Source organism: Watersipora subatra, chromosome 2 (genome assembly GCF_963576615.1).
Source record: "Watersipora subatra chromosome 2, tzWatSuba1.1, whole genome shotgun sequence".
Classification (NCBI taxonomy): domain Eukaryota; kingdom Metazoa; phylum Bryozoa; class Gymnolaemata; order Cheilostomatida; family Watersiporidae; genus Watersipora; species Watersipora subatra.
The window spans coordinates 68,994,443-69,282,800 of NC_088709.1; the positions used below are offsets into that span (position 1 = coordinate 68,994,443).

The 288,358-nt window shown below is 36.6% G+C and overlaps 3 protein-coding genes and 1 long non-coding RNA gene across 10 annotated transcripts; 3 read left to right on the top strand and 1 right to left on the bottom strand.

The window, feature by feature from the left end:
• Positions 1-2,440: 2,440 nt before the first annotated feature.
• LOC137387045 (oocyte zinc finger protein XlCOF6-like) lies at positions 2,441-229,195 on the bottom strand. 7 transcript variants are annotated; one of them, XM_068073325.1, is made up of 6 exons: positions 229,075-229,195; positions 211,105-211,208; positions 202,338-202,530; positions 201,727-201,873; positions 11,723-11,842; positions 2,441-4,871 (listed from the first exon to the last, which is right to left on the bottom strand). In XM_068073325.1, the coding sequence occupies exons 2-6, from the start codon at positions 211,159-211,161 to the stop codon at positions 3,400-3,402; spliced, it is 1,989 nt and encodes a 662-aa protein (XP_067929426.1). In that variant the 5' UTR covers positions 211,162-211,208; positions 229,075-229,195; the 3' UTR covers positions 2,441-3,399. The 7 variants fall into 7 exon arrangements, with proteins under 7 accessions (XP_067929426.1, XP_067929430.1, XP_067929425.1 ...); XM_068073324.1 differs by lacking the exons at positions 2,441-4,871; positions 11,723-11,842 and adding exons at positions 61,532-63,618; positions 70,357-70,458; XM_068073329.1 differs by lacking the exons at positions 201,727-201,873; positions 202,338-202,530; positions 211,105-211,208; positions 229,075-229,195 and adding exons at positions 19,660-19,831; positions 24,564-24,667; positions 45,731-45,822.
• On the top strand, positions 29,380-30,765 carry LOC137387094 (golgin subfamily A member 4-like). The gene has a single exon (XM_068073395.1). It carries the CDS (start codon positions 29,380-29,382, stop codon positions 30,763-30,765), a length of 1,386 nt encoding a protein of 461 aa, XP_067929496.1.
• On the top strand, positions 104,711-125,946 carry LOC137387050 (uncharacterized). Its single transcript, XR_010977866.1, has 3 exons — positions 104,711-104,874; positions 119,618-119,721; positions 125,831-125,946. It is a non-coding gene; the product is annotated as an uncharacterized lncRNA (long non-coding RNA).
• On the top strand, positions 133,433-134,364 carry LOC137387049 (gastrula zinc finger protein XlCGF57.1-like). Its single transcript, XM_068073338.1, has one exon. The coding sequence runs from the start codon at positions 133,474-133,476 to the stop codon at positions 134,356-134,358; it is 885 nt and encodes a 294-aa protein (XP_067929439.1). The 5' UTR covers positions 133,433-133,473; the 3' UTR covers positions 134,359-134,364.
• Positions 229,196-288,358: the final 59,163 nt, after the last annotated feature.

Genomic DNA, 288,358 nt, shown 5'->3' on the forward strand with positions numbered 1-288,358 from the left:
GAACATAGCTGACCCTCTTTCCAGACTATCTGTAGGTATAGACAATGAGCATTCCGTTGCTAACGTTGCCGACTCATACACAATGATGATGGATAATGAATCAGTTCCAGTAGCAATGACTTTCTCTCAAATTATAGACAAAGCTATTGAGTGTCCTGAAATGAAATTAGTAAGGTAAGCTTTACTAGATGGTCGCTGGGACAAATATTTACCTATATACAAAGCAGTGTCACCAGAGTTGAGCCAGTGTGATGGAGTCATTTTGCGTGGCAATAGACTTGTGATTCCAACAACAATGAGAACTTCAGTAGTTAGCTTAGCTCATGAAGGTCACCTAGGCTTGACTAAGACAAAGCAGTGCTTGTGGTCCAAAGTTTGGTGGCCATCTATGGAAAATGATGTGGAAAAGATTTGTAATCAATGTTTTGAATGCTTGTTGGTGTCCATGCCGAAAAAACCTGTGGCAATTGCTTGTACTAAGTTGCCTGACCAACCGTGGCAACACACTGCATGTTATCTTTTAGGGCCATTACCTAATGATGAAAGTATATTTGCTATTGCCGACCATTACAGCAGGTATTTTGACATCTGCTTCTTTAGGTCTACCACAGTGGCCAAGATTATTAATAGAGGTGTGTGAGGACATATTTAGCAGGTGGGGTCTTCCTTTATCTGTGAAAACTGATAATGGCCCACAGTTTGGTAGCGAGTTTCAAACATATTTGAAACAGAATAGGGTGTTCTGGGTTTAAACTACTCTAATCTGGCCTGCTGCTAATGGGGAGGTAGAAAGGCAAAACCGTTCTCTTCTAAAGTCTTTTAAAATTGCTCAAAACTCTGGCCGTAATTTCAAGAGTGGGCTTCGGAAATTTCTCATGGCTTACAGATCAACACCTCACTATGTTACTGGTGTGTCACCAGCAGAACTAACGACTGGTAGGCAAATGTGTACTAAACTTCCATGCTTAGAGCGTTGTGAACCTAATCTAGATGGGGAAGTTCGGGATCGGCAGATTTTGGCTAAAATGAAATCTAGAGAGTACATAAATGCTAAACGCCGTGCTCAGAATTATAATGACATTGCTGTCGGTGACACTGTCTTGGTAAGAGCTGAGAAAACAAACAAGCTCAGTCCAACTTTCGGTCCTGAAAGGTATCAAATTGTGTCTAGACAGGGGTCATAGGTTGTTGTGAACAGTGAGAAAAATGGAAGACAGTTTTGTAGAATATTAACTGAGGTTAAAAAACTCCCTAAATCACAAACAGAATCTGACATAATCCAACACCAAGAGTGTAAGAATGGCGAAGGAAATGTAACTGATGCTAATTTGAAGGCAGGGAGACCCATAAGGGAGAGAAAGCCTCCTTTGAGGTTTGGTTGTCCTGTTGCCAACTAAATGGTCCTTAGCCAGTAGCTCAGTAGTTTGAACTTTTTGAAATAAGTTTTGTCTCGCTAGTGGTGGAGCAGGGAATTCTTTGTTTATGTGCTAGTATTTCTTTGGTTTTTTGGATGGCTAACCATGTGCCCTGATGGCGGCACGTGGTTGGCCACGTGGCTAACCACGACCGGCGTGATGGCTGTACTGCAGCTGGGTCTTGTATCTAGAGGTCATTCGCTCGCAACCTCAAAGTTTGCGAGAAAATTCTGTGGAGGCATTACCATAGGCTGGTTAGTTTATGCTATTATTATATGCTTATAACTGCTTTAGTAACATGCTGCTTTTGTTTTAATTCTCTTATAACTTCATTTTAATTTTCCTAGTCTAGCTGTTAGTATTAGTGTGAGAAAAGAACAATTTAATAGAAATATAAATTTCTAATAGAAATTTGACTTGTATCTCGATTCTTTTATCCAAAAAGGGAAGGATTGTTATGATGTGCACCTGTTATATGTACGTCTGTTTTATGTGCACCCGATTGAGCGAACTTATTTGAGTGCAAGACAATTGTATACTTGTCATATCGCATAATGTCCATATCTTCAGATCAGCTTCAGCTGCCAATAAGCGAGTCACAATCTGTAAGCCTGAAGGAAACTAGCGTTTCAAATGCTCAACATATAACATATACGAGCTCACAAATAATTCATGCTGACAACTAATTATGCTCACAATTAAAAACAAACGCTTATAGTTTATAAAAAAAGCCTTGCTTAGCTACAGTTGTGTACCTATGGACGTATAATGCTAGTGCAGTACATGACATTGTCATTTGACATAACATTGGCATGTCATGGCATTGGTTTTACGTGAGTATTCACAATTTTGTGAAATTGGTAAGGGATGTAGCGTATCAGGGTCATAAATATGTGACCTGAATCATACTGTCAACAATTGCAATAATGTGGCAATATATTTGTTTATTTGTGCTGTTGTCTTTGCACCTGAAATCATCACTATGGTGAATCATTGATGACTTGTATACACATATATATTGCTTGTAATGTAAAAATAAAACAGTCTCGAATTAGCCAGCCAACAGGTCTTGATACACTAAATGTACCTAAATGCTAGTGCAGTACATGATATTAGCATACCATTGGCATGTCATGGCATTGGAAATATCTTCCACATAATTCAAACACAGACTACCTACATATGAATATTATTCTGTGTGAATAAACTACTCCAATTTCAGCCATTCTCAGCAAAGACTTGAGATTAAAGGGCTGAAAGTTGAATTCTAGCAGTTTGCAATCCAAAAGCTGTCAATTAAAAGGCGACCACAATATCCAACCAGCTGTCAATTAAAAAGGTGACAGCAATATCCAACCAGCTATAATTTTTGCATTTTAGTTAATAAAATAAACTTTAAAACCAGTTAAAAAAAGAAGAAAAATATATACTTAACATTCCAATAAAACTTGAGAAGCAAAATATATCTCTAAACATTAAAAAATAGAGCAAGCCAATAAAAGACATAAATGCGACAGTTTGAGAGCTCAACAGCTTTAGGCACCCAAAAAATGCATCAAGTAGAACATATCAGATATCCAATATATATATTATTATCCTGAAAATGTAAGAAGAAAAGTCATAATAAATTCAATAATTGATAAAAGAAATATGAAGAGATATTCCACAGTGAATCATTGAAAGTGAGATGAGCTGAGATATCAGGCCGCCAGAATAAATATAAGCCATTATATACATCATATACATTAGGCCATTATATACATATGGCATTATATAAATATAATGCCATATTCATACAAGCCATCAGGCAAGGTATGAACAGAAGAAAGGCTACTTTTATACAAGCGCTTAAATAGTACTGCTCTTTCACAGGTTATTTAGCTGGAGTGTATCAAGTTTTCCTTCTGTATGCGTTCTCATGTGTCTGTAGATTACTACTATGTGCAGACCTATAGTCACACTGAGCATATGCATAGGGTGTCTCTCAAGTATGAGTTTTCATATATCTCTGTAGACTAAAACGCTGCCCACACCTATAGTCACACTTAGTGCATGAGGAAGGTTTCTCCCCTGTATGAGTTTTCATATGTCTCCGTAGACTAACCTTATGCGCAGACCTATAGTCACACTGAGTACATACATAAGGTGTCTCTCCTGTATGAGTTTTCATATGTGTCTGTAGATGACAACTATATGCAGACCTATAGTCACACTGAGTACAAGCATAGGGTTTCTCCCCTGTATGAGTTTTCATATGGATCTGTAGACTACCACTCTGCACACACCTATAGTCACACTGACTACAAGCATAGGGTTTCTCCCCTGTATGAGTTCTCATATGCATCTGTAGATTACCACTCTGCACACACCTATAGCCACACTGAGTACATGCATAAGGTTTCTCCCCTGTATGAGTTTTCATATGCACCTGTAGATGACTACGCCGCACACACCTATAGTCACACTGGGTACAAGCATAAGGTTTCTCCCCTGTATGAGTTTTCATATGTGTCTGTAGATGACCACTATGTGCAGACCTATAGTCACACTGAGTACATGCATACGGTTTCTCCCCTGTATGAGTTTTCATATGTATCTGTAGATTACCACGATGCACACACCTAAAGTCACACTGAGTACATGCATAGGGTTTATCCCCTGTATGAGTTTTCATATGCATCTGTAGTTGACTACGTCGCACACACCTATAGTCACACTGGGTACACGCATAGGGTTTCTCCCCTGTATGAGTTTTCATATGCATTTGTAGATGACTACGTTGCACACACCTATAGTCACACTGGGTACACGCATAGGGTTTCTCCCCTGTATGAGTTTTCATATGTGTCTGTAGATGACCACTCTGCACAGACCTATAGTCACACTGAGTACATGCATAGGGTTTCTCCCCTGTATGAGTTTTCATATGCATCTGTAGTTGACCATGCCGAACACACCTATAGTCACACTGGGTACACGCATAGGGTTTCTCCCCTGTATGAATTTTCATATGCGTCTGTAGATGACCACTATGTGCAGACCTATAGTCACACTGAGTACATGCATAGGGTTTCTCCCCTGTATGAGTTGTTTTCATATGCATCTGTAGACTACCACGCTGCACACACCTATAGTCACACTGAGTACATGCATAGGGTTTCTCTCCTGTATGAGTTCTCATATGCGTCTGTAGATTACCACTTTGCAAACATCTATAGTCACACTGAGTACATGCATAGGGTTTCTCCCCTGTATGAATTTTCATATGTCTCTGTAAATCACCATTTCGTGCAGACCTATAGTTACACTGAGTACATGAATAGGGTTTCTCAATACTGGATGTGTGAGACGTACAGGTATTAGTCGATTGATGATTGAAGGTACATGTGAAGTCACATTCTTCATATTTCAGAGTTGCTGTTATATCTCTTTCATACTTCATACAATCCAGAGATTCTGCAAAGGTAGGACAATTTTGAAAGAATATCTTTATAAAGCAAATTTGACCAATATTCAAATCGAATGAATAACCTTTTGACAAAATTTGGATATGCAGAGTGATAAGTATATAATAGCAATGAGGCCCGATTTAGTTACCAAGTTCAATGGAAAGTAAAATAAGTTGCATTATGAAAATCTTCATACTATTTTCTAGCAAAATTCAGAAAATTTGCTTACAAAACTTGTTATTGCGACAAAAGCCTGTAATACAATGTAAAGATATGCATTATGAGCTCAACCAATCGAAAACCATAAAAACAAGGTCAGCTGAGTCACATGCATGACTACCAGTGAGTTAAACTTGAACATAAAATTTTATTTTTCGAAAACAATATACTGCAACCTTATTTTCTCCTCGAGCACTACTTGATTGTACCATATTAATGTAACTTTTCAAGCAAAATCATCTGCACTTAGTGCTTAATTAAATAGCCAGAGTTTAAAAAGGAGATATTCATAAATTAAACATGAAATGACTTCAATGCTGCTGCATTGATCAATTTCCATGGAGTTCTGTAACAGAGTTATTTTTTTGCACAGCAAAGCGTCTACCAAAAACTTTTATGCTGAAAATTTCATTGCATTTAATGTTCCAATACCAAAAAAATCGACTTCTTATGCAAAAAGAGCAGAAAGCAGCAGAGAGAGTAGCCCTGCTCCCTTTGATTGGATCAAAAAAGAAGCTACCCAATATATTTTAAAAACTGTCAAACATTGAGGTTTTTGAAATACAAAATAAATTATTGAGCTCATGTTTATTAAGTCTTGTAAAGGCTGCTGACACTATACATTGTAGTGAAAATCGAACTCCTTTACTAGTATGCATCAGCTGAACAAAAGTGTATAGTTGCTAATCTGTAATGCCCTTTGACATTGTTAGAAAGTAGAAATTACATAGACATTGGTTTAATGTTACCGTGTTGTTGTACAAACTACATAATTCAAACACTGTAGCAACGGGCTAGCACCCTCTTCACAATTTCCTAATCTCGTTTGAACTTATTAAAGCAAAAACTCAATTGGAGCATTGCCAATTATTCCTGCTAGCTTCAGATTTCTAAAGCGTTAATACCAAACATCCCCAGAGGGATGCATTATTATCACCAATGAGGAGGCAGTAGCACAAAGTTAGCTTCCGGCAAAAAAGCAACCAAAATTCAGCCGGCCCCAAAGGCTACATGTACCATATTGTACGGAGCCTCAAGGTGCCTGTGAGGTACTATCTATGTTTACCTATCTAAGTTAGCCTGTCTTGACCAACTGTTGTTTTTGCGGAGTTGTTCCCCCGTCGAGCGGGCGAGCAACACAACAGCTTGTCACAAGACGTACAGCACCTGATGCATCAGCTTGACTTATAGGGAGTTGTTCTCTTCCGTCTATGCGGCTTGATTGCGATGTTATGTCGGTCGCTCCATTGGTAATCATAACGACTTTTGTGCAAAAACTTATGTAGAAAAAATAAGATTGCAACGCTTAAAGGTTGACTTGCAACAAAGTTCACATTATAGTTAATTGGTATCACAAGATTCACCATGTCTTACTCTGTTGTAGTGTAGGTGCCAAATATGTGGAAATGTGATTACAAGTTCTTAAAAGCTAAAAAACGAACAGAAAATCGCAGCCACACAAGATTGCCGTAGTTTGGATTCGTTTTCCAAAACGGCTAAAATGTGACGTAGTTGTGCGAGATGGCTTCTGTTTACACTCTCTTGCAACCTTATTCATCGAAATATTTTTACAAATATACTTCACGCTTGCAATAAAAACTATGTCTATTGTTTTTACACGTCTATTTTATCGGCATCCTAATGCTGCAACTTTGAGCACTGATATCTCAAAACCTACCATAAAAATATGTTTAATTTTTTAATCTTAGCTTGAACGATCGCATATCATCCTCTGATAAACGTGATGAGCCTTTTGGTCCGCTGTGAGGGTCGAAAAATGCTGCAGAAATTGTTCGCGCCAAATGGCGGAAATTGTAAGTCACATGATCATATAATGTTAGTTTCAGTTCAAGTTTGATTTATCGCAAATAGCAGACACGCTTTCTCGCATTAAACTTGTTAATTTCAATTCGTCATAATGTCTAACGCGCCACATCGTGTTTGTGCAGCTGCAAAGCTGAGAAGCACCTTTTTTTCTTGGCCAAGAGCGGAGAAGTGAGACCAGACCTTCACCGGCCGTGTAGCAACTGGGTGAAGCTGGATGTGACAAACTTTATTTATTTGCCTGCTTACTCTTACCTTTTTTTTCGCCGTTTCAAAGACGATATGTTTTCTAACCAGTTTGCATACTCCACATGCCACCAAAGCATGTGAGTAATTTATTTTATGAACTACTTGTATTAGTAGTAGTAACTCGGGTTATTTTTTAGTATTCTCCTAATACTACTGTACTAATCTATATTTAATATTACAATAATAATGTTATTTAATTGTAATATGATATTATTACTATTTTATTTTTTTAATTACGTGTATTATTCTTATTATAATAACAAAATTAATTCACACTGCATATCTATCTGTAAAACGTAATATATTAATCTATAATTGATAAAATAATGTTATGTTTCACGATTAATTTCGCCAAATTTCATAACCCCACTCACTTATAGATATGTTATATAAAATAGTTACTGTCATTTTCTGGTATCATCGTTAATAGCATATTAATATTACTGGATGATTATTATTAGTATTAGATGATGAAGAGTTTGTGCCAACCACTGAAGACTGGGAAGAGTTTGAGCGCTATATGTTGGCCAGCGTCAAACGCTCTCCAATTACATGTAAGATAGAGTTGAACTTAACCAAACTTGACAAAATATAAAGAATATCCATAGAGTTATTACTCACATTTTTTATGTTTACAATATCATGGATTCTGACGAGGATTTGTAAAATCTGTGTCATGATTGCATGGCTATATATTTATTCTTTTTCTGATCAAGCAAATATGATATAATAACAGAAAATGATGTTGTACAAGTCTTATTGCAAGTCAACTATTGTGTTGTGATTTCAGACCCGAATCCTGTTTCAAAGAGGAGAAAATAATAGTAAGTGTGACAGCATTCCAGCGACTATTTCACTACCACGCCTGCGCCCTCCCCTGCTCATCCACGATAGTGCGAAAAGGCGGATGGGTAGAGTTCAAGGTTACATGTGCCTCCTGTCATCAATCGTACACTTGGGAAACAACTGCCAGGGTGAACAGAGCTCACATCATCCACCCCCTGTTGGCAGCTGCATCACTCTTTTCTGACGGATGCCTTACGCAAAACCTCCGTTTTCTGTCACTCCTGAACTTCGCGATACCAAGCCACAGCGTTTGCCTCTACCAACAAAGAGAATACTTACACGGTGTGAGTGTTAATATTTACCCATAAACTTGGAAAATGTGAGTAAAAGCTTGGCACACTAAGTAAATAGTGACATTAAGAGACAATTTTTTTCTTGAAATGAAAATATGTCATCCATCAAGCGAAATATATTATAATTTAAAATTCTGATTCTTCAACAAAATATTGCACAAAAAGGGGAAGAGGATTCTACATTCTTAGACAAATGATAATGATACAAATTAATCTTGTATAATGAAGTTTTACAACATTTTACAGTGTATTGCTGAGCAGTACACCCTGCATAACGAGGGATTGATGTCAGCAATCGATTGGGAGCTTGATTTGGCAGGTGACGGTAGATGCGATAACCCTGGGCATTGCGCACTATACGGGGCATACACTATGATGGATCAGAGCTGCGGTTTAATAGTCAGCAGCCATCTTGTCATAGTAAAACTTTGACAGTTTTTACTTCACAGCCTGACAAAAACCCAAATATTTTAGTAGTTATCAATACATAAACATGAAGTTGCTGATCTAGCTAAATAATTCATTCAAATAATGTGAAAGTTATTGTTGGTCGTAAATTTCTTTACTTTGCAGTCAAAGAAGACCACCAGCTCTAACGCCATGGAGCTGGGAGGCTTCAGGCGATGCCAGTCCGATCTAATTTTTCACGGTCTGAGAGTGAGGTCAATTACAACGAATTTTGTTACAAAGGTTGTGTGCATACCGCAAGCTTGTGTTTTGGCTTATGCCGCAAATTCGTCGCGGTGAGCGACGACCTCTACCTGCCTGCTTGGTGTCTAAGATTCGAGCTCTTTTCCCACTAACGGATGATGAAGAAGAGTTTGCAGACTTGCAAACAAGATTTGCGGCATAAACCAAAACACAAGATTGTGGTATGCACACAACCTTTTTCGTGCATTTGGCGATGGCTCTCCAAATGGGAATAGAATATCTACCAAAACAACTATTGAAAAACAATAATTGCTGATCATCAAAATAATCTTGATCTTTATATAATAAAATCATAAAACTAAAACGCTCTCTACTGTAGTAAATGTACAAGCCAAATATAACAGTTCCCCTTGTGTTTCACGAGTTCAGAATATGTGTGTTCAACCGATGCATTAAATGTGTAACACAAGAATTGTAGATAATGCTTGACACATTAGCATAGCTTTGATGTTGTTGGCATTAAATAAAAATCCGACTCACTATGATAGCGCAGGTAATTATTTCACCCCAACTCAAGGGGTGCAGGCGCCACAAGTTCGTCCATACCAGGATGCATACACAGGCATTCATGCTCCCCACGGTCATGGAGACGATGCACAAACTCAGCATCATGGCAGCACAAACATCCAGGAAGAGATGGCATGTCTTGACAGTGCTTGCAGACACACCACTCTGTAGCCGGTGGTATTAGCTCCTAAAGAAATGAACAGATATGTCTATGCAACCATAGCTAATACATCAGGTCGATGTTATCCAACAGTATATCAGTGCAGCACTAGATTTAAATATTAAAATTGTTAATGTTGTCATTCGAGAAAAATCTGTAATTTTTTTCGCAATATGAAGCGATAATTATCATCATTAAAATTATATATATATAATAATATTCGTTCTATCACTCTCTAGCTAAAACTATTACTACTAGCTAGCTTGGCACATAAGAGCTGGCTAGTGGTGGTGCTTACTTGCTGAGATGTTTGATTCTGTTGAGGATCTTCTTCAGATAGAGCGTCAGGCTCGAAACGCCAGGGTCTTAACTCTTCAGAATTTGACATTTTTTATGATCGTAACTCAGACATGTACACGTACGTTGAAATGTCGGACGGAATGGCCAAGCTGAAACTGTGAAGTAGCAAGCATCTATATTTGATACGGGGCCTTAGGTAAAACCAGAAATGTTTTTCATAAACTATTGCTACGATAAGTTTTATATTGAGCTTTTTGTTGGCCTTTCAATTCACGCGAGAACATCACATGACAAGACAATAACAAAAATCCGTCGATTTTGGTTATTGTCTTGTAATCGAAATCAAGAGATTGCAATCTACAGCGGCTTTTCGTTTTTGAACTTTTAAGAGCTTGTAATCACATTTCCACATATTTGGCACTTACAACACAACAGAGTAAGACATGACGAATCTTTTGATACCAAATAACTGTAATGTGAATTTTGTTGCAAGTCAACCTTTAACCAGCGACCAGTCTCTGCGGTAAACTTTAGTAGAACCCGAGAACTTACGCAACGACAGCGACTAAACGTGTCGTTATTTGTGCGCTCAGTCAGTTTTATTTCTATTTTTGTATCAGTCAGTTTTATTTGTTGTTATGGATTTTACTTTCAATTTATTTTATTCTTAAATTCTACTAACGTTTACAACAGAAACTGGTCTTTGGTTAAACGTTGTAATCTTATCTTTTTGTACATAAACTTTTGCGCGAAATCTGTTATGATTGCTGATGGAGCGACCGCCATAACATCGCAGCCACGCCCCATAAACGGAAGAGAACAACTCCCTTTCAGTGCAGCTGATGCATCAGGTGCAGTACCTCTTGTGACAAGCTGTTGTGTTGCTCGCCCGCTCGACGGGGGAACAACTCCGCAAAAACAACAGTTTCTCAGGACAGGCCATATCTAAGTAGGAATACCGTGAATTCCAGCGTACAAGTAGATACAGCGTATAAGACGAAGACTATTCGTTTGCAAAAAGTTTCTGTCCACATTAGCGAAAAGTGATCTGTAAATGAGGAAACTGCTATCAATAATCAACCGCGTCATCAGATACCAAGATTTTTTGTTGTCCGAGGCATTACAAGTAACTGAAGAATGAGAGGAGACACAGTTCTGGTGAAGATCACTGGGCAAAAAACACAACACTTGGTCATCATATACCTGCCTTACCAATAGAACGAAACTGCCACCTAGGATAATACATATTTTAAATAAAATCAATACTTCAAGGCAGATTTTTACCAAAAATTGTGATTCGTGTACAAGAAAAACGATGAACGTTAGTGAATATGTCAAATTTATTATCGAAGTGTGGGCTTGTATGTGGATACTAAAAAAAACCGTTTTCAAAAATAATTATACTAAAAAATGACCTTTGCTATGACAATTTGAACTGTGAAGAATAGTAGTAATAATAGTAGTAAGAATGGCAAGTAAGTCACTGCCATATAAGTCGAGGATTAATTTTTAGGCTTGTAATTTGGTGCCAAATCTTTGACTTATATGCTGGAATTCACAGTAACAACAAAGGTACTAAAAGCAATTATGAATAGAATATGCATTGAAATTCTGGCAAGTGTTATTTCAATTGAAGTCATCAAATCTTAATGTACCAGATGAATAATCTTAATGTATCAGATGTATCTAACTAGACCTAATATATTCATAGTAGCAATATATATAATTCATAGACTAATAAAGCATTACCATATTGTGTTGAATGCCATTTCAAATGCCGGGTGAGGGAACATTTGTTGACAAATTCAGCTTGGCATATATGACAAATGTGAAATCCTGACTCGGCACTCACTGAACATCCTTTTGTGGCTAAAACAGTTTGTTAATGTTTTATACATTATAATTTCAACCTCAGTTTTGATTTTTAAAAATGGGAGTTCTAAACTGCTGATTTCACATCTTGCAACAAAAACTATATAATAAATAAATTTGATTCACCATCTTTATATCACACAAAAGCGTTTTAGATTGGAAGTATGAGGAGCAGACTCTACTTATAATCTTCCAGTAAGAAAAATATAACACTCACTAGTGTAAAGGTAGCATCTGAAGAACATCTTTTTCAAATATGTGCTAATAAGAAATTTGGAAGCTGCTAACAACATGTTTTGCTTAGCATGAAAAAATCAGTTTAAATGACGACGCGCTTATTTGTCAAAATTACGTAAAGGATAGGAAATAAAAGAATTTATTTGCCCAAAAAAGGAAATGCTGAACTCATAGGGAGCAACTTCTTAAAGGTTGTTTTCCAACAATTTTCACATTACTGTTATTAGATATCAAAAGATTCACCATGTCTTACTCCGTTGTGTTGTAGGTGCAAAATATGTGGAAAGGTGATTACAAGCTCTTAAAAGCTAAAAAATGAACAGAAAATCGCAACCAAACGAGACCGCCATAATTTAAATTCCCTTTCCAAAACGGCTCAAATGTGATGTAGTGGTGAGAGATGGTTTCTGTTTACACTTTCTGCAACCTTATTCGTCGAAATATTTTCACAAATATACTTCACGCATTCAATAAAACTATGTCTATTGTTCTTACACGACTGCTAATTTGTAATTGTAATGCTGTCACTTTTTGCACTGATATCGTATAACTAACCGTAAAATATCGTTAAACTTTTTAACCTTAGCTCGAAAGTGTACATATCATTGTCTGATAATCATGACGAGCCTGTTGGTCACCTGTGATAATCGAAAAGTGCTGCAAATATTATTTGCGAAGTATTGGGTCACATGATCAGATTACGACTTGACGATTGAATAATGCAGAAACCAAACTGGAATGTAGCGAGCCTCTATATTTGATACGGGAGTCAAATAACTTCAGTTTTCGGTGAAACCCGAAGTGTTTGTCATAAACTAGTACTACGATAGGTTTTATATTGAGCTTTGTATTGGCCTTTCAATTCACGTGAGAAAATACGTGACAAGACGATAACCAAATTTTGTGGTTATGTCATCGGAATAAAGAGATTCCAATCTTCGGCGGCTTTTCGTTTTTGAGCCTTTAAGAGCTTGTAATCACATTTCCACATATTTGGCACTTACTACACAACAGAGTAAGACATGGTGAATCTTTTGATACCAAATCACTGTAATGTGAATTTTGTTGCAAGTCAACCTTTAAGTCTTCTTCAATGTTGAAAGAAGCACAACAACGAATAATGAAATATAAGAATTTATTTGCCCAAAAAGGCAAATGCTGAACTCTTAGGGAGCAAGTTCTCAAGTCTTCTTCAACGTTGAAGAAGCACAGCAATGAATAATGCTTGTTTTTCATAAACTTGGCCTTTGATATACTCAAAATTATCTTGAGCCCATCATGTACTAAAACCTAGTGAGGTCTGGCATCACATGGTGCGGCTGGCTTAGTACACATTTATGGTTAGTGAAAACTTACTTAGTTGGCCTATCGTGTCTGTGCATCAAGAAATGTAAGGAAACATTCTGCAGGCTACTTTGAGCCAATGGAGAACGTGCTGGCAACCCATGCTCAGTTTATTGCTACCTTTGAGACTTATTTTCAAACTGTAGTTATACCCTACAGGATGAAAATATTCGTTGGTCATAAAAATTCGAGATTTCGCGAACAGTCAATCCCGCGAATTATTAAATTCAGTGAATAATTAGTTCTATTCTTAATCACAAGAGAGAATAACTACTGCATCAAATTGAAAACTAGTCGCTAGCCTAGTTTTTAATGTAAATACTAAGCGTAATTGAGTTCCAAAACATTTTAAAAATCATTGGCTGAGCTTTGAGCTAACACCATTGCCAATGCATCACATTTATTTACAAAATTATTCGAGGTTGTCACAAGATATGCAGAATGGCGTCATCGCGAAAATAGCAGGTAGGCAGAAGTACTAAACGTAGCCGAGTTCCAAAACTTCTTTAAAATCATCGCCAGGCTTCGAGCTTTATTGCCATTGCGTCAAACTTTACAAAATTATTCAAGGTTTTTACAAGTTATTTGGCATGGCTTCAGCATCGCAAAACATATCTCCTAGTCCAACTCCATCAATCTCTAATACCGAAGTCAAAGACGATCATGATTCTGATCTGGACATTATGGTATGTATTTGATTTGCAGTGCAGATACGTTTTTTCATAATCAACTGCATTAGTTAATTATTTTGTTTAAAAACTGATCGCTTTCATCATATACTTCAGCTATTGTTTTTGTACTTCCTCAACACTCGTTCATAGTTTTTTCTTTTTTGTGTTTACTGCAGATTGAGAATAAAACAACTACTCCGATTACGAAAACTAGAGACAAGTAGTAATATTCATCAAGGCAGGAATATTGGCAGAGAAGCAACCAGACAACCTAGACCCCTTCATCGACAACAACTCCTTGATATCACTGCAGCAAACATGATTAAATTATATATTTTATTTGATGTATAGATATATTATAATTTATTACAAACTTGAGTGTACAAATAAAATATTTTATATACAAATAAAATTTTACAAACGATGAATGGAGTAAATATAAACAGTTTAGTCCATATGGCGGTTGTCTAGCAATAAAATTAAACTGGTACTCTTGATATATGAATACTAGCGTGTAATGGTGCTTTTTGACTAGTTATTTTGGTAATAGCAGCTCTGTCGCTGTCACTATCTTGGGTAGGTGTTGAAGTCGATTATCTCGCTACTACATGGCTGGTAAGGAAGTTATCATCAGAACTCTCCTCGTGGCTTACTATTGCAAAGTTCTGCCGGTTGGCCAAAGATTTGTGCTCGTAAAGGCGTTTTTGTTGCTTTTTTAAAAACAGATATGGTATATTCTTCTCGTAAGTAGCTGCAGTCACTTCAACCTCCCTGAATTATTGGTGATCTTCTAAGAATGACATCTACCACCCTTGCAATCATTGTTCTTCGGTGTATAATGAAAAATCTCTCTCACACTAAAACAAATAATGAAGCGGTAGGGATGGAAAAAATAAGTATTGTGTTTTACCGAAAACCAAAGTAAAATTCAACTAATTTAGTAAATGAAAAAAAAACTCATTACTTACCACAAGTTGTTGGCTTATCAAAGGACTCCTAAGCGATGAATATTCGTTACAACCTCTAGACGCAGCAAAAATTGTTAGCTTACAATTGTTAGCTTAGCAAAAATAGCTTACCACAATCGCCTCGCAGTTGTAAGCTAAATATAACCGGAACACGTGGTTTGGGCATGCGTAGGAATAACTCTATCACTAGCCGCAATAGAGTTAACTTTTCCTAGAGAGAGGCAGTTTTCAGCCGCGAATAAATTCATCCGCGAATATGCATGAAAAAACAATTTTCGCGAAATATAACTCCGCGAATAAATTCAGGGAGTAAGTTTAGGGTAGTAGCTTCTGATGAGTCACTTGATTGATAAAGTAGTGACTGTGATTATTCCCTTTCTAACTACACGTCGTGGCAATAAGCCGAAACTGTTAATAGCAGAAACTCCATGTCAGTACTACTAAAATAAGACAAAGCTTATGCTTATCCCTTGAAGCTTTTGAGCAAATTGAAGCTTCACAACACGCTAGCTTTGGTAAATTATTTGGATTTCACACCAAATAAGGTCCCTGGTGTTCAACAGCATGCTGCCTTCGACAGAGAATTAGAAACACTAGAGCAGCTTTTCTCAGCTTATATTTTAGGAGGTTGTCGTGATTAACAATTACATTAGCAGCTGAGCAGTTGATCTGTGCATAAGTGTTTTTGAGAGCTCCTGAGGATTAAGCATTTGCCAGCAAAGAGCTTATATTTCTATATATGCAACACATAATTCACATACTCAACCGCTCATATATACCCTACCAAGGCGTTTATAGAATACAGTTATTACCAACTACAGAACACGAAAGAAAGAATTCAAGCGCAGGACTGCAACGGGGGCTAGGGATGGCATTTGTTGTTTGACAAGATGTTATCGACTATCGTTGGAGTTGTCCAACCGATAGCGATAGTATCGAATTATCAATGAAAAAGACAGAGTTCACCGATAGTTATCGAGTGACTTGGCAGCTGGTAAAACTAACATATTATCATGCCTGAAAAGATCGAGGATTGTGGAAAGGGATAGGAAATGGTGTTCAAGTAATCACAGTGTTCAATTTATCAGAGCACTGTCACATGTCCATATACATGTATTTATTAGTAGATAAATGTACATATTCAAACTATGTATAAATCAAACGCATAGATGGCTTGTTGCAAATTAAAAGGCTTCTAATAGAAAGTTAAAAAAAATTCAGAAAGTATGGAGACTTTTCTATCACTTGAGATTTGTTTGTTGTTTTAGGTGATGTGATTGCTAGGACGTTTTCAGATTAAAAATGGCAAAACTTGATCGCTGTTGAAAAACTCAGAAGAAAAGATATCTTTTTCTTTTGAGCGTTTTAACCAAGATCAAGTTTGCCGATTTTTTAAAAGTATTTTCAAAGGTTAGCATACCTTTTTTTAGCTTTCAGAGGGCCATCGCTAAACGGATGTTTGGCAAAATTTGAGTTTTACAAACCTTTAGAAAAGCCGTCAACGAAAATATTTTTCTGATGATGGTAATAACGCCGTCTACGAACTACAAAAAGTTGAGGTTTATCTCTATGGCTTGGAATAAAGTGCTATTCTAAAGCCATAACAACCGTCGCAGTAGCCGTTGAGCAAAAAACTGTTTGAGCTAACCAAGTTGAGATCGAGTTGTCTAAAGCAATTCATCATTGCGTGGGAACGGACCAAACAAATCCGTTCGAGTTGATCATGTGTTCGAGGTATCCGAGGGCGATAACTATCGGGTTATATTATTTTTGATTATTCGATAACGATATATTAGTTTCAGATGTTTCGATAGGCTAAAAATAGGTAGCATACTCACATCGAGAAAGACAACTATCGACTATCGCCATCGACTATCAAGCTATCGTGCAACCCTGGGGGGCGTAGTTGGTGTTAAGCGTGAAACCTCCTTGAAATTGGTAAATCCTCTATTACGTTTCTGATCATTATGGGACCAAAACGTAGAGAATCTGCTTCAGACTCTGGAGACCATATTACTCTTGCTTCTATTGATCTAAAACTAACTCAGCTGATATCTGATGTCGCCAAAATAAACAGACGTTTAGACTTGATTGAGAACAAGCTGATTATGAATTGCCGCTACAAAATTTTTCAAGAAGAGATCAACGACGTCAAAACTAAAGTTAGTAAACTCGAATCAGCTAAAACAGTAATGCAACAATCAACTACACATAATAATTTGCTAATGGGGGTTAAAGCTAATGAACATCTCAACAGAGCTAAAGTCATTGAGCTGAACGGAATGCCATTTAAAAGTGGCGAGAACTTGATGGAAGGTGTTTTAAAATTTTTGAAGGTAGCAAAACTTAATGACATCAACCTAATTCGAGACATTGACAATATTTATAGGATTAGACAGACTTCCAGAATTCTTGTTAAATTCATCCAGACAACTAAACGCGACAGTTTTTTCAATTATATACAAAAAATATTGTTGATACTTCACTCTTAGGATTTCAAGAGAAAAACAGAATCTACATTACAAAGTTACATTATTGATATCCTAAAAATATTTCAATAATGGTACTGAAAAATCTCAACAAGGCGTCACAGCTTTCATTCAACTGAGGGCTACAATTATCATTGGTCAATCTGTTTGTCATCAAACTGCAACATTTAGCTAGACGTAGCAAGACGTTTAATGTGTGCTGCTGCGCCTATTGTGGTCAGCGAAAGTTTTCGCTAAAATTAAAACTTATGAGTTACTCGTTTAATTCTATCATTTTTAATACATTTAAAGGAAGTTAAAGAGAAGTTCTGAGAAAGAGCTAATTGGCATACATGTTAAGGAAACTATATAATAATTACATAATCATGGTGACAATTCATGAAAATTTTATGAGCGCAGATTACTCCAATGTCCTATCATTATCTGAGTATTATTATTACCAAACGTTCTATTAGATTTTTCATATAGAACTTGTTGTCAATTTTAATTTAATATTTTTAATAATATCACTAAAAATATATTCAGTTTGTATCTTAACAGGTTACTATCGGATAAACATTGGTGCCGCATGGACACTTGGTACTTCTAGACTGATATATATCAAATTGCAAGGACAATTTTCATAACCTATACCTCCTATAATGTAAATTCCATATAACGTAAATAATTTACGCGAGGTTTTTGTTTTGTACTATGTAAAAAATTCCATATGATCATAATTTAAAGTTTCAAGTTGGGTGAGTTCTCAAACATGATATGAATGCTAGTCTATCTTGCCGCACTTGCGAGAAAAAAGACGACGTGTATATAAGTGTTATAACTATTGCATATACAACTTCCATGACATTATAGTTAGTCGTGACAGTTCGTCAGATGTGTCAACAAAACAGAGAATAGGTAGTTGTGCAACTGTTAATAAATATGTCAAGGAGTGCACATGTTACAGCGTCCGTTTACCAATATGAATAACGCGGGTTGGAGTATTGTCAAAAGTTATGTTATTCTAACCTTGACCCCTGGATACAGATAGACGACAAACGCGTAATACTGTTTTTTATAGTAATAATATTTTTTCATTTTGTTTTGATGTGGAGGGGGAAAAACATTTGTTATTTGCTTTACTTTGCGCAACAGACTTTGCAGTTTAGAAAAAATGAGCAAATCTTTGTGAATGATAGTCGAAGATGTGCGTTCCCCACAAAATTATTGTAAAACTGCTGCAATCATGTTCTATAAAACCAGTGAGTTTAATAAAAAAAAGTAGAAAAGTTGTCGATGCAAACTAATAATACTAAAGTTATGGTATAGCCAACAAATTAAGACGTTAAATCTAGTCTTTTTTGTATGGAAAGATCTTGGAACGGATTAGACAGTTTACATGTATATTACTGTTTTTATAATTAAAATCCCCATAACGTATGTGTTTTTTGGAATGGATTATTTACGTTGTAGGAGGGCCTACTGTAGGAATAAGCTTGGTAAAGCTATTTCCAAGTAAAGATGCAAAGTATTGCATGTAAGTGCTATGCTAAAAATTATAAGGAAGTTTAGCTTAGCCTTGACAGACATGATATGACGTTGAACCAAAAGCACCCATGAGTTTACATGTTTACATGAGTTTACCCATGAGGGAATATCTTGCATATGTCACAACCTCGGGTAATATAATACTTATGTAAACATTCCAAGGATACTGATGAGCATACTAAATTGTCAATATATGGTTTAAAACTGTGAGTTCCTTCAATCATGATATTGGTTCAATAAATAGTCCAAACATCCTAACATTTCTTGCATTTGAGCTAGTTACTCATATAGCTGTTGAATAGCCTTTTATAATATAGCCTTTTATAATATATATAATATAATTGAAATATTAGCAATATATTAACAGCTAGCAGCTTGAAAGCAACATATCAGTTCATGAGAGGCCTGAATAATTAAAACCTTTTTGCTGGAGACTTTCCCATAAATGTTATCAAGTTCGTACAATTGAATTAATTTGACCAGCTAAAAAATTCATCCTAAACCAACACATTTAAAATTATGGAAATAATCTATCATAGAAATTCGGTGAGACTCACAGCTTCTTAGCTTGGCATTACGTTTTGATGATGTTTTTCTTTTCTTGCCACTTTCGTGTGGCTTGAAGTCTCCATCACTCTCATCTGATACAACATCAGAATGACAATCAAAGTCATTAGGATCAAAAATTTCATCCGCTTCGGGCTTTATGTCAATGTTCAAGGTTGCAAGGGAATCAAAGTCATCATCAATCTAAAATGGTCAAGAACTCACGCATGGCTTTGCACTTTTTTTAACCAGAGGGCACACAATCAGACATCTAATTATGATGGCTTTGAGATACAAATCTTCCAACATACGTAAAGCACCAGCAAGTATTTACCAATGCGCTTAAAATCGATTCCAACATACAATGCTCCAAAATTCTTCAGGTGCCAGTGATGTCAGTGAAAGTGAGGATATTAATGGGAATAAACCGGAGAAACACAAAATTATACATTGAATTTCTGTTTTTGGACAAGCCAGTGTCTGAACAAAGAATTTCAAATTTGTTCGATTCGGATCCTGAACAGAAATTTGGAACTCCAAGCCTTAAAAATGTTATGATGGGCAGACTACCAGCAAACTCTCTCTCTTATTATCTTTATTATTCTATAATTGGCTATTCAATCAAATGCTATTATTTCTCAGGTTGCAATTAGTAAAAGTAGATAATTTTGATGTATTTGTTACGCAATCTTTGTCATATGATTGGGATTGTGGGGCCTACATTGATGCTCGAGATGAAGGCAGTTGTGAGAAGTTGATGAAGCCAGACGATTAAGCAGTAAAAGTAGAATAGTAGCAGTGTGGAAGGATAAGCAACATTTCTTACAAATGCTGTTCAGGCAGGTTTACACCATACATCGTGACTCAATTGTCAAAAATGGAAATATCTTAAAGGTTGACTTGCAACAAAATTTGCATTACAGTTATTTGGTATCAAAAAATGGACCATTTCTTACTCTGTTGTGTTGTAGGTGCCAAACGCGTGGAAATGTGATTACAAGCTCATAAACGCTCAAAAACGAAAAGCCGCCATAGATTGGAATCTCCTATTTATTTGCTGTATTCATTACAGTTTGGTTATCGTCTTGTCACGTGATGTTCTCACGGGAATTGAAAGGCCAGTAAAAAGCTCAATATAAAACATTGTAGCACTATTTTATGAGAAACACTTCGGGTTTTACTGAAGACCCTGTATTAAATGTAGATGCTCGCTACGTTAGAGTTTTCTTTCGGCTTGGACTAATCGTCAAGTCGTAATCTGATCATGTGACCCAATACTTCGAAAATAATTTTTGCAGCAGTTTTCGATTAACACAGGTAACCACCAGGTCCGTCATGCTTATCAGACAATTATATGTACTCATTCAAGCTAAGGCTGAAAAGTTTAACGATTTTTTACGGTAAGTTATAAGATATCAGTGCTAAAAGTGACAGCATTACAATGACGATAAAACAGACGCGTAAGAACAATGGACATGGTTTTATTGAATGCGTGAAGTATATTTGTGAAAATATTTTGACGAATGAGATTGCATGAAAGTGTAAACAGAAACCATCCTGTAACAAGTACATCACATTTGAGCCGTTTTGGAAAGGCAATCCAAACTACGGCGGTCTCGAGTGGCTGCAATCAACTGTTCGTTTTTTAGCTTTTAAGAGCTTGTAATCACATTCCCACATATTTTGCGCCTACAACACAACAGAGTAAGACATGGTGAATCTTTTCATATCAAATAAATTTAACGTGAATTTTATTGCGAGTCAACATTTAAAATTATATATTGACGAGTATGGATAAAAGTGATCCATTGAGAGTATTGTTGATTGTACTCTTGAACCGGCGTGGAGGCGCAGGTGATGTGAGGTGTCAGGGAAGGTGTCAGCCTAGGAAAGGTGCAAATAGGGTGAAGGAGAGACTTGCAGGTGAGATGATGCCAGGTGGCTGCAATGAGAGGTACTGTAGAGTTTGTTGGAAACTCTAAATACTGAATTCACTCAGGATTCTATGAGAGAGTGGTTCACAATCTTTATTTTATTATGAAACCTGGAATAATACTTCAGTATCATTTTCATACTAACTTGCTAAGCACAATAATTATGAATGCAATAATATATGTACAGTTACAGTATGATAGCAAGTAAAAGTACTGAACATCAAATGAAATGTGACAAGAAACAATATAACATCGTATAATAAAAAAACAGCATATGCAACCAACATATAAATTCTAATAAATAATCCCTTAGCAATTGACAACTTAATAATTAAGAGTAATGATTCAAATCTTGCTGCCTTCTACAGAAGTTGGAAAAACGTCATACTATGAGTTAAGCGAAACCTTAGCTTATGACTCAACGCCGGCAACTATCATTGGTCACCACGTATTAAGCCAATTTGACTAGGCATCAACCACAGGATTTCTAAACTAATCAACTTTTCCTACACTCCCATCTAAATTTCTTAAATTTGTTGTAATACGTAGTTTTTTTTGTTTGTTTGTGTCTGGTTTATTATTTGTTGATTAACTCACACTAAATTATTGATAATGAATAATCCTACATGATACATAGTTGCTAATCTAAGTACTCAGCAAAACTACTACAGTGTGTAGTGACCTCTGCAGAACAGTTGGTGGGTGCATGGGTAACCTTTTTTTCTCAAGAAACCGGTTCCCTATTTTGATTTTCAGGTTGAGCACCAAGCCATCTGAGCCTGCAATAGTTTTGGTCACTCTTCCTAGCATCTAATCATTTTTAACTGCCTGGTTGTCTTTGACAATGTCTCCTTCTTTGAACTTTGGTCTCGTCCTTGTCCATTTCTGATGAATCGTTATGCTGCTTAGATATTCAGTTTTCCATGTGTTCCAGAAATGCTATGCTGCTGCTTGGGCAATCTTCCACCGTTTGCTGCTATACAAATCATCTTCGGCGAAGTTTCCAGGTGATGGTGCCAGTAATGACCGACATTTCATGGTCAAAATATGATTAGGTGTTACCACATGATCCTTGGGATTGCTTGTCGAGGTGGCAGTCAGGGAACTACTGTTGATGATATTCTCTGCTTCATAAGAAAAAAGTTCTTAGGGTTTTTGTGTCTAGTTTGTTTTTCAGCTTGAAGGTCATTGCATTGAGTACTGCTCTTACTGAAAAAACCATCCTTTCCATGGCTCATTCTTGATGACTTGGCTCAGGTGAGTTGAATTTGAAATTAATGCGATTATTTAGCAAATATTGCTTAGTTTCCTTACTGGTTATCTCTAGTTCCTTTCAATCTCATCCTTTGCTCCAACAAAATTCGTTCCATTGTCACAATATATTGCTTGAACGGACCCTCCTAAGGCCATAAAGCATCTAAGGGCTTGTGTTAAAGGGTCTGCGCTCACGTTGTCTAAGACCTATATATGAACTGCTTAAGAATAGATACGGGTTATCATAAGTCCCTATCTTTTCAGCTCTGTGTGCTTGTCCTTCACGTAATAAGGTCCAAAGGTGTCAATTCTAATGTTTGTAAATGGAGGAGTAGCATCCATTCTTTCTTTAGTGAGTTCTCCCATAAGGTGTGTGTCCGGTGCCTTTTTTAGTCTAGCACAGCCTACACACCGGTTAAGCAGCCGACTTACCACGCCAGTTTCATGTACGATCCATATTTCAGCATATCTAACTGCTGCGAGTGTGCTTCTCCTTCCTAAATGTGATATTTGTTTATGGTAATGCACTGTCAAAAGATATGCTAGGTGAGAGTCCTTAGGAATGATGATAGGGTAATTCTGCTGATAACTCAATGTTGAAGCACTGGCTCTCCCACCAACACAAACTATACCTTCATCGTCAATATTAGAGTTGAGCTTGATGAGAGACTTGTCCTCCTTCATAGGATAACTATCTGCTTGTGCCATCTTTAAGACAAGTACTTCAGCTTCTTTCAGGTCATTGGTCTTCAACTCTACACGTCCACTGTTTCTGTTTGACAAAGCTCTTCAGCAATACTATGCTGTGCACTAGTTTCTTCCAACTACTGAATCGAGTGAATTTTCTCGTTATGTTCTGTGTGTTGACGGTAGCCATGGTAACTAATCCCTTTTTTCGCACTTCTGGATCACATTCATTAATTATTGTGTTGACCTGATTTTTCTTAATGCAATCTAGCGCATCAGGGTCTCTGAGGAAGGGAGGCCCATTCCACCACATGTCATTATCAATGATTTCTTTAACACTTATTCCACGAGAAGGTATGTCTGCTGGATTGAATTCTGTCGGAACATAATTTTATTGTTTGGGTTCAGATGGCTTCCTAATTTCACTTACCCTGTAGGCAACAGACAGATGAAATTTTTTGACATCATTGGATATGTATTCCAGCACTATTTGAGAATCACTCCAAAAAGTTTCTTTGTTATACTAAGCTTTAGTTCCTTCATTAGCACATTATTTCTCAGGCATGAGTAAGTTGCATCAGATGAAATTATTGGCTAGTGTAAAAAAGGTTTAACCCGACTGGATGTGGAAATCTGGACAAAAATTAATAAAAGAGGTCCATACACAAGCGCCCACATACGCCCATACACAAGCGCCCATACACACACTTGTGTGTGGGCGCTTGTGTATGGGCGTGTGTGTGAGTGCACACGTGCGCATGATGTACCTTAACACAAAAGTTGATTTTGCTAACTGGAATTGGAAGTTACTCAAGTATAATGCTCTCTTAATACATGATGTCGAGCATTATACTTGTATCTCAAGGTTCAATTTTACTGTATTTTACACAAATTATGAATTTAACCGTGAGTCGGAAAGCACAATTAAAATCCTGCAGCCAATCATGCAGCTGCTCTAACAGTGCGTGACCACTTGTATACTATCGTTGTTTTGGCTGAAATATGACTACTTTATAAGCGAAATTAAGTTGTCATAGTGCTATAACTTCATCCATACATACCATTATATCTGTCTCTAATACCTTGTCTAGGTTTTCGACGGTTGCGGCCATTTCCATCTGGAGGTCATTGATTGGTGGTTGGAATCGGTGTACTCGCTTTCTGTCTAATTACACAGAAAGAGGCATGACAATTTGAACATAAAACTTTACCATGAAGAAGGAGAACACCTAAATGCCTGTGAATACAAATTAAATTTGTTTGTTCAAGAGTTGTAGACTTGGCACAATTAAAAGCAAATGTGGAGATACTTAAAATAAGTTTATCAGTGTTATGAGTTCTGTAAAGGCTAAAAAACGTCTAATGAAACAAAATACATATAACTGAACAGTTACATTTTAATTATTCTTTATAATACAGATGGTTAAAATTATCCAAAACTTGTACTTTGATCATGAGTCAATTAATTCATTCTCAACATCATCAATTAAGCTAAAATCAGCCTTGCCACTTTCAACTTGCTGTTTTCATGCTGATGACAGAACTGTTCAAATGAGTATAAATGGCACGAAATTTAAAAATCAGTTGAAAACATGAAATTTTTTCTCTAACACATTTCAATCCATTTCATTTTCATATTAGTTTCTGGCTATATATTGATTAGCTTTGCTAACTTGAAAAGTGTTGCGATAGTGATACATACGATGTATATAATAATATTGACCATTCAATTAAATTCGACTTGGTAAACAAACACTCTGTAAAACCTACAGCAAAGCTCTTTTGTAGAATATCTAGCGCCAATAGATAAAGTGAATTGAAAGTAAGATATGAAAATGGAAAAATATAACTTGAAATTGTTCAATCAAAATTTTTAAAATGGACACAAATAGAAACGGGTTTTAAAAAATATGAAACCGAGTCACCATACATTAAATTAAACAAAATTTCTTATTTATAATTTAAATAACAGATAAAATCAACAAAATAACAGAAAAACTTGATACATTCAGATTGCAGTTTGAACCTCTTGTGGGTCTCTGTTTGCTAGCAGCAACAATTGTTCAAGATCATGATGATTACATGATTAGAGTAAATTTATGTTGAGTCAAAGGGAGCACGACTCTTCCAATGTCCATTTAAATTCACTTTTTGCCTCTTTTTTTAAACCAGAACGTCTATAGCAGAAAGAAAAAATAAAAAAACAGCATATATGTCAAAAATAAAGTAAAACAAAAGTATATATAGTTACTATCGTAACAGGGTGCCAGTGTGTTCGTCCATGTGCCCGAAGCCAGGGTTAGAGATTAGGATGAAGAATTGATTTCAACAAGACTCCAATTCACTGACACTCAGATTGGTGGACCAACACTCCAACACCCGCATTATCAAAGTTCTGCCTTTAATTGCTTCTAAATAATTATGTAGCTACTTATTCTCTTGATTCATCAGCATACCTGACAATCTCTCATGGCACGCTAGACTAGTCTAGCGTGCCATGAGCTCTAGCAGCTGGGAGGGCTCTACTGCATACAATATAGATACCTCCATACATCATTTATTCTTCAAAGTGCGACAAGAGAGAAAACAATATTTTTAAAACTGTGGGAATCTGGTTATTCTAATAAAATTTGAAAACTTACACTGACTTGACCTTTCACGCTATATAGAATTTCTGCATAACACAAAGCCAAAACTTTACATAAATTCTTTAATATAAGTGAAATTTACGATAGAGGAGGTTTATGTTATAGGAGCGTCTACTGTATCTGCTTTAGTGCTAATATCTTTCACAATTAGTTTTATTCACAATTCGATTGATGCCATTTTTATCCTGATATTTTCATAAATACATCATCATTAGCTTTTTCACAAGCAGCAGTACCAGAAATAATTGAAATTGCATATACATGTAGCATCGTCCCACGACAAAGCATTGCAACAATGTGCTTGAGAAAAGTTCTGAGATGAGAACTATGAGAACTTATTTACACCGACCTTCAAAAAATTACATGATATGAAGTAATGTCTATGTTACTCAAAGGCTATAGCGTAAAGAAGAAAAGGCTACATGAACGTAACCATCAATTAATTTTGGAGACTTTATGAATACATTTAGTATTTACAAATGATGTTTTTAAAGAGTGCAGTAAATTTGTAACAATGCATGAATTCTTTGTGTTATAAATCTAGCTTATCAAAGTATTTCAACAATCTTTGAGCATTTAAAAATAATTACTGCTTCTTTAAACAGCTTAACGCAACATTCAGGTATCAGACAAATACATGTTTAATAGATTTTTTTACTAAAAAGTTTTATTGAGAAAAATAAGAATTCAAATCCATTGTTGAATGGCTGATTAATAAAGCGTAAAATCACTGATGACTTCAGAAAGTCACAAAAGTTCTATCTTCACCTTCAATAGCAGCTGAAAAAGGCACCTATATTAATTAAAATACACCATCTTTAATAAAAATTCAAACATTATCTGTTGTGAACATCAATGATGTCACGATGGCGACTATCTTTCACTGAAATTGCATAGAGATAAACTTGTATAACTGAAAACTGTAAGAAAAGCTAAACGTTTAAATAATTAAAGGTTGACTTGCAATAAAATTCCATTCACATTAAAGTTATTTGATATCAAAAGATTCACCATGTCTTACTCTGTTGCGTTGTAAGTGCCAATTATATGGGAATGTGATTACAAGCTTTTGAAAGCTAAAAAACGAACAGTTAATCACAGTTAAACGAGACCGACGTAGTTTGGATTCTTTTTCCAAAACGGCTCAAATGTGACACACTTGTGAGAGATGGTTTCTGTTTACACTTTCATGCAACCTTATTCGTCGAAATATTTTCACTAGTATACTTCACACATTCAATATAACCATGTCTATTGTTCTTACGCGTCTATTTTTATTGTAATTGTAGTGCAGTCACTTTTAGCAGTGATATTTTATAACTTGCCATAAAAATTTGTTTAACTTTTCAGCTTTAGCTTGAAGGAGTACATATCAATGTCTGATAATCATGACGAGCCTGCTGGTCACTTGTAATACTCGAAAAGTGCTGCAGAAATTATATGCGAAGTATTGGGTCACATGATCAGATTACGACTTGCCGATTGGACCAACCCGAAACAAAATTGTAAAGTAGCGAGCATCTATATTTGATATGGGGTCTTCGGTAAAACCCGAAGTGTTTGTCATAAACTAGTGCTACGATAAGTTTTATATTGAGCTTTTCATTGGCCTTTCAATTCATGTGAGAACATATGTGACAAGATAATAACAGAATTTCATGACTATGTCATCGAAATAAAGAGATTACAATCTACGGCAGCTTTTCATTTTTGAGCTTTTATATGCTTTTAATCACATTTCCACATATTTGGCACTTACAACGCAAAAGAGTAATACATGGTGAATCTTTTGATACCAAACAACGGTAATGTGAATTTTTTTGCACGTCAACCTTTAAAGTAATTCAGTGTTTCACATTTAAAGATCGTAAACCATCACTTGTCTTCATGACAAAAATGTACACTAGCAACTCGGTTGAAAAAGGTGTTGGCTACCACAAACCTTGGCTAGCGCAAAAGTGTTCAATGGAAGTAAAGGCAGGAAACATAAGGTGCATAGGTAGGCACACCGAATGCGTAGAAAGTTGGGTCTGCTATACTACACTATTCGCTAAGTAAATGATATGTAAACTGGAAGGAAGGAACTTCACTCATATTGTCTGTCGAGAACTCACTCCTTCTTGACAAAAAATACGTTCTTGACAAAAAATACGGCATGAATGCCAACAACATTATTACTTCAAGGTCATGTTAGCCCATGTTCAAATGAAATATTCCTTCAAGCAGTCCTTCAAATGGAATTATAAAATTCCAGACGAAGCATCGGGCCAATAATGTAAAAGCATAATTGTTTATTAATTGGACACAACTAGAAATACAACTAGCCCGGACCAAACATTTGATAAAATATGTAAAAGTACCTGATTGTTTACAAACAGAATGCTAGTCCTAGTTTTTAAATGCTGCAACCAATCACAAATATTTCCAGATTAAAGATCTTTCACAAGCAGTATGTGCAAACATTTAAGTATTACATCCGTCAAGGAAACTGCAGGGACATCAGACCTTGAACAACAAACTCCACTTACACACCGTTAATGTATTTCAGCTTTAGAAGTCAACAAGTCATTGCAAGAAATATATTATGAGAAACTATAATAGAAGAGGAAATTGAAGGCAGTCATTTATCCGCCTTGAAAATGATTTAGCTTTATTTAAGATAACTGAGAAAATCGGCTACCAGCTCTAGCATAAACATTCTATATGTAAGATTTCAATAGTGTCACAGATTCTGAGTGCTGTATATAGTATCATAAACAATGTAATAGCATGACAATAGCTATTGCGCAATACGCTGATGAGTCATGATCATAAATTTAGAAGCATTGTTCTATTACTAGATTTTTCCTGAATGGATTTTCTGGAAGTTTCTAGAATAATTGTCAGGAGGTATAAATAGCCTGACTGCAGCAGTTCATGAGAATTAAGAATTCAGTTTACAGCGTGCATGGCTACAAGTCAGCAATAAAGGATTATATCCTACTCTCACAGCAATCTTCTGCATATTATTACTTATACATAGTTAGCCGCAATATTATACCCGGACGTCTTAACTCTTAGCCTTGTGCAGACATCAGGATACAATCACAACACCAGATATCTCGAACCTGTCACATTGCATCACCACTTTGTGACAACTTGGGGGCTGCTCCGGGAATATCTACCGTTGATCAGGATTATATCAGTCTAACTCACGCAAGACATAAAGAGTACCAAAAGACAGTCAGTAATGGCGGAGACTAGTATGAGCAGTATGCAGAGGGCCATGCATATGGGCGAGAAGCTCGGATTAAAGGATGCTGAGCTAGCCAAATTCATTGAAGAGAACGAACCAAAGTTCGCAGCGGAGATTGAACACGAGGAGAGACGCGAGGAGAGACGGATGGAACGAGAAGCCAAAAAAGAGGCCGAAGCTGAGGACAGACAACTCCAACTGCAAATGAAGCAAATGGAGATAGACAGCCAGAAACAAGCAAGAGAGTTGGAGATGCAAAAAGAGATAGAAGAAAAGAGGTTAGCGCATGAGCTCGAGATGAAAAAACTGGAAGTGGAGACTATTAGGATGGATGACTCCAAAAATGACAGTACAGGACTAGAGTGGGTTAGCAATAAACCTAAATCGAAACTACCAGTGTTTGATGATAAAACAGATGACATGGATAGTTACCTGCAGCGATTTGAATGGATAGCTGAAAACTATCAGTGGGATAAAGCTGAATGGTCATTCCTTTTGAGCCAATATCTCAAAGGTAAGGCTACAGAGACTTACACTAGAATGGCGGCAGAGAATAGGAAGGACTACGATCAGGTGAAGGAAGCTCTGTTAAAACGCTACAATCTCACGGAGGAAGGCTACAGAAAGCGATTCAGAGAGAGTAAAGCCGAGCACGACGAAACACCACAACAATTTCTAGTTCGAATCAGTACCTACATTGACAAGTGGGTGGAGCTATCAAACTGCAAAGACCTGAAAGAACTCAACTTGCGAGAACAATTCATAGCGGCATGTCCTACGGATCTCGCTGTACATCTAAAGGAGATGAAATTTGACAGCTGTGACGAGTTGGCTGAAGCTGCTGACCGATACCTGACAGCTCATGGTCGCAAGATGTCATTAGTAAGGAAGACAACTCCAAATGAGACAACCATCACCGGCCACAGTTATATTGAAAAGGGGCATATTGCAAATCGGTGTAATAAGAAGTCTCAAAAGTACTGCGCACACTGCAAGATGAATAACCATAACACAGCCGAATGTCGAAGACTCAAGACACCTACGCACAAGGCGGGTGTGACTGAAGGGGAGACAAATCCAGAAGGACAGAATATGGATGAAATTAAGCTAAGTGGGAAGCGTTACGTACAAGTAGCATGTTGTAAAGGTAAAGTTGGTAAAATGGAGAATGGAGTAAACCTGGTTGGAGGTTATGTAAATGGTAAGCAGGTGGAGATGATTAGAGATACTGGATGCACCACAGTAGTGGTCAAGAAATCACTGGTAAAAGCTGATCAGTACACAGGAGAGAAAGGATATCTACGAATGGCAGATAACACTGATAGAAAACTGCCATTTGCCAAAATCAGCATCGATACACCATTCTATCAGGAGATGTAACGGCGATGGTTATGGAGACACCCATTCATGATCTAATGCTTGGAAATATTTCAGGCGCTCGATCCCCATGTGATCCACTACCAGAACAGGATCAGGAGTGTTCTGTGGTTACACACGCACAAGCTATAGAAAATAAACGAGGAGAAAAACCATTATCAGTTGTCAGCAATGAAAACATCGAAGTAAACAGAGAAGACCTCATCAAGTCACAGAGAGAAGACGATTCTCTAAAGAGGCTGTATGACGCTACAGAAGCAATAACGAAAGGCAAACAACAAACCAGGTTCATGGTGAAGAAGGACATCCTTTATCGTGAATATTATCACCCAGGGTATAACAGCGGACAGCCGATAAAACAAGTAGTTGTACCGAAAACTCTACGTGTCGCTGTGATGAGACACGCCCACGATTCTTTATTGAGTGGACATCTGGGAATCCGTAAAACTACTGATCGAATCTTAACCAACTTCTTCTGGCCAGGTCTACATGATGATGTTACGAGATTCTGTCGATCCTGCGACATCTGTCAACGCACTGTAAAGAAAGGTTCAGTACAAAAGGTTCCCCTACAACGGACTCCACTAATTGAGACTCCATTCAAGCGCTGCGCTGTCGACTTGATTGGACCGATTAACCCTCCGAGTGAAAAAGGGCATAGATATATACTAACTTTGGTGGACTACGCTACTCGATACCCCGAGGCTGTTCCATTGAAAAAGATAAGCTCAGAAGCAGTGGCTGAAGCTCTAATCGACATTTACAGTCGGGTTGGAATACCTGAAGAAGTAATCAGTGATCGAAGGACCCAATTCATATCTGAGTACATGGAAGAGTTCGCCAGACTACTCGGCATGAAGCAGATGCCGACAACTCCCTACCATGCTATGGCTAATGGACTGGTGGAGCGATTCAATGGCACACTGAAGTCAATGCTGAAAAGGTTATCCATCAGGAGCCAAGGCAGTGGCACAGATACATAAACCCGGCCCTATTTGCCTACAGAGAGGTCCCACAGGAATCTACTGGATTCTCACCATTCGAGCTGTTGTACGGAAGGACAGTACGAGGGCCGATGGATATTCTACGACAGCTATGGACAAAGGATGATGCCGATGGAGAGACCAAGAGTAGCTACCAACACGTGTTTGATCTGCGTGCTAAGCTGGAAGGTACGATGGAGTTGGCCCAGAAAGCGCTAGACGGAAATAAGCAGAGGTACAAGCATTACTTCGACAAGAAGGCAAAGAAAAGGGAATTTCAAGATGGTGACAAAGTTCTTATCCTGCTCCCTACTAACCACAACAAGTTACTAATGCACTGGCAGGGACCATACAACGTAGAAGAGAAGGTCGGGATAAACGCATACCGAGTTCAGGTCAAAGGTAAAAGCCGAACCTACCACGCTAACATGCTGAAGAAATACTACGTGAGAGATAGTGAAAAGGAAATAACTGAGGTAGCTGGTATCGGAGAAGAAGGCACACTGGTGGAGTTGTATTCGGGAAAGTCAGTCGGAACTGTGAAAGATCTGAAGATGAGAGAAAATATATCTGATGAGCAGAGAAAGCAGATCACGGACATCGTCAAGGACTACACAGATATATTCACAGACAGACCGGGAAACTGCAATCTCATCAAACATCCGATTACTCTAACCAGTAACAAGCCCATCAAATCCAAACCCTACACATTACCTTATGCGGTGAGAGAATCACTTAGAGAAGATATAAAATATATGCTGAACACAGGGATCATCAGAGAATCAAACTCTCCATATGCATCACCAGTCGTACTCGCGAAAAAGCCTGATGGATCCAATCGACTATGTGCTGACTACCGAAACTTGAACAAAATAACAGTGTTTGATCCAGAGCCAATGGCAACAGCAAGCGATCTCTTTCAAAAGATGAGCGGTGATCACTACTTCTCGAAGGTAGATCTAACTAAGGGCTACTGGCAGATTCCCGTAGAAGAGAATGACATACCGAAGACTGCATTTGTCACTCCAGATGGACAATACGAGTTCATCAGGATGCCGTTTGGGATGGTCAACTCTGGAGCAACATTTGTACGTGGCATGAAGAAGCTATTAAAGGATTTACCAGGAGTAGACAACTACATCGATGACATCATCATACACACTGCCAAATGGGAGGATCACATGGACGCGCTGAGAGAACTCTTCACTCGTTTTGCCGAGGCACAGCTCGCAATCAAACCGACGAAATGCTACCTCGGTGGAACATCTATAAAGTTCCTAGGTCACAAGATCGATCGGGGAGAACTGAAACCAATGGAAGACAATGTGGAGAAAATCACTGAAGCTCCAAGGCCTCTGACCAAAACTCAAGTACGGTCGTTTCTAGGATTGACGGGCTACTACCGAGAGTTCGTCCCAAATTACGCGGCGATAGCAAGTCCTCTGTCGGACTTGACTAAAAAAGGACAACCTAATAAAGTTATCTGGACAGATGCGCAAGAGAAGGCATACCGGAAATTAAGAGCGACCATAACCGAGAAACCAGGTCTGAAACTACCAGACATAACGAAGCAGTTCACCCTAAGGACTGACGCTTCGGACACTGGACTCGGAGCGGTGCTACTACAGGAACATGATGGAAAGCTATTTCCTGTCAGCTATGCTAGCAGAAAACTACTGGACCGTGAAAGGAATTACTCAACAATAGAGAAAGAATGCCTGGCAATTGTATGGGCTGTAAAGAAATATCTACCATATCTCTACGGCGTGGAGTTCATACTACAAACGGATCACCAACCACTAACCTACATCAATCGAGCAAAGTATGAGAACAGCAGAGTGATGAGATGGGCACTATATCTACAGGATTATCGCATGACGGTGGAATCGATCAAAGGGAAAGACAACGTCGGAGCGGACTACTGTGAGGGGGTGCTGCCTTCACACTTATGGGTTCGGCGTGAAACAAGACGTTCACTCTAAGCATTAAGCGAGATATTATATTTGAGTCAAATACAGCGTGTACATAGCAATCACTTGTAAAATAACTGCTGATATAAAACTAAAAACCGTTCTTATATACAAAAACTGTGACAGCATGATTGACATCTAAGTATAAACATTGCCAAACACAACTTGGTATATGTGGCGCACAACATTAGACAAAATATACATTGTATGTTTTAGACACTGATGGCACAACAAAAGTTCACCGCAGAATATATCATTAGGTATGATGAAATGTATCAAGAATAAATCTTGAAGGCAGAGACAGGATGAGATATTTGGCTTTAGACATTGTTCATAGTAATTAGTGTCAGCAATGACTGTCAGTATAAATAAAACAGTAAACATTGCATAGTTTGTGTAAATGAGTGTAGTTCTTGGAATGTTCCCGCGATGTTATTATAATAAGATAACGCATGTCGTATAAGGCTGACATATTCAGGTCAAGTCTGGCGGTCTTCTTTGCTGAGATATAATATCTTACACTACATGAGCAGAATAGACTCAGAATCTTAATGCTGGAAATTTGACTATAAATTTCCTCTTGAATGGGGAGTTGTCACAGATTCTGAGTGCTGTATATAGTATCATAAACAATGTAATAGCATGACAATAGCTATTGCGCAATACGCTGAAGAGTCATGATCATAAATTTAGAAGCATTGTTCTATTACTAGATTTTTCCTGAATGGATTTTCTGGAAGTTTCTAGAATAATTGTAAGGAGGTATAAATAGCCTGACTGCAGCAGTTCATGAGAATTAAGAATTCAGTTTACAGCGTGCATGGCTACAAGTCAGCAATAAAGGATTATATCATACTCTCACAGCAATCTTCTGCATATTATTACTTATACATAGTTAGCCGCAATATTACACTCGGACGTCTTAACTCTTAGCCTTGTGCAGACATCAGGATACAATCACAACACCAGATATCTCGAACCTGTCACATTACATCACCACTTTGTGACAAATAGTGTTAATTTATTGGTCAGCTGCCCTATAGAATAACCCACCATTATTTCAATGGGTCATCAAATGACTTGTCTAAAGCCTAGATGTTTTAATGTAATGGTAAAATACAGCCGGTCTGACCTAAAAACAGGATATTTAGACGGAAAAGCGTATTTTAATTGTTCAAGTTCGTTACCACGCTCACAAAGTAACAAATACCTACCTAGTGTTTATGATCTGCAATAAAATGCAACATTATTTTGTACAGTACTGTATGGACTGAAAACTTCACGTCAAACGGAGCAGCTTACAGCTCACATACCACATTCGGTTCACTACACTTTGGCGATGCTACATAACAAACTTGATATTTAGCTTAAACTAATTTAGCTTACTAAAAACACAGAACTCATTTGCAATTAGTATCCGCATTATGCATTTCTATTAGTAAGGCTTATTTGCTTATTAACCTGAGTACTGACCATAAAAATTTCTCGAACGACTAACTATTTCAGGGTTAATTGAGGCAAGAGTATAACCCCAAATAAATAAAAAAGTTGTCAATTAAAATTCAACAATGCGGACATTTTTTAAGAGCTCACAATGTGAAGAATCCAACTACAGTAGAACCTCAGTTCTCAACCACAATTCGTTCTACAAGGATGTTCGAAAACAGAGGTGTTTGAGATCCGAAACAAATTTTCCCATTAGAACTAATGTAGGTAAGATTTAATCCATTCCAAGTCGACTTAAAGACTTCGGTAAAGTATTTTTTCCATCTTACACCATGAACTGTACTGCATAGTGCGTACTATAAATAAAAACAGGTAGATATGTTTAGATCGCAGGTAGACCGTGTTTAGTTTTAACAAAAAAATTTCTATTTACAATGATAAAAAAACAAAATTAAAAGCAAACATTTGTATGCTTTGCTCTTGAAACATCGAAAGCATTGAAGGTTATGATACAATACCAAAAAGCGCAATAATGATAAATAAATTGATAATGAGACATCATAAAAATGCAACAGATCAGTTACATCAAAAATCGTGTGAAAAAAAATAGAAACAGCAATGGCACGTTTAATTCACATCTTTGAAAAAGAATCATTTTCCAAAACAATTTAAGGTAACTCGACTGGAGGAGTTGTGTCCCTAGAAAACTTCTTCGGTAGAGGCGACATTCTCCCAGGTGGCTCCCTTTTGTAAAGAACTTATAACAAGAAACTTCTCCCTTTAACGGTTCACGAACCTTCCCAAAGTGGCTCATAACAAAGTCGCTAAACGTATAAACATGCTGTTTCCGGAGCTGTTTCGAACGTTTAATTCAAATGTACATGCTCCGGTTTGGTCGAGAACCAAATTTATGGTTGACATCCAAAACGAACAAATCTAAATTTTTTTGGTCGAAAACTGTGTTCGAGAGTCAAGGTTCCACTGTACACCATAATCTAGGTAGTAAACGCTCATTACATACACCATCTTTGACCATACATCATGGGGAGCCAATTTAACAAAACTTTTCCTATGTTTTAGGAGTTGTCGGCAAAGGTAGTTTCATTCTCTTGAAGGTGTTTTTCACACAATCCGGCAAGACTAAATGTTAAGAACATCTGCACAAAATTCAAAGGATTATTTTCATTATTTTCATGTCATTCAAAACAAATTACCATATTTTTCAGACTATTAACCAAACCCTATATAAGCCACATCTGCTTTATTTTCCAAAAATGATAATAAAACAATACATAGTATTGTTTGTATAGGCCCCTTTGTATAAGCCGCAGAACTCAGGACAGTGCTTTTTAACACGGCAGCAACTTTGCTGTTTAAAACGGAACAGTGCCTAACGGCACTGTTTCGTATTAACTGATGCATTTTAACCTAGTGCCTAATGGAACAGTACCGTTAGGCATTGTTTTGTTTATTTTTTCACCGCTGAAGGCGGATCAACAGGAGATTCCGACTATTGCGCCCTAGCAGTGAAAGAAAAAAACCAGAATAGCCGCACCCTTATATAAGCCGCATGGCTCAAATTATCAGAAAAAAGTAGCAGCTAATAGTCCGAAAATTACGATAATAATATTCAAGTGTGCAGACTGAACTAGATGAACGCAAACAGAGAATTACTGTAAAATAATATTATTATTATTTAATAAAATGTTAATATAATTAAAAATAATTGAAGTAATTACAGCTTAAGAGTAAAGATTTCATAGCAGCCTAAATGAAAGCCCATTCTGCACGCTGCTCACCAGGTGCTCCAAAACGATCCTCTACAATGTTCCTTACTCTTACAAAAACCATTACTTTCACCCCCATCAGCCTCAGTGTTGCTACTTTAATTATCTGTGTAATCACAAAAATCTGAATCGGCTATGTCGTCAAAACAAGTAATTCTCTGTTTTATAACTCGGGTGGGACATACACAATCTATAATAACACTAAATAAATTGAACGTCAAATATAAACAATGTTCGTTTTTTAGTTGGAAACTCCTAAACCAAAATTTAAAGCTGCTTCATAATTTTCTTGATCTTCTTGATCATTTGATTCAGAAGAGCTTTCTGAGTGATGATCTATTCAGGGTTGGGTAATTGATTTTATTTCAAATAGATCTATTTGCAAGTTCATAAACCATTTACTATATTTATTTGATTTGGTATTTGGTTTTGAAATTTCCCAGTATTTGGTATTTTATTTGGTATTTGGTACTTAGATTTCTCAGTATTTGGTATTTGATTTTGTATTTGATTTTGAAATTTCCCAGTATTACTATTTGTTTTGGTATTTAGTTTCGATAATTTTTAGTAATTGGTATTTTATTAGATATTTGGTTCTGTGACTTCCTAGTATTTACTATTTGATTTGGTATTTGCTGTGAAGAATTTTTAGTATTTGGTATTTTATTTGATATTTTTGTTCTGAGATAGCCCATTATTAAGAATTTTGTTTGGTATTTGGTTCTGAATTTATAAATATTTGCTAACCTATTTGGTAATGTTCGGTACAATTGAGATTGCGCAGTATCTGGCATTTGCTTTGGTATCATAATTTGGTTGATAATTGGCCAATATTTTTTCTGGTATTTTGGTTAATTATTTGGTATGAATATTTTCTAGTATTTGGTGTTTGATATTCGTTAATATTTTGCATTCTGATCATCAGTTTTGATTTCGGTTGGTGTAAGTTTTTAACCGCTAGCGAGAAATAATATGGATATTCGACTGAAGTTTAGAAAGCTTCTCCTTCACAGCGCACATGTAACAGCAACCCAGTACAGAAACCATCAAACCTCCCTTTTGTCTTTGGTCTGCATTGCGCTTGTATGTAAAACAACACCAACCCAAGTCGCATGTTACTCATGATTTATAATCCAAAAATCCGAGTGAAAAGCAGTAAGTATTTATGAGCAATGAAGGCAAAAAAAACATCAAAGAATCCACTTGAGAATACAATAAGAATACTTATCTAATGGTTTTGCAGCCTGGCTGGCTAAGTTGAATCATTGTCACCCTGAGCACAGTATATTATTTGGCAAAGATTTGGAGGAAAAGACAATAATGTTTCATGTATAATCCAGTTTTGGGCGCTTGGCTCTGGACCGCTGGTGGGAGTTATGGATTAGAAATGTATAAATCTTTGTTCCGACTGGGAAATACCGGTTTACAATACTTGTAAACCGGTATTTCCGGTGAAATCCACTCACTCGTCACTCAGAGAGAAAGTGTTACAATTTAGATTTCACAGTAGAGCCTAAAAGCCTAAAATGTATAAAAGGCAGGGTATTTCATTACTTGAATTAAAACCTCTTAGAAATCTACATCTTAGAAACCTGTTCTCTATTTCTAAAAACAGGTTGGGTTTGATCCAGCAACTTTTTATTAGTTGGACTAAGTATTAAATTTTTTATAAAAACAAGGTAGGGGAGAGTGGGGTAGGTTGAGCCAGAGGGCAGGTTGAGCCATAGTGATTTTTTTGAAAACCATTAAACATTAAGAGTTGTGTTCTTTTCCAGAAGGTCAACGCTCAATGACAGCCATTTTAAAACCATTGGAAATTGCATCAAATGAATGGTAAGTGAAATATTTCTAAAATAGTGGAAAACACCCTAAAAAGTAAATATTATCTACCATAATCAACCAACTGTATTTTCTTCTCCTTTTTGTTTACAATCTTCTCATTAACATATATTTAGAAGCGACATGTTTATGATAATTTCTTCTTAAATTACAATCAACTTCCAAGAATATTTATTTTGGCATTTGAATTCAATATGAGCATAAGGGGCAGGTTGAGCCAATTGGTTTGGGGGCAGGTTGAGCCAGGCTCAACCTTCCCCCAAACTAATTGGGAGATATATAATCTAGATGAAATGGGTATTACAACTGTCCAGGTGCTTGGCGAAGTGATTAGCTCTAAGGGTAAAAACAGGTTGAAGCTGTTGTATTCCATGAGCGTGGCGAACTTTCTAGTTTGTGCTGAGCAAGTGCAGGTGAAAATTACATACCACCTTTTTCATATTTCCGAGTGTCTTCATGAGAAAGGTTTTCGTGAATGGCACTCCTCCAGGTGCAAAACGAGTAGCTTCTAAGTCAGGCTACCTCATATCAGAAATATTTGTAGCTGATTACATGCCATTTTTTATCAAACACTGTCATTGTTTACCAGATAATCCAATTCTGCTGATTTTGGACCATAATTCCCATGTGTCATTAGAAGTAGTTGAGCTTTGCAAGCGATCAAATATCAAGCTTCTCACTCTACGTCCACATACCTCTCACACACTTCAGCCTCTTGATCGAGCAGTTTTTGGTCCTCTGAAATCCTATTTCAATAAGGCTTGTGACAACTTTACATGCTCTAATCCTGCTAGACCTGTATCAATCTATGACATAGGTCGATTGGCTGCTAGTGCATTCAACTTGAGTATGACTCCAGCTAATATTTTATCAGGGTTTTCATGTACAGGCATCTCTTCTTTAAATACTCAAATATTTGGTGATCACGAGTTCATGGCAGCCAATGTGACAACCGACCATTTCCAAACTCTGTTATTGATGAAGATATACAGCCTGCAACTCTTGCTACTGCAAATGATGAAGAACATCCTGCAACCTCTGCCACTGTTACTAATAATAATATGCTACAAACTACTTCTGCTCAAGAGTACACACCTATTCAGGCTTCAGCCTCTAAGAGAAAATTCATACACCAACAAATTATGCCTGTGCCTACAGCAGGACTCAGAAACCGATCTAGATGTAAAAGAGAAAAGACGGGGTCTGCAATACTGACTGACACCCCAGAAAAAACAGACTAGAAAAGGGGTTCGGATAAACAGAAGAGACTAAATTCTATTGAAGACAAGATCACAGAACAAAGACATGAACCCACATCAGAAGAACTAGCAAAAAAAGATGTTGGATACAGACAGTGACAGCATGGATGACTAGCCAGTTCATGATATAGCTACTCAACCGACAAAGGAAACACTAACTATAAACAGTCATGCACTAGCAAAATATGTCACCCAGAGAAAAACTCAAACCTACTATGTTGAGCTATTATCAGTGTAGAAAACAACCTGTACAAAATAAACTTCATGCGTAAAGCTGGTGGTACCGTGGCCTTCTTTTATCTACCCTGAAAACAAGGACATGGATAAGAACGTTGGAAAAGAGAATATTGTTATGGACTTGGGTAATCCTATTAGAGTTGGTGGAACCAGTTCACTTGTGAGCAAGGTTATGTTTTCAGTAGATATTAGTGGCTTCAATGTTTAATAAATGACTGATTGAAAAGTTCCGAACAAACATTTGTTAAGTGATCACATAGCAATATTTTAGTCTGGTTCTAACACACAAATTATATTTTAATTATGTAACAATAGTTTTTTTATCAATATTTTAAAAATATTTACCAAAATAATATGTTCGTAATAAGCAACCTTGTTGTATTGACGGCATAAGGTGCTTCTCCAGGATCATTTAAAGTTTGCAGCTGTTTGGTTACATTTATGTGAGTGGCTCAACCTGCCCCATAACAAATTATTGAATGGCTCTACCTGCCCCAAGTGTGGGGCAGGTAGAGCCAAGGAAAGACCTCTATTAAAATCATTGTAAAAACCAAAAGCATTACTTTACAGGTTTTTCTTTGATGCACTGCTGCTAAACATTGTGGGGTACATTAATCTCAAATATTTGTGAGAATAGTTTCGATAGTTCAAAAATTAACTTAAAAAATAGAAAATGTGGCTCAACCTCTCCCACCTTCCCCTACAACTAAATATTTTTTAAATTGAACTAAAACAACGAGCTAATTATTGTAGAACACTAGAATCTAAGAACTGAATATTTTATGAACATGTACTAAATTTTCCCTGGAACTAAACACACTATTTCATACTTATACATATTATTATTTCCAAGATAAGTATTTATTTGCTCCCAACATTTAATATTAATATTTATTTATTATCATTGGTAAAATTATTGCAACTCTAGGAATTAGGATACACTGTTGGTAATAGTGATGGAACAAAGCCTAAAAAAACTAAATAATTAAATAAACGGAAGTGGATAAGGTGATAAAATATGTTTATATTCCGCAATGCAGAGTAAACATGCTGAGAAGCACAATGCCTATATGCAGACACGATCCGAGGTAATAGCTATACAGCGTGCCTCAACAGCACCTCAGACAAGAACATTGGAACATTTCAATATTACAATGGCCAGCACCATTCCATACAAGCCAAGTGATCCAGTTCAAGTGAAGACCACACATATTATACTACGCATGATCAGTCGCGCTCAGCTGCCGATGAGGTTTGTGGAAGACGAGGATTTTAACGCGTTAATGAAATACAAAGACCTAAAGTAAAGGGTGAGTAAAAAGCCACTTTACCAATTTATTCTCATGTCATGAAAGACCAAACTACTGCTTAGAAGTCCTGCTACTATTGTTAAGTCAAGCTTGCTGAAACATATTTTGTTTTGTAGTAGTAGCCTACCCCTCCCCTACGCCGCACGCAAGCAAATCATGCATCCTTTTTACTATTACAACATCATTTTTGGATTGGTGATGTAAATTTTTATGTAATAATTATAACCCAGCAAAAACATCTAGTCACTTGTAATGAACTAGTGAATTTTAACTGACCCTATTCAGTGCACTTGTCTAACACTTCATAAACTTTTACTACATTGGCTTTGTCTGATAGATATTGTAGTATTAAACACCAGCTTGATAAGAATTAATTCATAAAAATCATTGCTGACGTTTGCTCTAGAAAATTTAGAATATCAATCCACTCTTTCGCAATATCTGATGCTGGCGTGTGAAATATGTTATAGATGCCAACTCGAAAGACTGCATCTGGAAAATTATTGAATATGGCAGCGGATATCAAGGCCAAACTGAAACAGGAAATGGTTGCAACAACTGCAGTGTGTGTCACTGTTGATTTGTGGACCAACAGGATGGTTCACGGTTACATGGGAGTTACGGTCCACTACTTGATAGGGACACAATCCCGCCATGCTATGCTTGCATGCAAGAGATTCTAAGACAAAAATACAGGTAAGCTGAAATAAATATATGAACGTGATTCCGACAACATCATTAATTTTTGCAAGTTAAACAAATTCATTTTGACTTTGGAGTTTTGTTTTCTTCAGGTTCAAACATTAAAGTCGAATATGATCGTCTAATGAAAGAATTTGGTATAGAGCATAAAGTAGTGGCTGTAGTGACCGATAACGCTTCAAATATGATAGAAGCATTCCGTCTAGACTCTGACAACCTTCTCGATCTTGATGTTGAGACAGAAGGACAAGCTGAAGAAGAAATGAGGGGGATGACCCTATTGACAATGATAATATAGCTCTCTTTCGGGAGATAAGCACAGACCATCTCATATGTCTCTGCCGTACGCTACAGCTTTGTGTGAAAGACGGAATGGACAAGTGCTCCAAACACCTTCAGAAAGCAATAGCGAAGGATAATGCCTTCATAAACCACGTTCGACACTCTCTCAATGCAACCAGCTTATTAGAACAAGAGAGTATGAAGAAACTCCAACGGGCAAACACCACCAGATGGAATTTGCAGATTTCAGCCTTCTCAAGTCTGCTAGCAATAACTCATGCTACTCTCAAGAAAATCCCCAAGTATGCAATGACTCTAATTGATCGAGACCTTTTACAAGAACTGGTGGAGCTGCTGCAGCCATTTCAGAATTTCACCATCGAGGTTCAGGGAGACAGCAACTGGATCAAAGGTTCTTCTACCGGTAAAGATGCTAGAGGCTGAGCTCGACCTGATGGAGAGTAACGACCCTGTGCTGACAGCTTTAAAAGAATCTGTTCAGAAAAGGCTGACCAAATTCAACACCAACCACACTTACGTCCTTGTCACACTACTGAATCCACGCTTCAAGCTGAACTGGTGCACTGATGAGGAGTTCAGGACCTACGAGACCCATTTACTGTCAAAGCTGGGAAAGGAAACCTCTTTTGGGAAGTGTACTGAAGCTGACAATCCCCCTCCACACAAGCAACCATGATTGGAGGGAACTTACACAAAGCTTAAACTCGTTCTTGCAGAAGTCTGGCAATATTTAATGTTCAATAATGTATACAGCAGTTTACATTGTAATCTAGCCTAATTAGTCCTAATCCTAACTAACTTGCATCAGCATACATAATTACCTTGATACAATAGTGTATTTTATTCTTTAAAACTCGCAATCACAATAAGCCATTCTGTATTTGTCTCGATTTTCTGTCAACAGTATCTTTATTAAATTTGAACATACCATGAATAATGTAGTATCTTTAAAATTACTGTCAACCATAAACAATTTTTTGTCTACATTATATTGATTCAATTTTAATGTAACATAAATATGTAATAAATAATGTATACATTTTTATATGGGCAGAGTTGTTGGATGTGAACGTGATCAGTGATTTTTAAATAATTTGATAATTCAGTTTGCAAATAAATTTAATTTGGTCTTGATATTTTCCAGTATTTAATATTTAGCATAGTTAGCATAATGATGTTGATATTAATTGGCATTTCCCATTATTCAATTTGGAGTCCGCTCTGTAAGATTTTACATCATTTGGTTCTGAAATTTCCCAGTAGCCTACTGTTATTTGATTTGATATTTGGCTTCTAAAATTTCCAGTATTTGGTATTTGAATCAGAAATTTCACAATATAACTATTTGACTTGATATTTGATGTCGAGAAATTGCAGTGTTTGGTAATTTACTTGGTATTTTAATATAAAATTTCCCATTATCCCTATTTGATTTGGAAGTAAGTTTCAAGAATTGCCAGTATTTGGTATTTTGTCTTGGGATTTCACCTATTACTATTTGATTTGATATTTAGTTTGAACAATTGCCAGTATTTGCTATTTCACTTGGTATTTAGTTCTCAAATTTCCCAGTGGTACTAATTGATTTGGTATTTGATTTACAAAATTGTGAGTATTTGATATTTTATTTGGTAGTAGGCTCTGAGATTTTAAAGTATATGGTATTTTATTTGGTATTTGTTTATGATATTTTCTAGTATTTGGTATTCTAATTGGTCCACCAAATTGGCTAATTACCCAACAGTGAACTGATCATCAGTCTGGTCGGCCTCAAAATCACTGCCAGCAAAATCTAAATGACCTAAAACGTTTTCTAAAATGGCTTTCGTCCATATTCAGAGTAGCAGTTACGATCTTTTTCTTGAAAATAGGTTCTATTTGCAAAACGAGTAAAACGGAAATTATCACGACGACTGAAATTATCCAACTGAAAACATATCTCTGTTTTGTTTCCTTCACTATTATTAGGTAAACTAACAAGTATGAGCTAATCAGAAAAAATATAGAGCAATTTTCTAACAGCCGATATGATCGCCTCAGTAAAAATAAAATCAGCCCGAACGGCCGGTTTATTTTGGTCAGAAGTAAGGTTAAGATGTGATACTCCATGGTAAAAGGTTCTGTAATCCATGATAACTATATGTAAAAATCAGTTCAAGTGGAGATTAAAATATTCAATGTTACTACTAGCATTAACGACAGCATCAGTTGAATGATACAGGAAACAGTCTAAAAAACTAACTGCCAGTGATGGAAGCATGTAACTCCTGAATCAAAAAATTTCTACATTTTGGTCTACAGATATGATCGGAATATTTAGCAAATTGCTCACGGTGTGAGAAACATTTACTTTTTGTATTTTTACTCATCATTGTTTGGGTAATTACTTCCAGATTATCAGCTAAAAAGCAGTAGGGCATTAGACTACAAATTAATATGCCAAACAGGTACTAAAAATGGTAAGCTACCATAGAACCTGTTATCTGCCACTTGTTGACACAAAAATAGTGTGTGACAGCCAGACTATTACTAGCAAAAATGCTTTACCAAGTCTGTGATATGAGAAAAAGCATTGACTCCTATAAAATACAGCACCCATGTGTTTCTCAGTGCACAACCACTTGCTTCGACTGACCGAAGTAAACGAAGTGAGACTGGTTCGAGCCTAGTCAGTCCCCATCATCTAATAATATAAGTGTTTCATTCAGTTTCTTCACAAGTTTAAAAACTTAATAAATAAATGTTGAATTGAGCGTATTGTTTATTGCACATCATAGTAAACTATTGTTTTTCATAAAGAATCAAGCACGGGTACAGTTTCCTTGCATACAACTTATGCAAAATATTAACAAACCGTTAATATTCTGCCAGTACTGACTGGTACGAGCCTAGTAGCCCTCATCATCTGATAGCAAGAGTGTTTTGTTCAGTTTCTTCACAAGTTTAAAAAGTTACTAAATAAATGTGGCATTGAGTGTATTGTCTATTCCACCTCACAGTAAACTATTGTTTCTCGTAAATAATTAAGCCCAGGTACAGTTTCTATGCATACAAATTAGGCAGAATATTAACAAACCGACTTTTGAGCCTAACAAATATGTATAAATAATGTTTCGTTAAGCTAAAACTTACAAATACAATATTTCTATTCCGATTGAATGGGTGCAAGAATCAGCACTAGAATAACGAGTAGTTGATAATAGCAGTATTCAAATGTAAACATTGTGGATTAAATAACTATCAAATGCGATAGTCCAGCGATGGTCGAGAAGAGGAGAAATGCAATGACTAGAAGTTCGGCGCTTTTTATTCTAGTGGCTAATTTTTAGTAATAGCGTGAGTTCCTATATGCGTCTAAGCAACTTCGCTGCGCGTGAGAGCGGTCCGATCTAGACCCATTTGAAGGGATACCGAACAGAAGTTACTGATGACTGTGGACTTTTACCTTATTTGTTTTGTGCAATTTACTACGTTTATCAAAATATAAATTATTTTGCATCAAACAAATAAACAGAAAAAATGTTATTTTTAAAAAAGGCTGTGCATCCACATATAACTGAGTATGGAGCCTTTTGCCAATTGCATATCTTGCAAAAACGTAGCGGTAACGCAAGTTCGAATATGAGTGTAAAAACGGAGACGCTACTGTTAACATTGATATTCGATCAATCATTTGCTTGAGAGACACGTGGCGTTAGACTTGCTTTGTGATTATCTTATGTGAGGGAGACGCACGTCTCATGCGGCGATCGTGACAAACCGAAAACAAGTGCACATTCAGGACGCAAAGTTTATGACATTGAACTCAAAACCCCTAGAATGGCAAAAGTCATTTGCGAGTACGGAAATCCAGCCGACGCCATGTTCAGTTAGCGTTTGAGTTAATTTCATTGTGTTCAATGTGAGAAAGAAATCTTAATTTCAGATTTAACCGCTTTGGAAGATCACGAATACACCGCTAAATCAAAGAAACAGATTATTGAGATTACTACTAATCATTTATGTAAGAGACAGAAGGGTGTTGTGTTATTGAAGACGGTGCTACTGTGTCGTCCTGTGCTGGAATATGCTTGTACAGTATGGGATCCGAGTGAGAGACAGACACTACATTACTTTGAAATGGTTCAAAACCGAGCAACTGAATTCATAGCCAATCTCAAAGGTAAAGATAGTGTCAGCAACACTTTTGAAAAGCTAGGTTTTCAATCGCTTGAATCCAGAAGAAGAAATCAAAGAGTAGCTTTACTGATGAAGATTCTATCACATGAAAGTAAGCATAATGTGCTAGCTTCTGCTTATGATGAGCTTACTACTGACAAAAAGGATACTGCCATAATCACACGTGCTGCTGCCCGTGGTGAACCAACATCAATATATGCCATGACTCACCTCCTTCATAACAGTTTCTTACCCAAAACCGTTAGAGACTTAAGACTTAAATCACAGACTGAAACATAACTCAGCCTAATGCTGTAATATAGGTGAACCACAGTACCCTAAAGTATGGATTTATTTGCGGAGTTAAATTTCGCGAAAATTGCCATTTCATGCATATTCGTGGATTAATTTATTCGCGGCTGAAAACGGTCACTCTCTATGAAGAGTTAACTATATTGCATCTAGCAATAGAGTTAACCCTTCAGAGGTTTTCATGAATATTCATAAATTTGGAAGTCTTTGATGAACCAACAATTTGTGGTAAGTAATAAGTTTTTTCAAAACCAATTTACTAAATTAATTGCATTTTACTTTAAAAGTTTGTCGGTAATGTTATATAAACGTGCGTACTCACATGTGGTTGAAGCAAAGCAGAAGCTCTCTCAATCTCCCGACGCTTTTATACTAACCCTGACTTCTCGTACCTTCCCGTAACCTCTCGTAACTACATGTAACTACCATGACCTCGGGCATTAATGTAGCCCGCGGCCCACCAACTCGATTATACAACATGCCATTTTTCTTTTTCTTTTTTGTATGGGCCACTAACCTTCCAGAAATACATTGGAACTCATTCACCGACTCACCTTGCTGGTGAAGTTTACCTTACGCTTTAACCCAGGTCTTCGTCCATCAACACATCCTGTGTACCATCAGCAGAACTTTGCAATAGTAAGCCACGAGGAAAGTTCTGATGATAACTTCCTTACCAGCCATGTAGTAGCGAGAGAGTCGCCCTTATCATCTACCCAAGACAGTGACCGCGATATAGAGCTGTTATTACCAAAATAACTAGTCAGAGAGCACCATTACACGCTAGTATTCACTTATCAAGAGTACCAGTTTAATTTTATTGCTAGACAACCGCCATATAGACTAACTGTTTATACTTACTATTTTATATTATTCCTATTTGAAATATTTTATTTGTACACTCAAGTTTGTAATAAATTATAATATATCTATACATGAAATGAAATATATAATATAATATAATAATGTTTGCTGCAGCGATATCAAGGAGTTGTTGTTGATGAAGGGGTCTAGGCTGACTGGTTGCTTCTCTGCCAATATTCCTTATATTTCATTCTCAACCTGCAGTAAACACAAAAAAGAAAAAACAATAATAAGTGCTAAGGAAGTACAAAAACAATAGCAGAAGTATTTAATGAAAGTGATCAGTTTTTCAACTAAAGAATTAACTAACGCAGTTAATTATGGAAAAACGTATCTGCACTGCAAATCAAATACATACCATAACGCCCGGATCAGAATCATTATCGTCCTCAACTTCGGTATTAGAAATTGATGGAGTTGATTTCTATGTCAAAAAACTGTAGGAGAAATTTTTGGGATGAATAAGCATCACTTGGAAAAATCTTGAATAATTTTGTAAAGAAGTTTGATGCAATGGCAATAAAAATCGACACCCCGGCGATGATTTTAAAGGTTGCCTCGCAATAAAATTTACATTACAGTTATTTGATATGAAAAGATTCACCATGTCTTACTCTGTTGTGTTGTAGGCGCAAAATATGTGGGAATGTGATTACAAGCTCTTAAAAGCTAAAAAACGAACAGTTAATCGTAGCCACACGAGACCGCCGTAGTTTGGATTCGCTTTCCAAAACGGCTCAAATGGGACGTACTTGCTACAGGATGGTTTCTGTTTACACTTTCATGCAATCTCATTCATCAAAATATTTTCACAAATATACTTCACGCATTCAATAAAACTGTGTCTGTAATTGTTCTTATATACGAGTCTATTTTATCGTCATTGTAATGCTGTCACCTTTAGCACTGATATTTTATAACTTACCGTAAAAATCGTTAAACTTTGCAACCTCAGCTCAAATGAGTACATATCATTGTCTGATAATCATGACGAGCCTGTTGGTTACCAGTGATAATTGAAAAGTGCTGCAAAAATTATTTTCGAAGTATCGGGTCACATGATCAGATTAAGACTTGACGATTACTCCAAGCCGAAAAAAACTGTGAAGTAGCAAGCATCTATATTTGATATGGGGTCTTCGGTAAAACCCGAAGTGTTTGTCATAAACTAGTGGTACAATAAGTTTTATATTGAGCTTTTTATTGGCCTTTCAATTCCCGTGAGAATATCACGTGACAAGACAATAACCAAACTGTAATGAATACGTCAAATAAATAAAGAGATTCCAGTCTATGGCGGCTTTTCGTTTTTGAGCGTTTACGAGCTTGTAATCACATTTCCACATGTTTGGCACCTACAACACAACAGAGTAAAACATGGTGAATTTTTTAATACCAAATAACTGTAATGTGAATTTTGTTGCATGTCAACCTTTAAAGAAGTGCTGCAACTTCGCTACGTTTAGTACTTCTGCCTAGCGGCTATGTTGCGGTTACGCCATTCTGCATATCTTGTGACAACCTTGAAAAATTTTGTAAAGAAATGTGATGCATTAGCAATGGGGTTTACTCAAAGCCCCAGCAATGATTTTAACAAAGTTTTGAAACTCAATTACGTTTATTATGCATGCCTTGCAGCTAGTTTTTATATTTGAGGCAATAATTATTCTCCCTTGTGATTAAAAATAGAACTAATTTTTTGCGGAATTTAATAATTCGCGGAAATGATGGCTGGCGAAATTGAGAATTTTTATAACCATCAAATATTTTTATCCTGCAGGGTATTATCCAATTTTTTACTTCTGAGCCACTTTCTCAAGGCCCCTGGGGCTAATTACAAGTGTACTATTACTATCGAGTAGGTATTGCTATTCCATGAACTGCAAAAGCTGCCGGAATAGACTTTTAAAGGAAAGGGCATGACATTTCACAAGTGTGTCACTTTTACTACTGGCTCTATTATATTATTGCTAAAGTCTACGACTACTACTAGTTGTGCTACTACTAGTTAGTACTGTCACTAGTTAGTTCTACTACACTAGTCATTGGGTGAGTGAGAGTCGATCAGTGTCACTACTGAGTGTACGAGTTTGACTCTATGTTGTCGGTGATTAGATAAATTTATAAGCTAGTGAGTGAGATATTTCTTCCTTCAGAACAAAGGTTTTTATTATTTCAATTTTGCATTTTTGATTATATTAACATTTTGGAACTACAAACCATTAGGTTATTTCTAAATATTTATATTTGATAAAAAATTTTGTAGTGTTTATAATGTTGTTTATTGTTGTACCTGGATATAGCTAACAGTAAGGAGATAAGAGTAATAACACTATTGTTATTACTGTTGTTGCTAACTAACTACTAGTTTCATTTTAATTTTTAGATTTTCAAACAAAGTAACTGAGAACTCTTGTTATTTGCAATAGTATCGCAACTGCAGAAGAGTGAATAAGCTTTATACTATTTGGGCACTTATCTGCAACAAACATTTCAATGATCCATGTTTTGACAGAACAGGTTAAAATGTTTGCCTGAAATCATTTGAAGGTAATATTTTTCAACGTTGAATGGTGCTTTTCAATGATTGAATTCAAAACAATATTGTCAAACACAGTGCTGTAAGGTTGTTCAACTTAAAGTAGATATATCTAAAAAATTCAGAAACCTCAAACAGCACGTAAAACAGTGACAGCTGCCCTGCAAATGCTTATGAATATGTCTGCAGCTTTTTTTAGTAATGCATTTGTAGCAATGGTTAATACATCTTTGCAGTATTTCTGCAATTTGTTTGTTGTCATTTCTATTGAAATAATCTCATGGATGCTATCCATTTTTGAGTCGTGCTTGATTAAGAAATTTTCATTAAGCTTTATGCCTAAGATGTATGTGAATGACTTTCAGTGGAAATTAACACATTTTCACTGAAAATGCGATACTGTAGCATTTTGACCTGTTTTATTTTCGCCTGTTTTATTAATTGTATTGTTGCATCTTAAGGGTACTATATTTATGTGAATAATACATTAATTTTTGTATATTTTATGTAATTTTTATAATTGATACTTTTGTTTAGGTGGTTGGAATAATAATCCTACTGCTACTCAGTTTAAGGCTACCTTTCGCAAACTTATCAGCAAATGTGGTGCAGAATCAGATGCTGGTAAGACAGGTAATGCTACCGCTCGGAATGAGAATTTCGTCATACAGGCTATTCCAGAAATTGATCAGTTTGTGGAGCTCACAATGATTTCGGATTCAAAATTCTGTTATAGGTAACAGTATAGTCTGTATAGCTGGCTACATTAAGCAAAATCTAACTTAAGTGCTGTCGTGACATTGGCCGTCAGTCACTGGCTACCACTAAATCAAGTATCCAGTACCGACATCTCTATACTTTACTCGATCTACAAAACAATGGAGGATTGGCGTGTCCACCAGACGGTGTCATCAGGGTGAAATCATCACCAAATGCTCATTATTTTACTGTCTCGTATCTCGAATTTTTACAAGACAGTGTCTCGAGTCTCGTCTCGAACTTAAAAAACCTGTCTCATTCCACCTCTACCTACTACTCGGGAGCAAGTGCTCTCCTTTTCTCTAATCTGCTTTCTCTTTTAGTAGGCAATCTAGGTTGTTGCTTTCTTGGTGGCAGTACTGACGCGCCAGATGGAAGTTGAATGGTTGGTACAGCATCATCCTTGAATATGAGCCTAAAATAATTTTAAAAGATTGTTTTCATTTATATTTTGTAAGCAGTCTGTCTATAATAATGATGAGATGGTGAACAACTACAGAAATCTAGACCGTGTTAATTAATGTCGACTGCTGACTTGACAATATTGCTATTGATCTAAATACTCTCTATTAACTCATGGATCTTTTATATATTTTATATGGTTCTTAGTCAGATAGATAGATTTTTCTCATTGCAATCAGTTTGGGTTTGCTAGCTACCTAGTACCAGAGCGATTAAATTGGTTGAATTACTATGATAATATTACGCACTTGTACTGAGGAATAAAAAAGCACCTATGTGTTTGAACAAAGATATACAACTCTATATGCAACTCTGTCTTATGATGTGGTGTAAGGTCTTTAGTACAAAGAAAACATAACTTTAATCTCTGATGACATTTTATTATTGATTATAATATACTCATGTGACATCAGGTATCATAAGATACTGATTTTAGTTGGTGAATGAGTCTGTAAAGAAATGCCTAAAGCACAGACGACTGTTACTAGTCCATGTGAAATTTTTAACTTTGGTCGAGACAAAGTGAGTCCATCAAATTTGAAGAGAAGAACTCACAGGCCACGCCTTCAGATGGTCTGTAGCTTCGCAGTTGGCAGCTGCGCATCTTCTGCTCATCTTATTCTGGAAACAGTGGTAAAAGTTCATTTTTTCATCAATGGTACCTTGATACTCACACCAATATTTCGTAATAAAATAATAAATGCAAACCAAACAGGAGGTTTATATGCAAGCTAGTGACACAGTGGTGATTTTTGTTTCATTAATTTACAATAAGGCTCCAATATACAAATACTTACCTGGTAGCGGAATGAGTACAACATATATTACCCAACTATATCTGCCACTCAAGTCCACAATACACACCTCCTAAATCGGCAATATACTAGTAAAATTCCACAATACACCACTCTCAAGTTAATAATATACTAATCTAAGTCAGAAAAACAACACTCTCAAGTCGACAATACAGAATACACCACTGTAAGTTGACAATATACCACTCTAAGTCAACAATACACCACTCAATCAACAAAACGCCACGACAAGCCAACAATATCACTCAAATTCGACTATATACCACTCCTAATCAACAATTAGAATGCTGTAAGATGTATTCTTAATCAAGCAGCATTATATATTATTTTTCTCGACCGAGTACTCACAGCGTAGGGATGACAAAAGAATATGTTCGTGGGTTATTGCGAGTTGAACGGAACGAGCTTTTATGATAAACTTTGATACTGCTTAGCGCAGTTGTATAACTGTAGGTTGCATAAGCAGCAGATCACGCTAGACACAGGTAGTGTCTTCGATAGAAACTTTACCGTGATGTAGTTGTGTTCCAGTACTATTTGTAAGATGGTTGACCAATGACACGGCAGATAGGATAATTCGATGAGATGACTCTATCGAAATGGGTATTTTAAAACCCGTTCTTTTCCAATTCTAGCCTGTATTATAATCTCAGTATTTCCTAAAAGTTAGGTATTGTATTTAATATTGCTTGTAGCTTGTTACAGGATGTTTTATGAGCTGGATGCCAAGAAAAGACAGCCCAAAATGCCGCGATTTTATCATAAGCTAGCGCTGTTAATTGGTCAATTGTAAGCTAGGTTACGCCACTAAATTAACGATATTTGCTAAATAGCAACGCACTCTAAATGACATCGTTTTGGGGACAAAATGCAATTCAATTTCAAAACAGTTTGAAATTGTTTTTATTAGGCAATATACAGTATATGAAAAATAGTGTGACCATAGTGATCAGCATAGTTGATGTTAGTTGTTGATGATAGTTATGGTTTAATAGGAATGTGGCTAATGTGTTCAGTAAGGCTGATTTGAAATTGGGTTTTCATCAGTTTGAATTAGATGACCTGTCTACAAGTATCACCTCATTGATCACTCCTTTTGGTTTGTTCCGGTATAAAAGACTAATGTTTGAAATTGCCTCAGCCCCGGAAATATATCAGTATCAAATAGAAATAGCTATATCTGGCTTGGCGGGCTGCCAGAACGACACTGATAATATTACCATATATGGCTCGAGTAAAGAAGGACATGATGAGTGGTTAGACAATTTCTTGCAGAGAGTAAAGCAACTTGGGTTGGCTTTAAATGCTAGCAAATGTCAGTATGGCTTAGACAAAGTTTCCTATGTAGGTTACAATAGGCCTATTTCAAGCAAAAATGTGAAAATTTGCCCAAAGAAATTGAAATATATTGCAGATGCTAGAGTGCCTAAAGATGTATTTGAGCCAAAAAGCTTTCTGGGGCTAGCCAATTTTGTGGGGAAATTTGGGCCACAGCTATCTACACATGCCGAAGCTTTGCTGCGGTTGACCATGAAAAACACAGCTTTTATTTGAGGGAAAGAGCAAAATTCTGCTTTTTGCAAGATTAAAGTACCTATGGCTGACAGTAAAACACTTGCTTTCTTTGATGCTAATGCTAAGACTAGCTTAACTGCGGATGCGCGTTTTTATGGACTAGGGGCAGTTCTCAGTCAAAATGTAGATGGAACGGAAAGGATAATTGCTTATGGTCACAGAAGTCTCACAAAAACAGAGAGACGCTATTCACAAACAGAGAGCAAAGCCCTGGCGCTTGTTTGGGCTTGTGAACATTTTGCATTGAGTTTACTTTGCATCAAATTTTGTCTCATAACAGATCATAAGCCTTGGCAATTTAGTTTTAACATATGTACATCTCAGCCTACTCCACCACGCCTAGAGAGATGGGTTCTTAGGTTTCAAGCGTTCAATTATGAAGTGGTGTATAAGCCAGGTAGTCAGAACATAGCTGACCCTCTTTCCAGACTATCTGCAGGTATAGACAATGAGCATTCCGTTGCTAACTTTGCCGACTCATACCCAATGATGATGGATAATGAATCAGTTCCAGTAGCAATGACTTTCTCTCAAATTATAGCCAAAGCTATTGAGTGTCCTGAAATGAAATTAGTAAAGTAAGCTTTACTAGATGGTCGCTGGGACAAATTTTTACCTATATACAAAGCAGTGTCACCAGAGTTGAGCCAGTGTGATGGAGTCATTTTGGGTGGCAATAGGCTTGTGTTTCCAACAACAATGAGAACTTCAGTAGTTAGCTTAGCTCATGAAGGTCACCTAGGCTTGACTAAGACAAAGCAGTGCTTGTGATGCAAAGTTTGGTGGCCATCTATGAAAAATGATGTGGAAAAGATTTGTAATCAATGTTTTGAATGCTTGTTGGTGTCCATGCTGAATAAACCTGTGACAATTGCTTGTACTAAGTTGCCTGACCAACCGTGGCAACACACTGCATGTTATCTTTTAGGGCCATTACCTAATGATGAAAGTATATTTGTTATTGCCAACCATTACAGCAGGTATTTTGAGATCTGCTTCTTTAGGTCTACCACTGCAGCCAAGATTATAGAGGCGTGTGAGGACATATTTAGCAGGTGGGGTCTTCCTTTATTTGTGAAAACTAATAATGGCCCACAGTTTGGTGACGAGTTTCAAACATATTTGAAACAGAATGTTGTGTTCTGGGTTTCAACTACTCCAAGCTGGCCTGCTGCTAATGGGGAGGTAGAAAGGCAAAACTGTTCTCTTCTAAAGTCTTTTAAAATTGCTCAAAACTCGGGCCGTAATTTCAAGAGTGAGCTTCAAGAATTTTTCATGGCTTACAGATCAACACCTCACTATGTTACTGGTGTGTCACCAGCAGAACTAATGACTGGTAGGCAAATGTGTAGTAAACTTCCATGCTTAGAGCGTTGTGAACCTAATCTAGATGGGGAAGTTCGGGATCAGCAGGTTTTGGCTAAAATGAAATCTAGAGAGTACATAGATGCTATAGTCCAGTGCATGTGATGCTGAATTGTAAAATATCAGAAAACGGCCAGCAGAAGTTTTTTTGATTATTTTAAAATGGTTAATGTAGCATAAATTAACTAAAATAAAGTTCTTGGAATCTAAAAACTTGCCATTTCTAGTAAAAATATTACAAAATATATTTGCACTTTTTCACAACGCGCAGTCATGATTTTATAACTACTACACCATGTTAAACAATGCGCTTTACTATAAGTAATCCGGTTTGTTATTATTAAAGAAAGTAGTGCGTAAGCCGCATGCATGTTTGCAAGTTGAAATGGAGAAAAAGGCTGCTACTTCATGTGCTTTTCACTGTCTGACATCAGAAAATGGCAACCGTAACGTGATTGTTTTATCATCAAGGCGGCTCGGCACTGCTGAGTCATATGCTCAGCAATATATTAACTATTATTTTGAGCAACAAAGAAGTTTATCCAGACTCTATTTGCAACGATCTTCTAAGGGACTAGGAGCATCATCATCATATCTACCACTACCAACACCTCTCAAGATATCACAATCAGCTGCCATGAGAAATGCTACAGCCATTTTACTCACAAGAAAACATTACAATCAGCTCAAAGGAGAACTTAAGTGAGTTGAGTAATACTATCTCAAACAACAATCTACATTGCTAATAGTCTTTGGAAGACGCCATGAGAATAAAATAAAGTTGTGTCACTCTGGGAAAACATTTAGAAAGCAGAAACAAGCTACAAACAAAATTCCCAATTTTATTTAAATACATTTTTATTTCGGATTTTTCGTTCATTCAGTATTACAAAAACGATCGTTTTTGTTTCTCAAAACGGGTTATTTCTTTTTGTTGCTAGCAGAGACCAATCTATTGTAGTTTACTATTGGTAAAAAAATTAAATAAAAAAGACAATAAGCCAACCAGAAATCAGTTTATAAAAAACATTCGCGTGGTGACATAATAGTCACTCTGCCTACCAGCGTCAGTATCGCAAAAGGGTTAAGGCTTATGTATATATGAGATGCAACTGTTTTGCGCAAAGTACACAAAAGTCTAGTGTGTATGTGTAAAATGGTCTAACTCAGTGTTATCAAGTTACCTGGTTGAGAACTCGCCAACCCAGCTTGGCCTTTCATTCCATCATAATATAAACCTATTCTTTGCAACAATGAAAGTAAGTTTGCACATTTTGCGTAATATCACCACAGCCGAGACAGACCCAACTGTCAATATTAATGAATCTCAACTAGAAAATGAGAGTTTAGGGGAGACACCTAGGCCTGCTAAGAGAAAACAAGTGGCAAACCAGCGACCATCTTACCTCCAATATGTATTCTGTGTCAGAAGGAACGCGAGTACAAGACTGGATGTGTAACCACTACTATTGATAACCTCCGAAAAACCCAGTCCAAAACTGCAGGTATGTCAGTGAAGAATGTTTAAATAACCTGTGATGGCTGATTTGATCTAGTTGGTTTGATGGCATAGTATTATTATGGCGATGTCATCCGATTTTGACGGCGATATCATCCGATTTTGACCTACTAAAGGTAACCTGTGATTTATGGTATATGTTTGAGTTGTGCTGCTGGGTGTGTTATTTTTCAAAGGTAAACTCCCGGACTGTGCAGAGATCCTTGGAGATGAACGTATTTTGCGGGAGTTTAGCTGGAGTGGTGCTGTCGCTCGAAAGCTGAAATACCATAAATCTTGCTATGATAAATATGTATATGACGCCGAGAGGTAAATTTCCTATTATATTTCTTTTTAAGAATATTATTGTTGTTAGTGCTTTATAGTCTCTGTGCATGTGAACAGGTATTCTATCTTTGATATTTATTTGTCATGTGAAACACTCAACACTGCAAAGCATGATTTTATTTAACAGATTACGCAGGAAAGATGATGTTGTAGGTATAGAGTGTGTGGAATAATAGGTATAAAAGGTGTATGGTATATGTTGTGATTTGTGTGGCCTTCCGCTATAGAGATTGACAATCTATTTCAGTTGTAGTTGGAGGCAAAACAACAACCCCCAACATAGTGGCGCTGAACTAGATTATTAATAAATCTCAACTTGAGACTCTTTAATATGGTTACGGATCATAATTATCTGGCAGGGGGAAATAACTCACCTCAAACATAAACCTATCAGTGCAATGTAATCTTAGTAGAAAAAAACAGTTGACTTGTGTTATATAATTCTTCTTCAACATGGCTTCATTATTATGAAGCACATGTAACTGTGCTTCATAATAATGAAGCACAGTGACTACACACTCTATGACTGCTGATAAAGAGCTTTCACATGCTTGTCTAACAATTTGATATAATGCCATTGTTGTTTATGGTATGAATTAACATCGCACATATATAGACTTTATTTCTTTTAAGCCCAACATTCCTCCACCTCAAGGTAAAGGCTGGCACATGACTAAAGAAGACACACTAGAAATAACTTGGTATCAGAAATCTGTCATACCACCACAAGTTCTGAAGACGGTGCATTGCAAGTGCGACAAAAATGGCTGCCACCAAAGATGCTCATTTAAGATGGCCAACTTACCATGCTGCAACCTTTGTGGCTGCACCAATACAGAATGTACTAACAGGGGTGTGGAAAAGGATGAGGAAGATGATGATGAGGAAGATGAGAGTGAAATCCTAATATTAAGTTATCAATATGTATGTATTGTTAATTATCAAATCTCAATAAAATCTCAATTATTTGTTGAAGTTGTCTCCCTTGTGTCTGTAGAAAATACATTTAATAGCATAATGCATCTATTCACTTGTTTAATAGGTCAGCGACTAGGTATGAAATACATTGATATAATCACTTTATATATAAAACAAAGTTAAATAGTTGTTTAAAAGCCTTTAGGTCACCTTAGACTGCCACGCACACAGTACATGTGTAAATGGCAAATGTCGCTGCCAATAAATTTGACGCTGATTGAGTATTGGCAAGGTTGGCCCTTCCGACAAAATGAATTTCTAAAGACATACATTGCAGCAATCTTTTGGAACAATCAAATTCTGCTCTGCTTTTGGTTTCCTAAACTAAAGAAAATTCAACAATTCAGCATCACATGCACTGGACTACTAAGCGCCGCGCTCAGAATAATGACATTTCTGTCGGTGACACTGTCTTGGTAAGAGCTGAGAAAACAAACAAGCTCAGTCCAACTTTCAGTCTTGAAAGGTATCAAATTGTGTCTAGACAGGGGTGATAGGTTGTTGTGAACAGTGAGAAAAATGGAAGACAGTTTTGTAGAAATGTAACTGAGGTTACAAAATTCCCTAAATCACAAACAGAATCTGACATAACCCAACACCAAGGGTGTGAGAATGACGAGGGAAATGTAACTGATGCTAATTTGAAGGCAAGGAGACCCATAAGGGAGAGAAAGCCTCCTTTGAGGTTTGGTTGTCCTGTTGCCAACTAAATGGTCCTTAGCCAGTAGCTCAGTAGTTTGAACTTTTTGAAATAAGTATTGTCTTGCTAGTGGTGGAGCAGGGAATTCTTTGTTTATGTGCTAGTATTTCTTTGGTCCTTTGGATGGCTTACCACGTGTCCGTCATTAGTAGCTTTACACTTGGGCTAGGCGTGATGGCTGTACTGCAGCTGGGTCCTGTCACTAGAGGTCATTTGCTCTCAACCTTAAAGTTTGTGAGAAAATTGTGTGGAGGCATTACCATAGGCTGGTTAGCTTATGCTATTATTATATGCTTATAACTGCTTTATTAAAGAATAGAGAAAGCATAATATTATTATGCTTTATTAGTTATCTTGAGGTGTTGACTGATGTTCTAAAAAGGAATCAAGGAGATTGACCCACTAGAAGCTGAGATATAGACAGCCAAACACAGGTCTACTTAATAAAGAATCAGAGGAAAACCCTTCGAAAATCCCGAAAACTGTGACGTATAAAATCGACTTAATGGTCATGTGCCGGAGTTGCGCACCCTTACCGCCGTTACGTATAATGATTGTTTTGGCTACGAGATGTGAAACGCTTCTCGCGATAGTAAATAATTTACATACTAGCTCTGGTTTCTCAGGAAAATCATCCAAACATTTGCCCACAACCCCTCGCCATGATTTTTTAAAGCAGAAGAGCAGATTTTGACTATTGTGCTTCAAATTTTAACTCGATCTCCACGGATATGCTCCGAAGATCATCTGTTCAACGAACGGCGCGTGTATAGTCTATATGCGATATCCGCGAGTTGAAGTTTGTTTAGAATAAGAAATAGGAATGGGACTTTTTGTTCCTTCATCATTCTTCTATTGTGTATCTACTGCAGCATTCTTCTACTGTGTATCTACTGCAGCATTCAGTTGATTTTCATGATTATCGTCACTATTAACAGACTGAAAGTTCACTACAGCCATAATCTTAAAAAGACTAACTTGACCGTGCTGCTCTTGCTATAAGAAAAGAAAACGATAACTTTCGCTTTGATTTTTCTATTGATCTATTATCTTATCTATGATTATTTTTTATGATTTATATAATATTCATAATGCATATTGTACAAAATAATAATATAACTGCGTATAGAATAAATGATGTAACTAATATAATTTGTAGAAAATTCCAAATGATAACCGAGATTGATGATTGATTTAATTGATTCTATTTATTAGCTATAGTTAAAAAATCTGAACAACGCTAAAGATGTGTCTGAATAGGGAAGCTAGGTAGGAGAACAACAAAACTGAGCTGAACTAGCAATATAGCGAAATGTTGCGAAATAATAGATGCGTGTAATTATTTTATGCTAAAACTAATCTACACGTCAGAGGGACTGGTTCGGAATTCTAGGAGCGATGATTGTTAGGCCCAATTTGATTGTTCTATACTTCCAGGGATTAAACCAATTAAAACGCCGTGATTGTTATAGGAGAGCGCATTAGTTGGCTTAATTGACCAATGGCACACAAGTCGATTTCATACATCATATATTGATGATTACCAAAACACTTTTGTTTTTTGGTAGACCTGTGTTTGGCTGGCTATATCTCAGCTTCTGGTTGGCCAATCTTCTTGATTCTTTTTTTAGAACATCAGTCAACACTTCAAGATGAATAATAAAGCATAATAATATTATGCTTTCTCTATTATTTAACATACTGCTTTTGTTTTAATTCTCTTATAATTTCATTTTAATTTTCATAGTCTAGCTGTTAGTGTTAGTGTGAGAAAAGAACAATTTAATAGAAATATAAATTTCTAATAGAAATTTGACTTGTATCTTGATTCTTTTATCCAAAAAGGGAAGGATTGTTATGAAATGCACCTGCTATATGTACGTCTGTTTTATGTGCACCTGTTTGAGTGAACTTGTTTGAGTGCAAGACAATTGTATACTTGTCATATGGCATAATGTCCATATCTTCAGATCAGCTTCAGCTGCCAATAAGCAAGTCACAATCTGTAAGCCTAAACTAAACCAGCGTTTCGAATATTCAACATATAACACATACGAGCTTACAAATAATTCATGCTGACAACTAATTATGCTCACAATTAAAAACAAACGCTTATAGTTTATAAAAAAAGCTTTGCTTAGCTACAGTTGTGTACCTATGGACGTATAATGCTAGTGCAGTACATGACATCGGCATAACATTGGCATGTCATGGCATTGGAAATATCTTCCACAAAATTGAAACACAGACTACCTACATATGAATATTATTCTGTGTGACTAAACTACTCCAATTTCAGCCATTCTCAGCGAAGACTTGAGATTAAAAGACTGAAAGTTGAATTCTAGCAGTTTGCAATCCAAAAGCTGTCAATTAAAAGGCCACCACAATATCCAACCAGCTATAATTTTTTGTATTTTAGGTAATAAAATAAATTTCAAAACTAGCTAAAAGAAAGAAAAGTATATACTCAACGTTCAAATAAAACTTTGAGAAGCAAAATATATCTCTGAACATTAAAAAACTGAGCAAACCAATAAAAGACATAAATGCGACAGTTTGAGAGCTCAACAGCTTTAGGCACCCAAAAAATGCATCAAGTAGAACATATCAGATATCTAATATATATATATATATATATATTAGATATCTGATATGTATCTGATATGTATATATATATATATATGTATATATATTATTATCCTGGAAAATGTAAGAAGAAAGGTCCTAATAAATTCAATAATTGATAAAAGAAATATGAAGAGATATTCCACAGTGAATCATTATAAGTGCAATGAGCTGAGATATCAAGCCGCCAGAATAAATATAAGCCATTATATACATTATATACATTAGGCCATTATATACATATGGCATTATATAAATATAATGCCATATTCATACAAGCCATCAGGCAAGGTATGAACAGAAGAAAGGCTACTTTTATACAAGTGTTTCAATAGTACTGCCCTTTCACAGGTTATTTAGCTGCAGTGTATCAAGTTTTCCATCTGTATGCGTTCTCATGTGTCTGTAGATTACTACTATGTGCAGACCTATAGTCACACTGAGCATATGAATAGGCTGTCTCTCAAGTATGAGTTTTCATATGTGTCTGTAGACTAAAACGCTGCACACACCTATAGTCACGCTTGGTGCATGAAGAAGGTTTCTCCCCTGTATGAGTTTTCATATGTCTCCGTAGACTACCCTTATGCGCAGACCTATAGTCACACTGAGTACATACATAGGGTGTCTCTCCTGCATGAGTTTTCATATGTGTCTGTAGATGACAACTATATGCAGACCTATAGTCACACTGAGTACAAGCATAGGGTTTCTCCCCTGTATGAGATCTCATATGCATCTGTAGACTACCACTCTGCACACACCTATAGTCACACTGACTACAACCATAGGGTTTCTCCCCTGTATGAGTTTTCATATGCACCTGTAGATGACTACGCCGCACACACCTATAGTCACACTGGGTACAAGCATAAGGTTTCTCCCCTGTATGAGTTTTCATATGTGTCTGTAGATGACAACTATGTGCAGACCTATAGTCACACTGAGTACATGCATACGGTTTCTCCCCTGTATGAGTTTTCATATGTATCTGTAGATTACCACGAAGCACACACCTATAGTCACACTGAGTACATGCATAGGGTTTATCCCCTGTATGAGTTTTCATATGCATCTGTAGTTGACTACGTCGCACACACCTATAGTCACACTGGGTACACGCATAGGGTTTCTCCCCTGTATGAGTTTTCATATGCACCTGTAGATGACTACGCCACACACACCTATAGTCACACTGGGTACAAGCATAAGGTTTCTCCCCTGTATGAGTTTTCATATGTGTCTGTAGATGACCACTATGTGCAGACCTATAGTCACACTGAGTACATGCATACGGTTTCTCCCCTGTATGAGTTTTCATATGTATCTGTAGATTACCACGAAGCACACACCTATAGTCACACTGAGTACATGCATAGGGTTTATCCCCTGTATGAGTTTTCATATGCATCTGTAGTTGACTACGTCGCACACACCTATAGTCACACTGGGTACACGCATAGGGTTTCTCCCCTGTATGAGTTTTCATATGCATTTGTAGAAGACTATGTTGCACACACCTATAGTCACACTGGGTACACGCATAGGGTTTCTCCCCTGTATGAATTTTCATATGCGTCTGTAGATGACCACTATGTGCAGACCTATAGTCACACTGAGTACATGCATAGGGTTTCTCCCCTGTATGAGTTGTTTTCATATGCATCTGTAGACTACCACGCTGCACACACCTATAGTCACACTGAGTACATGCATAGGGTTTCTCTCCTGTATGAGTTCTCATATGCGTCTGTAGATTACCACTTTGCAAACATCTATAGTCACACTGAGTACATGCATAGGGTTTCTCCCCTGTATGAATTTTCATATGTCTCTGTAAATCACCATTTCGTGCAGACCTATAGTTACACTGAGTACATGCATAGGGTTTCTCAATACTGGATGTGTGAGACGTACAGGTATTAGTCGATTGATGATTGAAGGTACATGTGAAGTCACATTCTTCATATTTCATAGTTGCTGTTATATCTCTTGCATACTTCATACAATCCAGAGATTCTGCAAAGGTAGGGCAATTTTGAAAGAATATCTTTATGAAGCAAATTTGACCAATATTCAAATCGAATGAATAACCTTTTGAAAAATTTGGAGATGCAGGGTGATAAGTATATAACAGCAATGAGGCCCGATTTAGTTACCAAGTTCAATGGAAAGTAAAATAAGTTGCATTATGAAAATCTTCATACTATTTTCTAGCAAAATTCAGAAAATTTGCTTACAAAACTTGTTATTGCGACAAAAGCCTGTAATACAATGTAAAGATATACATTATGAGCTCAACCAATCGAAAACCATAAAAACAAGGTCAGCTGAGTCACATGCATGACTACCAGTGAGTTAAACTTGGACATAAAATTTTATTGTTCTAAAACATTATACTGCAACCTTATTCTCTCCTAAAGCACTACTTGACTGTACAATATTAATGTAACTTTTCAAGCAAAATCCACTGCACTTAGTGCTTAATTAAATAGCCAGAGTTTAAAAAGGAGATATTCATAAATTAAACATGAAATGACTTCAATGCTGCTGCATTGATCAATTTCCATGGAGTTCTGTAACAGAGTTATTTTTTTGCACAGCAAAGCGTCTACCAAAAACTTTTATGCTGAAAATTTCATTGCATTTAATGTTCCAATACCAAAAAGACCGACTTCTTATGCAAAAAGAGCAGAAAGCAGCAGAGAGAGTAGCCCTGCTCCCTTTGATTGGATCAAAAAAGCAGCTACCCAATATATTTTAAAAACTGTCAAACATTAAGGTTTTTGAAATACAAAATAAATTATTGAGCTCATGTTTATTAAGTCTTGTAAAGGCTGCTGACACCATACATTGCAGTGAAAATCGAACTCCTTTACTAGTATGCATCAGCTGAACAAAAGTGTATAGTTGCTAATCCGTAATGCCATTTGAGATTGTTAGAAAGTAGAAATTACATAGACATTGGTTTAATGTTACCATGTTGTTGTTGTACAAACTACATAATTCAAACACTGTAGCGACGGGCTAGCGCCCTCTTCATAATTTCCTAATCTCGTTTGAACTTATTAAAGCAAAAACTCAATTGGAGCATTGCCAATTATTCCTGCTAGCTTCAGATTTCTAAAGCGTTAATACCAAACATCCCCAGAGGGATGCATTATTATCACCAATGAGGAGGCATTAGCCCCAAGTTAGCTTCCTGCAAAAAAGCAACCAAAATTCAGCCGGCCCCAAAGGCTACATGTACCATATTGTACTGAGCCTCAAGGTGCCTGTGAGGTACTATCTATGTTTACCTATCAAAGTTAGCCTGTCTTGACAAACTGTTGTTTTTGCGGAGTTGTTCCCCCGTCGAGCGGGCGAGCAACACAACAGCTTGTCACAAGACATACAGCACCTGATGCATCAACTTGACTTATAGGGAGTTGTTCTCTTCCGTCTATGCGGCTTAGTTGCGATGTTATGTCGGTCGCTCCATTGGTAATCATAACGACTTTTGTGCAAAAATTTATGTAGAAAAAATAAGATTACAACGCTTAAAGGTTGAATTGCAACAAAGTTCACATTACAGTTATTTGGTATCAGAAGATTCACCATGTCTTACTCTGTTGTAGTGTAGGTGCCAAATATGTGGAAATGTGATTAAAAGCTCTTAAAAGCTAAAAAAACGAACAGAAAATCGCAGCCACACAAGACTGCCGTAGTTTGGATTCGTTTTCCAAAACGGCTAAAATGTGACGTAGTTGTGCGAGATGGCTTCTGTTTACACTTTCTTGCAACCTTATTCATCGAAATATTTTTACAAATATACTTCTCGCTTGCAATAAAACCTATGTCTATTGTTTTTACGCGTCTAATTTATCGGCATCGTAATGCTGCAACTTTGAGCACTGATATCTCAAAACCTACCATAAAAATATGTTTATTTTTTTAATCTTAGCTTGAACGACTGCATATCATCCTCTGATAAACGTGATGAGCCTTTTGGTCCGCTGTGAGGGTCGAAAAATGCTGTAGAAATTGTTCGCGCCAAATGGCGGGAATTGTAAGTCACATGATCATATAATGTTAGTTTCAGTTCAAGTTTGATCTATCGCAAATAGCAGACACGCTTTCTCGAATTAAACTTGTTAATTTCAATTCGTCATAATGTCTAACGCGCCACTTCGTGTTTGTGCAGCTGCCAAGCTGAGAAGCACCTTTCTTTCTTGGCCAAGAGCAGAGAAAAGACCAGACCTTCACCGGCCGTGTAGCAACTGGGTGAAGCTGGATGTGACAAACTTTATTTATTCGCCTGCTTACTCTTACCTTTGTTTTCGCCGTTTCAAAGACGATATGTTTTCTAACCAGTTTGCATACACCACATGCCACCAAAGCATTTGAGTAATTTATTTTATGAACTACTTGTATTAGTAGTAGTAACTCGGGTTATTTTTTAGTATTCTCCTAATACTACTGTATTAATCTATATTTAATATTACAATATTAATGTCATTTAATTGTAATATGATTTTATTACTATTTTATTTTTTTAATTATGTGTATTATTCTTATTATAATAACAAAACTAATTCACACTGCATATCTATCTGTAAAACGTAATATATTAATTTATAATTGATAAAATTATGTTATGTTTCACGATTAATTACGCCAAATTTCTTAACCCCACTCACTTATAGATATGTTATATAAAAAAGTTACTGTCATTTTCTGGTATCATCGTTAATAGCATATTAATATTACTGGATGATTATTATTAGTATTAGATGATGAAGAGTTTGTGCCAACCACTGAAGACTGGGAAGAGTTTGAGCGCTATATGTTGGCCAGCGTCAAACGCTCTCCAATTACATGTAAGATAGAGCTGAACTTAACCAAACTTGACAAAATATAAAGAATATCCATAGAGTTATTACTCACATTTTTTATGTTTACAATATCATGGATTCTGACAAGGATTTGTAAAATCTGTGTCATGATTGCATGGCTATATATTTATTCTTTTTCTGATCAAGCAAATATGATATAATAACAGAAAATGATGTTGTACAAGTCTTATTGCAAGTCAACTATTGTGTTGTGATTTCAGACCCGAATCCTGTTTCAAAGAGGAGAAAATAATAGTAAGTGTGACAGCATTCCAGCGACTATTTCACTGTCACACCTGCGCCCTCCCCTGCTCATCCACGATAGTGCGAAAAGGCGGATGGGTAGAGTTCAAGGTTACATGTGCCTCCTGTCATCAATCGTACACTTGGGAAACAACTGCCAGGGTGAACAGAGCTCACATCATCCACCCCCTGTTGGCAGCTGCATCACTCTTTTCTGACGGATGCCTTACGCAGAACCTCCGTTTTCTGTCACTCCTGAACTTCGCGATACCAAGCCACAGCGTTTGCCTCTACCAACAAAGAGAATACTTACACGGTGTGAGTGTTAATATTTACCCATAAACTTGGAAAATGTGAGTAAAAGCTTGGCACACTAAGTAAATAGTGGCATTAAGAGACAATTTTTTTCTTGAAATGAAAATATGTCATCCATCAAGCGAAATATATTATAATTTAAAATTCTGATTCTTCAACAAAATATAGCACAAAAAGGGGAAGAGGATTCTACATTCTTAGACAAATGATAATGATACAAATTAATCTTGTATAATGAAGTTTTACAACATTTTACAGTGTATTGCTGAGCAGTACACCCTGCATAACGAGGGATTGATGTCAGCAATCGATTGGGAGCTTGATTTGGCAGGTGACGGTAGATGCGATAATCCTGGGCATTGCGCACTATACGGGGCATACACTATGATGGATCAGAGCTGCGGTTTAATAGTCAGCAGCCATCTTGTCATAGTAAAACTTTGACAGTTTTTACTTCACAGCTTGACAAAAACCCAAATATTTTAGTAGTTATCAATACATAAACATGAAGTTGCTGATCTAGCTAAATAATTCATTCAAATAATGTGAAAGTTATTGTTGGTCGTAAATTTCTTTACTTTGCAGTCAAAGAAGACCACCAGCTCTAACGCCATGGAGCTGGGAGGCTTCAGGCGATGCCAGTCCGATCTAAATTTCACGGTCTGAGAGTGAGGTCAATTACAACGAATTTTGTTACAAAGGTTGTGTGCATACCGCAAGCTTGTGTTTTGGCTTATGCCGCAAATTCGTCGCGGTGAGCGACGACCTCTACCTGCCTGCTTGGTGTCTAAGATTCGAGCTCTTTTCCCACTAACGGATGATGAAGAAGAGTTTGCAGACTTGCAAACAAGATTTGCGGCATAAACCAAAACACAAGATTGCGGTATGCACACAACCTTTTTCGTGCATTTGGCGATGGCTCTCCAAATGGGAATAGAATATCTACCAAAACAACTATTGAAAAACAATAATTGCTGATCATCAAAATAATCTTGATCTTTATATAATAAAATCATAAAACTAAAACACTCTCTACTGTAGTAAATGTACAAGCCAAATATAACAGTTCCCCTTGTGTTTCACGAGTTCAGAATATGTGTGTTCAACCGATGCATTAAATGTGTAACACAAGAATTGTAGATAATGCTTGACACATTAGCATAGCTTTGATGTTGTTGGCATTAAATAAAAATCCGACTCACTATGATAGCGCAGGTAATTATTTCACCCCAACTTAAAGGGGTGCAGGCGCCACAAGTTCGTCCATATTAGGATGCATACACAGGCATTCATGCTCCCCGTGGTCATGGAGACGATGCGCAAACTCAGCATGATGGCAGCACAAACATTCAGAAAGAGATGGCATGTCTTGACAGTGCTTGCAGACACACCACTCTGTAGCCGGTGGTATTAGCTCCTAAAGAAATGAACAGATATGTCTATGCAACCATAGCTAATACATCAGGTCGATGTTATCCAACAGTATATCAGTGCAGCACTAGATTTAAATATTAAAATTGTTAATGTTGTCATTCGAGAAAAATCTGTAATTTTTTTCGCAATATGAAGCGATAATTATCATTGTTAAAATTATATATATATATAATAATATTCGTTCTATCACTCTCTAGCTAAAACTATTACTACTAGCTAGCTTGGCACATAAGAGCTGGCTAGTGATGGTGCTTACTTGCTGAGATGTTTGACTCTGTTGAGGATCTTCTTCAGATAGAGCGTCAGGCTCGAAACGCCAGGGTGTTAACTCTTCAGAATTTGACATTTTTTTATGATCGTAACTCAGACATGTACACGTACGTTGAAATGTCGGACGGAATGGCCAAGCTGAAACTGTGAAGTAGCAAGCATCTATATTTGATACGGGGCCTTAGGTAAAACCAGAAATGTTTTTCATAAACTATTGCTACGATAAGTTTTATATTGAGCTTTTTGTTGGCCTTTCAATTCACGCGAGAACATCACATGACAAGACAATTGACAAGACAATAACAAAATACCGTCGATTTTGGTTATTGTCTTGTAATCGAAATCAAGAGATTGCAATCTACAGCGGCTTTTCGTTTTTGAACTTTTAAGAGCTTGTAATCACATTTCCACATATTTGGCACTTACAACACAACAGAGTAAGACATGACGAATCTTTTGATACCAAATAACTGTAATGTGAATTTTGTTGCAAGTCAACCTTTAACCAGCGACCAGTCTCTGCGGTAAACTTTAGTAGAACCCGAGAACTTACGCAACGACAGCGACTAAATGTGTCGTTATTTGTGCGCTCAGTCAGTTTTATTTCTATTTTTGTATCAGTCAGTTTTATTTGTTGTTATGGATTTTACTTTCAATTTATTTTATTCTTAAATTCTACTAACGTTTACAACAGAAACTGGTCTTTGGTTAAACGTTGTAATCTTATTTTTTTGTACATAAACTTTTGCGCGAAATCTGTTATGATTGCTGATGGAGCGACCGCCATAACATCGCAGCCACGCCGCATAAACAGAAGAGAACCACTCCTTTTCAGTGCAGCTGATGCATCAGGTGCAGTACGTCTTGTGACAAGCTGTTGTGTTGCTCGCCCGCTCGACGGGGGAACAACTCCGCAAAAACAACAGTTTGTCAGGACAGGCTATATCTAAGTAGGAATACCGTGAAATCCAATGTACAAGTAGATACAGCGTATAAGACGAAGACTATTCGTTTGCAAAAAGTTTCTGTCTACATTAGCGAAAAGTGATCTGTAAATGAGGAAACTGCTATCAATAATCAACCGCGTCATCAGATACCAAGAATTTTTGTTGTCCGAGGCATTACAAGTAACTGAAGAATGAGAGGAGACACAGTTCTGGTGAAGATCACTGGGCAAAAAACACAACACTTGGTCATCATATACCTGCCTTACCAATAGAACGAAACTGCCACCTAGGATAATACATATTTTAAATAAAATCAATACTTCAAGGCAGATTTTTACCAAAAATTGTGATTTGTGTACAAGAAAAACGATGAACGTGAGTGAATATGTCAAATTTATTATCGAAGTGTGGGCTCGAATACGGATACTACAAAAAAGCATTAATTTTTAAGCTTGTAATTTGGTTTCTTATATGCTGGAATTAACAGTAACAACTAGGTACTAAATTCAATTATGAATATAATATGCATTGAAATTCTAGCAAGTGTTATTTCAATTGAAGTCATTAAATCTTAATGTACCAGATGAATAATCTTAATGTACCAGATGTATCTAACTAGACCTAATATATTCATAGTAGCAATATATATAATTCATAGACTAATAAAGCATTACCATATTGTGTTGAATGCCATTTCAAATGCCGGGTGAGAGAACATTTGTTGACAAATTCAGCTTGGCATATATGACAAATGTGAAATCCTGACTCGGCACTCACTGAACATCCTTTTGTGGCTAAAACAGTTTGTTAATGTTTTATACATTATAATTTCAACCTCAGTTTTGATTTTTTTAAATGGGAGTTCTAAACTGCTGATTTCACATCTTGCAACAAAAAGTAGGCCTATATAATAAATAAATTTGATTCACCATCTTTATATCACACAAAAGCGTTTTAGATTGGAAGTATGAGGAGCAGACTCTACTTATTATCTTTCAGTGAGAAAAATATAACACTCACTAGTGTAAAGGTAGCATCTGAAGAACATCTTTTTCAAATATGTGCTAATAAGAAATTTGGAAGCTGCTAACAACATGTTTTGCTTAGCATGAAAAAATCAGTTTAAATGATGACGCGCTTATTTGTCAAAATGACGTAAAGGATAGGAAATATAAGAATTTATTTGCCCAAAAAAGGAAATGCTGAACTCATAGGGAGCAACTTCTTAAAGGTTGTCTTCCAACAATTTTCACATTACTGTTATTAGATATCAAAAGATTCACCATGTCTTACTGCAATGTGTGGTAGGTGCAAAATATGTGGAAAGGTGATTACAAGCTCTTAAAAGCTAAAAAATGAACAGAAAATCGCAACCACACGAGACCGCCGTAGTTTAAATTCCCTTTCCAAAACGGCTCAAATGTGATGTAGTTGTGAGAGATGGTTTCGGTTTACAGTTTCTGCAACCTTATTCGTCGAAATATTTTCACAAATATACTTCAAGCATTCAATAAAACTATGTCTATTGTTCTTACACGTCTGTTTTATCGTCATTGTAATGCTGTCACTTTTTGCACTGATATCGTATAACTAACCGTAAAATATCGTAAAACTTTTTAACCTTAGCTCGACTGTGTACATATCATTGTCTGATAATCATGACGAGCCTGTTGGTCACCTTTAATAATCGAAAAGTGCTGCAAATATTATTTGCGAAGTATTGGGTCACATGATCAGATTACGACTTGACGATTGAATAATGCAGAAACAAAACTGTAAAGTAGCGAGCCTCTATATTTGATACGGGGTTCAAATAACTTCAGTCTTCGGGGAAACCCGAAGTGTTTGTCATAAACTAGTACTACGATAGGTTTTATATTGAGCTTTGTATTGGCCTTTCAATTCACGTGAGAACATACGTGACAAGACGATAACCAAACTTTGTGGTTATGTCATCGGAATAAAGAGATTCCAATCTTCGGCGGCTTTTCGTTTTTGAGCTTTTAAGAGCTTGTAATCACATTTCCACATATTTGGCACTTACTACACAACAGAGTAAGACATGGTGAATCTTTTGATACCAAATCACTGTAATGTGAATTTTGTTGCAAGTCAACCTTTAAGTCTTCTTCAATGTTGAAAGAAGCACAACAACGAATAATGAAATGTAAGAATTTATTTGCCCAAAAAGGCAAATGCTGAACTCTTAGGTAGCAAGTTCTCAAGTATTCTTCAATGTTGAAGAAGCACAGCAATGAATAATGCTTGTTTTTCATAAACTTGGCCTTTGATATACTCAAAATTATCTTGAGCCCATCATGTACTAAAACCTAGTGAGGTCTGGCATCACATGGTGCGGCTGGCTTAGTACACATTTATGGTTAGTGAAAACTTACTTAGTTGGCCTATCGTGTCTGTGCATTAACAAAATGTAAGGAAACATTCTGCAGGCTACTTTGAGCCAATGGAAAACGTGCTGACAACCCATGCTCAGTTTATTGCTACCTTTGAGACTTATTTGCAAATTGTAGTTATACCCTACAGGATGAAAATATTCGTTGGTCATAAAAATAGGGTAGTAGCGGGTAGTAGGGTAGTGGCTTCTGATGAGTCACTTGATTGATCAAGTAGTGATTGTGATTATTCCCTTTCTAACTACACGTCGTGGCAATAAGCCGAAACTGTTAATAGCAGAAACTCCATGTCGGTACTACTAAAATAAGACAAAGCTTATGCTTATCCCTTGAAGCTTTTGAGCAAATTGAAGCTTCACAACACGCTAGCTTTGGTAAACTATTTGGATTTCACACCAAATAAGGTCCTTGGTGTTCAACAGCATGCTGCCTTCGACAGAGAATTAGAAACACTAGAGCAGCTTTTATCAGCTTATATTTTAGTGATGGTCACGATTAACCATTACATTAGCAGCTGATCAGTTGAGCTGTACATAAGTGTTTTTGAGAGCTCCTGAAGGTTAAGCATTTGCCAGCAAAGAGCTTATATTTCTATATAAGCAACACATAATACACATACTCAACCGCTCATATATACCCTCCCAAGGCGTTTATAGAATACAGTATTTACCAACTACAGAACACAAAAGAAACAATTCAAGCACAGGACTGCAACGGGGGCTAGGGATGGCATTTGTTGTTTGACAAGATGTTATCGACTATCGTTGGAGTTGTCCAACCGATAGCGATAGTATCGAATTATCAATGAAAAAGACAGAGTTCACCGATAGTTATCGAGTGACTTGGCAGCTGGTAAAACTAACGTATTATCGTGCCTGAAAAGATCGAGGATTGTGGAAAGGGATAGGAAAAAGTGTTCAAGTAATCACAGTGTTCAATTTATCAGAGCACTGTCACATGTCCATATACATGTATTTATTAGTAGATAAATGTACATATTCAAACTATGTATAAATCAAACGCATAGATGGCTTGCTGCAAATTAAAAGGCTTCTAATAGAAAGTTAAAAAAAAATTCATCAGAAAGTATAGAGACTTTTCTATCACTTGAGATTTGTTTGTTGTTTTAGGTGATGTGATTGCTAGGACGTTTTCAGATTAAAATTGGCAAAACTTGATCGCTGTTGAAAAGCTCAGAAGAAAAGATATCTTTTTCTTTTGAGCGTTTTAACCAAGATCAAGTTTGCCGATTTTTTAAAAGTATTTTCGAAGGTTAGCATACCTTTTTTAGCTTTCAGAGGGCCATCGCTAAACGGATGTTTGGCAAAATTTGAGTTTTGCAAACCTTTAGAAAAGCCGTCAACGAAAATATTTTTCCGATGATGGTAATAACGACGTCTAAGAACCACAAAAAGTTGACGTTTATCTCTATGGCTTGGAATAAAGTGCTATTCTAAAGCCATAACAACCGTCGCAGTAGCCGTTGAGCAAAAAACTGTTTGAGCTAACCAAGTTGAGATCGAGTTATCTAAAGCAATTCATCATTGCGTGGGAACGGACCGAACAAATCCGTTCTAGTTGACCATGTGTTCGAGGTATCCGAGGGCGATAACTATCGGGTTATATTATTTTTGATTATTCGATAACGATATATTAGTTTCAGATGTTTCGATAGGCTAAAAATAGGTAACATACTCACATCGAGAAAGACAACTATCGACTATCGCCATCGACTATCAAGCTATCGTGCAACCCTGGGGGGGCGTAGTTGGTGTTAAGCGTGAAACCTCCTTGAAATTGGTAAATCCTCTATTACATTTCTGATCATTATGGGACCAAAACGTAGAGAATCTGCTTCAGACTCTGGCGACCATATTACTCTTGCTTCTATTGATCTAAAACTAACTCAGCTGATATCTGATGTCGCCAAAATAAACAGACGTTTAGACTTGATTGAGAACAAGCTGATTATGAATTGCCGCTACAAAATTTTTCAAGAAGAGATCAACGACGTCAAAACTAAAGTTAGTAAACTCAAATCAGCTAAAACAGTAACGCAACAATCAACTACACATAATAATTTGCTAATGGGGGTTGAAGCTAATGAACATCTCAACAGAGCTAAAGTCATTGAGCTGAACGGAATTCCATTTAAAAGTGGCGAGAACTTGATGGAAGGTGTTTTAAAATTTTTGAAGGTAGCAAAACTTAATGACATCAACCTAATTCGAGACATCGACAATATTTATAGGATTAGACAGACTTCCAGAATTCTTGTTAAATTCATCCAGACAACTAAACGCGACAGTTTTTTTCAATTATATACAAAAAATATTGTTGATACTTCAATCTTAGGATTTCAAGAAAAAAACAGAATCTACATTACAAAGTTACATTATTCATATCCTCAAAATATTTCAATAATGGTACTGAAAAATCTCAACAAGACGTCACAGCTTTCATTCAACTGAGGGCTATAATTATCATTGGTCAATCTGTTTGTCATCAAACTGCAACATTTAGCTAGACGTAGCAAGATGTTCAATGTGTGCTGCTGCGCCTATTGTGGTCAGCGAAAGTTTTCGCTAAAATTAAATTTTATGACTTACTCGTTTAATTCTATCATTTTAATGCATTTAAAGGAAGTTAAAGAAAAGTTCTGAGAAAGAGCTAATTGGCTTACATGTTAGGGAAACTATATAATTATTACATAGTCATCGTAGCAATTCATGAAAATTTTATGAGCGCAGATTACCCCAAGATCCTATCACTATCTGAGTATTGTTATTATCAAACGTTCTATTAGAGTTTTCATAGAACTTGTCAGTTTTAATTCAACATTTTTAAGAATATCACTAAAAATATATTCAGTTTGTATCTTAACAGGTTACTATCGGATAAACATTGGTGCCGCATGGACACTTGGTACTTCTAGACTGATATATATCAAATTGCAAGGACAATTTTCATAACCTATACCTCCTATAATGTAAATTCCATATAACGTAAATAATTTACGCGAGGTTTTTGTTTTGTACTATGTAAAAAATTCCATATGATCATAATGTAAAGTTTCAAGTTGGGTGAGTTCTCAAACATGATATTAATGCTAATCTATCTTGCTGCACTTGCGAGAAAAAAGACGACGTGTATATAAGTGTTATAACTATTGCATATACAACTTCCATGACATTATAGTTAGTCGTGACAGTTCGTCAGATGTGTCAAAAAAACAGAGAATAGGTAGTTGTGCAACTGTTAATAAATATGTCAAGGAGTGCACATGTTACAGCGTCCGTTTACCAATATGAATAACGCGGGTTGAAGTATTGTCAAAAGTTATGTTATTCTAACCTTGACCCCTGGATACAGATAGACGACAAACGCGTAATACTGTTTTTTATAGTAATAATATTTTTTCATTTTGCTTTGATGTGGAGGGGGTAAAACATTTGTTATTTGCTTTACTTTGCGCAACAGACTTTGCAGTTTAGAAAAAATGAGCAAATCTTTGTGAATGATAGTCGAAGATGTGCGTTCCCACAAAATTATTGTAAAACTGCTGCAATCATGTTCTATAAAACCAGTGAGTTTAATAAAAAAAAGTAGAAAAGTTGTCGATGCAAACTAATAATACTGAAGTTATGGTATAGCCAACAAATTAAGACGTTAAATCTAGTCTTTTTTGTATGGAAAGATCTTGGAACGGATTAGACAGTTTACATGTATATTACTGTTTTTATAATTAAAATCCCCATAACGTATGTGTTTTTTGGAATGGATTATTTACGTTGCAGGAGGGCCTACTGTAGGAACAAGCTTGGTAAAGCTATTTCCAAGTAAAGATGCAAAGTAGTGCATGTAAGCGCTATGCTAAAAATTATAAGGAAGTTTAGCTTAGCCTTGACAGACATGATATGACGTTGAACCAAAAGCACCCATGAGTTTACATGTTTACATGAGTTTACCCATGAGGGAATATCTTGCATATGTCACAACCTCGGGTAATATAATACTTATGTAAACATACCAAGGATACTGATGAGCATACTAAATTGTCAATATATGGTTTAAAACTGTGAGTTCCTTCAATCATGATATTGGTTCAATAGATAGTCCAAACATCCTAACATTTCTTGCATTTGAGCTAGTTACTCATATAGCTGTTGAATAGCCTTTTATAATATAGCCTTTTATAATATATATAATATAATTGAAATATTAGCAATATATTAACAGCTAGCAGCTTGAAAGCAACATATCAGTTCATGAGAGGCCTGAATAATTAAAACCTTTTTGCTGGAGACTTTCCCATAAATGTTATCAAGTTCGTATAATTGAATTAATTTGACCAGCTAAAAAATTCATCCTAGACCAACACATTTAAAATTATGGAAATAATCTATCATAGAAATTCGGTGAGACTCACAGCTTCTTAGCTTGGCATTACGTTTTGATGATGTTTTTCTTTTCTTGCCACTTTCGTGTGGCTTGAAGTCTCCATCACTCTCATCTGATACAACATCAGAATGACAATCAAAGTCATTAGGATCAAAAATTTCATTCGCTTCGGGCTTTATGTCAATGTTCAAGGTTGCAAGGGAATCAAAGTCATCATCAATCTAAAATGGTCAAGAACTCAGGCATGGCTTTGCACTTTTTTTAACCAGAGGGCACACAATCAGACATCTAATTATGATGGCTTTGAGATACAAATCTTCCAACATACGTAAAGCACCAGCAAGTATTTACCAATGCGCTTAAAATCGATTCCAACATACAATGCTCCAAAATTCTTCAGGTGCCAGTGATGTCAGTGAAAGTGAGGATATTAATGGGAATAAACCAGAGAAACACAAAATTATACATTGAATTTCTGTTTTTGGACAAGCCAGTGTCTGAACAAAGAATTTCAAATTTGTTCGATTCGGATCCTGAACAGAAATTTGGAACTCCAAGCCTTAAAAATGTTATGATGGGCAGACTACCAGCAAACTCTCTCTCTTATTATCTTTATTATTCTATAATTGGCTATTCAACCAAATGCTATTATTTCTCAGTTTGCAATTAGTAAAAATAGATAATTTTGATGTATTTGTTACGCAATCTTTGTCATATGATTGGGATTGTGGGGCCTACATTGATGCTCGAGATGAAGGCAGTTGTGAGAAGTTGATGAAGCCAGACGATTAAGCAGTAAAAGTAGAATAGTAGCAGTGTGGAAGGATAAGCAACATTTCTTACAAATGCTGTTCAGGCAGGTTGACACCATACATCTTGACTCAATTGTCAAAAATGGAAATATCTTAAAGGTTGACTTGCAACAAAATTTGCATTACAGTTATTTGGTATCAAAAAATGGACCATTTCTTACTCTGTTGTGTTGTAGGTGCCAAACGCGTGGAAATGTGATTACAAGCTCATAAACGCTCAAAAACGAAAAGCCGCCATAGATTGGAATCTCCTATTTATTTGCCGTATTCATTAGTTTGGTTATCGTCTTGTCACGTGATGTTCTCACGGGAATTGAAAGGCCAGTAAAAAGCTCAATATAAAACATTGTAGCACTATTTTATGAGAAACACTTCGGGTTTTACCGAAGACCCTGTATTAAATGTAGATGCTCGCTACGTTAGAGTTTTCTTTCGGCTTGGACTAATCGTCAAGTCTTAATCTGATCATGTGACCCAATACTTCGAAAATAATTTTTGCAGCAGTTTTCGATTAACACAGGTAACCACCAGGTCCGTCATGCTTATCAGACAATTATATGTACTCATTCAAGCTAAGGCTGAAAAGTTTAACGATTTTTTACGGTAAGTTATAAGATATCAGTGCTAAAAGTGACAGCATTACAATGACGATAAAACAGACGCGTAAGAACAATGGACATGGTTTTATTGAATGCGTGAAGTATATTTGTGAAAATATTTTGACGAATGAGATTGCATGAAAGTGTAAACAGAAACCATCCTGTAACAAGTACATCACATTTGACCGTTTTGGAAAGGCAATCCAAACTACGGCGGTCTCGAGTGGCTGCAATCAACTGTTCGTTTTTTAGCTTTTAAGAGCTTGTAATCACATTCCCACATATTTTGCGCCTACAACACAACAGAGTAAGACATGGTGAATCTTTTCATATCAAATAAATTTAACGGGAATTTTATTGCGAGTCAACATTTAAAATTATATATTGACGAGTGTAGATAAAAGTGATCCATTGAGAGTATTGTTGATTGTACTCTTGAACCGGCATGGAGGCGCAGGTGATGTGAGGTGTCAGGGGAGGTGTCAGCCTAGGAAAGGTGCAAATAGGGCGAAGGAGAGACTTGCAGGTGAGATGATGCCAGGTGGTTGCAATGAGAGGTACTGTAGAGTTTGTTGGAAACTCTAAATACTGAATTCACTCAGGATTCTAAGAGAGAGTGGTTCACAATCTTTATTTTATCATGAAACCTGGAATAATACTTCAGTATCATTTTCATACTAACTTGCTAAGCACAATAATTATGAATGCAATAATATATGTACAGTTACAGTATGATAGCAAGTAAAAGTACTGAACATCAAATGAAATGTGACAAGAAACAATATAACATTGTATAATAAAAAACAGCATATGCAACCAACATATAAATTCTAATAAATAATCCCTTAGCAATTGACAACTTAATAATTAAGAGTAATGATTCAAATCTTGCTGCCTTCTACAGAAGTTGGAAAAACGTCATACTATGAGTTAAGCGAAACCTTAGCTTATGACTCAACGCCGGCAACTATCATTGGTCACCACGTATTAAGCCAATTTGACAAGGCATCAACCACAGGATTTCTAAACTAATCAACTTTTCCTACACTCCCATCTAAATTTCTTAAATTTGTTGTAATACGTAGTTTTTTTGTTTGTTTGTGTCTGGTTTATTATTTGTTGATTAACTCACACTAAATTATTGATAATGAATAATCCTACATGATATATAGTTGCTAATCTAAGTACTCAGCAAAACTACTACAGTGTGTAGTAACCTCTGCAGAACAGTTGGTGGGTGCATGGGTAACCTTATTTTCTCAAGCAACCGGTTCCCTATTTTGATTTTCAGGTTGAGCACCAAGCCATCTGAGCCTGCAATAGTTTTGGTCACTCTTCCTAGCATCCAATCATTTCTAACTGCCTGCTTGTCTTTGACAATGTCTCCTTCTTTGAATTTTGGTCTCGTCCTTGTCCATTTCTGACGAATTGTTATGCTGCTTAGATATTCAGTTTTCCATGTGTTCCAGAAATGCTATGCTGCTGCTTGGGCAATCTTCCACCGTTTGCTGCTATACAAATCATCTTCGGCGAAGTTTCCAGGTGATGGTGCCAGTAATGACCGACATTTCATGGTCAAAATATGATTAGGTGTTACCACATGATCCTCGGGATTGCTTGTCGAGGTGGCAGTCAGGGAACTACTGTTGATGATATTCTCTGCTTCATAAGGAAAAAGTTCTTAGGGTTTTTGTGTCTAGTTTTTTTTTCAGCTTGAAGCTCATTGCATTGAGTACTGCTCTTACCGAACAAACCATCTTTCCATGGCTCATTCTTGATGACTTGGCTCAGGTGAGTTGAATTTGAAATTAATGCGGTTATTTAGCAAATATTGCTTAGTTTCCTTACTGGTTATCTCTAGTTCCTTTCAATCTCACCCTTTGTTCCAACAAAATTCGTTCCATTGTCACAATATATTGCTTGAACGGACCCTCCTAAGGCCATAAAGCATCTAAGGGCTTGTGTTAAAGGGTCTGCGCTCACGTTGTCTAAGACCTATATATGAACTGCTTAAGAATAGATACGGGTTATCATAAGTCCCTATCTTTTCAGCTCTGTGTGCTTGTCCTTCACGTAATAAGGTCCAAAGGTGTCAATTCTAATGTTTGTAAATGGAGGAGTAGCATCCATTCTTTCTTTAGTGAGTTCTCCCATAAGGTGTGTGTCCGGTGCCTTTTTTAGTCTAGCACAGCCTACACACCGGTTAAGCAGCCGACTTACCATGCCAGTTTCATTTACGATCCATATTTCAGCATCTCTAACTGCTGCGAGTGTGCTTCTCCTTCCTAAATGTGATATTTGTTTATGGTAATGCACTGTCAAAAGATATGCTAGGTGAGAGTCCTTAGGAATGATGATAGGGTAATTCTGCTGATAACTCAATGTTGAAGCACTGGCTCTCCCACCAACACAAACTATACCTTCATCGTCAATATTAGGGTTGAGCTTGATGAGAGACTTGTCCTCCTTCATAGGATAACTATCTGCTTGTGCCATCTTTAAGACAAGTACTTCAGCTTCTTTCAGGTCATTGGTCTTCAACTCTACACGTCCACTGTTTCTGTTTGACAAAGCTCTTCAGCAATACTATGCTGTGCACTAGTTTCTTCCAACTACTGAATCGAGTGAATTTTCTCGTTATGTTCTGTGTGTTGACGGTAGCCATGGTAACTAATCCCTTTTTTCGCACTTCTGGGTCACACTCATTAATTATTGTGTTGACCTGATTTTTCTTAATGCAATCTAGCGCATCAGGGTCTCTGAAGAAGGGAGGCCCATTCCACCACATGTCATTATCAATGATTTCTTTAACACTTATTCCACGAGAAGGTATGTCTGCTGGATTGAATTCTGTCGGAACATAATTCTATTGTTTAGGTTCAGATGGCTTCCTAATTTCACTTACCCTGTAGGCAACAGACAGATGAAATTTTTTGACATCATTGGATATGTATTCCAGCACTATTTGAGAATCACTCCAGAAAGTTTCTTTGTTATACTAAGCTTTAGTTCCTTCCTTAGCACATTATTTCTCAGGCATGAGTAAGTTGCATCAGATGAAATTATTGGCTAGTGTAAAAAAGGTTTAACCCGACTGGATGTGGAAATCTGGACAAAAATTAATAAAAGAGGTCCATACACAAGCGCCCACATACGCCCATACACAAGCGCCCATACACACACTTGTGTGTGGGCACTTGTGTATGGGCGTGTGTGTGAGTGCACACGCGCGCGTGATGTACCTTAACACAAAAGTTGATTTTGCTAACTGGAATTGGAAGTTACTCAAGTATAATGCTCTCTTAATACATGATGTCGAGCATTATACTTGTATCTCAAGGTTCAATTTTACTGTATTTTACACAAATTATGAATTTAACCGTGAGTCGGAAAGCACAATTAAAATCCTGCAGCCAATCATGCAGCTGCTCTAACAGTGTGTGACTACTTGTAAACTATCGTTGTTTTGGCTGAAATATGACTACTTTATAAGCGAAAGTAAGTTGTCATAGTGCTATAACTTCATCCATACATACCATTACATCTGTCTCTAATACCTTGTCTAGGTTGTCGACAGTTGCGGCCATTTCCATCTGGAGGTCATTGATTGGTGGTTGGAATCGTTGTACTCGCTTTCTGTCTAATTACACAGAAAGAGGCATGACAATTTGAACATAAAACTTTACCATGAAGAAGGAGAACACCTAAATGCCTGTAAATACAAGTTGAATTTGTTTGTTTAAGAGTTGTAGACTTGGCACAATTAAAAGCAAATGTGGAGATACTTAAAATAAGTTTAGCAGTGTTATGAGTTCTGTAAAGGCTAAAAAACGTCTAATGAAACAAAATACATATAACTGAACAGTTACATTTTAATTATTCTTTATAATACAGATGGTTAAAATTATCCAAAACTTGTACTTTGATCATGAGTCAATTTATTCATTCTCAATATCATCAATTAAGCTAAATTCAGCCTTGCCACTTTCAACTTGCTGTTTTCACGCTGATGACAGAACTGTTTAAATGAGGATAAATGGCACGAAATTTAAAAATCAGTTGAAAACATGAAATTTTTTCTCTAACACATTTCAATCCATTTCATTTTCATATTAGTTTCTGGCTATATATTGATTAGCTTTGCTAACTTGAAAAGTGTTGCGATAGTGATACATACGATGTATATAATAATCTTGACCATTCAATTAAATTCAACTTGGTAAACAAACACTCTGTACAACCTACAGCAAAGGTCTTTTGTAGAATATCTAGCGCCAATAGATAAAGTGAATTGAAAGTAAGATATGAAAATGAAAAATATATAACTTGAAATTGTTCAATCAAGATTTTTAAAATGGACACATATAGAAACGGGTTTTACAAAATATGAAACCGAGTCACCATACATTAAATTAAACAAAATTTCTTATTTATAATTTAAATAACAGATAAAATCAACAAAATAACAGAAAAACTTGATACATTCAGATTGCAGTTTGAACCTCTTGTGGGTCTCTGTTTGCTAGCAGCAACAATTGTTCAAGATCATGATGATTACATGATTAGAGTAAATTTATGTTGAGTCAAAGGGAGCACGACTCTTTCAATGTCCATTTAAATTCACTTTTTGCCTCTTTTTTTAAACCAGAACGTCTATAGCAGAAAGAAAAAATAAAAAACACCGTATATGTCAAAAATAAAGTAAAACAAAAGTATATATAGTTACTATCGTAACAGGGTGCCAGTGTGTTCGTCCATGTGCCCGAAGCCAAGGTTAGAGATTAGGATGAAGAATTGATTTCAACAAGACTCCAATTCACTGACACTCAGATTGGTGGACCAACACTCTAACACCCGCATTATCAAAGTTCTGCCTTTAAGTGCTTCTAAATAATTATGTAGCTACTTATTCTCTTGATTCATCAGCGTACCTGACAATCTCTCATGGCACACTACACTAGTCTAGCGTGCCATGAGCTCTAGCAGCTGGGAGGGCGCTAGCGCATGCAATATAGATACCTCCATACATCATTTATTCTTCAAAGTGCGACAAGAGAGAAAACAATATTTTTAAAGCTGTGGGAATCTGGTTATTCTAATAAAATTTGAAAACTTACACTGACTTGACCTTTTACCCTATATAGAATTTCTGCATAACACAAAGCCAAAACTTTACATAAATTCTTTAATATAAGTGAAATTTACGATAGAGGAGGTTTATGTTATAGGAGCGTCTACTGTATCTGCTTTAGTGCTAATATCTTTCATAATTAGTTTTATTCACAATTCGATTGATGCCATTTTTATCCTGATATTTTCATAAATACATCATCATTAGCTTTTTCACAAGCAGCAGTACCAGAAATAATTGAAATTGCATATACATGTAGCATCGTCCCACGACAAAGCATTGCAACAATGTGCTTGAGAAAAGTTCTGAGATGAGAACTATGAGAACTTATTTACACCGACCTTCAAAATATTACATGATATGAAGTAATGTCTATGTTACTCAAAGGCTATAGCGTAAAGAAGAAAAGGCTACATGAACGTAACCATCAATTAATTTTGGAGACTTTATGAATATATTTAGTATTTACAAATGATGTTTTTAAAGAGTGCAGTAAATTTGTAACAATACATGAATTCTTTGTGTTATAAATCTAGCTCACCAAAGTATTTCAACAATCTTTGAGCATTTAAAAATAATTACTGCTTCTTTAAACAGCTTAACGCAACATTCAGGTATCAGACAAATACATGTTTAATAGATTTTTTTACTGAAAAGTTTTATTGAGAAAAATAAGAATTCAAATCCATTGTTGAATGGCTGATTAATAAAGCGTAAAATCACTGATGACTTCAGAAAGTCACAAAAGTTCTATCTTCACCTTCAATAGCAGCTGAAAAAGGCACCTATATTAATTAAAATACACCATCTTTAATAAAAATTCAAACATTATCTGTTGTGAACATCAATGATGTCACGATGGCGACTATCTTTCACTGAAATTGCATAGAGATAAACTTGTATAACTGAAAACTGTAAGAAAAGCTAAACGTTTAAATAATTGAAGGTTGACTTGCAATAAAATTCCATTCACTTTAAAGTTATTTGGTATCAAAAGATTCACCATGTCTTACTCTGTTGCGTTGTAAGTGCCAATTATATGGGAATGTGATTACAAGCTCTTTTAGCTAAAAAACGAACAGATAATCACAGTTACACGAGACCGCCGTAGTTTGAATTCTTTTTCCAAAACGGCTCAAATGTGACACACTTGTGAGAGATGGTTTCTGTTTACACTTTCATGCAACCTTATTCGTCGAAATATTTTCACAAGTATACTTCACGCATTCAATATAACCATGTCTATTGTTCTTACGCATCTATTTTTATCGTCGTTGTAGTGCAGTCACTTTTAGCAGTGATATTTTATAGCTTGCCATAAAATTTGTTTAATTTTTCAGCTTTAGCTTGAAGGAGTACATATCAATGTCTGATAATCATGACGAGCCTGCTGGTCACTTGTGATACTCAAAAAGTGCTGCAGAAATTATATTCGAAGTATTGGGTCACATGATCAGATTACGACTTGCCGATTGGACCAACCCGAAACAAAATTGTAAAGTAGCGAGCATCTATATTTGATAAGGGGTCTTCAGTGAAACCCGAAGTGTTTGTCATAAACTAGTGCTACGATAAGTTTTATATTGAGCTTTGTATTGGCCTTTCAATTCATGTGAGAACATATGTGACAAGATAATAACAGAATTTCATGACGACGTCATCAAAATAAAGAGATTCCAATCTACGGCAGCTTTTCGTTTTTGAGCTTTTAAATGCTTTTAATCACATTTCCACATATTTGGCACTTACAACGCAAAAGAGTAATACATGGTGAATTTTTTGATACCAAATAACGGTAATGTGAATTTTTTTGCATGTCAGCCTTTAAAGTAATTCAGTGTTTCACATTTTAAAGATCGTAAACCATAACTTGTCTTCATGACAAAAATGTACACTAGCAACTCGGTTGAAAAAGGTGTTGGCTACCACAAACCTTGGCTAGCGCAAAAGTGTTCAATGGAAGTAAATGCAGGAAACATAAGGTGCATAGGTAGGCACACCGAATGTGTAGAAAGTTGGGTCTGCTATACTACACTATTCGCTAAGTAAATGATATGTAAACTGGAAGGAAGGAACTTCACTCATATTGTCTGTCGAGAACTCACTCCTTCTTGACAAAAAATACGGCATGAATGCCAACAACATTATTACTTCAAGGTCATGTTAGCCCATGTTCAAATGAAATATTCCTTTAAGCAGTCCTTCAAATGGAATTATAAAATTCCAGACGAAGCATCGGGCCAATAATGTACATGCATAATTGTTTATTAATTGGACACAACTAGAAAAACAACTAGCCTGGACCAAACATTTGATAAAATATGTACAAGTGCCTGATTGTTTACAAACAGAATGCTAGTCCTAGTTTTTAAATGCTGCAACCAATCACAAATATTGCCAGATTAAAGATCTTTCACAAGCAGTATGTGCAAACATTTAAGTATTACATCCGTCAAGGTAACTGCAGGGACATCAGACCTTGAACAACAAACTCCACTTACACACTGTTAATGTATTTCAGCTTTAGAAGTCAACAAGTCATTGCAAGAAATATATTATGAGAAACTATAATAGAAGAGGAAATTGAAGGCAGTCATTTATCCGCCTTGAAAATGATTTAGATTTAAGATAACTGAGAAAATCGGCTACCAGCTTTAGCATAAACATTCTATATGTAAGATTTCAATAGTGTTAATTTATTGGTCAGCTGCCCTATAGAATAACCCACAATTATTTCAATGAGTCATCAAATGACTTGTCTAAAGCCTAGATGTTTTAATGTAATGGTAAAATACAGCCGGTCTGACCTAAAAACAGGATATTACGACGGAAAAGCGTATTTTAATTGTTCAAGTTCGCTAACACGCTCACAAAGTAACAAATACCTACCTAGTGTTTATGATCTGCAATAAAATGCAACATTATTTTGTACAGTACTGTATGGACTGAAAAGTTCAAGTCAAACGTAGCAGCTTACAGCTAACTTACCACAATCGGTTCACTACACTTTTGCGACGCAACATAACAAACTTAATATTTAACTCCAACTAATTTAGCTTACTAAAAACACAGAACTCATTCACAATTAGTATCCGCATTATGCATTTTTATTAGTAAGGCTTATTTGCTTATTAACTTGAGTACTGACCATAAAAATTTCTCGAACGACTGTCTATTTCAGGGTTAATTGAGGCAAGAGTCTAATCCCCAATAAATAAAAAAGTTGTCAATTAAACTTCAACAATGCGGACATTTTTTAAGAGCAAACAATGTGAAGAATCCAACTGCAGTAGAACCTCAGTTCTCGACCACAAATCGTTCTACAAGGTTGTTCAAAAACAGAGGTGTTCGAGATCCGAAACAAATTTTCCCATTAGAACTAATGTAGGTAAGATTTAATCCATTCCAAGTCGACTTAAAGACTTCGGTAAAGTATTTTTTCCATCTTACCCCATGAACTGTACCGCATAGTGCGTACTATAAATAAAAACAGGTAGATATGTTTAGATCGCAGGTAGACCGTGTTTAGTTTTAACAAAAAATTTTCTATTTACTATGATAAAAAAACAAAATTAAAAGCAAACTTTTCGTATGCTTTGCTCTTGAAACATCGAAAGCATTGAAGGTTATGATACAATACCAAAAAGCGCAGAAATTGATAATGAGACATCATAAAAATGCAACAGATCAGTTACATCAAAAATCGTGTGAAAAAAATAGAAACAGCAATGGCACGTTTAATTCACATCTTTGAAAAAGAATCCTTTTCCAAAACAACTTAAGGTAACTCGACTGGAGGAGTTGTGTCCCTAAAAAACCTCTTCGGTAGAGGCGACATTCTCCCAGGTGGCTCCCTTTTGTAAAGAACTTATGACAAAAAACTTCTCCCTTTAACGGTTTACGAACCTTCCCAAAGTGGCTCATAACAACGTCGCTAAACGTATAAACATGCTGTTTCCAGAGCTGTTCCGAACGTTTAATTCAAATGTACATGCTCCGGTTTGGTCGAGAACCGAATTTATGGTTGACATCCAAGACGAACAAATCTAAATTTTTTTGGTCAAAAACTGTGTTCGAGAGTCGAGGTTCCACTGTACACCATAATCTAGGTAGTAAACGCTCATTACATACACCATCTTTGACCATACATCATGGGGAGCCAATTTAACAAAACTTTTCCTATGTTTTAGGAGTTGTCGGCAAAGGTAGTTTCATTCTCTTGAAGGTGTTTTTCACACAATCCGGCAAGACTAAATGTTAAGAACATGTGCACAAAATTCAAAGAATTATTTTCATTATTTTTCATGTTATTCAAAACAAATTACCATATTTTTCGGACTATTAACCAAACCCTATATAAGCCACATCTGCTTTATTTTCCAAAAATGATAATAAAACAATACATAGTATTGTTTGTATAGGCCCCTTTGTATAAGCCACGGAATTCAGGACAGTGCTTTTTAACACGGCAGCAACTTCGCTGTTTAAAACGGAACAGTGCCCAACGGCACTGTTTCGTATTAACTGATGCATTTTAACCTAGTGCCTATTGGAACAGTACCGTTAGGCATTAATTCATTTATTTTTTCACCACTGAAGGCGAATTAAAAGGAGATTCCGACTATTGCGCCCTAGCAGTGAAAGAAAAAACCACAGAATAGCCGCACCCTTATATAAGCCGCATGGCTCAAATCATCAGAAAAAAGTAGCAGCTAATAGTCCGAAAATTACGGTAATAATATTCAAGTGTGCAGACTGAACTAGATGAACGCAAACAGAGAATTACTGTAAATTAATATTATTATTATTTAATAAAATGTTAATATAATTAAAAATAATTAAAGTAATTACAGCTTATGAGTAAATATTTCATAGCAGCCTACATGTAAATGAAAGCCCATTCTGCATGCTGCTCACCAGGTGCTCCAAAACGATCCTCTACAATGTTCATTACTCTTAAAAAAACCATTACTTTCACCCCCATCAGCCTCAGTGTTGCTACTTTAATTATCTGTGTAATCACGAAAATCCGAATCGGCTATGTCGTCAAAACAAGTAATTCTCTGTTTTATAACGCGGGTGGGACATACACAATCCATAATAACACTAAATAAATTGAACGCCAAATATAAACAATGTTCGTTTTTTAGTTGGAAACTCCTAAACAAAAATTTAAAACTGCTTCATAATTTTCTTGATCTTCTTAATCATCTGATTCAGAAGAGGTTTCTGAGTGATGATCTATTCAGGGTTGGGTAATTGATTTTATTTCAAATAGATCTATTTGCAAATTCATAAACCATTTACTATATTTATTTAATTTGGTATTTGGTTTTGAAAATTCCCAGTATTTGGTATTTTATTTGGTATTTGGTACTTAGATTTCTCAGTATTTGGTATTTGATTTTGTATTTGATTTTGAAATTTCCCAGTATTACTATTTGTTTTGGTATTTAGTTTCGATAATTTTCAGTAATTGGTATTTTATTAAATATTTGGTTCTGTGACTTCCTAGTATTTACTATTTGATTTGGTATTTGCTGTGGAGAATTTTTAGTATTTGGTATCTTATTTGATATTTTTGTTCTGAGATAGCCCAGTATTAAGAATTTTGTTTAGTATTTGGTTCTGAATTTATAAATATTTGCTAACCTATTTGGTAATGTTCGGTACAATTGAGATTGCGCAGTATCTGGCATTTGCTTTGGTATCATAATTTGGTTGATAATTGGCCAATATTTTTCTGGTATTTTGGTTAATTATTTGGTATGAATATTTTCTAGTATTTGGTGTTTGATATTCGTTAATATTTTGCATTGATCATCAGTTTTGATTTCCGTTGGTGTAAGTTTTTAACGGCTAGCGAGAACTAATATGGATATTCGACTGAAGTTTAGAAAGCTTCTCCTTCACAGCGCACATTTAACAGCAACCCAGTACAGAAACCATCAAACCTCCCTTTTGTCTTTGGTCTGCATTGCGCTTGTATGTAAAACAACACCAACCCAAGTCGCATGTTACTCATGATTTATAATCCAAAAATCCGAGTGAAAAGCAGTAAGTATTTATGAGCAATGAAGGCAAAAAAACATGAAAGAATCCACTTAAGAATACAATAAGAATACTTATCTAATGGTTTTGCAGCCTGGCTGGCTAAGTTGAATCGTTGTCACCCTGTGCACAGTATATTATTTGGCAAAGATTTGGAGGAAAAGACAATAATGTTTCATGTATAATCCAGTTTTGGGCGCTTGGCTCTGGACCGCTGGTGGGAGTTATGGATTAGAAATGTATAAATCTTTGTTCCGACTCGGAAATACCGGTTTACAATACTTGTAAACCGGTATTTCCGGTGAAATCCACTCACTCGTCACTCAGAGAGAAAGTGTTACAATTTAGATTTCACAGTAGAGCCTAAAAGCCTAAAATGTATAGAAGGCAGGGTATTTCATTACTTGAATTAAACCTCAGTTGACCATGGAGGATAAACGTACACAATTCAGCGACTACATTACTTTTCCGGATATATTGCCACCCACTGGATCTTACAAAGTAACATGTAAAACTTGTACGAAAGAGATATCTGTGTCAACCAAGGCGAACTCTAACCTGACAGCGCACCTGAAGGTAGGCATATATCTTAATTACAACAATCATCCGACAACATCATTAATTTTTGCAGGTTAAACAAATTCATTTTGACTTTGGGGTTTTGTTTTCTTCAGGTTCAAACATTAAAGTCGAATATGATCGTCTAATGAAAGAATTTGGTATAGAGCATAAAGTAGTGGCTGTAGTGACCGATAACGCTTCAAATATGATAGAAGCATTCCGTCTAGACTCTGACAACCTTCTCGATCTCGATGTTGAGACAGAAGGACAAGCTGAAGAAGAAATGAGGGGATGACCCTATTGACAATGATAATATAGCTCTCTTTCGAGAGATAAGCACAGACCATCTCATATGTCTCTGCCATACGCTACAGCTTTGTGTGAAAGACGGAATGGACAAGTGCTCCAAACACCTTCAGAAGGCAATAGCAAAAGCTAATGCCTTCATAAACCACGTTCGACACTCGCTCAATGCAACCAGCTTGCTAGAACAAGAGAGTATGAAGAAACTCCAAGGGGCAAACACCACCAGATGGAATTTGCAGATTTCAGCCTTCTCAAGTCTGCTAGCAATAACTCATGCTACTCTCAAGAAAATCCCCAAGTATGCAATGGCTCTAATCGATCGAGACCGTTTACAAGAACTGGTGGAGCTGCTGCAGCCATTTCAGAATTTCACCATCGAGGTTCAGGGAGACAGCAACTGGATCAAAGGTTCTTCTACCGGTAAAGATGCTAGAGGCTGAGCTCGACCTGATGGAGAGTAACGACCCTGTGCTGACAGCTTTAAAAAAATCTGTTCAGAAAAGGCTGACCAAATTCAACACCAACCACACTTACGTCCTTGCCACACTACTGGATCCACGCTTCAAGCTGAACTGGCGCACTGATGAGGAGTTCAGGACCTACGAGACCCTTTTACTGTCAAAGCTGGGAAAGGAAACCTCTTTTGGGAAGTGTACTGAAGCTGACAACCCCCTCCACACAAGCAACCATGATTGGAGAGAACTTACACAAAGCTTAAACTCGTTCTTGCAGAAGTCTGGCAATATTTAATGTTCAATAATGTATACAGCAGTTTACATTGTAACCTAGCTTAATTAGTCCTAATCCTAACTAACTTGCATCAGCATACATAATTACCTTGATACAATAGTGTATTTTATTCTTTAGAACTCGCAATCACAATAAGCCATTCTGTATTTGTCTCGATTTTCTGTCAATAGTATCTTTATTAAATTTGAACATACCGTGAATAATGTAGTACCTTTAAAATTACTGTCAACCATAAACAATTTTTTGTCTACATTATATTGATTCAATTTGAATGTATTATAAATACGTAATAAATAATGTATACATTTTTATATGGGCAGAGTTGTTGGATGTGAACGTGATCAGTGATTTTTAAATAATTTGATAATTCGGTTTGCAAATAAATTTAATTTGGTCTTGATATTTTCCAGTATTTAATATTTAGCATAGTTAGCATAATGATGTTGATATTAATTGGCATTTCCCATTATTCAATTTGGAGTCGGCTCTGTAAGATTTTACATCCTTTGGTTCTGAAATTTCCCAGTAGCCTACTGTTATTTGATTTGATATTTGGCTTCTAAAATTTCCAGTATTTGGTATTTGATTCAGAAATTTCACAATAAAACTATTTGACTTGATATTTGATGTCAAGAAATTGCAGTGTTTGGTAAATTACTTGGTATTTTAATATAAAATTTCCCATTATCCCTATTTGATTTGGAAGTAAGTTTCAAGAATTGCCAGTATTTGGTATTTCGTCTTGGGATTTCACCTATTACTATTTGATTTGATATTTGGTTTGAACAATTGCCAGTATTTGGTATTTCACTTGGTATTTGGTTCTCAAATTTCCCAGTGGTACTAATTGATTTGGTATTTGATTTACAAAATTGTGAGTATTTGATATTTTATTTGGTATTAGGCTCTGAGATTTTAAAGTATGTGGTATTTTATTTGGTATTTGTTTATGATATTTTCTAGTATTTGGTATTCTAATTGGCCCACCAAATTGGCTAATTACCCAACAGTGAACTGATCATCAGTCTGGTCGGCCTCAAAATCACTACCAGCATAATCTAAATGACCTAAAACGTTTTCTAAAATGGCTTTCGTCCATATTCAGAGTAGCAGTTACGATCTTTTTCTTGAAAATAAGTTTTATTTGCAAAACGAGTAAAACGGAAATTATCACGACGACTCCAACTGAAAACATATCTCTGTTTAGTTTCCTTCACTATTATTAGGTAAACTAACAAATATGAGCTAATCAGAAAAAATTATAGAGCAATCTTCTAACAGCCGATATGATCGCCTCCGTAAAAATAAAATCAGCCCGAACGGCCGGTTGATTTTGGTCAGAAGTCGGGTTAAGATGTGATACTCCATGGTAAAAGGTTCTGTAATCCATGATAACTATATGTAAAAATCAGTTCAAGTGGAGATTAAAATATTCAATGTTACTACTAGCATTAACGACAGCATCAGTTGAATGATACAGGAAACAGTCTAAAAAATTAACTGCCAGTGATGGAAGCATGTAACTCCTGAATCAAAAAAATTCTACATTTTGGTCTACAGATATGATCGGAATATTTAGCAAATTGCTCACGGTGTGAGAAACATTTACTTTTTGTATTTTTACTCATCATTGTTTGGGTAATTACTTCCAGATTATCAGCTAAAAAGCAGTAGGGCATTAGACTACAAATTAATATGCCAAACAGGTACTAAAAATGGTAAGCTACCATAGAACCTGTTATCTGCCACTTGTTGACACAAAAATAGTGTGTGACAGCCAGACTATTACTAGCAAAAATGCTTTACCAAGTCTGTGATATGAGAAAAAGCATTGACTCCTATAAAATACAGCACTCATGTGTTTCTCAGTGCACAACCACTTGCTTCGACTGACCGAAGTAAACGAAGTGAGACTGGTTCGAGCCTAGTCAGTCCCCATCATCTAATAATATAATTGTTTCATTCAGTTTCTTCACAAGTTTAAAAACTTAATAAATAAATGTTGAATTGAGCGTATTGTTTATTGCACATCATAGTAAACTATTGTTTGTCATAAAGAATCAAGCACGGGTACAGTTTCCTTGCATACAACTTATGCAAAATATTAACAAACCGTTAATATTCTGCTAGTACTGACTGGTACGAGCCTAGTAGCCCTCATCATCTGATAGCAAGAGTGTTTTGTTCAGTTTCTTCACAAGTTTAAAACGTTACTAAATAAATGTGGCATTGAGTGTATTGTCTATTCCACCTTACAGTAAACTATTGTTTCTCGTAAATAATTAAGCCCAGGTACAGTTTCTATGCATACAAATTAGGCAGAATATTAACTAACTGACTTTTGAGCCTAACAAATATGTATAAATAATGTTTCGTTAAGCTAAAACTTACAAATACAATATTTTTATTTCGATGGAATGGGTGCAAGAATCAGCACTAGAATAACGAGTGGTTGATAATAGCAGTATTCAAATGTAAATATTGTGGATTAAATAACTATCAAATGCGATAGTCCAGCGATTGTCGAGAAGAGGAGAAATACAATGACTGTAGAAGTTCGGCGCTTTTTATCCTAGTGGCTAATTTTTAGTAATAGCGTGAGTTCCTATATGCGTCTAAGTAACTTCGCTGCGCGTGAGAGCGGGCCGATCTAGACCCATTTGAAGGGATACCGAACAGAAGTTACTGATGGCTGTGAACTTTTACCTTATTTGTTTTGTGCAATTTACTACGTTTATCAAAATATAAATTATTTTGCATCAAACAAAGAAACAGAAAAATGGTTATTTTAAAAAAAGGCTGTGCATCCACATATAACTGAGTATGGAGCCTTTTTCCAATTGCATATCTTGCAAAAAACGTAGAGGTAACGCAAGTGTGAATATGAGTGTGAAACGGAGTCGCTACTGTTAACATTGATATTCGATCAATCATATGATTGCGAGACACGTAGCGTTAGACTTGCTTTGTGATTATCTTATGTGAGGGAGACACACGTCTCATGCGATTGTGACAAACCGAAAACAAGTGCACACTCAGGACGCAAAGTTTATGACATTGAACTCAAAACCCCTAGAATGGCAAGTCATTTGCGAGTACGAAAATCCAGCCGACGCCATGTTCAGTTAGCGTTTGAGTTAATTTCATTGTGTTCAATGTGAGAAAGAAATATTAATTTCAGATTTAACCGCTATGGAAAATCACGAATACACCACTAAATCAAAGGAGCAGATTACTGAGATTACTACTAATCATTTATGTAAGAGACAGAAGGGTGTTGTGTTATTGAAGACAGTGCTATTGTGGCGTCCTGTGCTGGAATATGCTTGTACAGTATGGGATCCGAGTGAGAGACAGACACTACATTACTTTGAAATGGTTCAAAACCGAGCAACTCAATTCATAGCCAATCTCAAAGGTAAAGATAGTGTCAGCAACACTTGTGAAAAGCTAGGTTTTCAATCGCTTGAATCCAGAAGAAGAAATCAAAGAGTAGCTTTACTGATGAAGATTCTATCACATGAAAGTAAGCATAATGTGCTAGCTTTTTCTTATGATGAGCTTACTACTGACAGAAAGGATACTGCCATAATCACACATGCTGCTGCCCGGGATAAACCAACATCAATATATGCCATGACTCGCCTCTTCCATAACAGTTTCTTACCCAAAACCGTTAGAGACTTAAGACTTAAATCACAGACTGAAACATAACTCAGCCTAATGCTGTAATCTAGGTGAACCAAAGTACCCTACAGTATGGATTTACTTGCGGAGTTAAATTTCGCGAAAATTTCCATTTCATGCATATTCGTGGATTAATTTATTCGCGGCTGAAAACTGTCACTCTCTATGAAGAGTTAACTCTATTGCATCAATGATATACAGCCCCCATGGGGGCTGTATATCATTGATTGCATCTAGCAATAGAGTTAACCCTTCAGAGGTTTTCACGAATATTCATAAATTCGGAGGTCTTTGATGAACCAACAATTTGTGGTAAGTAATGAGTTTTTTCAAAACCAATTTACTAAATTAATTGCATTTTACTTTAAAAGTTTGTCGGTAAAACGCAATATTTATCTTTTCTATCCCTACCGCTTCGTTATTTGTTTTACTGTGAGAGATTTTTCATCATACACGGAGGCACAATTACTGCAAGGGTGGATGTCATTCTTCGAAGATCACCAATCCTTCAGGGAGGTCTTGAAATATAGGTAGAAGTGACCGCATCTGCTAACGAGAAGAAAATATATGTTTTAAAAAGGAACAAAAATGCCTTTACGAGCACAAATCTTTATCCAACCAGCAGAACTTTGCAATAGTAAGCCACGAGGAAAGTTCTGATGATAACTTCCTTACCAGCCATGTAGTAGCGAGAGAGTCGCCTTTAACATCTACCCAAGACAGTGACCGCGATATAGAGCTGCTATTACCAAAATAACTAGTCAGAGAGCACCATTACACGCTAGTATTCACTTATCAAGAGTACCAGTTTAATTTTATCGCTAGACAACCGCCATATAGACTAACTGTTTATACTTACTATTTTATATCATTCCTATTTGAAATATTTTGTTTGTACACTCAAGTTTGTAATAAATTATAGTATATCTATACATGAAATGAAATATATAATATAATAATGTTTGCTGCAGCGATATCAAGGAGTTGTTGTTGATGAAGGGGTCTAGGCTGACTGGTTGCTTCTCTGCCGATATTCCTTATATTTCATTCTCAACCTGCAGTATACACAAAAAAGAAAAAACATTAATAAGTGCTAAGGAAGTACAAAAACAATAGCAGAAGTATTTAATGAAAGTGATCAGTTTTTTAACTTAAGAATTAACTAACGCAGTTAATTATGGAAAAACGTATCTGCACTGCAAATCAAATACATACCATAACGTCCGGATCAGAATCATTATCGTCCTCAACTTCGGTATTAGAAATTGATGGAGTTGATTTCTATGTCAAAAAACTGTAGGAGAAATTTTTGGGATGAATAAGCATAACTTGAGAAAATCTTGAATAATTTTGTAAAGAAGTTTGATGCAATGGCAATAAAAATCGACGCCCCGGCGATGATTTTAAAGGTTGACTTGCAATAAAATTTACATTACAGTTATTTGATATGAAAAGATTCACCATGTCTCACTCTGTTGTGTTGTAGGTGCAAAATATGTGGGAATGTGATTACAAGCTCTTAAAAGCTAATATATAAGCTATATAAAAAACGAACAGTTAATCGTAGCCACACGAGACCGCCGTAGTTTGGATTCGCTTTCCAAAACGGCTCAAATGGGACGTACTTGTTACAGGATGGTTTCTGTTTACACTTTCATGCAATCTCATTCATCAAAATATTCTCACAAATATACTTCACGCATTCAATAAAACCGTGTCTGTAATTGTTCTTATATACGCGTCTGTTTTATCGTCATTGTAATGCTGTCACCTTTAGCACTGATATTTTATAACTTACTGTAAAAAATCGTTAAACTTTGCAACCTTAGCTCGAATGAGTACATATCATTGTCTGATAATCATGACGAGCCTGTTGGTTACCAGTGATAATTGAAAAGTGCTGCAAAAATTATTTTCGAAGTATCGGGTCACATGATCAGATTAAGACTTGACGATTAGTCCAAGCCGAAAAAAAAACTGTAAAGTAGCAAGCATCTATATTTGATATGGGGTCTTTGGTAAAACCCGAAGTGTTTGTTATAAACTAGTGCTACAATAGCTTTTATTTGGAGCTTTTTATTGGCATTTCAATTCCCGTGAGAATATCACGTGACAAGACAATAACCAAACTGTAATGAATACGTCAAATAAATAAAGAGATTCCAGTCTATGGCGGCTTTTCGTTTTTGAGCGTTTACGAGCTTGTAATCACATTTCCACATGTTTGGCACCTACAACACTACAGAGTAAGACATGGTGAATTTTTTAATACCAAATAACTGTAATGTGAATTTTGTTGCAGTCAGCCTTTAAAGAAGTGCTGCAACTCCGCTACGTTTAGTACTTCTGCTTAGCGGCTATTTTGCGATTACGCCATTCTGCATATCTTGTGACAACCTTGAAAAATTTTGTAAAGAAATGTAATGCATTAGCAATGGGGTTTACTCAAAGCCCCAGCAATGATTTTAACAAAGTTTTGAAACTTAATTACGTTTATTATGCATGCCTCGCGACTAGTTTTAATATTTGAGGCAATAATTATTTTCCCTTGTGATTAAAAATAGAACTAATTTTTCGCGGAATTTAATAATTCGCGGAAATGACGGTTCGCGAAATTGCGATATTTTATAACCATCAAATATTTTCATCCTGCAGGGTATTATCCAATTTTTTACTTCTGAGCCACTTTCTCAAGGCCCCTGGGGCTAATTACAAGTGTACTATTACTATCGAGTAGGTATTGCTATTCCATGAACTGCAAAAGCCGCAGGAATAGGCTTTTAAAGGAAAGGGCATGACATTTCACAAGTCAGTCACTTTTACTACTAGTTCTATTACTATTGCTAAAGTCTATGACTACTACTAGTTGTGCCACTACTAGTTAGTACTGTCACTAGTTAGTTCTACTACACTAGTCATTGGGTGAGTGAGAGTCGATCAGTGTAACTACTGAGTGTACGAGTTTGACTGTATGTTGTCGGTGATTAGATAAATTTATAAGCTAGTGAGTGAAATCTTTCTTCCTTCAGAACAAACGTTTTTATTATTTCAATTTTGCATTTTTTATTATATTAACATTTTGGAACTACAAATTTTTCCATTAGGTTATTTCTAAATATTTATATTTGATAGAAATGTTTGTAGTGTCTATAATGTTGTTTATTGTTGTACCTGGATATAGCTAACAGTAAGGAGATAAGAGTAATAACACTATTGTTATTACTGTTGTTGCTAACTAACTACTCGTTTCATTTTAATTTTTAGATTTTCAAACAAAGTAACTGAGAACTCTTGTTATTTGCAATAGTATCGCAACTGCAGAAGAGTGAATTAGCTTGATACTATTTGGGCACTTATCTGCAACAAACATTTCAATTATCCATGTTTTGACAGAACAGGTTAAAATGTTTGCCTGAAATCATTTGAAGGTAATATTTTTCAACGTTGAATGGTGCTTTTCAATGATTGAATTCAAAACAATATTGTCAAACACAGTGCTGTAAGGTTGTTCAACTTAAAGTAGATATATATATCTAAAAAATTCAGAAACCTCAAACAGCACGTAAAACAGTGACAGCTGCCCCTGCAAATGCTTATGAATATGTCTGCAGCTTAGCAGAAGATGTTGATGTGAATTTTTTTAGTAATGCATTTGTGGCAATGGTTAATAAATCTTTGCAGTATTTTTGCAATTTGTTTGTTGTCATTTCTATTGAAATAATCTCATGAATGCTATCCATTTTTGAGTCGTGCTTGATTAAAAAATTTTCATTAAGCTTTATGCCTAAGATGTATGTGAATGACTTTCAGTGGAAATTAACACATTTTCATTTTACATAGCGATACTGTAGCATTTTGACCTGTTTTATTTTCGCCTGTTTTATTAATTGTATTGTTGCATCTTAAGGGTACTATATTTATGTGAATAATACATTATTTTTTGTATATTTTATGTAATTTTATAATTGATACTTTTGTTTAGGTGGTTGGAATAGTAATCCTACTGCTTCTCAGTTTAAGGCTACCTTTCGCAAACTTATCAGCAAATGTGGTGCAGAATCAGATGCTGGTAAGACAGGTAATGCTACCGCTCGGAATGAGAATTTCGTCATACAGGCTACTCCAGAAGTTGATCAGTTTGTGGAGCTCACAATGAAATTCTGTTATAGGTAACAGTATAGTCTGTATAGCTGGCTACATTAAGCAAAATCTAACTAAAGTGCTGTCGTGACATTGGCCGTCAGTCACTGGCTACCACTAAATCAAGTATCCAGTACCGACATCTCTATACTTTACTCGAGCTACAAAACAATGGAGGATTGGTGTGTCCACCAGACGGTGTCATCAGGGTGAAATCATCACCAAATGCTCACTATTTTACTGTCTCGTATCTCGAATTTTGACAAGACAGTGTCTCGAGTTTCGTCTCAAACTTAAAAAACCTGTCTCATTCCACCTCTACCTACTACTCGGGAGCAAGTGCTCTCCTTTTCTCTAATCCGCTTTCTCTTTTAGTAGGCAATCTAGGTTGTTGCTTTCTTGGTGATAGTACTGACGCGCCAGATGGAAGTTGAATGGTTGGTACAGCATCATCCTTGAATGTGAGCCTAAAATAATTTTAAAAGATTGTTTTCATTTATATTTTGTAAGCAGTCTGTCTATAATAATGATGAGATGGTGAACAACTACAGAAATGTAGACCGTGTTAATTAATGTTGACTGCTGACTTGACAATATTGCTATTGATCTAAATACTCTCTATTAACTCATGGATCTTTTATATCTTTTATATGGTTCTTAGTCAGATAGATAGATTTTTCTCATTGCAATCAGTTTGGGTTTGCTAGCTACCTAGTACCAGAGCGACTAAATTGGTTGAATTACTATGATAATATTGTACTGAGGAATAAAAAAGCACCTATGTGTTTGAACAAAGATATACAACTCTATATGCAACTCTGTCTTATGATGTGGTGTAAGGTCTTTAGTACAAAGAAAACATAACTTTGATCTTTGATGACATTTTATTATTGATTATAATATACTCATGTGACATCAGGTATCATAAGATACTGATTTTAGTTGGTGAATGAGTCTGTAGAGAAATGCCTAAAGCACAGACGACTGTTACTAGTCCATGTGAAATTTTTAACTTTGGTTGAGACAAAGTGAGTCCATCAAATTTGAAGAGAAGAACTCACAGGCCACGCCTTCAGATGGTCTGTAGCTTCACAGTTGGCAGCTGCGCATCTTCTGCTCATCTTATTCTGGAAACAGTGGTAAAAGTTCATTTTTTCATCAATGGTACCTTGATACTCACACCAATATTTCGTAATAAAATAATAAATGCAAACCAAACAGGAGGTTTATATGCAAGCTAGTGACGCAGTGGTGATTGTTGTTTCATTAATTTACAATAAGGCTCCAATATACAAATACTTACCTCAGGCTGGTAGCGGAATGAGTACAAAATATATTACCCAACTATATCTACCACTCAAGTCCACAATACACACCTCCTAAATCGGCAATATACTACTCAAATTCCACAATACACCACTCTCAAGTTAATAATATACTAATCTAAGTCAGAAAAACAACACTCTCAAGTCGACAATACAGAATACACCACTGTAAGTTGACAATATACCACTCTAAGTCAACAATACACAACTCAATCAATAAAACGCCACGACAAGTCAACAATATCACTCAAATTCGACTATATGCCACTCCTAATCAACAATTAGAATGCTGTAAGATGTATTCTTAATCAAGCAGCATTATATATTATTTTTCTCGACCGAGTATTCACGGCGTAGGGATGACAAAGGAATATGTTCGTGGGTTATTGCGAGTTGAACGGAGCGAGCTTTTACGATAAACTTTGATACTGCTTAGCACAGTTGTATAACTGTAGGTTGCATAAGCAGCAGATCACGTTAGACACAGGTAGTGTCTTTGATAGAAACTTTACCGTGATGTAGTTGTGTTCCAGGACTATTTGTAAGATGGTTGACCAATGACACGGCAGATAGGATAATGCGATGAAATGACTCTATTGAAATGGTTATTTTAAAACCCATTCTTTTCCAATTCTAGCCTGTATTATAATCTCAGTATTTCCTAAAAGTTAGGTATTGTATTTAATATTGCTTGTAGCTTGTTACAGGATGTTTTATGAGCTGGATACCAAGAAAAGACAGCCCAAAATGCCGCGATTTTATCATAAGCTAGCGCTGTTAATTGATCAATTGTAAGCTAGGTTACGCCACTAAATTAACGATATTTGCTAAATAGCAACGCGCTCTAAATGACATCGTTTTGGGGACAAAATGCAATTCAATCTCAAAACAGTTTGGAATTGTTTTTATTAGGCAATATACAGTATATGAAAAATAGTGTGACCATAGTGATCAGCATAGTTGATGTTAGTTGTTGATGATAGTTATGGTTTAATAGGAATGCGGCTAATGTGTTCAGTAAGGCTGATTTGAAATTGGGTTTTCATCAGTTTGAACTAGATGACCAGTCTACAAGTGTCACCTCATTGATCACTCTTTTTGGTTTGTTCCGGTATAAAAGACTAATGTTTGAAATTGCCTCAGCCCCGGAAATATATCAGTATCAAATAGAAATAGCTATATCTGGCTTGGCGGGCTGTCAGAACTACACTGATAATATTACCATATATGGCTCGAGTAAAGAAGGACATGATGAGTAGTTAGACAATTTCTTGCAGAGAGTAAAGCAACTTGGGTTGGCTTTAAATGCTAGCAAATGTCAGTATGGCTTAGACAAAGTTTCCTACGTAGGTTGCAATAGGCCTATTTCAAGCAAAGATGTGAAAATTTGCCCAAAGAAATTGAAATCTATTGCAGATGCTAGAGTGCCTAAAGATGTATCTGAGCTAAAAAGCTTTCTGGGGCTAGCCAATTTTGTGGGGAAATTTGGGCCACAGCTATCTACACATACCGAACCTTTGCTGCGGTTGACCATGAAAAACACAGCTTTTATTTGAGGGAAAGAGCAAAATTCTGCTTTTTGCAAGATTAAAGTACGTATGGCTGACAGTAAAACACTTGCTTTCTTTGATGCTAATGCTAAGACTAGCTTAACTGCTGATGCGCGTTTTTATGGACTAGGGGCAGTTCTCAGTCAAAATGTAGATGGAACGGAAAGGGTAATTGCTTATGGTCACAGAAGTCTCACAAAAACAGAGAGACGCTATTCACAAACAGAGCGCAAAGCCCTGGCGCTTGTTTGGGCTTGTGAACATTTTGCATTGTGACAACTTTGCATCAAATTTTGTCTTATAACAGATCATAAGCCTTGGCAACTTAGTTTTAACATATGTACATCTCAGCCTACTCCACCACGCCTAGAGAGATGGGTTCTTAGGTTTCAAGCGTTCAATTATGAAGTGGTATATAAGCCAGGTAGTCAGAACATAGCTGACCCTCTTTCCAGACTATCTGTAGGTATAGACAATGAGCATTCCGTTGCTAACGTTGCCGACTCATACACAATGATGATGGATAATGAATCAGTTCCAGTAGCAATGACTTTCTCTCAAATTATAGCCAAAGCTATTGAGTGTCCTGAAATGAAATTAGTAAGGTAAGCTTTACTAGATGGTCGCTGGGACAAATTTTTACCTATATACAAAGCAGTGTCACCAGAGTTGAGCCAGTGTGATGGAGTCATTTTGTGTGGCAATAGACTTGTGATTCCAACAACAATGAGAACTTCAGTAGTTAGCTTAGCTCATGAAGGTCACCTAGGCTTGACTAAGACAAAGCAGTGCTTGTGGTCCAAAGTTTGGTGGCCATCTATGGAAAATGATGTGGAAAAGATTTGTAATCAATTTTTTGAATGCTTGTTGGTGTCCATGCCGAATAAACCTGTGGTAATTGCTTGTACTAAGTTGCCTGACCAACCGTGGCAACACACTGCATGTTTTCTTTTAGGGCCATTACCTAATGATGAAAGTATATTTGCTATTGCTGACCATTACAGCGGGTATTTTGACATCTGCTTCTTTAGGTCTACCACAGTGGCCAAGATTATTAATAGAGGTGTGTGAGGACATATTTAGCAGGTGGGGTCTTCCTTTATCTGTGAAAACTGATAATGGCCCACAGTTTGGTAGCGAGTTTCAAACATATTTGAAGCAGAATAGGGTGTTCTGGGTTTCAACTACTCTAATCTGGCCTGCTGCTAATGGGGAGGTAGAAAGGCAAAACCGTTCTCTTCTAAAGTCTTTTAAAATTGCTCAAAACTCTGGCCGTAATTTCAAGAGTGGGCTTCGGAAATTTCTCATGGCTTACAGATCAACACCTCACTATGTTACTGGTGTGTCACCAGCAGAACTAACGACTGGTAGGCAAATGTGTACTAAACTTCCATGCTTAGAGCGTTGTGAACCTAATCTAGATGGGGAAGTTCGGGATCGGCAGGTTTTGGCTGCTAAATGCCATGCTCAGAATTATAATGACATTGCTGTCGGTGACACTGTCTTGGTAAGAGCTGAGAAAACAAACAAGCTCAGTCCAACTTTCAGTCCTGAAAGGTATCAAATTGTGTCTAGACAGGGGTCATAGGTTGTTGTGAACAGTGAGAAAAATGGAAGAATGTTTTGTAGAAATTTAACTGAGGTTAAAAAATTCCCTAAATCACAAACAGAATCTGACATAATCCAACACCAAGAGTGTGAGAATGGCGAGAGAAATGTAACTGATGCTAATTTGAAGGCAGGGAGACCCATAAAGGAGAGAAAGCCTCCTTTGAGGTTTGGTTGTCCTGTTGCCAACTAAATGGTCCTTAGCCAGTAGCTCAGTAGTTTGAACTTTTTGAAATAAGTTTTGTCTTGCTAGTGGTAGAGCAGGGAATTCTTTGTTTATGTGCTAGTATTTCTTTGGTTTTTTGGATGGCTAACCACGTGCCCTGATGGCGGCACGTGGTTGGCCCCGTGGCTAACCACGACCAGCGTGATGGCTGTACTGCAGCTGGGTCTTGTATCTAGAGGTCATTTGCTCGCAACCTCAAAGTTTGCGAGAAAATTCTGTGGAGGCATTACCATAGGCTGGTTAGTTTATGCTATTATTATAAATTATGTATGTGACATTACTGTGTTTCTAGGATGAAGGTTTCTAGGAGCTCCACTACTAGGTGCTAATAAGTAACAAACCCGTATTAACAATAATTATATATGTATGTTTCTAGCAACTTCATTAAGTAGACCGTATATATTATATACTTGATATATTTGGTTTATTTGAATATACATGTATATAATTATGTTGTTTGCAAACTCTTGCCCAATCACATGGCATATGTAATTTGTCTGTCTAATTTTACTGCATTTATATATGTATGTGTACGTATGCATTGTATTTGCAAATATATGTGCATGTGTAGAAACCTCAACTTAGTTTTTATGGATTTGTGCTCTCTTTTTTGCTTGATTAGAGGCATTAGAGGCAATAAGGCAGTCAAAGATACTATATAATGTTAACTGAAGTATCATATGTTAGCAAGTGTTGCCTGTCATGCAAACCTATTGGCCAATATTCACTTACGTGACTTTTTATTAGCTAGCAAAGACCATTGCCTATAACAATGAAATGAAACTATTGTGCAAAGTGGAACTAAGATGGCGCCCGTAAATTGTTGGTGGCATAACTCTTACACTCGATGGCTCTGATCACAACGCAAGGCTCCTAGCTTCTGATTGGCTGATGAGCGTCCGACTTGTCGCTGCAACCGGGCACTGCTGGGTAGCTCCGACACCGACTTTCAGATCGGTGCCGACACCGATTTTTCTGTTCACACCTACCGACACCGACACCGACTCATCAAATTTGTCTGTGCACGACAAAATCGGTAACAAAATCGGCCAGTGTAAACGCACCATTACGCTACTTGTCTCGCAATTAAATGATTGATCGAATATCAATGTTCACAGTGGGGACTCCGTTTCACACTCATCTTTGCAATTGCGTTACCTTTACGTTTTTTTGCAAGATTTGCAGTTGAAAAATGGTTCCATATTCAGTTATATGTGGATGCACAGTCTTTTTTCAAAGCATTTTTTGTTTGTTTTCATTGATGCAAAAATAATTTATATTTTGATAAACGTAGTAAATTGCACAAAACAAATAAGGTAAAAGTTCACAGTCATCAGTAACTTCTGTTCGGTATCCCTTCAAATGGGTCTAGATCGGCCCGCTCTCACGCGCAGCGAAGTTGCTTAGACGCATATAGGAACTCACGCTATTACTAAAAACAAGCCACAAGGATAAAAAGCGCCGAACTTCTACAGTCGTTGTATTTCTCCTCTTCTCGACAATCGCTGGACTATCGCATTTGATAGTTATTTAATCCACAATATTTACACTTGAATACTGCTATTATCAACCACTCGTTATTCTAGTGCTGATTCTTGCACCCATTCCATCGGAATAGAAGTATTGTATTTGTAAGTTTTAGCTAAACGAAACATTATTTATACATATTTGTTGTGCTCAAAAGTCGGTTTGTTAATATTCTGCCTAATTTGTATGCATAGAAACTGTACCCGGGCTTAATTATTTACGAAAAACAATAGTTTGCTCTGAGGTGGAATAAACAATACACCCAATGCCACATTTATTTAGTAACGTTTTAAACTTGTGAAGAAACTGAATGAAACACTTATATTATTAGATGATGGGGACTGACTAGGCCTGAACCAGTCTCACTTTGTTTACTTCGGTCAGTCGAAGCAAGTGGTTCTGCACTGGGAAACACTTGAGTGCTGTATTTTATAGGAGTCAGTGCTTTTTTTCATATCACAGACTTGATAAAAACATTTTTGCTAGTAATAGTCTGGTTGCCACACAACATTTTTGTGTCAACAGGTGGCAGAGAATAGGTTTTACGGTAGCTTACCACTTTGACATTAATTTGTAATCTAACGCCCTACTGCTTTTTAGCTGATAAGCTGAGTATAATTAACCAAACAATGATGAGTAAAAATACAAAAATTAAATGTTTCTCACACCGTGAGCAATTTGCTAAATATTCCGATCATATCTGTAGACCAAAATGTAGAAATTTTTTGATTCAGGAGTTACATGCTTCCATCAGTGGCAGTTAGTTTTTTAGACTGTTTCCTGTATCATTCAGCTGATGCTGTCGTTAATGCTAGTAGTAACATTGAATATTTTAATCTCTACTTGAATTGATTTTTACATATAGTTAACATGGATTTACCATGGAGTATCACATCTTAACCCGCCTTCTGACCAAAATCAACCGGCCGTTTGGGCTGATTTTATTTTGACTGAGGCGATCATATCCGCTGTTACAAAATTGCTCTATAATTTTTTCTTATTAGCTCATATTTGTTAGTTTACCTAATAATAGTAAAGGAAACAAACCAGAGATACGTTTTCAGTTGGAGTCGTCGTGATAATTTTTGTTTTACTCGTTTTGCAAATAGAAATTATTTTAAAGAAAAAGATCGTAACTGCTACTCTGAATATGAACAAAAGCCATTTTAGAAGACGTTTTAGGTCATTTAGATTATGATGGTAGTGATTTTGAGGCCGACCAGACTGATGATCAATTCACTGTTGGGTAATTGGCCAATTTGGTGGACCAATTAGAATGCCAAATACTAAAAAATATCATAACCAAATACCAAATAAAATACCAATTACGTGAAAATCTCAGAGCCAAATACCAAATACAATATCAAATACTCACAATTTTGTAAATCAAATACCAAATCAAATAGTACCACTGGGAAATTTGAGAACCAAATACCAAGTGAAATACCAAATACTGGCAATTGTTCAAACCAAGTATCAAATCAAATAGTAATAGGTGAAAATCCCAAGACAAAATACCAAATACTGGCAGTTCTTGAAACCTAATTCCAAATCAAATAGTGATACTTGGAAATTTCAAAACGAAATACCGAATAAAATATCAAATACTTGGAAATCTCAGTACCAAATCAAATAGGGATAATGGGAAATTTTATATTAAAATACCAAGTAAATTACCAAACGCTGCAATTTCTCGAAATCAAATATCAAATCAAATAGTTATATTGTAAAATTTCCGAAACAAATACCAAATAAAATACCAAGTGCTGGAAATTTTAGAAACCAAATATCAAATCAAATAACAGTAGGCTACAGGGAAATTTCAGAACCAAATGATGTAAAATCTTACAGAGCCGACTCCAAATTGAATAATGGGAAATGTCAATTCAATATCAACATCATCATGCTAACTATGCTAAATATTAAATACTGGAAAATATCAAGACGAAATTAAATTTATTTGCAAACTGAATTATCAAATTATTTAAAAATCACCGATCACATTCACATCCAACAACTCTGCCCATATAAAATTGTATACATTATTTATTACATATTTATGTTGTTACATTCAAATTGAATCAATATAATGTAGACAAAAAATTGTTTATGATTGACAGTAATTTTAAAGGTACTGCATTATTCATGGTATGTTCAAATTTAATAAAGATACTATTGACAGAAAATCGAGACATATACAGAATGGCTTATTGTGATTTCGAGTTCTAAAAAATAAAATACACTATTGTATCAAGGTAATTATGTATGCTGATGCAAGTTGGTTAGGATTAGGACTAATTAGGCTAGGTTACAATGTAAACTGCTGTATACATTAATGAACATTAAATATTGCCAGACTTCTGCAAGAACGAGTTTAAGCGGATGTGCATCTATGCCTCAAACATATCGTCCCCATACGCATGCACTTTGGTCTTAGGAAACGTCCAGCCAAACTAAACAGTCTTTTTACAGGAGCTGAGCTAGCGAGGACAACTAAGTATCTTTTGGCGAGTGTAGCTAGATGAGAATTGGAGCTGGATCACTCCCAGTACTCCATAGGGTCAACAGCTTCACTTTCAGGTGCTGACTCTAGGTATGTTTTGACCATGGTCAGGGCAGGATCCTTATCAGCCTGGGCTGCTTTACTCCTGGCGAGAAGCTTTGTGTAAGTTCCCTCCAATCATGGTTGCTTGTGTGGAGGGAGATTGTCAGCTTCAGTACACTTCCCAAAAGAGGTTTCCTTTCCCAGCTTTGACAGTAAAAAAGTCTCATAGGTCCTGAACTCCTCATCAGTGCACCAGTTCAGCTTGAAGCGTGGATCCAGTAGTGTGGCAAGGACGTAAGTGTGGTTGGTGTTGAATTTGGTCAGCCTCTTCTGAACAGATTCTTTTAAAGCTGTCAGCACAGGGTTGTTACTCTCCATCAGGTCGAGCTCAGCCTCAAGCATCTTTACCTGTAGAAGAACCTTTGATCCAGTTGCTGTCTCCCTGAACCTCGATGGTGAAATTCTGAAATGGCTGCAGCAGCTCCACCAGTTCTTGTTAGAGGTCTCGATCGGTTAGAGTCATTGCGTACTTGGAGATTTTCTTGAGAGTAGCATGAGTTATTGCTAGCAGACTTGAGAAGGCTGAAATCTGCGAATTCCATCTGGTGGTGTTTGCCGCTTCATACTCACTTTCTTAAGTTTCTTCATATTCACTTGTTCTAGCAAGCTGGTTGCATTGAGAGAGTGTCGAACGTGGTTTATGGAGCCATTAGCTTTTGCTACTGCTTTCTGAAGGTGTATGGAGCACTTGCCTATTCCGTCTTTCACACAAAGCTGTGGTAGAAAGCTATGCGTATGTCAGAAACTTGTGAGATGGTCTGTGCTTATCTCCCGAAAGAGCTATATTATCATCGTCAATAGGGTTATCCCACTCATTTTCTTCTTCAGCTTGTCCTTCTGTCTCAACATCGAGGTCAAAAAGGTTGTCAGAGTCTAGACGGAATGCTTCTACCATATTTGAAGCATTATCGGTCACTACAGCCACTACTTTATGCTCTATACCAAATTCTTCATTAGACGGTCATATTCGACTTTAATGTTTGAACCTGAAGAAAACAAAACTCCAAAGTTAAAATGAATTTGTTTAACCTGCAAAAATTAATGATGTTGTCGGAATCACGTTCATATATTTATTTCAGCTTACCTGTATTTTTGTCGTAGAATCTCTTGTATGCAAGCATAGCATAGCGGTATTGTGTCCCTATCAAGTAGTGGACCGTAACTCCCATGTAACCGTGAACCATCATGTTGGTCCACAAATCAACAGTGACACACACTGCAGTTGTTGCAACCATTTCCTGTTTGGGTTTGGGCTTGATATCCGCCGCCATATTTAGTAATTTGCCAGATGCAGTCTTTCGAGTTGGCATCTATAACATATTTCACAGGCCAACATCAGATATTGCGAAATAGTAGATTGATATTTTAAATTTTCTAGAGCAAACGTCAGCAATGATTTTTATGAATTAATACTTATCAAGCTGGTGTTTAATACTACAATATCAATCAGACAAAGCCAATGTAGTAAAAGTTTATGAAGTGTAAGACAAGTGCACTGAATAGGGCCAGTTAAAATTCACTAGTTCATTACAAGTGACTTTAGATGTTTTTGCTGGGTTATAATGATTACATAAACATTTACATCACCAATCCAAAAATGATGTTGTAATAGTAAAAAGGATGCATGATTTGCTTGTGTACTGCGTAGGGGAGGGGTAGGCTACTACTACAAAACGAAATATGTTTCAGCAAGCTAGACTTAACAATAGTAGCAGGACTTCTAAGCAGTAGTTTGGTCTTTTATGATATTAGAATAAATTGGTAAAGTGGCCTTTTACTCACCCTTCACTTTAGGTCTTTGTATTTCATTGACACGTTAAAATCCTCGTCTTCCACAGACCTCAGCGGCAGCTGAGCACGGCTGATCATGCGTAGTATAATATGTGTGGTCTTCATTTGAACCGAATCACTTGGCTTGTATGGAATGGTGCTGGCCGTTGTAATATTGAAATGTTCCAATGTTCTTGTCTGAGGTGCTGTTGAGGCGCTGTTTATAGTTATTACCTCGAATCGTGTCTGCATATAGGCATTGTGCTTCTCAGCATGTTTACTCTGCAATGCAAAATATAAACATATTTTATCACCTTATCCACTTCCGTTTATTTAATTATTTAGTTAGTTTGTTTAGGCTTTGTTCCATCACTATTATCAACAGTGTATCCTAATTCCTAGAGTTGCAATAATTTTACCAATGATAATAAATAAATTGTGGGATATTATGTAAATATCCGAGGCTCTTCAGTGATTAGCCGGTAATGCAAGGGCTGGCTATCTTGGGAAACCAGGGCTATGGAAAAGCTGGCTTTTCACGAAAAGCGCCAGCTTAAAGCAAGGAAAAGCTGGGGGACTAACAGCTCTCGCTATGTAAGCAGGCGTTAAACAGATGCTTGGCAGAAGGCTCAGTGGAGAGCAAGTGAGCTGATCATCTGTATTGCCGTGCTACTACTGACAAGCAATTTGCGCTGTGGAGATCGGACTTGAGAGTCCATTGGGTAGCAGTAAAGGCGTGGTCACACGAGCACCGAACCGACGTAGGATCGGTTCGGAGGCTGGTTCGGTTCGTGGCACATGTCACACGGCCACCGAAGTAACTTCGCTTCCTAGATACCATACGTATAGAGACAGGACACGGTTTCATTAGTAGTTGTTATGTATTTGAGTTAAATATTTCTATTGTAAACAAAAAAACTTTGAGGAACAATTATAAATTATAATTAAACAGCAGATTTATCAGAAGATCGTTCGGCTGCTCAAAATAAATCACTCGATACAAATATTTTGCTAACCCTTCCCATCAACATAATTATATTTTTTATTAACATATGAATGTTTTTCTATGCTGAGTACATAACAAACAAAAACAGTTTTTATTATAGTACTGTGGTTTTACATAAATAAATCAGTCAACGATAGTTCATCAGGATGAATATGACACATTACTTATAGTCTACACGAAAGAAAATCACAACCATTCCCTTACATTTATGCAAAACTTAAGTGCAACATCTTACATTTATGCAACCCAATCACAAGTCCGGGTGAACCTTGTCGTAAATTGCTTCATGTTGTTTATTTAATGAAATAAAAGTATCGTCCCATTTCTTTTTTAACTTTACTCACACGCACGTAAGAAGAAATGTGACGCGTGCTCGCTAGAATTCTAGAATTTTAACCAGCCAATAAGAGCAAGGGTTCGGCACAAAATTTCGAGCAGTACCGAAATAGTTCGTTTCGGCCAGAAATGTCCTCAGCCGAACTTTTTAAAGCTGAAAACGACGTCGTTTTGCGTCATTTAGTTCGGTTCGGTGCTCGTGTGACCACGGCTTAAGGCTGCTGATTTGGTTGCCTACGGGCTGGCAGATTTGTACTGCCGTGAGATCGGTGACAGCATTCTGCTGTGGGTGTGTATCGCCGTGGTGGTGAAGGCTGGTGGCAAAGGGGAGGTTGGTGTGTCATCGGAGCAGCTTGGTGCTGCGCAGCAATATAATCCTCATTATATTGCTAATATAAATATTAATATTAAATGTTGAAAGCAAATTAATACTCATCTTGGAAATAATAATATGTATAAGTATGAAATATTGTGTTTAGTTCCAGGGAAAATTTAGTACATGCTCATAAAATATTCAGTTCTTAGATTCTAGTGTTGTACAATAATTAGCTCGTTGTTCTAGTTCAATTTAAAAAATATTTAGTTGTGCCTCGTTTTTATAAAATATTTAATACTTGGTCCAACTAATATTAAGTTGCTTGATTAAACCCAACACGCTTTTAGAAATAGAGAACAGGTTTCAAAGATGTTGCTCGTTTCTCAAGACCACATTTTTGATGGATCACATGGTGCTTGTTAGCCGGCAGCAATACCTAAATATACAGGCCTAATATATATGTATATATACATGTATATATATATATATTTATATATATATATATATATATATATATATATACATGCTACAGTGGGACTGATAAATCCAATGCAAAAAAAATGATCAATATTATCAGTCGGTCATGAGCACAGCCTTAGGGAGGCGGTAAAAATTAATCACAATACAATTGTGGCAATTCCCCGCAAATTCCTGATAGAGTTATTCAGAGTAATTAAGATATATGCTTACTTTCAGGCGCTGTCAGGTTAGAGTTCCCCTTGGTTGACGCAGATATCTCTTTCGTACAAGTTTTACATGTTACTTTGTAAGATCCAGTGAGTGGCAATATATCCGGGAAAGTAATGTAGTCGCTGAATTGTGTACGTTTATCTGCCATGGTCAACTGAGGTTTAATTCAAGTAATGAAATACCCTGCCTTTTATACCTTTTAGGCTTTTAGGCTCTACTGTGAAATCTAAATTGTAACACATTCTTTCTGAGTGACGAGTGAGTGGATTACAAGTATTGTAAACCGGTATTTCCGAGTCGGAACAAAGATTTATACATTTCTAATCCATAACTCCCACCAGCGGTCCGGAGCCAAGCGCCCCAAACTGGATTATACATGAAACATTATTGTCTTTTCCTCCAAATTTTTGCCAAATAGTATACTGTGCACAGGGTGACAATGATTCAACTTAGTCAGCCAGGCTGCAAAACCATTAGATAAGTATTTTTATTGTATTCTTAAGTGGATTCTTTGATGTTTTCTTTGCCTTCATTGCTCATAAATACTTACTGCTTTTCACTCGGATTTTGGGATTATAAATCATGAGTAACATGCGACTTGGGTGGGTGTTGTTTTACATACAAGTGCAATGCAGACCAAAGACAAAAAGGAGGTTCGATGGTTTCTGTACTGGGTTGCCGTTAAATGTGCGCTGTGAAGGAGAAGCTTTCTAAGCATCAGTCGAATATCCATATTATTTCTCGCTAGCGGTTATAAACTTACACCAACCGAAATCAAAACTGATGATCAGAATGCAAAATATTAACGAATATCAAACACCAAGTACTAGAAAATGTTCATACCAAATAATTAACCAAAATACCAGAAGAAATATTGGCCAATTATCAACCAAATTATGATACCAAAGCAAATGCCAGATACTGCACAATCTCAATTATACCGAACACTACCCAATAAGTTAGCAAATATTTATAAATTCAGAACCGAATACCAAATAAAATTCTAAATACTGGGCTATCTCAGAACAAAAATATCAAATAAAATACCAAATACTAAAAATTCTCCGCAGCAAATACCAAATCAAATAGTAAATACTAGGAAGTCACAGAACCAAATATCAAATAAAATAATAGTACTGTGAAATCTCAGGTACAAATATCTAATAAAATACCAATTACTAATAATTCTCGAAACTAAATACCAAAACAAATAGTAATACTGGGAATTTCAAAATCCAATACCAAATACTGAGAAATCTAAGTACCAAATACCAAATAAAATACCAAATACTGGAAATTCTCAAAACCAAATACCAAATCAAATAAATATAGTAAATGGTATATGAAGTTGCAAATAGATCTATTTGAAGCAAAATCAATTACCCATCCCTGAATTGATCATCACTCAGAAAGCTCTTCTGAATCAGATGATTAGGAAGAGCAAGAAAATTATAAAGCAGTTTTAAATTTTTGTTTAGGAGTTTCCAACTAAAAAACGAACATTGTTTATTTTTGACGTTCAAATTATTTAGTGTTATTATGGATTGTGTGTGTCCCACCCAAGTTATAAAACAGAGAATTACTTGTTTTGACGACATAGCCGATTCGGATTTTCGTGATTACACAGATAATTAAAGTAGCAACACTGAGGCTGATGGGGGTGAAAGTAATGGTTTTTTTAAGAGTAAGGAACATTGTAGAGGATCGTTTTGGAGCACCTGGTGAGGATCATGCATAATTGGGCTTTCATTTAGGCTGCTATGAAATATTTACTCTTAAGCTGTAATTACTTCCAATATTTTTAATTATATTAACATTTTATTAAATAATAATAATATTAATTTATAGTAATTCTCTGTTTGCGTTCATCTAGTTCAGTCTGTACACTTGCATATTATTATCGTAATTTTCGGACTATTAGCTGCTACTTTTTTCTGATGATTTGAGCCATGCGGCTTATATAAGGGTGCGGCTATTCTGTGGTTTTTTCTTTCACTGCTAGGGCGCAATAGTCGGAATCTCCTTTTAATCCGCCTTCAGTAATGAAAAAATAAACGAAACAATGCCTAACGGTACTGTTCCATTAGGCACTCGGTTAAAATGCATCAGTTAATACGAAACAGTGCCGTTAGGCACTGTTCCGTTTTAAACAACGAAGTTGCTGCCGTGTTAAAAAGCACTGTCCTGAGTTCTGCGGCTTATACAAAGGGGCCTATACAAACAATACTATGTATTGTTTTATTATCATTTTTGGAAAATAAAGCAGATGTGGCTTATGTAGGGATGTGGTTTATAGTCCGAAAAATATGGTAATTTGTTTTGAATAACATCAAAAATAATGAAAATAATCCTTTGAATTTTGTACAGATGTTCTTAACATTTAGTCTTGCCGGATTGTGTGAAAAACACCTTCAAGAGAATGAAACTACCTTTGTCGACAACTCCTAACACATAGGAAAAGTTTTATTAAATTGGCTCCCCATGATGTATGGTCAAAGATGGTGTATGTAATGAGCGTTTACTACCTAGATTATGGTGTTCAGTGGAACCTCGACTCTCGAACACAGTTGTCGACCAAACATTTTTAGATTTGTTCGTCTTGGATGTCAACCATAAATTTGGTTCCCGACCAAACCGGAGCATGTACATTTGAATTAAACCTTCGTAACAGCTCCGGAAACAGCATGTTTATACGTTTAGCGACGTTGTTATGAGCCACTTTGGGAAGGTTCGTAAACTGTTAATGGGAGAAGTTTCTTGTCATAAATTCTTTACAAAAGGGAGCCACCTGGGAGAATGTCGCCTCTACCGAAGTTTTCTAGGGACACAACTCCTCCAGTCGAGTTACCTTAAATTGTTTTGGAAAAGGATTATTTTTCAAAGATGTGAATTAAACGTGCCATTGCTGTTTCTATTTTTTTCACACGATTTTTGATGTAACTGATCTGTTGCATTTTTATGATGTCTCATTATCAATTTCTGCGCTTTTTGGTATTGTATCATAACCTTCAATGCTTCCGATGTTTCAAGAGCAAAGCATACAAAATGTTTGCTTTTAATATCGTTTTTTTATCCTTGTAAATAGAAAATTTTTGTTAAAACTAAACACGGTCTACCTGCGATCTAAACATATCTACCTGTTTTTATTTATAGTACGCACTATACAGTACAGTTCATGGTGTAAGATGGAAAAAATACTTTACCGAAGTCGTTAAGTCGACTTGGAATGAATTAAATCTTGTTTGTTTCGGATCTCGAACAACTCTGTTTTCGAACAACCTTCTAGAACGAATTGTGGTCGAGAACTGAGGTTCTACTGTAGTTGGATTCTTCACATTGTTAGCTGTCAAAAAATGTCTGCATTGTTGAAGTTTAATTGGCAACTTTTTAATTTATTGGGGATTAGACTCTTGCCTCAATTAACCCTGAAATAGACAGTCGTTTGAAAAATTTTTATGGTCGGTACTCAGGTTAATAAGCAAATAAGCCTTACTAATAGAAATGCATAATGCGACTACTAATTGCAAATGTGTTCTATGTTTTTAGTAAGCTAAATTAGTTGGAGCTAAATATCAAGTTTGTTCTGTAGCATTGCAAAAATGTAGCGAACCGAATGTGGTATGTGAGCTGTAAGCTGCTACGTTTGACTTGAACTTTTCAGTCCATACAGTACTGTACAAAATAATGTTGCATTTTATTGCAGATCATAAACACTAGGTAGGTATTTGTTACTTTGTGAGCGTGGTAGCGAATTTGATCAATTAAAATACGCTTTTCCGTCTAAATATCCTGTTTTTAGGTCAGACCTGCTGTATTTTACCATTACATAAAAACATCTAGGCTTTAGACAAGTCATTTGATGACTCATTGAAATAATTGTGGGTTATTCTATAGGGCAGCTGACCAATAAATTAACACTATTGAAATCTTACATATAGAATGTTTATGCTAAAGCTGGTAGCCGATTTTCTCAGTTATCTTAAATCTAAATCATTTTCAAGGCGGATAAATGACTGCCTTCAATTTCCTCTTCTATTATAGTTTCTCATAATATATTTCTTGCAATGAATTGTTGACTTCTAAAGCTGAAATACATTAACAGTGTGTAAGTGGAGTTTGTTGTTCAAGGTCTGATGTCCCTGCAGTTACCTTGACGGATGTAATACTTAAATGTTTGCACATACTGCTTGTGAAAGATCTTTAATCTGGCAATATTTGTGATTGGTTGCAGCATTTAAAAACTAGGACTAGCATTCTGTTTGTAAACAATCAGGCACTTGTACATATTTTATCAAATGTTTGGTCCAGGCCAGTTGTTTTTCTAGTTGTGTCCAATTAATAAACAATTATGCATGTACATTATTGGCCCGATGCTTCGTCTGGAATTTTATAATTCCATTTGAAGGACTGCTTAAAGGAATATTTCATTTGAACATGGGCTAACATGACCTTGAAGTAATAATGTTGTTGGCATTCATGCCGTATTTTTTGTCAAGAACGTATTTTTTGTCAAGAAGGAGTGAGTTCTCGACAGACAATATGAGTGAAGTTCCTTCCTTCCAGTTTACATATCATTTACTTAGCGAATAGTGTAGTATAGCAGACCCAACTTTCTGCACATTCGGTGTGCCTACCTATGCACCTTATGTTTCCTGCATTTACTTCCATTGAACACTTTTGCGCTAGCCAAGGTTTGTGGTAGCCAACACCTTTTTCAACCGAGTTGCTAGTGTACATTTTTGTCATGAAGACAAGTTATGGTTTACGATCTTTAAAATGTGAAACACTGAATTACTTTAAAGGTTGACGTGCAAAAAAATTCACATTACCGTTATCTGGTATCAAAAGATTCACCATTTATTACTCTTTTGCGTTGTAGGTGCCAAATATGTGGAAATGTGATTAAAAGCATTTAAAAGCTCAAAAACGAAAAGCTGCCGTAGATTGGAATCTCTTTATTTCGATGACGTAGTCATGAAATTCTGTTATTACCTTGTCACGTATAATCTCACATGAATTGAAAGGCCAATAAAAAGCTCAATATAAAACTTATCGTAGCACTAGTTTATGACAAACACTTCGGGTTTCACCGAAGACCCCGTATCAAATATAGATGCTCGCTACTTTACAATTTTGTTTCGGGTTGGTCCAATCGGCAAGTCGTAATCTGATCATGTGACCCAATACTTCGCATATAATTTCTGCAGCACTTTTCGAGTATCACAAGTGACCAACAGGCTCGTCATGATTATCAGACATTGATATGTACTCCTTCAAGCTAAAGCTAAAAAGTTAAACAAATTTTTTTGGCAAGTTATAAAATATCACTGCTAAAAGTGACTGCACTACAACGACGATAAAAATAGATGCGTAAGAACAATAGACATGGTTATATTGAATGCGTGAAGTATACTTGTGAAAATATTTCGACGAATGAGATTGCATGAAAGTGTAAACAGAAACCATCTCTCACAAGTGTGTCACATTTGAGCCGTTTTGGAAAAAAAATCCAAACTACGGCGGTCTCGTTTAACTGTGATTAACTGTTCGTTTTTTAGCTTTCAAAAGCTTGTAATCACATTCCCATATAATTGGCACTTACAACGCAACAGAGTAAGACATGGTGAATCTTTTGATACCAAATAACTTTAAAGTGAATTTTATTGCAAGTCAACCTTTAATTATTTAAACGTTTAGCTTTTCTTACAGTTTTCAGTTATACAAGTTTATCTCTATGCAATTTCAGTGAAAGGTAGTCGCCATCGTGACATCATTGATGTTCACAACAGATAATGTTTGAATTTTTATTAAAGATGGTGTATTTTAATTAATATAGGTGCCTTTTTCAGCTGCTATTGAAGGTGAAGATAGAACTTTTGTGACTTTTTGAAGTCATCAGTGATTTTACGCTTTATTAATCAGCCATTCAACAATGGATTTGAATTCTTATTTTTCTCAATAAAACTTTTTAGTAAAAAAATCTATTAAACATGTATTTGTCTGATACTTGAATGTTGCGTTAAGCTGTTTAAAGAAGCAGTAATTATTTTTAAATGCTCAAAGATTGTTGAAATACTTTGGTGAGCTAGATTTATAACACAAAGAATTCATGTATTGTTACAAATTTACTGCACTCTTTAAAAACATCATTTGTAAATACTAAATATATTCATAAAGTCTCCAAAATTAATTAATGGTTACGTTCATGTAGCCTTTTCTTCTTTACGCTATAGCCTTTGAGTAACATAGACATTACTTCATATCATGTAATTTTTTGAAGGTCTGTGTAAATAAGTTCTCATAGTTCTCATCTCAGAACTTTTCTCAAGCACATTGTTGCAATGCTTTGTCGTGGGACGATGCTACATGTATATGCAATTTCAATTATTTCTGGTACTGCTGCTTGTGAAAAAGCTAATGATGATGTATTTATGAAAATATCAGGATAAAAATGGCATCAATCGAATTGTGAATAAAACTAATTGTGAAAGATATTAGCACTAAAGCAGATACAGTAGACGCTCCTATAACATAAACCTTCTCTATCGTAAATTTCACTTATATTAAAGAATTTATGTAAAGTTTTGGCTTGGTGTTATGCAGAAATTCTATATAGCGTAAAAGGTCAAGTCAGTGTAAGTTTTCAAATTTTATTAGAATAACCAGATTCCCACAGCTTTAAAAATATTGTTTTCTCTCTTGTCGCACTTTGAAGAATAAATGATGTATGGAGGTATCTATATTGTATGCAGTAGAGCCCTCCCAGCTGCTAGAGCTTATGGCATGCTAGACTAGTGTAGTGTGCCATGAGAGATTGTCAGGTATGCTGATGAATCAAGAGAATAAGTAGCTACATAATTATTTAGAATCACTTAAAGGCAGAACTTTGATAATGCGGGTGTTAGAGTGTTGGTCCACCAATCTGAGTGTCAGTGAATTGGAGTCTTGTTGAAATCAATTCTTCATCCTAATCTCTAACCCTGGCTTCGGGCACATGGACAAACACACTGGCACCCTGTTAAGATAGTAAATATAAATACTTTTGTTTTACTTTATTTTTGACGTATACAGCATTTTTTATTTTTTCTTTCCTCCATAACCGGTTTAAAAAAAAGGTAAAAAGTGAATTTAAATGGACATTGGAAGGTGTGTGCTCCCCTTGACTTAACATAAAATTACTCTAACCTTGACTTAACATAAAGTTACTGTAATCATGATCCCTTAAACAATTGTTGCTGCTAGCAAACAGAGACCCACAAGAGATTCGAACTGCAATGTGAATGTATCAAGTTTTTCTGTTATTTTGTTGTTTTTATTCGTTATTTCAATTACGAATAAGAAATTTTCTTTAATTTAGTGTATGGTGAATCATTTTCATATTTTTTGAACCTCGTTTCTGTTTGTGTCCATTTTAAAAATCTTGATTGAACAATTTCAAGTTATATATTTTTCATTTTCATATCTTACCTTCAATTCACTTTATCTATTGGCGCTAGATATTCTACAAAAGACCTTTGCTGCAGGTTGTACAGAGTGTTTGTTTACCAAGTTGAATTTAATTGAATGGTCAAGATTATTATATACATCATATGTATCACTATCGCAACACTTTTCAAGTTAGCAAAGCTAATCAATATATAGCCAGAAACTAGTATGAAAATGAAATGGATTGAAATGTGTTAGAGAAAAAATTTCATGTTTTTAACTGATTTTTAAATTTCTTGCCATTTATCCTCATTTAAACAGTTCTGTCATCAGCATGAAAACAGCAAGTTGAAAGTGGCAAGGCTGAATTTAGCTTAATTGATGATGTTGAGAATGAATAAATTGACTCATGATCAAAGTACAAGTTTTGGATAATTTTAACCATCTGTATTATAAAGAATAATTAAAATGTAACTTTTACGTTATATGTATTTTGTTTCATTAGGCATTTTTTAGCCTTTACAGAACTCATAACACTGCTAAACTTATTTTAAGTATCTCCACATTTGCTTTTAATTGTGCCAAGTCTACAACTCTTGAACAAACAAATTCACTTTGTATTTACAGGCATTTAGGTGTTTTCATTCTTCATGGTAAAGTTTTATGTTCAAATTGTCATGCCTCTTTCTGTGTAATTAGACAGAAAGCAAGTACAACGATTCCAACCACCAGCCAATAACCTCCAGATGGAAATGGCCGCAACCGTCGAAAACCTAGACAAGGTATTAGAGACAGATATAATGGTATGTATATATGAAGTTATAGCACTATGACAACTTACTTTCGCTTATAAAGTAGTCATATTTCAGCCAAAACAACGATAGTTTACAAGTAGTCACACACTGTTAGAGCAGCTGCATGATTGGCTGCAGGATTTTAATTGTGCTTTCCGACTCACGGTTAAATTCATAATTCGTGTAAAATACAGTAAAATTGAACCTTGAGATACAAGTATAATGCTCGACATCATGTATTTGGAGAGCATTATACTTGAGTAACTTCCAATTCCAGTTAGCAAAATCAACTTCTGTGTTAAAGAATAGAGAAAGCATAATATTATTATGCTTTATTAGTTATCTTGAGGTGTTGACTGATGTTCTAAAAAAGAATCAAGGAGATTGACCCACTAGAAGCTGAGATATAGACAGCCAAACACAGGTCTACCTAATAAAGAATCAGAGGAAAACCCTTCGAAAATCCCGAAAACTGTGACGTATAAAATCGACTTAATGGTCATGTGCCTGAGTTGCGCACCCTTACCGCCGTTGTGTATAATGATTGTTTTGGCTACGAGATGTGAAACGCTTCTCGCGATAGTAAATAATTTACATACTAGCTCTGGTTTCTCAGGAAAATCATCCAAACATTGTGTGGTAAAGGCATTTGCCCACAACTCCTCGCCATGATTTTTTAAAGCAGAAGAGCAGATTTTGACTATTGTGCTTCAAATTTTAACTCGATCTCCACGGATATGCTCCGAAGATCATCTGTTCAACGAACGGCGCGTGTAAAGTCTATATGCGATATTCGCGAGTTGCAGTTTGTTTAGAATAAGAAATAGGAATGGGACTTTTTGTTCCTTCATCATTTTTCTACTGTGTATCTACTGCAGCATTCTTCTACTGTGTATCTACTGCAACATTCAGTTGATTTTCATGATTATCGTCACTATTAACAGACTGGAAGTTCACTACAGCCATAATCTTAAAAAGACTAACTTGACCGTGCTGCTCTTGCTATAAGAAAAGAAAACGATAACTTTCGCTTTGATTTTTCTATCGATCTATTATCTTATCTATGATTTTTTTTTATGATTTATGTAATATTCATAATGCATATTGTACAAAATAATAATATAACTGCGTATAGAATAAATGATGTAACTAATATAATTTGTAGAAAATTCCAAATGATAACCGAGATTGATGATTGATTTAATTGATTCTATTTATTAGCTATAGTTAAAAAATCTGAGCAACGCTAAAGATGAGTCTGAATAGGGAAGCTAAGTAGGAGAACAACAAAACTGAGCTGAACTAGCAAGATAGCGAAATGTTGCGAAATAATAGATACGTGTAATTATTTTATGCTAAAACTAATCTACACGTCAGAGGGTCTGGTTCGGAATTCTAGGAACGATGATTGTTAGGCCCAATTTGATTGTTCTATACTTCCAGGGATTAAACCAATTAAAACGTCGTGATTGTTATAGGAGAGCGCATTAGTTGGCTTAATTGACCAATGGCACACAAGTCGATTTCATACGTCATATATTGATGATTACCAAAACACTTTTGTTTTTTGGTAGACCTGTGTTTGGCTGGCTATATCTCAGCTTCTGGTTGGTCAATCTCCTTGATTCTTTTTTTAGAACATCAGTCAACACCTCAAGATAAATAATAAAGCATAATAATATTATGCTTTCTCTATTCTTTAAGGTACATCATGCGCGCGTGTGCACTCACACACACGCCCATACCCAAGTGCCCATACACAAGGGCGTGTATGGGTGTGTGTGTATGGGTGTGTATGGGCGTGTGTATAGGCCTTTTTTATTCATTTTTTTCCAGATTTCCACATCCAGTAGGGTTAAACCTTTTTTACACTAGCCAATAATTTCATCTGATTCAACTCACTCATGCCTGAGAAATAATGTGCTAAGGAAGGAACTAAAGCTTAGTATAACAAAGAAACTTTCTGGAGTGATTCTCAAATAGTGCTGGAATAGATATCCGATCATGTCAAAAAATTTCATCTGTCTGTTGCCTACAGGGTAAGTGAAATTAGGAAGCCATCTGAACCTAAACAATAGAATTATGTTCCGACAGAATTCAATCCAGCAGACATACCTTCTCGTGGAATAAGTGTTAAAGAAATCATTGATAATGACATGTGGTGGAATGGGCTTCCCTTCCTCAGAGACCCTGATGCGCTAGATTGCATTAAGAAAAATCAGGTCAACACAATAATTAATGAGTGTGACCCAGAAGTGCGAAAAAAGGGATTAGTTACCATGGCTACCGTCAACACACAGAACATAACGAGAAAATTCACTCGATTCAGTAGTTGGAAGAAACTAGTGCACAGCATAGTATTGCTGAAGAGCTTTGTCAAACAGAAACAGTGGACGTGTAGAGTTGAAGACCAATGACCTGAAAGAAGCTGAAGTACTTGTCTTAAAGATGGCACAAGCAGATAGTTATCCTATGAAGGAGAAGGACAAGTCCTTCATCAAGCTCAACCCTAATATTAATGATGAAGGTATAGTTTGTGTTGGTGGGAGAGCCAGTGCTTCAACATTGAGTTATCAGCATACTTACCCTATCATCATTCCTAAGGACTCTCACCTAGCATATCTTTTGACAGTGCATTACCATAAACAAATATCACATTTAGGAAGGAGAAGCACACTCGCAGCAGTTAGAGATGCTGAAATATGGATCGTAAATGAAACTGGCATGGTAAATCGGCTGCTTAGCCGGTGTGTAGGCTGTGCTAGACTAAAAAAGGCACCGGACACACACCTTATGGGAGAACTCACTAAAGAAAGAATGGATGCTACTCCTCCATTTACAAACATTGGAATTGACACCTTTGGACTTTATTATGTGAAGGACAAGCACACAGAGCTGAAAAGATGAGGACTTATGATAACCTGTATCTACTCTTGAGCAGTTCATAAGTAGGTCTTAGACAACGTGAGCGCAGACCCTTTAACACAAGCCCTCAGATGCTTTATGGCCTTAGGAGGGCCTGTTCAAGCAATATATTGTGACAATGGAACGAATTTTGTTGGTGCAAAGAATGAGATTGAAAAGGAACTAGAGATAACCAGTAAGGAAACTAAGCAATATTTGCTGAATAACCGCATTCATTTCAAATTCAGCTCACCTGAGGCAAGTCATCAAGAATGAGCCATGGAAAGGATGGTTTGTTCGGTAAGAGCAGTACTCAATGCAATGACCTTCAAGCTGAAAAAAAAACTAGACATCAAAATCCTAAGAACTTTTTTCTTATGAACCAGGAAATATCATCAACAGTAGGCCCCTGACCGCCACCTCGACAAGCAATCCCGAGGATCATGTAGTAACACCTAATCATATCTTGACCATGAAATGTCTGTCATTACTGGCACCATCACCTGGAAACTTCACCGAAGATAATTTGTATAGCAGCAAACGGTGAAAGATTGCCCAAGCAGCAGCATAGCATTTCTGGAACACATGGAAAACTGAATATCTAAGCAGCATAACAATTCGTCAGAAATGGACAAGGACGAGACCAAATTTCAAAGAAGGAGACATTGTCAAAGACAACCAGGCAGTTAGAAATGATTGGATGCTAGGAAGAGTGACCAAAACTATTGCAGGCTCAGATGGCGTGGTGCTCAACCTAAAACTCAAAATAGGGAACCGGTTTCTTGAGAAAAAAGGTTACCCATGCACTCACCAACTGTTCTGCAGAGGTCACTACACAGTGTAGTAGTTTTGCTGAGTACTTAGATTAGCAACTATATATCATGCAGGATTATTCATTATCAATAATTTAGTGTGAGTTAATCAACAAATAATAAACCAGACACAAACAACAACAAAAAAACTACGTATTACAACAAATTTAAGAAATTTAGATGGGAGTGTAGGAAAAGCTGATTAGTTTAGAATTTCTGTAGTTGATGCCCAGTCAAATTGGGCTAATACGTGATGACCAATGATAGTTGCCGGCGTTGAGTCATAAGCTAAGGTTTCGCTTAACTCATAGCATGACGTTTTTCTAACTTCTGTAGAAGGCAGCCATATTTGAATCATTACTCTTAATTATTAAGTTGTCAATTGTTAAGGGATTATTTATTAGAGATTATATGTTAGTTGCATATGCTGTTTTTTTATTATACCATGTTATATTGTTTTTTGTCACATTTCATTTGATGTTCAGTACTTTCACTTGTTATCATACTGTAACTGTCCATATTTTATTGCATTCATAATTATTGTGCTTAGCAAGTTAGTATGAAAATGATACTGAAATATTATTTGAGGTTTCATGATAAAATAAAGATTGTGAACCACTCTCTCTTAGAATCCTGAGTGAATTCAGTATTTAGAGTTTCCAACAAACTCTACAGTACCTCTCCTTGCAACCACCTGACATCATCTCACCTGCAAGTCTCTCCTGCGCCCCATTTGCACCTTTCCTAGGCTGACACCTCCCCTGACACCTCACATCACCTGCGCCTCCGCACAGGTTCAAGTGTACAATCAACAATACTCTCAATGGATCACTTTTATCTATACTCGTCGATATATAATTTTAAAGGTTGACTCGCAATAAAATTCACGTTACATTTATTTGATATGAAAAGATTCACCATGTCATACTCTGTTGTGTTGTAGGCGCAAAATATGTGGGAATGTGATTACAAGCTCTTAAAAATTAAAAAACGAACAGTTAATTGCAGCCACTCGAGACCGCCGTAGTTTGGATTCCCTTTCCAAAACGGCTCAAATGTGATGTACTTGTTACAGGATAGTTTCTGTTTACACTTTCATACAATCTCATTCGTCAAAATATTTTCACAAATATACTCCACGCATTCAATAAAACCATGTCTATTGTTCTTAAGCGTCTGTTTTATCGTCATTGTAATGCTGTCACTTTTAGCACTGATATCTTATAACTTACCGTAAAACATTGTTAAACTTTTCAGCCTTAGCTTGAATGAGTACATATCATTGTCTGATAAGCATGACGAACCTGATGGTTACCTGTGATAACCGAAAACTGCTGCAAAAATTATTTTCGAAGTATTGGGTCACATGATCAGATTAAGACTTGACGATTAGTCCAAGCCGAAAGAAAACTTTAAAGTAGCGAGCATATACATTTAATACGGGGTCTTCGGTAAAACCCGAAGTGTTTCTGATAAAATAGTGCTACAATGTTTTATATTGAGCTCATACATCACGTGACAAGACGATAACCAAACTGTAATGAATACGGCAAATAAATAAGAGATTCCAATCTATGGCCGCTTTTCGCTTTTGAGCGTTTATGAGCTTGTAATCACATTTCCATGCGTTTGGCACCTACAACACAACAGAGTAAGACATGGTCATTTTTTGATACCAAATAACTGTAATGTGAATTTTGTTGCAAGTCAAGCTTTCAGATATTTCCATTTTTGACAATTGAGTCATGATGTATGATGTAAACCTGCCTGAACAGCATTTGTAAGAAATGTTGCTTATCCTTCCACACTGCTAATATTCTACTTTTACTGCTTAATCGTCTGGCTTCATCAACTTCTCACAACTGCCTTCATCTCGGGCATCAATGTAGGTCCCGCAATCCCTATCATATGACAAAGATTGTGTAACAAATACATCAAAATTATCTACTTTTACTAATTGCAACCTGAGAAATAATAGCATTTCATTGACTAGCCAATTATAGAATAATAAAGATAATGAGAGAGAGAGTTTGCTGGTAGTCTGCCCATTATAACATTTTTATGGCTTGAAGTTCCAAATTTCTGTTCAGGATCCGAATCGAACAAATTTGAAATTCTTTGTTCAGACACTGACTTGTCCAGAAACAGAAATTCAATGTATAATTTTGTGTTTCTCCGGTTTATTTCCATTAATATCCTCACTTTCACTGACATCACTGGCACCCAAAGAAATTTGGAGCATTGTATGTTGGAATCGATTTTAAGTGAATTGGTAAATACTTGCCGGTGCTTTACGTATGTTGGAAGATTTGTATCTCAAAGCCATCATAATTAGATGTCTGATTGTGTGCCCTCTAGTTAAAAAAGGTGCAAAGCCATGCGTGAGTTCTTGACCATTTTAGATTGATGATGACTTTGATTCCCTTGCAACCTTGAACATTGACATAAAGCCCGAAGCGGATGAAATTTTTGACCCTAATGACTTTGATTGTCATTCTGATGTTGTATCAGATGAGAGTGATGAGGAATTCAAGCCACTTGAAAGTGGCAAAAAAAGAAAAACATCATCGAAACGTAAGGCCAAGCTAAGAAGCTGTGAGTCTCAGCGGATTTCTATGATAGATTATTTCCATAATTTTAAATGCGTTGGTCTAGGATGAATTTTTTATCTGGTCAAATTAATTCAATTATACGAACTTGATAAAATTTATGGGAAAGTCTCCAGCAAAAAGGTTTTAATTATTCAGGCCTCTCAAGTACTGATACGTTGCTTTCAAGCTGCTAGCTGTTAATACATTGCTAATATTTCAATTATATTATATATATTATAAAAGGCTATTCAGCAGCTATATGAGTAACTAGCTCAAATGCAAGAAATGTTAGGATGTTTGGACTGTTTACTGAAACAATATCATGATTGAAGTGACTCACAGTTTTAAACCAGATATTGACAATTTAAATTGCTCATCAGTATTCTTGGAATGCTGACATATGTATTATATTAGCCGAGGTTGTGACATATGCAAGATATTTCCTGTAAACTCATGGGGGCTTTTGGTCCAACGTTATGTCATGTCTGTCAAGGCTAAGCTAAACTTCCTTATAATTTTTAGCATAGCGCTTACATGCACTACTTTGCATCTTTACTTGGAAATAGCTTTACCAAGCTTGTTCCTACAGTAGGCCCTCCTGCAACCTAAATAATCCATTCCAAAAAACATACGTTATGGGGATTTTAGTCATAAAAACAGTAATATACATGTAAACTGTCTCATCCGTTCCAAGATCTTTCCATACAAAAATAAACTAGATTTAGCTTTTTTATTTGTTGGCTATACCATAACTTCAGTATTATTAGTTTGCATCGACAACTTTTCTAATTTTTTTGATTAATCTCACTGGTTTTATAGATCATCATTGCAGCAGTTTTACAATAATTTTGTGGGAACGCACATCTTCGACTATCATTCACAAAGATTTGCTCATTTTTTCTAAACTGCAAAGTCTGTTGCACAAAGTAAAGCAAATAACAAATGTTTTACCCCCTCCACATCAAAGCAAAATGACAAAATATTATCACTATAAAAAGCAGTACTACGCGTTTGTCGTCTATCTGTATCCAGGGGTCAAGGTTAGAATAACATAACTGTCGACAATACTCCAACCCGCGTTATTCATATTGGTAAACGGACGCTGTAAAATGTGCACCCCTTGACATATTTATTACCAGTTGTGCAACTACCTATTCTCTGTTTTGTTGACACATCTGACGGACTGTCACGACTAACTAGAATGTCATGGAAGTTGTATATGCAATAGTTATAACGCTTATATACACGTCGTCTTTTTTCTCGCAAGTGCGGCAAGATAGACTAGCATTCAAATCATGTTTGAGGACTCGCCCAACTTGAAACGTTACATTATGATCATATGGAATTTTTTACATAGTACAAAACAAAAACTTCGCGTAAATTATTTACGTTATATGGAATTTACATTATAGGAGGTATAGGTTATGAAAATTGTCCTTGAAATTTGATATATATCAGTCTAGAAGTACCAAGTGTCCATGCGGCACCAATTTTTATCCGATAGTAACCTGTTAAGATTCAAACTGAATACATTTTAGTGATATTATTAAAAATGTTAAATTTAAACTGACAACAAGTTCTATGAAAACTCTAATAGAACGTTTGATAATAATAAACTCAGATAGTGATAGGATCTTGGGGTAATCTGCGCTCATAAAATTTTCATGAATTGCTACCATGACTATGTAATAATTATATAGTTTCACTAACATGTAAGCCAATTAGCTCTTTCTCAGAACTTTTCTTTAACTTCCTTTAAATGTATTAAAAATGATAGAATTCAACGAGTAAGTCATAAAATTTAATTTTAGCGAAAACTTTCGCTGACCACAATAGGCGCAGCAGCACACATTGAACATCTTGCTACGTCTAGCTAAATGTTGCAGTTTGATGACAAACAGATTGACCAATGATAATAGCCCTCAGTTGAATGAAAGCTGTGACGTCTTGTTGAGATTTTTCAGTACTATTATTGAAATATTTTGAGGATATGAATAATGTAACTTTGTAATGTAGATTCTGTTTTTCTCTTCAAATCCTAAGAGTGAAGTATCAACGATATTTTTTGTATATAATTGAAAATAACTGTCGCCTTTAGTTGTCTTGATGAATTTAACAAGAATTCTGGAAGTCTGTCTAATCCTATAAATATTGTCAATATCTCGAATTGGGTTGATGTCATTAAGTTTTGCTACCTTCAAAAGTTTTAAAACACCTTCCATCAAGTTCTCGCCACTTTTAAATAGAATTCCGTTCAGCTCAATGACTTTAGCTCTGTTGAGATGTTCATTAGCTTCAACCCGCATTAGCAAATTATTATGTGTAGTTGATTGTTGCATTACTGTTTTAGCTGATTCGAGTTTACTAACTTTAGTTTTGACGTCGTTGATCTCTTCTTGAAAAATTTTGTAGCGGCAATTCATAATCAGCTTGTTCTCAATCAAGTCTAAACGTCTGTTTATTTTGGCGACATCAGATATCAGCTGAGTTAGTTTTAGATCAATAGAAGCAAGAGTAATATGGTCGCCAGAGTCTGAAGCAGATTCTCTACATTTTGGTCCCATAATGATCAGAAATGTAATAGAGGATTTATCAATTTCAAGGGGGTTTCACGCTTAACACCAACTACGCCCCCCTTAGGGTTGCACGATAGCTCGATAGTCGATGGCGATAGTCGATAGTTGTCTTTCTCGATGTGAGTATGTTACCTATGTTTAGCCTATCAAAACATCTGAAACTAATATATCGTTATCGAATAATCAAAAATAATATAACCCGATAGTTATCGCCCTCGGATAGCTCGAACACATGGTTAACTCGAACGGATTTGTTTGGTCCGTTCCCACGCAATGATGAATTGCTTTAGATAACTCGATCTCAACTTGGTTAGCTCAAACAGTTTTTTGCTCAACGGCTACTGCAACGGTTGTTATCGCCTTAGAATAGCACTTTATTCCAAGCCATAGAGATAAACCTCAACTTTTTGTAGTTCTTAGACGTCGTTATTACCATCATCGGAAAAATATTTTCGTTGACGGCTTTTCTAAAGGTTTGCAAAACTCAAATGTTGCCAAACATCCGTTTAGCGATGGCACTCTGAAAGCTAGAAAAGGTATGCTAACCTTTGAAAAAACTTTTACAAAATCGGCCAACTTGATCTTGGTTAAAACGCTCAAAAGAAAAAGATATCTTTTCTTCTGAGCTTTTTAACAGCGATCAAGTTTTGCCAATTTTAATCTGAAAACGTCCTAGCAATCACATCACCTAAAACAACAAACAAATCTCAAGTGATAAAAAAGTCTCTATACTTTCTGATGAATTTTTTTTTAACTTTCTATTAGAAGCCTTTTAATTTGCAACAAGCCATCTATGCATTTGATTTATACATAGTTTGTATATGTACATTTATCTACTAATAAATACATGTATATGGACTTGTGACACTGCTCTGATAAATTGAACACTGTGATTACTTGAACACCTTTTCCTATCCTTTTCCACAATCCTCGATCTTTTCAGGCACGATAATACGTTAGTTTTACCAGCTGCCAAGTCACTCGATAACTATCGGTGAACTCTGTCTTTTTCATTGATAATTCGATACTATCGCTATCGGTTGGACAACTCCAACGATAGTCGATAACATCTTGTCAAACAACAAATGCCATCCCTAGCCCCCGTTGCAGTCCTGTGCTTGAATTGTTTCTTTTGTGTTCTGTAGTTGGTAAATACTGTATTCTATAAACGCCTTGGTAGGGTATATATGAGCGGTTGAGTATGTGAATTATGTGTTGCATATATAGAAATATAAGCTCTTTGCTGGCAAATGCTTAATCCTCAGGAGCTCTCAAAAACACTTATGCACAGATCAACTGCTCAGCTGCTAATGTAATTGTTAATCATGACAACCTCCTAAAATATAAGCTGATAAAAGCTGCTCTAGTGTTTCTTATTCTCTGTCGAAGGCAGCATGCTGATGAACACCAGGGACCTTATTTGGTGTGAAATCCAAATAGTTTACCAAAGCTAGCGTGTTGTGAAGCTTCAATTTGCTCAAATGCTTCAAGGGATAAGCATAAGCTTTGTCTTATTTTAGTAGTACCGACATGGAGTTTCTGCTATTAACAGTTTCGGCTTATTGCCACGACGTGTAGTTAGAAAGGGAATAATCACAATCACTACTTGATCAATCAAGTGACTCATCAGAAGCCACTACCCTACTACCCGCTACTACCCTATTTTTATGACCAACGAATATTTTCATCCTGTAGGGTATAACTACAATTTGCAAATAAGTCTCAAAGGTAGCAATAAACTGAGCATGGGTTGTCAGCACGTTTTCCATTGGCTCAAAGTAGCCTGCAGAATGTTTCCTTACATTTTGTTAATGCACAGACACGATAGGCCAACTAAGTAAGTTTTCATTAATCATAAATTTTTTCTACTAAGCCCGCCACCCCATGCGATGCCGGACCTCACTAGGTTTTAGTGCATAATAGGTTCAAAATAATGTTGAGTATATCAAAGACCAAGTTTATGAAAAACAAGCATTATTCATTGTTGTGCTTCTTCAACGTTGAAGAAGACTTAAAGGTTGACTTGCAACAAAATTCACATTACAGCTATTTGGTATCAAAAGATTCACCATGTCTTACTCTGTTGTGTTGTAAGTGCCAAATATGTGGAAATGTGATTACAAGCTCTTAAAAGCTCAAAAACGAAAAGCCGCCGAATATTGGAATCTCTTTATTTCAATGATATAACCACAAAATTTGGTTATCGTCTTGTCACGTATGTTCTCACGTGAATTGAAAGGCCAATACAAAGCTCAATATAAAGCTTATCGTAGTACTAGTTTATGACAAACACTTCGGGTTTCACCGAAGACTGAAATTATTTGAACCCCGTATCAAATATAGAGGCTCGCTACTTTACAGTTTTGTTTCTGCATTATTCAATCGTCAAGTCGTAATCTGATCATGTGACCCAATACTTCGCAAATAATATTTGCAGCACTTTTCGATTATCACAGGTGACCAACAGGCTCGTCATGATTATCAGACAATGATATGTACACTTTCGAGCTAAGGTTTAAAAGTTTAACGATATTTTACGGTTAGTTATAATATATCAGTGCAAAAAGTGACAGCATTACAATGACGATAAAACAGACGTGTAAAAACAATAGACATGGTTTTTTATTGCAAGCGTGAAGTATATTTGTAAAAATATTTCGATGAATAAGGTTGCAAGAAAGTGTAAACAAAAACCATCTCGCACAACTACGTCACATTTTAGCCGTTTTGGAAAACGAATCCAAACTACGGCAGTCTTGTGTGGCTTCGATTTTCTGTTCGCTTTTTAGCTTTTAAGAGCTTGTAATCACATTTCCACATATTTGGCACCTACACTACAACGGAGTAAGACATGGTGAATCTTCTGATACCAAATAACTGTAATGTGAACTTTGTTGCAAGTCAACCTTTAAGCGTTGAAATCTTATTTTTTCTACATAAATTTTTGCACAAAATCCGTTATGATTACCAATGGTGCGACCGACATAACATCGCAATCAAGCCGCATAGACGGAAGAGAACAACTCCCTATAAGTCAAGCTGATGCATCAGGTGCAGTACGTCTTGTGAGAAGCTGTTGTGTTGCTCGCCCGCTCGACGGGGGAACAACTCCGCAAAAACAACAGTTTGTCAAGACAGGCTAACTTAGATAAGAAAACATAGATAGTACCTCACAGGCACCTTGAGGATCCGTACAATATGGTACATGTAGCCTTTGGGGCTGGCTGAATTTTGATTGCTTTTTTGCGGGAAGCCAACTTTGTGCTAATGCCTCCTCATTGGGGATAATAATGCATCCCTCTGGGGATGTTTGGTATTAACGCTTTAGAAATCTGAAGCTAGCAGGAATAATTGGCAATGCTCCAATTGAGTTTTTGCTTTAATAAGTTCAAACGAGATTAGGAAATTATGAAGAGGGCACTAGCCCGTCGCTACAGTGTTTGAATTATGTAGTTTGTACAACAACATGGTAACATTAAACCAATGTCTATGTAATTTCTACTTTCTAACAATCTCAAATGGCATTACGGATTAGCAACTATACACTTTTGTTCAGCTGATGCATACTAGTAAAGGAGTTCGATTTTCACTACAATGTACATTGTATGGTGTCAGCAGCCTTTACAAGACTTAATAAACATGAGCTCAATGATTCATTTTGTATTTCAAAAACCTTAATGTTTGACAGTTTTTAAAATATATTGGGTAGCTTCTTTTTTTGATCCAAACAAAGGGAGTAGGGCTACTCTCCCCGCTGCTTTCTGCTCTTTTTGCATAAGAAGTCGGTTTTTTTGGTATTTGAACATTAAATGCAATGAAATTTTCAGCATAAAAGTTTTGGGTAGACGCTTTGCTGTGCAAAAAAATAACTCTGTTACAAAACGCCATGGAAATTGATCAATGCAGCAGCATTGAAGTCATTTCATGATTAATTTATGAATATCTCCTTTTTAAACTCTGGCTATTTAATTAAGCACTAAGTGCAGATGATTTTGCTTGAAAAGTTACATTAATATTTTACAATCAAGTAGTGCTTTAGGAGAGAATAAGGTTGCAATATATTGTTTTTGCAAAATAAAATTTTATGTCCAAGTTTAACTCACTGGTAGTCATGCATGTGACTCAGCTGACCTTGTTTTTATGGTTTTCGATTGGTTGAGCTCATAATGTATATCTTTACACTGTATTACAGGCTTTTGTCGCAATAACAAGTTTTGTAAGCAAATTTTTTGATTTTTGCTAGAAAATAGTATGAAGATTTTCATAATGCAACTTATATTACTTTCCATTGAACTTGGTAACTAAATCGGGCCTCATTGCTGTTATACTTATCACTCTGCTTTTCCAAATTTTGTCAAAAGGTTATTCATTCGATTTGAATATTGGTCAAATTTCTTCATAAAGATATTCTTTCAAAATTGTCCTACTTTTGCAGAATCTCTGGATTGTATGAAGTATGCAAGAGATATAGCAGCAACTCTGAAATATGAAGAATGTGACTTCGCATGTACCTTCAATCATCAATCGACTAATACCTGTACGTCTCACACATCAAGTATTGAGAAACCCTATGCATGTACTCAGTGTAACTATAGGTCGGCACGGAATGGTGATTTACGGAGACATATAAAAATTCATACGGGGGAGAGACCCTATGCATGTACTCAGTGTGACTATAAATGTTTGCAAAGTGGTAATCTACAGACGCATATGAAAACTCATACAGGAGAGAAACCCTATGCATGTACTAAGTGTCACTATAGGTGTGTGCAGCGTGGTAATCTACAGACGCATATGAAAACTCATACAGGGGAGAAACCCTATGCATGTACTCAGTGTGACTATAGGTCTGCACATAGTCAGCATCTACAGGCGCATATGAAAATTCATACAGGGGAGAAACCCTATGCGTGTACCCAGTGTGACTATAGGTGTGTGCAGAGTGGTCATCTACAGACACATATGAAAACTCATACAGGGGAGAAACCCTATGCGTGTACTCAGTGTGACTATAGGTGTGTGCGACGTAGACGTCTACAAATGCATATGAAAACTCATACAGGGGAGAAACCCTATGCGTGTACCCAGTGTGACTATAGGTGTGTGCGACGTAGTCAACTACAGATGCATATGAAAACTCATACAGGGCATAAACCCTATGCATGTACTCAGTGTGACTTTAGGTGTGTGTATCGTTGTAGTCTACAGATACATATGAAAACTCATACAGGGGAGAAACCGTATGCATGTACTCAGTGTGACTATAGGTGTGTGCAGCGTGGTAATCTACAGACACATATGAAAACTCATACAGGGGAGAAACCTTATGCTTGTACCCAGTGTGACTATAGGTGTGTGCGGAGTACTCATCTACAGGTGCATATGAAAACTCATACGGGGGAGAAACCGTATGCATGTACTCAGTGTGACTATAGGTGTGTGCAGAGTGGTAATCTACAGATGCATATGAAAACTCATACAGGGGAGAAACTCTATGCTTGTACTCAGTGTGACCATAGGTCTGCATATAGTTGTCATCTACAGACACATATGAAAACTCATACAGGAGAGACACCCTATGTATGTACTCAGTGTGACTATAGGTCTGCGCATAAGGGTAGTCTACGGAGACATATGAAAACTCATACAGGGGAGAAACCTTCTTCTTGCACTAAGCGTGACTATAGGTGTGGGCAGCGTTTTAGTCTACAGAGACATGAAAACTCATACTTGAGAGACACCCTATGCATATGTTCAGTGTGACTATAGGTCTGCACATAGTAGTAATCTACAGACACATGAGAACGCATACAGAAGGAAAACTGGATACACTCCAGCTAAATAACCTCTGAAAAAGCAGTACTATTGAAGCGCTTGTATAAAAGTAGCCTTTCTTCTGTTCATACCTTGCCTGATGGCTTGTATGATTATGGCATTATATTTATATAATGCCATATGTATATAATGGCCTAATGTATATGATGTATATAATGGCTTATATTTATTCTGGCGGCCTGATATCTCAGCTCATCTCACTTATAATGATTCACTGTGGAATATCTCTTCATATTTCTTTTATCAATTATTGAATTTATTAGGACTTTTCTTCTTACATTTTCAGGATAATAATATATATATTGGATATCTGATATGTTCTACTTGATGCATTTTTGGGTGCCTAAAGCTGTTGTGCTCTCAAACTGTCGCATTTATGTCTTTTATTGGCTTGCTCTATTTTTTAATGTTTAGAGATATATTTTGCTTCTCAAGTTTTATTGGAATGTTAAGTATATATTTTTCTTCTTTTTTTAGCTGGTTTTGAAATTTATCTTATTAACTAAAATGCAAAAATTATAGCTGGTTGGATATTGCTGTCACCTTTTTAATTGACAGCTGGTTGGATATTGTGGTCGCCTTTTAATTGACAGCTTTTGGATTGCAAACTGCTAGAATTCAACTTTCAGCCCTTTAATCTCAAGTCTTCGCTGAGAATGGCTGAAATTGGAGTAGTTTATTCACACAGAATAATATTCATATGTAGGTAGTCTGTGTTTGAATTATGTGGAAGATATTTTCCAATGCCATGACATGCCAATGGTATGCTAATATCATGTACTGCACTAGCATTTAGGTACATTTAGTGTATCAAGACTTCTGTTGGCTGGCTAATGCGAGACTGTTTTATTTTTACATTACAAGCAATATATATGTGTATACAAGTCATCAATGGTTCACCATAGTGATGATTTCAGGTGCAAAGACAACAGCACAAAGAAACAAATATATTGCCACATTATTGCAATTGTTGACAGTATGATTCAGGTCGCATATTTATGACCCTGATACGCTACATCCCTTACCAATTTTACAAAATTGTGAATACTCATGTAAAACCAATGCCATGACATGCCAATGTTATGTCAAATGACAATGTCATGTACTGCACTAGCATTATACGTCCATAGGTACACAACTGTAGCTAAGCAAAGCTTTTTTTATAAACTATAAGCGTTTGTTTTTAATTGTGAGCATAATTAGTTGTCAGCATGAATTATTTGTGAGCTCGTATATGTTATATGTTGAGTATTTGAAACGCTGGTTTACTTCAGGCTTACAGATTGTGACTCGCTTATTGGCAGCTGAAGCTGATCTGAAGATATGGACATTATGCGATATGACAAGTATACAATTGTCTTGCACTCAAATAAGTTCACTCAATCGGGTGCACATAAAACAGACGTACATATAACAGGTGCACATCATAACAATCCTTCCCTTTTTGGATAAAAGAATCGAGATACAAGTCGAATTTCTATTAGAAATTTATATTTCTATTAAATTGTTCTTTTCTCACACTAATACTAACAGCTAGACTATGAAAATTAAAATGAAATTGTAAGAGAATTAAAACAAAAGCAGCATGTTACTAAAGCAGTTATAAGCATAATTATATAAATTTATAGCAGTTATTACCTACTAGTAGAGCTGCTACAGACACTAGGTTAGGAAACATGAACTGAAGTAAACGTATGGATGATTACTTTGCCTTTTTGGCCATTGACCTTATGAATGTAGAGCGGCTCCTCTTGGTAGATCCTACAGTTTGACTTTGACCTAGTTTTTTTGTTTGGTCTTTACAAAAAAAACCTAAGCCTAGTGTCTATAAAAGTGCTAAGCAACCTAGATGGTGTAGTTTGCATCATATTATGTAATGTATTATGTAACACCCTCTTTGTCATGTAGCTAGAACTAATCCCTCAAGCCAGCATTAATGAGAATACATGCATAGTGTCAAGGTGTACATTTTGTGATTGCTCTAATAAACCACAGATGGTAGGTCATGACACTTGAGCACAATGTCCTCTATGCTGGCAGCCCTACCACAGCCATCAATCAGAGCTCTCCGGATGTTTCTATGTGATTCTTGTTCTACATTAGCCCTGAAAATCTTTTCCTATTTCAGCATAGCATTATATACGGGTTCAGCAACACGGCATAAAGCCGTGTAAACTGAAACGGTAAAGCATAAAATGAAATAATTTTGTCAATGCAAGCTCAGTATACCTAGGTGCTTTAGTTAAGTTTTGATAAGTGGAAGATAGAGGAACATATAATCACAAGGTGGTTATACAAATTATGAGTTCTGTTAGGTTGTGCGTATTAGGATTAGCAAAGTGTGCAAGTTAGATGTGAAAGAAGACACAGAAGGATTAGTAATGCATAGAGGCAATGGTTAAGTCCCATCCGGAAGAATAAATTAAATCCCAGCACTCCGTACGCACATTTCCACTGACTATACTTCCTTGCATGATCATTGCAAGCCTACTAATAGAAACTGTTATAAACACATATTACTCAAAATAAATGTAATTGTATGTCAAAGCAAACATGAACAAAACAAATTTGCAAACCAGAAGAAGATGGTGCCTCCAGAACTGAAACATTAGGTTTTTCTTCAGGTGTTGGGCATGGCTTACTGCTTGCATAGTCGTGGTCAGAGGAATAAGCAATCGATGGCCCTGAGTCATCCGCACCTCGTATTAAAGGTGGCTTTCGTCTTTTGGGAGCCGAACGATGTAGAAACAGAGTGGGATAAGCAAGATGCCGAAGTTTCTTCAAGCCATCTTTGCGGTTAGGCTCATACATCTGATCTTCAAAGTGTGCCTGAAAAGTAATATCTGTGTATCAATTAGGCCTATATTATGTCTATGCTGGTATTTATTATAGTTAACTTCAATAAACAGTCAAATCATGCGGAAGCTATGTTCACTATCAATGAATTCTGTAAATAGAATACTTACATGACAAAGTCGGGATGAAGAAGTGATGGTACCGTCTCGTCTCACCATTTGTATCCACTTAACTCACAATGTGGCATCTCTTGGAAAGCAATGCATTGTGTAGCCATGCTCAGATCTGTTTGTGCATCCAACTGTCCAGCAGCTAACCATTTTTATCTATTAATGGAGTGAAACTCCTTGATCTAATCTAATGCCAGAAGCAAGTTGATTGAAGGAAAGTTGACTGCTGCTACTACTAAACTGCCAACCTCTAGTAACCTCTTTGTTGCACTTTGAGTTCAACACATACATACACACACCGATTACACTGAGATATAAAATATTAACAAATCAGCATGATCAATGTATGAATAGGTGTAGTTCTCTCTCAAATAATGCTCAAAATTGCCACTTAGCTCCGCGTTTAAACTATGGTAATGACTTAGCATTTCAATCATAAAACATTAGGTTTAGATGAGGCTGAATGAACTAACAGCCCTTTAAAATATAGTAATGACAGCCTTCCAATCATCACAAAAAATCTAGGTTTAGATGAGGCTGAGTGACATTACAGCCATTAATTTCCACAATAACAACTGAAATCCTAATAGAACAGTACAATCAAAGTGATAATTATAATAAATATCGTGTATCACTTTGAGTACAATACGGTAAATGGAACTAAGATGGCGACCATATGGTCACGTGATCAATTTTTTGTGTTACTAGCATGGCGCAACTCTTACACTCGATGGCTCTGGTTGTGATTATCTTATGTGAGGGAGACGCACGTCCCCTGCGATTGTGACAAACCGAAAACAAGTGAACACTCAGGATGCAAAGTTTATGACATTGAACTCAAAACCCCTAGAATGGCAAAGGTCATTGGCAAATACGAAAATCCAGCCGACGCCATGTTCAGTTATCGTGAGGGGGAATTTCATTGTGTTTAATGTGAGAAAGAAATCTAATTTCAGATTTAACCGCTATGGAAGATCACAAATACACCGCTAAATCAAAGGAACAAACAACTGAAATTACTACTAATAATTAATGTAAGAGGCAGAAGGGTGTTGTGCTATTGAAGACAGTGCTATTGTGTCGTCCTGTGCTGGAATATACTTGTCCTGTATGGGATCCGAGTGATAGACAATACATTACTTGGAAATGGTTCAAAATCGACCAATTCAATTCATAGCCAATCTCAAAGGTAAAGATGGTGTCAGCAACACCCGTGAAAAGCTAGGTTTACAATCGCTTGAATCCAGAAGAAGAAATCAAAGAGTAGCTTTACTGATGAAGATTCTATCACATGAAAGGAAGCATAATGTGCTAGCTTCTGCTTATGATGAGCCTAACACTGACAGAAAGGATACTGCCATAATCACACTTGCTGCTGCCCGGGATGAACCAACATCAATATATGCCGTGATTCGCCTCTTCCATAACAGTTTCTTACCCAAAACCGTTAGAGACTTAAGACTTAAATCTCAGACTGAAACATAACTCAGCCTAATGCTGGAATCTAGGTGAACCAGAGTACCAGTATTAACCAAATTCTTACTTTGAGCCACTTTCTCAAGGCCCTGGGGCTAATTACAAGTGTACTATTACTATCGAGTAAGTATCGAGTAAGTATTGCTATTCCATACACTGCAAAAACTGCAGGAAATGACTTTCGAAGAAAAGGGCATTACATTTCACAAGTGAGTCATTTCTACTACTAGTTCTGTTACTATTGCTAAAGTTTACGACTACTACTAGTTCTGTTACTACTAGTTAGTACTGTCACTAGTTAGTTCTACTACACTAGTCATTGGGTGAGTGAGAGTCGATCAGTGTCACTACTGAGTGTACAAGTTTGACTGTATGTTGTCAGTGATTAGATAAATTTATAAGCTACTGAGTCTAATCTTTCTTCCTTCAGAACAAAAGTTTTTATTATTTCAATTTTGCATTTTTTATTATACTAACATTTTGGAACTACAAACCATTAGGTCATTTATAAATATTTATATTTGATAAAAATGTCTGTAGTGTCTATAATATTGTTTATTGTTGTACCTAGATATAGCTAGCAGTAAGAGATAAGAGTAAGAATACTATTGTTATTACTACTGTTGCTAACTAACTACTACAGTTTAATTTAATTTTTAGATTTTCAAACAAAGTAACTGAGAACTGTCGTTATTTACAATAGTACCGCAACTGCAGAAGAGTGAATAATCTTGTTCTTTGGGCACTTATCTGCAACGAACATTTCAATGATCCATGTTTTGACAGAACAGGTTAAAGTGTTCGCTTGAAATCATTTCAAGGTAATATTTTTCAACGTTGAATGCTGCTTTTCAATGATTGAATTCAAAACAATATTGTCAAACACAGTGCTGCAAGGTTGTTCAACTTAAAGTAGATATATCTAAAAAAGTTCAGAAACCTCAAACAGCAGGCAAAACAGTGACGGCTGCCACAGCAAGTGCTTATGAACATGTCTGCAGCTTAGCAGCAGGTGTTGATGTGAATTTTTCTAGTAATGCATCTGTGGCAATGGTTAATACATCTTTGCAGTATTTCTGCAATTTGTTTGTTGTTATTTCTATTGAAATAATCTCATGGATGCAATCCATTTTTGAGTCATGCTTGATTAAGAAATTTCCATTAAAGGTTGATTCAATTGAAGAGCCCAGTGCTAAAAGTACTTAAGTCACATGTTCATTGATTTTGAGCTATCATAGTTACATATGTTATTTCATGGTTGGCTTCACTTCTGTGCATAAGTTTTTCATGCTAAAAGTATTTAAGTGCATATTTGCTCAAGTGATTTTTGGAGTTATGCATTCTCTGCTGTGTTAGAAATACCTAAGTCCACTGGCTTTGAGTAACAAATCCCTAAGTCCGACGGTGAGCTAATCAGAATCACTTCACGCATCACGTGACCACTGAAGGTCAATGATAAATCATCATGGCTGAAATGGAGCAAGCTGCTGATAGAGTGGATGATGAAAATGGGCCTCCCTCAGCTAAGAAGAAGAGAGTGAAAGTATCAGAGTGGAATAGAAATGTCATAAAATCACAAAAGATGAAAGGTAGCTATAACACCAAGATCAAGATGCCTTCTTGGTCATGGAAACAGTCTTGAGTCATAGAACTGTCATGTTGCTGTTTTAATTTTATTATTGAGTCAATTTGTCAGCTGAAACAGACCACTCACATCAGATTAGTGTATTTTTTTGGTTATTCTGAGACAGAGTGACTACCTACAAATAATGTATTGCTCCAAAAAACTTTTCCTCTGCTTGCTCTGACTTTGATGCGCTTCATTCTCAAAAATAATCACTTCAATCTACCTGTTTGTTCAATCATGAATCAATTTTGTTTTTTTGAAGCAAACAAACATCCGCGGTCTATCATCGATACCAGCTGCAGTATGCCATATGTTTTTTTATAGTTTAGTGTTGGGATGGCTACGAAAGGCCAAGAATGTGATGGAACAGCAATCAATGCGCGTACCTTTTATAAAGTATGTACATGTTTCCTTCAATTCAACTGCAAACCAACCATCCAGCTTGGTTTTTTAGGCGCTGCACATACAACATACAGCGGGAAAGAAGTACCAGCAAGACAACAGGAAATTCTATTCAACTGCAACTGTAGCACAAAGTTCTGTCAACCTGATAAGGAAGAGGTATTCAGGAGATTCAACAACCTCCCTGATCACACAGCACAGAACTTGTACCTGTGAGGCTGCATCACACCGATTCTGACAGAGAAGATCAGACGTAGGCCAAGAAAGGAAGATGCTGTTGAGAGATCGAGGTACAGGTACACCATCACGGTTGACACACGTGCCGAGTCTGTATGCAAGAATGCATTCTTTAAACTTCACGGAATTGGGGAGCCTAGGCTGAAAAAAAGTTCTGAAACTGGAGACAGATATAACAGATGGCAGAGGGAAGCACGACAGCCACTCCAAAGTCTCAGATGTAGAGCGAGAGAATGTACGCTCTCACATCAGACAGTATCCTGCGAGAGAGAGAGCCACTATAGTTTGACCAAGAACAAGAATAAATTTTATCTACATGTAGATGCAGAGCTGTCAGTCGCAGCACTCTACCAACAGTTCAAACAGGAAAACCCGGAAACAAAAGTCAAGTATTGGTTGTACAACGACATCTTTAACCATGACTTTAACATTTATTTTGGTTTTCCTAGAAGCGACCTTTGCGATACGTGTGAGCGAATGACTGCCGGGGTGAAAGCAGCAGAGGCAGCGCTTGATCTTACCAAAGCTGCCCAGCTTAAGGCTGAGCATGAGCTGCCCGTACGAAAAGTCCAAGTGTTCAGCACTCAGCTAAGTGAATCAACGGCAGCCGCCAGAGACGACGAGAAGACAGCCGTCATAGCAATGGACTATGAGAAGAACCTCCCTCTACCGTTAACAGGTGTTGGTCAAGAGTATTATAAACGCCAACTTTGGCTCCATAATCTTTGCATCCATGACTGCGTCAATGAAGAAGCCACCATGTTTGTTTACTATGAGCACTACGCAGGCAAGGGTCCAAATGACGTTATCTCATACCTAAACTACTATCTTACCCAGCTTCCACCCAACATCACAGATGTGATCCTGTTCACTGATAACTGCTTCTCGCAGAATAAGAACAGGTAGGTATGTCGATATTCGTATCGCATTACTCTTCTTCAGAAACGGCAGTGTTTTTCTGTTGTTGTAAGTTTCATATACATGTATACAACCCTACTCTATTTCCAACAGGTATCTTTACCCTTATCTACACAGACTGGTGATTGATTCGACGATTCCCATCAAGAGAGTTGAGATAAAGTACCCGCTTCCTGGCCATGGCTGGATGCCCTGCGACCGTGACCTTGGCCGTATAGAGAAAAAGAGGAGGAAGAAGGACAGGGTTATTACGCCATCACAGTGGGTTAACCTCATCCGCACCACTGACCTTACTAAGCCATTTAAGGTGAGCAGATGTGGATTAGGGTATCAGATTGATTTCTAGCAATGACAGGAAGTGATATTATCCGATCTTCCTAGGATTGGTTTAATAATCAATCATGAAGGCAACCTCACTGCTACACGCTGCTCAGACCTCCATTTCTGTTTAATGTGTCTATCGTCATCACATGTATGTACAAGAACAGCGAACACCATAATGGATTGGTGAGTTGTATGCTACCATTGTTTTTTACTACCAGGTTGTTTATGTTGAACATCCGCTCACTGACAACATGGAGATGGATGGCACACCAATAGTACATGTATTTGATTACAAGAAGGCGTATGATGAGCACATCAAGGGAGTCACTGGCATCAAAGAGTTCAGGGGTGTGGTTTTTGAGACAGGAAAGGGAATCAATAGCCGCACAGCGATGACCACTGCCTGTAGTGATGCTGTGAGTCTCTTGAAAAGAGGAAAGAGGATAATTTCTCTGCCAGCGACACCAAGACGAGCTTATGCAAACTTTTTACCTATCAAAAGTAAAAACTATGATGATGTGGTTGCGCTCCTAAGGCATGTGCACGTCCCTCCTCATGTCTCATTCTATGATAATCTTAGACCTGGTGGAGGCGATGAGGACGAGGACGAGGTGGAGTGACTATTAGGGCCTGAGGCAGTATTTGGTGTACCATGTCTTATTTTCATCCAAACTTGATATTACTCATTGCATTCTGATATTATTACATCTCAATCATCATTTTCTGTTAATTTCATGCAATAAGTACCTAAGTCGTCTTGTTGAAATTTCTGATAAAAGTACCTAAGTCCATGCTTTTGTGAAAAGTACCCAAGTCAAAATAAAGATATCGTTTTTTATCCAAAATACTGAATGATACATGATCATGCCTTCTACCTCTTGTACCTAGACTAGTTAGGAGTCCATACACAGAAATTTGAGTATTCATGATGAATATTTTGATTTTAATCATCATTTGAAAATCTGAATGTGATTATCTCAGAATCTATTTAATGTGACTTAAGGACTTTTAGCACTGAGGTCTTCAATTGATGATTTAAAGGTTGACTTGCAACAAAATTCACCTTACAGTTATTTGGTATCAAAAGATTCACCATGCCTTACTCTGTTGTGTGGTAGGTGCCAAATATGTGGAAATGTGATTACAAGCTCTTAAAAGCTCAAAAACGAACAAAAAATCGCAGCCACACAAGACCGCCCTAGTTTGGATTCGTTTCCAAAACGGCTAAAATGTGACGTATGTGTGCGAGATAGTTTATGTTTACACTTTCATACATCCTTATTTGTTGAAATAGTTTCACAAATGTACTTCACGCTTGCAAAAAAAACCATGTCTATTGTTTTTACGCGTCTATTTTATCAGCATCGTAATGCTGCAACTTTGAGCATTGATATCTCAAAACCTAGTTTAAAAATATGTTTAATTTTTTGAACTTAGCTTGAACGATTGCATATCGTCCTCTGACAAACATGATGAGCCTTTTGGTAGGCTATGATGGTCGAAAAATGCTGTAGAAATTGTTCGCGCCATATGGTGGGAGTTGTAGGTCACGTGATCAGATAATGTTAGTTTCAGTTCGAGTTTGATCTATCGCAAATAACAGACACGTTTTCTCGTATTAAACTTGTTAATTTTAATTCATCATAATGTCTAACGGGCCACATCGTGTTTGTGCAGCTGCCAAGCTGAAAGCACCTTTTTTTCTTGGCCAAGAGCAGAGAAAAGACCAGACCATCACCGGGCGTGGAGCAACTGGGTGAAGCTGGATGTGACAAACTTTATTTATTCGCCTGCTTACTCTTACCTTTGTTTTCGGCATTTCAAAGACGAAATGTTTTCTAACCTGTTTGCATACTCCACATGTCACCAAAGCACGTGAGTAATTTATTTTATGAACTAGTATACTTGTATTAGTAGTAGTAACTCGGGTTATTTTCCAGTATTCTCCTAATACTACTGTATTAATCTATAATTAATATTACAATATTAATGTCATTTAATTGTAATATGATATTATTAGTATTTTATTTTTTTAATTTCGTGTATTATGCTTATTATAATAACAAAACTAATTCATACTGCATATCTATCTTTAAAACGTAATATATTAATCTATAATTGATAAAATAATGTTATAAGTTTCACGATTAATTTCACCAAATTTTTTAACCCCACTCACTTACAGATATGTTATATAAATTAGTTGTTGTCATTTTCTGGTATCATCGTTAATAGCATATTAGTATTACTAGATGATTCTTTTTAGTATTAGATGATGAAGAGTTTGTGCCAACCACTGAAAACTGAGAAGAGTTTGAGCGCTATGTTTGCCAGCATCAAACACTCTCCAATTACATGTAAGATAGAGCTGAACTTAACCAAACTTGACAAAATATAAAGAATCTCCATAGAGTTATTACTCACATTTTTATGTTTACAATATCATGGATTCTGATAAGGTTTTGTAAAATCTGTGTCATGATTGCATGGCTATATATTTATTCTTTTTCTGATCAAGCAAATATGATATAATAACAGGAAGTGATGTTGTACAAATCTTATTGCAAGTCAACTATTTTGTTGTGATTTTAGACCCGAATCCTCCTTCAAAGTGGAGAAAATAATAGTAAGTATGACAGCACTCCAGCGAATATTTCACTATCACGCCTGCGCCCTCCCCTGCACCCTCCCCTGCTCATTCACGATGGTGTGAGAAGACGGATGGGTAGAGTTCAAGGTTACATGTGCCTCCTGTCATCAATCGTACACTTGGAAAACAACTGCCAGGGTGAACAGAACTCACGTCATCAACCTCCTGCTGGCAGCTGCATCACTTTTTTCTGGTGGATGCCTTACTCAGAACCTTCGTTTTCTGTCGCTCCTGAACATCGCGATACCAAGCCACAGCGTTTGCCTCTACCAACAAAGAGAATACTTACATGGTGTGAGTGTTAATATTTACCCATAAACTTGGAAAATGTGAGTAAAAGCTTGGCACACTAATTGAATAACGACATTTAGAAACAATTTTTTTCTTGAAATGAAAATATGTCATCCTTCAAGCAAAGTATGTTATAATTTAAAGTTCTGATTCTTCATCATAATATAACACAAAAAGGGGAAGAGGATTTTACATTCTTAGACTAATGGTAATGATACAAAATAATCTTGTCCCACGACCAAACGAGCGGAGCGAAGTGGGGGAGTTTTTATGATAAATGCATGTGCACACAACTTACGAAAATTATTCATCAACAATGAGACGAACCCTCGTCAAGAAATTTCATCAACAAATTTAAGCATCGTTATGTAAATTCGTTAAAGTATAATAACGTTACAAAACACATTTAAACCTATTTAAATATGTTACTAAGTCTTTGTAAACCTTCGATAATATCTTAAAACTTACCCATCTGATCGGATTATACACAAATAGACAGATTAATTTCAACGAAAATCGCCACAAAACACTTGAAAAGCTTGGTTTAATAAAAGTTAAGACCGAAAATTAAAACCCCAAGGGACAGATAATAGAACGATGAAGTCTTGCGCAGTTCACGAAAAAATAACGTGCACTTTTCGCCAGTCTATAGCATTGTCGAACTGCCGAAGGTTTTGGCAATTAACAGTGCGGAGTACAGAAATCGTTTCATTTTTGCCGATTTCAATTTTTTCATTTTCATTTGCCGACACATTTGAATACTTTCCCATTCTAACTGATGTCCAACGCAGTATAAGTAAAGCAAATGACGATGATATTTTTAACGTTTCTTATGAGATTATTACAATAATTAATTATAAGTTTGGATGACTACAGAACAATGACTACGTAGTACAGACTTTCTAAAAATCTAACGCAGTGTAAGTAAAGGCATGACGATGATATTCTTTCTAACGGTTACAATGAGATTATTGCAATAATTAATTATAAGTTAGGATGACTACAGGACAATGACGACGGAGTACAGATTTTCTAAAAATCTATATAAATATCCCAACTTCGTGATATTGTTAGCTATGCCGTTTTGAAATGTAAACAAAATTGTGCATTGGTTTTTTATTATTACTATATAAATAATATTGGTTATTCTAATAATATCAGTGCATTTTCCTTCTAATATTGGCCAATAATGCATTTCTTTTTTTTGCAGGAGAAGAGATATGAACATATAATCTTTTCCTTTCATTATTGCTATTTGTTGTATATAATAACACACAGTACATTACAGCTACCATTGCAGTTATCCTATTTGACTGCTAATATTGCATTTCTCAACCATCAATACCCTTTCTTTTTTCCAATATCACTTTGGTGGTGGGCTGTATGACAGTGGAATTTCTAGTATAATGAAGTTTTACAATATTTTACAGTGTAATGCTGAGCAGTACACCCTGCATAACGAGGGATTGATGGCAGCAACCGATTGGGAGCTTGATTTGGCAGGTGACGGTAGATGCGATAGTCGGGGCATTGCGCACTATACGGGGCCTACACTATGATAGATCAGAGCTGCGGTTTAATAGTCAGCAGCCATCTTGTCAAGGTAAAACTTTGACAGTTTTTACTTCACAGCCTGACAATAACCCAAAATCTTTAGTAGTTATCAATACATAAACATGAAGTTGCTGATCTAGCTAAATAATTCATTTAAATAATGTGAAAATGATTGTTTGTCGTAACTTTTTTAACTTTGCAATCAACAGAGACCACCAACTCTAACGCCATGGAGCTGGAAGGCTTCAAGCGATGCCAGTCCGATCTAATTTTCCACGGCCTGAGAGTGAGGTCCATTACAACGGATGTTGTTACAAAGGTTGTGTGCATACCGCAAGCTTGTGTTTTGGCTTATGCCGCAAATTCGTCGCGGTGAGCGACGGCCACTACCTGCCTGCTTGGTGTCTAAGATTCGGTCTCTTTTCCCACCAACGGATGATGAAGAAGAGTTTGCAGACTTGCAAACAAGATTTGCGGCATAAACCAAAACACAAGATTGCGGTATGCACACAACCTTTTCGAGCATTTGGCGATGGCTCTCCCAATGGGAATTGATTATCTACCAAAACAATTATTGAAAAACAATAATTGCTGATCACCAAAATAATCTCGATCCTTATATAATAAAATCATAAAACTAATACACTCTCTACTGTAGTAAGTGTACAAGCCAAATATAACAATTCTCCTTGTGTTCCACGAGTTCAGAATATGTGTGTTCAACCGATGCATTAAATGTGTAACACAAGAATTGTAGATAATGCATGACAAATTAGCATAGTTTTGGTGTTATTGGCATTAAATGAAAATCCAACTCACTATGATATTGCAGGTAATTATTCCACCCCAATTCAAGGGGTGCAGGTGCCACAAGTTCGTCCACACCAGGATGCATACACATGCATTCATGCTCCCCTCGGTCATGGAGACGATGCGCAAACTCAGCATCATGGCAGCACAAACCTTCAGGAAGAGATGGCATGTTTTGACAGCACATGCAGAAACACCACTCTGTAGCCGGTGGTATTAGCTCCTAAAGAAATGAACAGATATGTCTATGCAACCATAGCTAATACATCAGGTCGATGTTATCCAACAGTATATCAGTGCAGCACTAGATTTAAATATTAAAATTGTTAATGTTGTCATTCGAGAAAAATCTGTAATTATTTTTTCGCAATATGAAACGATAATTATCCTCATTAAAATCATATACATGTATATAATAATAATATTCGTTCTATCACTCTCAAGCTAAAACTATTACTACTAGCTAACTTGGCACATAAGAGCTGGCTAGTGGCGATGCTTAATTGCTGGGAGGTTTGATTTTGTTGAGGATCTTCTTCCGATAGAGCGTCAGGCTCGAAACGCCAGGGTCTTAACTTTTTAGAATTTGACATTTTTTATGATCGCAACTCGGACATGTACACGTATGTTGAATTGTCGGACGGAATGGCCAAGCTGAAACTGTAAAGTAGCGAGCATCTATGTTTGATACGAGGTCTTAGGTAAACTTGTCATAAACTAGTGCTACGATAAGTTTTATATTGAGCTTTTATTGGCCTTTCAATTCACGCGAGAATATCACGCGACAAGACGATAACCAAACTCCGCGGATACGTCATCGAAATCAAGAGATTCCTTTCTACGGCGGCTTTTTCTTTTTGAGCTTTTAAGAGCTTTTAATCACATTTCCACATATTTGGCACTTACAACACAACAGAGTAAGACATGATGAATCTTTTGATACCAAATAACTGTAATGTGAATTTTGTTGCAAGCCACCCTTTAAGCGTTATTTCTAAGATGTATGTGAATGACTTCCAGTGAAAATTGACACATTTTTATTTTACATAGCGATATGGTAGCATTTTGACCTGTTTTATTTTGGCCTATTTTATTAGTTGTGTTGTTGTATCTTAAGGGTACTATATTTATGTGAATAAGACATTCATTTTTCTAGATTCTATGTAATTGTTATAATTGATGCTTTTGTTTAGGCGGTTGGAATAATAATCCTACTGATACTCAGTTTAAGGCTACCTTTCCCAAACTTATCAGCAAATGTGGTGCAGAGTCAGATGCTGGTAAGACAGGTAATGCTACTGCTCAAAATGAGATTTTCATCATACAGGCTACTCCAGAAGTTGATCAGTTTGTGGAACTCACAATGATTTCAGATGTCAAATTTCTGTTATATTTAACAGTATAGTCTATATAGCAGGCTACATTAAGCAAAAGCTAACCAAAGTGCTGTCGTGACATTGGTCGTCAGTCACTGGCTACCACTAAATCAAATATCCAGTACCGACATCTCTATACGTTACTTGAGCTGCAAAACAATGGAGGATTGGTGTGTCCACCAGACGGTGTCATCAGGATCTCGCTAGTTGCAGTTGGATACTTTTGTATAGTGCTGGATAACGATTCGATTGCATTCGGTTTTTCGATAGTTCTTCTCTCTTGGTTCATCGATTCAGAAAGAGAAGACAACTGCGTATGAACCGAATTTTACATCACGATTCGATTCAGTGTTTGCGCATGCCCACGCAGCAGTTTCCTAAGCAAATTTTCGTGAGAGCATCAATCGGTCAGCATATGAGTTGAGTTTTTTTTCATCCAAATTATAGCAATAGTCTTGACTCTTGCCAAATAAACTCATGTGATGTTTTGTAGTTAAAAGACCTATATTTGTATTATCTTATTATGGTATTAATCTTCATTGATTGTATTTGCCCTGAGTATATTGTAATTTTTTTGTTTATGGTTATTCAACTGTTTTTAAATTACGTGATCAATTTGATGTTGATTCATTAAATTCTAAAGAGGATAAAATTTTTCAAATTGTATTGGTTAATTAATATTATTATAATTAAAATTTTCACTATTACTTAAACAATTTTTGCAAATATTAATTATTAGTTTACTACATATTTATTAATAAATATACAAATCTTGGTTCGATGCGGTTCATAATGCCAGTATGAGTAAACCAAAGTAACAATTGAAGATACGGTTTCATACAGTTTTTAGGAGAAAACAATTCTAAAATTGAATGCATAGTGCAGGTAGACATCGAACAGCTCTAGTCTACTTTCGTATTAATACAAAGCCAGATCCACTCCATTGTGTGGTGTATGTTATTAGTAGTGTTGGATCTAGTGATGTGCTATGCCTTGGGAAACGCCTTACGAACGCGGCAGATGGCATATCCAACCACTACGTCATTGATGAAAAACCTTATTCAGTCATTTTATGATCTCCGACAGCATCATTATGCTAAAATCCTACATTCAAATTGCAAGGTGCATCTTTGTGGCATAAAATACTAAAGTAGTACTTTTTAAAGGCCAGTAACAATGTAATCACTGTAATATTCATCTGTAGCTGTTGTTGTGCTGCTATTTATAATCTGATATAGTTTTGAGAAACTCTGATGCACCCTGGCTCAATATTCAGTGGTATACAAATCTCCATTTTACACAGTTTCTGTAACATGCATGTATAAGTTTAATCATCTGATTACACTAATTCCTGCATTTCCTTGTTTGCACTATTTTGTTTATCCCCTATTACAACTGCTTTTAATTTCCGTTTAGTTGTTGCAGTAGTTTATTCCATCTTTTACAGATACTGTATTATACATGTCATACATTCATAAGCTATTATCACTTAGATCTTGAAAACGTTTTTTGTTTTGGCAGCATATGGGTTGTTTTGATCGAAATACTTTATGTACTAAGTTTCTCCATGAGGGTTTATGCGTATGCAATATAATTTTTAATATAATGGAACAGTTTTTATTTGCCTGAATATATTTGCTGTGTTTGTGCATCTGTAATATAACAGTTTGTATAACTAATTTGGTCCACGAAAATCTATTTTACGTCTATTTATAATTTATTATATCTCACTCTATATGTTATAAGTAGGTTTTTTCTATCAAGGCACTCTAAACCTTGTGTAGGCGGAGTTTTCGTTAACACCCAGCTGGAAAATAACTATTCAACATATAATGATTCTCTCATTTTTCACTGTTTGTTTACAAACCGAACTAGCATTCGATTAGCTCTCCAATATGGTGCATGCATTACGTATAGCTGTCCATGTAAAAGTCACGTGATTGCCATTCCAGAGGTTTTAAGTTCAATGGTCTATGATCATCATTGCTAATATCGGGGAGTTGCGTAATTTATATTTGTGAAAATATTTCGATGAATGAGGTTGCTTGAAAGTATAAACCATTTCTTACAACTACATCACATTTGAGCTGTTTTGGAAAGAGAATCCCAACTATGGCGGTCTCGCGTGGCTGCTATTAACTGTTCATTTTTTAGCCTTTATGAGCTTGTAATTATATTTCCACATATTTTGCACCTACAACACAACAGAATAAGACGTGGTGCATTTTTTGATACCAAATAACTAATGTGAATTTTGTGCAAGTCAACCCCAAAATGAAATTCTTTTTAGCAGTTGACGTTTTCAGGCGGAAAATTTTATATAATTTGTGTTACTGTTCGCTGGCCAATCATGTGGCTGTTTTATCGAAAGTCTCTTCCGCAGCTGTCATCTGTCATACCAGCTGTCATATTTTCAATGAGTTATTTCTGCAAAAGAAAACTTTTAGTAAAATCTGTTTTGTCTTTTTATTGAAAATTATTGTATTATTAATGCTAATAACTGTTGACGCTGGTCACTGATAAATCATACTTCACATATAATCATAATCATACCTTACAGATAATCTTTAAAAGCTCTATTCGAGTTTCAAATGTTTTTCCAGCATATACATTTCTTGTGCAAAAGCTTTTAGCTACTTTAGAGTGAAATACTGTCATCTTCATTTCCCCATCACTATCTTTAATAAATAATTTTATAATAATTAAAACTTAAAGCCAGTTATCAATTGTGTAAATAAAATTTCAGCATAAATTTTTCTTCAATGTTGTACAAGCAGTAAAAGTTTTATCTTTGCTGAAGAGGAGTATAATTTATATATAATTTTATTGTAGATACAGCTTACCGGTCAGAACTTCTTTTCCCCACATTCGCGCTGTGATCTATCACCGCTAATTTGATTCTCCTAAAATATCCTGGGAGATCAAAGTCTATTCGCTTTGGTGCATAGCTTAATATGAGGCTGTGAAGGTTTTCTAAAGCACCAGTGTGTTGATCATGGTTCAACAGACGCAATGTGTTTAGCAGTCCCGCTTGCCCTAGCACATCACAAAGGACTGTGTGCACTGCACTTCCTTGAATTAACCATTTTACCTTTTTTTTCATTTGTTTGTAAAGATCAAATTATTCGTTGTTATTTTTCAATATAATTGTTAAATCTGCAAAGTTTTTGTTTATTCAAATGTCAACTAGGTGCAGAATATTTACCATTTGTACAATCTCTGTTTAGTAATATGCAATAAATGACTACATCTTCTTATATCACAAACCAAAGGCATTTTAAGTGATATATAAAATATTATATTACACATCTGCCCGTGGTTTGATATTTCTGAATAAATTATTAGATTCAACATACAGCTTTCATGCCAACATTGGGTGTGAATGGTATATTTTCATCACTCACAGATCAATTGGTTCATGAGAGCATTGGATGAACTTGTCGTATCCTGGAAAGCTCCTATGAATATTAGCGACATTTCTAATTATTATATTTATTAGTTTATATTATAAAATAACTATATTTGTTATTAGTATTTATTTGAAATTATTTGTAAATTACTTACAGTTGAGGTTTACCTATTTGATGATGCCTTCTTGCTGTATGGTACAACACCATTACGGAATGGAACTTCTCTCTCTTTCACCCTTAATCTTGTAGTTGTTTCAAATTTATTCGAATAAAGCCTGTTCTCTTGGAAGTGCCTTATGCACACGACAGCACTAACAGGTAGTCAACAAAAAGTCAAATCGGCACGCTTTGTCTTGGACAGCCATAATTTTGCTAAATTTGGCAACTGAAACTCGGTAACTTAAAAAAAAGTTATGCTAAAGCTTCTAGTGTCAGATTCGCGACTAGCAAAGAGGCCTCTACTCATTGTAATTAAATGATCGTGGTTAAAAATATATCAAATGCGTTAGACGTTGTTGTACTAAAGAATTACATGCCATCAACTACTATGGCTAATAAGGCTAACAACAAGCTTAAGATGATGCGGATTAACATACATGGTTGTTCCCACCCCTCAATATTAGCTTTAGACAACTACATCACTCAAAACAAAGCAGATCTATTATTCATTTCAGTAACTAAAACATTGCCAATTTTAAATTGCAGACTTACGTACAAAACTACAGCGTTCACTTAAAACCAAACAACAAGAGCTCTTGTAGATAAGGCGGTCGTGCTATATTAGTGCACAACACTATAAGCTCTGATAGACTACACAGTCTGGAACAACAAGATTCAGAACTACTTTTCATTGCCATCAACATAAATGGGGAACGATTCATAATCGGATCAACATATATTTAACCTAAAAATACAACAAAACTAGATACGGTTCTTGAACAAATTAGTAGAGCCAGAGTCAAAATCTAATCTCAAGTACACATAACTAGCTATACTTGGGGATTTCAATGTAAAGCACCTGGCTTGGAATGTCTGAAAAACCAATACTTTTGGCCTACAGCTTTTCAATTACTGTGATGACCAAAACTTTAAAGTGATTGACAAACACAAATATTTTACTAGTCACAATAGAAGAAATAATCAATTTTACACAACCAATGAAAACCAGAGGAAAAGGACCTTACTACGACAGAGTACACTCTTCAATGATAAAAAATGAAGTTTCCAGCTCCAAATTACACTTAAAATCCTGTTTGACAGTATCTTTACCTCAAGCAAGTGGCCATTTTCCAACAATGTAGTAATTTTCTTGAGAAAACTAGGGAAGAAAGATTGCACCTAAACAAACAACTATTGCTCAAGCACACTAACATCTATATGTGGCAAAATTCTAGAAAGAATAATTGAGCACAGATTTAGAAGTTTAACAGAGTCAGAAGGCTGGATACCAGAATACCAACACAAATTTGTAAAAACCGTTCTACTTCTACTTACAAAGGTCCAATGATGATCGAAGTTCAACACAATCAATCATCTAAACAAAGAGTCGCAAGCCTTTTTATCAACCTACAAAATGCATATGACAGTGTGTGGCACCAAGGAATGTTGTTCAGACTCGGTGAATTAGGAATAAATGGACCCTTCCTTTAATTAATATCTAATTTTCTCACACAGCGAACAATCAGAAGTAAAGTTAACAACCATCTATAACAGCCAAAACAATGCGAAATAGGATTGCCACGAGGAAGCATCTTATCCCCTATACGTTTTATACTTTACACAAGATACATGTTGAACTCATGGAATGGAACCCCACTTCAGTATGCAGACGATTGTTCAGTTATCTGTTTAAGAGCAAATGAAGAACTGCTATATGAAACAATGGAAAGTAACTGTATGAAGCTCACACACTGGCTAGAACCATGGCGCATGAAAGCAAACTGTTCCAAGACAGATACTATTTGGTTCAACTGCAACCCAAAACCACTTCAAGACAGCGGAGAAAACATAAACATTACCAATTCTACTAAAGTTTGGGGTTTGATCCAAGGCTCTGAATTAGCATTCAACACACCAAGAGAAGAATCAAAACCGATATTGGCTAAAGAATTGAGACTACTTCTCCCGTTCTCTCATACAGGGTTAAAGCCATACTATTTTTTAAAAATACTAGAATCAGCCACAATACCGAAAGCGTTTTACAATAGTTTTATATGGGATCAAAAAGCTGACATATCTCTCTATAGTTGTTTGAAAGGCATACTAGAAGCAAAGACTAATCTCGTGATGGAAGTACTCCACCATTTCACAAACATAGCTACCGCTGAGTCTTTCAGCTCCAGAGACATAGACACATACTGTAGAATGGCAATAGGACGCAGTTATTTCGCAAAAACTTTGTTATCTACAAAAAACAAACTTCAAAAGAAAATACATTCTCAGTTGTAAGCCTAAATGGTACATACACAACTATAGCAAATATGTCAGCAGGTTATTTTAGAATATCCACTCTTCGAAAGCAATTAAATAATGATCGGCAGCGCTGATGGAAAACTCATCTGATAACAGGACACCATTCTACTGGTTTATTGAAGGACCTAGGAACAGATCATCTGTAGAAAAAATCCTATTTCACTTAGATTACTAAAGAGACAAATATGAATTTTAACCTAGTTTTTCAAAGACCACACAACCTTACAATATCACTTATACAAACTCGATTTAACATTTACACCAACACGCACATGCCTGGATAAGGACGAAACAGTAGAACATTGCCCATACAGATGCAGCAATTACACCAATCTAAAATAGAAAGTATTCCCTCATGCTTACAACTATCAACATGTGCAAGAATTGATACATGAAAGAGGTCAATTTAATTGAAAACATAATTATCCACCGCAGACAAACCATAGAAGTAAACATCAATGATACTCACACAGACAGATGATACAGACCATATTATAGTCACCAAATTACTAATAATCAATCGATCTTGCCACAATCAATACTAATAGAGAATCTACTCTTCAAACCAAAACCCTTGTATATAGCATCAATCAGTTATTTTTGTATAAGTTATCTTGCATTACTTAGTTAAAGTCATCCTCTGATGTAAATTTTATCTTAATTGTTACACAAATAATCTCAAACTAAACATGGATTGTTCATTACTATCTTGCATTCAGAATAATTTTACAGTTTCCATTTTATTTAATAATATGCCTGCAAATAGAGATTTTTTGTTATGTCGCTTTCAGCAAAATAAAAGATTACCAACTAACTATGCATTCAATTTTACTTTAATCTTAGTTGTTGTGTTTTGCTTTGAGACTATGAATATGATTATTAATATTGCCAGAATTGGGACCCCAAAAAATAACAGTACCGCACGATCTACAAAAAATTAGATGATACTCGGTAGCTAAAGAATGTGTGCATTACAAATGAACGCTAATATTTCTTCAGGCTGGCCAGCTCCATTCAACTCAAGATACTTACTGAAGTTGACACTAGAATAGCATTATACCTAAACAAGATGAAAATACAACACGGTGGTAGCACGATTTCAGTTATAGATGATTATGACAACAACGTCTGAAAATGGAGAGCGCAGGCCCGGTTCTGTCAATTATATGTGTATTATTTTATTGATAAGACAAAAGGATTGAAGCAGCCTGCTGAGATGTTGTTTGAAAGCAATTTTTCGGACAACTGGAAAAGATTCAGAAGGAATAGCAGTAAACTTGGTTCTGGAAGTGAAGGCTGCAGATACAGACTTTTAACCTCCAGGTAATGCTCCTATCTCACAAAGACAAATTGCCATTTTTCTGTATTTTGCTAGTGATGAAACAAATGAAGGGTTTGCTCAGTTGAAAGCCCCAACAAGTAAGAGCAAAGCAGTTTTGAAAGATGTCCTGGAGATGTTTGATGACTACTGTAACCCTAGAAAAAGGAGCTATATGAGTGGTATTTATTCTGGTATTTGTCACAAAATGAAGAAGAGCCCATTAATGATTACTTGAAACATTTGAAGCCGCAGGCTGCCAAATGTGATTTCCCTCAAGATGTTAAGTCTAAAATGTTATTGTGCCGAGTGGTATTTGGATTATCTTCTGTCAAGCTGAAGAAAAGGTTGTTGAGAGATAACAATATGACTCTTGAGCAGGCCAAAGCAGAAATTAGGGCTACAGAAATCACTGCTGCTCAGTTGAATATAATAGCTGATGGAGACAAGACCACTCAAAGCTCATGACAAGTAGCTGCTGTTGATCATAAACCAGCAAGTGATGTACCAAAGAAGATTAAATGTAGGTTTTGTTCATATGAACATGTATACGGTAAATGTCCTGCCAATAGAAAGAGATGTAAAAAGTCTAATAGAATAAATCACTTTGTAAAGATGTGCTCAAAGAAAGATGTTCAAGTGGTTGAAGCAGGAGGAGAGCAAGTTGATCGGCCAGTGTCTACCCTATTTATTCGCACTGTGATCTCGGATATCCGCAAACGGTCTTGGTTTGTAGACACGGATATCGATCCGGAAGCAAACGTGTCATTCAAGATGGACACCGGTGCTGAGACAAATACAACCACTGAAAGGATTGTTAAGAAACTTGGTACTGAAGTAAAACAATCAAAAGGGAAGTTGCCAGGATGCAACAAGATTGTAATTGAGAACATGGGCTATGTTTCGCTGCCAGTTTGTCGATCAAAAAGTAGTTATGCTTCACAACCGCCGAGATTTGAAGTGGTTAAAATTAATCTGACACCAATTTTTGGTTTGCAAGATGGTGAGTCATTAGGGTCGATAAACCGTCTAGATGAGATAACCTCTGGTGATATATTGAATGAGTTCTATGATGTTTTCAAAGGCATTGGTCATCTGGATAGGGAGTACACAATCTTTGTAGAATGAATCAGTGAAGACTGTAATTCACTTGTCAAGACGAGTACCTATAAGCATGATGGAGTGTGTCAAAGAAGAGCTAGGTAGAATGGAAGCCATGGGTGTCATCTCTTAAATAGAAAACCCCCTAATTGCGTGAGTGAAATGGTGTGTGGAGAAAAATGTTGGTACAGTGAGAATTTGTCTTTACCCCAGAGATCTGAACAGAGCAGTGTTGAGGGAATATCATAAGATTCCAAGGCTAGAAGACATAGCTTTCAAGTTTGCTGGAATGAAATACTTCACTATTTTTGATATGAAGCATGCATACTGGCATATTGTCCTGGATTAACAGAGCTGTTTGCTTACAACATTTAACACTCTTTTTGGCCAGTATTGCTACAGACGACCGCCATTGGGACTGCGCTCATCTGCAAAAGTTTTTGAAAAATTTGTTCAACAGATATTTGATGATCTTCCGGTCTCGATATACTTTGATGATCTTATTGTGGCAGGAGAGACATAGGAACAACATGTCATCAACTTGAGAAAATTGTTACAGAGAGCATGAGAGTGTAACGTCAGATTCAACCATAACAATATTCAACTGAATTAGTTGGAGGTAGCTTATCTAGAACACATTGTTTCAGTGAATTAAGTTAAACCAGATCCAGCAAATGTTTGTGCTATCTCAGAGATGCTAAACCCTACTGATAAGACTGGTGTACAGAGAGTTTGGAGAACGCTAAACTTTCTTTGCAATTATATACCCAATATGTCAACACTGACACAGCCTCTTCACAGCCTGCTTAAGAGTAATGTAACTTAGTTCTGGAGACAATGGCAACAAGATGCTATGGATGCCATTAAAGATATACCGTCTAGTGACAAGGTTCTGAAGTACTTCGATGTAAACTATGAAGCTAGTTTACAAGCGGATGCATCACAGTATGGCTAGGTGCTGTATTACTTCTGGAATTAAGACCTGTGGCGTATTGATCAAGGGCTCTCCCACCGGCTGAGATAAATTACCTACAAATCGTCAAAGAGCTCCTGGCTATAGTGTTTGGAGTTGAGTACTTCCACAGCTAAACGAATGGTCGTCCCATACTCATTCAAACAGACCACAGCCTCTTACTATCAATCATAAAGAGGCCACCACAAAAGACACTGTCACGACTACAAAGACTATTGATTAGACTTTAGCGATGCTGTGTTGCCAAGGTTACCTATGTGTCTGAAAAGTATCTCTATTTAGTTGACACTTTATCTAGAGCCTCTATGAAGAACATCCCATCTAGCCAAGTAGATATTGAGGATGAAGTAGTCATGGTGAACTCATTAGAAATAGATGATGATATGTCAGACTTGCTTTCCAGAGCTTATGCTGATGACCAGACCATGGCTGAGCTGAATCTGTTGTGTCAAGACGGATGGAACTGGTCTCACAAAAGGCATAGACTCTGCAATCTTTATCCATACTGGCCCATTAAAAATGAGCTGTATGAATCAGATGGTTTTTTGTATGTAGGTGAACGTCTTGTCATACCAGGATCTACGCAGAGAAAAGTATTAGAAAGGATTCACCAAGGCCACCTGGAAATGCAAAAGTACAAAGACAGGGCTAGAAAAACAGTTTACTGGCCAGGAATGAATAAGGATATTGAGTCAAAAGTCAGTTCCTGTCAAGATTGCGCTAATTTTGCCAACAGACAAACAAGAGAGCCACCGGTGCCACATGAAGTTCCAGAACTGCCCTGGTATACAATACCCATGGGTATCCTAGAGTTTAACGAAAGCAACTACTTAGTGGTTGTCGATTGTTGTCTCATTCTCTCGAACTTACATTTAGAATGTTGAGGCGAAAGACTGCAGAACAGGTGATACTTACTCTCCAATCAGTATTTGGTGTGCATGGCATACCCAGGCCAACTATGGCGGATAATATGCCTTTTGAAAGCTATGATATGAAAGTGTTTGATAGAGATTGGGGGTTCTCTATTGTCACTTATAGTATACATCACCACCAGTCTAACGGACTGGCTGAACGCTATGTACAGGCTATAAAGCAGTTCATGAAGAAGTGTGAACGTTTTGCAGAGGACATATATCAATCACTTCTAGCTTATCGTAAAGCTCCGCTGTCTGAATGCCGGTACAGTCCTATTGAAATGCTATTCAGTAGAACATTGAGAACTGAATTACCTATAACTTTCAAGTCGCTGAAACCTACAGTAGTTGCTCCATTTGAGATGCTGCGCAAACGGCAGGAGCTAGCTAAGGATCAGTACAACCAGCATACTAAAGCTTTGCTTTGACATACAACCTAATACTCCAAGGCTCAGGAGAACTGATCAAGAAAAAAATATGGTCTTCAGGACAAGTAACTGCTACTCACTTCACACCAAGGTCTTATATTGTTGATACTGGCAGAAGTTTGGTAAGGAGAAACAGAGTACATCTAAAGATTAAAAAAACACCAACTACATTAATGCAGGACCTGGAGTAACCAACAACCACGTCAACATCTAGCTTCAATGATACCGAGCAGTCGACACCTACTGCGAACTCTACTCTCATCAGCTCACTCATGGAACTACCTGCAAGCCCATCGACAGCTCAACGTCAACTGGCGCCTACTACACTATCCAGGACAGCTAAAAATAAGGCCGTTCGACAGTTTAGAGGTACTCTACCTGTCTGCTTCAAAGACTACGAGATGTAAATTGACATTACATAGAATTGTATATATGTTTGTATCAACTTTCTTTCACTACCTCATTATAAGGATACATTACACTACATAATATTATTCTTCCATAGAAAAGGAGAATGTTGTGTTTTGCTTTGAGATTATAAACATGATTATTAATATTGCTAGAAATGGGATCAGGAAAAATAACAGGACCGTACAATCTACCAAAAATGAGACTACACACTGTAGCTAAGCAAGACGTTCGTTATAAATGAATGATAAGATATCTTCAGGCTGGCCAGCCCCGTTTCACTCGAGATACATCCCGAAGTTGACACTAAAATAACATCATACCTATACAAGGTGAGAACGCAACACCAAGTAATTGTTGGACTTATGATGTCATTTTGGACAATACAGTCACATGTATGTTTGCCGTTTTCACTTTTGTTTCCGTATACCAAAAGCTTAAATGGCTTCATTACGTACTCTAGATTTTGATGAACAATTCTAACTACCATTACAAAAAAATCTGCTGTTTTCATCTGTCTTTCAGTCACTATTTTTATAAGTTGTTTTTGGAGTCTTGTAACCACCATTACTATCGCCACTATCATATTATTATTGTAGAACACGCTTGAGCTGTATAGTTTCACTTGAAGCTATACAGTTCTGGTTTATGCTGGCATCGCTGCCGCGCTTGACTTTGTTTTAGGAACTTGAGATAAGAACACCAGAACAGCTTTAGGAAGCAGATAATTAAGCTGTAGCTCCCATTGAACTTAATTTCTCTGGAATGACAATCACCTGACTTTCACTGATAGCATTACGTAATACATGCGCCATATTGGAAAGTTATTGGAGTACTAGTTACGTATGTAAACAAACATTGAGAAATGACAGAAACGTACATGTGGAATGGTTATTTTTCACGTGTTTGTTAATGACAACTCCTCCTACACAACATTTAGAGTGCCTAATAAAAGAAAACTTATTTATAACATATGGAGTAAGATAGAAATGAGAAGTGGGTGTAAAATAGGTTTTAGTGAACCATATTAATCATGCAAACCGTTGTATTACATATTCATGAACCCAGCAATTGATGTATTCCGGCAAACAACAACTGTTCCATTATATCGCAGATTATATTACTCATGCGCAAACCATAACGGAGAAACTTAGCGCATGACGTATTTCGATAAAAACAACACATGCTGCACCATAAACTATATTCAGGATTTAAGTAATAATAGCTCATGAATTTATGATAAAGTATCTGTAAAACATAGAATAAACTACTGCAACAACTTTACAGAAACTAAAAACAGGTGTAATAGTGGATAATAAAAATAATGCAAACAATGAGATGCAGGACGTAGTGTAATCAGGCAATTAAACCTATACATACACATTACAAAAACTGTGTAAACGAATACTTTTTGTTTTAATAGATACTGAGCCAAGGCGCAAACTAGAAATCAGCCTAGAAATAGCAGCACAACAACAGCTACAGATGAATATTACAGTGATTATATTGCTACTGGTCTTTAAAAAGTACTGCTTTAGTATTCTCATGTCACACAAATGCACATTGCAGTTTGAATGTACGATTTTTAGCATAATGATGCTGTCGGAGATCATACAATTATTGAATGAGGTTTCTCATCAATGAAGCACAGTGGTTGGATATGCCATCTGCTGCGTTCAGAAAGTGTTTTCCGAAGGATAGCACATTACTAGATTATACACTACAAATAGCATACACCGCACAATGGAGTGGATCTGGCTTTGCACTAATACGAAAGTATCGATCTGCAGGTAGCATGATCTTAACGACACCATCTGATGGTCGCAGCACCAACCCTCTATTGGTTCTTAGCTCGAGTAAAGCATAGAAAGGTCAGTACGGGATACTTGACTTAGTTGTACCTGGCAATTGACGGTAAATGTCACATAACAGCACTTTAGTCAATTTCTCACAATGTAGCTTCATGTAGCTATATGGACTACACTGTTACATATAACAAAAGTTTATGCATCTGAAATCATTGTGAGCTCCACAAACTGATCAATTTATGGGGTAGCGGTATCCTAAGAATCTCGTCTTGAGCAGTAATATTTCCTGTCATACCAGCATTGGATTCTGCACCACATCTGCTGATAAGTTTGTGAAAGGTATTGTAGCCTTAAACTGAGTAACAGTAGAATTATTATTCCAACCACCTAAACAAAAGCATAAATTTTAACAATTACATACAATCAACAAAAATGAATGTCTTATTCACATAAAACATGGTGTCGATATATACAACCATAGATTTTGAAGTTGTGTGTCCACTTAATTGTATTTATTTAGCCCACAATTATACATTCTATTCTTTCATAAAACCATAACTAATAGACATTGGAATATGTCATTTTGTGTGTTACAGATATTATTTATGATCATAGAAATATTCATGTCTATGTCTTAATTGTTACAGACAGCCCTTTGTGTTTAGTATTTTCTTCCATTTCTATCATTCGTGCTATTTTGAAACCAAATAAAATCCTTCATAATAATATCTTCTATTCTTTTCTAAAAACTAATAATATAGACTATGGCAACTAGTAGTTCAACACATAGTGCACTTAAAAACCATAATACACATGTTTTCCAAGTATTTTAAAAAACACATTTTATTAAAATGTTACATGTCATTGCAGATCATTAAAACTAAACAGGTATTTGTTACTTTGTGAGCGGAGGAAGTGAATTAAAACTATTAAAAACACACTTTTCAATCATAATACATTTATTCTGTTTTAGGTGGGTTTTTCATAGTAGCGGAATGGATTACTTTGTATTTAGTTATTTTGTACAGGAAATATGGCTTAGAGATACGAGAACATTGGCATATGAGCTCAGTCCTAGAACACATTAAACTTGTAAGTTGACCTATAACCGTACTTTTTGTTAACAAGCTACTGCAATCTTAGTGATTTGATGAACTAGAGATTCAAAGCTGAAAATAGAATAATCTAACAAATTGCGACCTAGTAACTGTCAATCGAAGATGTAGATTTTAATACAAATTAATTTTATGCTGGTATGTCAATCAAGTGTTTCTAACTCTGTGTACTTGTTGTTTACCCAATATTATGAGTGCCCTGTCCATAAGAGTCACTGGACAGAAAATGGTACGAGATTGAAGAAGTATTAATAATAACCCTGGAAGATGTGCTGAATGATGTAAACCAACAACAACAATAGATCCACCAAACTTAGTACTGTCGAGTTGGTCAAAAGACTTCATTTACCTGACGGTTTAAACCAATTGGAACGTTACGGTAATTACAATAGCCACAAGCAGGGTTCCATAAAATATGTTTGATTAAAGCGTGTGGGAATTTATTAGTCAAGATTCTGAGACGAATTAAAACTGATACTGTAGTTGGATAATATCTGTATCCGCTAATATTTGTAGTTCGCATGAAGTTGGGTAAAATAAAGATAAATCATTTTCCTTAAAACCTTAAGGTTCCATGGTGAAATAAGAAAGCCTTTAAATGAAGGACAATAGTGTGAGGTGTTAGACAATCAATATCATAACTTATCTTGTCATAAAGCCATATGATATGCCCAAAAGTCAAATAAATGATTAAAGAAAAAGCCTAAAATAATTTCAATTGATAAGACATTAGCACTGAAAGAACTGATGGACTCAATGCTTAGACTGAAGATACACGGGATAAAAGATGATTGTTTTAAGCTTACAAACATCAATAATTAAATTTATTAATTTATACATTAAATTGATTCATCTAAACATTAAATTTATTTATTTAAAAATTAAATTTATTCATTTAAACAATTTTTTTCATGTATAGCAAATCACTGTAAATAGAATGAAGCAGTGACACACTATACAAGTCTCTTAATAACAAGCAAAGTGATTTGTAAACCACAGAATTTGTTCTTTGAACAAAATTAAGACGATATCAACTAAAACTGACATATTTCTTACATGAAAGTATTAAAAACATCCATAAGACGCATTATAAAATGGTTATGGTTTACAATATATCAATGTAAAAAAAAACCCACTCGAACCTCATTTCAAGCTGTGCACCTCTACATTCAATGGCAGTGCCACTGAGCTTGACATATCCTGCGTTCCCATGATGCGCATAATTTGCAAATTTGAGCCAATCCGCAAGTTATCAGTGTCATGGGAATGGCATCAATCCATAAGCTAAGCGAGTTTTGCGATTTGCAAAAAAAAAAACATTAAAAACTTTCGATTTCAGCCGTCTCAATGCGCCAACGTTTCAAACGATTGCTGCTAAGCTTAGCGTGACAAGACTGTGTAGCTATTTATAGAGTCATTAGTTAGGCTAATACATGTACTTAGTGCTGGATAACGATTCGAGTGCATTCGGTTTTTCGATAGTTGTTCTCTCTCAGTTCATCGATTCAGAAGGAGAAGACAACTGCGTATGAACCGAATTTACATCACATAAATATATATATATATATATATATATATATATATATATATATATATATATATATATACCTAGATTGGCCAATAGGGAAAAAGCATGTCAGACTTAAATAGCATGACGTAACGTCATTGTATTGTACCTCACGCTTGACTGCACTGCTGGTAACAATGAAGCTTATGAGGAGAATTTGACAAAATCACATTTATTTTCACATAAAAACCTTCTTGGATACATAATCCAGTAAACTAAAGCAATTCTGTGATAATATCTGATAACCACTTTAGATTAAAACTATAAAAGTTACGAACTGTTGCGAACAAGTCATGAGCAATCAGGGCTTTATTTGCCACCCTCTCCTATCCCCATTCTCTCTTTTCCCTTTCTCCAAAGAAGAAGTGAGAAGGGGAAAAGAGAGAAGGGAAAAAAGAGAGGGGGGCAAATAGCCCACCCCCTCAAAGATCCAGACCCTGGCTAGATGAATAGACTAATATCATGTTGAACTAAACATGACGAAATATGATGAGCCTGTGAAGTTTTGATCTGATCAGGGAAATGAAACCAACGGCTTTCTTAGCTAGAGCTGGAACGAGAACAAGGAATGCAGGGTCGGAACAGACTCGGTTTCAGCAATGAAGGCCAAGATTGGGTCGGACCGGGTCAGCACGATTTTTTATTCATTTAAGTTCAATAGATAGTTCTATTACAGCCTAATGTTGTTACATCAATAAACTGAGATAGAAGAAACCCTTATCACACCAATTATTATATTTTGTGGCTTGGTTTATAGATGCAATCTAAAATTTATGGCTAGACATTGGTGGATCAATGCTATTGAATGGGTGATAGATTAATAGCATGATTTGGCTAGTGTTTTTATTACAAATTTTATTTTCAACTGCTATTATAATCAACAAGAGATTAGTTAAGAAATACTTTACAAATATAGAAATAGATAACCCAGCATAGTGGAAAACAAAAATCCATCACTTCCCTAAAACTTCTGCTATTAGTGAAAAAAACTAAAAATAAAATAAATTTGCTAGATTGAAGGTTCTTAGACGCGCTTTTAAATTCCTCAGGATGCCCTCGTTGTAAATGCCTCAATAGTATTGAGGTGGATCGTTCTTTGTAGCTTAAAGGTTTACTTGCAACAAAATTCACATTACAGTTATTTGGTATCAAAATATTCACCATGTTTTACTCTGTTGTGTTGTAAGTGTCAAATACGTGGAAAGATGATTACAAGCATTTAAAAGCTCAAAAACGAAAAGCCGCCGTAGATTGGAATCTCTTCATTTTGATGATGTAGACATTACAGTTTGGTTATCGTCTTGTCACGTGATGTTCTCACATGAATTGAAAAGCCAATAAAAAAGCTAAATATAAAACTTATCGTAGCACTAGTTTATGACAAACACTTCGGGTTTTACCGAATACCCCGTATCAAATATAGATGCTCGCTAATTAACATTTTTGTTTCGGCCTTATTCAATCGTCAAGCCGTCATCTGATCACGTGACCCAATATTTCAAAAATCATTTTTGGAGCATTTTTCGATTATCACAGGTGACCAACAGGCTCGTCATGATTATCAGACAAGGATATGTATTCCTTCAAGCTAAGGTTAAAAAGTTTAACGATTTTTTACGGTAAGTTATAAGATATCAGTGCTAAAAATGACAGCATTACAATGACGATAAAACAAACACGAAAGAACAATAGACATGGTTTTATTGAATGCGTTAAGTATATTTATAAAAATATTTTGACAATGAGGTTGCATGAAAGTGTAAACAGAAGCCATCCTGTAACAACTACATCCTATTCGAGCCGTTTGGGAAAGCGAATCCAAACTACGGCGGTCTCGTGCGGCTGCGATTAACTGTTCGTTTTTTAGCTTTTAAGAGCTTGTAATCACATTTCCACATATTTGGCACCTACAACACAACAGAGTAAGACATGGTGAATGTTTTGATACCAAATAACTGTAATGTGAATTTTATTGCAAGTCAACCTTTAAACAATAGCATGATGTTGAACCTCAGCAACTTCTCCATGGTAGCAATTAGTGCTTGCCTGGGAAAGTTTTTCACTAATCCAGCACTACTAAGCAACACTCTCATCGCTTTCTCACTGTGGTTGCAAACCTCAACCACCACAGGCGAAGACAAAGTCAAGCCACCCTGATTCTTAACTGTGATTAGGGAATTTGTTGCTTGGTTTACATCATAGGTGGTAACATCTACGATGCTAGTGATACAATCATTACATTTTAGCTTTGGTGACCTAGCCAGCTACATAGCCAGCTGTAAAATAATCATTCTGTCTCATTTTTGACTTAAGACATACTTGCATACTCATCAGATTTAGTCATGTTTAGTTCAACATGATATTAGTCTATTTACCTAGCCAGGGTCTGGCTCTTTGAGTGGGTGGGCTATTTGCCCCCCCCCCCATTTCCTTTCTCCCTTCTCTCTTTTCTCCTTCTCACTTCTTCTTTGAAGAAGGGGAAAGGTGAGAATAGGGATAGGACAGGGTGGCAAATAAAGCCCTGATGGCTCATGATTTGTGTGCAACAATTCATAACTTTTATAGCTTTAATCTAAGGTGGCTTTAATCAGATATTATCACATAATTGCTTTAGTTTACTGGATTATGTATCCAAGAAGGTTTTTATGTGAAAATAAATGTGATTTTGTCAAATTCTCCTCCTAAGCTTCATTGTTACCAGCAGTGCAGTCAAGCCGTGAGGTACAATACAATGACGTTACGTCATGCTATTTAAGTCTGACAAGGCAACCGACAGGAATAGCTATTATTGGCCAATCTAGGTTTATATATCTATGTTACATCATGATTCGATTCAGCGTTTGCGCATGCCCCCACACACAAGCTTCCTAAGCAAATTTTCATGAGATCATTGATCGGTCAGCAAATGTGTTTAGTTTTTTTTAATATAAATTGTAGCAATAGTCTTGACTCTTGCCAAATTAACTCATGTGATGTTTTGTAGTTAAGAGACTTATATTTGTAATGTCTTATTATGGTACTAATCTTCATTGATTGTATTTGTCCTGAGCATATTGTAATTTTTTTTTATATTTATTCAATCGTTTTTAAATTAATTAATTCGATGTTGATTCATTAAATTTTAAAGAGGATAAAATTGTTCAAATTGTATTTGTTAATTAATATTAATACAATTAAAAATGTCACCAATACTTAAAAAATTTTTGCAAATATTGTTGTGGAAGTCAGCGCTGACTAGCCACTTGCAAGTGGGTTCTTGGTACAAGTTGTCTTACACCAAATGAGTAATAGCTCTCATGCACAACTGTAATTGTTGCAAACAAAGTGTCTGTTGAATAATGGATTTTATTCACACAAGCTCTATAAACTTGAAAGATAAAACAATTAGATACAATTCACTACAATCAAGCATAATGCTGAAAGGAGTTACAAATAATAAATACTCAAAACAGTTACACTTGTAAATGTAAGAATGTTAAGCAATATTATATATGTTACCAAAGATATACAAAGCTGCACAAGTGTAGGTTAATGTTACCGCACTGTTTTTAATGCAGATTAAGAACGTAACTCTCAGTCTTTAGTTCTGTCGTTCGTAGTCTGTATCGCTAGCTCTGTGCTCTTTGTTCTCTGTCTTAACACTGAATCCCCTTTGCTTATATAGCAAGGGCTGAGTGTTAACCAACGGGCTTTCCACGCAAGCTGGCTTTTAAATTATAGGGCTAAGCTGAGAATAGCTGAATGCTTATGGCAATTAAAGCAGCTCAGCTTAGTAAATCCATCACATTCTCCACCCCTAGATGCAGTGCCGGTATTTTAATATTGGCTTACAAGCGTCGATAAAGGATGGATTAGGGGTCCAGCTCCAATGTTGACAACCCTGTTGTAACCTTAGGTTACAATGCTTAGTTGTCCTAATAATACAGCTGGTTCGAGTGAGTTGAATGTTTTGAGTGGTGGTTGACGCTATAGCAAGGCTTGAGACCACAGATAAAGGCATCTGAGACCCCCCAAGTGAGTTTCAAAACTTGGTGTCATCAGACATACCAATATCTTCTTTTAAGGCCTCGAAGCTCAATATAACACATGATCCTTCAACCAGGGAGGTTTTCTCAAGGCTCGCCTTGGCCGTTCAGAAAGCCAAACTTGTTCTTCCCAGGACATGTTGAGATCATCAAGATGCTGATTGAGTGCAGCATCTGGTGATGCTAGATTCTCTTCAGGCCCGATATGCTCTTCTATATCACTGGGAGAATCATTCCTTGACTGGTCAACATCTGAGCTGGTCCTTGGGCTTCTCAGTTGTCCCGCTGGATCAGATGCCGGCGTGAACAGCTTGAGACGGCATTCATTGATGGTTCCTTGACCAGCAACTTTATAAGTGCCATTGTCAAAGACTTTCTTTACAATGAATGGCCCATTAAACTTTGGTAGTAATTTTGGGTGAATCCCTTTACGTTTCCGTTTGTTTTGCACCAACACCAGATCTCCTTCTTTGAAGATTGCATCCTCTTGTTTAGGTAATCTAGGAGGTAACATTTGTTGGGTGCAAATCAACTGGTAAGCAGTATCTGGTCTTGCATATGGAAGGCGTATTCACTTCGTGTAGTCTCATCGACATCATGTGTACCACCTATTAGCTGGTCAGGTAGCCTACATTCCCTTCCTAGCATCAAATAGTTTGCAGTTTCTTCTGTTGCTGCATGTGGGGTTGCCCTAAAGGCCCTCATGATCTGTGGTAGCACAATGTCCCAGTTTTCTTGCTCTTCCATCTGACTAAGTAGAAGACAGCGAACGGAATTGCCCAAGGTTCTATTTCCACGTTCCACCACCCCGTTAGATTGGGGATGATAGGCAGTTGTCCGAGTTTTAGTGACTCTCCACATGGCGCAAAGTTCTGCCATAAGGTCACCTTTGAACTGTGTTCTTCGGTCACTATGGAGCTCTCCAGGTAATCCGAAGTAGCAAAAGATGCAGCTATCTAAAGCTTCAGCAACTATAGGAGCTGTAGCATCAGGTAGAGGTACAGCATCCTGCCAACGGGTGAAATGATCTGTCAACACTAAAATTCATTTGCTCATCGAGGGGTCAAAGGCAGCGGTCCAACTAAGTCAATCGCAACCTTTTGCCAAGGATGGCCAACCCAGAGGGGTCTATGACTTGAAGAATGATGCAATCCTCCAGACTTCGCATGCTGGCATATTTCGCAGGTGTTCACTATACGTCGAACATCAGACGTCATTTCAGGCCAGTACCATGTCAGTCTAAGTCTCCGGAGGGTTCTCATTATCCTGGCATGAGAAAGGGTATGCGTGTTCCACACCACCTGCTTCCGCATGTCCATAGGACAAAGTATCACCTCCCGAGATTTTTTCCCAACAAGTATACGAGTTACCAGCACTTGATCCTCTCTTATTTGCATTAAAGAGAATATGGTGCTAAGCTTTCGTAATTCTGTACTGCCAAGGTTGACTATAGCTGGATCCAGAGATTGTTGATTCTTGACAGCATTGTAGATAGTCGCAATATCACTTGGGAGCAACTGAGCCTGACACAGTTCATCAGAGCTAAGTGTATTTGGCTGTGGTGTTGGTGAAGGATGGTTGCGACCTCCTTGTTGATTAGAAGAATAATCTAAAGTTGTCTGCTCCTCATCATTCTGGCAGTCATCACTAGTGCTAGAATATTCTACCATGCAACAACCACCACCGTTAGTTACGATTAAGCTGGCAGCTTGTGAGGATTCTGGTCCACTCCTAGCTGATGCTTTTCAGTTTGTACCAACCACTTCATGAATGCGGTTTTTATCCAATAAGTCCTCGGCACACTCTTGTGCAATCAACTTCTCTCCAGCGATCCTAGTACACACAGGGTTTTCATTTTGTGCCTGCTTTGATAGTTCATGTCAAATTTGGCCTATGCTTGGTCCTCCACATTGTTTGGCGACTCTGTCGTATTTGGTGCAGTCGTGTCATGGCCGCCTTGATAACCCATCGGCGTTTCCATGTTTGCTCCCTGGTCGATGCTCTATGGCAAAGGTGAATTTGCTCTCAAGATCTCTAACCATCTTGGAACTTGGGCAGAAGGCGTAGTCCTCCTGCATAACCATAAAAGTGAAGCATGATCAGTACAAATTTTGAACTCCTTACCATACAAATATGGACAAAAATGAGCAACAGCTTTAACAACAGCTAACAGTTCTCCTCTAGTCACACAATAGTTTAGCTGAGCACGTGACAAAGCACGACTATAATAGGGTATTACCCGTTCCTGGCCATCTTGGATTTGAGACAAAACTGCACCAACCCCATTAAGAGAAGCATCTGTGTCCAGGATATAATCAAGAGCCGGGTTTGGTTAACCCAGAGCTGGGGTCGTCAGTAGCGACTGCTTCAGTATGTTAAAAGCTGCCTGGCACTCCTCAGTGTCAAATAGTATAGACTTATTGAGTAGTGCTGGAAATAATGTATTTATTGTGTGTTGTTCACAGTCTGAGAGTTAACACATAACTGAGGCAAAACGACAGAATGGCTTAGATAGCTATAAAATTAACATTAAGCTGTTTATGCCTACAGTGCTCTGACTTTCATAAAAAAGCCTTAAAGCCTTGAAATCATATAATTGCAGTTACATGCAAATATCCTGCATGACCAATGAGACTACATGGCATCATACTTTTCCCAAAGAAAACAACAAGAGATATGTTCAGAATTACAGCATGTATACCTCAAACTTCTATTAGATTTGAAAGAAAGAGTAACCATACATTAAAACTACAAGAAGCATATAATGAGTATGCGTACAGTTTGTGTAGAAGTAATGTAATATAATAAAGCATCCTTAATGCGAACCATAGCTAATGTTAAGTGTCTTGACCATATCGTATTGGTGGTTTCGATACCCTGCCAGACCTAGTCACAGTGACATTTGCATTGTGTGTAATTTGTGCCGCACTGGTTGGTACAGTCTCACTTGAATTGGTGGTGGCTGTTGGAGCACTACTTGTTGGTTTATAAAATTCGTGGTTCAGGCCAGAATTTTCACTAGCTCTAGGCATTGAGCGTACATCATAGCGAAGCAAGTTTTGTTTTCTTGTCCTGAGGAATGACTGATTTCTTCTAACCACCTTTTCCCCTTCCAGCTCGACATGGAAACTGTGAGGCGTCCCAGCATGGCCAATGACTTTTGCTGGAAGCCATTGCTTATGACCCACTCTGCACCATACATGTTGCCCATCACTAAACATAGCAATTGTTTTATCGCTAGCTTTACCAAAAACATCTTGACCCTGGCTTTTCCTTTAAAGGATATCAATGTTCTTTGCATTTAGATTTTTATAGCGCAGCTGCTCAGTGCAAAAGTGTAATTTGTTTCGTAAATTCCTAGACTGCAACAGCACAGCTGGGGTGGGCAGCCCATCACCTAAGGGTGTTGAACGGATGGTCATTAAAACGTCTAACAATGTCTGCCCATTTCTAAAGCTTTTCTGAGGCTATTCTTTATGGTTTGGTTCATGCGCTCTGCTAGCCCATTAGCCCTTGAAAAGTAGGGAATGCTGGTTATGTGTTTGATATCATTTTCTTCAACAAAACACCTAAACTCGTAGGAACTGTATTGCGGTGCATTATCACTCAGCAGGATCTCAGGCTTGCCAAAGTTTGCAAATTGGCGCTGCAATAGTTCGATCACAGCTCTAGAATTTGAATTTTTGAGCTCATAACAATCTGGCCATTTTGAGTATCTATCTACAGTTACCAGGTATTATTTGCCATTTAGATTGAAAATGTCTGTGGCTACATACTGCATTGGGTATTCAGGCACTTCAAAAGGCTCAACTGTCGGTAGTGATTTGGCTCGGCTATGCTCTTGGCAGCTAAAGCATGAATCAACCATGTCTTTTACATGTGCGAGGTAGCCAGGCCATTAGACTGAATTCCTTGCACGCTCAATACACTTAACAGTGCCCAGATGCCCAATGTGCAGGATGTCAAGAATTTCTTTCCGCATTCCTGCAGGAATAACTAGTTTATTGTTGCGCAATATCAAGCCATTGTTACATGTGAGCTCGTTTTTCAGATTCCAGAATGGTTTGACTCCATCTAGGCAAAACCCCCGATGTGCTCGTCACCCCTTTGTAGTATATGATTTGAGAACCTCCATAGAAGGGTCCTTGCTGGTGATATCTACCAGTCTATCTCTGAAAAACACATTTAGCAAAATTCCATATACGACAGCTTGTATTTGCTCATTGTTTCTCAAATCATAGATTTCAGAATTTTCACCTACCCTGTTCAAGTATGCCCTGCTAAGTGTGTCTGCCAAAATCAACGATTTGCCTGGCATGTAGACTAATTCAAAGTCATAAAGCTGCATGCGTAATCTCATTCGCAGTAACCGTGCTGTTAAGTCATTCAGGCCTTTCCTCATGATACCCAAAAGTGGCATATGATCAGTTTGCACTGTCACTGCCTGCCCATACACATACTGGTAAAATCGCTGAAGGCCAAATTGTACAGCCAAAAACTATTTTTCTATTTGGGCATAAGCCTTCTGTGTGTCAGTAATTGCACAACTAGCAAACTCTATTGGCTGTCCCTCCTGCAGAATTACTGCACCCACACCATTTTGGCTACTATCAACCGAAACTGTCACTGGTTTCTTCGGGTCAAACATTCTCAAAGCTGGCCCGTTTGATATTACTGACTTTATGCACTCAAAAGCTTGTTTATGAACCTCTGACCACTCCAACACAGAATTCCTTTTTAGTGAGCTCCCGGAGTGGAGTAATCAAAGTAGCTAGATTATCACAAAATTTTGAAAGGTAAGTAACCATTCCTAACAACCGCCGAACATCTTCTTTGTAAACTGGGTCGGGCATAGCAACTATGGCCTCTACTTTTGCAGGATCTGCTTTTATAACCCCTTTGCCTAATATATGGCCTAGGTGTTTTAGTTCAGTGCGTTTAAAGAAACATTTGGACAAGTTCAACTTCAGATTGACAGCCTTGCATCGCTCAAGCACTGCAGCCAGAAGTTTGTCATGTTTAGATTTAGTAGGAGCATGCACGAGCAGGTCATCGACATACACCTCAACACCCTCAATGTCACCAAATAACTCACTCACTGTTCTATGAAAAACCTCAGGCGCAGAGCTAATGCCATAAGGAAGCCTCAAGCATCTATATTGGCCAAAAGGTGTGGCAAAAGTGGTTAGCATGCTACTACTATGGTCAAGCTCAAGCTGCAAAAACCCTGATTTGCAGTCCAAGCTGCTAAGGATTCGAGATTTTGACAGTTTAGCAAATATCTCCGTGACTGTCGGCAAAGCAAAATGTTCTCTACGAATGCATTTGTTTACCTCTGAAGGGTCTAAACAAATTCGAAGAGAGCCATTTGGTTTAAGGACATTGACAATTGGATAGACCCAGTCGGTGGACACCCTCACTTTAGCTATAGTATCATTGTCTTCCATCTCAGAAAGCGTACACTTGAGTTGCTCTCTGAGCCTGAATGGCACGCGCCTAGCAGATTGTACAACAGGCTTACAATTATCTTTCAGTCTCAAAGCATGTTTACTAGGCAATTTGCCTATCCCATCAAAAACACTGGGATACTGTGATGCAACGCTATTTGTAATGCTATCAGCTGTGCACACCAGACCCAATGTTTTGCTACTAGGCAAACCCAACAGAGCTACCTGTCCATGGTCTGTCACCACAAAATCATGTGCCGAAAAAACATTACGATATTCAATTGACAGTGATACTACTCCTAGTACATGCAATTTATGTCCACTAAAACACAAAAGTGATTGGCTATGTTTTCTCAATTAAAGCTTTGAGCTTTGACATTGTAAGGAATAATAAACAGACTTTGGCATGACATTACATGAAACCCCTGTATCAACTTTAAGCTGTATTAGTCGATTTTCACACTTAATGTCAATAAACCATTCCTTACCAGTTATGTCTGTAGGGTTGATTGTGTACTCAGCATTTTCATCAGCAATAATCACCTCATTAGCCCTAGCTATAGGTTTAATGTCAGCATTGCAGGCTTTGGAATTTGCATAGTGACCAATTTTTCGGCAGTCTTTGCAGCGCTTGCCGTAGGCTGGACAGTTACAGCGAGCATGGTTTCCTTTGCAGAACTTACAGTTTCTGATTTCCAGTGACATGGTAGTGGGGCTGTTACTACTAACTGCAAGTGTGCCACTGATTTATATTGGTGCTGTGTCTGCTCGTTAATGCGTTTACAGTGAGATCAGGCACTTCCCCTTGTGTATGTGTTCTGTCAGTATCTGACTCACAGTTGACTATTGCATTAATGTTACCAGGTGGCGTATTTTTAATATTTTGCATGTACTTCGCAGTAGCCTCTGCTCTCTGGCATATATCCAAACATTTGGCTAATGTTAAATCACCATCAACGCCAAGCAGTTCTTCACGCACTGGCTCAGAATCTATTTTAAATACAATCCTATCCCTCAGTGCCTTGTCACTCTCCGCCTTATGAAAATTGCATGTTGACCGCAAGTCTCTCAGTACTGTGACATACTTGTCAAAAGGCTCACCTTCTTGCTGGACTCTACTGTAAAATTTGTACCTTTCAAATTCCTCACAAACTCTGGATGCTAAATTTTTTGTGAAAGCTTCTTTCACTGGTGTTATTTTTTAGCATTCTCAGCAGATAGGTTAAATGTACGAAAGAGTTCTTGTCCCTGTGCTCCAAGCAGTGTGAGCAATGTCGCTACTTGTATTTCTTCGTCTTTAGTAAATTTTTTTGAAGCTGTCATATAGAGGTCAAATTGCTGTAGCCATGCTGACCAGTTGCGACTTGACTCACTTGGATTGCCAGTAGACTGTTGTACAATAAAATTGCCTGGAGGTCTTACGCCTCCTTCAGCCATGTCACACTTGTAATAAATTGGTTGCAATCCTATGATCCTACTCCTGACACCATGTCAAATAGTATAGACCTATTGAGTAGTGCTTGAAATAATGTAATTATTGTGTGTTGTTCACAGTCTGAGAGTTAACGCATAACTGAGGCAAAACGACAGAATGGCTTAGATAGCTATAAAATTAACATTAAGCTGTTTATGCCTACAGTGCTCTGACTTTCATAAAAAGCCTTAAAGCCTTGAAATCATATAATTGCAGTTACGTGCAAATATCCTACATGACTAATAAGACTACATGTCACTCAGTCCATTCAAACTTAGCTGTTTTACTGGTTAGCTTTGTCAGTGGTCGGGCTTTGTTGGCAAAGTCATGGACATACTGACGATAGTAACCAACAGTCCCAAGAAAAGATTGTAGCTCGGTCACATTCTTCGGAGATGGCCAAGTAGCAACAGCAGATATTTTCTTTGGATCAGTTGCTACACCATTACTACTAACTATATGTCCCAAATATGCCACTTCTTCTTTAAAGAGATGGCATTTGGATGGCTTAAGCTTGAGCTTGGCCGACCAAAGCCGAGATAGGACCTCTTCAAGGTTGAGGTAATGTTCTTCGAAGCTGTTACCCATGACTGTAACATTGTCTAGATATAGCAGCAATGTTTTTCAATGCAGTCCATGTAACACTTGCTCCATCATTCGTTGAAATGTTGCCGGAGCTGCCGTCAAACCAAATGGCAAGACTTTCCATCTTCACAGGCCTTCTCTAGTGCAAAATGCCGACTTGTCTTTAACATCTTCATCTAATGGAATTTGCCAATAGCCGCTCATGAGATCCGGTGTGGAGAAGAGTTTGCTGCCAGCTAAGGCCTCCAAGCTTTCATCTATACGAGGCAGGAGGTGAGCATCGCGAACTGTAATAGCATTTAATCTGCGATAGGCAATGCAGAACCTCATGCTGCCATCTTTCTTTTTCACGAGTACAACAGCTTTCTTTTTTCGCTTCAAAATGCCGAACAAAAAGCACATTACGCGACAAACATCAAGTATCACTGAAGATAGCATTACCCTTAGCGACATCAACAGTAAACTTGATCTAACAAAAGAATGGATGGAGGATAAATTTAACGGCATATGTCAACATCTGGATCGTATTGGTAATCGTGTCACCGTCCTGGAAGATGAACAAAGGCAGCAAGCTAAAGCCTTGACGTACTATGGCGAAGAGATTGAAAGCATTAAAAAATCATTGTGCGACTTGCAGAAAGATTACTCTGACCTGCAACCATCTACTAGCTCGTTGACAAAGCTTTCTAAATCCATTCAACTCATAGAACAAGAAAAATTCAACAAATCACTTATTCTAGACGGAATTCCAGTAACAAATAAGGAAAATCTTCACGCTATTATTGAGAAACTTTCTGACAGCCTTGACCTTAGCTATAATGAACAAGACATTGACGGAATTTTCCGAACCAAACAGTCTGGTGAAAATCCTAAGAGAGCAATTATTATAAAATTCAACAAGATGTCTGCAAGAGATGCGTTCTATGATGGAAGAAAGAGTATGGTAAAAAAATCAATTACTACGAAGTCCCTGGGATATGAAAACTCAGACAAAATCTTCATCAATGAACAGCTGCCTAAAACAACACAGGAGCTGTTTTATAAAGTCAGATGTAAAAAAAGAGACTTAAATTATAAATATGCTTGGACCTATCATGGAAACATTTTCATGCGTAAAGAAAAAACTTCAGAAGCAATCAAGATTTCTTCCGACAAAGACCTGATAGACTTGAACTAATCATTTCCATAATTTAATGTGGTTTTTCTATTACTAGCGCAACTATACCAGGCTTCGACGATACACCTGATTTACTAAATATTCATCATAGCGCTTTGATCAAACCTAATGCATTGAAGAGCATAGTACTAAAAAACTCTATAAACATTCTGCATATAAACATTCGCAGCATTCATAACAAGTTTTCTGAATTTGAACTTTTTTTGGCTCATCTGAATGTTAACTTTTCTCTTATCGTTATATCAGAATCTTGGCTTGGTGAACATTCATATATTAACAAATTTATTTTAAAAAATTATCGATTGCTTTGCAGTTCACGGCCAAATGAAGGAGGTGGAGGAGTTTGCGTGTATGTGGCAGATGGTTTTGAGGCTAGAGTTTTGGCGGCTACACTGGCTGGGGCGGAAGCGGTGTTCGCGTCGGTGCATTCTTCGGGGCGCCGGATTTTCTCGGTGTTGGCAGTCTACAGGGCGCCCTCGGGCGCTCTGCCGTCTTTTCTGGAGGATCTCGGAGCTTTGATCCCCACATTACCACCGGACACAATAATTGTAGGTGACATTAATATCGATCTCGGTCCCGAAAATATTCTTGACATAAACTCATTCAATTATGAAAACTTGTTAACATCATATGGCTTTTGCAACACAATTTTAACTGCGACAAGACTAGGTAGTACCAAAAATAGCCTTATAGACCACATAGCAACTAACCGGGTTGACTCTAACATAAACTCTGCAACAATAGATTTTAATATTTCTGACCATCAACCAGTTTTTGCATCAATTGAGTTTAAAATCAAAATTCCCAAGCGTTCAAATTTATCCATTTTCATTATTGACTATGATCAGCTAGCAATCAAGCTTGCTGAACAAGATTGGCGGGCGATAATGGATTGCTCTGATGTTAACAAAAGCTTTGAATCCTTTTCTTTGTCGTTCCAAAATTTAATAAAAATAACTGGGAAGAAAAAATTAATTTCCACAAATCAGAAAAAGCTCAACTTTTTAAAACCTTGGATGAATCACCATCTACTTAAACAGATAAATAAGCGAAGAAAATTGCACATTAAATGCAAAAAAGAACCTTTCAATACTTCGCTCCACACCTCTTACCACAGTTTCAGAAATTTAGTCACAAATGAAATTAAAACTGCGAAGACTAAATTCTATAAAAAAGAATTTGATAAATGTAAAAATAATCAAAACGAAAAGTGGAAATTCATAAACAGATTATTAAATAGAGACTCTAAAAATTCAGATAGCCCAACGAGCATAAACAAAGATGGAAAACTCCTAACAGACTCGCAAGATATAGCTGAGACCTTAAATGATCATTTCGTAAATGTTGGTAATAAACTGGCCAATGAGTTGCCACTTTCCGATATTCACTTTTCTAAATTTATGGACAACTGTGTAAATGATATTGATTTTAGCTTCCAGATAATTGACCCCCACCAAACACTGCAAATAATTGATTCTTTCAGTCTTCCTAAAGCAACCGGCTATGATAGAATTTCTCTCCGTGCAATAAAAGAAAATAAACTAGTCCTAATTCCAGTTTTAACACATCTTATAAATCTTGTTATACAACAATCTAATTTCCCAAATTGTTTAAAAATAGCTCGCGTGACTCCATTATTTAAAAAAGGAAATAGAACAGATCCATCTAATTACCGGCCCATTTCCATTCTTCCTGCTTTATCAAAAATTTTAGAGAAATGTTTGTCTTTGCAAATACGGGATTTTTTAGAAACCAATAACATCTTGTCGCCTAAACAATTTGGTTTTAGAAAAGGTAAAAGCACCACTACAGCAATAAACAGTCTAATGGAATTTTTATATACTAATTTAGATCAAAGTAATATAACTCAGGGCGTATTTTTGGATTTTTCAAAGGCATTCGATACGATTAATCACAAAATTTTAATTGACAAACTTTTTTACTACAATTTTAGTGTAAAGTCTTCCTCTCTTATTCAAAGTTATCTCCAAAATAGATTTCAATTTACCAAAACAGATACTGATTGTTCGCAAATGAGGGCAATTACGATTGGTGTCCCACAAGGATCAATTTTAGGACCCCTCTTATTTTTAATTTTTATAAATGACTTAGTAAATGCTGCACCTGCTTTGGATTGTATTTTATTCGCAGATGACACCAATATATTTTCAACAGATAATTCTAAACTCCAAGAGGAATTAAATATTATTAATGAATGGTGCCTATCAAACAGACTCATTTTAAACAACAGTAAAACATTTCAAGTAGTTTTCAAAAATCCGTCTAAAAACACTCAAAATTATAATCTAAGCCTTTCTTTAAACAATTCTCAACTACAAATCAAAGATTCGACTCAATTTTTAGGTATCACGCTAGACAACAACTTGACTTTTAAAAAACACATCCAAAGTCTCATCAAAAAACTTAATTACATATTACTAATATTTCGTTTCATTCGCCCCTACCTAGACAAATCAACCATGATCAATTTGTACTACAGTTTTTTCTATTCTCTTTTAATTTATGGAATCGAGTTTTGGGGCCACGGCAACAAAACTGATTTAAACAAACTTTTAATCATGCAAAAAAAGGCAATCAGAATAATACTCAATTTTAAACCAAATCAAACAGTTTCCAAAAATTTTAAAATTTTAAAAATAATGCCAATTGAAATTTTATTCCAGTATCGCCTGCTAATGTTTTTAACAAATTCTTTCCCCATGGAAGAGTTGCAAGATTTTATGATAGATCATTGTCAAGATACCCGTTTAAAAAGTAAAAATCAATTAAAGTTGAAAAAGTGTTTGTCTTCTAAGGGACAGAGATCGATATTTTTTAGTGCAATGAAATTATATAATAAATTTTTGAGTGATTGTGCGGGCTCTGCTCCGGGTCAGCTGAAGGCGAAGTTGGTAGAGCGCCTGTGGGCGTCCTGGGACTGTCCTTCCTGACTCTGGTGCTCCGGAGTGTGCGCTTATCGCTGATTCTGTTTCTTTTCCTACTGCTTGCTGGGGCTGCCTTGACTCTAGCCTCTGGCTATCTGGCATGTCCTATTGCTACTCTGTGTATTTTTTTACTCATATTGTCATGTTATTATTACGCAATAAAAATCAAATCAAATCAAAATCAAAAAAACAGGAGAGCTCTATGCTCTATATGCAGGCTCAATAAGACCTTGCTTTGACAACTCGTGAACTTGCTTGCTGACCTCGGCTTCTTTCTCCACCCCTAAACGTCTTGGAGCCTGTTTAATTGGCTTTGATGTCACCTTAACAGGGATAGAATGTTTCATTAAAGAAGTCAGTCCTTGATCAGAGTCACCTTTTGAAAAGACATCACTGAAGCTATGCAACAACTTGGCAATCGCTTTGCGTTGCGAAAGCTGAAAACATGCCTCAGTTGCCTCTTCATATAGGCTCTCCAAGTGAGATGGAATAGCAAGGATATTTTCATTTGAGACACGCTTCCTGTGGTTCCCATCCATCATATGAACAGATGAATTGACAATCTGTCCCTTCTCCAAGCTGACGCACTGCCCTATAATAGATCCAGCATTAAGGTGACATACTTGCATTGCAGGATTAATGCATCTAACAAAAAAATTCCTTTCCTTACTCCATGTACTCACACTAGCAGCAATAGCTATGCCATGCTTAGCCGCAACCCCTGTGTCTTCTATGATGCCAACAGGGGAACAAATGTTATTTAACAACCAACACCAAACCAACTGTTTGGATCTAGCAGGAATAGATTCATTAGCGATTACCTGTACCCTACTAACAAAATCTATACCACGTTGGTTGGTGCATCTAAGGTGTTTACCATTCATCACAAAAGTACAGTCTAAACAACTAAGCAATTATGGCTTACTAAAAAGGGCATTCCAAGTATAGCATCTGGTTCAATATCTGCAACAACAAAGTACAATTTTATTAGTTCTGACCTTAATCTGCCAGCTAATTTTATCTGTCCATAAAATTTCAAACCAGATCCATCTGCCAGAGTGCCTGCAGTGTGTTCAAACGCAAGCAATCCATCAAGAAACTTACGTGGCAGCCTATCAAACATTCTCCTTGCCAGCAAGTTGAGGGTACATTCACTGTCTACTAAATAGTGTACTGAACAGCCCTTTACTTTTCCTAGAATATAGCGTGCAGAAGCAGTGGCTGCAAAATTTATACAAGGATGCTCTGCATCAACCCTAGTACTGCAATTAAATTGACCTACCGGAGGGTTCGCAGCTTCTCCAGAGCAATGAAGAAGCAAGGGAAGCAAATCAGGTTTCCTAATGATTGGTTTTAATTGTGACAACTCACCAGGACTGTCTGCTTGGCTCGCCCTTGTTTCTCTCCTGCCCTACTTACTTGGCCTTCCGTAACGGGTATCTGACACTGGTCCATCCACGTTACCCGTAATCTTAGGATTGAACCTTGCTAGTTTTCCAGATTACGGTTTGTGGAAGGTGGTGGTCTTTTCTTCCGTACTGTACAACTCTGCATCAGATGGGAAGAGTCTCCACATATGGAGCAACGTCTGGCTCTATGAGACTTGACATTGGTTGTGTCAACACTTCTTTGCTCTAGAGCAGCAATCCGGGCAGACTGATCTTTGATCAGCTTTGTCTATTTTTCCAGTTCTAATGACATGGAGAATAGAGCCTCAGCCAGATCCATTTCTGAGTTGTCTTCTGCAGCTTTGCCACTAGTACCGCTTGGATTATCTATTTGGGTAACTCTTGGATGATTTCTAGTTTTTGAGGGTAGTACTGGTTGACGCCCAGCAATTTCATAATGTTTTGCTGCGGTAATGGCTTTCTCCAGATTTAAAGCCTTGACCAGCAGCAGGTGCCGCCGAAGTGCAGGGTCATCCACGGCTCGCTGGAAGTGCTCTAAGGCCTTCTCATTCTCAACAGCACACCCAAGACCACCATAGGCTAACTTTGACCGCCTTTCTACTCTTTTACCCAATGATAGGTAATCTTCTCCTACTTGTCAGTGTAAATAGTGCAGCTGTTCTCTTGCTTCAGATGCAGACAGTCCGAACATCTGTAGCAGCTTCCTATTTACTTCAGCAACCGTTTCAGCTCTTTCACAGTCTTTGGCTGTTTGCTATAAGCAGGATCTTAGTTGTATGAGTGCGATTCGATCATCCCCATCGGCTCACGTCACAAATTTCAGTAAATTGTTGTATAAATAAGTTAACATCTTCATGCCCATCAAAGTGTGATAACCTGAGATTCACTCGACCACTGAGTGTAGAGTTTGGAACCTCAGCCTTCTTATTACAGACTTGGTCCAGTTGTCTTTTGAGTGTGCGCAACAACTTTTGGGTAAACCAACAGCTATCTTCTCTGAAGTAGGCTCGACTAACCTGGTTGACTGCAGCTGCTCTGTTGGTCGGGGAGCGGAGACAGTAAAATGTGCCAAATTGTGGAGTCCTTCTGCTGCTGAAGAAAATATGCGACTTCTGGCAGCCTGTCTGTCCTGCAGTTCCAACACATATTTCTGGTACATATCGTCAATGAAGGCTGCCCCACCAACGTGTACTGATGTATCGGAGTGCATGACTTGCTTTGGCTGTTTCTCATCAGTATCAGTAAATGGATTAGTCGCGTTCAAGATTGGGTTACTGATTGGCAGAAATGGATTAGTAGACACTCTGGAGTCTCCGCCTTGAGCCATCTTTTTTTTCCGGTGAGCTGTTTAACAATTACTAAGTTGTGCGTACAGCTAAACTTACAGTAGCAACAGGATTACGGATAACCCACTGCTGCCACCAATGTTGTGGAGGTCAGCGCTGACTAGCCACTTGCAAGTGGGTTCTGGGTACAAGTTGTCTTACACCAAATGAGTAATAGCTCTCATGCACAACTGTAATTGTTGCAAACAAAGTGTCTGGTGAATGATGGATTTTATTCACACAAGCTCTATAAACTTGAAAGATAAAACAATTAGATACAATTCACTACAATCAAGCGTAATGCTGAAAGGAGTTACAAATAATAAATACTCAAAACAGTTACACTTGTAAATTTAAGAATGTTAAGCAACATTATATATGTTACCAAAGATATACAAAGCTGCACAAATGTAGGTTAATGTTACCGCACTGTTCTTAATGTAGATTAGGTACGTAACTCTCAGTCTTTAGTTCTGTCGTTCGTAGTCTGTATCACTAGCTCTGTGCTCTTTGTTCTCCGTCTTAACACTGAAGCACCTTTGGTTATATAGCAAGGGCTGAGTGTTAACCAACGGGCTTTCCACGCAAGCTGGCTTTTAAATTATAGGGCTAAGCTGATTATAGGGCTTGCTTATGGCAATTAAAGCAGCTCAGCTTAGTAAATCCATCACAATATTAATTATTAGTTTACTATTTATTAATAAATATACAAATCTCGGTTCGATGCGGTTCATAATGCCCATATGGGTAAACCGAAGTAACAAATGAAGATTCGGTTTCATTCAGTTTTCAGGAGAAAACAACTCTGAAATTGAATGCATAGTGCAGGTAGACATCGAACAGCTCTACTAATACTTGACCTATGGGGCCACGAACTGGTGGTAAAACTGCATCGGCAGGTGTTCATTGAAACACTCAATTGCAAAGTAACTCAACTTGCAAACCATTCAAATTCTGTGAATCATGCGAATTATGTGAGTCATGGAAACATAGTGATAGTTATTCGACATAGTACATACGATACAACTGCCTAGATTGCGCTATTATTGATCTTTTTTTTTCAGACAATATGGTTACAAATAGTTTTTTGTTAATAATAACAATTTTTTTTAATTTTAGGGTTATAAAACTCGTAGATTCAAATTTACTAATGTTGGAAAATTCAAATAAAACTTATGAAACAAAATATATACATAAACATTGTAAAAGATTAAGCAAGCAGATTAAATTCAGAAAAGCAAAATTTTGTCAAACTTTCTCAACTCAACAACATTAGGCATACATGTGTAAGAAATGCATCGGTAGAATATATTAGACATGCAATAGCACAAAACATCAATATTGGTTCATACACAAAATGTCAGAAGACAAGTCCTAATAAATTTGATAATTGATGAAGGAAATATGAGGCGATATTCGACAATGAATCATTATAAGTGCAATGAGCTGAGATATCAAGTCAACAGAAAAGATATCAGCTACAAACGCACAGACAAGCTGTGCAGAGAAGAAAGGCGACTTTTATACAAGAGTTTCAACATGAGATATTGTACTATGTTTGTCTGACAGAACGGAGAGAGAGTGTCGAGGCTTTTCCTACGGAGATAATACAAATTTCCGTATGAAAAGAATTAGCTTTGACCACGATATGGAAATTAAACCTTACGGAAAACTGAAAATGGATGTTCAAGAAAACACGAAAGTGCATCGTTTCATAGAGGTAATAGAATTCATATTTTCAAATAACACGACATTTAGCGTGTGCATAGGGCTATCTGGTATATGATGGCATCTTGATAAATATGTCTTGTATAGCTCAGTAGTAGGGCACGTAGATTAAAAACTTCCATTTGCAATCTCCGTTAGTTCAAACTCATTAGAACATGGAAAATGAATTTCAAGATTTAAATAGCTACAGCTAGACATACCGACGGACGAACGACAAACTTTGAGAAATATATATTATTGTGGTGGATGGCATCTCCTTGCATTTAGCCAAATCAAGCCGATGCACAGCCAAGCCATCCCGAGCCAAGCCAGAGCTGGACCGACTCAAGACCGAACCAAGCTGGACCGAGTCGTGCCGAGTCTAACTAAGCAGAACAAGGGCGGTATTAAGCAGCTATATAAGCGCGAACAATTGCATAGCAGTGCAGAGCTGTTCTCGGCCTGTTCATTGCCTGTTATTTGATTATTTGTTGTAAACTTTGATGAACTAACCAGAAATATATGTATTGTACTCATGCACGAGTTTTGTACTAGTGGAAGAAAGTGAAGGTCGCACAAACCTTTACACTGGTGGCAGCAGTGGGATCGGTAACGATCTCAAGAACTCTACCTCAGGACTCGCATCTAGATCACTGAATTCTGAATGAGCTGGGCTGCCTGAAAAACGGCGAAACCGCTCCTACTGGAAGAACTTTCTGGCAACAGGGAGAAACCCAGAGAGAGTTGTGGAAAGCCCTACAGGATTGGACCCGGTAGATGCACTGCTCTGGCAGCAGAAACCTACTGAATGCTTTGGCAGGACTTATCTGAGGAAGCAGCAAGCTCCTACTAGAAGAACTTCCTACTAGAAGAAACTCAGGAAGAGCTGTGGAAAGCCTGCAATTTGGACCCAGTAGATGCACTGCTCCAGGAGCAGAGACCTACTGAGGGCTCCGACAGGAGGCTCCTCAGTACTCAGTACTCTACAGTACTGAGGGCTTCTCAGGCAAGTCCTGTCGGACTAGCCTGAGGAAGCGGAGTGCGCCTACTGGAAGAACTTACTATGAGAAGAAACCTAGAAAGAAACCAGCAGCCGCGGACACAGTAAAGGCACTGCTCTGGGAAAAAAGCAGAAACCTACTGGAAGCCAGACATGGCCAACAGGAGAGCCAGGAGCGCTGACCTGGGACCCGACCGACTGGTCGAGGCACTAGAGCGGGTGTTACTGATGCCAACCTGAAACGCAATCCGAAACCAAACGAAAGACGTAACCCGAAATGCAGGAGGGTGACTCCTAAATTCCCTCCGCTCCAGACACTGAGAACCATCCCTACTAGACCGGACAGTCAGAAGCCTGCCTTAAAAGCGGCAAAGCTGACCCCTTTCGTGCCTTGGGGGTGGCAATAACGGGAGCAGCAGAATTGCTCCGGATGTGGGATGGTCCAAGGTACTGACCTCGCCCCCACCACGGAAAGGAAGCCTTCCAGGCCTCACAGAGGATGTCCTAGAAGATACCACTAGGGCGCAAGCCCTCAGCCGACCCCACTCCACCAGCTATTTCCTCTCAGAAAAAATGGAGGAGCGGCCCATCTAGTTCCTGTTGGACACCGGATGCACCACCAATCTGATCAAAAAACAAATATTTGATCAATTGCCAGGAGCCGTGTGGGACCGACTTGAGGAGAGTGACAGCCACGGACTATTGGCTGACAGGACAAGGCTCCCCTTTTATGGGATAATTTGTCTGATTATTTGATCGAAGGATGTGAAGACGGAGGAAGTCTTTGTAGTTAGCCGACTGAGCGAAGATGCCATACTTGGAATGCCGAGAGGCAGGTCCAGGATCTGCTCAAACGAGGGCTCGTCGAGCCAGCTGGAGGAGCTTGGAGCTCCCCCGTGGTGTTGGTCCGGAAGAAGGATGGGAAGTGGCACTTCTGGATTGACTACCGGCGTCTCAACGCCGTCACGGAACAGGACGCCTACCCGCTACCCAGGATCGACGACAGTCTGGACGCCCTGTCCGGCAGTCACTATTTTAGCACGCTCGACATGGTGAGCGAGTATTAGCAGGTACCCCTAGATGCAGAGGCGCAGGAGAAATCGGCTTTCTCGACACAGTCCGAACTGTGGAAATGGAAGGTGTTGCCTTTTGGACTGACGTCTGCCCCTGCCACCTTCCAAAGACTCATTGAATGTGTTCAGCATGGCCTCCACTGGAGAGCGCTGCTGCTATATTCGGATGATATTATCGTCATCGCCTCAGATTTTGATACGCATCTACATTGGCTGGAGGAGGTCTTCCAGAGCCTCCACAAGGCCAGACAATTGAAGCCCTCCAAGTGCGAGCTATTGCATTCCCAGGTCCGCTACCTGGGTCACATAGTAAGCCAAGACGGAGTCTTTACAGACCCCATCAAGGTGGAGGCAGTCGCAAAGTGACCGAGTCTGCGCGAAGTGAGGGAACTCTAAAGATTCCTTGAGACGGTCAGCTACTATTGGCAATTTAACCCAGAGTTCACCACTAAAGCGCACCCCTTGCACCCACTGACTGCAAAAGGAGAGCCTTGGAGATGGATGGAGGGAGAAAAGGCCACTTTCAACACGCTGAAGGAGAGCATCAGCACCATCTTGGGCTATCCGGATCCTCGAAGGCAGTACATCCTGGACACGAACGCCAGCGAATGTGGAGTGGGGGCCGTGTTGTCCCAAGTACAGGAGGGCTGCGGGAGGGTCATTGCCTACTAAAGCAAGACCCTCAGCCCGTCAGAACGCAATTACTGCGTCACTCGACGAGAGCTACTTGCAGTAGTGAAGGCGGTCAAGCACTTCTAGCCATATCTGTATGGCCAGGAGTTCCTCCTTTGGACAGACCACGCGTCACTCTGGTGGCTTTGCCGGAGGAGGGAACCTTCAAACAACGTAGCAGAGTGGCTTGAGATCTTGGCGGAGTTCCGCTACATCCTGGAGCACCGGTCAGGGACTCGCCACGGGAATGAAGATGGATTGAGCAGGCAAACCTGTGAGGACTGCCGGCAATGCGCTAGCATTGAACAGAGAGATAGGGGCCCTTCACGGAAGGAGTTGGCAAGGGAACAAGGGTCATTAGCTGCGTGGGTACTGACCAGTTGCCTGGATAGGACTCCCGCCCTCGATAGAGCGGGATCGACCCTGGGCAAGATTGCATAACTTGGCGGCCGGCCTGCAACCAACACGGGACTCCTGCCCAAACAGTGGCAAGATTGAACCTGGGTGCCGGAGATTCCGCCGAGGGGCTATCAGCCCAACCAGGAGTGATAGGACCAAAGGGCGAACTGGCAAGGACACAGGCTACTGGACAGGAACCAGTGGCCATCATGTACCGTGCCATCGTCACAGGAGAGGGGGTGCCAGCAGAACATCTAAAGGTCGGGAGCAGAGAGCTGGACATCCTACATCGCATGCTGGGCTCTCTGCGCATACGACAGGTTGGCATGCGAGAAAGCACAGTGTGGCAAACGCACGCCCTGGCTCACTCTGGGGTGGGTAGGATGACAGGTCGCCTCCAACTGACATGGTACTGGCCCGGACTGACGTCCACAGTCAGACGGCTTGTCAAGAGTTGCGAGGTGTGCCAGGCCACAAAGCATTTAGGGACAAAGGTGGCCGAAGGAAAAAGGAGGCTCTACGCAGGATGACCCTGGCAGAAGGTGGCCATGGATCTGGTAGGGCCATTTCCTGTCATGCCAAGGGGAACAAGTGGGTGCTGGTTCTCACCAACAACTTCACCCGGTGGCAAAACACATTGGCACTACCTGACGCCACGGCCCCGGTGGTCGCCAATGCACTGGATGAGCGGGCCTTCTGCTACCTGAGATTGCCCGAGAAGATTTACACGGAATAGGGGGCACAGTTCGAGGGCCAACTGATGACCGAACTGTGCCAACTCTGAAACATAAGGAAGACCCACACGACTCCGTATCATCAGAAAAACCGGGGACTCAGAGACTCCTTGAGGACGCTGCTCCTGGCTCGGGGACAGACCAAGTGGGACTTACTGCTCCCCTAGCTGATGAGGGCATACAGAGGCACCCCCTCCCCTTCCCGGTTGAAGAAACGGCCAACATGCTAGTGTTGGGACGGGAGCTGAGGTTGCCAGACCAGCTGGAAAGCCACCACCCACCAACCGAGTTTTTTCCTGCCCACGAGCACGCTCTAGAGGTGCAACGGAGACTGCAGACAGTGCACGAGGCACAAATGGAGGTTCGGCAAATAGACAGGGAAGAGACACCGCTGTACGCCCAAGGCGACTGGGTATGGCTCACAAACAAACGCTGAAGACGGGAAAAAAATCCGAAGCTGCAGGCGAAGTTCTTGGGACCATATCAGGTCCTGAAGGCCTGGGGGAACCACACACATCTGGTGGAACGGCAGGGCCAGTCTTCCATACAGAGTGAAAGAAAGCTAAAACCCTATCTTGCTTGTCAAGAGAGGTTGGGACAGGCCCCAGCCACTTTGGAGCCAAGGAGGGGTCCTAACATGATCGGAGCTCGACCCAGCAGGCCGGAGAGAAGGCAGGAAGAGGTCAGGGTAGATCCTGTACCATTAATGCCACCCCCTAGCTGGGAAAAGTTGCTAATGGAAGCTGCAAAAGATCAAGAGCAGGAGATAACTCCGGGAGAAAATCCAGCCAGACTGGAGAAAAAAGGAAGTCAAGGACGCCCTCCAAGTTCTAAGCACATCAATCTGGCCACACGGAAGAAAGTTCCGGGAGAACTGAAATCAAACTCAGTAGAGACCAAAGAGACCACAACATCAGATTCCATCAGCCCCACAAACCAATCAACTCCGGGTGGCACAATCCGAGGCTGGCCCGAACAATTAGAAAGCCGGAACGATTCAGAGATGGTGAATGCTACTCTATGGAATTAATGGAAAATGGTCCGGAGGTCGCGCAGGAAGGAGGTAAAACGGTTCTCACGATAGCAACCAAGGATTTCTTATCAAAGCACTCATTTTCCTTGGACAACATCAGAGTGCTGGAAAAGATAGAGAGCAAAGGCAACACATCTCTACAGGATTTACTGACTTTGGTCACAATGAGCTTGGAAGAAGCTGGAGAAGGATTGAGTAGACCAACACCGGCAAACGTGGTGGCCTACAAAGGGAGTAATACGGAGAAGGACATGGCACGACGGCCGGATTCTGCCGTGTTGGAAATTACTGAGGAGGGAGTAGAGGCGCTGCTGGATGCCACTCTAACAGAGGACAGTGTGGAGGAGCTGCACAATGAGGCCATACAAGAATCAGTGGAAGAAGAATGCCTGGTGACTGCTGTGCTCACGAAGAGGAGATGGCTCAGCCCCCCCCCCCTTCGCCAGAGTTGTCTTTTTCTCCACCGGCTGTTATCGTGAGAGAGAGCACATCGTGAGGCAGCCGGAGCCGGAGCCAGAGAAAGTCAGGCCGTGGACAAAGGCCATCGTAAGGACTATCAAGTACTTGTCTTACCGGACTGTAGAACCAGCGGAAGAGCAGGTGAGAGATGGGAGTAGCTGGATCTGCCAGTTTACAACCACCACCCGGAGGATCCGATTTCATGTGCTGCAACACTACACCATGTTTGTGTGCCCCTGCGATTGGCAGCACGTGTCAAGGGACCAGATGTTGCTGCACCACGCGACTCACCAGCAAGGATGAGTGGAGCCGGTGGTGTATTTGGTGGACCAAGACTCCTGGGAGCAGTTCTGCCAGGATAACATGAAGGACTCCCTGACGATGGCTGCTTGCACACCCACTACCAGAAGAAGGAGGCGCCGCAGCCCCCTGAGAGGAGCACAGCAGGCCAGGACACCACTGTGCCCCCCAGCTTGGGTCTGCCCAGTTTCGACCAGGAGGAGCAAGACAACTGTGGAGCCCGCCGGGTCACGCACGCTGGCCGAGATACTAAAACGGACTCCAGCCAGCCAGGTCGTCTTACAGGCGCAGCGCAGCTGGGCCCAGTTGTTAGCGCAGGACACCCAGGGGTGGACGAAGGCTGCCGAGACCATGCAGACGATCCTACGGCAGGGAAACCAGAAGGGCTAGGAACGCCAGTTATTATTGGAGGAGATAGAGCACCTCCGCCACGGAGCCCACTAGCATGAGGCTCTGGCCAAACTAGTACTCCCTCAGGATGTGAATTGGAAACCGTAGTCGCCAATGGGAGAGTGTGCGGTGGATGGCGTCCCCTTGCATTTAACCAAACCAAGCCGATGCACAGCCAAGCCATCCCGAGTCGAGCCAAGCCACAGCCAAGCCAGAGCCGTACCGACTCAAGACCGAGCCGAACTGGATCGAGCCGAACCGCGCCATGCCGAGTCTAATCAAGCAGAACAAGGGCAGGGTTTAGCAGCTATATAAGCCGGAACAATTGCATAGCAGAGCAGAGCTGTTCTGGGCCGGGTCATTGCCTGTTACTTGATTCTTTATTGTACACCTTGATGAACTAAGCAAAAATATATGTATTGTACTCATGCACGAGTCTTGTGCTAGTGGAGGAAAGTGAAGGTCGCACAAACATTTACATTATATAGATAACTAGAGGTAAAATAGGTTTTATCAGTAAGTGAGAAATGCATGATAGTTTGTTGGGTTTGATGTACTTACTGTATAGCTGCACTTATTATGTACATTTGCTTTGCAGTTTTACAGTCAACGGAATAAACATATACACACCTTCTAAGCATCAGTCAATTTCAATTGGCAATCCATACAAGACGTAACATCGAGTTTTAAGAATGAGAAATCTGCTGCGACCTAGATTTGAACTCACATCCCCAGTCCTGCGCACACCCATTTATCCAATCCACCACACTGTCCAATTTGCTATACCATGGAATAAATTCGGCACATACTTAGAATACAAGCCAATCTTTCATGGCTCCATATTAAACATTGCAGCTCGCTTCATTTGTAAAGCCACATTAGAAGAGAAATCCGCAAAGCCTTACCAGAAGAAAAATGCATGCCCATATAAGTGAAGAAAAATGCATAAACTCATCTAGCCAAAAGACTATTGCAATCAGTATAAATCTGTAATAGGCACTGCAACCGGTATGGTATGAATTACACAGATATAAACACAGTACACATAAATAGTGCAATTCACAGAAATAAACAAATACCTTGATTTAACAGTTAGAATGGTAAATATTAGTGTTGAATATGTTGTTTAAAAGTAAATTTTCTAAACAAAACCCTTTTTTATCATCGATGCAACGCCGAACATCCGGCTAGCCCTTATATAAATATAATGCTGTGTGAGCCAACTACTTCAATCTTAGCTACTTGATGGCTTGAAAGACCTGAGATTACAAGGCTGACCGTAGAACAGTCTAGCAGTTTGCAACACAAAAACTGTCAATTAAAAAGGTGACAACAATATCTAACCAACTATGACTTTGCTATTTTAGTAAATAAAATAAAGGTCAAAACAATTGCATGCTAACTTATCATCCAAGTGTTTTTAAAACTCTCTGCATTATCTTGTTGTTTATCTGATATTACAATTGCCAGCTAATAATAGTCACTCAACTGAAGATAGCTCAAGATTTATGAAGCACCAATAATAACTATGGATGTATGGTAGATGACATGCCACGGCACAAACAATTCCACCCATTCTCAACAGACAAGGCAACAGACAATCCATTTGCTGATTTAAACTAATTTGTAATATCCCAGTAGCCAGAAGCGGAACTCCATAGATTATGTTTGGCTGAAAGTTGTGGGATTTTATTAGCTAAGACTCTGAGACAAACTAAAAAAGATGCTGTAATTGGCTAATACATGAAATTTGATACAATGAAAAAGGTTAATCACTCTGCTTGAAACCTCTATGTCTAATAAAAAACCTCAGCGAATAATAGAAAATGGTGAATTTTAGATCCAAATTTGGAAGAATATCTTGTCAAAAAGCCTTACAATACACCCACAAGTCAAATAACAGAAGCAAATAGCTCAGAAATTAACTCACTGCATGCAGCGCTAGACTTTGGCACCAAACGGCCTGGTGGGCTCATAACTTGTATCAATAAAAGATGATTGATTAAAGGTTGCACGCATCGATAATTAAATTTATTCATTTAAATTTATCATTTTTTATGCACAGCAAAATACAGTAAATAGAGCGAATAAATGAAACCCAATACAAGTCTATGCATAACGAGCAAATTGATTTGTAAACCATAACATTTGTTGTCAACAGAAACTAAGTTGAAAGATACTAAAGCTGAAATAGTTCATACACGCCCATGTATAGACTAGAAGCATATGTAAAACACATTAAGAAATGGTCATATTCACAACATCAATATGGAAACTTACGGAGACAGAATATCAAGCTATGCACCTCGACTATTATACATGACAGTGAGAATGAGTTTAATGCAAAAATGACAACTAATTTAATCAGTAAGCTTTATCATTAGCTTTTTACATTCCATCAGCCTAGGTGGTCCCATCCACTCAGTGTGCAGGTTAAATGTTATGATTATTAAACTGTGCATGTAGTCAAATTCACTAAAGTTGAAAAGCTTGGAATAAAACTTGGGCAAAATATACCTCTAAACATTAAAAAATTGAGCTAGCAAATTAAATTTATAAATTTGAAAATTTGTAAGCTCAAGCTTTAGGCACCCACGAAGTGCATAGGTAGAACATATCAGATATACAATATACATAATTTATTATCATGCAAAATGTAAGAATAAAAGTCCTAATAAATTCAATAATTGATAAAAGAAACATGAGGAGATATTCCACAGTGAATCATTATAAGTGCAATGAGCTGAGATATCAAGTCACTAGAATAAATATAAGCTACAAGCTGACAGGCAAGCTAATGAACAAATAAAAGGCTACTTTTATACAAAAAATTCAATAGTACTGCTATTTCACAGGCTGTTTAATGCTGGAGTCTATCAAGTTTCCGCCTGTATGAGTTTTCATATGTCTCTGTAGATTACCACTTCGTGCAGAGCTATAATCACACTGAGTACATGCGTAGGGTTTCTCTCCTGTATGAGTTTTTATATGTCTCTGTAGATTACCACTCTGCACACACTTATAGTCACATTGAGTACATGCGTAGGGTTTCTGTCCTGTATGAGTTTTCATATGTGTCTGTAGATTACAACGATGCACACACCTATAGTCACACTGAGTACATGCATAGGGTTTCCCCCCTGTATGAGTTTTCATATGTGTCTGTAGACTGCCACTATGTGCACACCTATAGTCACAATGAGTACATGCATAGGGTTTCTCCTTTGTATGAGTTTTCATATGTCTCTGTAGATTACCACGATGCGCACACCTATAGTCACACTGAGTACATGCGTAGAGTTTCTCCCCTGTATGAGTTTTCATATGTGTCTGTAGATTTCCACTATGCACACACCTATAGCCACACTGAGTACATGCGTAGGGTTTCTCCCCTGTATGAGTTTTCATATGTGTCTGTAGACTGCCACTATGTACACACCTATAGTCAAAATGAGTACATGCATAGGGTTTCTCCCCTGTATGAGTTTTCACGTGTCTCTGTAGAATACCACTCTGCACACACCTATAGTCACACTGAGTACATGCATAGGGTTTCTCCATTGTATGAGTTTTCATATGTCTCTGTAGATCACCCCTATCTGCTGACCTATAGTCACACTGAGTACATGCATAGAGTTCCTCCCTTGTATGAGTTTTGATATGTTTCTGTAGATCACCACTTCGTGCAGACCTATAAGCACACTGAGTACATGCATAGGGTTTTTCAGTACTGGATGCGTGAGACGTACAGGTATTAGTCGATTGATGATTGAAGGTAGAGATGAAGTCGCATTCTTCACATTTCAGAGTTGCTGTTATATCTCTTGCATACTTCATACAATCCAGAGAATCTGCAATAGTAGGATAATATTGATAGAATACATTCTTGAAAATATTCTGACCAATATTCAAATTGAATGAATAACCTTTTGACAAAACTTGGTGAAGCAGAGTGATAAGTATAACAGCAATGAGGCCCGATTTAGTTACCAAGTTTAATGGAAAGTAATATAAGTTGCATTATAAAAACCTTCATAATATTTCCAGCAAAATACATAAGATTTGGCATACAAAACTTGGCATTGCAACAAAAGGCTGTTATACAATATATAAAGCTATACATTATAAGCTCAACCAATCAAAAAGCACAAAAACACGGTGTCAGCTGAGTCACATGCATGACTACCAGTGAGTTGAATTAAAGGTTGACTTGCAACAAAATTCACATTACAGTTATTTGGTATCAAAAGGTTCACCATGTCTTACTCTGCTGTGTTGTAGGTGGAAAATATGTGGAAATGTGATTACAAGCTCTTAAAAGCTCAAAAACGAAAAGCCGCCGTAGATTGGAATTTCTTTATTTCTCTGACGTAGTCAGAGAAATAAAGAGGGTTACCGTGTTTTTGTCAGATCAGAGCAGTATAGGCTGGGTTTGTAACAATGTTTAGAAGCAGAAGGAACCGCCTAATGGACTACTATTATGAGTTAAAAGAAAATGCTACCAAAAATAACAAGTGCCGCTCAGAAAATAAGTAATACAACTTGGTATTTCTAAGTGGTATTTCCTATTCAGACCTAAAGAAACCTACAGTGACATTAGTGGCTCAGAAGCAGCAGAAAGAGGAGCCCTACTCCTTTTGATTGGAGCAAAATGTAAGCTACCCAATATATGTTAGAAACTGCCAAACATTAAGTCTTTTGAAAAACCAAATGAATTATTGACCTCATGTTTATTAAGTCTTGTAAAGGCTGCTGACATTATACATAGTAGTGACAATTGACCAGAATGCATCAGCAGACCAAAAGTGTAAAGTTGCTACTCTGTAATGTCATTTGAGATTGTTAGAAAGTATAAATTACATAAACATTTTTTAAAAGTTACCATGTTGTTGTACAATTTACGTTTAGAATAAGAAATGGGAATGTGAATTTTTGTTCAATAATCATTTTTCTACTGTGTATCTACTGCAGCATTCAGTTGATTTTCATGATTATCGTCACTATTAACAGACTGTAAGTTCACTACAGCCATAATCTTAAAAAGAAAAACTTGACCGTGCTGCTCTTGCTGTAAGAAAAGAAAACGATAACTTTTCATTTGATTTTTCTACTGATCTATTATCTTATCTATGATTATTTTTATGATTAATATAATAATCATAATGCATATTATACAAAATAGTAATATAACTGTGTATAGAATAAATGATGTAACTAATATAATTTGTAGAAAGTGATAGCAGAATGTTGCGAAATAATATATGCGTGTAATTATTTTATTTTAAAACTAATCTACACGTCAGAGGGACTGGTTCGGAATTCTCAGAGCAATGATTGTTAGGCCCAATTTGATTGTTCTATACTTCCAGGGATTAAACCAATTAAAACGCCGTGATTGTTATAGGAGAGCACATTAGTTGGCTTAATTGACCAATGGCACACAATTCGATTTCATACGTCATTTATTGATGATTACCAAAACAGTTATGTTTTTTGGTAGACCTGTGTTTGGCTGGCTATATCTCAGCTTCTGGTTGGTCAATCTCCTTGATTCTTTTTTTAGAACAGCAGTCAACACCTCAAGATAAATAATAAAGCATACTAATATTAAGCTTTCTCTATTCTTTAACAAATATACTTGACGCATTTAATAAAACTATGTCTATTGTCCTTATACGTCTATTTCATTATCATTGTAATGCTGTCACTTTGAGCAATGATATCTCAAAACCTAGCCTAAAGATCAGTTTAATTTTTTAACCTTAGCTCGAAGGGGTACACATCATCCTCCTATGAACATGACAAGCCTGTTGGTTGCCTGTGATAGTTGAAAAATGCTGCAAAAAGTGTTCGTGCCATTTGGTGGGAAATTTGAGTCCCATGATCAGATCATGACTAGATGATTAAACCAGCCGAAATGAAACTGAAAAGTAGCGAGCAGCTAGATTTTAAACGGACTTTCCGGTAGAACCTGAAGTGTTTGTCATAAACTAGTGCTACTAGAAGTGCTACTATATTGAACCTTTTATTGGTCTTTCGATTCAAAAACAGTGTGTCAAAACATAACCACGTCGAGTTGAATACGTCATCAAAATAAGAAATTCCAACCTACGGCTATTATTTTTCAACTGTTTGTGTTGAGCTTTTAAGAGCTTGTAATCACATTTTCACACATTTTGTACACTACAACACAGCAGAGTCAGACATGGTGAACATTTTGATACCAAATATATGTAATGTAAATGTTGTTGCAAGTCAACCTTTAAGCAATGATATTTTATTTTCCGAAAATATTATATTGCGACCTCAATCTCTCCTGAAGCACTACTTGATTGGACAATATCAATGTAACTTTTCAAGCAAAAGCATTTGCACTCAGCGTTTCATTGAATAGCCAGAGTGTAAAAAGAAATATTCATACATTGAACATGGAATGACTTCAATGCTGCTGCATTAATTAAATTTCCTTGGAAGTTTGTATTGGAGCCATTTTTTGCAAAGATAAATTGCCTAGGCTAGAAAATTTTTTATACTGGAAGTTACATTACATTTAATGTTTCAATACCAAAAAATTGACTTCTTATGCTAGCTAAGTTGAATATAAAATGCGAAAAGTCATGTTTTACAAGTAAATGCTAAAGTGGTTGTCTTTATAGGCTGGGTTTGTAACAACGTTTTGAAGCGGAAGGAACCGCCTAATGGGCTACTAATATGAGTTAAAAGAAAATGCTACCAAAAATAACAAGTGCCCCTCAGAAAATAAGTAGTACAACTTTGGTATTTCCAAGTTGTATTTCCTATTCAGACCTAAAGAAACCTACAGCGACATTAGTGGCTCAAAAGCAGTGGAGAGAGGAGCCCTACTCCCTTTGATTGGATCAAAAAGTAAGCTACCCAATGTACGTTAGACACTGTCAAACAATAAGGCTTTTGAAAAACCAAATGAATTATTGAGCTCATGTTTATTAAGTCTTGTAAAGGCTGCTGACATAGTAGTGACAATCAACCAGAATGCATCAGCAGACCAAAAGTGTAAAGTTGCTACTCTGTAATGCCATTTGAGATTGTTAGAAAGTATAAATTACATAGACATTTTTTAAAAGTTACCATGTTGTTGTATAAACTACAGAATTCAAACACTGTAGCGATGGGCAAGCGTCCTCTTCATAATCTCCAAATGTTGTTAGAACTTATTGAAGCAAAAACTCAATTGGGGCATTGCCAATTATTCCTGCCAGCTTAAGATTCCTAAAGCGGATTTACCAAACATCCCCAGAGGAATGCATTATTATCACCAATGAGGAGGCATTAGCACAAAGCTAACCTCCTGCAAATAAGCAACTGAAATTCAGCCAGTCACAAAGGCTACATGTACAATATTGTACATAGCCTCAAGGTGCCTGTGAGGTACTATCTACGTTTACCTAAGTATGACTACCGTGAAATCCAGTGTACAAGTAGATACAGCCTATGACAAATAAGCTTTTATTTCTGATCTTTTTAACGTCAACTGGCACTCAATATATGAAACAATCTCTACTGAAACAAAGTATAACACTTTCTTAGACATCTTTTAAAAAATTTTTAACAAGCATACTCCTTTTATTATTACCCCTTCATCACCCAATCACAAAACTAACAGAAAACCTTAGATTTCAGCTCGTATATACAAGCTTATTTTAAAGCGAAACTACCTCTAAAGCGAAACTACCTCTACTCTCAAACACTCAACTTACCACCTTTAGCTCTAACTCAAAGTTAAAAATTCGATACAAAAAGTTAAGGAATCAAATAACCACGGAACTCCGCAATGCTAAATCAAACTATTTTGAATCCCTAATAAAAATGCTTCTGGGCCTAAACACCTCTGGCAAATTTTAAATAATGGGATTGGAAAAACTAAATCATCATCATCAGCCCAAATATATAATACATAATGAAAAAGAACTGACTACAGAGATTGATATAGCCAACACCTTTAACAACTATTTTACTTCTATTGGTATGTCACTGGCACAAAATTTTGAAAAGTTTAATCATAATCCAGTAGAGCTAACACAAAGGATTTCAACAAAATGTTTCATTTTCAAATTATCGCAAGTCGGCGTAAATGGTGCAACCAAGCTTCTAAAAAATGTTATTCCAGCCAAAGCAACCGGATTTGATAACATTCCATCAAAATTAGTTAATGATGCGGCAGAAGCTATTGCTCCTGTAATAACTGACATTTTAAACTCCAGCTTAACAACTTCTCAAGTACCAAGTAAAATGAAAATAGCTAAAGTAAAATCCTTGTTTAAAAAAAACCTCAAATAAAATTTGCTCTAATTAGGGTAATTTACTGCTTAACGATGGGCAATATGGTTTTAGGAAAACGAGCAGCACCAAGGATGCACCAATTAAATTGACTGATAATGTTTTAAAAACTTTAAATGATGGTAAATGTGTTATTGGCATCTTTCTAGATTTTAGTAAAGCCTTAGACACAATAGATTAAACATATTGTACTCAAAACTCCACAATCTTAATGTTGACATCACCGCAATTAACTGGATCAAAAGCTATCTAACCGAATGTAAACAACACACTATTATTGGTAACATTTTATCTTCCATACAAGGTTTAACATGTGGTGTACCTCAAGGTTCCATTCTTGGTCCAACTCTTTTTTCAATTTACATTATAAATGATTTAACACGTGTCAAAAACATTTTCACACCTTTGCTCTATGCAGCTGACACTAATCTGTTTTTCGAATCCTCTAACATCAACGAGCGCATAGATAGTTTAAATAACAAACTTTTCGCTATTCAAAAGTGGTGCACTTCTAACAAACTCACCTTAAACGTTGATAATACTAATTTCAAGTTACTAAAAACCCCAAAAATAAATTTCATCTAGCTAACACTCATACCTTTTTCAGTTTCAACAAACCAATTTGTCAGACAGATCACACTAAATTCTTAGGTATTTTAATTGATTCTAATCTCACTTGGAAAAAACACATCGAATATTTACTAAAAAACTGAGGCCCTTATCAGGCTTACTCTACCGCACATCTGAATATTTACAGCGCAAACCCTTGTTCTTAGTATACTATTCCATGGTAAATTCTAAATTTTCATATTGCATTGAGACATGGGGCAATGCGCCTCTCACCCATATTACAAATTTAATAACACTTCAAAAACGCATGATAAGGACCATCCACAAAAAACCTCACCTCACCCACACCAAACCTCTTTTCAAATCACCATCCATACTACCTATCAGTTCACTATATTCATATCGCATTATACTTTTAGCCCATCAAGAATTTCATTGTAATTACATCCCTCGCAAAATACATCAAAGCCGATTCTCAAATTCCTGTCTAAATCTCCCACAATCTTCTTCCTGTGCAGTCCATCGCAGGGTGGATTTCCAACAAGCCATTTTTTGGAATCAACTCCATAAGTCTATCAAAGGCATAGAGAAGGTAGCCAGTTTCAAGAGAGAACTTAAGTTGTATCTTTTAACATGTGAATAAAACCGATGATGACAAGCCCAACTCCACGACTAGCTATGCTATTGCGTATTATGGGCTTCATCACGCCTCCAGCTTTTTTCTTTTGATCAACTAATTTTGTTGATAAAAATAAATCACAAATCAGCATATAAGACGAAGTCTATTCGTTTGATGTAAAAATTCTGGTTTGGACATGTACTTGCATGCCAAATAGGTTGATCCCTTCTCTGACTCAATTCACTTGATCAAAAAATTTCCATCCACATTAGATAAACGTGACGTGTAGATGAGGAAACTGCTATCAATAATCAACCATGTCCTCAGATACCCAGATTTTTGTGCAGTCATTGGCAACGCAAGAAATTAAGGAATGAGCGGAGACACAGTTCTGGTGAAGACCACTGGGGAAAAAACGCAACACTTGGTCATCATATACCTGCATTGCCCATAGAACGAAACTGCCACCTACGATAACACATATTTTGATGAAAATCATTGCTACTAGGCAGATTTTTATCAAAAATTGTGATTCGTGTACAAAAAAAGATGAACGCTAGTGGATACGTCAAATTTGTTATCGAAGTGTGGGGTCGTATGCGGATACTATCAAAAAAAGTGATTTCAAAAAAATAATTATACTAAAAGATGACCTTTGCTATGACAATCTGAACTGTGAAGAACAGTAGTATTAATAGTAGCAAGAATAGAGTAGGGTTACTAGTAGGGTAGTAACTGTTTAGAAGAGGGAAATTTGATGGACTTTAAGGATTCAGAGTGAACACGTAAAGCAGAAATAGGCGGCTTTTGTGGTTTCTTTTTTTGATGTTTGTAACTTGATTGATGTGGATTTTATATTGGAAATAAATGTATATATATGAAATTAAGATCTTCTGAGGCCGTTTCCTAGGAGAGGGGGCATGGTGTGTAATCGTGCTTTGAGATCTTATGTAGCGTAACAGTATCTATGGCAATGGTGAGACGCTACTGGGAGTCAAGGTCAATGATGCTATCGAAATGGAGTTAAAGCTATTACGGCTTATTCACGGCTTTATCAGCTTTCCCGGGACTATTGGCATATAAGCTCCACAGGACCTCATGGACTTCCTTACTCTACAGTGTCGTATCAAGGTATGTACCTGCACGTTATTTAACACCTATAACGTAAATGTTTTTTTTGGAATGGATTATTTACGTTGTAGGAGGGCCTACTGTAAGAACAAGCTTGGTGGACCTATTTCCAAATAAAGATGCAAAGTAGTGCATGTAAGGGCTATGCTAAAATTTATAAGGAAGTCTAGCTTGGCCTTGACAGCCATGACATAACATTGGACCAAAAGCACCCATGAGTTTACAGGGAATATCACAGCTACATGCTCCTGCTACCATCCATGATACATCTTCAAGTAAAACAGTAAAAACTTCAACTGCCAACAGAAATTGGCCATGTTTACAAACATGCACATTCATACTACATCACAAAGTTACATACACAAGTGTGCATCATCTGCTTCGATATCCAGCTCTGTATAATTGTAAACAGCTGAGACACACTTTCTTCTTGGAAATATTTTCTTTTTCGATACAATCGTCTTAATGTTGTTCCTGGGTGTAAATGGAACTCGAAAAACCTTGTCGCCTAAAGAAACACAAACCTCGCATATGTCACAACCTCGGCTAATATAATACATATGTCAAACTTCCAAGAATAATGATGAGCAATTTAAATTGTCAATAACTGGTTTAAAACTGTGAGTCACTTCAATCATGATATTGTTTCAATAAACAATCCAAACATCCTAACATTTTTTGCATTTGAGCTAGTTACTCATATAGCTGCTGAATAGCCTTTTATAATATAGCCTTTTATAATATATATAATATAATTGAAACATTAGCAATATATTAACAGCTAGCAGCTTGAAAGCAACATATCAGTACATGAGAGGCCTGAATAATTAAAATATTTTAGATGAAGACTTTCCCATAATGGTTATCAAGTTCGTATAAATGAATTGATTTGACCGGCCAAAGAAATTCATTTTAGAAAACAAAATTTCAAATTATGGACATAATCTATTATAAAAGTTCTGTGAGACTCACAACTTCTTAGCTTGGCAGTACGTTTTGATGATGTTTTTCTTTTCTTGCCACTTTCAGGTGGCTTGAAGTTCACATCACTCTCATCCAATACAACATCAGAATGACAATCAAAGTCGTTAGGATCAAAATCTTCATCCGCTTCGGTCTTTATGTCAATGTTCAAGGTTGCAAGAGAATCAAAGTCATCATCAACCTAAAATGGTCAAGCACTCACTAATGGCTTTGCACCTTTTTAACCAGAGGCCATACAATCAGACATCTAATTATTATGGCTTGAGGTACAAATCTTCCGACATACGTAAAGCACCAGCAAGTATTTACCGATGCGCTTGAAACCGATTCCAACATACAATGCTCCAAATTTCTTCAGGTGCCAGTGATGTCAGTGAAAGTGAGGATATTAATGGGAATAAACCGGAGAAACACAAAATTATACATTGAATTTTTGTTTTCGGACCAGTCAGTGTTTGAACAAAGAATTTCAAATTTGTTCAAATCGGATGCTGAACAGAAATTTGGAAATCCAAACCATGAAAAATATTATGATTGACAGACTACCAGCAGACCCTCTCTCTAATTATCTTTATTATTCTATAATTGGCTAGTCAATGAAATGCTATTATTTCTCAGTTTAAAATTAGTGAAAATAGAAAAAATTTGATGTATTTGTTACACAATCTTTGTCATATGATTGGGATTGTGAGGCCTACATTGATGCTCGAGATGAAGGCAGTTGTGAGAAGTTGATGAAGTCAGGCAATTATGCAGTAAAGTAGAATATTAGCAGTGTGGAAGGAGAAGCAACATTTCTTACAAATACTCTACAGGCAGGTTTACGTCATACAACATGACTCAGTTGTCAAAAATGGAAATTTCTTAAAATAGTTATCAACGAGTATAGATAAAGGTGATTCATTCAGAGTATTGTTGTTTGTACTCTTAAACCGGTGCGAAGGCGCAGGTGATGTGAGGTGTGAGCGGAGGTGTGAGCGTAGGAAAGGTGCAAATGGGGTGAAGGAGATACTTGAAGGTGAGGTGTCAGGTGGTTGCAAGGAGAGGTACTGTAGAGTTTGTTGGAAACACTAAATATTAAATTCACTAAAGATTTTAAGAGAGAAGATTTCACTGGTTAAGTGTGTGGTTCACAATCTTTATTTTATCATGAAACCTGAAATAATATTTCAGTACCATTTTTATACCAACTTGCTAAGCACAATAATTATGAATGCAATAAAATATGGACAGTTATAGTATGATAGCAAGTAAAAGTACTGAACATCAAAGGAAACATGACAAAAAACAATATAACATGGTATAATAAAATAAAACAGCATATGCAACTAACCTGTAATCTCTAATAAATAATCCCTTAGCAATTGACAACTTAATAATTGAGAGTAATGATTCAAATCTGGCTGCCTTCTACAGAAGTTGGAAAAACATCAGGCTATGAGTTAAGCAAAGCCTTAGCTTATGACTCAACGCCGGACTATCATTGGTCATCACGTATTAGGTCAATTTGACTACGCATCAACTCCAGGAATGCTAATTTAATCAACTTTTCCTACACTCCCATCTAAATTTCTTAAATTTATTGTAATACATAGTTTTTTTGTTTGTCGTTTGTGTTTGGTTTATTAATTGTTGATTTAATTCACACTAAATTATTGATAATGAATAATCCTGCATGATATATAGTTGCTAATCTAAGTACTTAGCAAAACTACTACACTGTGTAGTGACCTCTGCAGAACAGTTAGTGGGTGCATGGGTAACCCTTTTTTATCAAGAAACCGGTTCCTTATTTCGATTTTAGGTTGCGCACCAAGCCGTCTGAGCCTGCAATAGTTTCGGTCACTCTACCTAGCTTCCAATCATTTCTAGCTGCCTGGTTGTCTTTGACAATCACAATATCTCCTTTGAAATTTGGTTTCATCCTTGTCAATTTCTGACGAATTGTTATGCTGTCTAGATATTCAGTTTTCCATGTTTTCCAGAAATCCTCTGCTGCTTGGGCTATCTTCCACCGTTTGCTGCTATACAAATCATCTTCAGTGAAGTTTTCAGGTGATGGTGCCAGTAATGACTGACATTTCATGGTCAAGATATGATTAGGTGTAATCACATGAACCTTGGGATTGCTTTTCGAGGTGGCGGTCAAGGGCCGACTGTTGATGATATTCCCTGCTTCATAAGTAAAAAGTTTTTAGGGTTTTGGTGTCTAGCTCGTTTTTCAGCTTGAAGGTCATTGCATTGAGTACTACTCCAACCGAACTAATCATCCTTTCCATGGCTCCTCCTTGATGACTTGGCTCAGGTGAGTTAAAGTTTAAATGAATGTGGTTCTCTAGCAAATACTGCTTAGTTTCCTTACTGGTTATCTCTAGTTGCTTTTCAATATCATTCTTTGCTCCAACAAATATAGTTCCATTGTCACAATATATTGTTTGAACGGGCCCCTTAAAGCCATAAAGCATCTCAGGGCTTGTGTTAAGATGTCTGCGCACATGTTGTCTAAGACCTCTATATGAACTGCTCAAGACTAGAGACAGGTTATCATAAGTCCCCATCTTTTCAGCTCTGTGTGCTTGTCCTTCACGTAATAAGGTCCAAAGGTGTCAATTCCAACGTTTGTAAATGGAGGAGTAGCCTCCATTAATTCTTTAGTGAGTTCTCCCATAAGTTGTGTGTCTGGTGCCTTTTTTAGTCTAGCACAGCCTACACAATGGTTAAGCACGTGCTTTACCACGCCAGTTCCATTTGCCATCCATATTCCAGCATCTCTAATTGCTGCGAGTGTGCTTCTCCTTCCTAAATGTGATATTTGTTTATGGCAATGCACTGTCAAAGGATATGCTAGATGAGAGTCCTGAGGAATGTTGATAGGGTATTTCTGCGGATAACTCAATGTTGAAACACTGGCTCTCCCACCAACAAGAACTATACCTTTGTCATCAATCTTAGGGTTGAGCTTGATGAAAGATTCTCCTTCTCTTTCATAGGATAACTCTCTGCTTGTGCCATCTTTAAGACAAGTACTTCAGCCTCTTTCAAATCATTGGTCTTCAACTCTTTGCACGTCCACTGTTTCTGTTTGAGAAAGCTCTTCAGCAATGCTAAGCTGTGCACTAGTTTCTTCCAACTACTGAATCGAGTGAATTTTCTCGTAATGCTCTGTGTGTTGAAAGTAGCCATGGTAACTAATCATTTTTCGCACTTCCAGGTCAGACTCATTAATTTTTGTGTTGACCCGATTTGTCCTAATGAAATCTAGCACATCAGGGTTTCTGAAGAAGAGAGGCCCATTCCACCACATGTGCTTATCAATGACTTCTTTGGCACTTATTCCACAAGAAGCTATATCTGCTGGATTGAATTCTATCAGAACATAATTCCATTGTTTGGGTTCAGTTGTCTTCCTAATTTCACTTACCCTGTTGACAACAGACAGAATTTTCTGACACCATTGGATATGTATTCCAGCACTATTGGAGAATCACTCCAGAAAGTTTCTCTGTTACACTAAACTTTAGTTACTTCCTTAGCACATTATTCTTCGGGCATAAGTGAGTTGAATCAGTGAAATTATTGGCTAGTGTAAAAAAGGATCCAACCCTACTGGATGTGGAAACCTAGACGAAAAATGAATAAAAATGGCCCATACATGGCCATTCACACATGTCCATACACACCCATACACACACACCCATACACAAGCACCCATACAAAAGCACCCATACACAAGCACCCATACACGCACTTGTGTGTGGGCGCTTGGGTATGGGCATGTGTGTGTGCACACATGTGTGTGTGAGCGCACTTGCTCATGATGTACCTTAACATAGAAGTTGATTTTGCTAATTGGAAGTTATTCAGGTAAACGCTCTTCCAATATATGATGTCGAGTATTATACTTGTATCTCAAGGTTTAATTTTACTGTATTTTACACTAATGATGGATATAACCGTGAGTCAGAAAGCAAAAATAAAATCCTGCAGCCAATCATGCATCTGCTATAACAGTGTGGCTACTTGTAAACCATCGTTGTTTTGGCTGAAATATGACCAGGGGAGACCGGGGTAGGTTGATCATTGGGGCTGGTTGATCATTGGAATTCTTGCAGCAGGTATTATGTTTATTTAATGAGTTATCCTTTAACTATGTTAGAAAACCTTTAAAGGTTGACTTGCAACAAAATTCACATTACAGTTATTTGGTATCAAAAGATTCATCATGTCTTACTCTGTTGTGTTGTAAGTGCCAAATATGTGGAAATGTGATTAAAAGCTCTTAAAAGCTCGAAAACGAAAAGCGGCCGTAGATTAGAATCTCTTTATTTCGATGACGTACCACGTAATTTGGTCATCGTTTTGTCACGTATGTTCTCACGTGAATTGAAAAGCCAATATAAAGCTCAATATAAAACTTATCGTAGTATTAGTTTATGACAAACACTTCGAGTTTTACCGAAGACCCTGCATCAAATATAGATGCTCGCTACTTTACAGTTTTGTTTCGGCATTATTCAATCGTCAAATCGTTCTCTGATCATGTGACCCAATACTTCGCAAATAATATTTGCAGCACTTTTCGATTATCACAGGTGACCAACAGGCTCGTCATGATTATCAGACAATGATATGTACTCTTTCGAGCTAAGGTTATAAAGTTTAACGATTTTTTATGGTAAGTTATAAGATATCAGTGCTAAAAGTGACAGCATTACAATGACGATAAAACAGACGCGTAAGAACAATAGACATAGTTTTATTGAATGCGTGAAGTATATGTGTGAAAATATTTTGACGAATAAGGTTGCAAGAAAGTGTAAACAGAAACCATCTCTCACAACTACATCACAATTGAGCCGTTTTGGAAAGGGAATCCCAACTATGGCGGTCTCGTGTGGCTGCGATTTTCTGTTCGTTTTTGAGCTTTTAAGAGCTTGTAATCACCTTTCCACATATTTTGCACCTACAACACAACAGAGTAAGACATGGTGAATTTTTTCATATCTAATAACGGTAATGTGAATTTTGTTGCAAGTCAACCTTTAAAAAAAAGATAAATGCCAACTCAGCAGATGACGACATGAGATAAAAAAATCAAAGCGTTTTTTCTATTTTTTACTTTTTTATCTCATATTTGACGCTGACTGGGCATCAAATACTGGACACAATATTCATTGTTGAACATTCATAAGCCACAATTTATTTTAAGAAGATGCGTGTTTCAGCATGCCAAAATAGTGCATTCCTAGTTTCAATGCAGGTTTTGTAATTTATAAAAATTCTACAACTGGCACATCGGGGCAGGTTGATCATTTGCATTTTTGGGCAGGTTGAGCAGTGATCAACCTGCCTTGTGGTATTTTATTTTTCATGAGCAATTATAATGTTACCATCAGGTAGCCCATAATAGACTGATATGGTTATAAAGTTAACTGCTCTACTAGCCATATTTGCTTTGCATGCAAGAAATGATTGTATCAAGACAATTTAACCACCAGATAGGGCTCCCAAGATAAAAGCAAATAATTTTCTGTTTTCAGTAACGCTCAGGGCCATATTATTTCAAAGATGATAAACTAATTTTTGTAGAAGACTTGTTTGTAATCTTATAGTTCACAGTTGGTGGTCTAGCATTTAGGAGCAGCTTTCTTTCTTAACTACTGATGTTCAGTTTTTGACCTATTTTTTCACACAGCTGTTTGCTAGTGTCGCTTGTACTTTTGTTAGCCAATCAAATATTTGTGAATCTTCAGGTGTTATAGTGCTACTCGCTACTCGGTCACTTTGTCTCTCTCTTTTCTACCTGAGTGGTCACAATAAAGCTTGCTTCACTACAAAATAGTTTTCAGATTCTATCACTAAAAACTCCCCTGTCATACAGCCCACGACCTGATAATGGAAAAAAGAAAGGATAGTGCTGGTTGTTGAAAAAGTAGTTGTCAGCAGGAATTGACAGAGTATAGTGTAAATGAAATAAGGAAATATGTTTGTTATATCTCTGAAATGCAATATTAGAAGTAAAATGGCAAGCTGCTGTGTAATATACAGTTTGAAAGTTGGTTGTGTTGAATGTGAAATGGTTTTGATAGCGATCTTTGACAGAAAGCAAGTATGAGCGTTTACGTGTCTGGAGGTTTTCTGCAAACTGGAGAAAAATAAAACAATGTTCTCATCCATAAAGGGGCATTTTAGTTCGGTCCTAGCTTGTACATAAGATGTAGAGAATTTTGTCTAACGTTTTAAATAATTTAATGAAACCTTCGGTAATCGGACAAAAAAAACATAGGCTGATAAACTGTGTACCACAATTTTGTACCTGTAAATCGGTCTACGCCCCAAACGGTCTACGTCTGTTACAGAAACCTTCGGATAAATAAATTCGAATAATTATTCTTATAATTAAATCTTATAATAATTTTATAAAATCGAATATATTCTTATAACTAAATATTTTTGCAAGATATCAAAAATGGAAAAATATTGAAACCTTCGGTAATTGGACAATGCTATAGACTAGTAAAATGAGCATGTTTTTCTTGTGAAATGCGCACTGTTTAATAGTTCTACTATCTGTCGCACAGCTTTATTGGCGTATCGTTTGCCGGTCTTAATTTTGATTAAAAAAAGCTTGTCAAGTTTTTTAATGCGATTTTAGGCCAAATTAATCTGTCTATTTGTGTATAATCCGATCAGATGGGTAAGGTTTAGGATATTGTCTACATATAATAAAGACTTGGTAAGATATTTAAATAGGTTTATATGTGTTTTGTATCGTTATTATACTTAAACGACTCCATTGAAAATGGTTTAAGTTGTTGATGTAAATTCGGTACAAGGGTTTGCGACGATGTTGATGAATAACTTTCGTGAGTTGTGTGCACATATGCATTTATCATAAATCTCCCAAGCAATGGCTTCGCTCGTGTTTGGTCGTGGGATTATTTATGTACTTGGTCATTATGTTAATCCTCTTGATTCTCGATAATCGCTCATCTCATGTTAGCATTCAGTCAATCTCAAAGGCTAAAGAGAATAAAGCGTTTTGATATATGGACCGTTCAAAGCATGCAATAACACAACAACCATGACCAAACCATATGGATCTTTAATGTTAGTGAGTTCATAAAGGATGCCGCTACAAACGTCATAACCCCTCAAAATATTCTGTCAGGGTTTCAAGCCACAGGAATATACCCTTTAAATTCTGGCATCTAGACAGAATCTGATTTCGTAGATGCAGAAATCACAGACAGAGTTGAGCCGGAAAATGCTATAGAACATTAGGTAGATGTTACAGATACGCCTGTCGCCTCAACATCTAATTTTGTAATACCAACAGAGTCCACTTCACGAGTCTAGGCTACTCCTCTGGAGGGATTGAGTAATCAACCGGTGAAGACCAGAACGATAAATATTTTTCTCCCTCAGATCTATTGCCAGTGCTCAAAGCTGGCCTCCTTGAAGTAGGTTAGCGAAAGAGAGATTGAACACTCTTACTGACTGACACCCTGACGGAGCTACCTCTAATGGCCAAGGCAGACCAAAGGTCTCGACCAGCCAGTTGCTCAGCTGGGAAAAAGAAAAGAAAGAGAAGCAAGAAACCAAAAACTTCCGAGTCATCACTTACAGAACCAGAAAGAGAATTTCCTAACCTATCAGATGAGGAGGAAACTGACTTTAGCTCAAATTTCAGCGTAAAAGTTGGCAGCTATGTGTTGGTCAAGGTATACGGTAAGACACGAAACCAATATATAAAGTATGTATCGTTGTTGGCTATGATAGATCTGTTCACAACCTTCCTGAAGAGAATAACCCCGGCAAATATTCTACAACTGAAGAAGAACATTCGGTTGGTGGCTCTGAAGTTATGAGAGCTCTCCCACAACCAATTGTAGGTCATCGTTTTATGAAAATCCATGAAGATGTTGATGCCGACTGAACTATCCATAAATGACAGTCATTGTTTTGTTACACATGGTTATTGCACGAACATGCAGAATTTTTTAGTTTATCTGCTTACTAATTTGTGAAGAACAGGGGTACTCATTCGTTACCTAAAATTACAAGTTTTCAAATCTCTTGCACCTCAATGCTATGTTCACTGTTACCAATAACTACATAAATACTGCCTAAGTGTTTTTGTTAGTTGGAAATTATACTTGGTACATGGAAAAAAGAGTCTAGTTAGAACTGCTAAGACCTCACTTTTCTGAAAACCAGCGGGAAGGTACTTTTTAGTGACTTTAATTTCATTACTTTACATTTGGTTGTTTTTTTACTGAGTATGTAGCCCTTTGTTTATTTGGCTACTAACTTTTTATGTTATTTTAATATTGTGTATTCTTATGAAAATGTGCAGTTATATGACTAAGATTCAATAAAATGCATCAAAAACATAAATTTGGTTGTGAGTGTTTCAAAGGCAGCTCAAATTCAAGTTTTGTTCAACCTGCCCCGTGTATGATCAACCTGCCCCACGCCAATGCTCAACCCTACCCATGTGTGATCAACCTGCCCGGTTTTTTTAGGGCTACCTTTTCCATCATGGTTTGATGTCAGCTGATTCTTAACATCAATGACTTCAGTGGTGGCTAGTCACATATACTCTGCATCTTTTTCCCAATTTTGAAGTCGTTTGATCCATTGGGTGAGAACTTATGAAACTTTGTCAAAACAGCGCTCAACCTACCCCGGTCTCCCCTACTTCATAAGCAAAGGTAAGTTGTCATATTGCTATAACTTCATCCATACATACCATTATATCTGTCTCTAATACCTTGTCTAGGTTTTCGACAGCTGCAGTCATTTTCATCTGGAGGTTATTGGCTGGTGGTTGAAATCGTTGTGCTCTCTTTCTGTCTAATTACACAGAATTATGCATGACCATTTGAACATAAAACTTCACCATGAAGAATGAAAACACCTAAATGCCTGTAAATACACATTGAATTTGTTAGTTCAAGAGTTGTAGACTTAGCACAATTAGAGGCAAATGTAGTGATAATTAAGATAAATTGATCAAATTGTTAAGAATTCTGTAAAGGCTAAAAAGCGCCTAATAAAACAAAATACCTATAACTGAATAGTTACATTTTAATTATTCTTTATAATACAGATGGCTGAAATTATCAAAAACTTTTATTTTGATCATGAGTCAATTTATTTATTCTCAACATCTTTAATTAAGCTAAATTCAGCCTTGCCACTTTCAACTAGCTGTTTTCATGCTGATGACAGAACTGTTTAAATGAGGATAAATGGCAAGAAATTTAAAAATCAGTTGAAAACATAAAAAATTTTCTCTAACACATTTCAATCAATTTCGTTTTCCTATTAGTTTCTGGCTATATATTGATTAGCTTTGCTAACTTGAAAAATATTGCAATAGTGATACATATGATGTATATAATAATCTTGACCATCCAATTAAATTCAACTTGGTAAACAAACACTCTGTACAACCTGCAGTAAAGGTCTTTTGTAGAAAATCTAGCGCCAACAGATAGAGTGAATTGAAGGTAAGATATAAAAACGAAAAATATAAAACTTAAGATTGTTCACTCAAGTATTTTTAAAATGGACACAAATAGAAACGAATTTTACAAAATATGAAACCGAGTCACCATACATTAAATTAAAGCACATAAATTACATAATTTTTTTATTGTATATTTCAATACATCAGCCTTGGCTTTCGAATGAGCTATTGTTTGCCATGGTGAGACAGACATTGGTTGGTGTTTATAGGATTTCCCCAGAGCTCTACCGCGAAAAAGTTTACTGGCATAGTCTCGAAAATTGTGATGTCACAGTTCTCATATTCGTTGTTGTATGCTCTTACCGCTTATTTATCAACTACGAAAGTGACGATAATGACGCTAGTGGCAGGCGAATGTAGGACACCTCCAGAGAACGAATGAAGATGACAAAGAAATCAGTATCATTAGTTCTCCATGTACATATTATTTCTATGATAAGTACCTCAGACTCCAAGAACCATACTATATTTTCCCGATGATATTATGCACTAGCACTCTCAATTTATTGTGATGTTGAAGGTCGCGACTGAGACTAATTAATTTCAGCATTGCGTGATCTCGCGAAAGTGCGATTGACATTTAGTTCTAGGGCGACGCACCCGCAGGTCATAATTTAATCGATGTGATTTCAATACCTTTATCAATGACAGTAAATTTATTGAAGCATAATTAATTAACCCAGAACATGTGTTTGTATTGGTCGGGCGTTAGCACGATAGTGGGCATTTTTGATTATCTAGAATCTTAGTTTATTATTAGCGCTCTCCGGGTTTAACAGCACCGATTGTCACAGAAAAACGCAGCCTCAATGGCAGCGAAAGGGATCGACGCCCTAAGGCTAAATGAGAATTATGACGCCACAATTTGAGTACCTGAACCAAGTTTTTTTTTTGCACGACGTACTTTTGACACCCCGTTTTTCATAGTTCTATTATTCTTTGTGTATTGAATATAGGCTCATTCGAAAGCCAGAACTCTGATGTATTGAAATATATAATAAAAAAATTATGTAATTTATGTGCTTTAAACAATATTTCATATTTATATTTAAAATAACTGATAAAATCAACAAAAGAACAGAAAAACTTTATACATGCAGATTGCAGTTCGAACCTCTTGTGGGTCTTCATTTGCTAGCAGCAACAATTGTTTAAGGGGATCATGATAACAGTAATTTTATGTCAAGGGGAGCACACACCTTCCAATGTCCATATAAATTCAGTTTTACCTTTTTTTAATTTCGGAACTTCTATAGTGGAAAGAAAAAATAAAAAATACTGTATATGTCAAAAACAAAGTAAATCAAAAGTATATATAGTTACATAGTTATATATCTTAACAGGGTGCCAGTGTGTCTGCCCAATTCCGTAAAGCCAGGGTTAGATATTAGGATGAAGAATTTATTTCAACAAGACTCCAACTCACTGACACTCAGATTGGTGGACCAACACTCTAACACCTGCATTATCAAAGTTCTGCCTTCAAGTACTTCTAAATAATTATGTATCAACTTATTCTCTTGCTTCATCAGCATACCTAACAATCTCTCATGGCACACTAGACTAGTCTAGCGTGCCTTGAGCTCCAGCAGCTGGGAGGGCAATAGTGCATGCAATATAGATACCTCCATACATCATTTTCTTTCCAAAGTGCGACAAGAGAGAAAAAATATTTTCAAAGCTGTGGGAATCTGGTTATTCAAATCAAATTTGAGAACTTACACTGACTTGATGTTTTACAATTTATGTAACACAAAGCCAAAACTTTACATAAATTCTTTAATATAAGTAAAATTTAGGATAGAGGTTTACGTTATAGGAGCGTCTGCTGTATCTGCTTTATTGCTAATATCTTTCACAATTAGTTCTATTCTCAATTCGATTGATGCCATGTTTATCCTGATATTTTTATAAATACATCATCATTAGCTTTTTTCACAAACAGCAGTACCAGAAATAATTGAAATTGCATATAGCATCGTCACACAACAAAGTATTGCAACGATGTACTTGACAAAAATTTTGAGATGACAACTATGAGAAATTATTTACACTGACCTTCAAAAAATTACATTGTATGAAGTAATGTCTCTGTTACTCAAAGACTTGCGTAAAGAAAAGGCTACAAGTAGGTAACCATCAATTAATTTTGGAAATTTCATGAATAGACATTTGTATTTAGTATTTACAAATGATGATTTTTAAAAATGCAATATATTTGTAACGATACAGGAATTCTTTGTGTTATAAATCTAACTCACCAAAATATTTCAGCAATCTTTAAGAATTTAAAAACAACTACTGCTTCTTGAAGCAGCTTGGTTACGTTAGCAAAGATGTTAACAAAACATTTAAATATCAGACAAATACACGTTTAATGAAATTTTTTACTAAAAGGGTTTATTGAGATTAAAAAGAATTTAAATCCATTGTTTAATGGCTGATTAATGAAGCTTAAAATCACTGATAATTTCAGACAGTCACAAAATTTCTATCTTCACCTTCAACAGCAGCTGAAAAAGGCACCAATATTAACTAAAATATACCATCTTTTATAAAAACTCAAACACTAACTGCTGTGAACATCAATGATGCCCCTGATGGCAACTATCTTTCGCTGAAATTGCAGAGAGATCAACTTGTATAAGAAAAGCTAAATGTTTAAGTAAGGTAATTCAGTATTTCACATTTAAAGATCGCAAACCATAACTTGTCTTTATGACAAAAATGTACACTAGCACCTCAGTTGAAAAAGGTGTTGGCTACCACAAACCTTGGCTAGCAAAAGAGTGTTTAAAGATGTGGTTGCGTCAAAAAATTCGATTTAATGAAATTAAGACCCAGAAAAGGCTAAAACATCAGCTACAATTTGATGCCATTTTTGGCTTTGTAGACCAACCCTGTCCAGAGATATATGCGTTTGAATGAGGCCCTCTTTTAAAAAGCTCACGTTCCAGCGGGTGCTTCTTTTGTGACGTCACAAGCAATATATCTGAAAAGAAACCACGAGCGATAAATATGAGGTCCACTTCCTTAGCCAATCATCAGCGCGAAATTTTTATATAGGCCGTAATAAATGTTATCACTCGTAAAACGTGTTGTCTGTGATCTCAAATTTAGGGATTTTACACTATTATTACACCGCATGGACATCGATATTTACTAAATTAACATCGTTACTGTAATGAATTACTCGATCGATACGTTTTATTGGCGAACAATATATATGTAATTGTAAAATTGCTGTAAAGTTACTGCGAAGGTGACTCCGAGTTTTCTTGGCATCAGGTAGTTAAAGTTCTACGGAGGAAGATCGGAGAATGGAGGTAAATTTATCTTTTACTTTGAGTCTCCTATAGAGTTTCCTGTTGAGTTTACATTCAGATTATATTTCCCGGTTTAAGGCTAAAGTCTTTTTAATCTTTAGCATCTAGCTATACAATGGCTTAGATTGATGAATATACTAAAGGTAATATTTTAGTACTCATTAATACGTGTACTAATTAATAAAATTATAACTTTTTGCTATCACTAATCAACGTTTTATATTTTTTTATCGGTTCACCTGGCTACATTTGCTTGAAATTTTCTGCGGCAGTTTTATCTAGTAAATTAGATTTACGATTTGACATTAGATGTTCACTTTTCACTTGTAAAAAGTGAAAAAAAATGATTGATCAATGCAAATCTTTAATTTCCAGAACCAAAGCTTCGAATCGTTGGCTTGGCGTACTTGTGCCTTTGTTAAACGTTTATTCGTTTTTAAAATTACACTCGCAATCTATTTAACTCCCAATTTGAAAGCTTTCAATAGATACGCTTTAGAATGACATATCTATGAATGACATACATGTATATTTATTGCATTTGTTTTACTGATTACAGAATGTTTATGTCGTCCCACCAGCCGAAGCAGGTTTGTCAATGTGGAAACTGCCATAAAGGGAAAAAAGAGATTTGAATGTGTGCTGCATAAGCTATGATGTTTTGTTTGAGTTTCCTGCAGTAGATGAATTTGTCTTATTGTATCAGCTAAAACTAAGTGAGTGGCCACGACTTGATGAATATTTTTAATAAAAGCTTTATTCCGAGATGAAAATATTTTTGCTTGTACAAATTATATAATAAAATAATATTGTTGAAGATAATGCAAAACATGATTTGCAGAATATTGTAGTGAATTGAATATGGTATATGGATGTCCGCAGAACTGGAGAATGTGAGTTCAAATTCAGTTTGCAGCAGACTTCTCATCCTTAAAACTCTATCCCTAGGTATATTCTTTTCAAAGACGCGGCTTGCTTACTTTTGGTAGTAAAAAACTAGTAGTCGGTGTAGGCAATGATATACAGCCACGCCCCAAGGATAGGCGACAGACATAAGGTGGGCGGGACTTATGGGAGGCTGTATATCGTTAGTATGGGTAGCGGCGGAACTGTGCTGATACAAATACCTTAATCGACATTGTTAGCTTGACAGAATTACCGTAGACCGGTAGAATTGGTAGCCGATACCCAAATGTTTACACAACATTTGTAGAAAGTGAGTAGAACAAATTTTCAATTTTCGTTATTTGACGCCTTTGAAACATTCATAATAATGCATCTGTAGCTGGATTAAAAATTTTATTCTAGCCAACATGAGCAAATACAAAATAAGATATATGCCAATAGAGCCGTGTAGGACTAGACTTTTATCGCAAAAAGCTGATGTGAACACAAGAAATAGAGACATGTTGTATAACGTGTGACATCATTTTGGGCAAGTCTGAGCATGTTTTTGTGGTTTGAGCATTTTTACCGCGATCAGATTTTTTGGATTTTAATCTTCAAATATCTTGTCAATGAGATCGTGTAACACAACAAACAACATATCAACTGATAGAGAAAAAAATGCTTTATTTTAAGATCAACTCAAATTTGACGCAACTACATCTTTAAAGAAGGAAAATGCAGGAAAAATAAGGTGCATAGGTAGGAAGACCGAATGTGTAGAAAGTTGGATCTGCTATACTACGCTATCCACTAAGTAAATGATATGTAAACTGGAAGGAAGGAAATTCTTGGAACTTGACTCATATTGTCTGTCGAGAACTCACTCATTCTCGACAAGAAATGACATAAATGTCAACAACATTATTACTTCAAGGTCATGTTAGCCCATGTTCAAATGAAACACTCCGTTACCAATACATTATTAACTTTTTCGAGCCGAAGCTCGTAAAAGCCCGTAAAATGAGCAATGTCTCAGTGGCCGGATCCCGAATTTTCCCAAAATAATTCAGTCTCCGATAGACCTTTTTAAAAATCTTTTATTCGATAAGAAAAAATTGTTAAAAATTAAAATTAAAAATGCCATCAATTTTGGTAGGCTTTAAACTACTTGTTTGAGGCTATAAATAATATCTAATACGCATGTGCAAGCAAAACACGTTGTACAAGATTTGATCTTCCTTTTTGCAAATTTATTCATCGTGTACGCATGCGATTGTTCAAGCTATGCTAAAAATGTTTGTTTAAAGAAAGACATCGGCTGGTTTGGAAGTGAAGAAGAGGATAATAGGTCAGAAAAATGTGGAGAAGACGATGGAATTAAAAAACAAAATCAACAGAGTGAATTGGATTGTGAAAGTGACAGCAAAATGGCCGGCGATGAAACAGGGAGTATTTATGGATTTCAAAGAGGAGCTGACTTAAAAGCAAAAGAAATATGTTTTGCTGACAGCTTGGCAGGAGTAAAAGTTTTTATCATTTAAAGCTTTTTATAACATCGGCCATTTTAAATGTTATAATTAACGAAACGAATAAATATGGCTTTCAAAAACATTGCGATGCTTCGGAGCCTGTTGACGGTAAAAACATCTGGAGAGTTATTGGCTTAGCTATGCATACAGGTATTCTTGAAACATTTACTCTGTTGTCTTACCGCTCTACAATCCTTTATTATTTACGTTGATTTTTAATAAAATTAAAATCAGAAAGAAAAATAGAAATAGGTTTGCTTTTTGCTGACTATTTTGAACAGTCTGCTGGTAATAAATTGTTCAACTTAAGAAGATGTTTTTGCCATGATATACGACCAGTTATTTCTTGTTTTTCTGTCTGGTAAATTTATATACAGTGAAACTCGGATAAATCGTCTTCGCATATATCGAACACATGGTTAACTCAAATGGATTTGCTTGGTCCGCTCCCACGCAATGATAAATGGCTTTAGATAACTCGACCGAAACTCTGTTAACTCGAACAGTTTTTTCCAAACGGCTACCGAGACGGTTGTTACTATCGCTTTAGAATATCACTTTATTCCAAGCCATAAAAATAAACATCGACTTTTAGTAGTTCTTAGGCCTCGTTATTACCAACATCGGCAAATATTTTCATTAACGACTTTTCTAAAGGTTTGCAGAAATCAAATTTTACCAAACATCCGCTTAGCGATAACCCTCCGAAAGCAAGAAAAGCGAGGTAAAATTTGGATAACTTTAAAGTAATATCGGCAAAATTGATAATGGGTTTTTAATAGTAAAGCAGTTTTGTAATAACTGACTTACTGCAAAATTGATCTTGGCTAAAACGCTCGGTAGAAAAATACGTATGTATTTTTATTAGCGTTTTAACCACGGTCAAGTTTTGCCAATTTTAATCTGAGAACGTCCTGGCAGTCACATCACCTAAAGCAACAAACAAATCTCGAGTGATAGAAAAATATATATACTTTCTGATTAAAAATATTTAAAACTTCACACGAGAGACCCTTTAACTTGCAACAAGCAATCTATGCTTTTGATTGATATATAGTTTGTATATGTACATGTATCTACTGATAAACATGTGCACTTATGACTGTCCTGATAACTTGAACGCTCTAATAACTCGAACACTTTTGCTCGGTCCCTCGAAGTTTGAGTTATCCGTGTTTCACTGTATACAGATGAAAGCTTGCTGGCATGGAAAGGATGGCGCAGCTTCAGGCAGTATATTCTATCTAACAGATCTAGATTTGGAATAAAGTTATTTGCTCTCTGCGATGCTGTCTCTCGCTATGTGCACAAGTTGTCTGTATACATCGGTGATGAGCGGGAACAAGCTGAAGGCGCAGCGGAGTCACTTGTGGAGTATCTTTGTGCAAGTCATGTTTTGATCTTTGTCATGCTAACTAGATTTATTCACAAACAGTATTTTATTTAGTTTCTACAGACGCTTCATTGCTTCGTATTGCTAGCTTGTGCATCGTTACAATCGCTGAAATGTCATAATCTATTGTATTTGTTGTGCCTTAGTATGTTGTATTTGTTGTTTGTTGCTTTCCTCAAGGCACTCACCTAATCAAAGAGTCCAGTTCATATATTGTTTTGCAATCTAGCAGTCCATGATTTGCTGTTTCTGCTCATAATAAATGTTGCTTCCTGTCTTTTGTTGCTTCACCAAATGTGTGAATACAGGCTCACCACTCAATTTTTCTTGTACACAACCAGTTAATATTTGCTGCAGCACACATGATTCTGTGCAATGAGTTTATATCCCAAATTGTTACTGGTACATATATCTATAGTTTCAATAAATACATATAAATCTGACTGCAGAAAATCATAACTGCAAATACAGTAAAACATGGATAACTCAAACTTCACGGGACCGAGCGAAAGTGTTTGAGTTATCAGAGCGTTCAAGTTATCAGAGCACAGTCACAAGTGAATGTATTTATCAGTAGATACATATACAAACTACATGTATATATAAAACTAAAGTATAATTTGTTTGTTGTAAGTTAAAGGGCATCTGATGTAGAGTTTTAAAGTATTTATCAGAAAGTATAGATATTTTTATACACTTGAGATTTGTGTGTTGTTTTAGGTGATGTGACTGCCAGAACTTTTTCAGATTAAAATTGGCAAAACCTAATCGCGGTTAAAACGCTCAGAAGACTTTTTTTCTGAGTGTTTTACTCGAGATCAATTTTGCCAACTTTAATCTTGAAACGTCTTGTCAGTCACATCAGCTAAAACTGCAAACAAATCTCAGCCCAATAGAAAAATATCTATTCTTTCTGATAATTTTTAAAACTGGACATAAGTAAACATTTATGACCAATGCAAAAAAGCATGCTTTACATCTGATCAGTTGTTTCATTTAAAAAAACTTATCGAGTGTAATCTGTGACAAAGTATTTTTTGGACAAAGATCAACAGTGTGACTTATTGTAGAAATAGATTTTAAACAGTTATTATAGTCCTTAAAAACTTGTTAGCCTTTTCTAACAAAATTGGCCCATCGATAGGTACGCCTTCACTACTCACTTGTCTAAACCAAGTCAATAATACACCATCCAAATCAACGTGCGACAATGAACGATCTCTTAGCCTTGATGAATTTTGGTCACATAACGATCTTATTCTTTCTTTTGTTTAAGCTATGTTGACACTACTTTTTAGAAAATTTTCTCTTTTTGATAATGCTGATAGCTTTTGTCCTGCTTCGATCTCCTCGAGTACTTTAAGTTTGTCAGAAGGTTTCCACGCTTTTCTTTGCTTGCGTGATGCCATCGTAAAGCGGATGTCTGTTGTAGCGGACGCCAAGCCTATTTGTGACATTTTATCTTTATGTATCCGCATATAATCACTGTTACAATATGTATTTTGCATGCTGTGTCTATCTTTATTAAATTTTTATCGCTAATACCTTCTAACGTTTATAGCTTGGCCGTAACTAAGCAAACGTCTTAGCGACTCTATTAATCATTTTTATACGATTTCTTTTTTGATTCCATTATACGGTACGGGGGAAATTATATGTACACTATACGCGTATAAAAAGCGCTTTCGTTAAGAAAGCAGAGTAGTCTCAGCTCCGCGACTAGTGGAAACTCTTTCGAAAATAAATTGAGCGGAAACCACGTTTGTGAATTTGGCAAAAAACTGTTCGAGTTAACGGTGCCGAGGTCGAATTATATAAAGCCATTTATCATTGCGTGGGAACGGACCAAGCAAATCCATTCGAGTTAACCATGTGTTCGATATATCCGAGGGCGAGTTATCCATGTTTCACTGTAATTAGATCTCAAGTTGAAAAAAAGAAAAGATCTCAGTCTGTAGGAAAATATCTCAGCTTTCAGATGCATATTCATTTGCAGCTTCATACTAATTTGCATGTAAGTTATAACGAAGTTTAGGCAACCATATCAGGCCTCCATTTTTTGCTGGTCTTTCGCGTCACGCACTGAGAATTTCGAGTGGCCCTCCCGTAATGCTTCGGAGCTCATAACTCCACATTTCAAGGCACTCCAAACACCAATTTTTTTTGCAAATTGTTGTGAGTCTATGAATCCTTGCAACTAGCATTTATACAACATTGTCAATTACCTTTAACAATTGGAAAAATGCAATGGAAAATAAAAGAAAATAAAAAAATCGGTGCTTCAACAATCTGAGACCTTTGCTGGTAAGCATTTGCAAGCTATCTGCATAGAAAAAATATCAGCTTGGAGAGAAATTTCTCAGCTTTCTTATGCATGTTAATTTATGCAATTACTACAATTTTTATTTTACACAGTTTTTATGCAGTCATGTCGAAAGATCAAATCGCCCCAGTAATTGCTCCCAACCGCTGCTACTTTCCCAGCCATAAGCCAGCCGTCGTGCAAGGGTTAAGCGGTCATTCAAATAGAATTATCAAATCCAAGACGAAACATCAGGCCAATAATGTAAATGCATAATTGCTTATTAATTGGCCATCACTAGAAAAACAACTAGCCTGGACCAAACATTTGATGAAATATGTAAAAGACAGTGCCTGAATGTTTACAAACAGAATGCTAGTCCTAATTTTTAAATGCTTCAACCAATCACAATATATTTCCAGATTAGAGATAATTCGCTAGCAGTGCGTGCAAACATTTGAGTATTACATACGCCAAGGTAAGTACTTGCAGCGACATCAGACCTTGAACAACAAACTCCGCTTACACATCATTAATGTATTTCAGTTTTAGAAGTCAACAAATAATTGAAAGAAATATACCCTACAAGATGAAAATATTTGTTGGTTATAAAAATTCGCGATTTCGCGAACAGGCAACTCCGCGAATTATAAAATTCCGTGAATAAATTAGTTCTATTTTTAATTACAAGGGAGAATAACTACTGCATAAAATTAAAAACTAGCCACTAGGCTGGTTTTTAATATAAATACTAAATGTAGTTGAGTTTCAAAACATTTTTAAAATCATTGCCTGGGCTTTGAGTTAACACCATTGCCAATGCATAACATTTCTTTACAAAATTAGTCAAGGTTGTCACGAGATATGCAGAATGGCGTCATCGCAAAAATAGCCACTAGGCAGAAGTACTAAATGTAGCCGAGTTCCAAAACTTCTTTAAAATCATCGCCAGGCTTCGAGTTTTACTGCCATTGCATCAAACTTTACAAAATTATTCAAGGTTTTCACAAGTTACTCGGCATGGCTTCGTCATCGCAAAAACCTCTCTTAGTCTTTTTACATTGAAATCAACTCCATCAATCTCTAATACCGAAGTTGAGGACGATCATGATTCTGATCTGGACATTATGGTACGTATTTGCTTTGCAGTGCAGATACATTTTTCCATAATTAACTGCATTAGTTAATTGTTTTATTTAAATACTGATCGCTTTCATTAAATACTTCAGCTATTGTTTTTGTACTTCCTTAACACTTAGTAATATTGTTCTTTTTTTGTGTTTACTGCGGATTGAGAATGAAATATAACCTATTCCGATTTCAAAAACTAGAGACAAGTAGTAATATTCACCGTGGCAGAAATATTGGCAGAGAAGCAACCAGTCAACCTAGACCCCTTCATCGACAACAACTCCTTGATATCGCTGCAGCAAACATGATTAAGTTATATATTTTATTTCATGTATAGATATATTATAATTTATAATAAACTTGAGTGTACAAATAAAATGTTTCAAATACAAATACAATTTTACAAACGATGAATGGAGTAAATATAAACAGTTTAGTTTATATGGCGGTTGTCTAAAGCAATAAAATTAAACTGACACTCTTGATAAGTGAATACTAGCGTGTAACGGTGCTCTCTGACTAGTTATTTTGGTAATAGCAGCTTTATATCACTGTCACCGTCTTGGGTAGATGTTAAAGGCGATTCTCTCGCTACTACATGACTGGTAAGGAAGTTATCATCAGAACTCTCCTCATGGCTTACTATTGCAAACTTCTGCGGGTTGGCCAAAGATTTGTGCTCGTAAAGGCGTATTTGTCCTTTTTTAAACAGATATATTCTCCTCGTAAGTAGCTGCAGTCACTTCTCCCTCAATTTCCACACCTTCCTGAATAATTGGTGATCTTTTAGGAATGACATATACCACCCTTGCAGTCATTGTGCTTGCGTGTATGATGAAAAATCTCTCTCTCACACTGAAACAAATAATGAAGCAGTAGGGATGGAAAAAAATAAATATTACGTTATACCGAAGAACCAAAGTAAAATTCAACTAATTTAGTAAATGGTTTTGAAAAAACTCATTACTTACCAAAAATTGTTGGTTCATCAAAGGCCTCCAAATCTATGAATGTTCGTAAAAACCTCTGAACGCAGCAAAAGATTTATAGCTTAGCACGATCGACCCGTAGTTGTAAGCTAAATAGAAAACGAAACACGCAATGCACGCATGCGTAGGATTAACTCTAATGGTAGACGTAATAGAGTTAACTTTTCATAGAGAGTGACAGTTTTCAGCTGTGAATAAATTAATCCGCGAATATGCATGAAATGGCAATTTTCGCAAAATATAACTCCACAAATAAATTCATCCTGTAGGGTATTATGAGAAACTATAACGGAAGAGGAAAGTGAAGGCGGTCCTTTATCCGCCTTGACAATGATTTAGCTTCATTCAAGATAACTGAGAAAATTGGCTACCAGCTTTAACATGAACATTCTATATGTGAGATTTCAATAGTCCCATGATCAAACATGAGCGGAGCGAATGTTTGAGAGTTTATGATTAATGCATGTACACACAACTCACGAAAATCATTCATCAACAACGTCGCAAACCCTTGTTCCGAAACCTCATCAACAAATTTAACCATTTTTTAGTGGAGTCGTTTAAGTATAATAACGATACAAAACACATTGAAACCTGTTTAAATATGTTACCATGTCTTTGTAAATTGTCAACAATATCTTAAAACTTACTCATCTGATCGGAGGGTTATACACAAATAGACAGATTAATTTGGCAGAAAATCGAAATTAAAACTCGCCAAGCCATACTTTTATCAAAATTAAGACCGGCAAAGGAAACGCCGAGCGACAGAGAACAACCATTAATTTGTGCGCATTTCACAAAAAAAGAACGTGCACATTTAACCAGTCTATAGCATTGTCAAATAACCGAAGATTTCTGTAATTAACGTAGAAGTACTGAAACATAATCGTTTCTTTTTTGCCGATTTCTAAGTAACTAGATTTTGGACACTTTTGAGTACTTTGGAATTATAACTGATGTCCAAAGCAGTGAAAGTAAAGGAAATGACGATGATATTTTTTTTCAAATGATTCTTTTCAGATTATTACAATACTTAGTTATAAGTTTGGATGACTATTGAAGTGTTATAGTCACACTAACAACATCGATGAGGAGCAATATGTTACTGTTATTATTTTTTCTAAATAGTTTTGTTAAATAGATTATCTAAATATCTATATAAATATCACAACTTCTTGATATATTTAGCTATGACGTTTTGAAATGTAAACAAAATTGTGCATTGGTTCTCTATTATTACTGTATTACTATATTAATAATATTGGTTATTCTAATAATATCAGTGCATTTTACTTCTAATATTGCATTTCGTTTATTGCGGGGGAGATATAAACATGTAATCTTTTCCTTTCATTATTGCTGATTGTTCTACCTAATAACACCCAGTACATTACAGCTACCATTGCAGTTATCCTGTTGCACTACAGTGCCATTTGACTGCTAATATTGTAATTCTCAAACCATTTCTCAACCCTTTCTTTTTTTCAATATCACTCTGGTCGTTGGCTGTATGACAGGGGAATTTCTAGTGTTAATTTATTGGTCAGCTGCCCTATAGAATAACCAATAATAATAAAAGAATAATAGGAGGAAATAATAATAAGAGAAAAGTGAAGGCAGTCCTTTATCCGCCTCGACAATGATTTAGCTTCATTCACGATAACTGAGAAAATCGGCTACCAGCTTTAGCATAAACATTCTATATGTAAGATTTCAATAGTGTTAATTTATTGGTCAGCTGTCCAATAGAATAACCCACAATTATTTCAATGAGTCAGCAAATGACTTGTCTAGAGCCTAAATGTTTTTATGTAATGGTAAAATGCAGCCGACCCAACCTAAAAACAGGATATTATGACGGAAAAGCTTATTTTAATTGTTCAAATTCACTACCACGCTCACAAAGTAACAAATACCTATTTAGTGTTTATGATCTGCAACGAAAAGCAATATTATTTTGTACAGTACTGTATAGACTAAAAACTTCAAGTCAAACGTAGCAGCTTACAGCTCACATACCACATTCGGTTTGCTACATTTTTGCGATGCTACAGAACAAACTTGATATTTAGCTTAAACTAATTTAGCTTACTAAAAACACAGAACTCATTCACAATTAGTATTCACATTACGTATTTCTATTAGTAAGGTTCATTTGCTTATTAACCTGAGTACCGACCATAAAAATTTCTCGAACGACTGTCTATTTCAGGGTTAATTTAGACAAGAGTCTAATCCCTAATAAATTAAAAAGTTGTCAATTAAACTTCGACAATGCATACATTTTCTGAAAGCTAACAATGTGAAGAATCCAACTACAGCGGAGCCTCGGTTCTCGACCACAATCCCTGTCAGAAGGTTGTTCGAAAATCGAGTTGTTCAAAATCCGAAACAAATTTTGCCATTAGAACTGATGTAGGTAAGTTTTAAACCATTCCAAGTCGGCTTAACGATTTCGATAAATTAGTTTTTAGCATTTTACACCATGAGCTGTACTGTATAGTGCGTTTTGTAAATAAAAGCGGGTAGATATAGATCGTGTTTAACTTTAACAAAATATTTTCTATTTATAATGATAAAAATACAAAATTAAAAGTAAACATTTTGTATGCTTTGCTCTTAAAACATCGAAAGCATTAAAGGTTATGATACAATACCAAAAAGCGCAGAAATTGATAATGAAACATCATAAAAATGCAACAGATCAGTTACATCAAAAATCGTGTGAAAAAGAGAACAGAAACAGCAATGGCACTTTTAATTCACATCTTTGAAAAGGAGTCCTCCTTCAAAACCATTTAAGACAACTCGAATGGAGGAGTTGTGTCCCTAAAAAATCTCTTCGGTAGAGGCGACGTTCTCCCAGTTGTCTCCTTTTTGTAAAGAATTTATGACACGAAACTTCTCCCTTTGTTTAAGAACCTTCTGAAAGCGGCTCATAACAACGTCGTTAACTGTATAAACATGTTGTTTCCGGAGCTGTTCCGAACGTTTAATTCAAATGCGCATGCTCCGGTTTGGTCGAGAACCGAATTTATGGTTGACATCCAAGATGAACAAATCTCAATTTCTTTGGTCGAAAAATGTTTTCGAGAGCCGAGGTTCCACTGTACACCATAATCTAGGTAGTAAACGCTCATTACATACACTATCTTTGACCATACATCATGGGGAGCCAATTTCATAAAACTTTTCCTATGTTTTAGGAGCTGCAGGCAAAGGTAGTTTCATTTTCTTGAAGGTGTTTTTCACACAATCCAGCAAGACTAAGTGTTAAGAACAGCTGCACAAAATTTCAAAAGATCATTTTCATTATTTTTTATGTTATAGCTGTTTTATTCAAAACAAATTACCATACTTTTCAGACTATAAACCGCACCCCTATATAAGCTACATATGCTTTATTTTCCAAAGACGATAATAAAACAATACATAGGCCGCACCTTTGTATAGGCCGCAGAACTCAGGACAGTGCTTTTTAACAGGGCAGCAATTTCGCTGTTTAAAGCGGAACAGTGCCTAACGGCACTGTTTCGTATTAACTGTTGCTTTTTAACCTAGTGCCTAACGGAACAGTACCGTTAGGCATTGTTTCGTTTATTTTTTCACCGCTAAAGGCGGATTAACCGGAGATTCCGGTTATTGCGCCCTAGCGGTGAAAGAAAAAACCACAGAATAGCCGCACCCTTATATAAGCCGCATGGCTCAAATCATCAGAAAAAAGTAGCAGCTAATAGTCCGAAAAGTACGATAATAATATTCAAGCGTACAGACTGAACTAGATGACACAAACAGGAAATTACTGTAAATTAATATTATTAATAGTTAATAAAATATTAATACAATTAAAAATAATTAAAGTAATTACAGCTTATGAGTAAATATTTCATAGCAGCCTAAATGAAAGCCCATTTTGCATGCTGCACACCAGGTGCTTCAAAACAATCCTTTACAATGTTCCTTACTCTTACAAAAAACCATTACTTTCACCCCCATCAGCGTCAGTGTTGCTTTTTTAATTATCTGTGTAATCACGTGAATCTGAATCGGCTAAAATGTCATCAGCACAAGTAATTCTCTGTTTTGTAACTTGGGATGGACATACACAAGCCATAATAACACTAAATAATTTGAACGTCAAAAATAAAAAATGTTTGTTTTTTAGTTGGAAACTTCTAAACAAAAAATTAAAACTGCTTCATAATTTTCTTGATCTTCCTGATCATCTGATTCAGAAGAGCTTTCTGAGTGATGAACATCAGTCTGGTCGGCCTAAAAATTCCTGCCATCATAATCTAAATGACCTGAAACGTCTTCTAAAATGGCTTTCGTCCATATTCAGAGTAGCAGTTACGATATTTTTCTTGAAAATAATTTCTATTTGCAAAACGAGTAAAATGGAAATTATCACGATGACTCCAACTGAAAATGTTTCTCTGTTTTGTTTCCTTCACTATTATTAGGTAAACTAACAAATATGAGCTAATCAGAAAAATTATAGAGCAATTTTGTAACAGCCGATATGATCGCCTCAGCCAAAATAAAACCAACCCGAACAGCCGGTTGATTTTGGTCAGAAGTCGGGTTAAGATGTGATACTCCATGGTAAAAGATTCTGTAATCCATGATAACTATATGTAAAAATCAGTTCAAGTAGAGATTAAAATATCCAATGTTACTACTAGCATTAACGACAGCCTCAGCTGAATGATAAAGGAAACAGTCTAAAAAACTAACTGCCACTGATGGAAGCATGTAACTCCTGAATCAAAAATTTCGATATTTTGGTCTACAGATATGATCAGAATATTTCGCAAATTGCTCACGGTGTGAGAAACATTTAATTTCTGTAATTTTGCTTATCATTGTTTGGTTGATTACTCCCAGCTTTTCAGCTAAAAAGCAGTAGGGCGTTAGACTACAAATTAATATGCCAAACAGGTACTCAAAGTGGTAAGCTACCGTAGAACCTAATCTCTGCCAAATGTTGACACAAAAATGGTGTGTGGCAGCCAGACTACTACTAGCAAATTTGTTTTTCCCAAGTCCGTGATATGAAAAAAGCACAGACTCCTATAAAATACAGCACTCAGGTGTTTTCCAGTGCACAACCACTTGCTTCGACTGACCGAAGTAAACAAAGTGAGACTGGTTCGGGCCTAGTCAGTCCCCATCATCTAATAATATAAGTGTTTCATTCAGTTTCTTCACAAGTTTAAAAACTTAATAAATAAATGTTGAATTGAGCGTATTGTTTATTGCACATCATAGTAAACTATTGTTTTTCATAAATAATCAAGCACGGGTACAGTTTCCTTGCATACAACTTATGCAGAATATTAACAAACCGTTAATATTCTGCTGGTACTGACTGGTACGAGCCTAGTAGCCCTCATCATCTGATAACAGGAGTGTTTTGTTCAGTTTCTTCACGAGTTTAAAAAGTTACTAAATAAATGTGGCATTGAGTGTATTGTTTATTGTAGCTCATAGTAAACTATTGTTTTTCGTAAATAATTAAGCCCAGGTACAGTTTCTATGCATACAAATTAGGCAGAATATTAACAAACCGATTTTTGAGCCCAACAAATATGTATAAATAATGTTTCGTAAAGCTAAAACTTACAAATACAATACTTCTATTCCGATTGAATGGGTGCAAGAATCAGCACTAGAATAACGAGTGGTTGATAATAGCAGTATTTAAGTGTATATATTGTGGATTAAATAACTATCAAATGCGTTAGTCCAGCGATTGTCGAGAAGAGAAATACAATGACTGTAGAAGATCGGCGTTTTTTATCCTAGTGGCTAATTTTTAGTAATAGCGTGAGTTCCTATACGCGTCTAAGCAACTTCGCTGCGCGTGAGAGCGAGCCGATCTAGACCTAGACATTTAAAGGGATACCGAACAGAATTTACTGATGACTGTGAACCTTTACCTTATATGTTTTGTGCAATTTGCGACGTTAAACAGAATATAAATTATTTCTACATTAGATAAATAAGCAAGATAAATGTTTTAAAAAAACCTGTGCATTCACATATAACTGAGTACATATGGAGCCTTTTTTCAACTGCATATCTTGCAAAAACGTAAAGGTAACGCAATTGCGAAAGATGAGTGTGAAACGGAGTCGCCACTGTGAAGATTGATAATCGATCAATCAGTTACACTAATTGCGAGACGCGTCGGGTTTGCCTCGCTTTGTGATCAGAGCCATTAAGTGTAAAAGTTATGCCACCAACAACTCACGAGCGCCATTTTAGTTCCACTTTGCGCGATGGTTTCATTTCATTGTTCTAGATTCTAGACAATGGTATTTGGTAGCCAATAAAAGTCATGTAAGTGAATATTTGCCAATAAGCTTGCATGACAGGCAATCAGTGTTCGAATAGGGAGATACGCAGGGATACGGCGTATCCCTAAGAAGAAATTATGGGGATACTCTCTGGAAAGCGTATCCCCTAACATTAGTTTGCTCATTTACTATTAAAATGTGATAAAATGCTACCTCAAATGCTAATCAACTATCTTGTGAATGCTACCTTGTGGTATGCTAGCTTGTGTAAAGCATAAATTTCTTCAACATTTCTTCCAGCAACACAATCAGAGGGCGTCCTTGTCACCTGTCCAAAGACATCATCAAATAGCTTGAGATTATTCTATGTGCAGGCATTTCTTTGGTCTTTCGCTAATCGAAATAAACTTTCTCAGAAAACTTATCTAATTTAAGATCTAAAGCAAATTGTTTCTTCATTATCATTCTTATTTGATTAATGATGAATCGTCATAAACCAATTGGTAGTTACTTCAATGGTGAGTGAGAGTATGATTGTGATGATTGATTTATTTACTAACATTAGAAATTATTGGATCATACCTTTTGCATTAAAAACTTATTAATCCCTTACTTATTATGAACTAGAAATGATAGCTGATCACAGCCTTGCCACTAAAAATGATGGAATTTTGGCAAAGAAATGGTAGGATCATTTACCTTCATTATGATGCCAACTTGAATCTCTCAGTTTATTTAAAGGTGTAGCCTACCCCAAATAGCTTTCAAGTGGAAGGGGTAGCATTTTCACATCAGGTGCACAGGCTTTTATGAATCCTCAATTAATCACAAAGCTTTTTCCAGAATATCTGATGAGGAGTGTATGTGTATCGCACAGCTCCAAATATTTAGTATCGTGCAAGGCAATGCTTGAAAATTAATGTATTCTGTATAACTGACCTTCTCATTACCTAAACTATGCTAGTACTACATCAAGCCTAAGATCTTTCTTAGATGATTAGGAATGATGAAAGTCTGAGGCAATTAAATTTAAATTTTAGACCTGCGGGTTTCTTAGCTACTTGGGGCGCACCTTTAATGGGTGATATTATTGAGATTTAAGGTGATCTCGGTTTGCTAGGTTTCCTTTTGTGTCTATGTTTAAAAGATGAGGCTGTATGTGCTTGCTTAAAAATTAAACCATTCTCGTTTTTCTTGAGTAGTTGATTTTGGATTTGTTGATTTTTGTTTGAAAACTTGAAATTTCCTTTATTTTTTTGTTGCACTGATTGTTTCTTCCAAACTCCATTGTAATGAATATATCTGTGAAGTTAAGCACTCAAGTTGAATTTACTGTGTAATAAAATAATACCAATTATACCATTGCAAAAGATTTGTTCTCTCACTGAAAAGTTGCGGAAATTAGGTATAAGACAGACTATCTTGCAAAAGATTTTGCGGGGGAGTTCCCCCGCACCCCTTCTACCGAGAGGGCGCTCTGGCGCCCCTTTCGGACTCACCCCGCGCCGCTACGCGGCTTAGCCGGGCCGCTGGCCCGAGAGTCATCTTGCCTACCTGTCACCATAGATTACCTCCATAACAACCCTTACACTTCAAACTCTTCAGGCAATACTTGCTAACATATGATACTTCAGTTAACATGATGTAGTATCTTTGACAGCCTTATTGCCTCTGATCAATGATATACAGCCCCCCCCCCATGTAAATAGCAATACTGCAACAACTTTACAGAAACTAAAAACAGGTGTAATAGTGGATAATAAAAATAATGCAAACAATGAGATGAAAGACGTAGTGTAATCAGGCAATTAAACCTATACATACACATTACAGAAACTGTGTAAACAGAGATTTTTATGTCACTAGATACTGAGCCAAGGCGCAAACTAGAAATCAGGCTAAAAATAGCAGCACAACAACAGCTACATTACATATTAATATTACCGTGGTTATATTGCTACTTGCCTTTAAAAAGTACTGCTTTAGTAATCTCATGTCGCAAAAATGCACCTTGCAGTTTGAATGTATGATTTTTAGCATAATGATGCTGTCGGAGATCATACAATTATTGAATGAGGTTTCTCATCAATGAAGTACAGTGGTTGGATATGCCATCTGCTGTGTCCGTAAAGTGTTTCCTGAGGACTAGCACATTACTAGATTCTACACTACTAATAGCATACACCGCACAATGGAGTGGATCTGGATTTGAATAAATACGAAAGTATCGATCTGCGGCGAGCAGGATCCTAATGACACCGTCTGATGGTCGCAGCACCAATTCTCTATTGGTTTTTAGCTCCAGCAAAGCATAGAGACGTCGGTACTGGATACTTGACTTAGTTGTAACCGGCAACTGACGACAAATGTCACATAACAGCACTTTAGTCAATTTTCCCACAATGTAGCTAGCTATTTGTACTATATTGTTACATATAACAAAAGTTTATGCATCTGAAATCATTGTGAGCTCCACAAACTGATCAATTCCTGGAGTAGCCTGTATCCTAAGAATCTCGTCTTAAGCAGTAACATTACCTGTCTGACCAGCATCGGATTCTGCACCACTGTTCACGTATGCATCAAGGGCAAGGGTAATAGTGTAGGTCTTTGGCAACTAGTTTTATTCTAAAATACTTTAATACCAGAGAGATATGCTCTGTTGGCAAAATATTCACTAAAAACATTCAAGCACTATGCTGGTCTTGCCTTTTTTTCTTTTAGATACAAACTTTCGAATAACAAGATCCCCTTTTTTGAGCCATTTTTGTGATGTAACAGAAATTGGTAGCAATTCAAACCTTTTTATACTAATTATTGAACCTATATAATTATAATTTGTATACTTTTGCGCCAAAGGCTGTATCGTCAATTTAGTTCAAATCAATGTCAGCCGGTACCAATAAGGCCAACTTTTTCGTGCTTCTCATCACGCACACGTCTCGACTACCTCTATACTCATGTACCTTTTCTCCCACCTTAAATCCTTTATACTTTACATTTACCTTTTTTACGACTCCATCGGAGCTAGAGAAGACTTGGTCTACAGTGGCTAGCTTGTTGCTTGGTTTCAAGCTATTAGTTTCAGCCATAGCTACGACATCTCCAGGAACTAACTTTCTGATAGTTTCTCCCTTGCTATAAGAGCGGAAAAGAGTAGGAGCGTATAGTTCTGCCCAGTGCTTCCAAAAGTCTTTTGGAGTTGTGTCTACCAAATTTCTACATACTTGAATATTCACCTTCTCCGTATAACCTTCAGGGTTCCCTGCTACAGATCTGCCTAGGAGCAAGCAGTTAGAAGTTAACACGTTTATGGTGGAATCAAATGAAGGCAGAACACTTATAGGTCTTTCATTAAGTGTGTTTGCTGCTATTGTACATGCTGTGGCAAACTCTGAAGCAGTTAGCCTACTGTCACCTACTGCCAGATGCATTGATTTTTTCAAGCTTTTCACTAAAGCTTCTACGGCTCCTTGGTACCACGGGCTGTCAGCAGGACCATATATCCATTCCAAGCCATTCTCTGAGCTAATTTTCCGAGTCTCTTCCGAGTGGGCCTGCTCCCATAAGTACTTGATCTCACTGTTTGCCCCTACAACTTGAGAGCCATTGTTTGAGTAGATTCTAGATGGCCATCCCCTTATGCCAACAAACCTTTTAAAAGCCAACACCAAAGATTTGGTATCATATCCATACGCCACCTCAACATGTACCACTCTAGACACTAAATCAGTGAATACAATCCCATAACCCTTCCCAGATGTTCACTTCTGAATTTCTCCACGAATAACATATGGATCAAATATATCTAGCATTACCTTGCTAAACGGTGGGCAGGGTTTCAATCGATCTAATGGTAGCTGACCTTCTTCATATTGAAGAAACCTAGGACTTTTACGTTTGCACTTCTGACAGTCATTTACAATTCATTGTTCTACGTTTGTTCCTTGTGAAATCCAAAACTTCATTCTAAACCTGGCCAGAGTTCCCTCTCGTTTTCTATGGCCACTCTTACAATGAGAATCCTTCATCACCAAGTCTGTAAAACTATGTTTATTTGGTAGCAGGATTTGTGGGGCATCTTCAGAGCTTAACGGATTAAACTTCTGGCATCTTTTCCCTACTACCCAAATTCCTTTAGATGTTGCCTGAGGGAAAAGACTACCATAAGCTCCCCTCTTTGCTTTCATGAGTTCAGGCTCTATTTTCTTTTGAATATCTTTTATGCAATACTCTTCTGCATCTTCCAATAGTTTGATTTGTACAGTTCCATATGTTACTTTAAATTATTTCAGCCGTATGCATGCTAAGACTCTTGCACAAGTCCAAAGGAGCTTCTGAAAGGTCCTGAAGTTTTTGTAATTTAAGAGGGGAACATTAGTCGTCAGGCATGCTATAGCTACCTCGGATTTCTTTAGACCTGTCAAGTTCTTGGAAGTACATTCATCAACAGATTTTGCGTTCCAGGTATTTTCCTGCCCATACAGGAAAGATGGGCCTGTCCACCATTCTGAACATGGTGGACAGAACATCTGCTGATAAGTTTGCGAAAGGTAGCCTTAAACTGAGTAACAGTAGGATTATTATTCCAACCACTTAAATGCATAAATTTTAACAATTACATACAATCAACAAAAATGAATGTTTTATTCACATAGAACATGGTGTCGATATATACAACCATAGATTTTAGAGTTGTGAGCCCACTTACTTGTATTAATTATTTAGTCTGCAACTATACTCCATTCGGGAAACAGTCCCAACATCGACAAGTCCGAACCTAGACAAGTCCGAATCTCGACAGAGGTTGCTCCGAATCTAGACAAAGGTTGCTCTGAATATCGATAAAGGCTGGTGCAGTTTTACAATAATTTTATCCTTTATTATGGTGCTTTCAGGCACTAATCTTCTACAAATAATAAATGCCTTTTGCAGTTCTGCCTTCACTTCAAAAAGTTTCATTCCAAATAAAGCACACTGCTAGCATAACAGTAAACCATATTTATTATTGTTACTTATTTTAGCATTTGTTCGGTGTTTAGGTTGGGCAAAATATTGGTAGGCATACATAAGCTGGGGAGTACTGTGTTAAATGGATCACAATATATGTTTACGTAAATAATTCTTTTACATAAAAATCGCTCATTTACTATGAAAATAGTAAATGATAAAATAGTAAAACCGCTGTCGAGATTGGACCAACCGTTGTCGATATACCAACTCGTCAAGCTTCAAACCTGTCGAGGTTCGCTATAAACCTTCCATTCTATTCTTTCATAAGTCGGTAGCTAATAGACATTGGAATATGTCCCTTTATGTGTTACAGATATTATTTATGTTCATAGAAATATTCATGTCTATGTCTTAATTGTTGCAAACAGCCTCTTGTGTTTAGTATTTTGGTCCATTTCTGGCATTCGTGCTATTTAGAAGCAAAATAAAATCCTTCATCATAATATCTTCTATTCCTTTCTAAAAACTAATAATATAGACTATGGCAACTAGTAGTTCAACACATAGTACACTTAAAATACCACAATACACATGTTTTCAAAGTATTTTTAAAAAATGCAATTTTTAGAAATGTTACATTTCATTGCAGATCAAAAAAACTAAACAGGTATTTGTTACTTTGTGAGCGGAGGTAGTGAATTAAAACTATTAAAACACACTTTTCAATCATAATACATGTATTCCGTTTAAGGTGGTTTTTTCATAGTATAGGGATGGATTACTTTGTATTTAGTTATTTTGTACAGGAAATATTGCTTAGAGATACGACAACATTGGCATACGAGCTCAGTCCTAGAACACATTAAACTTGTATGTTGACCTATAACTGTACTTTTTGTTAACAAACTACTGGAATCTTAGTGATTTGATGAACTAGAGATTCAAAGCTGAAAATAGAATAATCTATCAAATTGTGACACAATAACTGTCAATTGAAAATGTGACAAGTAAACCATAATTCCTTGTTTTAGCACATACATATGAAATAGATTTTAATACAAATTAATTTTAAGCTGGTATGTCAATCAGGTGTTTCTAACTCTGTGTACTTGTTGTTTACCTGATATTAGGAGAGCCCTGTCCATAAAAGTCACTGTACTGAAAATGGTACAAGATTGAAGAAGGATCAATAATAACTCTGGAAGATGTGCTGAATGATGTAAACCAACAACAATAATAGATCCACCAAACTTAGTACTGTCAAGTTGGTAAACAGACTTCATTTACCTGACGGTTTAAACCAATTAAAATATTACGGTAATTACAATAGCCACAAGCAGGATTCTATAGGATATGTTTGATTAAAGCGTATGAGAATTTATTAGCCAAGATTCTGAGATGAATTAAAACAGATACTGTATTTGGCTAATATTTGTATCTGCTAATATTTGTAGTTCGCTGATGCCCGAAGTTGGGTAAAATGAAGATAAATCATTTTTCTTAAAACCTCAAGGTGCCATGGTGAAATAAGAAAGCCTTTAAATGAAGAACAATAGTGTGAGGTGTTAGACAATCAATATCAAAACCTATCTTGTCATAAAGCCATACGATATGCTTAAAAGTCAATGATTAAAGAAAAATCCTAAAATAACTTCACTTGATAAGACATTAGCACTGAAAGAACTGATGGACTCAATGCTTAGACTGAAGATACACGGGATAAAAGATGATTGTTTTAAGCATCAATAATTAAATTTATTCATTTAAACTCATTTGTTTTTCATGTATAGCAAATAACAGCAATTAGCCGAACAAGTGACACGCTATACAAGTTTATACATAATGAGTAAAATGATTTGTGAACCATAAAATTTGTTCTTTCAACAAAATTAAGAAGATATCAACTAAAACTGACATAATTATTTCTTACATGAATGTATTAAAAACATTCATAAGACGCATTATAAAATGGCTATGGTTTACAATGTCAATGTAAAAACTTACTCGAACTGCATTTCAAGCTGGGCACCTCTACATTCAATGGCAGTACAACTGAGTTTGGCATAGTTATTCAACATAGTACATATGATGCAACAGCCTGGATTGTGCTATTGTTGATTCTTTATCGTTCAGACACTATGGCTACAAATCGTTTTTTATTAATAATCACAATTCTTTAATTTTATGGTTATAAAACTACAAACAGTCTGTATGTAGTTTTATAACCACAAATTTAGTATTCACTAATTTTGGAAAATTCAAATAAAACTTATGAAACAAAATATATACATAAACATTATAAAAGATTAAGCGAGCAAATTAAATAAAGAAATGCAAAATTTTGTCAACTCATCTACATTAGGCATACATGTGTAAGAAATGCATAGGTAGAACATATTAGACATGCAATAGCACAAAACATCAATATTTGTTCTCACGCAAAATGTTAGAAGAAAAATCTAAGAAAATGTTAGAAGTAAATTTAATAATTGATGAAATAAATATGAGGAGATATTCCACAGTAAATCATTATAAGTGCGATAAGCTGAGATATTAAGTCAACAGAAAAAATATCAGCAACAAACTGACAGACAAGCTATGCACAGAGAAAAGGCTACTTTTATACAAGAGTTTCAATTGTGCTGTGTTTTCACAGGTTGTTTAATGCTGGAGTTGTTTCGCCTTTTTATGTCTTCCTTTCCTACCTTTCATATGTCTCTGTAGATTAGCACTATGTGCAGACCTATAGTCACAATGAGTACATGCATAGGGTTTCTCCCCTGTATGAGTTTTCATATGTCTCTGTAGATAAGCACTATGTGCAGACCTATAGTCACACTGAGTACATGCATAGGGTTTCTCCCCTGTATGAGCTTTCATATGTGTCTGTAGACTAATACTCTGCACACACCTATAGTCACACTGAGTACATGTGTAGGGTTTCTCTCCTGTATGAGTTTTCATATGTCTCTGTAGATTACCAATTCGTGCAGACCTATAGTCACACTGAGTACATGGATAAGGTTTCTCCCCTGTATGAGTTTTTATATGTCTCTGTATATGACCATTCTGCACACACCTGAAGTCACACTGAGTACATGCATAGGGTTTCTCTCCTGTATGTGTTTTCGTATGCGTCTGTAGATTACCACTATGTGCGGACCTATAGTCACACTGAGTACATCCGTAGGGTTTCTCGCAAGTATGAGTTTTCATATGTTTCTGTAGATTACCACTTCGCGCAGACCTATAGTCGCACTGAGTACACGCATAGGGTTTCTCCCAAGTAGGAGTTTTCAGATATCTCTGAAGATTACTACTATCTGCAGACGTATAGTCACCCTGCGTACATGCAGAGAGTTTTTCAATGCTGGATGTGCGAGATGAACAATTATTAGTCAATTGATGATTGAAGGTACATGTGAAGTCACATTCTTTACATTTCAGGGTTGCTGTTATATCTCTTGCATACTCCATACAATCCAGAGATTCTGCAATAGTCAGTCAATTTTGAAAGAATATCTTCATGAAAAAGTCTGATCAATATTAAAATTGAATGAATAACCTTTTGACAAAATTTGAAGAAGCAGAGTTTAAGTAGAACAGCAATGAGGCCAGACTTGGCAAGTTTCATAGAAAGTGACATAAGGCGCATGATGGTGATTATATGAACAGCAATGAGGCCAGACTTGGCAAGTTTCATAGAAAGTGACATAAGGCGCATGATGGTGATTATATGAACAGCAATGAGGCCAGACTTGGCAAGTTTCATAGAAAGTGACATAAGGCACATGATGGTGATTATATGAACAGCAATGAGGCCAGACTTGGCAAGTTTCATAGAAAGTGACATAAGGCGCATGATGGTGATTATATGAACAGCAATGAGGCCAGACTTGGCAAGTTTCATAGAAAGTGACATAAGGCACATGATGGTGATTATATGAACAGCAATGAGGCCAGACTTGGCAAGTTTCATAGAAAGTGACATAAGGCGCATGATGGTGATTATATGAACAGCAATGAGGCCCGATTTGGCAAGTTTCATAGAAAGTGACATAAGGCACATGATGGTGATTATATGAACAGCAATGAGGCCAGACTTGGCAAGTTTCATAGAAAGTGACATAAGGCGCATGATGGTGATTATATGAACAGCAATGAGGCCAGACTTGGCAAGTTTCATAGAAAGTGACATAAGGCGCATGATGGTGATTATATGAACAGCAATGAGGCCAGACTTGGCAAGTTTCATAGAAAGTGACATAAGGCACATGATGGTGATTATATGAACAGCAATGAGGCCAGACTTGGCAAGTTTCATAGAAAGTGACATAAGGCGCATGATGGTGATTATATGAACAGCAATGAGGCCAGACTTGGCAAGTTTCATAGAAAGTGACATAAGGCACATGATGGTGATTATATGAACAGCAATGAGGCCAGACTTGGCAAGTTTCATAGAAAGTGACATAAGGCGCATGATGGTGATTATATGAACAGCAATGAGGCCAGACTTGACAAGTTTCATAGAAAGTGACATAAGGCGCATGATGGTGATTATATGAACAGCAATGAGGCCAGACTTGGCAAGTTTCATAGAAAGTGACATAAGGCACATGATGGTGATTATATGAACAGCAATGAGGCCCGACTTGACAAGTTTCATAGAAAGTGACATAAGGCACATGATGGTGATTATATGAACAGCAATGAGGCCAGACTTGGCAAGTTTCATAGAAAGTGACATAAGGCGCATGATGGTGATTATATGAACAGCAATGAGGCCAGACTTGGCAAGTTTCATAGAAAGTGACATGAGGCGCATGATGGTGATTATATGAACAGCAATGAGGCCAGACTTGACAAGTTTCATAGAAAGTGACATAAGGCACATGATGGTGATTATATGAACAGCAATGAGGCCAGACTTGGCAAGTTTCATAGAAAGTGACATAAGGCGCATGATGGTGATTATATGAACAGCAATGAGGCCAGACTTGACAAGTTTCATAGAAAGTGACATAAGGCGCATGATGGTGATTATATGAACAGCAATGAGGCCAGACTTGGCAAGTTTCATAGAAAGTGACATAAGGCGCATGATGGTGATTATATGAACAGCAATGAGGCCAGACTTGGCAAGTTTCATAGAAAGTGACATAAGGCACATGATGGTGATTATATGAACAGCAATGAGGCCAGACTTGGCAAGTTTCATAGAAAGTGACATAAGGCACATGATGGTGATTATATGAACAGCAATGAGGCCAGACTTGGCAAGTTTCATAGAAAGTGACATAAGGCACATGATGGTGATTATATGAACAGCAATGAGGCCAGACTTGGCAAGTTTCATAGAAAGTGACATAAGGCGCATGATGGTGATTATATGAACAGCAATGAGGCCAGACTTGGCAAGTTTCATAGAAAGTGACATAAGGCGCATGATGGTGATTATATGAACAGCAATGAGGCCCGATTTGTTGGAAAGTTTCATAGAAAGTGACATAAGGCGCATGATGGTGATTATATGAACAGCAATGAGGCCAGACTTGGCAAGTTTCATAGAAAGTGACATAAGGCGCATGATGGTGATTATATGAACAGCAATGAGGCCCGACTTGGCAAGTTTCATAGAAAGTGACATAAGGCGCATGATGGTGATTATATGAACAGCAATGAGGCCAGACTTGGCAAGTTTCATAGAAAGTGACATAAGGCGCATGATGGTGATTATAGGCCCGATTTGTTGGAAAGTTTCATAGAAAGTGACATAAGGCGCATGATGGTGATTATAGGCCCGATTTGTTGGAAAGTTTCATAGAAAGTGACATAAGGCGCATGATGGTGATTATATGAACAGCAATGAGGCCCGATTTGTTGGAAAGTTTCATGAAAAGTAATGAAAAGTTGCACTATAAAAATCTTTGGGCTATGACTAGAAAAATTAAAAAAACTTTCCTTACAAAACTTGTTATTTTGAAAAAAGCCTGTCAAACAATGCAAAGCTATACTAATAGAAAACCATCATTTAACAAGGTCAGCTGAAGGTCAGCTGAGTCACATCTATGATTACCAGTGCATGAGATAACTGACAACAGAAATTTATTTCATGGAAGCATTGCAAACCTCGATCTCGCCTGGAAATCACTTGATTGACAAAAGCATCCGCACTCAGTGTTTGCATTAATTAGCCAGGTTTTAAAAGAAAATACTTCTACCGTGAGCATAAAATAACTTGAATGCTACATTGAATAAATCTCTATGAAATTTGTAAAAGAGATCTTTTTGCAAAGGTAACAAATTGTATACTAAAAACAATAATATTGCAAGTTTCGCTTCATTTAATGTGCCAATATCAAAAATTTGACTAGCAATGCTAGCCAAGTACAATATAAAATGCGAGAACTCGTGTTTTACAAATACAGTAGTGCTTTGACATACGAGTGTCTCAAATTACAAGAAATTTCAGATACGTGGTGAAATCCAAGCAAATTTTTGCTGTGAGATATGAAATAAATTTAAAATAAGCGCATGTGAGACGGTTCTCATGTCAGATGTTAGGTGGATGTATGTGAGAGGCCGTTTAGGCGAACAGCATTGCTCGGTCTTCTCCGTCTGTTCAGTTTGAAGGTTGTGAAGAGCGAGTGAAAGCAAATGTGAAGGCCAGTCAAACAGCAAGGCAAATAGAGCCAAACTGGGTATAAAAAAGTAAAAAATGAAACCAAAGACGAAATTAGAATTAAGTTTAATATAAGATTAAAACTTATTTTAATTGTATACAAAATAAGCTAAATTTATTTTATTAAATAAGCTAAAATCATTCAAGTTAAATTTAAGATATACAGTCAAACATGGATAACTCGAATTTCACGGGACCGAGCAAAAGTGTTCGAATTATCAGAGCGTTCAAGTTATCAGAGCACTGTCACAAGTCCATGTATTTACTTATTTATTAGTAGATACATGTACATATGCAAACTATAATATAAATCAAAAGCACAAATGGCTTGTTTCAAATTAAATGCTTCTAATGTAAAGTTTAAAACGTTTTTATCAAAAAGTATAGAGATTTTTCTATCACTTGAGATTGGTTTGTTGTTTGAGGTGATGTTATTGCCAGGACGTTTTTTTAGATTGACATTGGCAAAACTTGATCGTTGTTGAAATGCTCAAAAGAAAAGACATCTTTTTCTTTTGAGCGTTTTACCCACGATCAATTTTGCCGACTTTTCTTGAAGTTTATGCAACTTCAAGAAAAAGTTACCAAAGAAAAATCCCTTACTTTACCTGGGATTCGTTAAGAGCAACACTCCGAGGCAGTTCAATTAAAAGTTTTACGAGGTTTAACGGTACATTGTATATCACTCACGCTTTTTGAATGGATACTTATTGAATGTACACACGTATTCTGTGTTTAGGTCAAACGATGAATAGTTTTTTTTTAGCTAAGACAACGTATACGTTTAATTAATAAAAACAATTTTAAGACGTTTTAAACATTCAACATTCCGACGTTGATTCAACACGGAATCAGCGTCGGAAAACTATTCATCACAAGCTAGCCGGGTCACGCACTCAAGGATTTTCGCCACGCACATACAAAACAACATGCTGTTTTTGTTTTGTATGTGCGTGGCGAATATCCTTGTGCGCGTGACCCGGCAAGCCTGTGCTATTAATCGTATAGCAGTATAAATCAAATTTGACCAAACCTTTAGAAAAGTCGTTGACAAAATTATTTTGCCGATGGTGGTAATAACAACGCTTATGAATTACGAAAATATGAGGTTTACCTCTATGGCTTTGAATAAAGTGATTTTCTAAAGCGATAACAACTGTTTCGGTAGCCGTTGGGCAAAAAAACACTTCGAATTAACAGTGTTGAGTTCGAGTTATCTATAGCAATTTATCATTACGTGGGAACGGACCAAAGAAACTGTTCGAATTAACCATGTTTTCGAGCTATCCGTGGCCGAGTTATCCATGTTTGACTGTATATTATGTTAGCGACACAAAAGTGTGGCATATTAAACATATTGCCTTCAAGTCTCTCTCACACCGCGTTAGCGGCTGTCATTTGTTTGAAAGGAATAGATTAGTCTGTATTTAGTTACTTTATGGAAAAATTCTTTTGATATGCGAGAGAATCAACATACAAGCTCGGTTCCGGAATGCAGGAAGCTCATATGTCGAGGTCTGACAGTATATACGAAAGTGGTATTGGGCATACAGGCTGAGTTTGTAACAATGTTTTGAAACAGAAGGAAATACATAATGTTTTATACCATGGACAAGTTAAAAGAAAAGGCCACTAAAAATAACAAGCACCTTTCAGGAAAAAGTAAATACAACTTGGTAGTCTTAACCTAAAAAACCTACAGCGGCATTAGTAGCTTTGACGCAGCAGGGTGACTACCTTAGACTGAACCAAAAAGGAAGTTACCCAATATGCCTGCACTAGGGATGATGTTGAAAATTTACCTTTTCGTTGGGGAAACGACATAAATGTCATTTTCGGTAGAAGTTTATAAGGCTGTCATATGAACGCTTTCAAGTTTGAAATATTGTCGTTAAGATATCTATTTATAAATTGCAATATGAAACAATGATCTGAATGCAAATTTCTTTTAGCTACAAGTCAAATAAATATGAAATTGCGATTCTATCGTAAAAGTGTAAAATGGGAAAACCAGTCAACAAGCCATTCGGCTTTTTGGGAGACTTGGGAGGGTTAGAGCTTGTGACATACAATATTAATGAGCTAATGTTTGCTGAGTCTTGTGAAGACTGCAAGAATTATTCACAGTAGTGAGTGACACACCAAATCTTTGATTGTTATGCATTAAGCAGCATTGCTACTCTGTAATGCCATTTGAGATTGTTAAAAAGTAGAAATTATATATAGACGCTATTGTGAAAGCTATCTTGAATGTCTCAAAATTATCTCAGTTCTCAAGTTAACTCAATTTTCAAACATTGTAGTAGTGGTTGAAATTTACTAATGAACAGAGAATGTACTCTTCATAATTCTCTACTCTTGTTGGAACTTGAAGCAAAACTCAAATGGAGCATTGCCCATTAATCCAGCCAGCTTCACATTACTAAAGCGTTATTATTAAACTTCGCCACAGATGTGCATTTTTAATCTCCTGCAAATGAGCAACTAAAATGCAGCCAGCCGCAGTGGGTACATTTATAATGTTATGACAAGCCTTGAGAAGCCTGTCCGATCGCAGCTGTGTTTAAGTTACGTGATAATAGCAACTAAGAATTAATATCAACTATGAATAAAATGTGAATTGAAATTCTTGCAAGTGCAAAATCAATTAGTCAATAAACCTTAATGTTTCAAATGAGACATTAACTAGGCCTAATACAGACATATAGTAGCAATATATAGAATTCGTAGACTGATAGATCATTACTAGATTGTTTAGAATGCCATTTCAAATGTCGGGTGAGAGAACATTTGCTGACGAATTTAGCTTGACATATATGGCAAGAGTGCAGTCCTGACTCCGTGCTAACTGAGCATCCTTTTTCAGCTAAAACAGTTCTTTAAAGTTGCTAACAATACAAATCATAATTCATTTGTGCTATTGAAGAAACATGGGTGGTCTAAAATACAAGTTATGCATTATCTAATAAAAATTGTTTTATGGATTATATTCCATTTACATCTCGTTCTAAAGCATGGGAGATTGGAAGTATGAAAAGAGACTACACCAAAAAGAACATACATAAGATTATACTGATCATCCCCCACTGAGTAAAATGATGAATCACTCAACAGCTGGTAAAGGCATAGATATAGTAAACCCTAGATTGGCGAATAGCTATCATTACAATGGAGCAAAAGTGAGGCCTATAATTGGCTGTTGTTTTCACGACGTTACGTCGTAGTGATGTGCATCACAGCATCAAAGCCTTCAATTGAGCAATAAGTTTAGTAATGCAAGCACGCATGGCATGCTAGTTTTTAAGTTATAAACGTAACAATAAGACCAAATTCTTAGTGAAATGTCATCAGAAGAGACCACAACACTCCAGGTATATCCTGAATTGCCCATAACAAGACAGAACTTCAACTCAAAACAAGAAGCTCTCAACAATATCCTAAGCTATCTATGCCGATTAAAGACACCAAGCTGAAAGCTGCTAGTGGAAAATAATAGGAAAATCATCATCATTTCGTCATTGGTTTTGAGTCAGCAGCCAAATCTGTACATGGCATTGCTCAATATCTTTTCAGCAACTACCCTTACATCAAATACTTCCTAACCTTTAAGATCAACCAGGATCACATTGAGATTCTGTTTTCCACAATACGATCTAAGGGTGGCTATAACAATAACCCGGATGTGCAGTGCTTTAGATCTGCAATTCGAGCACTGTTCATAAAAGCAGATATCACGCCACATCCCAATGTTAACTGTATTGATCTAGAGGTGAGCAGGGCTGAAAAAACTATCCAACTCCTGCTACATTCTCTGGCTAGAAAGAAAAAGAGAAAAGACAAAAGCTGAGGAAGGCGAAGATGAGGAGTTCGGTGATTAGAATTTTTTTTAACTCAAATGTGATAAGTGTATCAAGTTCTTGGCCGATGTAGAAGTAGTGGGAAATAGAAATAGTGATGACATAACCCTAATCTCAGTTAAAAACAGAGGAGGATTGGTGACCAGATTGATAGGCCAAATATGTATTGCTGCAGAAAAGTGCCTACGTTCACGCATGGAGAGCTATGGTATCACACAGAGAGCTTTTAAACAAGTTACATCACAGACAATAACATATATGTCTTATTACATAACCTCAATCAAGGTTTTACATGTACAGTGCATGCCAACAGTCTACTTAAATTTATAGTAAATCGCTATACTAAAATCAGAATACACTATGCCGCTTCAAAGCAGGAATCTAGTTCAACCAACCTTAGACAAAAAACTATCTCGTCTAGTTATTTTCAGTCATGTCTAAAGGGTGTTTAATACAGTAGTCCAGCGTAACTGCTTCTAAATCTCATTTGACTCATTAGTTTGTTATTAGTTTAATTTCTATTTGGTCACTCTTTGTATTATCATTGATATAGAAGCTTCTAAATCATTGGTATTATTCATTACCATGTGTGTAAGATTCTTGCCTCTCTCATCCATAGTCATTACAGTCATACTTCGACTTACGAGCTTAATGCGTTCAGAGACTGAGCTCGTATGTCAATTTACTCGCATGTTGGTGCAATTTATTTATATATAGAACAATTAAATATATATTTATTGGTTTCCATACTCTAAAAATACAAATAAAACATTCAAAACAATATATTATAACAGAAAGAACATGTTGGTTATTGTCCTAACTTACCACATGCTTTCAAAAAGCAACAAATAAAAAATAATGCAAGGAAATGTGATTAATTAAAATGTAAAATTAAATACATACAATAGCAGCTAACGCTAGTATTTGCCAGAGAGGGAGAGATAAGTTATCCTTCATTACAACAGCTGACTTTGATAAATTTGGATTTTATCCAAGTCTTAAAAGACAAGCTTAAAAGCAAACCAAAAAGCAAACTTTAATCTTTAACTTAACGTAATTAAAATTTATTCGGCATTCATAGTTTTAAGTTTCTCGCTGGTTAGCTAATTTTGTTTCGCTCTTTTGACCAGCCGGCCGTTTTAAGAGAAACCTGTCTAAGGACGTTTGCTTTTGTCGCCCTTTCAACATGTTGCGATCAGGACGAACACAGGTGTCGTCACCAAGGGTTAATGCACGACCACTAGCCAACTTGTCCGAATGTCTATTTTTTATAGTCTTGATAGATAGCACTGGCCTTTTTACGTAGCATCGTTTCAGTTACGCCGTCACCGGCCAATTGTTTGTCATTTATCTAAAGCTTGAGCAGTCTCACCATCAGCGGTCATGAAAATCGCTGCGTCGTTTAGAAACTATGGTTAGTTCTTTTGCAAACTAAATGCTTTGAATATAATCCTTGTGTTTGATAATTTTGGATGTATTTCTGTCATATTGCTGAGCTAGCTCAATCACGCATACATATTTTGCATATTTTTCAATAATTTTCCATTTAATATCAATTGTTATCATTCGCTTTTTTTTTGCATTATCTATCCTTTTACTGGCAAACTTTCGGTCTACGCACGGTACTTTTAATTCACATAATTCAGCACTGAAAGACGCGCACAAAAAACATGGTAAAAAAGTATAATCTGAGCAGTTGAAAAATACAGAGTGATGCTGTTCCCACAAAACCCATAAACTCCCTCATGTTCTCGTATCTCAAACATGGCTCGTATGTTAGTGCTAAAACTTGCTTGAAAGCTGGCTCGTATCTCATGTTTCTCATATATTAGGGCACTCGTAAGTTGAAGTATTACTGTATATATGTTTTACATACAGTCAAACATGGATAACTCGAACTTCAAGGGACCGAGCAAAAGTGTTCGAATTATCAGAGCGTTCAAGTTATCAGAGCACTGTCACAAGTCCATATATTTACTTATTTATTAGTAGATACATGTACATATACAAACTATAATATAAATCAAAAGCACAAATGGCTTGTTTCAAATTAAATGGTTCTAATGTAAAGTTTAAAACGTTTTCATGAAAAAGTATAGAGATTTTTCTATCACTTGAGATTGGTTTGTTGTTTGAGGTGATGTTATTGCCAGGACGTTTTTCAGATTGACATTGGCAAAACTTGATCGTTGTTGAAATGCTCAAAAGAAAAGACATTTTTTTCTTTTGGGGTTTTACCCACGATCAATTTTGCTGTTTTTTCTTGAAGTTTATGCAGATTACCTTACTTTACCTGGGATTCGTTAAGAGCAACACTCCGAGGCAGTTCAATTAGAAGTTTCACGAGGTTTCACGGTACATTCTATATCACTCACGCTTTTTTAATAGATACTTATTGAATGTACACACGTATTCTGTGTCTAGGTCAAACGATGAATAGTTTTTTGTAGCTCAGACAACGTATACGTTTAATTACAAAAATTTTTAAGACGTTTTAAACATTCAACATTCCGACGTTGATTCAACACGGAATCAACGTCGGAAAACTATTCATTACGGGCTAGCCGGGTCACGCACTCAAGAATTTTCGCCACGCACATACAAAACAACATGCGATTTTTGTTTTGTATGTGGGTGGCGAAAATCCTTGCGCGCGTGACTCGGCTAGCCCGTGCTATTCATCGTATCGCAGTATAAATCAAATTTCACCAAACTTTTAGAAAAGTCGTTGACAAAAATATTTTGCCGATGGTGGTAATAACGACGCTTATGAATTACGAAAAGATGAAGTTTACCTCTATGGCTTTGAATAAAGTGATTTTCTAAAGCGATAACAACCGTTTCAGTAGCCGTTGGGCAAAAAAACACTTCGAATTAACAGTGTTGAGTTCGAGTTATCTATAGCAATTTATCATTACGTGGGAACGGACCAAAGGAAATGTTCGAATTAACCATGTGTTCGAGCTATCCGTGGACGAGTTATCCATGTTTGACTGTATTTTCAATAAAATATGCAGTCTCAGATGCACAAACTATGGAAAAATTGAGCAGTTTTTAGTGCTAAGTCAATAGGAGTTAATAGTGGAGCAGCAGCCTACCATAAAGTGCTCAAAAAAAGTGATTTATTTTATATTAGGATGGACAATATGCTGAAATAATGTTCTAGACCAGAAATTTATGCTGATTCTGAATATCTAGTTTCTACACTTCTAAACTAGCCACCAGACTAATTATAATGTATTACGTGATACAATAAATTAATAATATAATTTTTATAATTTACAAGTTCGACCAGTACAGAGCGGGACTGTGATACATCAAACTAGATCCAAATTTGTAGCTAATTTCAAATATCATATTTTGAGATTTCAAAAACGGATGGATTTAAATTTATATTACATAATATTATTATGTAAGTTATATGCATAACTTGAAGTATGTATTAAATATAATTGTGAATACCACTCAATTCCATGTGTTTTTGGACCAAAATTTGGAGCTTGTTCCGAGGATGTAATTGACAATTCTCTCAACTTACCACAACATTTTCATAATGTATTATGTAATACATGAATTTAATGATATAATTTCAAATTTCGCCAGTTTATCATTTTGGGAAGGCAAAGAGGTTGCAATACATCAATCAAGATCAGAATTTGTAGCATATTTCAGATTTAATATTTATATCTTTCCAAGTTGCATAGAGTTTAACATATACACAATATTATATAACCATTTATTTGGATGAACATCCTGTCTTACAGCGACATAAAATGTCTTTCATCACACCAGAAGGCGATGGGTCTGTGTCATCCATGTGATTTTGAGATTTCCATTATACAAAGTCCAGCCATGATTAGTGGGTAGGGGTGGATCAATTGTTGGCTGCACAGCTCTACGCCATATGGCTGCTTGGTAACCAGCTCTCATTACACGCAGCCTCAATTCATCTTGGGTTGGATGAAGGTTAGCTTGGGAAATCCTTGAGGGCGAGCAATAAACCAAATATCTTGCTTCATTGACCTTTTCAGTTGTGTCAATATTATAAAGCCTGCATATGAGTTTCTCTATAGAGTGCTGAGTATCATCACTTACCTCAAACTCCAAGCCCAAAGAGCTTAATACATTGATGAACTCAGGGTTCTGATTGAGAAAATTCAGAAAGGATTTCTTTCCCTTTGAATGAAATGCGCTGATACTATCACAACCGCTGAGTGCATGTAGACCCAGAAGTGCCTGGTAGTAGGGCGGTGTTAGAATACCTGATACATTTCCAATGTGTATGCATCGCATTCGTTCTTTCTTCCCACAGAAGTAGTAGAATTGATCTGATGGAAGCTCATGTACGCAAGATATACAAATCATAAACACATCTGTATCTTGACACTTTATCATCACCGTACAGTTCGATCCTTTGTCTTCCATGATGGACATTATATGTGCTATCATTCTTGTGTCAGCTTCCTCATGATCTGATGCTAGACTCACTATATTTTTGTTAACTGGTTTTCCCATCAATTTGAAAACTGATTTTGTTGCACTTGGAAGAAAATGCTATGTATACATCAAGATCCTGTTTGATCTGTGCACTGCTCCTCTTTACTCAAGAATGGCATAAAGTATTTCCGGTACGTTTCATTGTATGGATCTGATTCTCTGAAAGCATCAATATAAAAAGCAATGAAAAACTTTCACCAATGACCACAAAAAGCCCAGAATAATCAGTCTATTTGGCAAGGTAATGTGCCATTGCTAGATAGCTCTATTCTAAGATAATATAAGATATACAGTATATGTTCAAGTTAGATTGATTGCAGACAAACAAAATGGCTTACCTTTGTACGGCTGGCTGTGTTGTCCTAGTGTCTTGGCGGATGAATTCTCTGAAACATACTTTGTGATATCTCACTTCCATAGCTACCAAGTCAGGGTCCTGACCAATTAAATACAATACCTTTTGTCCATCTGGCCGTCTTCTGGCGGAGTCAATCAGCAATCCTATAAAAAAGTGAATGCCAAAAATTTATGTTGTTTGGTTACTTTGGAAGTAATAGAGGGCTGAGTAGGTCGTCATAATTATGCAGCTTATTAGTAACAAGACTTGATGCATCACCTGCTGTCAAGGTTTGTGCTTTGACTAGCGTATCTCTTACAGTTTTCTTTCCCGATTTCTTCAACCATTTATCTTCTGACATGATGTACAACTGAGGTAAAAGAGGACCAGTTCCTCTAACAGTGCCAAATGACCTTGTTTTTTTGTGGTTGTCTAGAATAAACCCATGACACAAATAATCAGTCATTGTAACAGTGCATGACTATAACATGGACGGAAGTCACCAACATACCTGCCAACTCTCACGCATTGGGCGTGAGACTCACGCAATCACCCCAAAAAAAAATGAAAATACGTGAGATTTTTGCCCCAATTTCCACAATTTTACACATACTATCATTGATACATCAATTGCCCCAAAACCAAATCTCACGCATTGCCCCATTCTTGGGTTGGCAGGCCTGGTCACCAAACACCATGTAGACTTTCAAATAAGTTAACACAAATGGGGCACAAATGACATTGCTCTGCTCTTACTAAACTTGTAAAACAATGTGAACATAGAGATTTATTAATGATAAATATATAATTTATGTGTATCACAATGGCAATAAAAACAATGAGGGGCAACACTATTCAGTGCCCAGTGGTGAAATGGATTGACACCACAGTACCCACCTCTTCAGAGCTTGGTCTTGGTCAATCGAACCCTAAGACCTCGATCCCCGAGGAAAAAAAGGGCCATCATGTACGTATCTAGATCTAGTTCAAATGTTTTCAATAAAAGTCAAGTAATATTCGAAGTAAGTAAAATCATGACTATAAAAAGTGCGTTAAAAATTTCCTCGTAGGTCGCGAGAAGTTCTCGGTAAAAAACTGTTATGATAAAATGTTTTGCTGGCTGGAACAGCCCTAGGTACGTCATTGGATACCGATCTGGTATGATGTGAGTGTGTGTCATTGTGTATATTGTTAAAATTATTGATTAAAGACTCATGCACACTGCTGGAGAGAATTTTTATAAGTAAAACCATTTGAGCCGACTTCCGTCTGTTCTTAAGCAATTCCAACCCTAATTTGTCTCTGGCCATAGTTACGCTTTCCACCCCTTTAAGATCCGCAATAAAACGCACAGCGCGCCTCTGGACATTTTCCAGTTGTGTTTCATGTTTTATGAGGTATGGATCCCATACCTCACGAGCGAATTCCAAAACGGGCCTGCACAGACTAAGATATGCAATTTTTTTGACGTTTCTGGGTGCTCCGTGTAATACTCTCCTCAACATCCCTAACCTTTGATATGCTCTAGAGGTAATGTCATCTATGTGTATGTCCCATTTAAAGAGCTGACAGTATCCTCTACTGATTTTCTCTTCGTATGTCTGGCCTCATCTCTTTCCAAGAGTAACTTATTGCAGTATTTTTTGTGGCATGCATAGTGACAGACAAGGTTTGTGTGTGAGTCATGTTCAAGAATGTTTGCTGCAATTACTATGTTAAGTTCATCATCCAACTCAGTTCACTTCTGTGTGTACCCCTGAGCAGTTTTTCACTGCTGTGCTGTGACTCTAACCAAGGTTTCCCCACAATTTTTCCAAACAATGGAAGACACAATCCTTATCCTCTATGCTTTTTTAACTCTTAAATGTGAAAACTTGACTCATAGCAGTAATTTCAAACGGAAAAATACCAATTTTCCGAAATTTTAGGAGTTGTCCTCTCTCAAAATAAAATCGTCCTAGAACTTCTAAATGTGACCAGTTATAGGTGTAGAAACTATATAATTGAACTCAGCATAAAATTCTGGCCAAGAATCTGATCTTACTTTATTCTCCATATTTATATAAATAAGAGTGAAAGATAGCTCTAGGCTGCTTCTCCACTATAATAGATCAGCTGATTCGCTTTGCACATCACCATGACGTTGCGTCATGCTAATTATAGGCCTCACTTGTTTTGATTATTTGCATATCTAGGGTTTACTATATCTATGGGTAAAGGTAATACTGTACAGTCATACTTAAACTTACGAGCTTAGTGCGTTCCGAGACTGAGCTCGTATGTCAATTTACTCGCATGTTGGTGCAATTTATTTATATATAGAACAATTAAATATATATTTAATGGTTTCCATACTCTGTAAAATGCAAATAAAACACTCAAAACAAGATATTGTAACAGAAAGAACATGTTGGTTATTGTCCTAACTTACTACTTGCTTTCAAAAAGCAACAAATAAAAAATAATGCAAGGAAATGTGTTAAATTAAAATGTAAAATTAAATACATACAATAGCAGCTAACGCTAGCATTTGCCAGAGAGAGATATATAAGTTATCCTTCATTACAACAGTTGACTTTGATAAATTTGGATTTTATCAAAGTCTTAGAAGACAAACTTAGAAGCAAATCTAAAAGCAAACCTTCATTTTTAACTTGACGTAATTAAAATTTCTTTGGCGTTCATAGTTTAAAGTTTCTAGCTAGTTAGCTAATTTTTCCTTTGTTTCGCTTTCACGACTAGCTGGCCGTTTTAAGATGAACCTATCTAAGGACGTTTGCCTTTGTCGCCCTTTCAACATGTCGCTATTAGGACGAACACATGTGTCGTCACAAAGGTTTAATGCACGACCACTAGCCAACTTGTCCAAATGTCTATTTTTATACGGTAGTTTTCATGGATAGCAACGGCCTTTTCAAATAGCGTCATTTCATTTACGCTGTCACAGGCCAATTGTTTATCTTATATCCAATGCTTGAGCGGTCTCTCCATCAGCGGTGGTGAAGATCGCCGCGCCGTTTAGAAACTACGGTTAGTACTTTTGCGAGCTAAATGCCCTGAATATAATCCTTCTGTTTGATAATTGTGGATGTATTTCTGTCATATTGCTGAGCTAGCTTAATCATGCATACACATTTCGCATATTTTTCAATAATTTTTCGTTTAATATCAATTGTTATCATTTGCTTTTTCTTTGCATTATTTTTCATTTTACTGGCAAACTTTTGGTCTACGCACAGTACTTTTAATTCACATAATTCTGCACTGAAAAGCGTGCACAAAAACACGGTGCAAAAGTATAACCTGTGCAGTTGAAAAATACAGATTGATGGTGTTGTCATAAAACACCTCCGGCATACTTGGCAGCTGACTCACGTGCTCGTATATCTCAAATATGGCTCGTATGTTAATGCTAAAACTTGCTTAAAAGCTGGCTCATATCTCAAGTTTCTCGTACGTTGGAGCACTCGTAAGTTGAAGTATTACTGTAGCTGCAATCATGTTTTCAGATAGCTGCTAATAAAAAGACTCAGACGCTGCTAACAAAATTATTTTCTTTGTATGAAAAAAACAAGTTTTTCATGATGCCATATACAAAGTTTCTTTGAGGAGGTATTTGGCTATTTCATGGATCACAGTTTCATCTCGTAGGACAGAAGCTAAATAGATTACATGCAAGACAAAATTGTGGAGCAATGGGAGGCAATATTGTCCATATTTTCAAGAGTGATGAAATAGGGTTAACATGTAGAAAGATGTCATTTTTAATTAATACACGCTTGCGAGTGGCGATGGTGCTGCGACCCGCAAATGATGTAACAGATGCGTCAGCAGAAGGCTCTCAATCAGTTTAAAGGCGTGGTCACACGAGCACCGAACCGAAGTAGGATCGGTTCGGAGGCTGGTTTGGTTTGTGGCACATGTTACACGGCCACCGAAGTAACTTCGCTTCCTAGATATCATACGTATAGGGACAGGACACGATTTCATTAATAGTTTTTATGTATTTGAGTTAAATATTTCTATTGTAAACAAAAAACTTTGAGGAACAATTATAAATTATAATTACACAACAGATTCATCAGAAGATCATTCAGCTGCTCAAAATAAATCACTCGATACAAAGATCTTGCCAACCCTTCCCATCAACATAATTATATGTTTTATTAACATATGAATGTTTTTCTATGCTGAGTACATAACAAACAAAAACAGTCTTTATCATAGTACTGTGGTTTTACATAAATAAATCAGTCAACGATACTTCATCAGGATGAATATGACACATTACTTATATTCTACACGAAAGAAAATCACAACCATTCTCTTACATTTATGCAAAACTCAAGTGCAACATCTTACATTTATGCAACACAATCATAAGTCCGGGTGAACCTTGTCATAAATTGCTTCATGTGGTTTATTTAACGAAATAAAAGTATCGTCCCATTTTTTTTAACATTACTCACGCGAACGTAAGTAGAAATGTGACGCGTGCTTGCTAGAATTCTAGAATTTTAACCAGCCAATAAGAGCAAGGGTTCAGCACAAAATTTCGGGCAGTACCGAAAAGGTTCGTTTCGGCCAGAAATGTCCTCGGCCAAACTTTTTAGAGTTGAAAGCAGTGTCGTTTTGCGTCATTTAGTTCGGTTCGGCGCTCGTGTGACCACCCCTTAAGCCAGCCCTGATTCACTAGTCCCCATCACCTCGGATGACTCGCAGAAGCCGAGAAGGTCAGCACATTACATGAGTATCAAATAACTCATTGCTACGAGTTATGAAATTTTGTAAAAGAGATAGTTTTTGCAAAGATAACAAATTGTATACTAAAACCATTTATATTGGAAATGACGCTTCATTTAATGTTCCAATATCATAAATTTGACTGGCAATGCTAGCCAAGTACAATATAAAATGCGAGAACTTGTGTTTTAAGAGTAGTCATACTTTGACCAAATTAGGGTAACCAGTTAGCTATTTTTGTACTTGCGTTGTTTTATCGCTAATGGGTATCGCTTTTCTTACTGCAAAATATAAAATGCAAATAGCTGCACAATCGCTCATGCTATTTCTTTACTTTGATTATTACTATTACAAGTTGCATTACTCATATCCTCACAATATGCCAATCTATATATATATATATATATATATTTCTGTCGTCGTCATCGTATGTACATCTGTCTGCATTCGGTTATTACAGATCTTAAAATCTTGATATTAAAACTATGCATACTGATGGATTTGAACTCACGACCAATGCATTGGCATGTTTTTTATCCAGACACACAACCACTGGGCTAGAACCCCATAGTGATCAGATGCATTTTCAAATAGCGGATACACCATGCGCGTGCTAACTATTTTAGCCTTGCATCCCTGAGCTACGGTGCTCCTATTCAAAAATATTTTGGAACCTAAGTATATGCAACACGATGCTTATTCGACTTTTTTGTTAGGGCTAATTTATTCGGCCCCACGATATCAACAATAACTTATCTCGAACTTAAAATTTGGCAATTTGTGTACGGATTATATACAGTGAAACTTCAGTTCTCGAATGCTTCGGTTCTCGACCAACTCGGTTTTTAATCAAAGATTTTTATATTTGTTCGTCTCGGAGCTCAAACATAAATTCGGTTCTCGACCAAGCCGGAACATGCGCATTGGAATTAGAACAGCTCTGAAAACAGCATGGAAATATTCGTTAACAAACGGAGAAGCATTTTAGGCTTCATAAATTCTTTACAAAAAGGGAGGAACCTTCTGGGACGACGTCTCCTCTCTCGGAGAAATTTTCTAGGGAGATAACCCCTCTAGTCGAGTTACCATAAATTGTTTTGGGGGAGGATTCTCCTTTAGAGATATGAAGTAAACATGCCATGGCTGTTTATATTTTCTTTTTCCTATGATTTTTGATGAAACTGATCTGTTGCATTCTTTGCTGTTTCATTATCAATTTCTGCAATTTTTATTATTGTATTTCAACCTTTAATGCTTTTGATGTTTTAAAAGCCAAACATGCGAAATGTTTACGCAAGTTAACAAGCAGGTTATGTAGAGAGTTGTGCTTCAAAAATTCTTTACAAAAGAAAAGGAACCATCTGCGACGATGCCCCTCTACCGAAGAGATTTGCTAGGGAGATAACTCATCTAGTGGAGTGACCCTAAAATTTTTTGGAGAAGGATTTTCCTTTAAAGGTTTACTTGCAACAAAATTCACGTCACAGTTATTTGGTATTAAAAGATTCACTATGTCTTACTTTGCTGTGTTGTAGGTGCAAAATATGTGGAAATGTGATTAAAAGCTTTTAAAAGCTAAAAAATGAACAGTTAATCGCCGCCATCACAAAACCCCAGTAAATTAGAATCTCTTTCCAAAACAGCTCAAAAGAGACATAGATAAACGAAGATGGCTTTTGTTTACACATTCATGCAGCCTCATTGGTCGAAATATTTTCGCAAATACACTTAACGCATTCAATAAAACTATGTCTATTGTTCCTACACGTCTATTTCATCGTCATTGTAATGCTGTCACTTTCAGCACTGATATCTTATAACCTACCGTGAAAATTCGTTTAATTTTTAAACCTTAGCTCGAAGGAGTACATATCATTATCTGATAAACATGACGAGCCTGTTGGTCACCTGTGATAATCGGAAAAATTCTGCAGAAATTATTCGCGCTGTTTGGTAGGAAGTATGGGTCACATGATCAGATTACGACTTGACGATTAGACCAAGCTGAAACAAAACTGTAAAGTAGCGAGCATCTACATTTGATACGGGGTCTTCGGTGAAGCCCTAAGTGTTTGTCATACACTAGTGCTACGAGAAGTTTTATTTTGAGCCTTTTATTGGCCTTTAATTTCACGTGAGAACATCATGTGTCAAAACAATAACCAAATGGATTAACTGTGTCAGAGAAATAAACTGATTCGGATCTATGGTGGTTTTGTGATGGCGGCAATTAATTGCTCGTTTTTTAGCTTTTAAGAGCTTGTAATCACATTTCCACATATTTGCACCTACATGTACAATACAGCAGAGTAAGACATGGGGGAATCTTTTAATACCAAATAACTTTAATGTGAATTTTGTTGCAAGTAAACTTTTAAATATGTGAAGTAAATGTACCATTGCTGTTTATATTTTCTTTTTCACGCAGTCTTTGATGTAACTGATCTGTTGTATTTTTCGCTGTTCCATTATCAATTTCTGCATTTTTTGTATCGTATCTTAACCTAGAATGTTTTCGATGTTATAAGAGCAAAACATTTTTTACTTGTTGTCTTCTGTTTTCATCATCATAGATAGAAAATCTTTTATTAAAAATAAACATGATCTGTATCTACCCATTTTTATTCATAGTATATAGTATACAGTACAGTTTATGGTGTGAATATTAAAAAAAAATTTTACCAACGTTGTTATCTTGGCTTGGAACAAATTAAAATTTACATACATTAATTCTAATGGGAAATCATTGTTTCAAATGTCGAACAACTCCGTTTTCGAACAACTGTCTGGAACGGATATGTTTAAGAACAGAAGTTCCATTGTACTTAAAAGCGGTCATTTTGTGCAGGTGTTACAGTGTCGGTCAACCGATCTGAATGTGATGAGTTAAGAGTAGCGCTGAAAGTAATCTTTTATCCTAACCTTGACCTCTGGACACCGCTAGACAATGAACTGGTATACAGGCTCTTTTTATAGTAAAAATATTTTCTGCTTTGCTTTATTGTAGACCTATAAAATGCGTGTTATTAATTTTACTTTGCAGAGTAAAGAAATTCAGCAAATCGTTGTTAATGAATGTCAAAGATAATTATGAGTTCTGCATCAACTTATTGTAAAATTACCGCAATCAGAGTCTATAAATCCAGTGAAATAGATCAAGAAAAGGAGACAAGTTGTCAATGCAAACTGATTATATTACAGCTACGATACAGCCAAAAAATTAAAAAGTTAAGATTAGTTTTTTCTTATTTTAACGCCAAAGGAGTGAGTTTAAAAAGATCGCGGAATGAATTAAGCAATTTACATGTATTTTAATGTTCATATAACATGAAATCTCGTAATAATAACGTACACATTCCTGGAATGGATTGTTTACGTTTTGTATTATCTATAGGAGCATCTACTGTATTAGGAAGCTCAAGGCATAGCTAAAACAAAGTGTCGAAAAACCTGCTCCTTATGCTACACATTCGGTCAAGAATCAAAGCAGCTTATAATAATTTAGCTATCCATCATTTTTTTGACGTCGTCAATCCGTTTGCATATGCGCTCGTTCACAAAAAACCGCCATATTGGTAGAAAACGATCGTTATTCTTTTATTTAATAGTACTTATGGGTCTTGTTTTGATACTATAATAAAAAATTGCAAACAAAAGCATCGTTTTAAAAAATTCATTGCAAAAGCTTCGCGTTTTTAACGATAAAATCTACTATATAAACGGCAATTGTTGTCTGTCTGTCTGTCTATCTGTTTATCTATCTGTCTGTCTATCTGTCTGTCCGCTTTATAGAGTACCATACTTTTCGGACTATTAGCCGCTACTTTTTTCTGATGGTTTGTGAGCCATGCGGCTTATATACGTAAGGGCGCGGCTATTCTGTAGTTTTTTTCTTTCTCCGCTTGGGCGCATTAACGGGAATATCCGGTTAGTACACGCCTCTATTATAATACGTAACCTACTATTCATCGTAGGGGTGGACGATAAATACAGTGAAACTCGGATAACTCGAACTTCAAAGGACCGAGCAAAAGTGTTCGAATTATCAGAGTGTTCAAGTTATCAGAGCACTGTCACAAGTCCATGTATTTACTTATTTATTAGTAGATACATGAACATATACAAACTATAATATAAATCAAAAGCACAAATGGCTTGTTTCAAATTAAATGCTTCTAATGTAAAGTTTAAAACGTTTTTATCAAAAAGTATAGAGATTTTTTTATCACTTGAGATTGGTTTGTTGTTTGAGGTGATGTTATTGCCAGGACGTTTTTTAGATTGACATTGGCAAAACTTGATCGTTACTGAAATGCTCAAAAGAAAAGACATCTTTTTCTTTTGAGCGTTTTACCCACGATCAATTTTGCCGATTTTTCTTGAAGTTTATCCAAAGATTACCTTACTTTACCTGGCATTCGTTAAGAGCAACACTCTGAGGCAGTTCAATTAAAAGTTTTACGAGGTTTGACGGTACATTGTATATCACTAACGTTTTTTGAATGGATACTTATTGAATGTACACATGTATTCTGTGTTTAGGTCAAACGATGAATAGTTTTTTTAGCTAAGACAACGTATACGTTTAATTACAACAATTTTTAAGACGTTTTAAACATTCAACATTCCGCCATTGATTCAACTCGGAATCCACGTCGGAAAACTATTCATCACGGGCTAGCCGGGTCACGCACTCAAGGATTTTCGCCACGCAAATACAAAACAAAAACAACATGCTGTTTTTATTTTGTATGTGCGTGGCGAAAATCTTTGCGCCCGTGACCCGGCTAGCTCGTGCTATTCATCGTATAGCAGTACGTATAAATCAAATTTCACCAAACCTTTAGAACAGCCGTTGACAAAAATATTTTGCCGATGGAGGTAGTAACGACACTTATGAATTACGGAAAGTTGAGGTTTACCTCTATGGCTTGGAATAAAGTGATTTTCTAAAGCGATAGCAACCGTTTCGGTAGCCGTTGGGCAAAAAACAGTTCGAATTAACAGTGTTGAGTTCGAGTTATATAAAGCCATTTATCATTGCATGGGAACGGACCAAGCAAATCCAGCCGAGTTAACCATGTGTTCGCTATATCCGAGGGCAAGTTATCCATGTTTCACTGTACTATGCTAATAATATTGTGTCTTTTGGAGTTGTCTTCTCAATATATCGAGTTACCAATAACTCCCGAATATGAGTAGTATAAATAGATTATTAATAGAGCGGTCTTTTCTTTTTCGATTCGGTCGTACGAAGCAAATTTAATTAATATGAGTAAGTAGTAAAATCAAATTAGTAGTAAATATTAGTAGTGAATTAAATAAAATTTATTACTCATTAAATAAATTAATGAGTAGTAAATTACGTATAATTAATATTTACTGCTAACGTGTACCAGGAAGGTCACGTGAACATTTTTTTCTTGCGACCACTGGAAAAACGCTGTTTTCTATGTAGTAGCCATAGTTTTTTTACAGTTTAAAAAATATGTACTCATGTTGATGACATTATAGCCAATTCAGATGTTTGTGATTACGCAGAAATAGCAAATAGCAATAGCAAAAAAATAGCAATAGCAGCACTGACTCTGATGGTGGTCAATATAAAAGGTTAGTACGTCTTATTCAATGTTGTATTGTCCATGAATTGCCACACATCCACTACTTAAAAACGTTGGATTTGCCACTGTTCATGATAGTAAGCATGTTCATTACCTTCTGCAGCTGAGATACTTTTACTTTTTTTTCCAGCTACGAGTACCACAGAACTACAAAACTTGCACGGGTGCTGCTACTGCGTTTTACCTACTAAATTTCTACAGCGAAAAGGTTAGTACGTCTTATTCAATGTTGTATTGTCTATGAATTGCCACACATCCACTACTTAAAAAACGTTGGATTTGCCACTGTTCGTGATAGTAAACATGTTCATTACCTTCCGCAGCTGACTTACTTTCACTTTTTTCCAGCTACAAGTGCTACAGAACTACAGCTACTACAGAACTTGCACGGGCACTCCGATAGGCGACGGGGAGAAGAAAGCGAGCAGCGTATATTACAAAAAAAGTACACCATCTCATTCACTTTTAGAAACGCTTGAAGCAGTACAATGCCTCCCAAAAAGCCTACTGGTCAAACGCAAGAACAGATTGGTTCCCGTAGAGAAAGAGACCGAATTCACAAAGCAGAAACTCGGCGAGCAGAAACTGCAGAGCAAACACAGCTACACCCACAACAAAACAGAACTGCTACTGCAGCTGCTAGAAGTGCAGAAACTGCAGAAAAAACACAGCTACGCCTACAACGAAACAGAATAGCTACTACATCTGCTAGAAGTGCAGAAACTGCAGAGCAAACACAGCTACGCTTACAACGAAACAGAATAGCAGCTGCTAGAAGAGCAGAAACCGCTGAACAAACACAAGTACATCGAGAGCAGGCCAGAATAGATGCTGCAGCTGCTAGAAGTGCAGACTGCTGAGCCGACCCAGCAGCGACTCAAACGGCTCAGAGCAGCCGCTACATTGGCCAGACGTGCAGAAACCTCCGAGCGGGTGCAGCGGCGACAAGAACATAATGCACTAGCTACAACAGCTGCTCGGCGAGCTGAATTTTCAGAACAGATGAAACGGCGACAACAGCGAGTTGCACTAACTACAGCAGCTGTTACCAGGTGCCGTGTATGGGCAGAAAACTTCCCACTTGACTACAGTTCTGCTACACAGTATAAGGCTAAATTTTTCTATGGGACGAATGTCCAAAAATGCCCCAGATGTAATGCCTTATGTTGGAAAGGCGAAAGGCTATATATGTAGTTTATATAGTAAATTTTATTGACAATTAATTTTATCAACACAACCACGTTACTGCTGCACAGTTTGTATATACCATGTCAAAACACAGGCTATAGACGAAGAACTGGTGAGTCATGATTAGTGTTTTAAGCATGTAGAAGTCTTAATTCAATAAATGCTGGCGATAGCTTAGCAGTGCAAAAGCAAAATATTTTCTACATTTTCTTAAAATATGTAAAACTTTTCAATACTGCCAGTTTGAAGAACTTCAGTTTGCCTGGCAATGTCAATTTCATTATCAGTTCTGTACAAAATTAGGACAACTCCGATTTGAGTGGCTTGAGACTGATGCATTGTTGACTACCTGTAGAACACATTGCATATTTCCATGGTCTATCCAACATTATTGACATGCATGACTGCATATGTGTATGCAGTCTGATCAGCACCAAAAATTTAGTAGATTGCATATTTAGAGTTGTTTTACAGTATGAAAGACAACTACCAATAAAACTATTGCTTTACGTAAATCTGTTCCCGAACACGGGTAATGCAGCTAGTTGTCTATAAAGATGGCCGAGAACGATAGAATGACGTCACAAAAAACCAAAGGATTAATGGCAATTAGTTAATCAGTAAATGCCATAATTAGTACTCCACTAGCAATCTCCTTATTAACACATTCACAGGAAGTTCCTAAAAAATTATGCTATAAACATGTAGCCAATTGTCATAAATTTTACTAAAGATTAAAAGTGACAGCTAAGAATTCAATTCTGTTGACATTACACAGGTTTTAACAGTGAAATTTATGGTTGACACTGACTACAGTGTACTCACTAATTTAAAATTATCTGGTGTAGAGCGTGAAAACTGCCAAAATACAAAAGCCAGCCCAAACCATTAATCAATTTACATCGCTGTAAAATAGGTCAATAGATATATAAAAACATTTCACTGGACAATAAATATCTACAATTTAGTATGCCTATGACCTAAATAGTCTCGCATCACTATTCATTAAAGTGAAGGGTTTGTACTCAACCTACTAACTGGAGGAGTTGAGAGGACAGCATATTCATCTTTGTTAATTCCTAGATCTGTGGCAGTCATCTCCATACCATACAAGTAAATCATTCCCTATAATATTAAATGATATGTATGCATATATGGGAAAAATAAAAAAGGTACCTACATCGCAGGTATCACTCAGTATATAATTTCCTCACCCTGAGAAATATCAATTAACGCTTTGTAGTAAATCTTTCCTTTATGTTGAAATGCTTCAAGATTCTGTTCTTGTCGGAATCTAGCACAGTTGACATAGCGTAACCAGTTGGCTGTTTTAGTATCTTCTCCATCAATGTAATGAGGCACTTGACCAGTTACCTGATATGCAAACAGACAATACATCTAACTGAAATCATAGATGTGTCGACACTGCAAAATGTTTTAAGGAGAATTTGACGTACATCAATAAATGTAAGAATTGCGGATGGCTATGCCTCTGATGCCATCATACAAAAGGCAATGAAAGGTGAAGTAGCACGTAAAAAATTATAAAAGTGGTTAGGAACAGTGATTGAATGAGGAATAATTATCATGAATATTGCATATGATATTATACAGACAGCTCTTTCACCAACTGAAAATGACTTAGTATTTATAAGGTATGGTTTATGGCTTGGCTCATGACAGCGCCCCATGCATGATCAAAACTTAGAAGATGAGGCAGTGACAGAAACATAAATTATTATTATTTATTATTATTTTTAAATTAATTAAATTATTAGTTGCATTAATGTAACTTCAACCTAAACTAACAACTCATCGATTTTTATACTTTTTACATTAATTTTTAATTTTCACTTCATGAAAAATTTCATTTCTTTATTTACCACTTCATGTTCACCCTGGTTTGTTGGGTTGATTGTAAGTAGAGGTCTGAATATACTACATCTAATATCAATCTTGTCTTAAGATAAAAGAACTTACTCAGTTTTTCCACCAACATGAAAATGCATTACTATAGAAACTCCACTTACGAAAGCCTGCTTACATAATGTTTCCAAAATTCTCAAGTTGCAAAGATCTTTTTGTAGAGTTTTTTATTATGCTGTTCATATGAATGACAAGCTCGACTTAAAAGTGGCGTGCCTAAGCTTCTCTGCCATCGACTGATGCCCAGCGACTTCCTTCCATCTCATTGGTGTACAATGTGTCTCACTCAATGTCATTGCTAGGGAAATTCAGTGAATGCTTACTTAGCGTAGCTGGCCAATGCCAAAGGAAATTAAACATGCCATTTGTGGTGTTATCTGTTATTTTTGTGTTCTTTCTTCATTCCATGTGTACCAATGCTATTTATTATGCAGTAATTTAGTTTTGACATAATCTTGTTAGAAGTTTTAACCACTATTCATAATTTACACAAATATTTTGTCAGTTTGGTAGGGGTTAGGAATGAATCCGGGCATTTACAGGATGAATGCGTTTTTACTTATGAAATTTGTTGCTTACAAAATGGCTTCTGAAAAAAACTAATCTCGTAAGTAGATTTTCTACTGTATTATGAATTTCTATGCTACTAACATAGTTTGGTAAATAAAAGCATTGAACAAATAGTGTAGAAAACCAACTGATAAGAATACACACACATATTAAAAAAGCCACATGTGGAGTGAACAATCCTTAAATGAAACATCCCTCTGAATGAGTAAGTAGATGACTGTGTAAATCAATTGAAATGAAAAATGTTGGTCAGAAGCGACATACTTTAAACAAATTCGATACCATCAGAACTGCCAGGTAGCTTACTCATTTGGGCAAGTAGCACAACAATATGATTTCGAACCAGATTGTCTTTTACATTATACAGTGTCATATGTCATGTTTTAAAAATATAGGAGTGCTCAGAGACACCAACCAGCCATCCATAGCCAGACACCTCTTCCTTCTGAATACCTATACACATTTGCTGCACGCCTTCATACGGACCAAAACGAGAGAAATTGGGTATTTTTATATCAGTCCACACTCCTTTACCAGCACCTTTAATTTTGGAGTCGGACAATGAGAGTCCTTGAGGGAGTGTCTTTTTAGCTCTGTCTGGTTCACCAACACTAACCTTAACCAAAAGAATGAACAAGTGCTGTGTTAGGTCACACAGATCAATCCTAATTAACCCACTTGAAACCTTTTATTAGTTTTTAGGTTATGTTAGGTTGCAAACTCTGATTGTTTTTTAGTAGAAATGATTGGAGGAATGTCTCCAAAATTCCTAGTTTAGACTAAATTTATTCAGTGTAGATAAGGTTCCAGATTTGAAGTAGTTATCATTTAGCGTTTAAATGTCTCTGATCTTTAACCACTTTGAATGTTGACCAGAAAATTTTAGATTTTCACATCTCACACTTGAGGCAAAACTTCTGGCTTTTAACCAGACAGCAAAATGCCTTCAATTTTGTTATTTTACAATGTGAAAATGAAAAACAATGTTTCTGTTGTTCTATTTCTCATTTAACACACTATTTGATAAAATATATCACTGTACTCTTTCATCAGATTTAAGTTAAACTAATTTTAGCATAGGCTAGCCTTACAAACCTAAAACTTCATGATAAAATTGGTAAAAATAAAACTTGCATGTTTGTTTCAAAAATCTTACATAAGATTTTACAACTTATATCATCTCAGGATATATCGTATTAAGATAAAACACAGTTTATTTTTACACATGAATTTATCGTTTACAGTCTACGAGACGAGGAGTAAATGAGGCTGGGGTGAGAGTTGCTACAGAGACGGCAGCACAATAAATTGTCCAACCTAGTCTAGACTGTTAAGAGATTTTTGTGAGACAGTCATTGCATTTTATATATTTCTTATCCTCTTACTACGTGTGCATACAGTTTCTGTTGTAAAATAATAAAAACATTCTTTAAAAGCGTCATTCTCTATATTTGGAACAGATGAAAATTATCTACATTAATTATAACGAAAAGAGGTTTTGCATTCCAAACATTCCTTTTTAAACAGGAAAAATCCTTTTCTCTGAAATGGATTACATTACGACTAAAAACTGAAGTTTGAGTACATTTTAATGAAAACTTTTTGTTGCAATTTAACTGTGGTACCAGAGTAACTTAATGTAAATACGTATCTGCTGACAGTCACTCAATGTTGTAATTGTACTCGGGAAAATATTAATGAACTTAATGGCACTTTATTACATTTTAATTCTAGAGATAAGTTTTCAGAATGCAATATTTCAAAATGCAACACTTTGCAGTGTTTGTAGAAAACAAATTGTTTATTATTGGCCTCGTTCAATACAAGTCATGATAGAATCAAATATACAAAACTGATACTCATTTTAATCATTGTATTTTAAAATTTTATACATATATATGCAAGAATATATAAAAAAAAATATATAAAAATGTGTAAGTTGAGAACAAAACGTGAATGCAAAGAATCAATTCAAACCATTCAAAGATAACCACTAGCATATACCATGAAGGCATATGAAAGAGTTCGCTGTGTACATGTGAGATTTGATGAAAAACTATGTACCAGATAGCGTAGCATGAATTATCCATTAGCAAGTGCAAGTATTTACTTTATAGCTAGACTGAACATTATAAATAAGCATCATAACATTTTACCAATCGTTTGAAGACTACTATTCATTAATACTGAACAAAGGAAATCCATTAATTAAATACTAAAATAAGAGATAGAAGATGTGATAAGTCTCAAATCAAGCAAAAATCTAAAAATTAATATTTTTCAAATGACAAAGTACTTGCCCAGTTGATAATGAAGCAATTTTCTGTCAAGGAAATTAATGCATGCTCTAATGCTTCATTATATATTGCTTGATATACAACAAGCATAAAAAATTAAAAAGATCATCATGATCTGTACATCCAGCTACACTCATACAATGAACATAAATAGCAATTACTTGCGTATCATGGATAGGCAGAAGAGGGTGTAAAATGCAATCACCAATGGTCTCTAATTGACAATCTTCACACTCTAAAATAGGAAAATTTTAACAGGAGTTAAAAACAAATGCGGAACAAGCTTGTGAAAGCTTTAACACTTTGGCCGTGCAATTTAAAGCAAAACACTTATACATTCAGAAGATTGTTTTGAAGAGGCAGCAAAAGAGTACATACAATGGAACTCTCCCAAAAGTGCATAACTCGTGAGACTATATGGCATATATAACATGAATCCTTTTCTTGTTATCAGACCTCTAATTCAACAATTTGAACACTATCCCTAGAAAATATTATCATAGTTTGTGTCTAGCCAGGTTACTGCAGGATGAAAAATTGGTGCTGCATGGACACTCGGTAGTTTTAGAGTGATATGTCAATTTTCAACATATGAGCCAGCGTGGTAGCGCTATTGCCTAGTAAAGATGCAGAGTAGTGCATGTAAGCTCTACACTAGAGTCTATAAGAAAGTTTAGCTTGGCCTTGACAGCCATAGCATAACATTGGACCGAAAGCACCCATGAGCTTACAGAGACTATCACATCTACATGCTTCGGCTACCATCCATACATTTTCAAGTAAAACCGTAAAAACTTGAACTGTAAACAGAAATTGGTCATAAAGTTTACAAACATGCGCATTCATACTACATCACGAAAAGTTACATACACATGTATGTGTCATCTGCTTTGATATCCAGCTCTGTATAATCGTAAGCAACTGAGACACACTTTCTTCTTGGCAAGATTTTCTTTTTCATTACGATCATCTTAATGTTGTTCAGGAGTGTAAATGGAACCCGAGACATCCTGTCACCTGAAAAGAAATATAGGCCTCCACTAATATACTACAAAGTTACCTCCAAAAGAGACAGTTGGGAAATTGGAAAATCGCACTCAAAGAAAAGGCTGTTCAAACCATCAAGCAAAATTAGGCAGCAGTGCATTTCTTCAAAACTCCTTAACAAATTTCCGCAGGAAACATGCGGTTACATTGGGTTTTACCTACAGTAGCGACTTTGGCAGTTTTGGCCAGCAGTCATAAAATGTACACAGGTTATAGTGTATGGTGTATGTACATAGGTTATGGTGTATGGTGTATGTACACAGGTTATGGTAAATCATATTATACAAACACGAACATTTTTCAGTATTCCAATCAAGGTACACTTTTAAAATGAAAATATGACCATCCCAAGAATAGTATTGAACAATTTCAATTGTTAATATCTGTTTTCAAACTATGAGCCAATTCAATAATGCATGCTACTGGTTCCATAAATAGTCCAAGCATTTTAACATTTCTGGCATTTGAGCTAGTTACTCATATGAGTTAGTATAATCACTCAAACAAATTTTAAATGCGTAAAGAATTACTAAAGGAACTTCAGCAATTGCAGAGACTACCTTTTATATCCGATTTTATTTATTAAAAGCTAACAGCTTGTAACCAATAGAATTGTACAGCTTGATGATGCCTGAATACTGAAAATCATTTTGCTGAAGGCTTTCCCATAATTATTATCAGGCTCATAAAAATGAATTAATTTGACCAGCAGAAAACACTTCATTTTAGAGAGGCAAATTTCAAACAATGGAAGCAATAATCTATCAATTTATCTTAGCATTTTTGTGAGACTCACAAATCCTTAACTCGGCATCACGTTCTGATGACTTTGTGTCAGTCTTATGTGACTTGAAGACTTTGTCACTCTCATCTGACGCAACATCAGAAGGCCAGTCAAAGTCGTCAGGATCTAAGTTTTCATCCACTTCAGGCTTCATGTCAATGTTCAAGGTTGCAAGGGAATCAAAGTCATCATCAATCTAAAACAAAAGAATTTATGTCTTTTCTACCTTTTTTAACTAGAGGGCATATAATTAGACGTTTACTCATAATGGCCATAACATACAAATTTCCATACATAAGCTAAGCTCGAGCAAATATTTGCCATTGTGCTTGAGGTAGATTTCAACATACAATGTTCCAAGTTTCTCCAAGTGTCACAATATCATCAGTGAACGTGAGGAAATTTATGATCATTCACAAGAGAAACATAGAAATATGCTTCGAATGTCTCAGTGTTATGATAAATTAGAGTTTGAACAAAAAGTTTTAAATTTGTTTTCTTCGGATGCTGAACAAAAATTCAAAACTCAAAATCATGAAAACTTCATGCAACTTACCTACCTCTCTCTTATTATTTTTACCATTCTATAATTGGTCAGACAAGACATTACTTTGTTTGAATGGCCGAGACAATGGCAGTCGTGAGTGCTCATGGCGGTCACGAGAAATTGTGGTCAGGCGATTAAGTAGTAAAAGTATTGTTCGAAAGTAGTTGGGAAGGGACACCGCCCTTCTTGCATACACTATACAGGTAGGTTTACAATATACAACACGACTCAGTTGACAAAATTGTAACTTGTTGGCAATCAGAAATTACTTAGTTTAGGTGTTTTGTACCCCGTAATAGGTGTGAATGTGCAGGCGATGTGAGGTGAAGGAAGGTGTCGACGTAGGAAAGGCGCAGATGATGTGAAGGAAAGGTGTGCAGGTGAGGTGATATAAGGTGGTTGCAAGGAAAAGTACAGCTATTATGGAAATGTTAGGAATGCAGATCCTATGTACCAAAATGCTAGTGACAATGGTAGTACGATTTTCCGGCTGTAGATATAAGTATGGGGGAGAGCAATGATAAGGCAGGGAAGTCGCGCAGTATGTGAACGTCAATAGGGAGAACGTTGAATTAGTGTTTAATACTGAGGCTAAAGTTTTGATAGTAACAACAAATAGCACTAGAAGGTGTTGATAGTAGTGAGTTGATGTTAGTTATATGGTAGTTCGATTGAAAAGTGAAGACTGAGGACTGAGGAAACTAAGGGGTGTATATAAGGGGAAACTAAGGGGTGTATATAAGGGGAAACTAAGGGGTGTATATAAGAGGAAACTAAGGGGTGTATATAAGGGGAAACTAAGGGGTGTATGGTAAAAGGCTGCATGGGGAAACTAAGGGGTGTATGGTAAAAGGCTGCATGGGGAAACTAAGGGGTTTATGGTAAAAGGCTGCATGGGGAAACTAAGGGGTATGGTAAAAGGCTGCATGGAGAAACTAAGGGGTGTATGGTAAAAGGCTGCATGGGGAAACTAAGGGGTGTATGGTAAAAGGCTGCATGGGGAAACTAAGGGGTGTATGGTAAAAGGCTGCATGGGGAAACTAAGGGGTGTATGGTAAAAGGCTGAAGAACGAACTTCTTATGCATATGTGAGTTGAAGTAGCTGAAACTATTGACTGTTTCCATATGTTAGGAGGGGGGCTTGAGCCTGTTTAAGTGTTTACATGTATTATATCAATGATGTTTCTTGCCCAGATCCATCTCTACCGGATTAAAGTTTTATGTTCCCAATCTTGTCAACTTGCAAAACCTGGTTAGTAACTGATTGACATAATGATGGGAACGAATGCAGAACAGGTTGAAACGTGTGGACAGGTAGAAGCGATTGCTAAAGAACGATTATTCGAAAAGACAAATAGTACATACTGTATCTATAACAAGAAATAAAAAATTGTGGCAATGAATTAAATTACTTTTGAATAAAAGTAATTGTGAGGATGTGCCATCTGAGTCGTAAGAGAATGTTGGATCCTCAGGTATCTCCAGGGAGTGAACTTATTCTGAAGGGAATGGGAGTGATACGAAGGTAAGATATTTTTTGCTGAGGAGCCACAGATGGAATGCTGAACAAAAATGGAGATGAGTGGAAAAGAGCTAAGACTAAAGGAGAAAAGCAGGTATTAAAAACATTATAACAGACTATGACTCGATTTAAAATCGAGTGTTAGGCAGTTACCACAGGGTTGTAAATTCATCGCAGCTATAGAGCAGTTGACTGAGGTATAGGAACTTTCACCCTGTCATAGGATGGCTAGCCTATACATCAATACCCAGGTCTGTGGTGCCTCATGTTCTGAGCATTTGAACGCATACAGAAATTTTATTCCCACAAGACATCTATCAGACTGGCTTCTCCTAGTGAAAGCAGTTTATAAACGAAAGAGGTAGTAGCTGTGGTTAAAGAGTCGTTATTGATCCAACCATCAGACTTTGGGAAAGACTGTAGTGATGGTCATGCTAGTGGCGATGGTTACACGAGCTGTGTAGGTAGTACCACTGATTGTTTTGTAGGTAGTATAGTCCACGGTGGTTGATTGGGTAGTACAGGTGACTGTGATCATGGCGGTGGCAGTAGCCATACAAGGATACCAAATCAGTCAAATAACATGGGAGAGTACGGTGAGTCGTTACTAGCAGTAAAGCACGTAAAGAGCACCTAAAAAGTACTTTGTAAGTTTAAGGCTGGTTCATACTATATCGCCATATTTCGGCATTGGTGCCACTATACTTCAGTGATTGTCAATGTTAACCATGTTCACACTATCATAAACCCATCCACGTTTGCTTCAAGAAATACTACGTGACGTTTATCTTTAAAAATTTTCGTGAAGAAACCTCTTTGTTTTGGCATGCGAGAAGCAAAAACTAGTCCCGCAGCGACTATCAGGGCCAGACATTAATAAACCCCGCTATCCACGACCGCGAATTACCATCCCCAAATTGGTTCATATTTGAAAGGCGGTCGTCGATGCTCGGTGAAGCATCGGAAAAGTTTAACAGCTTCAAACTTTCCCAACATGTCCGCGATGCTTCGTCGATGCTATCAATTTACGGTTCACATAATCGACAATGAAAGCAGAAAGGAAAACACTAACAAATGGCGACATAGTGTGAATCGGCCTTTTGGTTTACTCATAATAGTACTATAAGTTCAGCCTTACACAGCAATATATGTGTCTTCATTACCTTGCGAAGGTTTTCAACAGCTGCTGTCATTTCGTCCTGGTAGTTAGTAGCTGGTAGTTGTATTCTCTGTGCTTTCTTTTTGTCTAATAGCACAGATAGTGGTTTACAAGTTCAACATAAAAATTCAAAAAGAAATAAAGCACCTAAATTCCAGTAAATATAAATATAAGTTGTTTGTTCGAGAGCCGAAGCCATTGCAGGATTGGGAACAACAGCGATAATACTCAAGATAAGTTGAACTTGAAGTGTCAAGAAACGTGTAAAGGCTTTTAAAAAAACATGAATGAAATAAAATATATGTAATCAAACAGTTGCTTGTATGTAAACTATTCGATTCCTTGCTGGTCAATGTTATAAAATATAACTTTTAAACATGAATCATTTTCAACATTTTTATCTAAGCAAAATTCTGTTACACCAATTTAACTTGCTCTTTGTTCAAAGAAACTTTTCATGCAGATGACAGATCAGTATATACTAGAATAAAAGGTAAAATTTTTGAAAATCATTTTACCTCATGAAATTGTTTCTCTAGCATATTTTATGCATTTTATTGAAAAGCTTTTTTAAAAGCTCATTTTAAGCTTTACATTGACTAGCTTTGCTTACTGGAGTGTCACCGTTGCAACAGTGACACATGTATAATCTGGAGCCTTCAACTACATTATATTCAATTTGGTAAATAAGCACGCAGCGCAATCTGCAATAAAATTCATTTAATTCATACTTAGCGCTAATAGATAAAGTAAAATGAAAGTACAATATGAAAATGGTATAAATATAAATAAAACACAAAATTGTTCACTTAAAATAGTTTAAAAAAATGGACACAAAAAAGTGAGTTCTACAAAATACATACCTATTCAACATACATTAAACTAAACAAAGTTTTAATGATATTAAAATAGTGACTGATGAAATCAAAAATAAAATGGAAAAACTTAATACATTCTGACTGCAGTCCAAACCTTTTATGGATCGTTGTTTCCTTGCAACCACAATGGAGCTGGTGATACGTGATGAAGGTTTGGCTAGCCATTTTTTCCTAATCTGCTTTATGGTCAGTTGTTGTACATCATCCATAAAACTTGGTTTATTGGCTGGTAACCCTACAATGTGGATCTTACCATTGAACATCAGTAAAAAAAAAGCAAAGACCATTTCGAAATACTTGCTTTAGAAATCATATTTATGGTAATTAGTCTTGATCACAATTTGATATTTTAGCAATACATAATATTTAGTTATTTATTCCAATAGTAGTTGAAGTCACTTATAGCAATGTCATAACAGATATCGCAATCCAAAAGCATCGCAACAACATAATGGAAAAAAACTTTGAGCTGAGAACTATGGCGCACAACAAAGAATAATAATAAAATGATCAATTAAATTCCGTTATGCATTTTTAAAAGATTATGAAGAAATGTCTCATTTACTCTAATAAATTGGTTTCAAAAGACTAATAAAATTAATAAATCCTTAACAAAAAGCAGAATACTCAATAGAATATGCAACAGTTCCCTTATAATATGGATACCTACAAATTTTCAAATGGAGATCATCTTTGTCTAATCTGAGTAATTACAGTGTACATGATAGTTTCTGAAAGAAATATATTTACTTGTTTGCATATTGCTGGACAAATGAAAGAAAGGCTACATGTAAATAACAATCAATTAATTTTCATGATTTATTGAATATATCTACTAATGACAGTTTTAAAAAAATAGGTGAATTTGTAAGTATATAATAACTACATGTATTTAGGTTATGGTTGTAAATCGCTAAAATATTTCAGTGATCTTTAGCATTGATCAGATCATTGAAAAATCACAGCACCATTTAAAGGCTAACTTTTTAACTAGGCTGGTTGAATCTTTTTTAATCAGCCTAGTTATGTTAGTAAAAATTCAAATGGAACATCTAAATAGACAAATACACTTTTGATGGATTTTTTCACAAAAAAGGTTTTATTTAGAACAACACAAGAGTTTCAAATCCATTGGTGAATGCGTGGACCAATGATCCACATCTTCAGACTTCCACAAAGATTCTAACTTTACCTTCAAGCATGACTAAAATAGGACTGACATGGTCAAATATGACTAAAATATGCATTCATATTCATTAAAATACAATATTTTGCACAAAAATTAAAAGCCGTGTTCAAGTGATTGTGATCTTTTACTAAAGCTTTGCAGGCATAATGACGTATGACTGAAAACTCATATACAAGAAAAGCTAGAAGTACAAATAATCTTGGTATAGCATAGTTTCCCTTTCAGTAAAAGTACATCATTATAATTCATCTTCATGGCAAACATTGTGCTAACAGTCAGTTTGAAAAAGTGGTTTGTATACCACGAGCCTTTATTAATATGGCTAGCAGTTGTCCGTAGGCATTAAAAAACACAACAACTACCTTTTGTTATTTATCATAATGTTTTTGGAAGCGAGGAACGTTTGCATAATGATTCATATGGCCACATTGCCAGTGAAAGTCTGGAAAAAGTGACTGGAATTTGCTAATCATCAAAATGAATGCGAAATTTTTATAACAGCGTTATGATCATTTTATGATTTTACATTTTTATTTTATTTATGTATTTTTCAGTCAGGATCAGTTTTTTATGAGCATATATACAAACATTTTATTTCTCTGAGACAAAATACACACACGTACTTATAACAGCAATGGTAATTGCTAAATTGGAAAGAACTACTAAATGGGTTCAATAAAAATTGACTGAACTTCTCTTAATATAAAAATACACAATTTAAATTGTCTCTAATCTCAAAACTTTTAAAATACTTATAGATATTTTGCAAAAGTATTGTTAGACTTTATTATTTCATTTTATAAACCCACAAGTAGTTCACGTAGTCAGTATCCAAAGTACAGTAACAGTAAACTCTTTTTAGCATACGAATTAAACAAAAAGAATGTTTTGAAAATAAATTGTATTCTGATTTTGTGTTACATTTTGTTTTATTTTTTTATTGTAAATTTGCAGTTTTTATTTACAGGGTGATACCTGTTATGTTATATTTAACAGTTAAACTTAGGTTCAGCTCGGCTTACGACCTGTCAGTCAGAACATTACGCAGCTGTATGTCGACAACAAGGAGTAGTGTAAGAATATGCACGCGGAAGGAAAAAAGTAGGGCCTGTCACTGTCCTTTGGTTTGCAAGTCGTAATGGTGAAACCAAAATTCTAGCAGATAAGACACACGATGAACAAAAAACTAAAGACAAGCTTGTGAAAATAAAAAACTTGTATCTCAAAACTCATATACAGTCAAACATGGGTAACTCGTCCACGGATAGCTCAAACGCATGGTTAATTTGAACATTTCCTTTGGTCAGTTCCCGCGTAATGATAAATTGCTATAGATAACTCAAACTCAACACTGTTAATTCGAACTGTTTTTTGCCCAACGGCTACCGAAACGGTTGTTATCGCTTTAGAAAATCACTTTATTCAAAGCCATAGAGGTAAACTTCATCTTTTCGTAATTCATAAGCGTCGTTATTACCACCATCGGCAAAATATTTTTGTCAACGACTTTTCTAAAGGTTTGGTGAAATTTGATTTATACTGCTATACGATGAGTAGCACGGGCTAGCCGGGTCACGTGCGCAAGGATTTTCGCCACGCACATACAAAACAAAAATCGCATGTTGTTTTTGTTTTGTATGTGCGTGGCGAAAATCCTTGAGTTCGTGACCCGGCTAGCCCGTGATGAATAGTTTTCCGATGTTGATTCCGTGTTGAATCAACGTCGGAATGTTGAATGTTTAAAACGTCTTGAAAATTGTTGTAATTAAACTTTAACGTTGTCTGAGCTACAAAAAAACTATTCATCGTTTGACCTAAATACAGAATACGTGTGTACATTCAATAAGTATCTATTAAAAAAACTTGAGTGATATAGAATGTACGTAAAACCTCGTAAAACTTCTAATTGAACTGCCTCGGAGTGTTGCTCTTAACGAATCCCAGGTAAAGTAAGATAATCTTTGCATAAACTTCAAGAAAAAACGGCAAAATTGATCGTGGGTAAAACCCCAAAAGAAAAAAATGTCTTTTCTTTTGAGCATTTCAACAACGATCAAGTTTTGCCAATGTCAATCTGAAAAACGTCTTGGCAATAATATCACATCAAACAACAAACCAATCTCAAGTGATAGAAAAATCTTTATACTTTTTCATGAAAACGTTTTAAACTTTACATTAGAAGCATTTAATTTGAAACAAGCCATTTGTGCTTTTGATTTATATTATAGTTTGTATATGTACATGTATCTACTAATAAATAAGTAAATATATGGACTTGTGACAGTGCTCTGATAACTTGAACGCTCTGATAATTCGAACACTTTTGCTCGGTCCCTTGAAGTTCGAGTTATCCATGTTTGACTGTATTTGCAAATTTTTAACAAAATTATAGAAAACTATATATTTTGAAATCATCAGAATTTACCCAATCAAATCTCAGCAATTATATCTTTTGTAGGTCGTGATATTTTTCTGTAAGCTCGCAAAGTAGATATAACCAGATATTGGGGTCAGTCCAACTTTGTAAATTGCTATGAAATTTTCCGAACATCTCTTTGGAAATTTTGGTTGCCCTGAAAAGAGCTGTTGGATTGGATTGCTGATACTTAGTCTGTCCACCTTTTTGTGAAATTATACCACCTGGGCATCCAGCGTCTGGGCATACTCTCGATTAGCCGCAGCAGTTCCACTTGCATGATCATTCTCACTTTCATGTTTTGACCAGTCTTTCATGAAGCTCTCTGTTCTCACTCTTATACCTTTGCTAATGACCTTTAAGAGATGACGTTATCCTCTCAAAATATCTACTCACTTTAATCAAACTGGCTATTTGCTATTGGTAGCAACTTTTTTTATAAAATTAGTGCCTTCTGGAGAATCGATTCTCCCAACACCTGACATGCATCGCAAGCTCTTGAGTAATTGGTTGTTAGATCATGGCAATCTTTATTATACTCTTCTCTGGGCCATCAAGTGATCAAACTATTTCCCCATTGATATTCAGTGCTTATAGAACTCTCAGTACTGAATATCACCTTGTGCCAATTTTCAGTCACCCAGTGTTTATCTTTTAGCCTATTCTGGTCGCTTCCATCATTGAGAAGCGATGAAGGAATGAAGGTTGCTTCCTTCATTCCTTCCTTCATTCATGTTTAGTGGCATCATTTTGGATCGACACTTATACAGTCAGCTCTCTCTTTGCCTCCCTATCTGTTGTTCTTTTCCTCTTCACAGCTAATTCAATACTATTGTATTCTTGTAAAGAATTGAAGCCTGAAGTAGTGTAGGTTGTAATGTAGTTTATTCACTGACCGAAACACACAACTTGGACTGAAAATGTGGGTATTTATATGGAACCAAAAGTAGATTTATAAATATTAGCTTAGTATATGGTAAAAATACAATAGAGCGCTATATGGCTATCTTGCTTCAGATGTAAACAGAATTATTATAAGCAAAAGGATACTACAGCCATAAACTATAGCCATAAACTATTATCTCATAATTGTCACAATCCCTTATAGCTCAATGGCCATAACACCTCCTTCCTAGCCATTGGTACATCTATGTAGTCTGGCGGTCTGCTAGTCTTTTAGATCGTCGGGGGTTTTCTGGTCCATATTCTCCTCCTGTTGGTATCCTGGGGTTTTTCCATGGTTGACGGCTATTGGTAACCTTTGAATGGCTTGGCGATACATGTGGCTCAGCCCCAGTACCATCTTGGTGCTTTTCACTGTCTGCTGGCTCCAAATCTTTCTCTACTCCATAGCGGGGTAGCAGCTGCTCTGTGTCGCCTCCATGTTGGTCCTCGGGGAATCACCTCAACATTCACACTTGAGGCTCCAAACACTTTGGTGACAATGGCTGGAACCCATCGAGGTTCTTTATCTCGTCGAGGCCCGCAATAGAGAGCATAGCAAGGGCTGTCAATTGTGTAGGTGTAGATCTTTGCGATAGTAATTTTAGGTTCAGCTTCCTCGATCTTGTCAGTTTCTTTGCTTTGTCGTCCTTGGGCCTGATGTGCCGGTGAGGACAGAAGAACATCGATTTTGCAGCGTATTTGTCGTCCATTCAGTTGCTTACTCGGTGAATCTCCTCCTGTCAGTGGCGTACGCCGGTAATGCATGAGGAATTCTGTTAGTGCGAGCTTGGGTGGTAACTCCGATTTCTTCAGAGCTTGTTTAAATCACTGCACCAGCCGTTCTGCCGCTCCGTTTGTCGCGGGGTGGTAAGGTGCTCCGGTTAGGTGGACTATTCCACGGTCTCTGCACCGTCTCTGAAACTCTTCTGTCTTGAAGGTGGTGGCATTGTCCGACACTATAGTGTGAAGATAGCCAAAATGTGCAAAGTCTTGTTCCAGTAGCTTTGTGGTTGTCTTAGTGGATGTTGATGTGGTTGGGTGAACGCATGGATATTTAGAATAAGCATCCACCACCACCAGCCAGTTTGATCCCAGAAAGTTGATTGCGTGGTCGATATGTATACGACTCCATGTTTTCTCTGGTAGCATCCACGGATGGTTAGAAGGCTTAGCTGGTTGGTTCTGATGTTCGGCGCAGGAGGTGCATTGCTTACATGATTTCATGATGTCAGCCTCAATCTTCGGCCAATACACAGCAGATCGTGCCAGCTGCTTCATGTGTTGCATGCCAAAATGTCCCAGATGAAGTATCTGTAGAACTTGTGGCTGAAAGGTGAGCGGTATGACAACTCTCGATCCGTATAATAGACAACCATCGGAAATGGAGAGTGATCCCGCAATTTTCTTGAAGCATGATACCTTGTAATCCGCGTGGTGAACTTGGTCTTCCGCTTCGGTGTTTGTTTCTTTGATTGCTTGAAGCCATCCTTCTCTGGTGTAGCGAATGATAGTTTAGCGCTCAAATTTTGCAAAGAGCCGCAGGAAAAACCATCCTAAAATTCACGGTACAGGTGAAGATCACCGTTATCGAAACAGCATGGCGAGCGAACATTTTTATGCTGTTATTAGCAATGCAGCATTATGTAAACAGAAACCCCGAGGCTAGCGGCGCAAGCGTTATTGCTGCGCAAGATTACCGCTACAGTCTCACAATTAATATGGGAACCAGGCTGATGCTGTCTGCTAAACTGGAGCTAAACAACCATACCAAGCGACTTAGTGTAATTGTAGTTAAAATTAGGTTCATATTTCTGCTTCGCTCATATTCCCCCATCCTGGCGAGCTTTCCAACACTGAAATATTCCAATAGCCGAGAATCATAGACAGGCTGTGGCTGAGCGTTGTCCATATTCTCTTTCCTACAATAAATAAAAACATTATTATTCCAGTTACAATACCTGTAACAGTTATAAAAAATTATGGTAGTTTTAAAAATGACTGTAGTACTGTTTGTGGGTGAATGCATGCCTCACACCTCTAACTAGAGTTGGATCTTCATAAATACACTACATAAAGAACCATACTGCTACACACATACCAAAACTGTTTGGTTGCATTCAAAAGCAACCATACAGATAACCAAGTACTTGCCATATAAACATGTGTTCAGAAAAAACTAAATTATTTCATTGAATTGTTTATGGGTCAACCGTTAATAAATAGAGTGAAGCCTGTTTCACATGTATTTGCGACACAATGCAAGAGATGCAGTAGGCGACGCAAAAACTTTCTGTCTCCTTGAAGATTCATGCGAATGCTGTAATTACTAAGCATTAATTACTGTAATTACTAATTATTAAAGCATCAATTGCCTTCGCATAAAAATTAACCTTCCATAGAAATTTGTGCTACGAAGTACTGGTCAAAGTACTCAAGGGCTAATACAAACAGGTCACAAAATATCTTAAACATCATTTTCACTACGAGGCCAAGTATTACAGTCCACGGCAAGTTTTTGATATTTATCGCACACAATGCTTTTTTGCTCAAACAGAAAATGCAAAGCTCTGCTAATTCGACAACCAACACGGCAGTTTGAATTGTTTTTCAAACTGATTATACTTTACGTATTGTGAATACGCTTTACGGCATCTCTATTCAACAGCGAGTTTGTGTTAGAGCTTGCCCGCCAACTGATTGACTCATCAAAGGGTGATACAACACAGGCTGAGACATCAAGCACCTAAGCTGGTAGCTTGATTGGAGTTTACAAGAATATCAGATATTTATCCTCCTCCTGGTAGCTGAAAACTATGGAGCTGATCACATCTTTGTCGTTTACTAAGCAAAAGACAAAGATTGCCAAAGCTGGAGTGGCACTCAATTGGACAAGGGCAGATAATTACTGTCATCTAGAGAAAGCAAATTAGATTGATTGAACTCAGGCAGTTATCTACTATCTACAGTATTGTTGCTCCCGCAATGCATTTTACCATGGGAAAAGCTGAACAGCTTTTGAATGTCAGAGTTTTTGCTCTACAGCAAAACACTCATTAAAACTTTCCTCAAATTTGTAAAAAAATTAAATTAATTCATTGGATGAAAATCTTATAAGTCTGGAGAGTGAACGTAGTATAATTACATTTGAACTACTGCCCTTCAGCACGAGACTGAGCTAAATGACTGAATGGATGAACAGAACTGCTTAACTACAGAGTGTCACAATGCATGGATATAAATAGATAACAGCTAAATTATGTGAGAAAAATAAAGGAAAATAAATGGTTACGCATTGGTGAAAGCTAGGGCAGAGATTCAGCCCATAGGTGATTGTCTATAAAATGGTAGTAATAATGACTCAGTTACATTAATAACAATTAACTCTTTCATTGATGCTGTTTGGATCGAAGTCCATTTATTACTCCCAACATTTTATGGTTTTACGTCAAAACTTTGAAAGCAACACCATAGAAATAATTGATAACTGTGTCGGGCTAATAGTAGTTCCTTGTTTAACGCTGTCTTGACACCTCAACGTATATGAAAACTGTTTAACATTTATGATGGAATCTGTTCTAATATTTGAGGATAAGATTTATGATTGGAATTTTTCTGTAGTAACGAACACCTAATGGTTTTGTAAAACCTTCTCATAGGGAACAAAATCCAACTCTGATTTTGTTCGACAAAAGTTATGTTTGAGGATTTTTAGAGGTTTATTTACAACAAGTTTCACATTACAGTTATTTGGTATCAAAAGATTCATCATGTTTTACTCCACTAAATTGTAGGTGCAAAATATGTAGAAATGAGATTACAAGCTCTTAAAAGCTCAAAAACGAACAGTCAATCGCAACCATCACGAAAGTGCCGTAGATTGGAATTTATTTCTAAAACTGGCTCAAATGGGACGTAGTTAAACAAGATGGCTTCTGTTTACACTTTCATGCAACCTCATTGGTCAAAATATTTCACAAATATACTTGACCTATTCATTGAAACCATGTCTGTTGTCCTTACACGTCTATTTCATCGATATTGCAACGCTGTCACTTTGAGCACTGACATCTCCAAACCTACCGTAAAAATTTGTTTAATTTTTCAACCTTAGCTCGAAGGAATGCATATCATCCTTTGATAAACATGACGAGCCTGTTGGTCACATGTGATGGTCGAAAATGCTGCAGAAGTTGTTCGCGCTATTTGGCAAGATGTATGGATCCCATGATCAGATTACGACTAGATGATTAGACAAAGCCTAAACAAAACGGCAACATAGCGAACATCTACATTTGATAACTGCTTTTCGGTAGAACCCGAAGTGTTCGCCATAAACTAGTGCTAAGAGACATTTTATATTGAGCCTTTTATTAGTCTTTCAATTCACGTGATAACACAACGTGTCGAAACAATAACCAAGTTGGCTTAAGTACGTCAGCAAAAAAAAAAGATTCGAGCCTGCGGCGCTTTCGTAACGGCTGGGATTAATCGTTCGTTTTTTAGCTTTTAAGAGCTTGTAATCACATTTCCACATATTTTGCACCTACAACACAGCAGAGTAAGACATGGTGAATCTTTTGATACCAAATAACTGTAATGTGAATTTTGTTGCAAGTAAACATTTTTGGCATAGCGGATACTTATTTTTGGTTTTGGTTTTTAATTGCAACACACATTTCTGGCACAAACAAACACACTCATGCTTCCAATGTCGCAAGTGGTAAATACTTCAAGGCTAGAGAAGCTAGACAAGCATCTCACCACCCACAAGGCCTACTAAGCAACCAGGTATTTTTTGCATAACCTGGAAGCATAGCTGTTGACTCCTTGATTTTTGTATGATAGGATTTGTGGGACCCAGGTTACATTGTAGTCTGAGGTCATGGCAGGTGTGGGTAGTCACAGTAGTTATGAAAAGTTGATAAGGCTAGGGGATTATGTAATAAAGCTAATATAAAAGAAGCACAAGTTCGGTTTCAAACCTTCTATCCTGTCACATAGCAAAAGCCAGTGTGAAAAGACTAGAGGGCTTCCCAAATCTGTTTACTGGACTTCTGCTCGCTGAAAGGCTGCCCCTATGACATTTACCTGCAAGAAGCGATTAAACCTACTTGCATTTACACTCTCAGTGGCATTCCTCTACCTTTTAGAGACAAGACCAAGGCAAAACTAAACAAGGTGAGTAAGCAAGGAGTTATCTCTCCACTCACTGAAACTACAGAATTGTACAATGGGCTAGTCACAGTAGCCAAACCTTCAAGTTAAGTCCAAATCTGTGTGGCTCTGACTAGCTTAAACAATGCAGTGTGAGAGTTTTACCCAGCATAATCAGTAGAAGTTAGAATCCATCAACTTGCAGTAGCAAAGTTTTCCCTCAACTCGATATCAACAGTGAGTTTTGGCAACTGCATCTCAGTGAACGTTTAAAACACTGACCCTTTTCTTTTCACCGTGTGGATGCTATTGTTTCAATTGGCTACTTTTTACCATTGCAACCATTCCACAGATTTTCTCAAGCGCCATGACCAAAGTTCTACATAATAGACTACCTGAAGTCACGTGTTACATGGGCCCTGATCTGAACACGAGATCCATAGCCATAGATTAATGTCGAGTTTAGAGAAAACTCGACATTAAATTGCTGATTGGCAGACAGCTAATGCGACACCCCTTAACTATATATCCATTGCCGTATCTAGTATCATATCGGAAGTTGCTGAACACATAGTCTCACACTTAACCACTCGCATTGACAATTACAATATCCTATCTGACACCCAGCATGGCTTCCGGTCAGGAAGAAGCTGTACCAGCCAGTTACCAACAACTGTAAGCGATTTTGTAGATAGCTATGACCTTAGCATTCCCACTGGTATTATCATTTTGGAATTCTCAAAAGCCTTTGATGTAGTCAGCCACACTAAGCTTATTCATAAATTAATAAGTTATGGGTTTAACGAACTCATTGTAAATCGGATTAAAGCCTGGCTTGACAAACGAACTTTTAGAGCGACTACTAATGGAATTTTATTATCCCATCACCATGTAACATCAGGAGTCACTCAGGGATCTGTCCTTGGGCTCCCTTCTCTTCCTCATTTTTATTAATGACCTCTCCTCATCTACTCAACATAATTCTAAAATCCAACTTTTTGCAGATGATGCCTTTCTTTACCGTTAATCACCCTTTTTAGGATGATTTAAATCATGATTTAAATCATCCTAAAATGATCACGTTTGACGATATTTTTTATATGTCAAAAGATATGACTTATAGAGGGTCTACTGTGAATATGAACTGCACAACTTGGTCAAAATTAAAATAAAAACTACTTTTAATAAGTTAAAGTGATGCAAAGTTGTTTTGTTATGTTGCTAATGTTTTCATGTGGTACACTTCAACAAAATGAAATAATATTATGTTAGCGATTATGAAAAAAAGCTGGTAACTGATATTTTCAAAAAAATTTGATTGAAATCAAAAAAATCTGATTTAAATTAAAAAAATCCTAATTTCTTTTTAAATCATGATTTTTTCTAGTCCTGTTTCCTGACCTATTCCATCACGGGTACAACTCTGTCCGCTGTCTTTGACATGCCAAGTTTCACATACCTAGGTGTCCTAATAGATTCAAGACTGAGCTTTGACCAACACCTTACTAAAACTGTCTCAAAAGCAAATTCCATTTTATACCTCTTAATGAGAACTCCGAAATCTACTTCTTCAGAAACCAAATCATTGGCCTACAAAGCAATATGTCTACCAATTCTAGAACACAGCTGTGTAATCTGGTCACCCTATCTTCATAAACATACAATCTTACTTGAATTAACTAATTGTAAAGCATTTCGATGGGCACATAGCATTCATAAATTTGATCACACCACTGACTAATGCAAGTATCAAACTGGGACACTCTCAAGGACAAAAGGAGGCATACTGACCTTAAAACTAAAGACCGAATCTTATTACATGGCATAGTAGCACCTTATAAATTTTCATTACAACCCTCCAATCACTACTCAACTTGCACAGACTCCATTACTTCCCATATTAGCACTAAAACTAAACTGAACCTTTTTTACCATCGTGTCTGTAAACACCGATTAGCTTGGGCATGCATTTATACCATTAGTCTCATACCATTTCATAGCGTTGTTATTATTGAGCACATGACTTAGTTCCTCCATCACAAACCCTTCTACCGTGTCTGTAACTTTGTCTGTACAAACTATTTTATCACCTCCCAAACCTTATAACAGAACTGGCAATCTAACCACAGACACAAGCCTCAATAAACATATCACTCTAGAGCCCAACCTGGGGCGACTGTGATTAACGTGAAAAAAAAAAAGTTGTCACCAAGCTTCAGTAATCATGACTCACATTAAACTCGATCCATCACCAAAAAAATTCTTGAATAGTTAAGCCTCTGGTGTGGTTTCTGTTTGGAAATTAGGTAGAACATTAACAAACCGATCTGTGAACCAAAGAAATGTGTATAGATTATACTTTTGATTAAATAGGTAAAACTTCAAAGCTCAATATTGCTATTTCAATTGAATGGTTGCAAAGATTAGCAAAAAGATAATGACCGAATTGTTATAATGTATTAGAATTTAAGTGTATGTAATGTTGTATTGGGATTACCGTACTATTAATGTCTGCGACAGTTCAGGCGCTTTTGACCAAAAATAGCGTGGGTTCTCAAGAACCTCAAATAGGGTAATAATAGGGGGAGAATAGAGTCAAATACGTTTAATTGCGTGAAGTGGTCGAGGTTCTGAATTATTGGCGTTTATATTTTATTAAAAACAACTTAGTTTAACTCTTTAGCGACTCAAGTTCTTATCGTTCTGCTCCAAAGATAAACAAAAAGTATAAGTGCGGAGTGAACTTTGTAGCGAATATTTTTACGTGGATTGCTGTAATTAGAAGGACTAGCTGTAGCAACATCATTAAAAAACAAAGAGTTGTGCATGCACTTCATCAGTAGTTAACATTTCTTACCGCATGCTTTGCCCATAAAATAAAGCTACATTCTTGCTACTCGGTTGCAAGAATTATTGACAAGTTGTACAAAGATAGCGGCAAACCTAATACCAAAGAGGGAGAAGAGTCTGACTCACACAAAAAATGTATGCAATTTGTTTGATTATAAAAAATCTGTGTTTATCAGAGAATTCTCAGAAAAAAAAAACATCCTAAAAACGCTGTACCAACCGGCAGATCAGAAAACCGCCGAAAGCTCCGCTTGTTGCAAAAGGCTCCCTTTCGCCACCAGTAGCAGTGGCAAAAAAGGACAATTCCACTCCAACACCAACCCTCTTTGACATAAATAGCAGAACCTAATTAAAATTAGCAAAATAACATGAACAATCGTTTGCGTGGGGTTTCTAATTTTCATTGGCTATTTCTAACCTTTTCTCACTACTATTGTTGTGTCAGATTGTTGTTAGTTTAAATATTTTAAAGTGTTTTACATGGAGAAATAATCATGTATTTTTAATAGTAAATGTCGATATTGCTTATACTTTAGCACCTTCACTAGTTTCCAAACCAATATTAATTCAAGCAGTTCACACAACCTAAGCAAAAGCGCACAAATTGAATGCTCAAAATATAGAGTGAGACAACGCAGCAAATTCAAGGCTGGTGTATGTTTGCTGGCAAAATAATTATGTATAATATGCTTCTTCTAAAAACTCACATATTTGGTAGAGGTTCTCGGTACCTACAATTAAGACGGGGCAACATTTAGGTATCAAGTCGTTAAAGATGGCACAAGGGCTTTAAAACTTTAAAACAATTTTTATGAAAATGTGAAACTGGTTCCATTTCTTGTTTCAAATAATAAATATGTTCGATGTTAAGCATTTGATTTAAAAAATCTTGCACATAATTTATATTTAGAGTATTGGTAGAGTTTTCCTAATCTTGCGTTAGTTCTAATTTAGTTTTTGTCTCATGATCTAATTTGCCTTAAACATAGTCTGGTGTAAATAAAGTTAATACCTAAGTATTTAACAATTATTTCCTAATCTGTAAAAAGTTGTCTACTATACATTACCACTACGTTATAATTTATATAACCCGCGGGCTTATTGTAGTATCGTGGTATACTTATATGATATGTTATATATATATAACTTGTAATATAACTTGTGATTATTGGTATGTATATCATCTAAGGTATAACATGATACCTATAATTACTAGTATGTATATATATATATATATATATATATATATATATATATATATATATATATATATATATATATATATATATATATATATATAATAACTGTAAATATTTATAAATAACTATAAATACATATAAACAACTATAAATATATATATATATATATGATATACATACTAGTAATCATAAGTAGAATATTATACTATACCTTAGATGACATGCATGCTAGTAATCATAGGTAAAGTATCATGTTATACCTTATATGATATACATACCAGTAATCAAAGGTGGAGTATCATGTTATACCTTATATGATATACATACTAGTAATCATAAGTAGAATATTATACTATACCTTAGATGATATACATACTAGTAATCATAGGTAGAGTATCATGTTATACCTTAGATGATATACATACCAGTAATCACAGGTAGAGCATTATTTTATACCTTAGATGATATACATACTAGTAATCATAGGTAGAGCATTATTTTATACCTTAGATGATATACATACTAGTAATCATAGGTAGAGTATCATGTTATACCTTAAATGATATACATACCAGTAATCAAAGGTGGAGTATCATGTTATACCTTAGATGATATACATACTAGTAATTATAGGTAGAGTATCACGTTATACCTTAGATGATATACATACCAGTAATCACAGGTAGAGCATTATTTTATACCTTAGATGATATACATACTAGTAATCATAGGTAGAGTATCATGTTATACCTTAGATGATATACATACCAGTAATCATAGGTAGAGTATTATATTATACCTTAGATGATGTACATACTAGTAATAATAGGTAGAGTATCATGTTATACCTTAGATGATATACATACCATTAATCATAGGTAGAGTATCATGTTATACCTTAGATGATATACATACTAGTAATCATAGGTAGAGTATCATGTTATACCTTAGATGATATACATACCAGTAATCAAAGTTGGAGTATCAGGTTATACCTTAGATGATATACATACTAGTAATTATAGGTAGAGTATCACGTTATACCTTAAATGATATACATACAAGTAATCATAGGTAGATTATTATACTATACCTTAGATGATATACATACTAGTAATCACAGGTAGAGCATTATTTTATACCTTAGATGATATACATACCAGTAATCATAGGTAGAGTATCATGTTATACCTTAGATGATATACATACTAGTAATCATAGGTAGAGTATCATGTTATACCTTAGATGATATACATACCAGTAATCAAAGGTGGAGTATCATGTTATACCTTAGATGATATACATACCAGTAATCAAAGGTGGAGTAGCATGTTATACATTAGATGATATACATACTAGCAATTATAGGTAGAGTATCATGTTATACCTTGGATGATATACATACCAGTAATCACAGGTAGAGCATTATTTTATACTTTAATGTAGATGATATACATACCAGTAATCAAAGGTAGAGTATCATGTTATACCTTAGATGATATACATACCATTAATCATAGGTAGAGTATCATGTTATACCTTAGATGATATACATACTAGTAATCATAGGTAGAGTATCATGTTATACCTTAGATGATATACATACCAGTAATCAAAGTTGGAGTATCATGTTATACCTTAGATGATATACATACTAGTAATCATAGGTAGAGTATCATGTTATACCTTAGATGATATACATACCAGTAATCAAAGGTGGAGTATCATGTTATAGCTTAGATGATATACATACAAGTAATCATAGGTAGATTATCATACTATACCTTAGATGATATACATACTAGTAATAATAGGTAGAGTATCATGTTATACCTTAGATGATATACATACCAATAATCATAGGTAGAGTATCATGTTATACCTTAGATGATATACATACTAGTAATCATAGGTAGAGTATCATGTTATACCTTAGATGATATACATACCAGTAATCAAAGTTGGAGTATCATGTTATACCTTAGATGATATACATACTAGTAATCATAGGTAGAGTATCATGTTATACCTTAGATGATATACATACCAGTAATCAAAGTTGGAGTATCAGGTTATACCTTAGATGATATACATACTAGTAATTATAGGTAGAGTATCACGTTATACCTTAGATGATATACATACAAGTAATCATAGGTAGATTATCATACTATACCTTAGATGATATACATACTAGTAATAATAGGTAGAGTATCATGTTATACCTTAGATGATATACATACT

What these genes read in the sequence shown, in the direction of transcription:
- LOC137387094 (XM_068073395.1), top strand. Translation starts at nt 29,380, where the DNA reads ATGGCGGAGACTAGTATGAGCAGTATGCAGAGGGCCATGCATATGGGC.
- LOC137387049 (XM_068073338.1), top strand. Translation starts at nt 133,474, where the DNA reads ATGAAAATTCATACAGGGGAGAAACCCTATGCGTGTACCCAGTGTGAC.
- LOC137387045 (XM_068073324.1), bottom strand. Translation starts at nt 211,161, where the DNA reads ATGAAAATGACTGCAGCTGTCGAAAACCTAGACAAGGTATTAGAGACA. An exon ending in TATTAGAGACAGATATAATG is followed by an intron (nt 202,531 to 211,104) that starts GTATGTATGGAT and finishes TGACCATTTTAG; the next exon opens with GTTGATGATGACTTTGATTC. An exon ending in ATGGCATTCAACACAATATG is followed by an intron (nt 63,619 to 70,356) that starts GTAATGCTTTAT and finishes CTACCTTTGCAG; the next exon opens with AATCTCTGGATTGTATGAAG.